Below are 241820 nucleotides of genomic sequence, written 5' to 3' on the forward strand. Positions count from 1 at the left end.
ACAAGAGCTACTGAACATCAATTCCACGAAGGAGACAAGGTGTGGTTGTGGAATCCGACTCGACGGAAAGGACTTTGTCCGAAATTACAGTCACCTTGGGATGGCCCGTACACAGTCCTAAATAGGCTGAATGACATCGTGGTTCGGATTCGTAAGTCTTCGAACTCTAAACCTAAAAAACCTTCGAACTCTAAAGTCGTTCATTACGACAGGTTAGCTCATTACTATGGCCATAGTACGTAATGTAAATAATTGTAAATAGTATAAGACCATGGTCCTTTTTGTTTTTAAATGTATATTTGATTTGATTTGTATTTAGTATTTGATTTGCATTTAGTATTTGATTTGTATTTGATAGCATTTGATTTGTTTTATTTATTGCATTTATTGTTCATGTTGTTCATTATTGTAATGTAATGCTTATTAATGCATGTATGCCACAGTTGTAAGTTTAGCTTCCTGTCCAGGGATTGTACTGCCCGGGACGTGCAGTCCTTGGGAAGGGGGCAGTGTTACGAATTTGGTATTTAAAAAGCTAATGTTAGTTCAATTATAAATTAAATGGTTTTATTTCTCGCGCAGTGCAGCGCGTGACGAATATTAAAAGAAAGCTAAGCAGGAAAATTGAAAATACAAGAGCGCGTGCATTAAATAAATAAATATCTCTTTTTGATTTCGAGAAAGTACTGGAAAATTCTAGCGCGTGATTTTAAAATCTTATAAAAGGAGGCAAACATCTCAGTTCGCAGTAGTTGCTAAGTTTGTTGTTGTTTAGAAAACTACTCTTGTTGATTGTAGCGAATTCGCGGATTAGCGTTCTTTAGCTGTTTTGAATTACGTTCTACTGGACATTTGAGTAGTTAAAAGATAACTACTGTGAGATATTGTAATACTGAATGATAATTTGAGAAAATGTAAGCATTTTTGTTGTGATAATAATAAATTTTTGTTCATTTTTCATCGGACTTGTGCATTCATTTCATAACGAACTCGTACGCACGCAACAATACATTACTGAGAGCCTGCAAACACAAATTGTAAAACGAGTTTTCGAAACAGTACAGTGGTTGGCTTGTTTACACTTAGATGTCCATTGCAATGAAATGTTTCCATGGCGTATTTGAAGGGCTCGATTTGCAATAGCAAGAACTTGGCATCCAAAACATATCCTCAGCAATCATTCCGCTAATGTCAATGGCAAGCAACTTAATAAGAGAATAAAACTGTATGCATAACATTTGGCCCATTTCACTTTGACTGCAAAGAAAGAAAATTTAAATGTTTACCTAACAAACCTAACGGTTTTGGTAATTGCATGACAACTAAATATTCACTAAAACTCGAAAACTGTTTTAATGTTTGGCTCTGAAACCGCCGTACCTTCCACAACGGCGTGGAAAAGACAGTGATCATTGTTAAAAAATACCGCTAGTACTTTTTGGCAGGTTCTTACATGATTTACGTGTAAATACGGCTGGCTTTTACATTTATTTTTTTCTTCTAAACATTGGTCATTGTCTGCCCATATTTTAAGATTACACGTTAATATATAAAAGTATCGTTCAAAATATTCATTGACGTATGCGCTCGATTTTTTAATATATGTTGCGGTCACTTTAAATTAATATCTGTATGAGTTAAAGAAATGTAGAAAGCAACGAGCGAATGAAGGACAAGAATCGAAAGATAACTTCTTTGTAACCATTTACAGAAAATGTAATAACTGGTTTAATTGGACTGGGTGATGAAAAATCTTCCATCATTTTCATATTTTGGTATATTGGCTTTAGAGCATGAAATAAAGCAAGCTCAAAATATGACCTAAACGTATTTACTCATGAAATCAACAGTAGCAGTTAGATACTCACTTCTCGGAAGTTATATCAGAGCGTGAAATAAATGAAGCTGGATGTATATAAATTGGCAAGATATAATATCGTTGAAACAAACGTAATTTTCCGGGAAACTTTTATTACAGATCTGGTGGCATGGGCAATCCAATGTAATTTTGAACCCAAATGGCTGTCTGAAAATGGAAATTGTCAGATTCTCGGAAAGAAGAAAAAACTGAAGTCAATCATTAAATCAAGAGCTAATTTTTTCTACATCAAAGAAAACTTTTGACCTAATCTGTAAACGATAGAACATAATCTGTTAGATATAGTCACTTTGTCGACATGGGATTCGGTAAAATAGATGAAAGTTGTAAAATATTTATTCATTTTAATTTACCAGGTATTTTATGGTTACGCATCTTTACTGTGAGTTCTCTCTTACCTCTTCCCTGTCAAAATGTAAACCTTAGTTCGTGCGTATTTAAATGAGGTAGAAAAAGGTAGTATTAAGGGAGGTTTTAGATTAGAACGTGTACGGCTTGCTGAAGGACACATTACCAGTTCGAATTCTACGATAGCAGTCTGTCGTTATTGTTGTATATTCTTGGCAATAGTACTTGTCCTCCTCGTATATGATTCAGTGAACTTCGCGTTAATAATTTCTCTGCAGCCTTTGGGCTAGCTTAATATTTAGCTAATTTTTTTTTAATAGAAATACCTTACTTTTAAATTTAAAAAAAAAAATAAAAAAACATGCGTTTAAAAATCGCCATGCAGTCTTAACTGGTGGCATATATTTTTTTTTTTTTTTTTTTTCATTTTTCTATTCAGTCGTTTTTCAGCTAATCACCTCAACGCTCAGTTTTCTTACTAAGATGGCTTTAAAAACTTATTTTGCCTTCTTAATATTAACACTCTGTGCGTTTACTTTATTTATTAAATATGATACTTTTTGCCCCTTAAACCACCTAAAATTGGATTCAACTACAAAATTACAATATATTTCACAGCAGCATAAATTTAGAATATCCGATAAACGGTCTCGCGTGCTGGAAATAAAAATGTTTTATTCGGTACAGTGTTGCCACTGCTCGCTGGGTTTGTTAATAAAAAATTTGTTTTACAAAATATGAAATAGGTAATAATTCCAAATTCGGCTTTCCATGGGGCCTTGCTGGGGTGAAGGGCAGCGCTACTCTAAATCTGATGGTTATCGGAACAGTTGTTTCTTCACAGTGCGGAAAACCTACATACATCCACGCAGATTCTTCTTATTGAATTCCTTTAAATAAAATACAGTGCGATAATATTTGGTGGGAATAATCTGAAAACTGATACAGCGCATTTAAATGTTTCGAATCAAACTGTCGTTTCGAGACTGATATCCCGTTCAAGATAAACGTCCATTTTGGGGTAATAAGTACAATATGCGAAACAACTGCAAAATTAACAAAAAAAAAGCTATTGTAGAGAATTCAATCGCAAAAAGAGATGACACCAAATTACGTGTAATTACGGAGGAGGTGATTAGGCTACAGGCGAGGTTGAGAATGTTTTGACTTTTATATTTGAAATGGTAAATTTCCTTTATTAACTGTTATTAGCTATTGTTGTATGTATAATATCCAATCTGTACAAGCAGAATTCGTAAACAGTGCAAGAATGCATTTAATCATTTAAACAGTCCCTTGTGTCAAACGACTCGCAAACATTTTACCAATAAGTTAAGTAATTTCGGAAATATACGAAAAGATTTTTGGTATGAAAGTGTTTCTTCAGGAAAGGGCTCTTTCAGTTTCACAAGAGTATTTCTTGACTTGCAAGTCTGATATCCAAATTAATATGGGTTTCGTAATACTTAATAAATATTTTTAGAGCCACAGCGCATTTAGAGAGGGGCCTTGCAAAGATCAACATTAGAATTATACGTATCGAGTGCTCTTGGAAAAATTAGTAGCCTTCAGAGATGCTATTTTATAAATGTTTGTAGAAAAGGAGAATTAATATTTGTTAAATTCATTTTATCGTTTAGGCTACTAAGTCGATATTTTAAATTTTTACGTTTATTAAGGTACTGTTAAATAGTTTAAATTTGTTTTCATTTTTCATAATAAGCCGAATCATGAAAGAAAGAGATTGCTTACCAGTCGAAAATGCATGTTTTTAATTATTTTTCCTTTAATGATCTTTTTTGAAACTTTTGTATGGGAACTTATATTATTTCATTAAAATTTTTTGAAATAGATTTGATAAAATCGAATGAAGTGTCAAGAATTTAAGAAAATGCTAAACATTTCTCTGACTCCGATAAAATTAACATTTAATTTTCATTTCTCATATCGAAATTCACAAATAGGAAACCAGGCATTGTTCTTTTTCATTTCATGGTGTTCTAATTTTTCCACTTCAACTGAACTTTATCAGAAACTAGATGATGATGCAATAAATCGATGTCATCGAAACGACACTACTATATTAGTAGTGTTCCTTTATAGGAAATTATCAATATTATAGGTTTTTATAAACAAGATTTTATGCCGCTGTTTACATCAACATCCACACGTTTGATATTTTAATATAAATATTTAATTTTCCTTTGCAGTTAATAACAAAACTTTTGCCTTAGTATATGGCTCTACAATTGCATTGCTTTTATTTCTGAGAATGCATATTTTTATAGTTATTATATCCATGCTCACCCCAAACCCAATACGGTAATTTAAGTAAAGTGTCCGTGAATATCTGTAGTCGAAGAATATAAAGCCGTAGATGGCAACACAGGGAATTTCTGAAGACAGCGTAGACGCATTGTATTTTAATATTAAATAAACAAATCTTGTACTCTATATATAGAAAGTATTGCCCGCTTATTGCATACCAGTTTTCTCGTCCGCCTATACGGTATAAAAGTTTGTCTCTTTCTTGCTCAGGATACATTTAGTTTCTAAGTTTAATTGTTTTACTTTTTTGAATGAAACTGCATTGCTTCTTAGATGTAAAGCGGTGGTTTTGTAATGTCTTGGTGTGGAGAAAATGTTTTTCCGTGATTACTAATTTTATGTAACATATATCCGAACTTTATGGAAAGGTGAGTGCCGACATTTCTCCTTTTAGTGTTACATGTGTGAACTTATAAGAAACTTCCGAAATTCTTATCTAAGGAAATTTTTCTCAAAAATATGGGTAAACCAGACCGGCTTCATGAAGTAAAAAATTCAGCAATTTGAACGTTTTATTGCGAAACGTTCTTTCCCGGAGGACATTGCACCAAGCTCCAGTTTTTTATTGTTCCATTTACGGGGATTAAGAAGGCTAATGAGCACGTAACCCAGTGAACCAGCTGTTGTGTCGATGGCGAAAAGGAAGAAGGCAGACAATAAATTGCTATAAAAGTTGCTTAATTTTGAACTTTTCCACTCCCACGATTTAGACTCCGTGCTTGTTCTTCCTTGCTTATTGACGCTGAAAAATTAAACTGTGTAGATTAGAGATGATGGGATGAACATAAGTCTGAATAAAATTACATGAAAGAGGGAAGCCGAATAAACAGTGAAAGATTCCTTGGGAGATGTGTTGCAAACGGCCTACTTCCGTTTACTAGCGTATTTTTGACATTTTCGCTGACATTGAATTTACAGATGAAACTCCTACTAAATTTCTTTAAGAATGCTTTACTATTCCCAAATTCAGGATCCCGGTGCAGTTATTTATTGCATAATTCAGCAAACCTGAATTTTTTATGCAAAATTCTAAGTGGCAGAGCGAGCAGGAATTGTGTAGAAAATTGATGTAGTTTTATTCCGGGATAAAATTTTCTTACAAAGTGAAATAGCTAGTACTATTACACTTTCCAGTTTCCTCCTCTCGTATTGCAGTTTTAAAGCATTATTTTTATTCCTTCCCATTTCAACTAAAACTGTCAGTGAAATTCAGTCACTAAACATTGTGGTCGAGCGGAAACAAATAAGAAAAGCTACCTTCAATATCGATGCAGTGGTGAATAGGAAAAATTTGACAGAAGCAAAGATTTAGAAATAAAATATTTAGGAATGAGATTACTATGAACGAGTGCTACTTCAACGAGTGTTTCGTAAAGTTAATTTAAAATAAAAACTCGGATGCAAATTTAAAGGTTCAAATCCCGCGAACGGGCTGGCTGCATGGGCGTTTTCGTGGTTTTCCCCATGTGTAACGTGCATACGAGCCAGTTCCCCTTAGAAAGTCCTCCACGAAGGCATCCCTCCCTTTAGGCAGATAGCTCTCGTGTGCTTTGCCATAATTACGGATGATCTGCTCGGAGGATTCGACAGAAGGAGAGAGGCTTGTGACTCGATTAGTTTTCATTATTATCATTTTTTTCTTTTCTGCGAACAAAACGGGGAAATCCCTTTTTATGTCTATGTATAAATTAGAGTAATGTAACATTTCCACTTGTGTGAAATATCGAAAAAGATGTCGACATTGAATGATCCGTGCTCCGATTATTTCAACTGTAACGTGCACTTTGTAACCTAGTGGGTTGCAATATATTGAATCTCGAGAACATAGAGTCCGCGATTTTATTTTTCGTTAAGTACGGATACCAAAATTTTGAAAGCAAAACGAAAGTCGCGTTTAGGGTACAGAAATAGCTCAGTCGTATTTAGGGTGCAGATTTAGAATAAAATCGCATTTAGGTTACAGATATTAGTCGCCCAGATATAGCTCAGAAGATTGAAAACGAAAGTTTTAAAGATGGTTTGATTTAATGATGGTTTGGTTCAGATTTATGTACGGGATCCATTTTCCATAGTAACGAAAAATGCTGCTGGTCGGATTAAATGAGATTTAGCTGAACTTTATGATTTACTTGAGAGCAAGCTCATGGCCCTCGAAAGCTCAAAGGTAGAACTAAGGAAGAGTTTGCTGAATTTTTGGAGCCACTTGTTGAGTCCTGCTTACCAGAAACTGTTCAATGGATGATGCTTCGTCCCAGCAAGATAGTGCGCGCTCTTTGGATAAACGTTTGTGCTTTCTTCGAAACCAAGTGCAAAGGGAGGAAAGGATTAAGCTCGCACGTAGCCGGGTCGGGAGCTTCCCTTTCTGCTCATTCACGTCCACATTCTGATGTTCCCTATTGCTCTACAGCTGCTGCCTTCGTAAATTTCCAAGGCCAATACAGGTAGGCGGAATTTAGGTTGTATTTTTTGTTAGAAATCCCACAATTCTGCCGAATGTTTTTCTGCTCGCAAAATGTGTTTAGAAGATAAACTAAAGCCTTTGGTGCAAACGCCTGTCTATTTTCGCCGCCTACGAGTTAGACATAGCTCACAGGCCTTCAGAAAAAAAGTAAAATGTTTAACATGTGTATAAATTTCACTATACCAATATGTGCTCTAATAGCGAAACTGTAAAGCGAAATGAAACTGAAAGTACTGTTTTTTCAAGTAATGCATTGTCTAATCAGCCAACTGTTAATAAAAATGTGTATTTGCAAACATTTGATTTAAAAATAGTTTTCGAAGGTACACAACTTACAGTTCGTACGATTTTCGACAGTAGTTCACATAATCTTATCTTTCAGAAAGGGTCATCACGTTTTTGCAACTGCGTCCCAAATAGAAACAAACCATTCTTGGGGAGAGAGAGACAAGTCCTAATTGCCATTTAGTGTTTGATGTTAATTTAAGAAATTTTGAGGGAACGTATGAACATAACTTTGAAGTACTTACTCATAACAAAATATGCGAATCTGTTCCAAAAATAGTTGATCACAATACCCTAAATTAAAAGGTAGAAATATCACCTTGTCTGATTTGCAAGCTAAGGAATATAACATTGAATTACTTTTAGGAGCAGATGCCATCGGGGACATTATTGCTGGCAGCTCTCTGAAACTGCACTCGGGTGTGTCTGTAGTGGCGACTGAATTCGGATACACTGTGATTGGTAAAGTAAACAGCTTATCTGAAAAATCTACTTCAGCTACTATTCTAGCATTACTGGAAAATAATTTGTTCAACAATATAGTGTCGTTGCATTCCTCTAATCTTGTGTAACCGAACTCTGGAATTTAGATGCCATTGACATAACAGACCCAACCGAAGATGTTAAACTAGAACTTGCTCACACCAACACAGTTAAGCAATTCAAAGAGATATTAAATTTTCTTTCCGATGGCCGATATGAATTGCCACCATCCTTTAAATTTGAAATTCTGTTACCTAACAATAAATCTATGACCTTTAAAAGTCACAAAAGAATGTGTCGACGAATTGATGAGAAAATCAGTTAGGTGAATATAAGGTAGTTTTTGAAGCAACGGGAAGATCTAAAAGTAATAGAAAAGAATTTAGTATGCTTGATTTTTTTCGCCATTTATTTTAACAGAAAGTTGCTTAGTAAGATTTTGTCCAGGTTTATTATTTGTCATGATTCTAGATTTGGAGGATGAAATTTCAAGTTTAATTTTCTTGCATTCTTGCTGGAATATGGCTATTATTTCTTGACAATTTCTTCGAAGGATTAAATGGGACTTTCCACTCATAACAAATGCGACATCATCGGCGAAAGCAGTAATTTTAGCAAAAGGAAGCCAAGCACTTTTTATAATTTTATTAAATGTAATATTCCATAATTCTGCGCTTATACATGCGCCTTGTGAACATCCACGAACTTGTTTTCTTCTGATTAAAGAATTATTATATAAAATGAGACTATGCCGATTATCAAGGAAATTATTGATAATTTAATAGATATTATAAGTACATTCAATATTTCTAAGTGCTTCTTTAATTGAGGGCCGCCATAATGAATCAAAGGCTGATTTGAGACCTAAGCTGATTATTGCGGAGTGTAGGTTATTGATTTTATTAACATGGATTTGGTTTAGGACTGCACTGGTTGCATGAATGGTAGATTTTTGCTGCCTAAATCCACACTGATTTTCATTAATGAATTTATGATGGTGAAAATGGTATTCAAGTCTTCCTATAATACAACTTTCAGATTTTCTCCAAGGGATGGTAGAAGGTTAATTGGCCGATAGGAATTAGGATTTTCATGAGCTTTGTTCTTTTTGAGGAAGAGTATGTTTTGTCTTGTTTTATAGCAGTCTTGAAAAATACCAAGTTGGAGACATTTATTGCAGATTAGAATTAGCTTAGGATTACTTTTATGTATAATTTGATAGCAGATTCTATCTGGTCCAGGAGCATTTTCGTTATTGAGTTTTTTAATAAATAGATTGAGTTCCATGGCTGTAAATGTGTTATCATTTTCTTGGAAGTAGATTACAACGAATTAATCTTTGTTCAGTTAAATCATCATATATGTTTTCTTTTGGTAGAATAACATCTAGAATGTTTTCTAAAGTGATCTTCGTAACATTTTTATCATTATTTCCCCTATTAGTGACTGTAAGTTGCGTTGGGTGGAAGATTTTGTTGGTTTCAATTTTGTACAATGAGCCATACGTATACTGGTTGTTTGAACAATAGTTGCACCATGCTTAAAGCTTTGCAGACATTATTTGCTTTTTATATGGGGCTTTTCGTTTTTTGTATTTTTGAAGTAGGTTGAGTCGTTCTTCATTAGTTTGCGATGATTTCAGTTTTCTTCGTAATGCTCGTGTTTTGTGTTTGACTTAGCGGAGTTCTTTCGTCACCAGTTGATTTTTATAATGGGTATTGATGATCTTTTGAAGAAGGTACGTTCGTAGGTATCTTGAAACTTTCTGATAAGTTCCTTGGTAATATTATTAAGTTCTGTTTTGGTTGTACACAGAATAATAGCATTTAGAAAGTCATTTGAAATTGGATTGAACTTTTGTTGAAATTTCTTTTTTTTTGTTATTATTGATTTTAAATCTGGTAAGTGCAGTAAAGGACGTATATTCAGTTATATCAAAAGAGATATATTTGTTATAAGATTCGGTATGTTCATCTAGTATTGATCTGTTGTTAATTTTATTATCAAGATGTGTTGTAGAAATAAGATCAGTCCAATAATTATTGTAGGTATTATCAAAGGTAGGTCGGTCAGTAAAATGATTATGTAGAATGAGATTGTTTGCATTTAAAAATTCTTCAAGTATTCTTCCTCTGTGATCGGTTTGTAAGTATCCCCATTAAGTACTTTGCGAGTTAAAGTCTCCACAAAAAACATGCGGACTATTATTATTGTTGTAAGATTTCATTTAGTATGGATAAGGTTTGATTTGGATTTTTGACGGAGATATATAGATACTAGTAATAAGAAGCTGAGATGCATTAGTATTGATTGAAATTGTGATTATATCTCGAGTATTAATAATTATTGTAGAATTCCATTTATTGTTTGGAATGAATATGGCTGTACGAGGAGATAAAACACCCGTTGAAGCATGACGTTGAATAATTGCCCAGTTATTTGGACTTCTTCCTAATTTGCCAGTGATGCAATAATGTTCTTGATTTATAATAAAATCTGCCAGATAATCTACTTGATACTGACATAGTTGGTCGGTGGCGGTCTTTGCTCTTTGAAGATTTATTTTGAGAAAGCGGATGCCATTGTTATTCTTTTTATTGATGGAAAGGGTCTATAGATAGTCTGCAGGATCTTGCATTATTGTTGATAATATGTATTGGATTTTACTCGTCTAACTTCTGTTTGATATGTGGACCAGGAAATAGCTAAAGCTGGATGTTTACAGTCAAATTTTGTTTCATACTTTTTATTGTTAATCCAACAGATTATGCAGTACGGAGTTTGGGAATAACAGCAAGAAACATATTTTCCGCCGTAGAATGAGCATTTTGGTTGGTTTGTCTTATGAGAGAAATCCTGACAGACTTGACATCTGCGTACACCGATAAACTCGGTTATTTTATTGGTGCGCCATCCAATATATATTTGTTTTTTACTCATAAAATTTTGGAAAGTTTGACCGTGACATTTTATGATCCATTTATCGATATTATTTTGATAATTCAGTTTAAATAAAGGCCTTAGGTGGGAAATATTTGATTATGTTTCTTGGGCTATAATTTGAATCAGTTCATCAGAGTTGAAATTTTTTGGAGTATTATGAATTGTGCATTTTGGTATTGTGGCTTCCGGAAGTTTTACGTTAACTATATCTTTTGCAACTGTTTTGGCAATGAGGTTATAGCTGATTTTTTCTATACCTTCTGGCTTATGACAGTGTATTGCAAAGCTTCCTTGAAGAAAGGTGTTTATTCTTTTGACGTTGATATTTAATGCTTGCAGTGGTATTATTTGCAGTGGTATATGATTTATTTGTTCTATTTTTCTTTTTCGGGTCTTGCTTCGTTTGGTCATTAAATCAATCCTTCTACAGTCGTTATCCAGTTCTGGCTCTTTTCGCAGTTCATCCGGTTTCCTTTTCGGGTTTGACAGTTCTTTTCCGGTTCCTGCTGGTTTTGCAGATTTGGATTATTTTCCGTTTTTTGCTTCTTTTCCAGGTATTGCGTCTTTTCTGACTCATCTATCTTTCCAGTTCTGGCATCTTTTCCGGCTCTTGCTTCTTTTCCATTTTTTGCATTTTTTCCAGTTTCTTCTTCTTTTTCAGTTCTTCTTTGTTTTTTAGTTTTTGCATTTTTTCCAGTTTCTTCTGCCTTTTCAGTTCTTCTTTGTTCACTTGTTTTTGTATCTCTTCCAGTTGTTTCTCTATTTTCAGTTCTTCTTTCTTTTCTAGTTTTTGTATCTCTTCCAGTTTTTTCTTGTTTTTCAGTTCTTCTTTCTTTTCTAGTTTTTGAATCCATTCCAGTGTTGCTTCTTTTTCAGTTCTTGCTTCTTTTCTAGTTTCTGTTGCTTCTCCAGTTTTTGTTTGTTTTTCAGTTCTTCCTTTTTTTTCCAGTTTTTGCTTCTTTTTCTGCTTTTTCAGTTCTTCTTTGTTTTTTAGTTTTTGCATTTTTTCCAGTTCCTTCTGCCTTTTCAGTTCTTCTTTGTTCACTTGTTTTTGCATCTCTTCTAGTAGTTTCTCCATTTTCAGTTCTTCTTTCTTTTCTAGTTTTTGTATCTCTTCCAGTTTTTTCTTGTTTTTCAGTTCTTCTTTCTTTTATAGTTTTTGAATCCATTCCAGTGTTTGCTTCTTTTTCAGTTCTTGCTTCTTTTCTAGTTTCTGTTGCTTCTCCAGTTTTTGTTTGTTTTTCAGTTCTTCCTTCTTTTCCAGTTTTTGCTTCTTTTTCTGCTCTTGTTTCATTTTCAGTTCTTGCTTCTTTTCCATTTTTTGCTTCGCTTCCTGCTCTTGCTTCGTTTTCAGTTCTTGCTTCTTTTCCAGTTCTTGTATCTTCTCCGGTTCTTGCTTCTTTTCTAGTTTTTGTATCTTTTCCAGCTTTTGCTTCTTTTTCATTTCTTGCTTCTTTTCTAGTTTTTGTGTCAATTCCAGTTTTTTCTTGTTTTTCAGTTCTTGCTTCTTTTCCAGTTTCTCCTTCTTTTCCGGTTCTTCCTTTTTATTCAGTTCCTGTTTCTTTTCCAGTTCTTGCTTCTTTTCCAGTTTCTCCTTCTTTTGCAGTTTCTCCTTCTTTTCCGGTTCTTGCTTTTTATTCACTTCTTGTTTCTTTTCCAGTTCTTGCATCTTTTCCGGTTCTCGCTTCTTTTCTAGTTCTCTCTCGGTTTCCAGTTTTTGCTCCTTTTCATGATCACAAGGAGGGTTTTCCAATCTACAAAATAATCAGTATATCTTTATTTCAGTAGTAAAAAAGTGAAAGTAATGCAACGACGATCACGTTTAACATGTACAACACTTTAATATTTAGATACTATATAACACTTTGGGCTCAGTTTCATAGGGAAAAATCTCCCCGTAGATTTATTGCCTGACAGAATATTTTTCTACAAAGGGCGAATTTGTTGTTTTCGTTATAAGGACCTAAAGCCAAGCAGAGAAGTTAAAGAATTTGGCGTGATTTGTATGCAATAAGCGACCACCATGAATCTCACGTAGAGTGTGATAATTTGCAAAGTTTCAGTGCCTTACTTTTCCTTACTTAATTTTTACATAAGTTGTAATAATAATAATAGTAATAATAAACAGGTGGCTTAAAAACAGAGGGAAACAATGGGGAAAATTGCAAAATAGGAGAAAAAAAGGAAACTGAAATCAAAAATGAAACAACTACAAAAAAAAAAAAAAAAAAAAAAGGATGGAAAAAGCATCTTAGAAGATATACACGTAACGTTCTTTCTGAATCAGAAAAACCTGTATTTAAACGAGTATAAGTTTGAGAGCTTTAGATTCATTTAGGTTTTGAATCAATTACTATTTCTTACGCTTGCTAGATATTTTAAATTTCTTCAATTTTTGTATAATTTACTTACGTATTTTGTATTTTAACCTTTTCTTATTATTATCCCAGTAGAGGTAACCTTACACATCATTACATTATCTCCGAGTTTCCTCATTTAAGTCATCTTTCTCTCAGAAGAATCCCTTTGCATCGCTGGCTGCACAGGTTTCAAACTTTCTCTTGTTATTCCAAATTCGGAAAATATTGCTGGTCTATTTCGTCGTCCAGCAGAGCAGCACTAGGAGTTTTGCCACCATTTGTTTTCAATTGAAAATTTTATTCTCATTCTTCAGTTACATTCTTTAAGTTTTAATTATTTATACAGGAAGAAAGAAAGAAATCAAACACAGTAAAACAAATTAGGAAAAGAAATATCTGTTTTCTCCTATATTTATTGTTCCCTGTAATTTCTTTTGCCTGTTCCATTAAATTTATTGAAGGAAAATTTGCTAAGTTTTTCAAAATGTATTTCCTAAATCCTTATGCGAATTAAGCCTTTCTGAGCGTTTCGGCTAATGGCCGAAATCACTTTAATGGCTTTCACAATGTAATGTTTGAATATTGACAGCTGCCTATACTGAAATATTTTCTCCATTGTCCTCGAAAAAAGAAGTATTAAAGTTCCAGGAGATTTTACAATGAAGGACACACATTTCTTATTTGAAGGGCAAGAGGAAAAAAAAAGATATTTTCGGATGGGAATATATAGCATTGTAAACACCGTGTTTGTAAATTTCATCATATAGTAGCAACACTTGAGGCATAAGTAATTATGCACATATATGAGAGAGACGACATCGAGGAAAAATGAAATGGCAAAACAGGGCCGAAACAACTTTCCTGGCCGGTACAAACAACACAAAACACAAGAAAGAACGGACACCAATTATGCTTAGCACAAGAGAAATTAAAAAATAGGAACAAAATTAGACACTTATGGACCTCAAAGAAGGTGTTCGAAATTACGACCTGCACCCTGATGCAGGTATCACATCTCTCGCACATCGACCATAAGATGTTCTGGAAAATACTGTGCATCCTCAGGACTTTCCCAGCAGCTGCCACGATATGTGCCACAAGTTCCTGTTGGACTTCTAACAGGGGTTTCGTGCACGAATGTGTTGACGTACCCCGAGCGGAAGTGATAATGCAAGTGAGGTCTCGTGATCTTGCTGAACAATGCACTGGACTACCCCTACCAAACCCATGTTTAGGATACTTTCCTAAGGAACTTTCGAATACTTTCTTTGATGACAATCCAATGTTTTTGTTCTTATTTCTTAGTTTTCGCTGCGCTAAGAATAATAAAGAAATATCTTTACACTGTTCGTACCCTATTTTTCTTGTGTTGTCTCTCGTCACTATAGCGCCAGGAAAGCGTTTCCGACCATGCATTGCAATAAACGATTATATATATATATAATTTATTTCCTAAACAATATTGATTAATTGATTATATTATCTCCTATGTTTAATTAAAGTAGAATTATTTTAAAAGAGTGAATCCATACTGGTAAGTTATATTTCGAAATATGTTTTGAAGTAATTTGAAAGCAAAATGTTAATAATGTTTTTGGTTAATAATGTTAATAATGTTTAGCAAAATGCAAAATGTTAATAATGGGGACTAGAGTTAAATCATCATGAAGAATAAAATTTCAATTGTAAAAGGAAAATTAAAACCATGTAATCATTGTCATTGATCGGAAATTAATTGACTTTTCAATGGGAACAAACCAACTCCCATTCAACGAACAATAATTGATAAAAATACGTAAATACGAAGGTGTTTCGTCTTTACTCGAGTTATAAGTTAAAGCCGAACCGGCAATTCTAGTCAGGCCAAATATCTCCGCGAATAGAAGGGATTATGATCCAATGCTTATACTCAAAGAACTTATTCTTATGAAGCAATTTAGTCAATTCAATTTGGAGTAAAAAGCAAAATCTGTAGAGAAATTCGATATAACCCGAGTAACCGTCCCCGACACCTTCATGTTTATGCATTTGAGTTCTATATTATTTTTAAAAATTAAACATTGGAAATTCAATTTGGAGTAAAAAGCAAAATCTGTAGAGAAAGCCGATATAACCCGAGTAACCGTCCCCGACTCCTTCATGTTTATGCTTTTGAGTTCTATATTATTTGTAAAAATTAAACATTGGAAATTGTTATTATGAAATCGAATTCAAAGTAAAGTTGAAATAAACATAGAAGATTACAAAATAAGATAAATAATGCAAAGTTTGTAAAAACAAATCAAAGACAATATAAAGTAATATAAAAAATGTAAAAATAATATATAATAAGAACAGTGAATGTACATGAAGATATAAAGGCCAGAAAAGGTATTAAGTAACTTACATTCTTTCTAGTGGGGGAGTTGGCAAAGTATTCTCTTCATGTCTGACTCATAAGTGTTGGGTGTCCGAAAATTCTTAGCGGCAGTGGGGGCTTTGAATAATATCAGTCGGTAAGACTTGGGTGAAGTAATTTATGGTAGTGGGTTGGACTCGGAATTCTTAGGGATGTATTATGTGGAGTTCTTATTTGAGGGAGAATGTCTGTTAAGATTTTTTTGAAAATACTAGTGAATGGAAATTAATTAATTTCTGGCTAATTGTCGTGTCGCAATGATTAAGAATTTAAGAAAGGAAAAAAGGAATTTTTCACTGTCCAAGAGTTATTAGACAGACTAAAGTCATGAAATAGGCCCATTTTTTTAGTAACAGTATAGTAACAGCATGAGTCTGAAGACAATTAGGTTTTTACAATATATACAATTGAGTAATTACACTATATACAAATCCTTCAACTGATAGTCATCCAACTTATACCGCCTTCTCAGGTTTAGGAACAAATTATCATATCCCTATCAGTTACATGATTTAGGGTGAGTATTTAACCCCTGCTCTTTTAAGGCAATGGTTGATAAATTGAATGGGTATTAGATTATTTTTGAGAATTTTAATAAGGAGCAAAATTTCGCGTTGTAAATCTATTGTATCTGTCCATATAATTTTAATTCGTTGTATTTGATTAATTATAGTATTGTTAATTACTTTTTTGGATATGTTGGAGTTCCAATTTATTAATTTGTTAGTACTGAAATTGAAGTTTCTTGTTTTGTCAAAAAGTAAAATTTTTTTGTAGTTAATGATTTGAAGATCTAGAAAGTCTATGCTATTTTGTGAATTATTAGTTTTATTAAGTGTAAGACAATTCGGATAAATCTCGGAGTGTTCAATTTTATCAAAATTATTAATTGTAATAAGGTCATCAATATATCTGTAGGTGTGTTTGTAGTAATTTAACTGTTGTGGTTGTAGATTTTTTTGGAAGTTAAAGTCTTTGACAAATAAAAAGATATTACAGATCGAGGTGCTGGAATGTAAGCCCATTGGCAATCCTCTGACTTGTTTAAAAATTTGATTTTGAAACTTGATGTAGTTATGAAAAAGTGTGCATTTTAGGTAGGTTTCCCATTTGTCAAGAGTCATGATATTGAGCATATCAGGGAAGAGTTTAGTTAGATCAAGTAGACTGGTATAGATTTCTTCTAGAGGAAGTGAGGTATATAAGTTTTCAAAGTCATAGCAATTAATGTTTTGGATGTTAATGGTTTGAATAGTATTAATGACAGGAGTGTTATTATGAATGATCCAGGATTGTTATGATTAGTGTTACAATCATTGAAAATAAATTTACAGATTTTATTAAGTTGAATTGAAAAATAATAGTCTACATTTTTCTTGTAATTTATTAGTTCCATTAGCAATAAATCTGAATTTTAATTGTGTTTTATGGAATTTGGGAATCGCATAAAGATTAGTAAATCTGTTGTAGTTTGCATTGAAAGTAATATTGAGTTTCTTATGAAAAGTTTTAAACCTGTTTATTATAGATGTTTCTGTAAGGTTGGCTAATTGATAAGTAGTCGCGTTGAGAAGTTCTTTATGAATAATTTCTGCGTAGAATTGTTTTCATATAATGCTAAAGTTATTAGTTGTTTAACTATTTTTGTAATAGTAAAGAGCTGTTTTAATTTTTTAATATCTGATGTAAGTTGCGACCAATTCAGTGTACTTTTATACTTGAGGTGACTCATTTCGGTGGATATGCGTTGAAGAATTTTGGCTTTCCATTTTTATAAGGTATCTATGGGTAAATTCAGTTGATAGCTTGCTTTAACTATAACTTTGTTGATGTTGTTTTCGAAAGTCTTGTAACAGAAATTTGTAGTCATGTTTCTGACTGGTCTAAATTTTGTACCATAACTCATTAGTGTTTTAAGTTGATGGTTCTGTATGATATTCAGGTTGCCAGTAATTATGCGCTGGTGATGAGAATCCACGTAATTGCTGTAAATTGGTGTCTTACAATGTCATTCTGCTGTTTCATCTATTTCATGGTGGTTAGTCAGCAAGTTGCTTAAGGTCCTTTGATATTTAAATGCAACCATAGTTAATGTATCAACTGCGGGGAAGTAATCTTTACAATCTCTGATGATTCTTGAGAAATGAATATTGTCAAACTGCGGATGTAGAAAATTGACTTTAAAATAAATTTTGCGTTGAGTGAGACTATTAGAGAGTCCGAAAAAACTAAAATCGAGAATCATGTCTTTAATGATTTGTGTGTCGTCGTAGCTTTATTGAATGAATTTTTTTAGTTTGATAAGGAATTTATTAGTACAGGAGTGTAACAGTTGAGAAGTTTCTTGGGAAAGTTGTCTGAGTCAAAGAAACATTTCAATTGTTTTTTCAATGCAAATGTATCCAAAGTGGATAAAAATCTCGCATTATTTTTTATTTTGCTTCCTCTTATTCCTCTCTGCGTTTTGTTGCTGTAGTGCTTAAATTGGCTGAAAATAGACTTCTTAGAAGTATCTCTATGACTATGTATATAAGTGTTAAGTCCATATGGATAAAGTGAACGTTGTTTTAGTATATAGAGAGATTCCTGAAAAATTCGTGTTTTGTGATTGGGTATTATATCTAATATCTGAAGTTGAATAGAGTTGAAGTCATGGTGTTTAAAGTGCTCTAATTCTGCTGTATTGAGTTGTGATGGTGTACTTATTTTAATGCTATTTTTTGTGCGTTGAATTTTTTGATTTGAGCTCTATGGTTATTGATTCGAAAGTTAAGATTGTTTTTAGTCTGTCCTATATATTTTATATGTCAAGTGCTGCATGTAATCATGTAAATACAGTTAAATGTTTTTCATAAAAATTGTATTTTGGGTTTATCTGTAGCAGGCATGGCGTTAAATTTTCAAGTTTTTCATCTTGTGGAATGACATTAAATGATTTCAATTTCAGATAAACTAGCAAGATATAAAAGTAAGGAGGCTGCTAACCTTCAATACAGTAAAGTTTTTGTATAAGAACTTTATAAATCTTAAAAATTAAAATATTAAGAAAGAAGAATGGTGGTAATATATAAAGTGGGTACATTAGGCAAGAGATAAATAGCGCTAATAGCTGCTATTTAGCATATCCAATGTTGTATGATCTTAAATTCATTAAGTGCGAAAAGAAGTTACAATTACTTGCGCAATTGCTGCAAAGTTAGTTAATAATAATTTATTTCCTAAACAATATTGATTAATTGATTATATTATCTCCTAAGTTTAATTAAAGTAGAATTATTTTAAAAGAGTGAATCCATACTGGTAAGTTATATTTCGAAAGATGTTTTGAAGTAATTTGAAAGCAAAATGTTAATAATGTTTTAACGGGGACTAGAGTTAAATCATCATGAAGAATATATATATAAAATCTTTATATATATATATATATATATATATATATATATATATATATATGTTACCGTGAAAGACCGAAATTGGAGAATGTCGACTTTCACCGGAGAATGTCAACATTCACCAAATACGTCGGTGAAAGATCGAATATTGCATTACATTCTTGTACATTCGGACCCTCACCGGTGTATGTCGACACTCACGGATGTGTTCTGGTGTAGGTTGAAAAGAGAGGAGTATATGTACACGCTGTCATTGCAAAAGGAAGTGTTCCACAAATAAATGCTGTCGTAAAAGCAAGGGCCTCTTGTGCAATTGAAAGTGTCATAAGAGTTTAAGTTTTTGCAATAAATAAGATTTGAATCACGTAATTTTGTAAGTTTTAAACTTCTATTATTTTCCTTTCTCATTTTGAATGTACAGTGTGTTTTAAGTTCTTATATTCTTAAGTTCTTAATTTAAGTGCGTTTTTTCGTGACCGAATTACGGAGAAAATATAATATTCTTATGTGTTCAACATTCACCATTAGTAGATGGTGAATGTTGACATTTACCGGTGTAAGTCAGAAATAAGAGTATTTGGAAAATATTTCGGACATACAACAAGCGACTGTGTGAATGTTGACATTCACCGGTGAAAGTCGACATTCTCCAGATTTCGGCGTTTCACCATAACATATATACGATAAACGTATATATATAGATATATATGTATATGTGTGTGTGTGTGAATTAATGTTAGGAATTCTGATCGCACATATTGATCTATAATACAGAGCAAATTTGGCAGATGAATAAGGTAAAATATTCAGATTTATTTCAATTCACATTTGCGGCCCCAATTCATTTGAAATTCTAAACCTACCTATTTCTAGAATATTTATATTTCTCATATTGTTGGAATAGGAAGAAAGTAGCACGACTTCGTGTCAGCGGTGACAGAGATAGAAAAAATGTGCATAGTTCGACAACATTGTGGCTTAGTAAGAGAAATATTTGATTCAGGAAATTTAAATTCCCACTTAGCTAGGTCATCATCTTTATGTAAATCATGTGATGGGTATATATATATCTACATAAATATATTTTAATTAATTAATTTTTATTTTTTAATTTTCTATTAATTCAAAATTATTTAATATTATATATTAAAAAAATAATTACAATGAAAAGTTGGAATCTGGAAATTTTTATTATGTTTGATGAGTACATTCTCAAAACTCGAGCTAAATAATATTCTAAATCTCTGTAAATCTAGAAATATATAGTCTAACAGAAACAGATGAAGAGAACAATTTATATTAGATTTGTTCCGAATAGAGTATAGGATGGATTTCAGTGTTTACGTAATTTGTTTTACATACATATATATTATTATTTATAAACATAAAGTCCTTTTTGTCTTTGTTACTCTAATTATATCAACTATTTGACATTCAACAACTAACTTCATAACAACTTCTCATTCACAAATTTTACAAACTGGCCGTTTAAACACGTGTATTTTGTATATTAGCTTTCTGTTTAGATATTTCATTAGTTAATGCAATAACGTTTCCTCATAATCAAAAGGTATGACAATAAATTTGAATTCTTCACAATAGGATTTTCCATCTTAAACATTTATAATATATTTTTGTAATGAAGGAATGAAAAAAACATTAAGCATTATAAATCTGAAAACGTATTATTTTCCAGACCAGCGTTTTTGTCAAAAAATTATTAAAGGTATAATTAAACTGGACCTGAAACATTATGTTTTGTTTTATTATTTTTTCCGAAAAGACTTACGTCTCCGACACGTATTGCAATCTTAAACATTGGGGATCCAATTCTTCTAGTAGTTGATCGCTGTAGTATATTCCTGCTTCTCCTTCTTCTTCTTCAAATATACGTCGATAATTATTTGCGCTGAAATATTTTTATTTTATTAAATATATATGTTCATATGTTTGAATTCATTAATTTAATAAATGATTACTTATACGTTTTTTGTCAAAAGTAGTAAGTTACAGTTTGCGAGCATTTTTACAGATTGTCAAAGATTTTTAAACGCTCAATGTTCCACGAAGAAAATATCTTTACTTATTCAAAATCTTTTAAAAACAATAAATATGGAAATGAATATTCCTCTTATTAGCCTAAATTCCATTATGAGAATATACAGGTATAATAGGAAATGAAGCTGCTGGCACCAACAGCTCAGGATGCCATATTAAAAGGTCTGATTGACATCTATCATCTCAAATCAAACCAATGCAATCAGGAAAAAATTTTCCAAACACGTTTTAATAAAATAACAAACAGGATGGGACGAGACAGATACAAGAAGATTGCTCGACGGTTACCTCCCGCAAGTATCCCTATAAAGAATAAATTTTTTTCTCCAGTTAGATTGGCAACAAGTCATGGAAAGTTCCCATTTTATTACCAGAGATTCTTAAGAAGCACGTAAAATGCGAGCGCGAAAAACCTGCAAATCTGGAAAACCTAAGCTTTATAAATGGCACTCTCCCTTACTTCCCTTCTTAGAAAAAATAACCAGGATTTGCATCAAAAATTCCAGAGAAACGTGTTTCTACAATATGAAGTGTGTGTCTGCACTTCAACAATTTATGAAATATATTATTGAAAGTGAAGGAACTGTGATTATAAGTATCTAATCATATTACAAAAGTGAATAAGCATACATTTAAGAACAAGAAAATTTTTTAAACGGTGGCTTCCGTTGACCATGCTGATGAAATTTCCAGTCGAGCGCAATTAATCAATGTTTGGGATCTCAACCTGATGGCTGCGTATGCTGAGTCGATGACTGATCATTCATTTGGACAATTTCCGCACAGGATTAAAAATTGCCTTCCTACAGACTTCTTCACTTAACGGGCCATGCGTTCAAAACACAGATTTACACGTTAACTGAAATGTATAAAAAAATTAGCGAAAACAAAAAAAGTATTTAAACGCACAATATCTCTTCGGATCTTCCTATGTTCCTGATTATTACATCTGCTGAAAACAATTTAATACGTTTAAATGCAACTACATTTCATTGAAGTGATCTATTAAATGTTTAACAGTTTTCTGCTGTTGACTTCAATAAATTTAATAATGTTTGGTATTTCATTTGTTTCCAGCAACACCTAGTCTCCTTTGCAAAGAAAATTAATATTAACTTTTGTAATTAAGAAATGATTTAGATGAAAAATTAAATTGGACTGGAGATAATGTCTCGGTTGTTTTCGTTAAAAGAAGTTGGTGCTTTCCTAATTCAAAAAAATATCTCCATATATATACATAACATACATGTAATTAATTTACACACTTAAAAAAAGTATTCTTCACATGGTATCTTCAAATGGGTAGATACGATAGCTGAAAAACAAGTGTCGGACTAAAGCGGAGCTGCAAAGAGCGATTTGTTGTACTGATACTTCCGTTTATATAATTCTTGTTATTCGATGCATGTAGTTTTGTTGAAATTCGTGTTACAAATTGCTTTATTCTCTGATGTAAAATGAATTATCCCAAATTTTATTCAGAAGATTTAAATAACGGTTTCGATCACAATACACAGCAGTTACTAGTAAAATATCTGGATCAGTAAAATATCTGGATCAGATGCAACTAGCAACCTGTGAGTAATATAGCATTATTCACAATTTATTTTCTTCACTCAAAACTTTAAAGTAGAAATTGAAATGTTTTAACTTTATCCTTATACCACATCCTTGCATCCGGTGATATTGATTTCGCAACGAATATTACTTAAAATCTGGTTATAATCTATGAATATTACTTAAAAATATTTAGTTTACATGTTTGGTTGTTTGAACAATCATTGAAAAGAAGACATGGAAATTCAGTAAATTCGTTATTCTGTTATTCATTTCGTTTATATACAATTGTTATATGCGTGAATGAAATGTTTCTTACTAGTGAACTGTCCACATTTAAGCACTATACAGAAATTTCGTTTTCAGTCTGTTAGCATAAACGACATCTTCCGTTTTTTTTCTGCAGCTGATACACATATAGATGTTTTAGAGTGATATTCAGCTGTCTTGAGTTTCGAATACTCATCGCCAATTCTCGGGCACTCCTTGCTCTTGGCAGATGTTTTCCTCCTTTTATGTGGTGGGTAGACAATGTCAGTTCAAGAGCTTCTCAATGAAGCTTATCCTTTTATTAAATTAATTCACCTTCCAGGCTGGATTGATCTTAATGAATACATTATATGCCGAAATAAATTGATGGATGTTGTTGGACTACTGTGTTGTTAGGATGTTGAAGAAGACTACTATCTACCATCTCTCCTACATAAATAGTGTGAGACCAGTTTTTCTAACATATCTACTCCTTTGGTGCTGTTATAATCTATGATTATTTGAAGCTTCTTTCTGTCTGTGTCAGTTTGTTTTCTGTCATGGTTAAGAATGCTGTTGAGGGCTATTCACTTGCCTGTCTTCGGGACGTAGGATGTAAAGATCGTATCCTTCGTGAATGTAAATGTCGATGTGTATGATGTGTATTTGGAACCTGTTTTTACAAGCAACTTCGGAGGAACTTTTGGCTTATTCTTTCTGATTGCTCCAATAATTATCAATCTTTTTTCAGAAGAAATTTTCCAAGGTCATCAGACGTGAAAATGCTATCACATCCTCAATTATTTTCAAGCTTTGAATGAGATTGAGACCGAATTTTCTTTCTGGTGCAGAGCTAGACTGCTCTCCGAGGTACGGCGGTATAAGTGGTAGCGTTGCTCCAAACTACGCAAAATTTTATGTCACCTGGTTTGTTGGGCATTTATTGGTGGAAAGGACACTTTCCTCGGAAAGGTATCAGTTATTCATCCATAACAAATTCTGCTACTCTTCTTTAAGATGATTTGAAAATTTATGAGTGAAAAAATGGTTGTTAAAAAAACGGTTATCTCTTACTTCAGGCTTTTTCAAATAAGACTTATTTGGATAGCGTTTCAGCCTCTCTCGATGGAGTAGGTAAGAAGAGAGTCTATTCCAGTCTGTATATTTTAGGTTAAAAGCTAAATTAAAAAATGCAATCGAAGATCAGAAAACTTTGAAATATTTATTAAAATGATATCGCAATGACGCTTCGTCCTTTGTGAAGCTAACAATGAGAATTTTTGAATACTGGGCTAACATTAAACTTGGTTTTAAAATATAATACTCCAAAAACCCGTGAAAATCTTAACTGATACTTTTATGAGAATACTTAATAAATTAGAACATTATTTTATTGACTGACTTTATTGAAAACGTCTGATTAATCGTAAATAAAAACACTGAGGCACGTACGCGAATACGAAATTTTTATGATCGAAAGAATTATTATTTGGAACTCAAATACTGAATATGTCCTACATTTCAACAAATAAGCATTCTTTTTCTACTTTAAAAATCTCTCTTTTCCGTTTTTCTTTCCTTTACACATAATTTATTCGTGATTATGCAAAATATCTGAACTTTCTTTTTAAATTTCTGCTTCTAAAAGAAGATATAAGAGAATTTTCTTTTTATTAAACATTCGATGGGCAAAAAGCAGAAAGAATTTAATTTGGAATCTGAAGAAATGAAATATCACATTATTATGATATTATGTAAGGAATGAAAATATTTCAAAAAATATATTTTTAATTCTATTTTTGATTTTTTCTCATATAGTAACAATCAAAATAACAGTATATACACATAAGGAATAAAATTTTATTCACTTTCATCAACTAATCAAATATGGGAAACTCTATGCAGCTAATATTATCACCTGGGCAGAAATCTTGATTAAGTATTTGCACTCAAGAAAATTCAAACATAAATGAAAAATATGTGTTGAACTATGTTTTTACTGAAATTAATCATGCAAGTCGTGTTCAAAGCCAAGTACTCAATATATTTCCGAAATTTATGATATTTCCGTTCTTTTTTTCCTTATAGTTTTAGTCTTTACTTTAAGACATCATTTCTTCGCTTTCCTTATTTGAGAAAATAACTTTAAACCTTAATGTACTTTAATTACAGCAACTAAATATTCGAACCTCAAACAACCCTACTGTTTGATTAAGATAGTGTCAGATTTTATTTTCAACTGGATTGCTTTAAGTGGCTTTGTGAGGACAGAGTTCATTAGTACAATATACAATCATCTTGCGCTACTTAACTTCTGCTCAGTTATTGTTGGATTTTTAAGTAAATTTTCAGATAATACTGACTTCGTTACAACCGACATTCATTAAACAAAACAAGCACCATTAGATACAATGCACTTCGTTCAACGAGATAAAAGTATATTCATGTCAATTGTTCAGAGCCCATATGTTCGGGAGGGAAAATTCTTGAAAACCCTCTTGATAGCTGCTTCATTGCTGAACCTTTCTCCTTCTAAAAATGAACCAAATTTTTAAAAAGCAGTATTCGTTTCAGAAGTGGCCAAGTAAGTATGGTACATGAGAAAGGGTCCCTTAATGTAAAAGTCGTAAATTTTTTGGAATTTTTTTTTTCAAATTTTTGTCGCACATTGACGTGGAACGATACAATCCTGTCGCTCTTGGTTACTCTGTAGAGACATTAGGCTATTTTTGAAGCAGGAGAGATGGAAAATGAGCAACGCCTCGGCCGGGAATAGAACCACGGACCTCTGGAATACGCTCCCATTGTGCTGACCACTATACTACGAAGGCATGCTAAAAAGGCGGAAGAAATACCTTACATACACCTCCATTTAAAGGGCGACTGGGGTTTTATTTTTAGGGGACCCAGTCGCCAAATCCTGTGTGTGGAGAATCATCACCCACCACCCTTTTAGTTCGGGCGCAACTGTAGAGACATTAGGTTATTTTTGAAGCAGGAGAGATAAAAAGTCAGCAACGCCTTCGACGGAAATCGAACCGCAGACCTCTGGAATACACGCCCAGCGTGCGTTCTCTCTCTCTCTCTGGAATACACGCCCAGAGTGCTGACCACTACACTACGAATTCATGCTAAGAAGGAGGTAGAAATAAATTATAACTCTAGAAAGCTGAACTCGTAAATGACGGTTGCATTTCATCTAGCTGGGTGTATACATCTCAGCATTTATGTTTCAATTATATTTAAAGAAATACCAGCTGTATATCATCAAACCGTCACCATTATCTGTTTGGATTGGGAGCTCAATTTATGTTTGCAATTTAAGACTTTATAAGCATTTAGTCTTCGGCAAGTAAGATTCATTTTTCATCATTTGTCCCTGTTCTGATGAAAAATGGAATGCTTCTGCTTCAAGATGAGAAACTGAGCAGACTTGCAGGCAAATCGCCATATCGTTTTCAGTGAATTTACGAGAAAATCACCTATCGAGCTTTTTGACTTCTTCAAGTTATGAGAAAACTTTCGAATTCTTGAAAAGTAGTATATGCTCAATAATGTCACTGCCACGATCATTTTGCAGTTGGTAAAGGTCAGACCTCATTAGCTTTCACAATTCGTTGCTGACAATGGCTATTGCTAATTGTCCATGTTGCCCAATTTTAAGGATTATATCGCCAAATTGGAATATTTCTAATCATTCCAAGGCTTGTTCATTTACTATATCTACCAGGAATGTCAGTCAACACCGAAATGCTGAATTGATATCTATAGCTGTCTCCTTGAGATGCGAGTTTCAGCTCGTAAAACCTAAACTTATTTTTACGTTTTGTCTATTTCATTATATTTCCTGAATACATGGGGGTATCTTTATACAATGATGCACAATATACTAGCATTATGAATACCATTTCATCTTTAAATCCATCATGTCTTATGCGACAGAGTAAAAGTTGGTTATATATATCAAGCTAATTTAAACAACACATTGAACTAATTCCGAAGTCAAACAACAAAAATCAGCGTTATATTTGAAATTTTCACAGGACTAGTTTCGATGGTTTGACCGAACCACCATCGTCAGCTGCAAAAGCGCAAATGAACGAGATAGGATATAATGATCAGATAACACCTTATCTGAGAACCTATACCTAAGAACTTACCAATCGGCAAGAAGTGGTATTATTCTTGTACATTTATTATAAACGTTATAATATTCGAGAATTGTCTCATTCCTTAATGGTGTAATTGAAAGCACGGCCGGCTAATAGCCGAGAGATCGAGATTTCGATTCCGTTGGACGGCTTTCTACTCCAATAAATATCTATTTTGCTAGATACCGTTGCTTTACGCACTGAATCTTCATCTGGTGACCTTTCCTCCGGAATAATTAGTTTTTTGATTACAGCATTAGTAATTTTTAGAGCGTGAACAAACGTTAGAACTGATCATTCTAACAGCATTTTCTAAGACGCTCACTTCCTAATCCGGCCGAGTAGATGAAATATACTCTAACTACCAAAAATTTCGCTATCAAAATAAAATAATTCCGTTATTCATTAAATCAAAATTTTTTTAATATACTGCTAGCTGTCTGCTCGAAATTTGGTTAGCAGATTTTATTGGATGAATATTTTTATAAAACTTCGGTATTTTAAAATTACAAAGGAAATTTATAATATGAGATTTGTGTAACTTTTCCTTTACACATTAGAACTCTCTTGAGAACTCTGGAGAACCCAACATTAGCTCTATTAGCAGTCTTTTAGTAAGTTTGTGAAGTGCAAAACTGTTGGTTCCTCGGTATCATGAAGTTGGTTAAAAGGTGTAGCTAGTCTAACTGAAGTTCTGTTAGGTAGAAATCAAATATCTTCCTGCCAATGGAAAAGGCAGTTTATGCATTTTCTGTCACTGTTTGGATCAGTTTGTTGGTGTGAGCGATAAGAGTGGTGTCCTCGGTGTGAGAGACCCAACAATCAGCTCGCTTGATTACTGCTGTCGTATGGTGTTATCTGTTAGCAAAGTTGTGAAGCTTGGTGTTATGGTTGCCATTTTGTTTCGAAGATGGTAAATGACCTTAGGAGTCGGTGTCTATAGAGTAAAAGTCAACTATCGTACGCTAAGAACACGTTTGTGCATTCTCTGCATATTCATTTGTTTCGGGGCCCACCAGCGGCCGAGCGGTAAAATCGCTGAACACTGGTAGTTCGGTCCGAGGTTCGAATCCCGCGAACGGGCTGGCTGCATGGGTGTTTTCGTGGTTTTCCCCATGTGTAACGTGTATACGAGCCAGTTTCCCTTAGAAAGCCTCCACGAAAGGCATCCCTCCTCTTAGGCAGATAGCCCTTGTGTGCTTTGCCATAATTAAATACACCACCACCATTTGTTTCGGCCCACCAGCGGCCGAGCGGTAAAATCGCTGAACACTGGTAGTTCGGTCCGAAGTTCGAATCCCGCGAAAGGGCTGGCTGCCTGGGCGTTTTCCTGGTTTTCCCCATGTGTAACGTGTATACGAGCCAGTTCCCTTAGAAAGTCCTCCACGAAGGCATCCCTCCTCTTAAGCAGATAGCCCTCGAGGCTTTGCCATAATCACACACACACACACATTTGTTTCGCTGTTCAATTCTAATTAGTAACGAAGGTGCCACCAGTATCGTAAACTCAACGCAGTCAAATATGCGACTCAACGCAGTAACGTAAACAACCAGTACCGTAAACAAATATGCGACTCATCAATATGCGAAATAACTCATAGCATCTACGATATCTTCACCAAATTTTCAGTATTTCAAGATTTAGAATACTTTAGAAAACTTAAAAAATTTTCCTATAAGTTCTTTATTATTATTCTTATTTATATCTTTATTTAGTAATTTTCTTTAACAGACTTCAAGAATTTTGAAATTCCTAAATACATTATTCAAACCGATATGTATCATCATCGACAGTCATATTCTTTAAGACGACAACCCTACAGAAGACACAAATCATCTGCCACTTTAAGTGATCGTCTTAGAAAAAGTTCATTTTAATTATAAAAGCGGAAGCTCATAAAAATTTTATGGACTGTTTCAAAATAGAGACAAAAATAAAACAAAGACAAAAATAATTTGATCCTTGATGAACTTGAGAGAAAATTATCGTTTTTATTTATGCATTTAATAAAAGTACGAAACTTTCCGGTTTTCTTATGAATACATACAACCTTTTAAAAATAACTGCCTATTAAACTGTAAAATACACTCTTCTTGTAACTCTAGCATCAGTAGTGGAGTTAATTTTTATTCCGAATATGAATAGTCTCTTTATTAGTGTGATACGAATGGCAATCATTTCAGCTTAACTTCGAAAATTAAGGACAGAATTTTTTATATTGTTAGGGGCAATTGTAATTTCCTCTACCATCTTAAAATTTCATCAAATATATTTGTGATGTAATGTGATGTAACATAATATACGAGTGTGCTGCAACCTTTCTGGCCGATAATTAATGCAGCACAACCAACACAGACAATACAGTTAAAAGATTTTAAAAAAATGAAAATACAGATCGAAACAAAAATACAGTTGAAAACATCAAACCAATATTTCCAGTATTGCCATTTATAAAGCTCATCAGATTCTTTGAAAATCTAAATTCTTGCATTGCCTTCAGCGCTACAAAAACGACAAAGACTATTATTTTGCAAATTAAGTATTTTCAGAAGCTCTCGTATCCAGTAATTGTTTGATTGTAATCAAAATCAAATATTATTCACAAACATTTTTAGAAACTTCACCAAATAATCTTTCCATAAATAACTTCACTAAAAGTTCACCAAATAATCTTTCCCTTTTGCCGTAAAGGAAATCCAGGAAAATCACGAAATCTTCCTTTTTCCTTTTCCTGTTCCATTTCTCTTTCCAGCAGTCATGAAAGAAATCCTTGATTTTACCCATAACAGTTCTTTTTTATGCTTGAATATCGACACATCCCCGGCATTGCCCATAGCAGCTTCTTTGGTCAGCATGTCGGTCCTTTCATTGTCATTAAAGATATTCGTGTTCGAAGAAACAAATATACTGCTGCAGCGATTTGAAGAAAACATAATTGTGACTTTGTATCGCTTGGTCATTTTCTTTTCGCGAGAGCTAATAAGATTAGCAAATGATATCGTTTACCTTCCTACGAGTCATATGTAATGATATAAGATGTCATGTATAGCACTTCAATTCATAAGTTCTGATTTCGAATTTCATTACAGAATGCAATTTAAATATAATTGTAAAGCTTACTCACAGCAAGAAAAGAATCGTTATCGAATATTAATGTGTAAACCATTCACTAATCGATTTCCCTGATAAAGTTCCTTTGTTCTTATCACCTTATCGCTTATGATTTGAAAAAATAAAGCTGTCATCCCACTTCTCAAACATACTTGCTAGCAGTGGTTGAAATACGCATTTTATTATTAGTCCGATACGAGGAAAGAATATTATCTTTTGAAGATAGTTGACATATTTTTAAAGGTAAGGAATAAAATAAGATTTTTTTTTATTAGGTATTCATTTACAGCTCCACAATCTTCAATAATAGTAACAACATTATTTTTATATAAAGAAAGTTTAAGAAGTTTAGTTATTTAACTTTTTCATTATTTTATTCTGGAGATTAATTTTTGTATGTACTTTTTATGAATTTGTAATTTTCTGTTTGAAATCTTTGTGCAAATTACATTTGCAATAGGAATAATAAATTACCAAAGACAGCTCCTGTTATTTTATTGAAAAAAGAAATATTATTTTGCATCTGCCTTAAGAAGAGTTATTTATATTACAAATACATTTCAGTTTTATATAAAAATGCTCTGGTATAGATATCGCAACTTAAACATCCATTTTTAGAAAATATTTTAATGTTTTTAGAATCAAATCATAGATTGTAATTCTTACTTCCTCTTATGAAGTAAAGGAAGTATTGGAATCGCAAAGAATTTCGGGTATCATATTTCAAAGAAAATATCCATTTTGACCGCACTTGAACCCATTTGAACATTTTTTGGGGGGATATCTGTACGTACGGACAAAGTAAAGGACTCCATTTCTCCAAAAGAGATTGTAAAGTGGATTTAAAAATTGTTAAATTGCTTACTTCAAGGTACCATTGTTAAATAAGAAACTCCTATATGTGAGAGGCTTCTACTTCCTCTTAGGGAGGAAACTAAACTCTTAAGAATTTGCTAATTACCCAAACTTTTAGTGATCGTATAGTGAAACGTTAAAGCATTTTGCGTTGTGAAAAAATGCATCCCAGGACCGCGCCGTGAGAGGATCGAAAACATAAGAAAAACATATACAAGATATATAGGAAAAACATATTAAATATATAAAGAAAACATACTGTTATAGGTTTCCAGATTAAATATCAGTTTATTCAATTACATCACAATGAAAAAAATCTTAACCTCATCTGAGAGTCTAAGGAGAAGTCATCAATTTGTCATTTACCCTTTTTTTTCATTTAAATTCATATAAAAAAAAACTTAAGGTTTGTCTGGTAATTTAAAAGGGGAAAGGAAACAATTCAAAGCCTGAGATTTAATTTAAGATTCGACGCTGTTTTTACTTTCCAAGAAAAAGTTATTAAAATCCCACTCAAAGTTCAGACACAAAAAAAAAAAAAAAAAAAAAAAAATAGCACTTAACTTGGTTGGACATCTTGAAGTGGAGGACTCGTATCTTAATAAGCGTTGACGTCGGCCGGGCTCATCTTTACACTGGTACGTTATTTTTACACTGTAGAACAGAAACAGGAGCACTGCTGCCCAGAACGACTATCCGCTTGGTCTTGAAAGTCTAAAGTCAACACGCAGGTAACGGGTTTTCATAGTGCCGAAACTAATTTTTCTTCTGTAAAACAGAAACAGGAGCACTGCTGCCCAGGACGGCTATCCGCTTGGTCCTGAAAGTCTAAAGTCAACACGCAGGTAACTCGTTCAAATTTCGCCTCTTTACCAGAACGCGGCAAGGGAGCGTGTTTGCAGCTTCCGGCCAGAAACGTTTTTTCTAGGCAATTACGGCTCGCCTGTTCTTACTCATCCCAAGAGCAAGCTTCATGAGTAACGTCCAAAGTAAGTTCCACACGCCAGTCAGTAAGTGAGTCTCTTAACCAAAACACGGCCGGGGAGCATATTTGCCGCTCCCCGCCGGGAACATCTCTCGTCGTGAATTACATCTTGCCTATCTCTTTCAAGCAAGTTTCCAAGAGTAACCTCCAAAAGTCCAGCAAACCCGTAAGTAAGAGAGTGAATCCAACTCGAATTTCCTTCGTCTCCTTCACAAACGCGGGCTCCCACTATGGCTTCACTTATCGCCCCCTTAATTTTGGCAAAATTTGCGTTTTCAATCCCTGAATGCGGAAATAAGGGTGAACGCGCATGCGCGCCCTTCTTCACTTAGCCAACAACCGGACCCTCAATCGCCAAAAACCTGAATGACTTACATTGAAAGACAAGTAGCAACCTTTGACCTTTTTTGTCACGTACTTCCTCTCTTAAGGTCAACTCCACAATGAAAAATCCTTCTAGAACATTCTAAAGGACAAAGCGCGCGAAATCATGACTTGGCAAAAATTGCCTCCCTTTCCCTGCTTCTTTCACAATGAATCAAAGCTTGTACAAAATTTGCAAATAAAAGAAAATAAATAATATTCTTTTAAACTAAATAATATTTCCAGAAGCATCTGTTTTTCCCCAAAATTAAAGCCTTAAAATAAATAATTCATAATCAAATAAAAATTAAGATTTCCATAAATCAGAAAATCATTCACATAGTTTTTATAACGCTATCAGACAAATTCTCTACACAACAAAATTGATTCAGAACGGATTTTTTCGTGACATCTATACGTACATAAGTACATGTTGAAAATTTTGTGTATACAGGACTATTATAACATGTACTTGTGAAGTTCCCTTTTTCGTTACAATCGGCCCCGCTAAACGTATATATATATTGTTTCATAAGAAAGTAATTAGCAAAGTTAAATAAAATTAAATAATTTTCGTGCGCCATTGCTGCAAGAATGAAATTTGAATTTAGCATTTACAATATCATTATCTAATTCATATTTCATGTATTTAGATGCTTTCACTTATGCTTTCTGAATTTAAATGGTATTGCAAATTAGTTCGAAGCAACAATTATCATTTTATTTGTTTACAAATGTATTTTCATAATTTAAAAAATTTTAATTAGCTTTATATGAATGGAATAATGATATTTGTTATATATATATATTCTCACACTGTTACCCGGTTCGGTGAGCTCAGTGTCATTTTCTTGTAACAGCAGTTAATGCATCACATATGCGAAATAATCTTTTTTAATTCTGATCTGCTTGTGCTCTTTCCCAAATGAAAATAGATTATCTAAATTAACAAATAGATAAAATATCATTTAGCGAAATTAAGTGAATGGATATTTATTATCCTCGGTTATGTCGAAAATATTTTAATAAGTTCGCTCACTAATTTCTTAGTGTCCGAACATATAGCAAATTATCGCCATATATTGCATGTACGTTCTGGTCAGCATTTTCAATACTTGGCTACAATTTAAGGAAATTTCAACATAAAAGTGAAAATACAAATATTAGTAATAAATTCTAATTTCCATCTGATCATAGAGATTAATAAATGCTCCATTAAATAGCGAAGACAATTTTTTTGAAATTTAAAGATGCATATATATGTAAGTATACATATAAATTTTACAAATTCTATACTTTAGTTCGAATTTTCTAAATATTTGTCTCAGTCAAATAGATTCATTAATTTAGTTTATTTCTTTGTTTATGGATTTATTTTTATCGGCAGAATATTTCTTAATGCATGAAAAGAGCTAACCCTTTCAGTGTTGAAATGTAAGGATATTTACAATTTATAGCTTGGAATATTTGTAAAATTACCATTATATTAATAGAAAGTGAGAACTTCTTGGTAAAATTAACTTCCAAAAGCAATACTTACGATAAAATACTTTTTTGTAATTCTGCAGGTCCAAATGTTTAGTAAAAAATTTAGCAATGTGGAGATGGTATGGCAGCCAAAAGGAAATTTTGGGAAAAATATTAAGAAATTTAAGAAAAGAATAGTGGACAAGTATAATGTCACTTTAAGTAAGTATAGGCTTTCGATGTATATCCAGTTTACATTAATTTCTCTCAATACGATACTTATGGAATTCATTTATTCTTAAATTTGTAAATAGATCAAAACTATGTCACGGAATTGGCTTTTGGATTAAATAAATTTACTTTTTTTTTTTTTACTGGTTTTTACATAAACTGATGTAGTGATGTAGTGTACCAGTGAAGTATTGCCTCCTTGAAATTTACGAGAAAAGACATATACATTATATTGTATAGAGAAAGAAACGTAAAGGGCTAGAGCAATTCATTGCCAGAAATTGGACGTGTCTAGAATCCCAATTTTATGTTGAAAACTGCTTTCTCACGAAAAGTATGGATTCTTTAACTAGATCTAGAAAATGCTTAAGCATTTCCAAGTCTTTAGAAAGACAACAGTGGATCGGCATTTCTGATATATTCAACCTTTCCTGCTACGGAATTCGGGTGAGCTGCAGATTGGTCGAAAAAACGCAGGCTTGATCTCTCTTTCTCTTGTTGATAGCACTGTTTCTTTCGGCAAAAATATTGTCTATATTTTTCCTAGAATGAAAACCTTCATTATCAGATTAGCACTACTTGACCGTATTACGAAACAGCCCGTATGGCATTTACGAAAATACATTATGTACATTATATATATTTAATTCATCTAGAGCAAGCTGAAAATTCACGTGGAAAGATCTGTACGTGCATATTTTTCATTTAATCTACTTTGTATAACAAATAAAAATAAATTAATTAAATATATAAATAAATACTAAAAATTATATAGGTAAAGAATAAATTAAGATGCTTCATGATTAATATTCTCTTATTTACTTATAGAATAAAAATAAAATGCTTTAAATTTTCAAAAATAAAATATGTTACCTAAAATAGTGCAATTAAATTTTCCAACTGGAAAATCAGTTTAACTTATGAATCGCAACTGGATCCGTTAACCTATTTTCACTTGAACATCTTGATAATTGGATTATTGTAGGCGATATTTAATCGATGTTTCTATCCTACAAAAACTACAGTTAATTCCCCAGAACCATGATATCCATTTACATTGAATCCCCCTTTTTTATGTAGATCTTTACAGCAAAAGAATGGTGGACAAATTAGCAATGCAAGACTGTGGACTTTTAATTCGCTCTTTCTCCGCCCTCACCTACCTGGAATTATTCGAAAAAAATCACAAATCATAGTGGAATGACTTTTGCCCACACCCATCACTGGTACTCATGAAGGTAGGAAGTAAGGACTTTCTTTACCTCCATTCTGGTACTTGATTAGCAAGCCTCCTGGTTGGACTCTTGACCTTAAGTGTGGCAGGAGCTCATAGACGGCGCTCTCGCGTATTGCCAGCTGTCATATTAAGTGCTTCTCTTTCAAGGAGGGCTTGAAAACCTTTTCCATGTGCACCAAGTGCTGAGAACATCAGGCTTCTGCCGAGCATATTTTGGTCTGTTTCGACCTCTCTAGGGAGGATAGTTATAACCATGGAGATAAGAAAGGAAGGGGTGGTCAGCTCTTCACTAAGACTGAAGCACTGCTCCGAAGTTTCGGTCTCCAGATGAGGTGTTTTTTGTTTACATTCAGAAGCTCCCTTGACAGCGCTTCGATAGCATTTCAACACACGACAGTTCCATACAAATTGAAAAACAGGACATTTACGCATAAAAGAAACATTCATTGTGTAATGGATAATAGCAATTTGCATAGTTAAGTGATATTTACACAAAAATCACATCTTGATTATTTTTCGATAACAAACAATACTGATTTTAATTATGAATTTGTTTTATAACGTTCTAAGCTGTTGAACTACAAAAATATAGATTTTAGCAAAAAATTTATGCTTAAAGAATAAAAAATACCTTACGTACCTTTAAAACTGCGAACGACTTTCGATACACTTGATAGAGTATTCGCTACTTTTATTTTATGTTCCAAACACCAAAATGTTTTTAAATACAATATTTTTTTGGTCATCCACATATTATTGTGACACTTGTTAAAAAGTTTTAGAGGAGAGGTCTTTATAGTTGCTCATTTTAAACTGATCATTTTATTTTTATATAAGTTAAAAATAATCACTTTGGGTTTACATGTTTTACTTATTTGGGTTAATTAAAAAATAAAATTACCACCAAATGCTGCAATCCTCGTCAAAATTAATAAATATACACACAGATATGCCAATAAGTTAATTTTCTTTGATTTGTAACCACACATTTGCGTAAAATTATGTACAGATTTGCACAAATATATGGAACAGAAGACGAATAAATTTGCGAATTCTGCGGAAATACCATGTGCGGTCAAGATGATGTGATCATGTTAATGTGCCACATCATCAAGTCAGCTTATTAAGAATTAGAAAATAGGGTAATCGACGGAGGTGAAAACATTTGTGTATCCTGCCAAAGAAGGTCCGATCATGAATGGTCCTCTTATTGATTGTTCGTACTGGAAAGCAATCTGTTAAAATGTATTGTAAAGCAAACTCTATGAAATGCGTACTTAAAGTAATTAAGAAGAGTTTTAGAATATGTATTGTTGAAATTAAAAGTAAAAAAAATCTCATAAGTTTAATTAAAAGAATTATTTCGCTTACATTTTATAATAACTCAGTTACAAGTTTCAAATAATATTAAAAATAAATTCAATTTTTATTCCCTTTTAGAAATATTCAGAGAAAATTAAGTACTATTTAACGTATTTCGCTATTAAATTAAGAAGTGCTCTAATTTGAAATGGACCGAATAGAGCATTAATTATAAATTGACTTAGATTTTCCGATTTAAAAGATCCCTCAGAAGCTAGAAAATCATGTCATATTTGAGAACGTATTTCAGGAAGAAGCTCTATAGATAGAAAAGAAATAACGCATAATTTTAATATTAATAATACAATAAACTTTGATCTTAATTTTTGTAATCTTTAACCGAATAAAATCGAATTACGTTAAACTTTTTTCGTAATGTAATTAAGGAAAACTTGTGAAAATATTTCATTCAAATTAAACCGTTCTGAGCAAACTGTTCTGTGAAAAGTATAGCATTTAATTCCTTTCAGAATGAAATGTTGTTTAAAAATGTATTGTTTTCATGCACTTAGGACTCTGAAATATTGTAGAAAAAGAAAATATATTCATTTATATGTATATTTACAACTTAATTACAAAATATTTACGTCCGATCGTGTCAAAACCCATTGAAATTAATAGTAAATGACCCAATGTGTTGGTACCATGAAGGGATCGCCAGTGCGTCAAAGCAGTGTATGGGAGAAACAAATTGGGGCCACTCCATCTTACTTCCTACCAGCATGGTTATAACAAACCCCTCTTCCTGCTCGACTTTCGTTAGTGTCAACGATCTTTTGTATCTTGTCTGAACTTCTTCAGAATCCGGAGGAAAAGCAACAAAAACATTTTAACATGATTCCTACGCTATTAATAGCCCTACCATCTGATAGTCTACCGAGGGCTTTATATGTTAATCCTGCTTTCTTTTGCTGTCCACAAGAATCTGAATTTAAGAATACAGATTTATCGCTCATGCTTCAACTCAATATACAGTAAATTAACAATCTGTTACTGCAATTACATTTCTGTACTTTAAAAATGAAATATATTCGGAATGAGTTCACAAATCAATTCAAACATTTTTAATTTACAAAAAAGCACAAATTTAACAAAAATATATTTCACGCACTTTCGCTCATTTTTGTCTGGCGAGATAATTACGTAGATAGAGTTGATAGAGTTACAATGGTACAGTACCTTAAGAGTTTGATCTAATAACGACCATGAGTGTTGGGATGTTCATGCAAACTCCCGTATTTAATTTTCGATTAATATGTAGTAAATTGTAACATGTTTTACGCAGTGCAACTAATATTTGACAAAATGACATTTGAAATGAAAGCTCTTTTCTTTTTAAGAGTGTTACTTTACTTTTTTTAAAAGTGTTTTAATTCTTTTTAAGAGCGTTACACTCTTTTTAAGAGTGCTGCTTTAACATATTTTGTTATGTAAATAAATAGAATTTTTTAATTGCTGTCAAAGAAGACATGATGTACCAATCATGTCAAAGAAGACATGATGTTATACATGATGTACCAATGAAAAATGGAAGTTATTCTAAATCTTAAATTTTCGGAAATAGTAAGAAGTCCTTTATTAATCAACAATATGAATCAATGAAACAATAAAATTGTAAATTTGAACAACATTTAAATGTTCACAAATTTCAATAAAATATTATTTTTTTCTTGACAGATGACTACTGGGATTTGCATAAATGGTCTATTGAAAATCTTGAAGAGTTCTGGGCGGAAATATGGCATTTTTCTAATATTATTTGCTCAAAATCCTTTGATAAGGTACATGCTTTTTCTTTTTGGAAAGATGTTAATATTTAACTAGTAATGTGAGTACTATTCTTCGCAGTATTATAATTTATTTCAACATTACCCATTTTCATATTTTAATGTTTGCTAACATCTAATACTATCATTTGTACATTTCACGCATTAGGTAATAAGAAAGCTGAGTTAGATATCATCCAAAGAGTTTTCTGAAAACTGTTTACGATTTTTGCGGTATCAAGCATTCAGACACGCTCTTTCATAAGATTTGCAATATCTTTTTAAGGTGAACTACTACATCATTATACACTTCCACACATTCAATCCTTGTGAGATTAATCATTTATTGTTTCCTCTATAAATATTTTTAAGCGGTATACTGACAGATATCCATTCACTGAGACATCTGAAATTTATAAATTTCAGACTGCTGTAAGAAAATATTTTTTGGCTTGTAATAATTGCAAAATAAATTGATAATTTGAAATCATAGATATTTATGCGTTGTATCGTCTCTAGAAATGTTGGTTCTATTCATTGACAAAATGATCGGGATGATGGGCGAAAATGCTTAATAGTGGGTGAACTAGCAGTTGTTTTTGATTTGTAGGATAATAGAAGATAATAAAACTTAGAGATGGAAGAGTTTGGGTCTTAAAACACTTTCAACATACGTCAGTTCCTACTTTAGAATGCCTTATGAGAAAATGCTTTCGCCGAAATTTTTTTACTCTCTGTGTCTATGTTTTAATTAAAGACAGGGGATACAAACAACAGCAATGGCTGAAATGATCTGCAGAAGTGAAATTTTGAGACTGTGAACAAGAAAGTGATCTTTGAACTATTAACTGCACTGAGGATTTTGCACTGAGTATTATAGGATAATGTTTTGAAGATACGTTATGATCATTTTTTTACATGATTTTAACATAAATTGTTTATTTTCATATTTTTTGTAATTTTTTTCTTAAATCAACCAGGTGCGTTTTCATTTATATCTTTACTGCGTTAAGTTATTCATTATTCTAATAAATTGAATATAATTACTTTAAATTTTTATCAGCATTATATTACAGCGAAATGATTTTCATTCTAATTTATTTTTTAATTTAACTATGCATGAATCAAATTTCCTTACTATAGTTAAATAACAAACTTAAAAATTAATAAAAAGGAAATTAAATAAAAAGGAAGATGAATTAATGCTCCTGGTATTGCAATAATCCCTTGTCTATCATACAACAGCCGGCATGTAATATTTATAAAGAATTTAGTATTAATACAAGTAATTATAATTGAAAGTTAAGGTAATTTTGCACGATTGAGTTTGGTATCTGTATTATAACTTCTATGTGTAACATTTATCTGTATATGGGTAATGTGCAGTATTAACCATAATCAAAATAATTCAATCTATTCATTTTAGAAAGTCTATCAGGAATACTCCCCTCCCCATCCATTAACGCACAAAGAGGTGTGAAGATTTCAAATGACATCCCTTCTACTTCCTAACAAAGAAGCTTCTGTTAACCTTTTAGGACAAGCTGTCTGCAGTAAAGTGATACAATGCATTTGGGGAAACTGCATTAGCTACTGAATACCTTAGAGGGAGGGAAGGAAACAACATCACAATCTCGGTTGTTTGAATGACAGGCTATTTCGGGCGTTCTGACTTTTAAAAGGAGTTAACAGTAGGCACATAAGTCAGAAGAATGATGTAAATAGCCTTTTTATTTCATCACAAAGAACTGACAGTCCGACCCCACTTGGGTTTCATAAGCCAACACTTCTGGCTTAACTTAAAATATGTAATGCTGAACTTAAAATAAAGTGTAATTATACTAACATAATGGCTCACAGATAAAGTAAACGCTCAGCAAGGCTCTGGGTCATAGAAGATAGCGGGATAAGTCAAATGACTCGAAGCACTCAACTCCTCAGAATCAAATCATTATTGTGTCACGGTAACAACGTGGCCTCAAGCAAGCTGAAAACTCTCTATGATGAACTTATGAAACCTTAGTTCTCCCTTAATCTGTATAAATTTGCGCTAACTAATTTATATTCTGGTATGGAATGCGTGGGTAAAAAAAGAGAGCGACAGAATAAGTTACTTTAACTCAAAATTAATTTTTAGTCAAAATAAATAAATAAAACCTCACAACTATAAGTACTCCGCAATGGCATTATTGGTGAAAAAAATAAAATATGTTGATTATACACATTAACAGTCTCAATATTTTCTAGCATATAAACTTTTCATAAAATGTCTGAGATTTGTAAGATACACTGCACAAATATGATACTTTATGTTGTTCAGTTCTTATTTAGCCTCAGTTATTTCTTATTATAGGTTATTGATTTGAGCATTCCGATGGAAAATTCACCTCGCTGGTTCGAAGGAGCGAAGCTTAATTATGCCGAGAACTTGATGAAATATCGTGATGATCATGTGGCGTTGATATCGACAGGTAAAATCCTTTTGAGCGTGCTTATTTTGGGAAGCTCACAATATTTTAATAGTATATTTCTAATTTTAAACGTATAAATATTTCGTTTAAACTTATCTTTCTAAGTGTATAACCTAACAAAACGAGAAAAGGGCGTTAAGAAAAGAAAGGAAGAAAAGATAGAAGAACGGTTCTAAAGTTCTTCTTCTACTGCGTTTATGTACCCAAATATACAATTTCGCAACAGGAATCAAAGTATCACTAAATACATCAAGTTATGAGATTTATGTTTAAGTCAAATTTCAAGTTATCAAGTTTAATTTACAAGTTGTTCTAAAGAAGTAACAGCCATAGATTGCCGCAGGTGCTCCTCAACTGTCTGCTGTCCAGTATGCGTCATGCTGCCTGAACCCGTATGGCTGTGAGACTGGACTATATTCCACATTAGACTCACCCTCAGTTCGATGTCAAAATTTGGATTGTGGACATGATGACTGCGAGCCTTTCTGATAATCATGTGCACATAAAATAACTTTTGAATAGTAGATCTCTCTCTCAGTTATAAATGTATATTCATGTGAAATTTCATCAAAATATGCTGCTTAGTTTTTCAGAAATTCGACATAACATGCAAATTCTGTTATTTTTACACACGAGTGTACAGGTTCAGTTGTGGTTGTGAGTCATTTGAAGAAATATATCAGGCAAACGATTTAGCTACGAGGTACGTATTAAACTGTATCTAAACACAGAAAGTTCCTTTTCTCCGATAATAAAAATTTTGTCTGTTTGCCGTAAATACTATTTTCATTTTTGCTGATTTCATACTTCCGAACCAAGAAAAAAGTATATTATAGGTGGTAAACAAGCGATATTCGGCTTATCCTCTTGATATTTATTTTAATTAGACGTAAAGGATGAGGCAAAAACACGCAAAAATAAGGTAATTTAAATATTTATCGCTTACAGTAAACAAAATCAAACCTGTTTTTTATTATCAATTTATTTATGTATCTCATTTTTGTTACTTCTTCTTATTTATTTATTCCTTTCCATGCTACAGGTGAAGAAAGCGAAGTTACCGAAACAACGTATGCTGAAATGTACGAAGAAGCTACGTTATATGCTGCAGCTCTTAGAAAATTTGGTCTGAAAAAAGGAGATATTGCTGCTTGTATGCATATTATATTTTCTATCAAAATAAGTAGCATTTAAAACTAATTTCCATAATTATTATACATTTTATACGTTAAAGTAAACCTTAACAATTAAATTGTTACAAACTATTGCTCGGAAATAAATAAAAGTTAATTAAAATTCTTGAAAGGATCTGTTATCATAACAAAGCTTGTTTATACCTTAAAATAAAACATATTTTGTTGTCATAGTAACATTTTGAATGTTCAGGAGGTTATTTTACAACATTCATTTCTGTACCAATAGATTTTTCTCCAGAGAAAACGTCAAGAGTAATTAATCCCTTTAGGGATTAAATTGGCACATAAGTTTCAAGCATTGATCATATGAAATTTTTAATCTTTCATAAAAATTTCAATTACATTCATTTTCAGTATAAATATTTAATGGAATTATAGCAGTTTAATGAAGTTATTTAAACTCAATATACGAAGCTACAGTTCCATAATCCATCATAATTTTTTAGCTCACATTCAAATAATAATGGATAAAAGTGTGTCCTAAATTGTTTACACTTAGAAAGGCAATGTTTAGTTTGCTGGTAGTGAATGGTTTACCCATGGCATTTAGTATAAAACGTATAAAATTTTAATTTTAGTTTTGTGCCTTCTTATTCCACTGCAGGGCGATTATTATGTTTCGCGTCATCAAATTCTGCAATAAAAACTGATGAAAATTGAAGCTACCGAAATTCAGTTCAGCATCACTACTGTTATTATGGTCTGTCAAACAAAATAGCATACTTCAAATGATATAATTCTTAAGATGCATAAAACCTTTTTTGCCCATGTAATTTCCTACATATTTTAAATATTAAAAAACTAAATAATATATCTAAAATTCAAACATGTTATTGAAGATTCTCTAGAAATTTTCCTCCTCTGCTTTACACTTTTTTACACCTGTGCTACAAAGAGTTCTTTCAGCTTTTGGTTAGTTTATTCCGCCAGGAATGCTTATTCCTCTCTCCTATTCGTATTTTTTATTTCTTGTTTCTAATTATAATTTTGAAGCAATAAGATAATTTTATATAATACAAGCGATTTATTATGACTTTATTTATGAACATTTTAATATGCTTTCTATATATACTGAATATTCAAAATGTGTAAACCCTATATAAACATAACTGTCTTTCCTCTATCTCAGTAGCATATGAGTAAGTACTTTTAGTTGTGATATAAAATGTTGTAAAATTTTTAAGTACGAGTTTTTGTTTTTTGAAATACTGAATCGAAATTTCCAAAGAAAACCAAAATAAATTTACTTCAAAAAAATTCTTTGCATAAAGATAAAGTTTTTCTTTCTGAACTTAGAATTAAATTAAGGGTTTTAATTTCAGGTTACATGTCTAATAGAAAAGAAGCTATTCTTCCTATGCTTGGTGTAACGAGCATCGGAGCTATTTTTACGGGAGCATTGCCACAATTAGGTGCTCAGGTAAAGTTTGATTTATGGTGATTACTCAGTTTACTTACAAAGCAAAAATGTGGCTAATTCATAGATTTTTTAATTCAAAAATTGCAAATTTATCTTTAATATATACTTTTAACGGGTCATGATTATCAACTACTACATCTTGCAACCCAGAATACGTCAGAGTAACTAGTGCTAAGTATATTCAACAACTATTAACCAGTACCCCTTTAATGCGCCCAACTTATAGTAAGGACAGAGCAAACGCATTAACTGAAGACGTACAAATGGCCATTTCCGCCGTGGCGAAAAGGGGTTAATCTCTTCTGATAAGTAAAATTTAATAACATTTGGCATTAAAATTTAAGTAAAATTTGGTTGGAAAAACTGGTGTGGTTCACTAAATTCGTTCTTGAATATCTTCAAGAATCTTACATACAAAGATATGGAATTTCTTATTCTTGAAGTTTTATTGTGTGAGATATTAGACTTTTATGGAATGTTTTCATCTATAGAAAATATTTTATAAAACTTTTGAAACTGTCTTGCAAAATTCTATCGCTACTTGCACTGCAAACAAACTACGGGAGAGGTGCAATACTAAATTTTTAAAAGACCAATAGATAAAATAGATAAATCTTGGACTAAGAAATAGTTTCTTATTGTTCATTAGGCAGGATAGGTTGCTGATGAAATGATTTCCCTTTCAGTTCTTCCAGATGAGGGAAGATTCTTATTTTAGTCGAACTTTCTTGAGAATGTATTGGTGACCTTCCAATGTTTGGAATATTCTATGAATATGTTAAAAAATGAGTAAATCTTCGTTTTCGAGAGATCTTAGTGAATACATTTAAGAAGCAGAGAAACATTTTTTCAATGGAAATTGACGAAGAATCGGGGAATGTTTTAGAATTTAACACTGAAAAGCGGAATGTGTTTAGGCTTTTGTTTCTTGTCATTAGAGTGAACAGATCTTTTTTACATTATCGGAATGGGATTCTTATTAAACAGTATGATACAAAATCAAATTTTAAAATCAAAAAGCGAACAGTACTCTCATGGAGAAATATCAAAAGTGCGAACCATATTTCTTGCTTCATGGCAACGTGAAAAGAACTGAATGTCATATGTTTGATACTTGAAAAATATTTAAAAAATGAATTTAAAAGCATGAATTCCTTAAAAGGCCTACCATAAGCACGACTGTTGTTGAAACGTTTTGAAAAAGGCCTTTTTCAAAGGGAGGAAGAACTTTCCGCCCACGATCCAAATATCCATCTCTTGATTTAAAACTACATTGTTTATTGCAATTTCAAAATCTTACAGTGGATAATGATTGATTTCCTTTCCTTTTTGCTACACCTTCTGTGCAAGTAGGAATGAAGAGGTTGAAGTGTCATTAAAGAAAAGTTATCTTAAGTTATGGTAAAACTGCGTTTTAAGCATAACAGAAATGCATTTTAAGAGTGACAAATTTGTACATCATAATATTACCCTTCTTGGTTCAATCCTAATGCTATGAAAACCTTGAAACTCCTTATAAAAATTCTTATCCCAGATTAGTTTTGGCAGACTTGTTTAGCACTGAAGAAGAAGATTATGAAAAGATAATTTCATTTTATCAAAGGAGCAAAAGAAAAGCAGCATTTCAACATTTTAAATCTGAGATGCAGAACTGTTGGATGTTTGTCAAGGAGATGGCGTTAAATCCAAACATGCTACTGATACATTTATTGTGATAAAATTTGATTGAAAAATGATGATACCGAAGACCCTTTCCCTTTAAAACTACTAAAGAAGTATAAGGAATCGAACTGCATAGGAAGAGGTCTCTTCAAAATTATGGGTACAAAAACAACATGCACATCATTATTAGGTTTCGTTCACAAAAACTGCAGAATCAAGAAGGCATTTCAACTTTCGAATAAAAATACGTCTGAAACATTCCTGAAACCTACATCAAACTAGCAGAAAATTACACACATCAAACTAGCAGAAGATTACACACTGCATTTATTTTACACAGACATTAAATAAATGTAAATTCACCATTATTTTCGCTATTTTAGCTGAATTATATCTTATGCAGAAATAGTCGTTCGTAACTATAAATTATGATAAAGTTAACGAAAAGCAAATTATTAAAATGGAAGCATGGTAATAGTTCTAACTAAACTCTAATATGATCTTAAATGAAATTATTATTTATACTTATGGATAGCTCTGCTAATATTAATCAGCTTTTTACGACTTTTCAGTCAATTTGTACGAAACTTTAGAGCATCATCTACTTTTCTTAACTTATGGAGACAGGTACAGTGAATCATAAGTTTGATTCTTTGAAGCTCTTTACAGCAGATTTTGTATGTGTTGTCGTGAGAGACCGAAATGTGGAGAATGTCGATATTCTCTGGTGATTGTCAACATTCACATGGTCGGCTTGGTGTATGCCCGAAATATTTGCTAAATTTGCTTATTTCTCACTTAACCGGCAAATGCCGACATTTCCTATGCACTGATGGTTGGTGTTGTTTAAAAGTGTTTTTATTACGTTGTTAAATAATACTTTATTATATAAACACAATATGATATGTACCAAAATAGGAGAACGCTGAATAACTCCCTTGCTGTCTACCTTCTTGACTTCTTCTTTCAACCTGTAATCAGGGTATATCAGTGCTTATGGACATACACCGCTAATGGTCCCAATGTATAAGAAAGAATATAACCAAATATTCTGTCTTTTACTGGCGCATTTGTATATTGACATTCACCGGAGAATGTCGCCGTCTTTCAGCTTCTGTCTTTCACTGTAATATGTATATTTTTAGACATCGTGTTACATTAGATATGTATTTACAAAGCATTTTCTAATTTTATAGGCTGTCGTCAATCGTTTCAAGTTAGTAAAACCTAGAATACTTTTTTCAATAGATAGATTTCAGCATAATAAAGAAGAGATTGATATGCTGACAAAACTAGTTCAGATAACTGAAGGTAAGAGTTAAGAAGTTTTAAAAATATATAGTCTGCCAATATTGAAACTCATTTGCACCTGTAAAGAATTTTAAAAAATGTTTTTAATAACGTAACTAATTTTTGTATTTACGTATATCTGAATTCTGGTTTAGACATTTACTATCATTACAAGCACAATTATTTGATTTTATAAATGAAACCAAAATATACAAATATTTTAAATGAGTTTGCTTTATCTGTAAATAAACATAAACTCTAATGCTTATCAAAACATTAAGATCTTAATGCTCATTACTACCCCTCTTCAATTCTGCTATAAATTTCTTAACAGTATTTTAAATATTGGAATTCAGAAAACAAGTGCATGCGAATACCAGTTAATTCAATGTTTTTCCATTTTTTTTCATTAACTAGAGATCAATATAAGAAATTCTTTTTAAATAAAAGTATATTACAATGGGATGTGTACACGTTAAAATTACGTAGAAATCTATATAAAATTAATTATTTTAAAAGTTTCAATCTTTTAAGATATTTTTAAATTTGAGCGAACGGAGCATTAATAGGCATAAATGTTTCAATGAATTTTGTGTATTTTTATATACAAATACTGTAACATGCAAGTTTAAGTTTATCGAAGTATAAAAAGTTACGATCAACCTAAATTTTGTAACTACAAGTTAGCATTGTTTGTTCTGACGGCTTTAAAGGAGATAGCAGATTTGCTTCTGAGATGATTATTTTTAATTTTTAGCTTTTGTTATTGACGTTTAAGATGTTATAATGTACCATTTAAATTTTTGAAATTTCTATAGAAACAAATTCGGAATGTGGAATTACGTCTGCTTCTAGATGCAGAGCTACAGTTTTACACGATCCTCCCATTCTCTGTATTAATTTCAATTTTCATTATTTGAATGATTTTTTTGTTTTTCTCAATTCATTCTTGTTCTCTTGGAGATGTTCAATTATGAAGGAAAAACTGTTTTTCTTTATGTTTCATATACATGTTTAGAAAAAAAAAAATTAAATAGAGAATTTTTTGTGATATATTCTTTTGCTTTTATTGCAGAACTACCTTGTTTAGAAAAAGTCGTCATAGTGCCATCAAAAGAAGAATCAAAATTGAAAGATATCAGTAGAATTAAGAACAGGTAGCTTTATAATTTCTAAGAATGCAAGCATCTGAAAATTACGAAATTCATTTTCAGGTATTTTTTAATTGTTGCAATTATTGCCAAAAATGTTTTTGCCGAATTTGGTGAATATGTAATTCTGAGAAAAACGAAAATCAAATTTGAGTAATGAGATGGGGGAGGAAAATTTTCCAAGGAAATGATAAGAATGATGATAACTCATTTACTTACTCTGCTTTTGTCAACTGAATTTGATAGTATTAGTTATAGCCTTGAAGACTACTATTACTACTATTACCTATAATTTATCTGATACAACTTGATTTTAAACAATGTTTATTGACCTAGATAAATATGAACAAATAAAATAATATTGTTATTATTACTGCAAGTCATTATTACCACAACTCGAATTAACACGGATTAACGATAATTTAATTTTAAAAAAATTTCTTCTCACTTTCGTTATAACATGTGCGTAACTTTCAAGAAGGCATGACAAAATTTTCACTTTGAATTCTTAAATGCGCTATTTGATTTAAAATAAAATTTAGGTTATATTTCTTAAATTTTATTTGAAATTTAACGAGAATATAATTTAAAGATTTTTTAAAAAATAATGTTTGAATTTCTAAAATATCTTGCATCTGAACATGACATTGCATTTAAAATGAATAAATTGGAGATGCCTTAGTTAAAGTAAAAATATTATCAATATTAATTTTAAGTTTGAAACTAAAAATGTAAACTTATCAAGGTTTAAACAACGTTGTTTAATCAAATAAAATAGAAAAAATAAATTCAATATATCTTGTCGAAAATTATCTTATTAATAAATCTTACCCCATTAAAACTCTGTACGGGAATGAGTACATTATTGTAAAGCATTAATCGAGATAAATTAATTAAGAATAAATGTTTTCAGAAGATTGAAAATAGATTTTCAACGTGTTTTTCAATACTTTTACTTCTTTATTTGCCATTGCATTATAATCTTCTTGTAAATCAGTGTCATCATTATTGCTAGATGATGGTTTTTTAATCTGCCATATTTTGTCGCTTCTGTTAAAGTCCTATCCTTTGTAAATTTCGAAGTTAGAAGACACAGGACATAAACTGAAATAGAATACTGGAGTTTTTAAGTTTCCACTTCCAAGAAATGAAATCCCGCTTTTGAAGTTTGCAATACACTTGCTACCTTCAAATGCATTGTTCTTATAGCACAGTTCCGTAACATAACCCGAAGCTATATACTATAATATTGATAATATTGATCCAGTGTTTGGAGATCTTTGATCTTAACATTTTTCTAACACATTCGTAAACAGTTTTCCATATCTCAGGATTCCGATATTAGAAAATTTTCTTTATTTTCTTTATGTTGTTATTACAGAGTCTTCGGATAATTTATTTATTTAGTATGTTTTATATATTATTTAATATGGTTGCAAACGTATTTTAAGTTATCTCAAATTTTGGCCTAGTTTAAGTTTTTTTTCCTGCTGTATTCTTGTATTCTTCAGGATTGTAATACAGAAAATTCAAGAACATGAGTAATATCTATTGAGGTCTCCGAACTGATTTTATGATAGACGAAAATAAGATTAAAAAAACAATGATCCAAGTAGCACTGGATCAGGAAATATACATATATTATTTGAGGGGAAGATGTCAGGAACAATTAACTTTCCAAAACTCAATATATACTGTAAACTTACTGCGTAGGTATAGATTTTCGCCTGATTATTTATCAGAATATTGGAGGTTGAAGATCGTAAGAAAGCCTCTACGTTTTGTTACAAACTTTGGACGACTCACATTAAAACACATAGAAACAAATAAAGACACTCACCTATCTGCGTACAACCACGTATTTCGGAAATAGAAGGTCTTAGGCCACGGAGGACTACTCAGTTTTTCTGAGGAAAAGGGGATCACGATTTTGCTCCTTATTAATTGCTCACGCCCCAGAATCGTAAATTCGAGACAGCAAAGGTTTCAAAGAAAGTGCTTCGAGATATCTATGGTAAAATGCAATTATTGATTCAGTGCTGTAGTTGTAAAGAAGGAATTTTGTTTCCAGATACTGAGTCCATATATAGTGGTACAACTGTATGAGGAAATCATTTGTAACAGAATCATTAAAATGTAAAACATAATTTGCGTGTATTAAGTAAATTCCACTAACATTTTTACATGTACCTAGACTGCTGAATATAAAGTGGAATTGACTGTAGGTTTCTATTTAACATTTATTTTGATTAATAAAAATTAGAAGAGGCTAAGTAGTCGATATTTTAATTCAAATATGTCATTTTCTAGTTGCTTCTTGGATGAGTTTCTGAATTCTGGGAAAGACGCTGATGGATCTGTTGTACCTATAACCTTTGAACAAGTACCTTTTTCGCACCCTGTGTTCATTAGTTACACATCGGGTACAACTGGATTACCTAAGGCTTTGATCAATGATGCTGGGGTAAGTTGATATGGAAAATTCATCACTGAAGAAAAAGAGTTACTTAATTAGGACATTTTCATCTACAATAGGATCTGTAACTGAAAATTTTGTATTTTTATATGGAAAGAAAATAAATGTAAAAAGATAAGTCTTTACAGTAACTGCAGTAGAATATTATATGTCACTAAGGCCAAAATTATACCTTCATTTTTAAGACACTCTAATTTTCCAAAAAATGCTTTTAATCATTCTGTAAAAAGGAATCAATTACTTATTTAAATTAAAATCTATGCAATTTATTTAATTAGAATTAAAATGAAATTCTAATGGCTAATCAGTCAAACTGAAGAATCAAAAATGATTTAGCAAACTCATTTTTTTCTAATAAAACTTTAATTATTAAATTCCAAGTTATAGCTGATGACTAGTAAAAGTAGCCATAAGTTTCAGCATTTTAAGAATTTAATAAACTTTTATTTAAAATCTCAATAAAACTATCTTGTAAGAGGCGACACACTATTGCCATGGCATCGTTTTGTGAAAATATTTCACTTTTTTTAAACATAAAATTTGAATCTATAGAACGCAAAAGTTTACATTTAATTCTCTCAATATCTTTTAATTTTGACGATTTTACCAATAGTAGCAAGATCTTTAATGTTCTGCGTTTCGTTTCCTTTAGTTGTTTTAACAAAAATAAGGGGTATTTAAAATTTACCCTCTAAAACCAGAGTACATGATCCTTGTTTGAATACTTACATCTGATATATTTTTTGCAGTAAATATTTTATTGAGTATTATTATGCCTTATAAGAGAAAAACTAATCCAGACGAAACTAGAAAAAATAGTTCAAAGTTTTGTTTCCCGAAATTCAAGAAAGTATTTACACTTGGCGCAAAAAGAATACCATGAAATGTGTTAATTCTTACTTATAATATCCAAAAATTACCTGTTTCAATCTTTCCATTGTTACTTTTTTATTCATATTTATCAAGTATGAACAGGATACCAGAAATCTAAAATGGACTGATAAATTATTTAATATCGATTGAGAAATTTTTATTTTACTCTAATTATTAGAATTCCGTTCTTAGATGGTTAATTTTATGAAATTATTGACAAAATATACTAGTGAAATTTTGAGAATTTTATCTTTCAGAATAGAATAATTAAATTTCTAGCCGTCATATTATATATGAAAAAAACCAATTTTTAATTAAATATAATTGATAAATATTTACAAGTTTGAAGAAGAATGCTGTTCCGGTCTGAATAGAACCTTTGGCAAATGTCTGAACTTCAGAATTTGATTTTCGATTTGCTTTGATGCAGCTCAAATGCTGCTGATGAGATGTTAAATAGATTCTAGATTACATTAATTTGTTTAGTATTTTAATATATTCCTCTTTTAATTAAATTCGGTATTTTGAATGCTTCCTTGCAATTATTTTCCGTTTAGGCTTCTTAACGTCGATCTAATTTTAAAAGATCAAACGTTATATAGTAACCTGTGCCCACCAGCGGCAGAGCAGTAAAGTTGAATCCCTCCCCTTAGACAGATAGCCCTCGAGTGCTTTGCCATAATTAAATAAACCACCTACATAGTAATCCTTCCTCAAACATTTGTTTGCTCAATATTTAATATCTTATATATTTGAGAATATATGAAAGTAAGAAATTCATTAGCCTGATGTACTTCATAACAGTTTTATACCTAGAAAAATGTTTTAAAAGAGTACAAGATAAATCAGGTGCTTATAATTCTTTCGAAAATATATTCCAGTCTTTCAGTCACTGAATAGAATAAGAAACACAGTATTGTTACGTGCTGTTCGAGGTAGGGCAGTGGAACTGGTGCAGCATATGTGGTTTACGTGTTTGCTACAGAAATAGACTATGATAAAATTAGACTTGAACCTTACAATTCGGTTTTTCAAGGCGAACTGGCTGTTGTACCAGTTGAGAAAGTTGAGAAGTACATGAAGTGAAAATGAATTGGGTCATATTGAACATATTGGTGTTATAGAAAATGAGAGGGCTGACATGCTGTTCAGAATGAATGGCTGCTATGTGTAATGCTGGGGATGCGCTCGATATTCAGGCATCAAAAATAATTGTTATTGGTAAAATGAAGGATTTCTATTAAAATTGCTGCAGAGAGAAGCCAAACATTTCGGAAAAAAGGATAAACGCTTAGTTGAATTTTTAAGTTTCTAAGAATATGAGAATGATATGTGATATAGATTACAATCAAATAATTACTGGTCACGGGCGCTTCCCGGTATATCTGAAAACATTTAATATGCAAATTAATAGTCTCTAATTTTTGAAATGCTAAAGGATATGCACAATTCGTCGAAACCTGCGAATGATTGCTGTATTTTAATTTTTATCTATGTTAGTTGCGCTGCGTTAACCATGAGACCGATTATTATCGGCAGGAAGGGTTGCATTAGATTACCTTACGTTTATGCATTACATTATCTTATGATTATTCCGTAGGATTGGTACTTTTTTTAAGATGAAACTATAGGTTAACCGCTAAGCATTCAATAAATAATTGGTCATGCTTTACCTTTGAAATAACTTACACGATCTCTTACTTACTCATAATATCAATGAAAAAAAATTTATAGTTTTGAAATTCATGTTAAAATTTTGCCTCTTTCAATGGTAATGCTAAATATAAACAATTTTAAATTTTCTAGCTTTTATTATCTGTCGCCAAAGATTCAGTTTCATACGGTGAAGGAGACAGAAACCGAATAATACTCTCAATGTCACCGGTAAGAAAACTTCAGTTTTTTATAATTTAAATGCAGTTTTTGATTAAACAAACTATGCATTAGGAAGTAATAAACGCCAATTTTTGTAGCTTTCTGTTGCTTTACTGAGATAAGAAAATTCACGTTTTAGGGCGGCAATATTTAGAAAACTATTAAGCAGGTTACTTTCGGATTGGAAATTGTAAGCAGCGAGTGAAAACCTAGGTTTAGAAGTGATGTAATTAATTGATAGGGAGGGAGAAAACAGGGTAACGAAAAGAAATTAAATGGAATTAAACGCAATTAGAATGCTAATATTACGAGAACTATAGGAGAGTGAGTTAGTAGATTTATAGCAGCGTAAAGGTAGGGGGAAAGCTAGCTGTTATTAAAGTTTGTTGCCTGTGGTGCTAAAAAGAAGAATTTTGTTTTAGAGTTTGAAAACTTAAAAATCTATTAAGACGTGCGTTGCACAGACATTGAGAAATCACTTCTAAACTTATCCTGCGACTTAGAAAATATCTTCAGTCAAGCACAGTTACTATCAAAGCACTGAATGCATCTTTTACATAGACACAACAAACATAAAGGATAATACTTAATAAACATGTACAGCTACACTTAAAATCAAATTAAATGACATAAACTGTGATAATCCACGTATATTTATTTAAATTTGTTGGGGAAAATACGTTGCACGTAGCTGAAATGCCTAAAGCAAGAGAAAAATAATAATCGAAAATTTATTTTGCACAGATCATACAAAATTTCGCCAAGTATTAATTAATATTCCTTTGTTCATTTTGGAGTTGCCGCAAATAAGATTATTTTCTTCTTTGTTGGAGACTAAACAAATTTCAGGAGAAACAATCGACAGAATCATATGAAATTTCGCCAACTATTTTATGCAGTCGTCAAATCAAGCTGTAAATAAAGTGAAATCTTCATTTTCCAGGTTGGTTGGGCTTCTTGGAACATCACCTCCACCTTGCATTTTCTCGGTTGCACTACCATCTTGTACGAAGGCTTTCCATATTTTATCAGCCCGACTTCTATTTGGGATATGGTTGACCAGTTTAAAATCACCAATCTTTCATTCGCAGCCAGTATTCTGGATGATTTGGAAAAGAAAGGATACCTGCCAAGTACAAACGTGGCTATACTTTTAATGATTTTACTTATATATGAACAAGTTTTTTTTGCTAATTTATGGAATTTTTAATGGTATTTAATTGATGTTGAATTAAATGTTCGTATTGATTTGCAGAAAATTTTATTAAAATTTCTTTCATCTGTTTGCAATATTTAAAGATTTAAACTTCAGCATTTTAAACTTTTACTAGTTTTGATTTAATTAAGTACACTTATGTTTTATGCACAATAACATAGATCGTGAATCCCATGTAGTTATAGAATTAATCAAGAGTTATTTTATAACTGACTAAATTTTCTGAAAAATTCTTGTTTCCATTACAGTTTCTAATACTAGAGAAAAAGCTTTAATGCAATAAAATTTATCCCGAGGACGGCGAAATTCTTGCAGATGAAGAGTCCATTCTTATGATAAATATTAAACTTACCTTTGACATTCTAGATAATACTTGTGGACGCATAAATGAAAGTTATACTAAAACTTCCACCTAACTAGCTTCACTTAACTGGATTCCGGTTTCACCGAAATAAAGAAGAAAACTAACAGTGAATTGATAAGCCCGATTGCAACTGATTTCTAAAATATTCTTCATCACTTTGTCTCTTTGCCTCGTTTCAAAAGTTCAGTACATGTCTTATAATGCGTACAACTGTCTACAATTTATGGAAAGATAATAAACTGAAAAATATCTATCCAAGAGTTGTCCTGTAAGTACTTATGTTTACTGGTGCGTTATGACAATTAAAATATCCTTTGTGCTAAAACATTTCCTGTTCTTACGTACGTATGCATGTATCCTGCATAATTCAAAAACGAGCAGCTTCAGAACTTTGCCATTTTGTATATAGAACTGCTATAATATGTAGTTATGCACCCCTCTTTTTAGTTGCAATCGGTCGCACAAAAATGATATAAATATAAATATATATAAGAGGTATTCTAATAAAAAGGTACGAAATGTCATATTAAACAAACCCTTTGAAATTTGAACATGCCGCTCTGGCATAACGTAGCGAGACATCCAAGGACGCGAATGTAGTGTCCGACGTGATTGTGCGCATGCGCAAGTGTCCAGACATGACAACAGAGTGAAGCAGGCAGTTGCGTGTTCTGTGCAATTGATGCGTCAGTGCATGTGATGACATTTGGCGTTCACATTGCAAAATTCGACGCTTGAGGGAGCAGCGGGCTGTTATCAGATTTCTGACTGTGGAAGGTCTTAAACCGGCCCATATTCATCTTCGGATGGTGCCCGTATACGGAGCAGACTGAGTGTTTGACAAATCAGTGAGAAAGTGAAATACCAGTTTTCGTGAAGACTTTGAGGCTTTGGGTGATGAACCGACACCAGGCCAGGAAAAAACGGTAATGACGGCGAAACTCATCGAGAAGGTGAACGACTTGGTGAGAAGCGCCAAGCGACATCTCAAATGAAAGCGCTTCAACTCGGATAACGAGCTGAAGGACACTGTGGAGGACTGGCTCCTATCACACCTACAAGGAATTCTAGGAAGAGGAAAATCCTTCGTCTCGTGAAACAATAGGATAGTTGTGCTCAGGCCTAGTATATCTATAGTATCGTGTCATTTTGTACCTTTACATTTGAACACGCCTAATATATAGATATCCACTCTGTTACTCGGGTCTCATTTTTTTAAAATTCTGTTCTATGCCGGTAAATTGTGCATTTTTTGATTTAAAAATGATTGAATTATGTTGTTCTTATGTTCGCGTTACAGTTTTTATACTTTAGATTAATCTGCATGCAATATTTTCAGAATTATCAACAATTTAGATATTGTCTAAGTGCAATTAAGCCTAACGGAGCAGCCATGTTTGTTCACATTCGAAACTTAGCAAAATAGCAAATTCAGTTTCTGCACCTTCAGAGTCTTTTTGCCAAGTAGGACTAAACTTTCAAATTTTTCAACTTCAACCAAGTAAATTTTCAGTTTTAAAATAAGTTGTAATAATTCAGTTGCAGATTCTGCAGCAAATAATAATTCAATTGTAAAGTAAGTTAAACACAAAACATAGATTGGTATTAAGCTCACAGAATACATATTTAGAACACCTTTTACATGAGACCTCCTTATTAAAGAGCCAAAAGTGACCTGTACTTTGCTCTTTCGAAATCATAAAATTTATATCAAAACGAAATAGCTGTATAAATTTGATTTTAAGCTAAATGCTTTCTCGCATTTTTCTTTAAGCATGATCTACGTTATTGTGTGATAAAACTATCTTGGATGTGTGCATAAAATTTTTGAAAAGTCAAACTAAAACTTGCCCGGGAATAATTACTTAGAATTGTGACAAAGAACGGTAATTTTACTTAAACGTAATATTTTTAATACATTGAAGCAATTTGCTAAAGTCTTACATTTTTCCGTTAAACCGCAACTCATTTAAATTTACAGATCGTTCAAATTCTTGTATTATAGAAAGAGTATTTACTTTTAGTAACAGAAGAATAATAATTATAATGTTAAAATTGCAAATATTTGAATGACTTTTTTCCAAAAAGAAATAAATATTCGAAGTTGATAATTTTATGTAAATTTAAAGCATTTCATTAAAAAAAAAGAAAAACAGAAAGTTAAAAAACATCTTTCAATTAATAGAATAAGAAAGACAACATTCCTTCTTTCAGTGCAGTCTGTAAACAAGCAGCAGTTATCAAATTGAATAAGAGACTGGAAAAAGGATAAAATTACAGTTAAGTTTGTTCCTGAGAAAAAAAAAAAAAATTTAAGAATAAAGAAAAACTGAAAGGTTTCAAATTTTAAATTTCTTCCAAAAGGGCGGTTTTTAACATTTTGTGTGTTACCTTAATTTATTAAATATCACGTTCTTCGCACTTAAACCAAAAAATTCAGTTCAATAGCAGTATCGCAAAATAATTTTAAATTGAACATATCTTTAGAATTTCCGATACACAGTCCGATATACAGTACAGGAGATAAATTTTTTTTCTGTACAACGCTGCCATCGCTCAAGGAAATCCTTGAGTTTGTTGATCAAAAATTCGCTAAAGTTTTACAAGATATAAAATTCCAAATTTCAAATTTGCGCTTCAAGATGTGCACATTCGCAGTAGGATTACATCATTCAAACTTGGATAGCTCTAGGTACTTGGATAGCTCTGGATAGCTCTATTGTTTTATCACAATACAAGAAATATATATACATTTAATGCAGATTCTTCATTATTTAATTTCTTCAAATTACAACGCGATAATATTTGGTGGCATCAGTTTGTAAAGTGAAAGAGACATTCAGAGTGATTCGACGCAAAATCGGAAAATGAAAACAATAGTAACTTAGGGACAAAGCCTCTTTGGATTAATAATTAAAAACAAGAATATTAAAAAGAATCTAAAAGCTTTCAAATTCTATATTACGCCCAAAGGGATCTTTGTTTCATTAACATACACTTACACGCTCTATGCTAATGCTCTTTTGGCCAAAAAATATTTTAAAACAGCCGATTTTTAGAAATACCAATAGACACTCTCGCGCGCTGGAGATAAGAATGACTTATTCCCTAGAATGTTGCCATTGCTCGCCTTGAAATCACTGAATTTGCTAGACAAAAGTTCGTTAGAGTTTTACAAATATGAAATGCACAATAAAACAAATTCAAAATTCGAGCTTCCAAGCGTCCACATTTGATTGGAGGATAACGTTATTCAAATTTTGATGGATCTAAGTAACGTTGGATTTTTGCAACGCAAAACACATGCCTACATTGATGCAAATTCTTCTTATTTAGTTTCTTTAAATATAATGCAGGGTGATAATATTGGATGGCAGCAATTTGAAAAGTGATTAAGATTTTTATAATAATTCAACGCAAAATCCCGTTTTTAGACTAATAGAACTTCTGAGCTAATGCTTCTTTCGGCTAAAAAGTAAAAAACGTTTTACTGTGAAATTCGTTAAATTTCGTGAAAAATGTTGTAATTCGTTATTTGCATAATTTGATGGAAATTCTTCTATATAATAATAAACAAGACTAAGTTTTGTTTTCAGTTTTTATTATTCTAGTTATTTTTTTCCTTTAATTTTGTTTGTTATTTGTTTGACAGCGGAGAAGCACAGTTTGGAATCCTTAAAAGCAATTGGAAGTGGTGGGAGTGTTGTAAAACCACAGACCTTTGACTTTATATACAAGAAAGTGAAAAGAGATGTCATATTTACTGTTGCTTATGGTAAGCTCAATGCTTTCCTACTAATTGTATTTAACATTGTAGAGACAAGTTCTTTTTTGGAAGCAGGACAGATGAAAAATTGTGTTGGTGTATTTAATTATGGCAAAGCACACGAGGGCTATCTGCCTAAGGGGAGGGATGCCTTCGTGGAGGACTTTCCAAGGGAAACTGGCTCGTATACACGTTACACATGGGAAAACCACGAAAACACCCATGCAGCCAGCCCGATCGCGGGATTCGAACCTCAGACCGAACTACCAGTGTTCAGCGACTTTACCGCTCGGCCGCTGGTGGGCCCCCAGATGAAAAATGAGCAACGCGGAGAGAAATACCTTATAACATAAAAGAAAATGTTCGGGTGAGAGGGAAAATAATGTTAAGTTAAATAGTGAAATAAAATAAAATAAAATATATATAAAGGCAAACAGAACCCAATAAGCATTTAAATTTCAGTAAGTTAATTCTGCAGATATTTTGTTACTAGGGAGTTTTTTTGTTAGTAATGAATAGTAAATGCTGGAACAATTTAAAGTCTGAAAAATTTTAAACAAAATTAACAGGGCAGTAAAAGAAGGAAAAAAACACATAAAATGCTGAAAGGTTTTAAAGACTAAACAGTGAATATATTTCTAATCTTAACCCATTAACAGCCAAAACTACAAGGAATGTTTCTTTTCTCATGAAAATAATAACAAATATTAAATTAAGCATTTATAACATAAATTTAGATTGAAAATAAAAAAAAAAAAAAAATACTCTTACCTGTGGAAAAAGCGAGTGTTGCGTTCGCGCAACGTCAGCGGAATAAGATTACGGATGTTTAGTGAGTAGAATTGTACTCGTGTGATGATTTTTTTTTTTTTTTTGAGTGGAGCACATAATTACTTTTTAGCTGTATAATGTTTTATAAATCTACAAATCACTTTACTTGTAATTAATTTAATATTAAAATATACATTGTATTTCTTTTACAAACACAGATTATTTCGATTGAAAGATTCAAGCATGAAAAGCTTGACTACAATCATGATGTAAAGCTACATTACATACTTTGCATCTATAAACAGTCTGGCTATGGTACTCTTTACAACAAAGTCTTTTGGGTACTTTTCCGTTTCGCCGGCGCAAATGTCGCCAAGATGACTGTATTGGCGACAACATACAGTATACACATAAAAAATGTTAGTTCTAAGATTTTTTTTTGGGGGGGAAGGCATAAACATTTTAATATCGTTTAAAATTTTGTAAAAAGCCAAAAAACAAAGACCATAAATTTGTAAAAAGACATTAAGAATTTACTATGCTTTCATGGTTCAACTTTCTGATTCGCCGGTTCATATTCCGTGACCCTACGTAATCTCATCTCGCGAAAACTACGCTACAAAAATCTAATTCTCTTAGTAATGATCTTCATTAATTTTAAGTTAAATCTTAATTTGGAATGCAAGAGTTATTTCAATTCGTGCGAATAGCTTACTCAAAAATTATGTAAAACCGTAGTGCTTTACTTCGCTAATGTATTCTCATTAGAATTGATGAATTTAACTCTTGGCTTTGCCTTTTCTATATTTTCGCCTTCGGGTGAGCGGTGTGATTGCATCCTAATTGACTTAATTACTACGAATGGCCTTAGAGCATAAAATTGAACTAGCTGATATAAATCCTGGCATTCATATAATTGAATGCCAGGATTGAAAGAAACAATCAATCTGATAAGAAATGGCTGCGATTTGTTTTAAAAATGATGCATAAAAGGTTACCAGCGAGGATATTCCGTTTGGCATCAGTTGTACCATTATTGCGACTTTATCGCCTGCGCCGGCAAAACGGAAAAGTACCGTCTTTTGTTATCAACGGACTTTACGATAAAATGTCTACCATCTCCATGCAATGGTTTTTGAATGCTGAATTTACTAGGTCTTCCTGTTGCTGATCTATTTCTGGCTAATTCTACACTCTCAATAGGAGTTTTCAAAAGGAATGATGCATTCTCGCGTCTGAAATCTAAAAGAGACTTTATATTTCTTGTAGTAAAAAGTGGTGATATTTAGTAAGTTTAGATACGGTCTCACCTCATATAGTAATTTATCAGTATTGTCAATTTGACTATTGTCAAATGCAAGTTCTGCTTCATATTCCTATATGATATCGATTCTCGTACAACAGGAACAGAAATGTCCTTATCAAAAGACCAATGCATTTTTTCTTGAGGTAAAGAATGATATCCTGTAAGCAATAAAATTCCAATAAATCTTCTCATATAGGCTTCAGATGCAATAAATTCTGGGCCTTTTTTTTTTTTTCCTCCTGAGCGTATCAACGAGAAGAGAGTAAATGTCTAAACCAAAAAGAAAATCGAAAATCTTTGCACTAGTTTTACCTTGTATTTTTCTTTTATAATTTCTCTTCTATCTCTTTTTTCATGTTCTTCCTGAGACATAACTAACAGTTCCTTTTCTGTCCACTTCAAGATTTCAGTCTTCTGCTTTTTAAACATTTTAGTATGACTATAACTGCTTTTAGAAGGCTGAAAATTACTTTTTACGTGAATTTCAACTTCCCCAGAAGTATCATTTGGTAAAATATCATTATCATTATTTAAAACATTGCCATTCCTTTCTTCTTCGTCACTAGTTTCTGCAATTTCTGGGGGAACAACAACAATATCAATTTCATTCTGGTCATTATTAACATTATCATCATCTGTTTCTTCATCAAAAATCTTTGAAGGGCTTCTTCTAATGTAAGATACCTCGTTCTAGGCATTTTTAAACAACCAGAACATGATCCAGAACATCGAAAGGAATGAGTGAAAAAGGATATTGACTACCCGTTTCCTGCTGACGCTGCGTCAGCGCAACACCTGTTTTTCCTTCCTTCCCAACACAAATATAAACATCTTACTGATGTAATGTTCTGATAAACGGTGACCTTGACTAAAAATAGATCACTCATAAAGACGGTGATTCTTACGTTAAATATTTTCAGCAAAAATACTCGGTCGAAAATTTTGCTTAAAATTTGCTTAAAGTATGAAATTAATTATTATAAACAAAATGATTGTTGAAGGCAAATATTTTTTACAGAAATAATCTTCATAATATTCCCTACACAAAATCATCTGCTGGTATAAAATGTCTTAGGTAGTTATATTTATATACGCATTTATTTTGACCGTTACGTCAACGCAACACCAGCGGCTAATGGGTTAAATTTTATTATTTATTTAAATATTGCTTTAGGAGGAAAAATCTTAAAGTTTATCAAATCAAGTTAATAAAATTTAGAGTAAATCTCTAATTAGAAGTTTAAAGTCTACTTACTACTACGTCATGATTTTTAAAGTTCTGCTTAGCACTTAAATGCACGTAGTTGCCATTTGGCAACATACTGATATTTAGTCATGTAAATCAAATAAAAACACAAATTGCAGCTTACTGCATAGTGTAACCACTTGGATACTTAATGTTTAAGTATGTATTTTTGAAGTTTCAGTGTGGTGGTACCACTAACGGTGTAGCGGTCATTATTGTGTGAGTTGATGTATAGGGTGTGGAGAGCATTTGTGTTTACGAATTTTTGATTTTGTGTTTGTTGTAATTTTGATGTAATCAAAGTTTTAAAATTGTTTGAAGAAGTTTATAAGGTATATATTGGAAATTCGGAGCTGAAGGCCACGTACGAAGGAACTGCAGAATATGCCAGGGTACGGAAAATAAGAAAATTTCCCAACAACGACGCAGGAAAATTAATGATCATATCGCGGAGTGGAGTTTAAAAGGACATTGAAAAACCCCGTTTTAAAGCACTTAAGAATTATGCAGTGAGTGGCAGCAGTAATAGACTTTCTATCAATGATCTATCTATCTTTCTATCAACTTTATATCTATCTTTCTATCGATGGAGTTCCTTGCAATATGATCATTGACACAGGAGCTAATATTACCATCAGTGGGAGAGATTTAGCTCAATAGTTTAACGATAAACTCATTTGGACGCCATTCTGTGTTATCGCCATAGATGGGAAGTTAAACGTTAACCTCACGTTTGAAAGTGCCGCCTACTATCACACGGCATATGTGGCAGATATTACGGATTCCTGCCTATTCGGATTGAATCTTTTAAGGAAATACGGTTTTTCCTTGAACTTCAGAAACAACAAACTGCTTTCAGCATCAGAGGATATAACCATCATCAGAAGGGATCCTCACCTGGAAACGCCGATTCCTTATCTAAAAGACCCTGCTCAGAAATATGCCGACATTGTACTAGGGTGGAAGAGAAACAGCAGACTACCGGCTGTTCTCCGTGCCAGATGCTCATCTGTCGTGACCCTCGTCTTCCATATGATGTCTTGTTTGGTCGCTCTCAGGATGCTTCTTCATCGCCTGAAGAATACGTCCAAGATCTCCAGGCAAGGTTTGAAGTGATGCAAAGGCGAGTCAGCTTGAAGACGGAAAAGGTGAAGACTCGGTACCACACGAGAGCTGTTGGACATCGATTCAACGAAGGAGACAAGGTGTGGTTGTAGAACCCGATTCGACGAAAAGGAATCAGTCCTAAATTACAGTCACCTTAAAAAAATTAAATGCGCGTGTTCCTGTATTTTTAATTTTTTCCGGCGTAGCTTTCTCTTCAAATAAGTCGCGTGCAGCATTGCACGGGAAAATGAAGCAATTTAATAAGAATTCTATTAAAAATAGCAAACTAAATAAATAAATACAAAAACCTAACAATATTATTACATAAAATTGTTATTACACATTTTCTCATCATATGTTTTTTGTAAAAGTTAATAATATTTTTACAAAAATATGAGTACAAACATAGTTTAGATTTTTTTAGTATTTTCCTACTTTATTTGATATCAATTCTAATGTATTTTTGACTTTAAAAATAAAAATAAAAATCAGGCATTTAAGGGTTAAGAAATGGCTTGTAGCTTGCAAGTCTTTGTTTCTATTTGAATATTTACCGGTTGATAGTTGTGGAAGATGGTGTTAGAGAGAGAGAAATAATGGATTGACAAAAACAGCATCACAATTTCATCAGGTCCATACAAACACAATGGTCTGTACGCCTGTAGAGACATTAGGATTTTGTTGGAGGCCGTAGAGATGAAAAATTAGCAACCGCCTTCCCCGGGAATCGAACCACGGACCTCTGGAATACCGGCCCAGCGCGCAGAACCACTACACCATGAATGTATGCTAGGAAAGTGGGAGAAATACCTCATAAGCCTACTCCCAAATATAAGCGGAATAGAAGAAGTGAATGGTTTACGAATAAGAAGTGGGTTTTAGAAGAATATTTGAGTTCAAGTGATATTAATGGGAAATGAGCTTCTTCTGATGCCATGATCGTTCCACAAAAGGTGAGGGCATGAGGAACTTAAAATCATGAACAAAAGTGGGCAACTATTGTGTTCATAATCTGGATCAATGAAGTTGAATTTCAGATGTTTTGTGGCCTTTCTAAAACGTAGAATACATGATGCTATAGACTTCTCTTGTGTTATTTTATCACCTATCAGGAAAAATGCTTTGGGACTCTACTGAAGGTTCCTCTGACTGGTACTGCCAAACACGTTTGGATGACATTAAGCTATTTGGCCATTCGCTGATGATGTATCGTTTGCTTTGGGGTGTATTTAAATAGCTCTTATTGTTTTCTTTATGTTATTGTGACTACTAAAATTAAGAAAAAACGTCATAAAACGGTTTGTAATTAACAGAATAAATTTCATTTTACGTGAACCTATTTCCCGTAACACAGTCAAACTATATTTGAAGAACATTAGATAAATTGCTTTTAAATTAACATAATATTTCAATATATTTATGTTTTTAAATGCATAACCTTCTGTTTCCACGTTTTTACTCTGGAGAATCGATGTTTTCATCATACGATAATCAAAGATAAAATACAATATGGATTTTGCTTACGCTAATTTCGTGCTAAATATTGAAAAATATTGATGTAATTGCGTAAATGAACAAAGCCGTTTTTGCAAACTTTACATTCTTTCTTTTTATTTTTGAGTTGTTCCTATATATAAACAAAAACTACATAACTAATGAAAGTATTAATGACTTGCTAATATTTCACTCTATCCTTTGACGACCGGTAACCTGCTCATGAAGTCGAATTTGGATTTTAAATGTTTAAATGATATTTATTAGACGGTGACCAACAAATACTTTCTTTCTAGGATCCACTGAACTAATGGGAGCTGCTTTAAGGCATGATTATTCTTTACCCATTTACAAAGGAGAAATTCCGGCTCCTTGTTTAGGAATAGCTGTGGAATGCTTAAACGAGGAAGGTATATTATTTTTGTACTTGCTACATTAAATACATATTAAAGGTATGTGAATTTATTTAAGATTATTATATATAGTAATATTCGATTTCAAACCTAATGTTTCAAGCTAAAGCTTGAAATATAGTACATATTTCTAAAGATGAAAAGAAACTTATGTATACTGTAAATTTCCCTCTCTACTTTCTAACTTTGCCTATGAATACATTTTTATAACATTATACTGAGCAAAATGTACTTCTTACTATAATTAATATACGCTTTGAAATTAGTAATCAGTAGCTAGATGACTAACTAAGGAAATCATAAAAAATAAGGATTCATATGCGCTAGATATTATATTCTGTAAATAGAAAAAGCGAAATGCTGATGAAATAGAATTAAAACTTTATGGAGGTATATAAGTAACGTATGAGGTGATTAATTAATAGGTAATCGGTATATGTTGAACAATATATTAAAATGTTCTTCCCTTTAAAAATTATGCTAATTTTTGCGGATGAAGATTAATAGAAGTTTGCACTATTTTCTGCAATGCAAAGTTTTAATTTATAAGGAGAAACATTTGTTTCTATGATTATTTTATTTAATTTTTAGGATGATATCGCTAGGCTGTTAATCACACGAAGAGCAATTAAAAATTCAATTTTATGTGTTTCGAAGACATAGCATTGTGCAAATAATTATGTCTAAAATTCAAGGCCTAGAAATGGATAAATGAAAAAAAAAATATTTCTTGTTATTTTTTACCTATTATTAGCATCACATTTACATTTAAACACTCTTTCACAAACCTAATAAAATGTTATGACAAGTTACTTGCTTTGAAGGTTAGCAAAATATTATTTCAGATAAAATGCAGGGTAGTTATAAAATAGCGTGAGATATTCGAAGCCCTCTAGCGAGTAAAGTATTGGACGAAACGCAACCAAATTTGATGGCTGTACATAGAAGAGCATGAGATTTCGATTTCTAAAATAAAGAAAATAATAATAATACCATAAGTCGTCACCCTAGGAAGTGTATTAGTGTGAATAATGAATGGTTAAATGCCAAACGACACAGCTCGCATCAGTTTTATTTACAACAAACAATTGTACCTTCCAGACGGTATAGTGGTTAGGGAATTCTGACTGCGATACCGTAGGGCCTGGGTTCGAATCCCGGAGAAGACAGGGTTGTAACTGTCCGTTACTTCATAGGCGACGTTGGTGGCCCACCTATTAGGTGCCTCCATAATAAAGAGGCCACCACGTATGGCCTTGTATAGATTAATGGATTATGTTACACTGTAACTGTTCACAATCTGTCATTGCAAAAAAAAAAATTACTTACTTATGAGGTCCAATATGACAAATTTTGTGATGGTCCAAGAACTGCACATTTTCCGAACTGCGGCTCAAATTAATTTCTAGCATTTGTAACGTTATATTCGATCTCTCAAAGTGTAATATCGGGGACATCTCCTTGCTACACAGCACCTCTAAGAAATTCCCACAACCAAAATTCACAAAATTTGAAAGCGGGCGACTCGGTGGCCATACTGTAGTAAATGCACGACTAATGACTGAACCCTATCGTAGGAAATGCACGACTAATTGCTGTGTAAGAATGTTGCCGAAATACACACTGCTCCTTAAGTCCAATATGGGGTGGTGCACCATCCTGCACGAATATTGTCGAATCGAGACATACTCTTTGCTGCAGTTATGGAACTATGATGTTTTGTAGCATATCGGCATACCTGTCAGCAGTAACGGTCCAGGCCGCTGGTACACATTCACGATTTTCCTCGTAAAAGTAAGGAGCTCAAATTATCTAAGAGAAATAGACAACGAGTCTGTCACTACATAACAGTATTGCCAGATTCAATGTTTGTGCCGAGTATAAGTGACGCTATAGTTTGTGTGAACTCATTATTAATAATTGTACTTTTAAGTTCTCTCCCAGAAATACGCATTAACACGGCTTTACTCGTGCTAATCGTACGTACGCAAGTGCTCGCGCCGGGCCCGAGAGGCCCGTTTATGGATTTATATTTTATGTAGGTCATTGAACACCCTATTAAGCATTTACTCACAACATAATTTAAGACAATATTTAGAGCTCTAATTTTATTCAATATATGTATAAAATTTTTTTAATAAACTTATCAAGTTTTATGTACAATTGGTGCATGTTAGAACAAAATGATCTCCACAGACATTTCTTTCATATTTTGTATAAATTATCTTAGATTTTCGGTCCTTTGAACTTGGGCAAATATAGCACCTATTTCTCTCAATTACTTTTTGTTTTTAGAGGTAGGTTCTTTGCTCTTGGAAGATAGTTTTTCTTGCAAATGTCGAGGGAGACATGGTACAGTGCACCTCTCCGCTGTGTAGCCTTTCTGCAAATCTGTTGCAAGATCTCTCAAAACCTGACTCCGCTTCCTGTGCTGTAAGGATGGATGTTTTGAGCATTGAAGTAATACTCAAGAATTGATTGCAGCAGTATTTCGCAGTGTAAAGAACAGAACCATCGGTCATCTTTTGCTGATTCCTGCAGCTGAATACGCTGTTGACATTTGGTCCACAACATCGTTATATACACTGTAGATAAAAGGTTAACAAATTTGTTTTTTTAGGAACATACGACACTAAAGTCATGTCTTTCTGGAATGCAAACAAGGATGAATGCACCTTACGATTTTTACTGTTCACAAGCTCTTTTGGCATTTCCCTCTTGTTCTTTCTTATGGTGCCCACTAGAGTAATGTTTTTCTGAAGGAGATATTTTGCAAGTTCATAACTAGTATACCAGTTGTCGACTGTTACATTTCTCCCAGAATTTAACATTTCTGTTAACCTTTTGACGACTTCAACTGATGAATTATTTACATGATACGGGCCTTGGGGCTGATTACCTGCATAAACTTCTAAATTACATGTAAAGAAAGCCCTTGCATCAACAAGAGCGAAAATCTTTATTCCATACCTAGCTGGCTTTTTTGGCATGTACTGTCGAAATAAAAAGCGTCCTCTAAATGGTTCGAGTATTCCCTCAATTGTAACATATGATCCAGCTGACAATTATGCACAAATGAGCCAAATACGTACATACCTTGCTGAGGCAAGTTTGTCCATTTCTTTTCTCATTTGCCTGTTTCGAACATTGTTAAATCGCATCTCATGAAAACAAAAAACTATGAGACATGGTCCTATGAAATATTTCTATTCCCATTCCATCAGTTCGCCATAAATCTCTCTCATGCATATGGGATGATTTTTGTATACCACATAAATATAGTAATCCTATAAAGGCTTTAATTTCGGAGAGTTTTGTTTATTTAGCATCGCGTTCTCTCTGACAGCTGTCATTGATGGTGTCAATATATATATTTGTACAGGTTACGATCATATTCAAGATATTTTCATTCAGTAATAAACTCCAAGACTCAAGAGGAGGAGTTACGTTTTTTGCTACTCCAACATTTCCAGGCAACTTTGAAATAATATTTCGCGATAAAGTTCCAACATTTTGACGAAATTTTGTTTTCTTCTAAATTGTCTTTCCATCTTTTCCAATAAAACAATCAACTGAATTAGAATCAGTGGCGTCCTCTTCATCAGACACGATTTCTTCTTCTGACGACGTATTATGCTCACTAAACCTTTCACCGCAATCAGACAATAAATCATCACCTTCGATAGATTCGTCATCAGTCGAGACTTCATTTAGCAAAGTACGTAATCGTTCCATTTCTTCATCATATGTTAATCTGCGAGCCATGTTGCGCTGTGAACTCAGTGCACTTCAGACATGAAATTAGAAACACGTTTACTCGCGCCTGGCCTAAGCGACCCGAAAAATGGCTTTTTGTCCGAACAGAATAAAACAAAATTCCGAAAACGCGTCCCTTGTGTTCAAGTTCACCTTACACTCAGCTAGACCAGGCATCATCCATTTCAGTATTAAAGGGTAGGATTTAAATAGCTTTAACAAACTGATCGGGCCTCGGAAGCCCGGCACGAGTAACGCCGGGTTAAAGGTTTTTATTTTTATAATTTGTAACAGAAAAGTATTCAATAACTATTTTATTTTATTATTAAATTAAGAAACTATTTACTTATTCAAGGTGATTTATCGACATTATGTAAAGGTAAACACCTGCTAATACTCTTAAATTTACCAAAAACCATTATTTTAAGAAAAAAGTAAATTTAAAAAATTGTTAAAATTAAATTTGAAACAAATAGTTACAAAACTGAAAATAAAGTGGTAATTAACTCTAATATACGTTACTGTGATAATAACATTATAAAAATATTATACAGCAATCAATAATTTAGCAATGAGACATTTCAAAATATTAATTAAGGCGCATTATTATTTTAAGAAAAAAGTAAATTTAAAAAATAGTTAAAATTAAATTTGAAACAAATAGTTATAGGTTATTGCAGTGTCGTTGCAAACGTGTGCCCATAAAACTATTTTTTAAAAAATGGGTCTAACGTAAGGGGATTAAAATTATTTCAGGTCTGTTTTTAAAAAAAATTAAATAAATGTGTGCAAAATGAAAGAATAATAAGGTTTATTTCACCGTTAAAAAATATTATATTACGTAAATATGAAATGTAAAATATTTTCTGGTCTAAAATATAACTGAATATTTTAGACGTTTATGTCAATTAATCAATTATTATAATTTGAAACTTTACTATAATATCTTTAAGTAGTCCTCACTAAGATTATGCAAATTAATGTTAGAGTATTCAGAGCTTTGAATATTTTAGATTGAGAGCTTTTGACAACTTTGCTCGACGTTTACATTCTGTTATAAGCTCTATCAAATTTTATTCCAGATTTAGCCATTTTGCTAGCCGAATTTTAACTAGGTCGTTAATTACTTGAGCCAGCTTAAGTAGATCACTTAGAAATCTCCGACGATGATACTTTAGTTTGAATTTCAATTTATGCTATTTTAAATACTCGCAAGTAGCGGAATTTCTTTCGATACCAGAAGTAGGATCTTCTGTTATATTTTAAGAGATAACAGAAAGGTTATTTTTACTTTCATAAGACTCTATCGTTTTGATTCAGACCAGAGCTGTAACTGGCTCTCTTATATGCTCTAAAGGACATTAAGCCCTGAATAACATTTAAGCTCTTATAGAAGAGGAACTATATAATATTTTCAAAGAAAAATATTTCTGATGTCATTTTGAAAAGTCTTGAAATCATTAATATATACTACCTCACTTTCAATTTTTAATAATAATTACATAACTTTTAAAATGACATACATATTTCTTATTCAAACATTGCTGCATTAAATCAAAAGCATTTCCATTTTTATAATTATTTTCATTTTCTTTCTTTAGGTCAACATGTAGTAGGTGAACCTGGCAAATTAGTACTAGCAAAACCAGTACCTTCCTTGGTACTGGGCTTATGGGGAGACAATGATGGAACTACATTTAAGAAATTATACTTTTCGGAATTCCCGGGTAAGACTCACAGACAATTTAGACCTTATGTAAAGTGTTCAAGGAAGGTGTCTGTAAGCTTTACTTTCTTAAAAATGTAAAGCTTACAGACAGTTATACGTCTAGACAAAATGTTTCTCAAACTAAAGCAACGAAATTTTAAAAGAGCTGTAATATTGACTGAACGTAGAAGAGCTTTTGAAAACTTTTATATGACTCCCATAGAGCAAACTGCACAATCAATAAACTTGTCATAATGCTTTAATAAGTTTAATGCAACATTTTTGCTACCTTTTAGTTAGGACAATTACATATATAAGAGAACCAATTTTGTGTATTAAATCTATTTTAACACATGTCAGGAGCAAATCTGAATATTTCGTGCCCGTATTTAAAAATATCATTCATTTAAATCCACTGAACTCTGATAATTTGATTAATGTTCGAATGTGGGTTGGCATCTTTTTGTTTTTCTCCATGCATAACATGAATGTGAGCTGGTTTATATAGAAAGAATTCCCTTCCTTAAAGTAGGTGCTCTCGTGCGCTCTGCCGTACTCGAACAAATAAGCAAAACTTTATTTAAAGAGAAGCATTTTAAATGTAAGTACATTTCAGACATCAATATTCTAAAATCATACAGACAGTGATCACATTTTGAGAACACATTGTGTAGCATTAACTTTAATAATTGTTCTCTTCACTATAATCATATTATAATGATTTAAGATTGTTGCTCGGGTTAGAATATAAAATACTGTAATTAAAATTTTGTGAGGATTTTCTGAATATCCATATAGGTTTTAGAAAACGGAAACACACTAAATTTTATCCCATGAACTGCTGGTAAATATAGACAGAGCTATTTACTGAATTCAATAGCGTCTCTGACAGATGGACTATTATGTAATGTCTGTTACGAAACAGATATTAAAAAAAATAAGTAATTTTTCTTCTTCATCTTAGTACCTTGCGTTTCCTACAATAAGCCAAAAAAATTTAACCAAAACCCAAAAATTCCTAAGCCAGCAACACTGTTTTATAGAAATGCGCTTTTAAATAATGCATCTAAAGAATTAATTCCATCCCTCAAGACAGAAAATGTGGACACAAAATGTGGTGCCAGGCTAAGTATATCATTTTGAAGTCTGAATGAAGAATAAAGACGAGAACCCGCACATAAGAATAATGATATATACAAGAATTATACGAGAAACCTCTTCCGCGTACTTGAGCGATAATCACTTTGGTAAAAATCCTTATCAAAGTACCTATATAATTGGTACCAATCAAAGTACCTACTGAAGGACGGTAATTTAGCAATATAGTAGAAATGTTACAACTTACTACACCCATTGGCTCTAGTGTAGAATTCGGTGTCCTTTCGATTAGCGACAATTTTTTTTTAAAATTTTGGCGATGATAGTTTTCATTTCTGGTTACCATGATAGTTTTAACTTTTTTTTAGCTTCCTGATTTTATTTAAATGAAAATAGATCGATGTGTACATGAACAAGTTTAAGGCAGTGCGCAATGCCTAGTTTGTGCAATTCTAGGATTTTTTTTAAGTGAAAACTGATCGATGTGTACATGGATACAGAGTTTGCGCAATTCTTTGACTTCTTATTTTGGTTTTGTGTAGCGGCCATCTTGAAATTGGGCCTTCCTGGCGCTGATCTTGGCGTCAAAAAAGAATCGCCAAGAAACAAGGGGCTCCCAATTGTAAACTTTTACCCACCCATCAAATATAAAATCGTTGTACATTAATTGTTACTAAACCTTTTATGTATAGCCTGACAAATTTTATTGTAAAGTGTGTCTCTAAGGCTTGTTTATTAATAAGTTATTTTATGTTAATCTTCTGTCCTGTTCTCCTCGTTTCACATTTTCCTGCCACAATGTAAATTTCTAGCTCGCGTAATATTCAAAGGAGGTAGAAAGGGCAGTATTTAAAGGCAAGTTTTAAATGGTAGAAACATAACGTGTTCTTCCTGCTGAAAGCCACGTTAATTCTCTTGAGAGTAGTGTTTGCAGCATTGCGTTATTCTCACCATTAGGTTTGTTCCGCCGACCTTAGCTCAAAGCCAACTTGCGCATTACTCTAACTTTTGTAGCCATTAGGATAACTTACCTTTCACTTAGTTAAGTCAAATTCTTTATCTTTAAGCCATAAATGCTGGCTTATGCAAGCACGAATGGTGCCTTCTGTTAACTTTTATTTGAGTCATTATAAAGGTCCTTTACACTCTTTTCCAATCTCTGTGGTACTTTACAAGGCATAATTTACTTGAAGTCTTAAGACGTTTCTTACATTTTATGCTATTGAAGAATACGAGACGTTATAGACTGATTTGAAAAGCAGCTATAAATTGTTATTGGAGGAAGCTTAGTATTAAGATGTGATAACGGATGAGCTATCAGGAAAAAATACAGTTAGGATTACCCAGTGAGCAGTATAAAATCCCTGCGTCTAGTGTCACAAATAATGTTGATATATTGATTGGCATTTAAAAGGAATTTTTACAAAATCTTCATTTCCTCGAATTCACCTAATGTCATTATATGTAGTAGGCTTACTCTTCTTTTAAAACCTTTTAAAACAAAGAAAGCAGAAATTACGATATTGAGCAAAAATTTAGAGTAAACATAACTTTATAAAAATTAGTATAACTGATGGTATTTTCAAAAAGGGGAACTGAAATTTCATTTTGATTTCATTCTGTTTTAAATACAAATTTATGTGCTTGCGCTTTTTAAAAATATCAAGAATGAAAACTTTTAAATCCTAATTTGTGTAACCAGTAAATCTATCTAAAGTGCAAATTGCTATACCCAGTGCTGACTTCGTTTTGAAGTGTTGAGTTATTTAATTCACAGTAGTTGTCTTTTGATTATTTATTGAAAACAATAAACAACACGACTGACACAAATTTGAAATATCATACGCGGCACAGTGCCGGATCTATACATCTTACCACATCGTCGTTCCGTTCTGTTCTAACTGTATTTTCCCACGCCGCGGGAAAAGCCAAGATCAGTTTATCCTTTTAGAGAATTTTAGTTGGAACATAACCAGAATTCTTTATACTTAGTAATTATGATGCATAAGGCAATATTTTTTCTGTGGAAACGGACGATTCTGACAGTGTATCAAATGTAACTTTCAATAACAAGGATTTCAATTTCAAATTTGAGAGAAAATGATTTCATTTAGGATGCTGAAATGAAGATATTAAAATAATGAGGCTTTTAATGATAATATTGAAATGATATGAACAAATTACAGTCATGCAAGAAACTTACTAATTTATTAGCCCAGGAGTGTTAATGACGGAATATGAAAGGGAAATTATTTGAAATGAGTGTAAAAATGAATGGCACTATAAACACAGCAAAACACAATATCGGAAACCTAAGCTAAAGAAGTTAAGAATCTTATATAGTACAATACAGTTATGGCTGTTTTCGCTTTAAGAATTTTAACTCAAAATTATAGAAAAATGTGCATTAAAAACACATAAGAGTTTAATTTCTAATAAAGTTGTAAGATTCCTGGGTGTTTTAACCAACAGCTAAAGTTAAGGAATCTTAAGAACTGATAAGCGAATAATCGTTTGTTCGTGAGACAGAAAACAAAACGTAAGAAGAGTGAAATTACCCTCTACTATTCCAAATTAAGTTCACATAAGATTCCTTCTTGAGTTTTACAATAAAGCCTCAACTCGAGCTTGAAGTCAAGAAATTAAGAACTAAAATTTAACTAATCTTAACTAAAAAGATATAGCCGAAGCTATCAAGATTCTAACAGAGTTGGCTCCTTAACGCTAATTAACGGCGAAGCTATCAAGGGCCTAAAGTACGACCGAGCGTAATAATAGCTTAAGAGAGAGAGTAGCCTGAAAAGGCGAACGCGTGCTAATCAGAATCACTGGCTCTCTAACGAAGTCAGTAGAACTTCACAGTTAAATATTTCTCTTCATTTGCATTCAAACGCGATTCTAAAAATACGCTCTGGCCGAACGCTGTAAACTTGAAATTAAGAAAAGATAAGACTCAAATTTTAACTCAAAATTTAACTGTTAGATAAATTAAGATAATCCTTACAAAGTGAACATAAATACTTGACCTATAAAACTAAAAATGTACTATAACAAAGGAAGAATATAATTTGAAAATACAGAGAATGTTTACACATTTTTAGAACGATTTTAATAAAAAGAACTGAAAAAAAAAAAAAAAATTTTTTTTTTAACAAAACTTTCTGGCAACAGCTTAGTACTTGAAATGGCAACTGTCGTCTGGTACTTTAAAACTTATTCTTCTTCTTTCAAAATGTCACATATAAACAAGCTGTGGATTGAAGGATATGTTTTCCCCCCTAGCCATGTCCTCGACGAGAGAAATGCTCCCATTTCACAATTCAAAAACGCTGATAAATGCTGGTATTAAAATTTCTAAGTGCCAAATAAGGAACATTATTTATTGGAAACGGAAATCAATACCCTGGAAATTTTCTGAAAAGTCCTTCTTTCACGGAAATCACGAATGCAGACGTTTAGTCCAGAAAAAAGGATATCAGATAGCATATTGGAAGAAATAGTCTTTAAATTTTAAACCTCAATTAAACGGCTCTGAAATCGTTTCAAAAATATGTAAATGTTCTATGTAATGATGAATGAAACTATGTCTGTTATTATTTTCGCAAGCTAGGAAAATAACTGCTTAAAATATCATATAAAGTTATGAATGTTAATAATTATTTTAATTACTCATTTAATGCTTTAAAAGCCAAAACGTTCCAGGATAAAACACTTAATTCGAAAATTTGGTTCACGTTCTCTAAATATATTACCCATATTCTTAGCATGAAAAGTCCCTTATATGAAAGAAATCTGTAAAAGAATCTCTTTTATAATTGAAATTTTGATTAATGCCAGACAGTTCCCCTATACATAATTATTACTTTGATATTATGTATCTCAAAATAAAGAATACATGCGATCTATTTCATTTTTATAGGAAAGTTCTCTTTGGGTGATTCGGCCATTATCAATCCTATAACAAAAGGTTACATTATATGCGGAAGAAGGTAAGCCGGTTCCCATTTCATTAATATATTGTTGCGTGCGTACGGGTTCGTAATAAATTGAATGCACGAGTCAGATGAAAATTTAATAAAATTTATTATTATCACAACAAATAAAACAAAATGCTGAAATTTCCTCAGATATTCGTACAATATTACAATATCTCATAGTAGTTATCTTTTAAACTACTCAAACGCTCAACAGAAAGTACTTCAAAACAGAGAACAGTAGAGAAAGCTTATCCAATCTCGCCGAGAATTCGCTACAGTAAACCACGATAGTTTTCTAAACAACTCATAAAACAACTACTGAATTGAGAAGTTTTCCTCCTTTTATAAGCTTTTTAAATGACGCATGAGACATCCTGGTATTTTCTCGATTTTCCCGAAAAGCAAAAGCGTGTAATTGCGAGATATCTATTTATCAAACGCGCGTGCTCCTGTATTTTTCATTTTTCCGGCGTAGGTTTCTCTTCAAATAAGTCGCGTGCAGCATGGCACGGGGAAATTAAACACTTTAAAACAGTTCTATTAAAAATATCAAACTAAATAAATCAGTACAAAACCGTAACACTATACATGCGTAAATGCCTTTTTCATAGACAGAATTTCCTGATATACAAAACAGTGAACTGAGAAAAATAAAATTATGAGTCTTACGGCTCAATTGAAAGCTCATCAAAATGTTTTTAAAAATCTCATGAAAAGCGATATTGGAATCACCTTTAGTGACAACTGAGTCTTTCAAAATAAGGTTCATGTTAGTAGTTCATGTAGTAAAAAAAGTGTAAATCATTTGGTCAGGAATTTATTATTTCTTAGATGAGGAATTTATAAAAGAAACTGTCCTGGAAATGTCAGAAAAAGTGTAAATTATTTCTTGGTGAGGAATTTATCATTTCCTGGGTGAGAAATTTATGATTTTCTGGGTGAGAAATTCATAAAACGAACTTTTTTGGAAATGTCAGATTCGTCTTTGAATGATTTTAGTAAAAATACTGAAATGATTCCTGCAATTTAAATTTGCAAAGTTGTCTCAAAATACTTAAAGCAATGTGGCGGAATGAGCAAACGAGTGAAAATACAAGAAAAAGTTATATGAGATTAATAAATGTTCTCCTTTTTCAATGTAGTTTGATGAATTGAGACAACGCAACTGCTTATTTTTATTGATGTTGTTGTCGGGAGCAGAGCAAATGCTAAAGAGAGAAAGAGAGAGAGATAAAAAGGAAAGCAAATCATAGGAAGGCATAGGGCAGGAATTCAAATACAGCCAAAGGCATGAAGCACTGCCCTAGCCATGTCCTCGACGATGTTCGTGAATGAATGTCTCTGGTCCAGTCATTGTCAATTTGGAAGAGGACCGTTGCGACGACAGGACAGAACAGAAGATGTCCGGGGCCCAGCTGTGTGTTCGTAGTGCATAGACTCTGTGTATTCCCTGGCGCCATCAAGCATTATCTTCATGTCCCTCAGCTGCCCTTTTCTTAGTCTTGCGATTGTAGTTGTGACTTCTTGAAACAGTTTAACTCAGGTATTGAAAATTTCGACCGAGGACGAGCAGAAAGGCCTTCGATTTGCGACAGCATTAGCATCAGAAAGTGTAGAGGACAGGATGGAGGATTCAACTGTTCTGGCTTGCTTATTTTATTCGTGGGATTATTTTAAAGATTATGCGTCTAAGTAAGAATTCTGATTATGATTTCTGTGAAAGAAACAGCAAGAAGTCTAGATATATTCAGTTCTTTTAAAACATTTTCCACTAATCTGTAACTGATAATTTTTTAACTAGTTTCAATAACAGCAGACTGAACAGGAGAAGTGATGGACCGCATCAATAAATTTAGCCAGCAGAAGCTTAAATGCAAAAGAAATAATAAAAATAGCGTCCACATTTGTTATTCCACTCAAGAAAGATTTCTCAAATGGCATCTCTCTCAGTTGCAACCTGATGAAAGATAGTCGGGACTATTAACACAAACCAAGTCAAACTACCTAAGGAGAAGCAAATTTCTACAACGATTTTGTGATTAATTAATTGAGATAAAATATTTTCTCTAAATTAAAATCAAGAACGTGAAAATCTATAATGAAACTTTATTCAGCGATTCAACATTTCTTATACTTTTAACATTGAAATTAATCGATTTAAATTTAGAATTGCTAGAAAAAAATCAAGACAATTATTGAAATGATCATTAGCATTAATGCGTACAAGAAAACGTGATAATGCTGGACGGCCACACAGATCTCTACGTCGTTTGACACAGGGTTCTCTGAAAGGTACAGAGACGAAGTCCTTGAGCCTTAAGTTCGCCTTGTGAGATGCTGTCATTCCTAGATTCATATTCATGGAGGGAAAACGCGCCTTGTCTCCATGGGAAACTGGTCGAGAACTTTTTTGAAAGTGAAAATATTCATTGCATGCAGTGGTCCTCTCACTCTCCTGATCTTAATCCTATTGAACATGTGGGGTTATATGCTCGGGAGATAAACTGCAGCCCTTCTGCTCTCATCAAACTCCGTTCCAGAGCGGAAAACAGCTCTAATTAATATTTGGAGCTGTTTGAAGCCACAATGTATGAATACTCTTATAGCACATAATGGGTAATTGTTGTGCAGCATGTGTGGCTAACAGAGGAGACCACACACCTTATTAAACTGAAACATAACCTTTTCATTTAAATATTTTCACTAACATACAAACTATTACTTTCAAACTGTTTCTTTAGATAATAAAACTATTTAATATTCTTCTTTATCGTTGTTTTCTTATGGTATGACCGTATTAGACTGGTATAACGTTTCTCGGCATTCTGACTTCCTTAAATATTTCTTAAATATTCACATAAACATCAATTATGCTTAACATTTGGACACCAGTGTATATATTCTGTATACAGATCTTAGGCACGTTGATCCCCCTAGTGTATTAGATACTAATTGTTGTGTTGATAAATGTCTGAATTCTTCTGTTAGAAAAAGTGTAAGCTTAATTACTCGTATATTTACTTAGGAAATTTAGAATTACTTTAACTCTTTGGGTTAATAATTCATTTGATTAATATTTTGTTATATGATTTTTCGGCCGGAAAACCAGTGCTTCAAGTCTATTTTGGTTAATTAAATTTAATCGGGAAAATTTGTAATCTGTATTAAGGAATCAGGAAAAGCAGGCGAGGCGAGATTCCGTTGCGACATTCCGTTTTCAAGTAGAATGTTCTAGAAGGTTTTTGCTTTGTCTTGGATTGCTGTAGGAAGAGGGTGTACGTGAGGAAGATCAAGGGTTAATAGGTATTTGCGAGAAAGGTCAACAGGTCTTGGCGAAAGAAGTGTGCACTTTGGTTACTCGTTCTGAGTGGCTGTGCTTGCGCAGATAGGCTGTTTTGTACAGTTTGATGGAAAAGTAGAAATTTAGTCTTGGGAAAAGGGAGTTGCTACATTCTGAATTTTTTGGTAGCTTGCTTTTGTGTGATCGTGCGTAGGGGTTTCGAGTGTAGCTCACTTTAGCCTTTGCTGTCTTCGATGTATTTGCTTGAGCCTCGACTGTTAAGGGGGAATAGCTGCAATTATGCTCCCGACCAAGCGTTTCACTGGAATTTCAGGGAACCGGACTTGTTTAGCGATCTTCGGAAATAATGATTCTTGAATTGTGATTAGAAAAGAATCTTGAAACCCTTTTTAAATTATTGTATTCGATGTAGTTTCTTGTTCCTTGACTGTTAATAGGGATTAGCTGAAATTATGCTCCGCGACCTAGCGTTTTCTTAGGAAATTCGTGAATTCGGATTTGTTTCAGCGATCCTTGAAAGTAATGGTTCTTGAATTGTGACAAGGAAGAATCTTAAAACAGTTTTTACGTTTAGTTACGAGTTCGAAGAAAACTCGAGTCAGAGGTTTTCGTCGTTGTTAGGAGTACTCTATTAATGAACTGCCTATATAGATTTTTTCTTTGTGAACAGCAAGGTGCGGACTCTTGGACTTAGGCACTTGGACTTATGTCTCCATGTTACTGAAAAATGTAACGTTTACATAAAAAACATGATAAATTCTTCCTTCTTAACGGAGACGCTTTTTACCCCGTCGAGCGTTGCTTATAATAACGGTTCATAACTTTCCTGAAGAATGACCTTTTCCGCCAAGTGCACGGAGAAGCCAGGCTTCGTGTCAGGTTTGCTAACAGGAAAATAATTAAGGAAAATAATTTGGCTTGATGTGGAAAATATCTTCCTTTTGTCTAAATTTTTAGTTGTGAAGTATGTTACCATTTCTCTAGCTCCGGCCTTGGACTGCACAATAAACATTTCCCTTTATTTTATTCATACTTAGGATTTAAAAGTGTTTTTCTTGGTTCTTCATAATTGTGCAGAAATCAGAGAAAGGTTTAGTTTAATAATCTAGGAAAATGGAAATAGAGATATAGTCAGCATAAATTGCTCTTCGCTTATTGCTTCCTGTTTATTTGTGTTTTTAATGTATATATTAACTAGGAGTTAAGACATGGCTGAAAAATTTCTAAATGCAATCAATTATATCTTACTCGGAATTTTAAATTGTATTCTAAAGGAAATCTTAATAAGTCTAACTGTTATCCATGAGGTAGTAACTAAAGAAATTTGTGGGGTTTGCCTGCCTTTGTTATAATAAAACTTGTGTTACATATGTGTAAATTTTTGTTCGTTGTCTTGGTTTATTACTGATGAACTTTATAAGCTGGAGGGCTAAATAGTAATTAATTGAAGAGGAAACGAAATATCAAAATAATTATTAAGCGTTATATATTGATATCCCTTATGTTTGAATTGGTAAGGAAAAATGTAATTTTTCTTATTTTCTAACATGAAATAAATTGATATTTAATAGAAAAAAATGATTTATGGGCTATTAGTTTTAATTCATCAGGATCATTTCACGAACGCGGTCCCGGAACGACGTTGTGAACTAATCACAACACAACATGTATTACTTGTAATTATGATTACAAAAATGTTAACTTTGATTGAACTTAAATTAGAAACTAGGAAATAAGTTTCTTTTTGTTTAGAAATTTCTTAACCGGTGAGTTTTATGTAAATAAGTCAGAACCGTGGTGGTAGGTACCATACTTCCGTACCATACACGGTATTGAACATAATAATTTGGTGCACTGCATTTTAAGTTTTCCACTTAAATATTTAACTAATATACTCAGCTGGTAATTGAAAGCTATCGGGGGATTCTTACGTTGTGCCAAATTTCACATTGAATTGAGATGAAATTCTCTACACGTTTCGATAGAAACTAAAACGCTTTTAGCCTTTTCAATAGAGATAGTGTTCTCGTATTAAAAATAGAAGAATACTGTGTTGCTAAATAATATAAATATGTGCCCGACACATTTGAAAAGCAGAGATGTTTCTAAAATTAAGATAAATCATGTGTCATTCTTTTTATTTAAAGATGATCTTCTGTCTGCAATAGATCATTCAGATTTGATACATATTTTTAAAATTAAGCAAATTGTTCAATGTAACATTTAATATTTTAGGTAAATTGTATTTTGAATTTTACAGTGATGCTACTTTAAAACAACGAGGATGTCGATTTGGAAGCTCTGAAATTTACAATATTGGTAAGTGTAAAAGCAGTTTTTATTTTCTCTACGCACTCGGATAAATTAGTTTTCATTTCAAGGAAAAATCATTTCTGGAAATAACAGGTATCACAGATTTGTATGAACAAATCTGAACGAAATGATTTTTATAAATGTGATCGAATGAACGAAACAAGATATTTTTTATAGATATGCTATTAAAAATCGTCAACTGAGAGTGCAAAATAAATCATAAAAAGCTTTCTATTTTTAATTTATTTTGTAATATTTAATGATAATATTTTTAAAAGTTTTTCAAATAATTTACGATGTTTCTGTATGATCAGACCCAGCCTTTTTTCTGTTTTGAATGATTAAAATTCTATTTGAATAGGAGTTTCCTTCTTCATATTAGAATGGATTGAATTAGATTTTTTAATTTACACAAAACTCACGAACACTTTCTGCTTAAATTTTATAATAGGTTTGAACGAGGGATCCTCCTTAGAGATATTACTGAGACATTAGAGATAGTATTTCCGATTTTGTTGTACCAAGTGGCACTGTCTACGACGTCTTTCCTTTGATGACGCGCGAACGTCCAAGACCTTGACGTCTAACTACCGGTTTCACCTCCATTTATCCACTTTGCATAAATACTAATAATAGCAGATAGTAAACAACCTACCAGTCATGCAGTTTCGGAGATACTCGTTCCGAGTCTTCGGGACATTACTATTTGCCCTCTATCAAATTCGTTAAGATCAGCAGCCTTTCTCATCACTCACAAAAGGTAAATGCAAGAATGAGGCCTTACCTTCTCCAGCAGCAGTTAAATACTATTTCCTATTTCACCTCCACGCCATCCAGACGATTTCATTGAAAAATGTGGTGATGATCATATTTTTTTGGCTCGTCAGTGTAGTTATAACAGTATTATATGTGTTTTTAGAAAGACTTTAATTTTGTGTTTTTAGTGTATTATATGTGTTTTTAGAAAGACGAATAATAATTCAGATGGAGAATCAAGGAAGTTTTCAATGCATATAATCACTTGTAAATCAGAACGGTTTCAAAATTAAGCGAATAATGGGATATTGCATCTGTAAAATAAATAATAATCAGTTTTTTTCAGTAGCAAACATCAACAAGGCGAATATATGAAAGATTATCGTAATTACTTTTCCAAGACAAAAGCATCATTATGTAAAATAGTATTTAGATTTTATTTGTTGCGATTATTTTCTTAAACCTATATTAATTACCTGCCAATGAAATTTAAGTTTTATACTCTTGCCTATAATTCTGGATTTAGGAATACTATATTTCTTTAAATCTGAGACGAAACATATATATATGTGTAAAACATAGACATTGCTAAAACCGATACACACTGCGAAATAAAAAAAAAAAAGGGCAGTTCTATCTCTCCCGTTCTACTGGGCCGATTGACGAAATTCAAATTGCGTTCTCCATGTGTCGAAAGTGCGACTTAGGATATATATTAGATTTATACATAGCCTTTATTGAAACATAGGTATTTTTACACAAAATTGCACTTTTCTGAAATAACATATAATTTTTTTCCGTATTTCGAATCTACTACTCAAATTATGCCTAAATATTAAATTTTGAAATTTTTGGTGAGAAATTTATGAAGAAATTCAAAAATTTATCTTGGCGAATATTTTCATTTACGCCAAGAATAATTCACTTGGCGAACTTCTTAATTTATGGCAACCTATTTTACTTTCCTTTTTCTTCATTGTCCAAGAGCGGAAAAAAGTCATCATTCATACTTTCAAATAATTTTAACAAAGTGCATTCACCACATTTTCGTTACTATCGCTTATAATAAACACGCCAAATTTCAAAAGCGCAAAAATATAAATTCACGTATATCTTCGGAAATTGTGAGTAAAAAGGCTCTAATTTTTTGTAGGTATGCATAGAAATACATTTACTTTAAGATGATGACAAAACTTTTATAGGTTATAATTCAAAATCTTTTTCGAAAAATTTATTATAATTATTTAAAAATATGTCATAAAAATAAGCGAATTTTATTTGGAATGAACCTACATTTCGAAATATGAAAGAATTAAACAAGTTTAATAAAAAAGAGGTATTAATAAATATATATCAAATTTAATTAATATTGAGGAGCTAAAATTTTGAAAGCTAATTTTCTAACACTACCTGTGCGATTTTTACAAAACTTTGCAGTTTGGCATAGTGTGAGTCGTAGAATCGAAACATGGAAAACAACTGGCATGTCATTTCAGGAAAAGTTCGATATTGTGTCAAAATACCTGTATTAGAACAATGCTATATATAAATTATTTCCAATCAACTGGGGCCAATTACGAGAGGTTTTACTATATCTGCTTTATTGTTTGCATGATTAAATGTAAATGTTTTGTTTAATTTTGCAGTGGATAAATTCCCTGAAATCGTCGACAGTATTTGCGTCTCTCAGTACAGCAAGAATTTGGCGGAAAGAGCTGTCCTATTTCTGAAAATAAAAGAGGGCTATCAGTTTAACAAAGATCTGGAAAGCAGGATTCGAGAAATGATTGGAAGTGAATTAACGCCTCGACATATTCCAGAAGTTATCCTGGAAGTTCCAGATATACCGGTAAATACCTATTAACTAGATAAATCATAAGCTAATTTTGCGAAATTATTAGTTTACGCAACTATTTGTGATAAATAATAATTTTTCTTTAATTGATCAAACAGGAAAATGCCCTCAAATTTCTAATTAGACTCAAGATTTAGAAAACTTATTGAATCTTCAAATTCAAATGTAATTTTACAAATTTAGCATAGCAGTTTGATAATTAGATTATCTTATTATTATCTTCAGATCGGTATTTTTGTAAAATGAGAAATTTTAACTATACCGATGCAGAAAAAGCGTAAAGCATACGATGCCCTAACCGGGATTCGAACTTCGGAATTTCCGCTTATTCTTCCGGAATTTCCGCTTAGCGAACACGTCCGGAACACGTGTTCGCTAGTTACACCACGAAGGCATATAGAAAGGAGTAAGAAAATACTTCATAAGGTAATGAAATGCATTTTAGGTTTATATATATATATACATGTATGTAAGATAAAAATATGTAAGTCAAAATTATAATTTAAACTAACGGTAACCCTATAATTCTCCCTCTCTGTTTTACAAATCGTAATAAATTTTCTGGATTGCGTCATTTCTAGATCATTTCATTCTGCATGGTCTGCGCAGCGCTGACTACGTAATAATTGGAAACTGAAACTTTTAACTCTAACCAAAACCTTTCTCTTCGTATGCTTTCATAATGGATAACTACGCAAACTTTTGCCTCTGCGCCACTTAGATGTTACCCGCCTTCTTAGCGAGCCTCGTGTTGTAGTGGTCTAAACCTGGGCCGGTATTCTAGAGGTCCGTGGTTCGATTCCCGGCAAAGGTGGTTGCTCATTTTTCATCTCTGCAGCTTTTCCAATTAACATAATGTCTCTACACATTCTGCTGTGCTCCTATCGCAAAAATATCAAAAATGTAAATTTTCTTGAATAGGCACGACTAGAGTGCCAAGTGAACTGTGGCCACAAATGTCAATTGCAAATAAAAATGGAATTAAAACTGTCTCGACTGCCAAGATTTTAGGCATTACGAAGTCAGCATAGTAGCATACTACGCAATTAGAATTCTCCTTCTTCAATATGGATCTACGATCTATAATATCTAGATATTAGGATCTATAATATTATTACGATCTATAATATCTAGATATTACGATCTATAATATTATTGCGATCTATAATATCTAGGTATTACGATCTATAATATTATTACTATCTATAATATCTAGGTATTACGATCTATAATATCTAGGTATCGATGCTGCTCCGTCTTTTCCTTGCTATTATTACATGTATATGTATAAATTGTAAGATGTTTTCTCCCTCCACTAAAAACGAATACCTTAAATTTAAGAAGTCTTACTTTACCGTCTACAAAAAAAGTAATTTGTACAGTAAAATAAACTTTTACAATTTGATGAAATAATCTCTCTAACAGAAACGCAACCAAAATAATATAAAAACTTAGAATTAAAATTTTATTTAAAAAACTGTCAAGATTTTTATCTACTTTCCACTTTGACATCCCTTCCCTTAGGCAGATAGCCCTAGTGTGCTTTACCATAATCTCAATAAAGCAACCAAACTACTCGTATTCACATTGCATATGTGGAAAACGACCAAAATGAACCAAGTGGTTAGCCCAGTCTAATAGCTAGAACCTAGGACGAACTACTAATATTCACCAGGCTTTAACCAATCGGCCACAGGAGGGAAGTACTTATATATATATTTAAAAAGAAAAGAAATGCGGAAGGTCACATAATGTAATTTTGTGTTTTTAATTTCCTCAAGCAAACAGTTCGAAAAACTTGCGAGAAGGTTTTAATGAATGTTGAGAATATAATCATTCTGAGTTATTTCTTAAATTATTTTCGTCATGGGCTGTATCTATCCGAAGCGAGGTTTTATTGAGTAGTTCGTTAAGATAGATATCTTCTATAAACTATTAAAATATTGTTACGAATTTGGTATTTAAAAAGCTAATGTTAGTTCAATTATAAATTAGATGGTTTTATTTCTCGCGTAGTGCAGCGCGTGACGAATATTAAAAGAAAGCTAAGCCGGAAAATTGAAAATACAAGAGCGCGTGCATTAAATAAATATCTCCTTTTGATTTCGAGAAAGTACTGGAAAATTCTAGCGCGTGATTTTAAAATCTTATAAAAGGAGGAAAACATCTCAGTTTGTTGTTGTTTAGAAAACTACTCTTGTCGATTATAGCGAATTCGCGGATTAGCATTCTTTAGCTGTTTTGAATTACGTTCTATTGGACATTTGAGTAGTTAAAAGATAACTACTGTGAGATATTGTAATACTGCGTGATAATTTGAGAAAATTTAAGCATTTTTGTTGTGATAATAATACATTTTTGTTCATTTTTCATCGGACTTGTGCAATCATTTCATAACGAACCCGTATGCACGCAACAATATTTATTTTATATACGACAGACACAAGATTTTTTTTTTATTCACATAGTAAAATAACTAATTTTATTACTCACATAGCATTTTAAACAACTCTGAACGAGCAGTGAAATCACTTTGTAATTGATTTACAACTACATTTAGAGAAGCACCGTCCTTCAATCTCTAAATTAATTGCAGTAAGCATAGGGCTTCTGCTTTACCTTTGTTTAACTTCTCCGAATAAATAGAAAATATGTTAAAGTGTTGACTTTGCATCGTACGAATACTTTTTGACATTTCATAGCACAAAGGTAATGTTTTACACGAGATCGATGCTTTATTCTTCCTTGAGAGATTTATTTCGTGAAATATTTAGCAAATTATTAAAGGGAATGTTTAGCTTAATAACATGCATTTTTCCAGGAATATCTTATGATTTCATTTAGTTGACGATTTCATAGGATTAAAAGACATTTTTAATTTTATTTGGTAGCTCTGCATCGTGCTAATGACATAATGGTGCTTCTAAACATTACGGCAGGAAAAACACACGGAATTACGTTGCGGAGAATACAACGTGAGAAGAAAACATCGTCCAACAAAATATTGCGGTAGATTGAAAAAAAGCAAGATGAAAACATACTAGTAGGAAATACAAAGACAGAAAATAAAATGTCGATAAAACTATGCAATTCGAATGCACTGTAGAGCAAAAACGCATGACAAAAAATGTTTTAAAACGTATTTAAGAGGTAAAGACCGTAGAAATGCACATTTATAGCTTCCATTTAAAACAAATTTATAATATAAAACATTTCTTGGGGTGTTGATCGATATTCGCTAACGTTCTGAATTGTTATTTCTGAATGCATTCGTTTCATATCAATAATTTAGTACTTTTCTTGTTTTTGTCTTTCATTTAACTGTTTATATTTAAAAATATATATTCTCGTTCTTAGTATAACATAAACGGAAAGAAAGTAGAAATTATTGTGAAGAAAATCATCAACAATATGCCCTATGATCCGGAGAGTGTGGTGAATAAGGAATGCTTGAAAATATTTCACGATATGCCAGAACTTCAAGGATTCGAAGACTAATGGCTGCCAATAAAGAAATATTAATAAATTTATTTTGAAACATAAGCCAGGACTATTTTTCTAATTCTTTTTCAAAATATATTTGTTTTCAGATTAACTGAAATGATCAGTATGCATGAATAGAATGTTATATATATATATGATAATTTTTGTGCGATTAGTAATGTATGCTGAGCAGTTAATTTAAGAAATTGTTTAGAAACATTTGAACGTGGGTGTAGTGCCTTATCCTCCAAAACTGTAAACCCGAAAATAGGAGGCGATAAAAGAGTAAGTTGGAGACGGGCTTCCGGTGGGAAAGGCTGAATGCTCAGTGTGGTCATTTTATAAATTTAAACAAGTCTATCAATTGATGTATTTCTGTTTGTACAAAGTGTATATAATCTAAGTTGCGTGGTGTAAATAAGTAAGAAGGTAAATCTGAATTAATTGCGGGGAAGACTCCAACACCGGCCATGGCTGGATTTTACAATAAGTGAAATATATTTATAATGATGATGAGTTTCTTTTAGCATCTGTAAATTTGCTGATTTTTCTGAATAAATAATGTTATAATAAGTCAAAGCTATATTATGATAATATTTAAGTTGCTATCCTATTATTTGGATCAGCAGTGTCATGCTTTTGTTTCTCTTTTCCAGTGTTCTAACATTCATTGCCTGAAAAACGAAACTTAATCTCCAATCACTAGTTATTCAGAAAGGTTTGTTCACGTGATACAATGTTTGTGCAAAGTTAAATGTTATCTACGTATCAGACGATTGATTTCCTGGTAATGATTTTTTATTGCTTTCATTCAGTAAATTTCTAAACGGGGAAACAAAGAAAGCAGGTTTATGTTTTCTGACAAAAAAAATTTATATAAAAATTTGGAAATTTCTACCATGTACAATCAAACGCTGTAAGACATAAGCAGTTAAGTAGGTTACTTGTATATCTTAAAGCACATAACAGCTATTATTATAGAAGTTAAACAATAAGAATCAGCGAATCAGCGAAATACTTGCAAATTTTGCAGGACTAGTTTCAATGGTTCAAATGCAGAACCAATGTTTGTAAATTTTCCAGGATTAGTTTCTGTGAGATTTACAAACATTACGCTGATTCGTGATCTTTAATTTCTCCAGTAATCGTTATTCGGTGTGTTATTTTAATTTAGAAAACATAACAGCTATCTTTCTAAGGAGAAGGATGTCTTCGTGGATGATTTTCTTAAGAAAAACTCGCTCTTATTCCCGTTACATGCAGGGTAAACCACAAAAATCAGTCATGCCAGCTAGTCATTCACCTGTTTTGAGCCTGAAATCAACTATCATTATTAATCATTTTAAACCCTCAGTCACTTGTGGAACTTAGCAAGAACAAAAATTTGTTTTCAATAAGTCTGAAAGTAAAACTAGAAAATTACCCCAAATTTAAAAAAAGATGATTTTTCATTTTAATTACAATGATTTACAGAGGTACTTACTATAAAATTCGGATCAGATTGCATATATGTTACGGCTAAAGCCCTAAGACGGACAGTTCCCGAATTGGCCGGCCAAATCGCGAAACAGCCAATATCGCCTCACAATGACCGGCCAAAGTCCGATCTTTTCTTGATTTCGGAGTTTGGCCAACCAGTTCGCGAAATGACATGGGGCGATCGGCCAAATTCAGAAGAAAAATGTCATGAACAAATTTTGGGTGTTTGTATACCGTAATGCTAATGATAATCACATTATAGCTGCCACCATGGAGGTAGGAAGTATTGCATAGTATAATGAAGAAAGGAAATTGGAAAGAAATGATTTACCTTTTTTTCTCATACATGGCGAAGAGAGATGATTAGAGACATTAATTTCAGGAATTTAATTTTACATTATTATTTTACATTATTTTTAGGAGCTTTTGTTTAATGTTCAAGAAAATATTTGATTACTGTGTATTATGGAGTACTTCCTTCTCCATTCCTTTCAAAAGAAAGTATTTTGTCAAAAGAAAAAACATAATAGAATGTTGCCGCAATAAAATGCAGCAAGGAAACAATAATAATAATTTTAAATAATTTTAATAATTATTTTAAATTAATAATAATTTTAAAATGTGCTGGAAAAAGAATTATATTTTGAAATGTTGGAAAGTATGATGAAGTTCTTGAAATTAATCAACCCTTTCTCCATGTGCGTGAAAGATTCTTAAAACCACCTACATGGAATATTTAACCGTCTTTTTCATAAAATTTTTTCCTCTTTGATAGCACTGAGATGTCTAATGAAATAGAAATTATTCTATTTTGAGTTTCCTTCGTCCATTATATTACAAAAGATTAAAGCAGACGCCTTTTTTTACTTCCTTGTACGAAGTAAAAGGAAGTATTGTAATCGCGAAAAGTTTCAGGCAGCATATTTCAACGAAAATATCCATTTCGACCGCTATCGAATGCAATTTAACGATGTTTTTGCCTGATATCTGTATGTAAGGACAAATTAAAATACTCTTTTCCTACACAAAATTTATAAAACTGCTTTCAAATTATTTCTGAAGAGAATTTTTCGAATTTTTCGTGGCGTCTGTACGAACGTATATACGTACGTACGTACGTTCGTTCGTTCGTACGTACGTATCTCGGTATCTCGCATAACTCAAAAACGAGTAGCCTCATAACGTTAAAATTTTGTATATAGGACTCCTATAACATGTCGATGTGCACCACGTATTTTGGTTGCAATCGGCCGCAGCAAACGTATATAAATATATTTATATATATATCCACTCTGTTACCCGGCTCAGTGATCCCAGTTTCTTTACACTTATATGATTGTAAATTGTACATTTTTTGCTTTAAAAATGATTGAATTATGTTGTTCTTATCTTCCAGTTAAGGTTTTTATGCATTTTGTAAATCTCTATGCAATATTTTTAGAATTATCAACAACTTAAAAATTGTTTAAGTGCCGCTAAGCCTAATAATTTTCTTGATGGCGGCCATTGCTTGTTTACATTTGAAACAGCAGGATAGTGGATTTGTTGCCAATCTAGAGAAACTTAGCAACAACAAAGATGACGCCTTAATTTATTATTGCGAATTAAATCATACTTAATCCTTTCTGGAATTTTTTCGAGGAAATACGTGTTTAAGATATACTTCGTAAATTTTAATACAGATATTTTGAGTTTTTATGTATTTTTGCCTTGTCGCGAAGTGAGAACTGAATTAATCGAATGAGAAATGCTCAATCGTCTGAGAAAAACTGTTTCTTTTTTATTTTGTTTAATTTCTTTTACACATCCTTCTAGCTTTATTGTAGTATTTGAATTGAACATGGGGCAACGATTAGATAATTCTTTAAATGATGTAAATTTTGTGCATTCTGAATTATAATATGAACGAAATATAATACTGTTAAGTGAACCTAGCGCCAGAATGTCGCCATCATAAACAAATAGAATGAATTTTAAAGAATCCATTTATTCTACTGTGGTTTATGCGCTGTCGCCGAAGTAGATTTAATTCAATCCAATACGTTTACATGAAATGCAAGAAAAAATGCGGATAATTTAATATTCCGTACGAGGAAGTCATGTGCTGTACACATCAGATTTTCATTAACATAGAATTACGTTCCTCTATAATGGTCTGATAGGTAAGCAAAAATTAAGACACTATTTGAGGTGTGGACGAAAGCTTATATCTTTGAAACTAGAAATGTTTCAATCGATCTAAATACATCATTAGATAGATGAAAGAGCAACAGCACATTAGCAAATGAAAAAAATAATAATAATTCAATTGGACAAAGGGTATGCGCATAGTTGACATGTCAAAAATGCCTAAATTTTGGTGTGAAGTCCGCGGGCATACGCGAGCGGTTGTGAGTGGCAAAGTCGTCTGATTTGCCAGTCATTTGTGTTCAGGTGATGTTTGCTATTTTTACTTCCTTGTATGAAGTAAGAACGGAGTATTGCAATCGCGAAGAGCTTAAGGCATCATATTTCAACGAAAATATCCATTCTCACCGCTATCGAGTGCAAGTTAACGATGTTTTTGCGTGACATCTGTACATAAGGACAGGATAAAGGACTCTTTCCCCCCCCAAAAAAAAACTGTTAAACTAATTTAAAATGAATTCTGAAAAGAATGTTTCGTGGCCTCTGCGAGTACGTACGTACGTATGTATCTCGCATAACTCAAAAACCAGTAGCCTCAGAACGTTGAAATTTCGTATATAGGAGTGCTATAACATGTATATGTATACCTCGTATTTTGGTTGCAATCGGCCGCACCAAACGAATATAAATATATTTATATACATATCCACTCTGTTACCCGGCTCAGTGATCTCAATTTCATAAGTCTTATATGTTTGTAAGTTGTGCATTTTTTCCTTTAAAAATGATTGAATTATGTTGCTATTATCTTTCGGTTAAAGTTTTTATGGCTTTAGGAAATCTGCAGGCAATGTTTGTAGAATTATAAACAATATAAAAGCTGTGTAAGTGCGGTTAAGCCTAATTTTTAAATAATATGGCTGACATATTTGTTTACATTTGAAACAGCAGAATAGTGGATCTGTTGCCAATCTAGAGAGACAAATCTTCGCAACAACAAAGATAACGCCTTCATTTATTATTGCGAATTAAATCATGCCTAATCCTTTCTGAAATTTTTCGCGAAAATAAGTGTTTAAGATTTATTTCAAAATTTTTAATATAGATATTTTGAGTTTTTATGTATTTTTGCCTTGTCGCGAAGTGAGAACTGAATTAATTGAATGAGAAATACTGAATCGTCTGTGAAAAGCTGTTTCTTTTTTGTTTTGCTTGCTTAATTTCTCTTATGCATCGTTCTAGATTTATTATAGTAATTGAATAGAACATGTGGCAACGATTAGATAATTCTTCAAATGATATAAATTTTGTACATTCTAAGTTATAATACAGACGAAATGTAGCGCTGTTAAGTGAATCTAAAGCCAGAGTGTCGTTACTGTAAACAAATATAGTGAATTTTAAAGAGAGCATTTATTCTATTGTGGTTTATGCGATATTGCCGAAGTACATTTAATTCAATCCAATAAGTTTAAATGATGCAAGAAAAAATGCGTATAATTTAATATTCCGTACAAGGAAGTCATGTGGTGTACACATCAGATTTTTTATTATTGTTATTTCGAGAAGCTAGTGGTGTTGCAATTTATAGAAATTTGACGAATGTAGTAAACTGTGTACCGAGAGAATTTACTGTTAAGGAGCGTAAGAGAATACAGCATTCATAAGCAGGCGGTATTTGGACGTTTGATGTAATTGTTAATGGAGAGTCAATATCAATTCTAACATCTGTATATATTCATCAAACTGTTAATTCAGAAGATCTGAGGATGTTCTTGTTTAGTGCATTGATGAAATATTCTGAGGCGATGAAAAGCTTACTGTAGACACAGATGTTCCATTTAGAATTATGATGTGAGATCTGAATCTAGACGATAAAGGAAATGGAAAGGCATTTGGTTTTAGGAAACATCATTTTAATCTCGGTATAATGCCAAGTAACTGTCCAAGTATAATTTGTAATTCATTTATAGATTTAACATTTGTTAGAAATACAATTGCATACATCTTAAATTATGTATTTTATTTCTTATATAAACGGCCAGTTTTACATAGGGGCATTTTTTGAATGAATAATTGTAATAAATAAGAAATAAAATAAAACAAAATATATATGAGTGTGTGTGTAAAAGCTTTTGTTCGTTTTATTTCTATAAAATCCTCACACTTCCGTTAGTAATTCTAAGCATTAAACTCCAGTGATCTTTAAACTAAAAGAGACAGATTGTCATTTTTTGTCTTTTTTTGTTGCATCAAAATACTATTTTAAACCTTCGGCGGTTGCAAGATTAAGCAGTTCTTTCATCCCAAACATGTGCGATATCTGCCTGTCGTAAATTTGTAATGTCAGGATGTTTGTTTGCGCCCACTGCAGTGCGTAACTTGAATGCGAGTCGACCTCGTCCATGACAATTAAAGTGTTAAAGAAATACTAATATTTTAAATGCTTAATCAATAGGTCTTTTACATGTTTAATATAAATATGTGAATTTATGTTAAAATATATTCCCAATGTTTTTGTTACATACTAACTTCTGAGAAATTATAATTTTTCCCTTATATTTTGGTGCTTAGAACATCCGATGCATCCTATGTGAAACGAAGAAAAGGTGAAGAATACAAAATTATGTAGTTCAAAATATGAAGAAGGCAGTATTATAATCCGGCAGTGCATGGCGGTATAGGCAAAATGTAGTATACCAATAGCAGTACAGGCAAAATGCACATTTATAAAGGTCGCCTGAATGGCCATGTAAAAGTCACATGAATGGTGACACGAAAGCATGTGGAAAGGAGGGAGAAAGTGCCTTATATACTCCTCTTTCCAAGGACTAGGAGGGCTGTGGATTTGGGGTCCCAGTCACTAAATCCTGGTGGTAACGAGTTATCGTCCACCAGCGTTTTAGTTCGGGTGCCACTTATAGAGTAATTAGGTTATATAATGATGCAGGAACATGAAAAATGTGCAATGCCCTCGTCGGGATTTGAACTCCAGACCTCCTTAAGACTCGTTGAGTGTGCTTCCAGTTACACCATGAATGAATGCAGAAAGGAGGCAGAAAGTACCTTATAAGATGTGTGAACCATATGTTGAGTGGTATCGCGTAGTATTGGCACTGTGTTTTTCAGTGGCATCGGGGCATCATATGCAGAGTTGGCATCATAAGTGATAATGATGATCTGAGATATGATGCCTTTTCTCTGTGGTCTTCTTGTGCTATTTACAGTAATTTACATTTCATTGCATTTTAATTAATTACAATAAATCATCATTTTTTTCTCAGTTAAACTTGTGGTATTATCGAAAAGATCTCCGCAGCACGTAACAGCGCAAACATATCCCGTTTCAGTGCATTTATCTTCGCAACGTAATTCAACTTTAAAAATAACTATGAACTTCTCAGTTTAGCATGTTTTCGTCACAAACTATGGCGCAACTGATCTTCATCTTTTGTAAGCATGCATTATGTAATAATGTAAATATTTCTCTCAATTTAATGTGGTTTGATTTTAGGCATAATGTTCAAAGAACAAAGTATGATTATTGACATATTTCGTCGCAGTCAACCGCATTTAAAATATAATCATGCTACTTAATTTTTTTATGATTAATTTTCTTCATTGCATTTTACTCAATAATTTGCTTTATTATGTATAAAATTATTCTCCGAGCCAAAAAAATAATAAACATTCTGTATTATATTTTTTCATTTATTCTTCCATTTTTTTTTAAACTTCATGTAATGGATGACTGTTTCGAGACAACATACCTTTACTCGTGAATAATGTGAAATGTGAATCATTTTAGGTGTCTTTTTGAATTAAAAAGCAACGAATATTAATTGGTAGGAAATCTAGAATCGCTATCACAAGAACTTCGAAGTTGTTTCAGTATTTCGCGTTTAATCCCTTGGTGAGATGATAATATGACGCGCACTTGTCTTGTGAGATGGATATGGAATTTGTCTTGCTCTGAGTTCCATAACCTAAGTGATGTCCCTGCTATTATAAGAGTGCTTCCATCTAAAAGAAAAACAAATTAGAATAAAAATTTAGGAATACGGGGTTTAAAATGCATGATTAAAAACAATTTCAAAGAGCACAGAGAAAATGTAACAACATAAATATTTTTCGCAGTATTATGCAAATTTCAATTTAATCTTAAAAATAAATTTTGTAATGTTTTAAAGTTTCATTTGTCAATCATTTGTTTAAAAGCGAAATTAAAATTAAAATCAAAATTTGCGATTTGTGATTTCCTTACATACATTTCTCTCCAAAATTATAGGATAATCTGAAAATGATAAACATGTTAAATGATAACAGTTTCAAACCATTATCGAATGGTGTAAATATTTACGTTTACTGCCTTGTAGATTTCAGCAGGTTTACTTCTGTGTGAAAAACTGGGATATTAGTAACTGCACAAGAGAAGGGTTAAAAGTCCCTTTATTAACTCTTTAAAATATACAATGCATCAACTCGACGCTAACAAACTACGCCTCTGCTTGGGCGGTAACTGAAAATAAAATAACGAAACTAAACGTTTGACGATATTAACGAGTGATGAAACTAAATTACAGTGCTCAGCGAGATCCCGTTACTTAAACCCCCTTCGAAACTAGCGGCAGCAAGTAAATGCAACTCAGCCACGTGAACCAGCGAGAAGTAAGCGTTAAACAGCAGAGGTGGCGGCTTTTGCTAACTCTCCTCTTTCCTATCGAAACTCGGTTTTTTTTAAACTCTTTCTTCAAAGTAGAAATTTGCATTCGTTCACGCGCGCTACAAAATTTAAGTACTCTGGCACTGACAATTAGGGGAATGAAGGCTTATAGGAAAGTTTGAAATTAGACTTTAACTTGTTAGTTAAAATAAATATAAATACACTGAACTAAACTAACTGAACTTAAAATTGGGTTTACAAGGCAGTAACTTCAGAAGTCCTCTACGAAAACATCTCTGCTAATATTTGTACCATACTCGAGTAGTTAAGTCCAATTCTTATACCACCACTGAGCATCACACGTTTCGGCAAAGAAAGCGATACTTTATTCTATTCTGTAAATTGTTATAGCATCAATCTCGCCAATGTCTTCAAATTCTGAATTCAGTCCATCGAGTAAGAATATGGTTGGAGTTACTGGAATCAGATCTTTCATGTCTTTTGATAAATATGCTAAAGGTTAGGAATTTGTGACTTTCCCACACTCGCATATTATTATCACTAGAACTTTTCAAGTTATGACAGCCTTTTCTACAGATCTTCTAAGGAGCTGTTTAATAATTCCAACAAGTTCTTCCCACCAGCCTCTGGAACAGGCTATTGCAGAAGGAAGAAGTTTCTAATACATTAAACATCCACTAATCGATTTATTTACATCCAATCTATTTCTTTTAGGTAATTTTACGCATCTCTAAAATTTGTACCATTGTCACAATACACCATTCGTCTTCGTCTCGATATGTGTGTATTTAATTATGGCACAGCACACTAGGGCTATCTGCCTAAGGGGAGGAATGCCTTCGTGGAGGACTTTCTAAGGGAAACTGGCTCGTATACACGTTACACATGGGGAAAACCACGAAAACGCCTATGCAGCCAGCCCGTTCGCGGGATTCGAACCTCGAACCGAACTACCAGTGTTCTGCGACTTTACCGCTCGGCCGCCGGTCTGCCTCGTCTCGATATGAAGCGGCTAAATGGAAATAGGAATGCTTCTGTCGACAGAGATGAAACTGCCTCCAAGTGTAGAACTTTGTATAGGGCATGTGTAAACAAAAAAATTCCATACTTTATCACTGCGCTTTAGAGAAAAGGTTCCTGCTAAATTTTTCCCACAATCTCAAACACAGATGCATTTTCATTTCTGTTTGCAGGCAGTGCGACTGCATCTGCCATTAATAACTGAGACTTAAAATTTTGACATTTGATACACTAATTAAAATCATCATTTGAAATTGTTTTCCCCCCTTTGAGGATCCAATACGTTTTCTGTAGGATACTAAATAACATTTAAGTTTCTTTGTGATAGTTCTCACGATGAATATACTCAATAGGTTGCCATTTAAATACAGAATTCTCAGGCAATAAGATTGGCGTTATAAACTTTTTTGGTTTATGAATGCGTTATGCGAGTTTTTACTCGAATAATTCCTTTTTCGTCTTTAAATGTACAAATGTGTGAAATTCCTCCTTCAGTAGGAAAACATTTCTTGTACACTTCTCGTATTATTTAGCCTAATCCCTTGCCTGTAACATTAAATCCCTCTTTTATCTGTTCTTAAAATTTGATTTGATATTGTCAAAGCGTCCCGATATCTAAGCCACTAAACTGAAGATCGAACGAAAATTGGAGAATTTTTCTGCACACCATGGCAACTGATCATTTGATAAATTTATTTGTTTGTATGGATCATTCACGTTTTGTCAAAAAACAGATTTTTCAATTCGAATTCAAAGATTTTCTTGATCTTGTCTGAGAAATAAGAACATTCTTAGACAATTAGCACCAAATAGTATTTTACCGATAAATAAAGTATAACTTGTATAGTATACATTACCGATAAGAAGCGAAATGTGCAATCATTAGGTTACGCTTCTACTTTGGGTCTTTTCTACTTATAATCAAAACACCATTACAATAATACTTCTTTTTCGAAAAGAAATAAACAGATTTGATCATTAAACTTACTTTAGTAATACAGCACATTATAACGAATTTATTTTGCAATACAGAATCGTAACCTTACTTGACAACTAAATTTTTAAGACTGTTGTAAAACAGAAGTATTAGCATGTCAGTCATACAAAAGTAATGTGAGTACCTAATTTAGATGTATAAAATACCATTAAATTATATTTCATTTTTAAGGACTGTAGATAGTACTAAAGAAATCAAATAATATTTAGAGAGAGAGCCGCCTTAATTGCTTTAGTGGTTAGTATATCGTTGGGCGTAATTTCGAATCCCGAAGAAGGATATTGGTTGTTTGCAAGAGTATAGTGGCTATGCAGCATGGAGCACTTAATACACTGGTGAGTTGGAAGTTTTATAAAGAAATTTATGGTATGGAAAGACGGCTGAAACCCATTCAGATCCATCCAATGGGCCGTCTTCATTCCAAATTAGGATAAAATTTCCTGTTCATGCTCCTTGAACAAGTGCAATTCGGTAGCCCCTCTGGTGCACCCTTCGTAGTGATCTCGGTGGCCGACCGAAAGGTATAGGCAGTTTTTAACAAATGTTGTTAAGTTGCAGGAGTCCGCCCGTTTGAAACAACAGCAGTAAAGAAATTTATGGTATGGAAAGACGGCTGAAACCCATTCAGATCCATCCAATGGGGCGTCTTCATTCCAAATTAGGATAAAATTTCCTGTTCATGCTCCTTGAACAAGTGCAATTCGGTAGCCCCTCTGGTGCACCCTTCGTAGTGATCTCGGTGGCTGACCGAAAGGTATAGGCAGTTCTTAACAAATGTTGTTAAGTTGCAGGAGTCCGCCCGTTTGAAACAACAGCAGTAAATGAAGAGAAATCATTTATGCAAAATAAATTTTGTGTTGATGTTGTAATTGGAATTAGGGGAAAAAAATCAACTTCAAATTGAGCCCTTTAACACTGTAATAATAGTAAAGTAACTGGAATAGTGAAAGATTACCAACCCAAAAAGATATCTACTTACTTCGATTTAACTGTCTACAGGGGCAATTGTCATCTCGTGTAATTTCGGCAAACATTTTAAATGGTTGCGGATGTTGCTCGTAACTCATATCTTGCAATATTTCTACTACATTTCCTTCTTTAGATGTAACAGTTACTTTTAAAACTGAAAAATAAATGTACTCATTGACATCCGGACTATATTTTCAGAATTTTTAATGATTATGTTATTTAAAGTATCCAGAAACAAGATAATATATTTGATACACTAAAGCTACACTGAATTTCACTTAACTGGAAAATAACTTACGAGAATAGTCTTTAAAGCAATAAGTTTTTTCTTTCAATATTGCCTGTTGGTTTTGGGTAATTTTTTTAATTTACGCATGCGATGCTAGAGTACAAATTAGTAAATTTATTAATTTTTACTCTACCTAATGCTAGAGTACAAATAGTAATTAGTAAACTTTATAATTAGTAAATTTAATACTATAGTTATTAGCAAATTTACAAATTTAATTAATTACAAAATTAGTAAATTTACTAATTTGTACTCTAGCTAATACTACGCTCAATGCTAAAGTGCAATTACTATTTCTACTCTAGCATTGAGCGTAGTAGGGATGCATAGAATTTGCAAGTAATTTCTTTATGTTTAACATAAATATGTTTGCGATTTTCTTTGTCGAACATATGACTATTCCTTACTTTAAAATAAAATGTAGTTAAATATAAATGCTAGGTTATTATATAAGAAAACTCTAGTCACAGCTTTGAGGTCATTTTACAGTTCTTAACACCTGGAAGACATAATTCGAATGTTGTAAAGGAGAAAATATACTCAAAATTTAATGTAAAATAACCAGTTCTGAAACATTTAAAGTTTGATTTTTAATGATTTCCTTTTAACCTGAAATTCACAAGAAGATTCTATGTCATGAAAAAATAATACTCTTCTATTATTTTTAAACAAATATGCAATACATTTCAGTGCTTTCCTGAGGAATTTTGTTCAGCTATAATGATTTGAAATAATTTAAAAACAGATTGCAACACGTCATAGTTACTTGTTTCTACGAAACCTACTTGCAGGAAACAAATAGAATAAATGCTGCGAAAATCTTAACATATAAAACAGTTAACTTTCAACTGTTTTATATGTTCACTTTTATATAAAATTTATACACTGAAAAAAGAAACTTACCAAAATCAGAAGTACAAAATACATCTTTGAAATTGTCAGGAAACGAGTACGTGCATATAGGACAATCCAGCCTACCTGTTTTACCTGAAAGGTTATAGCAAATTATTATTAGTAAAAAAAACCTATTCGGAAAAAACAAGTATTTCGTTAAAAAAGATCTACAGGACAAAAGACGTCGATCTGCTTTCGAGGGTTACGTTACCAATTCGATATGCTGTTTCATTAACTTCGATTAAGTAATATGTTGTTACTGATGACTTCCTATTTTTTATTTCAACACAATTTTATTTTACATACTATTTTTTAGTTCGTCAGTCAGAACTTTTGTATCCGTTTTGTGTCCGTGTATTCCTCCCTTTTAGTAAGACTAATTTTTTCAAGTTGTGCAAAACGTTAATTGGGATGAAAATACTACAATAGTACATTGCTCTTTATTTTTTCCGAATTCAGCACAGAGTTATTTTTATTCTTTCAGAACATTTTCTCACATAACCTTGCTTATCAATCAGAAACATAATTGCAGAATTTTAAATTCTGCTATATCGGAAGAATGAAGTTTTTTCGAATTCTCAAATTAACATGCACATATTTTTAAATAAAATATTCAGTCTTACATTATTAGCAGAGTACAGTTTTAAACAATGAGAAATTCGGTTTTTCAAATCAAACATAAATTTAAATGAATTGAATAAAATCTTGTACAGTCAGATAAAAAAATATGTCAAGTGTATACAGGATGCAAATCGTTTAAAGGAAGAATTCAAAGATGCCTTCTCAATTTCATCTAGTGCTTTTGGTCACAAAAAAGCGACACAACATTGACTGATACAGGAAATCATCCACCTATTACACAGTATCCTAGATATCTCCCTTAGCATAACAATCCCTATTTCTCTCCGATTTCTTTCTATTCTTATACCGACTCCATCTACCAGCAGGACTAGGACCAAAACTGCTATTAATCTTTCTGAAGCTTAAAGGAATGCCGTTCATGTCAGCACTGAAGAATCTCCATCGCAAATAATTTTTAGCCGTGAACTTCCTCTACGATATGATCTGGTCTGAGGCTGAGGGGATGTCTTTTTCGACTAATTAGTACCAAGAAAATCTGAAGGTGCGTTTAAAAGACGTTTGTCAGTACGTGAGAGGAAAGATCAGCACAGCGACCAAACAGATAAAAACGAAATACATGGTCGATGGCATCAAATTCAAAGAAGGAGATCAAGTCTGATTGTGGAAGACAAAGTAGTGTCGAGGAATTTTATCCAAGCTCCAGATATCTTGGCAAGGTCCTTTATGTGTAGTGAAGAAGCTTAATGACGTAGTGATGTGTAGAACTTATTTCTTCAAGCCTAAAGTAGTGGTGTAGAGATGGACGTGCATCTCATTTTGATATCGAAGGTTAGTTTTTTGTTGTTTTTAGGGACTTCACTGGCCAGCTCGTTCAGACCTTAACACGAAGTCATGTTGTAAATTTCTGTTAATAATTACGTCTTTTCAATTAAAATATTATTTCATATATTGTTGTGATGTTATGTATTGCATTATTTATTTGTTTCTTTAATTTTTGCATTTATAATAATAGTTTTAGATTTTATTTTGTGTGTAATAGAATTTGTGGAATTTTTGAACATAAGCGTTTGTTTCTTGTACGTAATTATAGACCCTTAAATACTGAATCCAACGGCGTGTAAATTGCTCTATCAGCTCAACTAGAATGTATTGAGTTTCTTAGAATGATATCGATAATTTGCAATATTTCTGGCACGCTAAGGAGGATTTGCTTATTATCCACGATCTACTTGAACTTTTTGCAATATTAATACTTTCTGTTCATTGTATTCCTTTGCATTAAGTTACCAATTTCTTTCTGCTTATCTATAGTGATAATTTAAGATGAAAGCCACGAACCCGCAGCTTGCAATAGTAATTATATTATGTGAATAAATTAAACTTACCAGAGAACGAGGTTTCGAAGCTAGACAAAGCATGACTTTCATGAGTGCTTTCACGTACATCCGATAAACAAGACGAAGGAATAGAGTAGTTCTTTGTTACTTCAAGTTCTGCAAGTAACAGTTAAGAAGGCTTTAAGCAAGAGTTCATAATCATTTATCAAAACAGTTAATTTCAACACTGTCAACATTATTCTTTGACTATCTCAAACGTCTGTGTTCCTTTAAGTTGTCTATGTTCCTTTAGTCTTATGTGATACAAAGACCTCATTTATTTATGTTTTCGAATCAGGCAGTGGCTCATTGAGTTGGTCAGTGTTAAGAAATGCCATGAATCGAGCAGAGTAAAATAGGATGCAATTACGAGTTATCGCGATTTTAAAAATGCATAAATATTGCATGTGTTCACAGACTCTTGCGACATTCGATATCCCGTTTCCCGAATGCAAACTCTAAGTTTCTTAAATCCAAATTTACTGCTATCTTAGTATTCCAGAAAAACCATTGTTTAGAAATCTGATGACGTATTAATCCAATACAATTTCAAATGAAATTTGGAGGCAGAGGGGAAAGAATTTATCTGACTGACAAGTATGCACGAACCTTCAAAACAAAATGTTACCACAAAATTGCTTTGTATATTTATTGCATTTTAACAAAACTGATATCGTAGAAACACATGCCCATTTTCATATCAATACGTGACATTATTGTCATCCTTTTTATGATGCATGTGTACACCTATACGCAGTTTACGGAGGCATATTTAAGACTTTTTAAAAAATATTCTTCAGTAGTTCATAGTTTAAAATTGGTAGAAAACCTCATCTCATTTAGTAGTTCATAAAGGAATAGGGCAAGGATTTATTTCTCTCAACCAGAAAGTCATTTATAATGGAGAAAATACTGTCCTAACTAAAGTCTTAATAAGAAAGCCATAAATATTCGCAACCAAATTACAATACCAATAGAATTGATTGAAGGTATGTGTGATCACTTTACTACATTTTTCAGAAAAAAATTATGATGTCACTTTTCAGAATGTCACCTGAAGGATGATCACCTGAATAAGTGATGATGTCACATTTCAGAATATCACCTTGAAAAAATTATCATGTCATATTTCTGAATCAAGCAAATGATTAAAATACAATGAAATGTTGCTTTTAAATTTAACGTTGAAATATTTTTAACTGAGATTCAAACTCTAAAATATTATGTTGATAATATCAGCAGCAGTTTTTAATAAAAATCCAAAAATATGGAGCGTACTTGTTTATTATTAATGCACAAACTATTACAAAAGGGAAAATATCTGATTTTAAATCTGATTGAAAATATGCAAAGAAGTTCTTATGCAAAACTTTATATTAAATATTTCAGAGGGAAAAATTCCAAAGTATTATTACAAAATCTTGGTCCGTTTGCAGCAGTATGTGCTTGAAAAATAGCAAATCGCATAGTAGATGCAATATTTACGAAAATTTGCGCAGTTCTGAAACGTGTAAAGTTGCCTTTATATTGTTTAGAAGAACCATCAATAACAGCCAACAGCACAAGAGTTAGAATACTAAAATAGGTGGTCCATAGTGAAATAAGGTGCGGCTAAAATTTCTGACATCAGAACATTTATCTTTTTCATTCTAATATGTGCAGATTTAATATTTGCTTAAATTTAAACTTTATTTTCAGCGAAAATGATAAAAACCAATTTTTTGTATTCAAAATTTACACTACATAACACATTAATTTTGCCATTTGTTAACCGCGATCATATTTTCGAAAGCTAGTTTGTAGTCGAAAGCTAGTTTGTACTGTAAAATTGTTTCAACAGTTGTTTCAGACGTTTCTCGAAAACATTCTTTCTTACAATTAAAATAAGCTAATTTTTTTTTTTTAATTTCGTAAACAGAATTTTTCAACTTTAAAATGATACCAAACTTTCAGGTAGAAATGATATTAATACTGCAGCTACTTTCAGTTGTTGCCTAATTCTTCCGCCTGATGTGAATTTCTCTAATTTCTCTAAATTAAATTCTTAAACCTTCATTTGTAATTACAGATAATTTAAAATGATTCCACTTTTAAATGCAAAATTTTCGTGCTACGTGCAACAGTTTTAATAAATTATCTCCCTAACCCATTTAAAACTATGAGCGTTTTGATGTACTTTTCCCCTTCAGTTTGAATGTTGTGTTGCTTGTTTTTGAGAAAACAACTGATAAATTTTTATATAAATTAACTAATCGGATTTACCTGGCTGATAGTAATCATATACCTTCACAGTTGCTGGTTGCACGTTTTTTACTTGGTATGCTTGCTTTATGCCAAAGCTGAAGCATTTACATATATCTGTAAGCTGCAAAAATTCAAATAAACACAATGAATAAATTATATAAATTTATTACAGTTTTGCTGAATTCTTAAAGTGAGCGTGCACATATATATTAGTACTCGAATGTATTAGTCTCACAGCATATTATTAAAATTCTAATTTGACTGAGTTTCAGACTGTTGAAATTTGAATAAGACAACTTATGTTTGCTCGTTCGAAAACTAAATAATTAAATGATAATTAACGAATCCTTTATCTAACTCATAACTTTATCTAACTCATATTGAAGCATATCAAAACAACTGGACATAGGTATATTGACGTATATTATAAAATAGAAGAAAACAGGTTCAAAGAACTAAGGAAGGTTTTTTTTTAAGAAAAGGCGAGTTAATTATCAAATCATCTTTGGTGCGCCTCAGAAAACGAGCTTTTATAACTCTGTTCCAGCCATTACAAGAAACCTTTCTTTATGATAATTGTATTTGAAAAAACAGATACTATGGACAGAATTGCTAAGTTTACATTAAAAAAGAAAAAGAAAGAAGAATTAGCAGGGAAAAAATAAGAAGATTATTGGGAATCTCCCAAAGGTAGCTACAACGCTCTCTGCTAGTTATTGTTTAATAAGAACGTTCTAGGCCGCTTTGGAACTACGCTTTCTAATGTCCTCATTACATTATGTTTCGGCTACGCGGGACGGGACGTCGAAAGGGACAATTCTCAGAAACACCACATTTCCAGGAAACACACGTAGCTAAGTTACCATTTCCACTTACTACAAAAACTTGAACGCCAAACAGTAATCGATTATCGCTCAGATTGGGACCACGTGATCCTTCAGAAGCAGAACTTTCGTCTGATTGGTTGATCTCTACCCGGGACAGAGTATCTGCCGAGACGCTTTCGGTAGTTCGAGAAAATCCCGCGTAGCCGCTACATCATTTACATAACTAGGCGGGACTTCATCCAGCGGGGCTCTTTTTTTTCTAGGAATCCTCCCGTTTAAACCTGTGCTATCAGAATCTCGTTTCTCAGAAAGGTCCCGTTTAGCAGGGGCTGTCGCTAGAAGTGATAACCCCTTAATAGTACAGGGTCTGTAAAAAGGAATTATGCAGAACTAAGCAGATCTGACTAAGCTTGTGTAAAATATGTTTCGTGTGAAATGGATTGCAAGTGCTCTTTTGGGATCAGTTAATCAAAGAAAATCCGAAATAAATTAGTATGTGTTAAAGCAGGCACCATTAACAACATGCTTAACGTTTTAGTGATATGTAATTTCGGAGCGTAGAATGTAAATTATATCTGCGTCTCTTGCAACTGCTTGTGCGATTCTCTCTTGAAGTGGATATGTGGATTTGATGAATAAGCGAAATCGAAACTGATCAGCCAGAGCATTTCATAAGTGAAATAAATGCTTATTTTGGTCTTAAAAGATACAGTATAATAATTTTTACAATTTCCATTTTTGTTTGCAACATGTTATTATTTTTTACATAAAAATATAACAAACTTTTAAGAAATAAAGCTTACGCAACGCTTATCAAGGAACACTCCAAGTAACGACATTTTTAGCTCGACTAGTTGTTGCCACACAGCGAAGCTTAATAATTATTCAAAACATTACAACATATTGCCACTTAGGAAGTCTTAATAATTATATAGAAACATTAAATTATGTTCCACTACAGATGAATTACCAGCTTGTTCATTGTCAGTATCATTTTGAATAAATTTCGAAAGAAGAAATCAACTGATACAATGTCCGAACATTCTACGGCGATATCTAAATTTTTGTCAAATCACCAACATGTAAGTCGATGATTTTTTTTTCTCCAATATGACTTTGAAAGTGGAAAGGTGCAACATCGGGCTGAAAGAAGACCTATAACTTAGTACTTTCCGCATCCATTTACTTGATTTAAGGGAATATGAGAGTCTGCAGTGTACCCAGATACTAACTCGAAGTGATATTAATTTCAAGAAAGGAAAAAAAAAGGCCAAAAATCGTTTTATTAGTTAGATTTTACCCCTCACTGATTTTAAAGCAATTGCGTATGAGTTTATGTGTCACATGTGAATTTTCAGGGCACAAAATATGCTCACATTAGCGATTAATAGAATCATTTAAATGTCATTTTAATGCACAACGATTCCCCTTTTTTATGCACATAATGCGCATGCAATAATCTTGTTGACTGACTGAATGAAGCGAAAGCACTTTCGAACCAGTTAATAAAATACCTACTCATAAAATCTCACCACTTATTCTCGTAGACACAGTGTAAATGATGCTAGCTATTTTGACATAGGAATGTTATATTTACTCTACGACACAATTTTTGTAGATTATTCATATAAACTGGTAGTTAATCTCGGAACATTTTGAAGGTATCATTTGTACCGAGTATCGTTACTACGTCACTGGAATACTGGTATACTTATTTGATATAACGTAATAAATAAAATATTTTACAAATATATATATATATATAATTAAATAATTAAAAAATAAATAAATGATAATATATATATATATATATATATATATATATATATATATATATATATAAATTAATAAAATATTACAAAAATAATAACATTTCTTGCTACTATAACTAACACTTAAATTTTTGAAATCCATTTCAGGTCTAATCCCTTGGGAGTATTGATATAATTTATTATTCCTGTAATTACTACTAACAGCGTTAACCATTGCATCACTGAATGCAGGTTCCTGTATTTTTATTATTAGAAATCATATTAGATCTTAATACTAATTTATAAAATATTTCTTAAAACAATTATCGTCTTCTGCATAGGACTCCCAAAATCGATAGAATATAAATTAAATCTATTCCAAGCATAACGTTTTTCTATTGGCTAAAAGAACAACCAACGTGTGCCTCTTCATTTACCCAGCATCTAAACCCGGCTCTGAAGTTGACGCAAGCAATTATATCTTCATTTTGACAGTTTTCGTGATATAAAATTCATCCAGGTATCGGCTTACCTAATTTACCTATTTAAATACTAAACTTATTGAAATAACCTTGCATCAAATAAAATAAAATAGTTCACTAAAGGCTCCTTTTCGCAAGGAAGTTATGCAGTGTTGTTATAAATAATTGATCAAAATTTCGTTCAGAAATTGCTTACATTTATGAAACATTCACAAAACTGATCACAAATATCATGTTACAAAGACAAATTTACATACTTCATTAAAGTAGAGATTGACGAGATTGCCTTCTACGTCATAACCTTTCAACTGTATCGATGGATCTGATTTTAGCTGCGAAATAAAAACAGTCTGTTCATCATATCTTGATGACTAGAATACGCACACGTATTCATAATAAGCAACACCAATGAAAAATAAAACTGTGATATTTCACTTTAACGCATTATAATTTGAATAAAAGAAAACATACAAGTTTAGAAATTCCGTTTGAGATAAGCAGGCTTTGCTTATGCTTCTTTAAATGTTATAAAAGTTAACTAATTACCTCATCAAGACTCGTTTCTCTTGGTAAGAACCCTGATACCATTTTTACTGCAACCACAACCATATTAGATGTTTCGTTATTGTTCATATACCTGTGGATGTAAATCATCTTATTAGGTATCATTTTAAAAGACTCACTTGCCTACTTAAAAGAAACTAGTCCGTATTTTTTATTCTAAAAATGACTAGATAATGCAATAGAAAGAAGATTAGAATCTTAAGATAGATCGAAATTTATGTGGTTAGCTAGTAGAAACAACATTCTTTTATCAAGTATTAGTAAAATTATACATTTATTACTAATTACACTTAATAAACTATTATTAATTTAATTATTAAATAAATAACATTATTATTCATGTCCAGGCAAAGATATTCTCTAACTGAGGCGGTTAACTAATTACGCGTGTTTAATTAGTAAAAGATATTCCTTTAATCAAAAAATAAAGACAATATTTTTATTGACAGCAGTTTTACATATTTATGAAATTCAGATTAAGAGTTTTAAAATAATAAAAAATTGAAATTAAATTTTATTAATTGAATAAGAAGATATTAGTATAAGGAGATATTAGTAAATATGTAGTTTTAATATTTTACTCATCTTATAATTAAAGTTTCTGAAACACAAAACTCTTCTAAGCTCCCTATTTACTTTAATATAAATATTTGGAGCAATTCAGTTAGAGCAAGCAAAGAATATTTCATTTGTTTATATAAATTTTAATGACAACCAATATCTTCAGATCTTCGACAAGATTAATTTTTCTTTTTATTTCATTTGACAAAGGAAAGAAAATATTTGGCTTACATAAAAATTTGCATTTACGATGCAAATTTTCATCTTGGAATACAATCTACAGTGGCTCACAAAAGTGTTCGTACGCTTACTAGTTTCACTGAACTATTGCTTTTTTCATTAATGAAACGTAATTTCAATTTTAATAATATCTACAAGTTTCTCTTAGTAAAACTACATTAAATATTTTATGAACATATTAAAACTGTTCTTTGGAAAATCAATAATAAAAAACTGACAGAAAAGTTACCTCATAAAAGTCTTCGTACGGTTTAAAGAAATCTGCATATATTAGTATATAGTGTAGTATTTATGTCAGTTAGTATTTTGTAGTATATCCTGCAGTATTTATGACAGCTTCCAAATTTCTGGCCATAGAGTAAGCAGGTTTTTTTTAATATCTGCATCAATGATTCCTTCATTACATCATTACAGCTTTTGGTTCGGTTTTTCTTTTAATGTTGTGTCTTTGTACTCTAACCTCTAATTCTCTCGAAATATGTTCTGTTGGGTTTAAATCTGGTTACTGAGGTGGTGCTTTCAGAACTTAAGGACAATTATATACACCCAGAAGGCGAACGTTGGGGGCCGTGCGCTAAGGATAGTTACTCTGATAAAAAATAATGTTGTTTCCAGTATCCAAATTTTGAGTGGATAATTTTAAATTACCTTTTAAAATATTTAAATAAAGATCACGGTTCAGTCCACTCTCAATAAATACTATGTTATTTAATCTTGATGTTGACATGCACCCTCACACAAGAACATCTCAACCGCCATGCTTTACTGTTCCAACCAAGATCTTGGGATTAAGATGCTCATTTTTTTCCTTCATACAATTATGTGCCCATCGGAATCCAAAATGTTAAATTTGCTTTCATCAAATTGCAAATAACAAATGATTCCTTTGCACTTCAGGCCTATTTATCATTGATTTTGAGAAGAAAGCCTAAGCTATCTATTTTTTTGCACTTAATTTTCTTCATGCACAAAAAATTTTCTTCATGCTTATATAAATTTGCTAATTTAGAGATATCCTGAACAGAATTTACATCCTTACCATAAAATATAATCAATTTGTGAATGCTGTTCGTTGCTTCTTTACGACTACAATACATTTTTAAACATTAAATAAAATATAGCAAAACAAGCAAACAAAAAACAAAGCCAACGAATTTTTTAAACGTCAACAAAACGCAGAAATAAAAAGAGTGGTAGACGATAGTTTTATTTATGAAATTTTAACTTAAATGGTGTATAAGAAGTTTTGTGGCGTTTTTTAACTATGCCTTCTTACATTTTTCAATTTTAGAAAAAGAAAATAAGTCAGTGTTAAAAATTAAAATGTTTGGTTTATTCAAAATCAAATGGAGATGATATGAAAATATATTGGGCTTTTATATTCGAATTCATTTCATGGTTTCAGCACTTTTCTGTAAATTCTTGAAGTGTGCGAACACTTTTGGGGAACACTGTAAATAAATTCAGAAATAACGTGAGGTAAGTTATAACCTCAAACAACTAAACTAAAAATCTAAAAAGAAAATTTAACCTGAAAGCTTTCAGATTTTATAATAGGCCCAAAAGAACGTTTTTCTAACGTTTTGTTAGTTACATTTATTTACTAAATATAATGTTCTTCACCCTTAAACTTCATAAAATTCAATTCAATTACAACATCCAGAAATATTTATAAACAGCAAAACAGCATATCTTTAGAATTTCCGATTCCCAGGCTCGCGCGCTGGAGATGATGAAAATGTTTTTTCCGTACAGTGTTGCCATTGCTCGCTTTGAAACTATTGAGTTTGTTAAAATTCGTTAATGTTTTACAAAATTTGAAATAAAAGATAAAACAAATTCGAAATTCAAAATTCGGGCTTCCAAGTGCCTATGTTCGTTTGGTGGATTAGGTTATTCAAAATTTTTTGTCTCTAGTTACCGTTGTGTTTTCACAATGCAAGAAATATTCATACATTCATGCAGATCCTTCATTATTTATTTTCTATAAATATAATACATGGCGATAACATTTGGTAGTAACAGATTGAAAACTGAACCAACTACACAAACTAAACTACACAAGATACCGTTTTGAGGCCCCAAAGAGGCGTCTAACGGCCCTTTGGGATAACAATTTGCTTCTTTCTCGAGTGACAACATGTAAATATATTCTCCGAACATTCCCAAAATTTCGGTAAATAGTAGCTACATACCATAAACGGTTTTGTTTGATTTATATGACTATAAATGAAAAACATATCCTGGGACATCATTGTAAAAGTGAAAGTAAAAAAAATTCGTAACTTTCTATTAAAGATTTTTTCTATTAAAGATTTCTATTAAAGATGAGATTTTGTCTGCATTCGATTTAAAAGTATGTGGATTCAAATGACATTTATTTGAGCTATTTGCAAGAATGTTGAGACAGATTAACAGTACATATTAAAATAAAATAAACTGTCCTTCAACCAATAAGAGTAAAGATTTTACCTTACGCAAATATGAATACGCGGTCTCGTACAGAAGCTGTTCTCTTCATGGAAAACGTTAATACTGATTTCAAAAGCTTCGTTTTCCGTAACGGCTTTGACATTATACCTCACAGAAAACTATAAAAATAAATGTAATAAACATATAATAATTTGAATGATTAAACAAATTAATGGTAAGAAATAAATAAAATCGCCTTAGAAATAGTCAATAATGAAAAATTTCACAATTTTAAAGTATGAGCAAAATGATATTAAAAATAATCTAACACTTAAATTATACAGTGGTACAGAGCAATTTAAGACTGAGATTTAGCTTAAACGAGCCTTGACTTTATCGAGATAATCGTGGTAAATTTTAGCGGAAATATTTACAGCCGAGGTAGAAGAGTTTGCAAACTTTCCTCCTCCGTTTATTAATTAGATCGAAAATGATCCAACACTATTGTAAAACTATTGCTTTCGCAAAAGAATTAAAGTCTGCAAGTTACACTTAACATGTGAAGGCTAGATTACTTAAGAAAATGTGTAGAGGAGTTATCACCGAGTTCTAGTACGAAAATGACAAGTTCAAAGAAGGGTTAAATTTGCCCTTTATTCCAACTCAAGTTGTTTAACAGATGACCTCTTCTCGGGTTTATAGTAAGCCACCCCTCTTAAGATAGAAAATAAGAAACTAATACAATACTAACTAAACTAAAACCAACCGAAGCTGCACAGAAATAGTAAAAAATTTGGGCCTTATTAAAGATCACCGTCGAATACTAGCGGCCACGTAACAATACAGCCGAAAAAACCTAAGAATAAACTTAAAGCAACGACGTGGCCAGAAGGCCGAACGCACTGTACTAGGTTCTTCTAAGCATGGAAGTAGGAAGTAAGTCCTTTCTTACCTCCATGCTTCTAAGCTTTTCTAGTGAATTGACAGAGACTTCAACGTAAATACTGGTTTCTACCTCATTTATACAAAAAATACGGTTCTGAAAACTTATTCTGGTAGGGAATCGTAAGTGGGAAATAAAAAAATAAAGGAAAATCTTATTCCAAAATAAAAAAAAAAAAAAACTATTAGAAAATTAAAATAAACCTATCAATAAAAATCAATGTCTAAATGAAAGTGCATACTTATTTAAGTCTTATTTATTTTCTGATTTGCTTTTCTCTAACATTAGGTATTTTCCAAAAATGATTAAACTTTGACCCTCCCCACACACAAAATTTAGTGTTAATGTAAATGAATTCGTCAGAGGAATTTAATGGAAGACTCTCTAGGAATATCTTGAACTGATATTAAAATAAATTAAAATTTAGACATTAGCTCGGATTTTGAAGAACGGTATCTTTGAGATCTATTGAGGCAAACGCATTAACCATCTAGGATTAGCGATAAGAGTCAGAAGTTCCTTTAACCTAATGTAAGCACGTCTCTTCACTCTACAGAAACTTCGAGAGGGAAATTATCTAAGATGTATTGAAATAAATTGTTACGTTGGAGAAAATTCTATACAATTTATGATTTGATAAAATGATATTTGATATTTTTTATCCTCTAATTTTCCCATTCTATATTAAAAACTGGAATGTTCAAAAACATTATCCTTACACCTACAGATTTCTTGATTTGGTTTGAACTGAAAATTATGGTACATTATATTTAATTTCTACATTCATTTCAAAATATTATTATCCAATAAAACTCTATAAATAAAGAACGATCTTACTTGCACTAGAGCACATCCTTTGCCAATAGCTTGTAACTGAACAACAGCTGGCAAGATAAGAATTTTGGAAGTGTGCACTACGAGCCTATTATATTCATCCAATTTGATCTCCGAGACCAGTTCATTGCTTTTCAAAACTATGTTCATATTCGCAGATATTTGAGATTCTAATGCTGAATACTTCGCCAATGCTTGCAAGGCAACAATTGTGTCCTGTTATTAAAAAAATAAATAAAAAGGATGCAAAATGCTTTAAAGAGACATGCATATATTTATTAATTTTGGTTTCTAAAGCATTTTGTAAAATATAGGCATGTATTCCATGGTTACGGCAGAGGCCTTAATAACATAAAAAAAAATCACGTTTCTTCATAAATGAAATTTGACTTTATCACGCTTTCTTTATAGTACAACAATCATCCAGTTTAACGCCGCTAGTTGTTTTTAATACTCACTTAATAGTGCTTGTATTGCTTTATTCTGAAAGCAACATCGCGGCCGAGCGGTAAAGTCGCTGAACACTGGTAGTTCGGTCCGAGGTTCGAATCCCGCGAACGGGCTGGCTGCATGGGCGTTTTCGTGGTTTTCCCCATGCGTAACGTGTATACGAGCCAGTTTCCCTTAGAAAGTCCTCCACGAAGGCATCCCTTCCCTTAGGCAGATAGCCCTCGAAGGCTTTGACATAATCACACACATACACACACACACTGAAAGAAACATCTTTTGGGAGAATTCTTTTATCTTCACAATGTTAAATTAATCCGTTTCTAAGCTAAATGTTTGAAATTTGATGTCAGATTGTCAAACTCTAAATACATAACTAGTACATCGTAAAACTTATATATAACAATACACATTTGAAAAGAAGAGTGTAGATTGGCTTCCGAAAGATTCTAAAGAGGTGACTACAGTATTCATTTCTTTAAGAGCATTATTATAGAATATTTAAAAATGACAGACTTATTAACAAGAAGAATATTTAATATAAATCAAAACTGAAAACAATGTTTCTTTTGTTTCACTTTTGATTAATATTAATATAATATTTATTTATACAACATTTTAATTGATAAAAATATTCTTCTTATTAGTAAGTTTGAAATTTTTATTGATTTAACTATTTCAATTATCACTTGATTATATATATTTTAGTTTTTCTGTAGTTATAGTATTTATTTATAACTTGTTAGTATATTTTTCGGAATTTAGTCATTTCCCGTTGTATATTTAACAAAGCCAACGGAGCTTTTTTTCTACTTCAGAAACTTAGTAACCATTTTTTGTTTGATTTTTGGTCTTTCTAAATCGCAAGACTGGAATTCTTAATTTTCTGAAGTGCAAATAATTGAAGAATTTTAGTTATTAAGGAAATTATTAAGGAAGACAGAAAGGTTTTATGGAAACAAGAAAATCCGCTCCTGATGGCGTTATAATCTGAATATAATTAATCAACTACATAATTTAATTGTTTTATTTTTAATTTGTTAATAAAAGCTTCTTTTTATTTAGAAATAAATTCTCTCATAACAAAAACTATTCTCTTAGCTTAACCTTTTTACAGTTTCAAACATTTAAAAATGTCAATAATTAGTACAAATTATTTGAGATTTTTTACAATACATAAGTCTTTTAGTAACAAAATTGCCTGGATAAATTATAATTTATCTCAACTAATAATCATGTACTTGAATCTCAGCATCTGCGCGGGATTTAAGTTTTGAAAGGAATTTTATTCAAAGTTTAATTTTAATTTATTTATTTAGATATATATGTATATTTAGGAAGGTCATAAAAAACTTGCCAATATATAAAACCCTAGCGGCCTCTTCGCTCAATCCATCGAAATGAAATTTCAGATGTTGATATTTGAAAGTATGCGCTTGAGATTGTGGTGACTTAAAGCAATACAGTTCTCATGGTTACGGTTATAGAAATGTGCACTACGAGCCTATTATATTCATCCAATTTGATCTCCGAGGCCAGTTCATTGCTTTTTAAAACTATGTTCATATTCGCAGACATTTGAGATTCTAATGCTGAATACTTCGCCAATGCTTGCAAGGCAACTATTGTGTCCTGTTATAGTTAATAAAAGTTGTTGCCTTTCGAAAATTGACTTCAAAATTTTCGAAAGGACTTCAAAATTTTCGAAAGGCAACAACTTTTATTTTTTCCTGCGCAAATTAATCAACGCATTGAAAAATCACTTAAAAGGGATGAGGATTTCTGCAGACGGACAGCGTGGTTACACCACCATTTGTCCTCATTGCCCAGATGACATCCCATTGTCTCGCCATCATATCTTCAGCTGCCCAGCAATCCAGGCCAGGCTGTTTAAACCAGCAACTTTGAAAACTCAGTGGACCTACTTTATACTGATAAAACTGCCGAGGTTGCAAAAGCTGTCTTTGACAGCTTCGAAGCTATATAATTGCACTTTGTCATAGACACGACATCATCATCATCAGATACGTGTTGTGACGAAAACTGTCAGCCTTTGCAAGGAAGAGCATTGTAACGGACCAGTGACAACAGGCATGTTATTAGACATGTAAATTGGACTGAAAATATCAATGCTGATGTCTGTATTCAAAAGAAAATGTAGATATTTAAAAGTATGGTTCTTGGCAGAAATGTAAGATGCCGAGCTTTAACAGTTCAGTTCTAAACTCGAAAAACATAACTTTTCTCTAGTAGAGGTAACTCTATTTTGTGATATGTCTACTAACTCACCTCGGCCTTTTATCCCAAACTACTTTTTTTTCCACGTTTTTTGAAAATATTCATAATATTTCTCATCCAGAATCATCAGCAACAATTCAGTCATTACAAAATGTTATGTTTGGCCCAATACGGAAAATAACCATAAAAACAGTAGTTCAGAAATGTCAAAATTGCCAACGTTCTAAAACTCAAAGGCTCACCAAATAGGCCATATGTACATTTTCTATACCAGATACTCGCTTTGCTCATATTCATATCGAAATTACCGGCCCTCTCAGTCTACTACATCTGAAGGGTAGACTTATTGTATGACAATAATTGGCCGTTTCGTCAGACGCTCGGAACTACTAATACTAACTTTAAAAATATGACTGTAGAATCTACCTTTTAAGACACTGATTCATAGTTAGATTTCTAGATCTGTCACAACAAACTAAAGACTGAATTTTGAATATCCCTTATCTCGCCAACTTACAAAAATATTCTAGTTTCGGAGCGCCTTGGCCCAACTTCCTATCATCAGCAATTAAACGGATTGTGGCGTTTTCTTAAATTTGCTTTAACAGCCCATGGTAATTCCATATGGACTGAAACTATCCCCATTATATTGCTACGCATTCGATTTACTATGAAATCTGACATAAATGCTTCATGTGCAGAATAAGTATCCAGGAAAACTCTTAGATTATCCTCTGATATTATTTATCAGTATAGTAATTTGTCATCATTATATCGTATACTTACGTATCTCTTCATTAAGATAGCTGTGTGCAACTATCCTGCATCATTAATGTAGTCTCCAAAACCTACTTCAACATTTCATCATAAAATTAAATCATTTTATGCAAATCTCGCATTGCAAACTTGCTTTCATTTGTTTTTGCGCACTAATAGCATCCATCTACATAGTCACCATCCTGCTCAACACAGAAAGGGAAAAGATTTTGTAATAAGAATAAATGATAAAAATGTGGCAGTATCTATTAATCGTCTAAAACCTGCATATATGTTGACTAAATTAACACTGTATATATGCTCATTGTAATTCTGAATCCTGCTCAGTTACCAAAAGTTACGTAAAGTGATCCAAAAGCACCGAATTTGAAATGTACGAAACACTTAGAGAACGTGTTCATTATCACCGTTATCCAACACATTGAATTATTTTTATTTTATAGTACTTCGAGTAGTCACAGTTCTTTCATTTTTGCATATTTATTGTGTTGTATTAATTCTTTTATGAATGATATGTGAATATGAATGATTTTACATGAAAATTGTATTTTTACATAGTTATTCAAACTTCTGAATTACTTCAAAACGTTTTGCATCATTTTGTCTTATTGTTTGTCATTTTGTTCACTGGGGAGATACTTCGTAGCGATCGCATCGATATCGCAACTCAGCTCCCCACTCAGGAAAACAGTCAGTCAGTTTTCTCCAGTACGGCATTGCAGTACACTGTTCTCCGATATTCCAATTTGCAAATAATATTTAGTTTAATTAAATGTTAAATACTATATTATGTCTCTATACTATCGTGGGATCTGAATCTCCATACGCCATAGGTATAAATATTATACAACAAGAAGAACTAATTGTAAAAGAAAAGGGAATGAACATTAAAAAATTCGCTCTAGAATTATCACTCAGTTGTGATAAATTAAAAGAAATTTTTTTTTAAAATGCATGCCTGACGTATATAAAAATGAAGAAATCGATTTGAGTTGTAGAAAGAAATGCTGCAACTAGTAACGAATTATAAGCCGAATAAAATAAAATTATCTGCTCTGAAGATGCAGCTGGTTTTGTGAGACGATTTTCCGGTCCATATGGTGCCGGGAGTTTTCTAGTGCTAAAAAGCGAGAAATTGATAAATAGATGTCTGAGTGGTTTCATATAGAAACCATAAAATTTTAGCTCTTCGGGTTACAGTAATAATAATGCATTACATGAAAAGGTACTGTTTGTATCGTTTATGTGTGGATTATAGACATCTGAAATAAAGAAAATAATTTGCTATCGCTTTCAGCTGCCATTAATTGATAACGTTATTGAAAGATTAGAACTTGCAATGGTAGATATTAATTTAGTCTTAAAAAATGGGTCCTTGTATCTGTACACGAATATAGTGCGAAATACACATCTTTCGTAACTTATATTGATAATATGAATTTTAAACATTCTTTTTTGATTTATTAACAGCCTATGTGTTTATGATGTATTTCATAATATTTTAAAGGACAACACTGTAGTCACTATATGGATGATATATCATTATTGCTTCCTATAAGGCAACACAAGGAATCCAAAAACAGAAACTAGTCTTACAGACTGCATCAAATACATATTAGAACTAAACATTAAGAAATATTTTTAAAAATGTGAAAACGTATTTCTCTATCATAAAATTAAAGATGGAAAATATATCATTCTTTTTCTAAACCCAAAGTAGCATTTAAGAGCCCAATTGCGTAAAAGAGGTTCAAAGTTATTTATTTAGGTCTAGATGTTTACTTAAAAAAGTTCACTCCTAATTAATTATTAATTGCAAAACCACTAAACGATTTACTGATGAAAAATTATAAATTTAAAATCTGTAACAGACCTATTTAAGTGTAATTGAACTATTTTATTCACGCCATGAACTCATGAACTGTAACCGAACTATTTTATTTAAACGCCATCTCGTGGCGATATGAAAAACGTCAGTCGACCTCCAGCCGCCATGATGATAGCTTACTATGTTATGTTATTCTCAATGTTTGATGTTCCATTTCGTTTATGTTTCATTTTTATATATATTTCTTTTGTTTGTAACCGTTCCTGTGTGCTCTGTTAATAAATCCTTTTAAAGCTAGCCGGCATTAGTGTCTATTGAGGAACGGTTACATCACATTGGCGCCCAACTAAATTTGAATCTAAAATGGCGCAACAAAATGTTTAGAATTTCTGTTTGGCTTTAACAAACTCTTACTTCCGAATTTAACTTTTAGTTGCTGGAGATCGGCTCAGTTTCTTTTCAGGTGTGGACTACTGGTCAAATATTCTGGAAACGAATTCTGTAATTAAAATTGTCATACCGTGCTGCTAGCACATCGAATCATCAACTGGACAATTTCAACGGAAAAGATAAGTTTCGTTTACATTATCGTTTAATCTGAGTTTAAAGTTCTTTTAAACTGATTATTTATTATAAGCTGCTTCTTAAAGCAAATGTAAATTCTTTACTGAAATCTCATTTATTGATACTACATAAGAGTATTAAACGAAAGCAAACGGCTTTCTGTTAACCAAACGTTATTTCTTGAATTGTAATTTGTTATTTTAAAATGTTAATGCGCATAGTAAATTAATTTGTGAATAATATTGTTTCACTGAATACATGCTTTGATGTTAAAGTTTGAATATATTCATGGACGTTGTTCGTTAGAATTTATTTGTTTCGCTTCTGACATACAGCAGCAGATGTTTTCCCCCCGCGGAAATGTTTAGACTAGCGATGATTTATGATGTGTTTACGTCAAATCTTTTATTATTTTTATTTCCTTTGAGTGCTGTTGTTCCTTATTAAATGTTTTATTCTACATAAAATAAAATATTGTACTTGTTGATTTATGTTTCGACGAACATTTTGAGAAAATGATTATGGTATAATACTTTAAGAAAATACGATTGTTTTCTGAATGCATGTCTTAAAAAATATTTCTTGAAGAGAAAGAAAATACTTAATGAATAAAATCGAATGACTATTTAATTAAAGTAAAAGAGTTACTAAATGTGTGTTGCTTAATTAACTTAACATTTTGTTAAGATTAAGATTTCGAAGAATTCAGCTTGAATATAAGCTTATGGTAAGACATTTATGTATGTTTTGTATGTTTTGCTAAGTAGTAAACAATTTTTGAGCAATTTATTATATGTTATTTTCTTGATACAAGTTGAATTTATGAGGGCATTTTATGATATTTTTACGACTCCGAAATAATAAACTTTGTGAGTATTATTGTTTACATTTATAAATACTGTTTAATAGTGGTATATAAATGTACGAGTAACATTGTTTACATTCATACATGCTGTTTAATAGAGGTATATACATTTTACTTAAAGGTATAATTATTAATTCTAAAATACTGTATTGTGAATAAAATCGAAATAACAACAAATTCAACTTCATCTTTTCCCTCCCCCCTGACCTCTCATATAGTTATGGCTTACCTTGCCAAAGCACGAAAAGAGGATTTAAAAACTCTCGCTGCAGAACTGGGTTTCACTGTAAACGACACTATGCGAGTAATAGATCTTAAAGATCTTATTGTCAATTCTGACACTTATGATGAGGCTTTTACCAGGAATCTTCTGGAAACTTTAATCGAAACTAGACAACAAAAACAACGTGAAAGCAACGATCTGGAGACACGTCAAAGAAAAGAACAAGAACTTTTATTAGAATTGGAACGTTTAAAATTAAACCTGTCAGCTGCTAGCTCAAACCCTAACTATGTCGCCTTTGCTTCAAATGCAGCTATTGGAACAAATATTCAACACCTAATCCCTAAATTTACAGGAACTTCTGACATTGCAACCTACCTGAAAATTTTTGAAAGACAATGTGAGAAAGTTAATATAAAACAAATAGATTACATCACTCATCTCCTACCTCTTCTGCCTATAGACATTTCGCAAATTATTTTAAGAGAACCAAAAGACAAATTAGAAGATTATTCTTACATCAAGAACATTCTGCTACAAAGATTCAAATTAAATGCTGAATCATTTCGAATTAAACTTACTACACACCAAAAACACCCTGGGTCCTTATGGAAAGATTTTGCTTACGAATTAAACAATTATCTCGAAGAGTGGCTTCATAGTCTCGATGTTACAGACTTTGAATCACTCAAAGACTTGGTCCTGACGGATCAGCTTAAAAGAAGAGTCAGTAGTGACGTTAAGGAGCATTTTATTGATACTTGGGGAAAAACAAAGAGTTCATCTGAATTAGTACAGAAATTGGATAATTATGAAGCTGCACGTGTTAAAAATACGAACTATAAAACTGAACTTCCTGGCAGGCGAAACTATTCTTACAAACCGACTAATCCATCCAAACACAAAGTAGAAAATCGAACAAGTGACATACAGGGAACTCATAAAACTTTTTTAAATCGTGGTCAGCAACAAACAGAAGGAACGCGACCTCCTTTAACATGCTATGGGTGCGGAAAAACTGGTTTTATCAAGTCTAAATGTTCAGACTGTAAACCCCCAAAGACTTCAAATTCAACAAATTTTGGCCCTATCCAAATCCGATCCTGTTTATCTTCCCCTCGGACTGCTGTATTTCGAATTAGTATTGGTGGTGTTTCCGGTACAGCTTTCGCCGACACTGGTGCTAGTCACTCAATTGCAAGTGAATCCCTCTATCATATTCTGCAAAAACAAGATGCAGTATTTGAAAAGACAACACTACAGGTGTCTTTCGCTGATGGTTTGGTATCTGAAAAAGAGGTACTTCGCACCGAACAAATCATTCTTCTCGAAGGCAGAGAGTTCAAAACTCCGCTCCTTGTGTTGCCTGATGCCAAAAATAACTCGACTCTGTTAGGAACTGACTTTCTTCAAAAAGCTAAAATTGTTTTAAATCTTGCTGAAAATAAGTGGAACTTTTCTGATGAACCTCGAAGAAAATATAGCTTCGTGAAACCTCATCAATCCCAAGTACTGGAAGAAACCCCAGTAATTGTAAACAACTGCCGACTACAAGAAAATGAAGGACAGCAATTAACTACAGCCCAACGGCTTGCAACTGATGCATTGCTTAACAAATATCTCACTGTCTTCAAAGTAGGGGGAGAAGCCACTCCATTCATTGAACACCATATTAACACAAGAAACAGCTCCCCTGTTTCAGTCCCTCCATACCGGATGAGCCCAAGTAAGAAAGAATTGTTGAAAAAGGAACTTGATTCCCTTCTAAAACAAGGTATCATAAAAGAATGTGAAAGCCCCTATGCCTCTCCTGTGGTTCTGATTCCCAAGGCAAATGGAAAAGTACGGTTATGCATTGATTATCGTAACCTAAATGCTCAAACCGTTCCAGACACTTATCCTTTGCCACGTATAGATGATTTGTTGAGTGAAGCAAAACCGACACCTTATATGTCAACTATTGATTTGAGATCCGGTTATCATCAGGTGAGTGTAGCTGAAGAAGATCAAAATAAGACTGCTTTTGTTTGCCCTTTTGGTACATATAAATTTACCCGAATGCCCCTCGGATTGAGAAACGCTCCTGCCACTTTTCTAGATTGATAGATAGGTTCCGTTCTGGACTTAATAATGTGTTTGCTTTGGCATATTTATATGATATCATCGTGCTGTCATCTAGCTTCGAAAAGCACCTTTCTGACTTAGAACAAGTTTTCCAACGTCTATCGTTATTCAACCTCGATGCTAATCGTGAGAAGTGCCACTTCTGTTGTGAAAAAGTGAAATATTTAGGGCATTACATTACTAAGCATGGTATAGCTGTTGATCCACACAAGACTGCTGCCATTGCAGACATGCCATCGCCGAAAACTGTTAAGCAAGTGCAATCGTTCGTACAAACGTGTTCCTGGTATCGTCGATATATTCCAAATTTTTCTCAAATAGCCAAACCGTTAACGGATTTAACAAAGAAGAAAGCGCTGTGGAAGTGGAAAGCACAACAAGAAAATGCTTTCCAAGAGCTGAAATCCAAATTAATTAGCCCGCCGATTCTTAAGCAAGCTGATGGAACGAAGCCTTTTATCATTCGCACAGATGCTAGCAATGTAGCCATTGGAGCAGTGTTGCTACAAGGGGAGAAAAATGAAGAACACCCTATAGAATATGCCAGCCGCTTGCTGACTGCATCAGAACGAAACTATTCCACCATAGAAAAAGAAGCCTTAGCAGTAGTATGGGCACTCAACAAATTTAGAGGATATGTTGAAAGCCAGTCTATCACAATCACCTCTGACCACCAACCATTGAAATGGCTGATGTCTTTAAAGTCACCAACTGGTAGGCTCGCAAGATGGGCCTTACAAATCCAATCCTACAATCTGGCTATCAATTACATTCCTGGACGATTGAACTTTATTGCTGATCTATTGTCTCGTCCTATTTGTGAACACTCAAGTACAGATTCTTGTCAAGTATGTGTTGTCTCTGTCGAAATCCCTACTATTAGCCCTGCAGAATTAAGACAATCACAGCTAGAAGATGATGATCTTCGGAAGATCATCGAAACTTTTGAGAGTTCAGAGAAAGAAGCAGACTGTGCAACTTGGACTGGAAGAGGCTACGTTATGAACAGAGGAGTTTTGTACCGATATTTCCCTGATTCAGAAGAGGAAGAAGCTCAACTAGTTATACCTCAAAAAAGAAAAGCAGAAATCTTGAAAGAATATCATGATTCGCCAACGGCCGATCACTATGGATCTGAAGGAACATTTTATCGAATAGCAAAAAGATACTACTGGGTTGGAATGAGAAAGGATATAGCAGAATATGTCAAAAGCTGTCTCGAATGCTGTCGTTATAAAGCCACTAATCAAAAGCCATCTGGTTTACTTCAAACTCCAGTCTATGTTCAACGTTTTGAGACCTTGTCAATTGATCTTTTCGGTCCTCTTCCTGAAACACCGTCTGGTGAAAAATGGATTTTTATTGTGCAGGACTGTGCTACGAAGTGGACAGAACTATTTGCCTTAAAGGAAGCCACGGCCAGAGAATGTGCCACTATTCTTTTGGAGGAAGTCGCCCTTCGATTTGGGTTACCCAGGAAAATAATAAGTGATAATGGTACCCAGTTTACTAGTGCTGTTATGCAACAACTATGCTATATCTTGAACATTGATCAAAGTCTTACTCCTGTCTATCACCCACAATCTAACCCAGTTGAAAGGAAGAATAGAGATCTGAAACCACGTTTAGCAATACTTGTTGGTAACGACCATCAGTCATGGAAGGATAAACTGCTATTAATAAGGTTTGCTTTGAATACAGCCAAATGTGATTCAACTGGACATTCTGCTTCTTTTCTTCAATTTGCACAAGAGTTACGAACCTTAGATGATGTAAAGCATGATATAAAAGCCGTAATTGAGAACGATAATTTTGTTCCCGAAATTACTCCATATTTGAAACGTTTTGCAAGAAATGTACAACAGGCACGAGAAAGAGTCGAATTGCATCAAGATAAACAGAAACGTTATGCTGACAGAAAACGAAGAGAAACACCGAAATTCGTTCCTGGAGATAAAGTTTGGGTCACCCTCCACCCAATCAGCAAAGGTCCACTGAAGAAAACTGCTAAATTCATGCCGAAGAGAGATGGTCCTTATGTGATAGTGACTACAAGATCTCCAACCACTTATGATATTGCCGATCCTCATGAACCAGACAAAATTCTCGGCAAGTATCATGTTTCAGCCTTGAATCCATATCAAGATCGAAATAAGTTTCAAAACTCAGCTCGTGTAACTCCAGTGGTTCCCTTAAAGAAAAGAGGACGCCCGAAACGTGTAATACCACCCGAATCTGCACCTGTTGCGAAAGGTGCAGGTGACGCTAAATTTCCTGCTTGTCAAACTGGAGCCCATTCATCTGATTCTCCGCCCGCTGCACAAAGTAGACAAAGGTCAGTTCCTGACTTCTTGCCGAGACGTCTACGAAGTCAGAGGGGGAGGATGTAACAGACCTATTTAAGTGTAATTGAACTATTTTATTCACGCCATGAACTCATGAACTGTAACCGAACTATTTTATTTAAACGCCATCTCGTGGCGATATGAAAAACGTCAGTCGACCTCCAGCCGGCATGATGATAGCTTACTATGTTATGTTATTCTCAATGTTTGATGTTCCATTTCGTTTATGTTTCATTTTTATATATATTTCTTTTGTTTGTAACCGTTCCTGTGTGCTCTGTTAATAAATCCTTTTAAAGCTAGCCGGCATTAGTGTCTATTGAGGAACGGCTACATCACAAATCGAATATAAAGAACAAAATGCTTTTTACGAATTGAAATACATGTTATCCTCTGAATCTGTTTTGTACGTTTATAACCAGAAAACAGAAACATAAATACATACTGACGGTTACGGGGCTGCCATCTTACAGAAAATTATCAATAAAAATTAGGTTCAATATATTATATGAGCAGGAAGACAATATTGAATATGAATATTTGAGGTTTGAATTAAAAACTAAAATAGTTGTAGAAGCTCTTAAAAACTTAGGGTATACGTATTAAGGATTCCTTTTAATATCGGGAGAAACTGAAATGTATTCAAACAAACTATGAGCAAGGAAGGCAATTGTACTCAAATATCTAGATAAGCGTTACAAGATTATGGCTACGCGATTTAACACAGATCTGGTATACTCATGGAACGTATTGACGCTTTGAGTTGAAGCCATGTATGTATAGCAATTCAAGAGAGCGTAGCATTTAAGATTATTCAAGCTCAAGAGACTAATGATAATATAAAAGCCATAACGTTTTGAAGTCTAAACCTATATGAGAATTATTGCTCGCGAAATGACGTAATTTACAAAATGGTGGATAAAATTGAAATACTAGTAGTACCTAAGATTATGCAAATTAAAATAATTAACGACGTCCATGAACGAGGTTTTTTTATTACTAAACGCACTGAAGAGCTTCTAAGCAACGCCTTTCTGTTCCTCAATTGAAAAATAAAATTGAAAAATGTGTCGTAAATTGTATTGCTTGTATATTGGCCAATTGCATTTCTTGAAAAAAGGAATGATGGTTGTACGGTTTACCTAAAGAAGGTATTCCTCTCAAAACTTATCAAGTAGATAATTTAATACAAACTGTAAAAACATTTTCACGGTTATTGACACATTTACACAATGTTTTATGTTATACCCAAATACAACCATTTCTAGTACAAAAGTAGTAGTTAAACTTGAAATTCAAAAATCATTGTTTGGTAACCTTAGTAATACAGTGGCTGACAGAGGAAATGCATTCACGTATAAGAGGATATACGTTTATCCTTAATCACAAAAGATTACCAGGAGCTAAAAATCAAATAGAACTCTTAAATCCCTTTATCACTGCTTATATTCCATTAGCGGGGAGGAAAATTGAACAGAAAAATCATGATATGCTCTTTAGAAAATAACTATTTATAATCGAATATATCAATCTGTGCTGTCCTCGTAAACAAACATTCGCTGTAAATATGAAACTATATCTTATATGTAAATTATATGTTCCTAACAGAACACATTTATCCAAGCATAAATTACCTAATTTGTTCAAAATAAGCAATGGATTCAGAAGCGATAATTTCATTGTGAATTCTTCGCTGTATTATTCCCTGAAAAACGTATTTAAGGAAATTTTTGTGTAATTAAAGGAATCAAAATAAAACAAAAACTATATAGATTACAAAGAAATTGCATGGCATTCCAATCTAAAACTATTTTATTTTTGATTAAGACCAAGCTACTCACTTGAGTTGAGACGAATCCTCCGTTGGAGTTTCTCTGTCTAACAATCCAATTTACAACCGGCCAAGATTTCTGAACACCATAATGATTATACATTTCCAGTTGAGTGAGAACATAATATCCTGCAATTTCGACGCTGAGTGATTTGGATTTGCTGCTCGTGTTCCAGTATTTGTAACCATCTAAGAGGAAAAGCATTTCAACTTAATACAATTTCGAATATTTTACACAAAACGAAGTTTTCAATTATGCTCGAAAATTTTACTTTAATTCGAAGCAGAGTAACATTACTGAAAGTTTATTAATAATTGCATTTGATTACTCAAATTTTAAATCGTCTTCACAAGACAGATATCTATCTGACATAGTGCTCGAAACTTTTCAACACATTAAGAAAATTATATGCATTAAAAACCAGCTTAACGGGAATGTAGCTAAATCGAAATAATATAGAGAAATTGCATTGAGTCAATGAGCCTAAGAACGGGCGTAAACGAAATTATCATCTAGATCTATAGATCTTTCATCATTTTGTCTATCATAAATCTGCTCAAATTTATTCAAAAAATTCCTCTGCGCTATTTGAATAAAATGGCATCAGAGCCTGAATTTATCAAACTGTATATCATTACCGATGGTCAGATTCATTCCATAAAAGAACATTGGTAAAATCTGGGGAGGAAGGTTCGCCTTCCTTCCCTGTGCTTCTTGCCACTAAGCCGGTGATAGGCGCAGAAATATTCTGATTTGATAAAACGTTTGAAATCCCAAGTGGTATCGTACCTACATCGACGTGCCTAGTACTTAAGTCTCGGTCACATTGTGACGACAGCAGGTGTCTGACTTTCCGATCCGATACTAGGTTGAAGGAGTACCGCCTCGCATGCGTTCGCTTGGCTCCTAGAGGAAGAGCTACTAGGAACTCGCGACTTCGGTCGGTTTCTCTAGTCTTTCAGTGAATTGAATTGAGCCCCGGACTTCCTCGAAAGAGCAATGAAAAAAAAAAAAAAAAAAAAAAAAAAAAAAAAAAAGAGAGAGACAGTTCGATATCTTCCGTTCTACTGGGCCGATTGACAAAGTTCAAATTGCGTTTTCATTGTCTCGGTTCTAACATAGGTATTTTGACAAAAAATCGCACTTTTTCTGAAATAACATACCATTTTTTCCCCATATTTCGATTCTACGATTCAAATTATGCCTACTTATTCCATTTTGTAAAATTTGGAATGAAATTTACGGAGAAATTCAAAAATTGGCACAATTTTTTCAGTTTTCGCCAAGAATAATTCACTTGGCAGACTACTTAATATGTGGCAACCAATTTTACTTACCCTTTCATTTTGTCAGAGCGGAAAAAAAGGTACCTCATTCCTACCTTTTTATATTGTGCATGAGCGGAAAAAAAGTCACATGATTCGTACTTTCAAATTATTTTAGCATTGTCTCTTAACCACATTTGACGTTTTATCGCTTTTAACAAATATGCCAAATTTCAAAACGCGCCAATATAATATATAAATTCATGATTAGAAGTGTATTGGTCACAAAGTATTCAAATTTTCACAGAATACGAAAGAAATATTTCTGCTTCTTTTAACACAAGATTGAAAATAAGTATTAGTTGGGCAATTTTATGCACTGTTTTTTAAATATTTTATGAAGCATAAGGGGATTCGTTTCACTAGTGTGCTAGTGAAATCTAGTACTATCTAAGTCCCAATTCCTTGAATCATTTTGACGCATGGCATGTGAGACAGTTCATTTTTCAACAATATTGTAAAAGATGGAGTCTTAAAATACCTTTTTCAACTTCAGAAAAGACCGAAGGACAAAAAAAAAAAAAAAAAAAAAAAAAAAAAAAAAAAAAAAAAAAAAAAGATAAAAAGATTTAGAAGTTAGTGATTTGATTCTCATCAAAGAAGAGTATCTTCTACCTGTTGAACGGAAGTTAGGGAGAATAATTGCTGTTCATCAAAGCACAAATCGTACATTCAGACTTGTTAATATTAAAATTGGTCATAGTGTCATAAAACACTCCTCTTCTCATACGTACTAAATACTATAACCTGCGTTGCATCTTATGCAGTTTTATTTTCTATCAATAGTATTTTCATTACAAAGTAAGGAGTTTAAAAAATTACCAATTGCTGTAATCCCCTGGGACTTCAACGGAAACCAGGATGTTCATGTGAGTATTACGTATCAAATATAAGATCACTTCTTTTTTTTTTACTTGGCTGATGGCTAAATTATCAGTCCGATGACATTGGAAATTTAGGTGATGGATCTATGATGCATCGTTGTAGACCGTGTGTAAGTTTTTCTGTTTCTACTTTTTGTATGTGGCAACAAGAATAGTGATCGCTATAATATTCTGTTTGTGACAGCCATGTAAGAATGGCTCGCTTATTTTATATTACTTAGCTGCGCATCTCTTATTTAGTATTTAGAATTAGTGTACTTAAATAAAGCTAAAATAAATACAGTCCCGGTATCATGTGAGTTATTTAGTGAACTAGCCGCAGTAAAATATTTAAAGTGACGTGTCACTATACTGTTGTAACCATCAAGAAAATAAAAGCAAAGTATTGGAAGGTTAGCAGATTTCGTATATATACTTTTAGCATCTTCTGACTGGGTTTAAAAACCCTTCAAGTAATGTACTCTTTTAGTGCTACCGATTGCAACAAAAATAGCATGTATGCCGCCCAGACGGTATAGTGGTTAGGGAAGCCTTCTGCAGTGCCTTGCCAGGATGAATTTCGTGGGCTTGTTCTGATGTCACTGTCAAACAAGTGAGATAAGTCGTAACACAGTATAGGATGCTTACAACCAGCTCCGAGAGTAAAATTTCAACATATTAAGAGGAATCGTTTCCGAGTCATGTGAACACGTATACATAGACGTCAGAATGGAACTAATCAAAATGAATTCGAGAATGGTTAAAAATTAGTGTTTCAATTGAAATCTGAAAATCGAAATTTTTTGCGATACTTCCTTTATTTCGTATAAAAGAGTATGAATCAGGAAGATGCCCAACTACCAGTCCCATATACACAATTTCGTCATTCTATGGTTAACTGTTTTTGAATTATATGACAATTTCAATAAACCCTTTCGAGCAAAGTGCTCTTTCAGTGCTTCCGATTGCAAAAACAAGTAAAGGTTCATAACTAGATGTTATAGCAGCCCCATTTACAAAATTTCAACTTTCTACAACTATTCGTCTTTGAGTTATGCAAGATACATAACATACGTACAAAAGTCACAAAAAATCCTTTTAGAACCCATTTTACAATTCGTTTTGGAATAAAGAATCCTTTATTCTGTCCTTACGTACAGAAGACGCACACAAAAAATATAAAAGGTATTCGGGAAAAAATAAAAGTTGATTCGGGAACGATCAAAATGCATTTCTCCGTTGAAATCTGAAAACCGAAATTTTTGGCAAATACAGTGCTTTCTTTACTTCGTACAAAGAAGTAAAAAGAAGCTCCTCTGATTTTAAATTAACAAATCAAATCTATTTTGATACATTTTCACAAAAATGCTTTTAACTTACTTTTAATAATGAAATGCTTACCTTTAATGATTGCTCTGTCATCCAGCCATTTTAGATAATTCTTGGCAACACGTATTTCTTTAGAGAGAGCAACTGCATAAGCATAAAGCGCTAAGACGTAACTGTTAGGAGGACTTGCTAATAAACCATTCCATGGCATTAAGCACATTAATCCGCTACGTATGGCTATATGATCTGGAGGCACCACTCCAGACTCTAACAGACTGATGAGAACAAACGCTGTTAGAGGACCAAGAGGTTGAATTGCTTCGCCGATGCCACCCTAAAGGAATTGAAACGTTTAGAATCACATAACTGTAAATAGTTTTACTAAGCTTCTTAATCTATTTAAACTATAAATAAGTAATCACTTTATTATATGAATAAAATTAATGTTGTAATATTAACATCTTATTTAAAAACATTTAGTGTTTATTAAATCCAATAAGAAAAAATCCCAAAATTAGTGGCAACTTTGTGAAATTTGGAAACAAAAGTCATATGACTATTAGAGAAAATGCTGCAGAAATACTTGTACTCAAATGTGCTTGAATTTATTTCTGATGACATGTAAAAGAGAAGAGTACCTTTCGTGTTATAAAGATAATCTAAATGCAATGAAGCCTCCGTTTCCGAACTTAATTCCTACCTGAATAGCGTTTGTCAACTGAAATGCTCGTAAGCTGTAAATATTTTCCCCCTAAGAGTTAACGTAAAAACTACAACATTGTGTATAAACCTTCATAACCCCAAATTTTTGGAAATCATTAAATATAATTTCAAAGAAGATATGTGCAGTATTAAATAGATACAAGGAACTGAAACTTAATTTAACTGCACTTGTACAAAGGAGAGTGTACGAAATATCAAGAGAAATGTGTTATTGCTTGCATATGAACTATCTTATCATACAGCATCAGACAACTCTCTTGATGGCATCTTCTTTCATCTTTTCTTTGTCAATTCGACTCTGCCTTAAAATCACCGTGCCTATGCTTCTCTCAAAGTTTATCCAGTGTGATTTTTTATCGCCTACGATTTAGAATATTTTTAAACATGGCATTATCATAAAATGCTTTGGTTATAACTAGCTACTGCTTTATCAGCAGAATATAAGCTACATGAAAACATGGTATCTTACCCTATTTTGCACAAATTAGACATATACAGTAATTCTTCTTTCCTAGTTTTCTTCTGAAGATATTTTCTCCACAATTGCCTTTTTTTCGCCGCTTCTGAAGTTGTAATTCTTTATTTTCGCGGTCATTTTTATGACCCTGTAGCAACTTTACGCCTTCTAGCCCACGGTTTTGTAGAGAGACAGAGTGTAATAGATAACCAAGAATATTTAAATGCTCGAAGTCTCTGCCTACAAGTCAATCTAGCCATAATGTCTTTTAAGCCGAAACCATTGTCATTGCCGGCAGGCTTTATTAATGAAAGTTAAGACATTTGATAATGACGAAATGAAGCGAATATTAAAAATGAATTTCCCAGAAAACATTTAGCTAATAATGAAAAGAAAAGTTCTTAGTGCAGTAAAGTTGAAAAATCGAAGTTTGCAGGAGGCAATTATTAGCATTTCAGGATGGTCGATGTAATGTGATGCTTCAGCAGTGGAAGTCGAAGTGTGTCTCAGGAGAAGCTGACCGTAGGGATGAAGTCAGTACACTGGAAGCTTTCCAGCTGGCCGAGCAGGAAGCTTTTGGTCCAGATGAAAGCTGGTTGGCTGGAATAAGTGTGAGTTTGGTCACATGCAAGTAGGCGGGAGGAGACTCTTTTAATTGCCATACGATTTAGAAGGAATGCCAAAATTCGGGGAAGGGATAGCGGGTACAAGCAAATAAAATTTAAAAATAAACAACTAATTTTAATTCAATACTTTCAACAAGAAGAAGAGAATAAATTTTAAGTGCATCAAGTACTATTTACCATTATGATTTTGCAATAAACTGCTTGCTTCTTCAAAAATAAGGAAACGGGTGTACATTTTATTTATTGGTGACTGAGCATCACGGAGATTTTTAACACTTAATTAACCTGTTTAATTAACCTGTTAATTAGCCTGCTTAACTCAGAAAATTATCTAAGTCCTAAAACATTTTCTAAATCTTTCATTACTTGGAAGAAGCCCATGAAAGTACTACTGTGCTGTTAGCTTTACTGTCACTTGAGGCTTGAGAGTAAGTTTTAGTATAAACATTTGTATGAATTTTGCCATTAGTAATAGTCATTCAGATACATTCACAGGTTCCTGTACAGCATCCAAATTCTCATTTAGCACAGGGAAATAGTTATTTCTACCATTCAGCTCAAGCTGCGAAAAATAATCAAGAACCAAACAAGCTCGTTTGGTTCTTGATTATTTTTCGCAGAAATGTTTCTCTGTGGCTTGATTTTTGAGCATTTTGGGCAACCACCTATATGATGCTACTTGGGTTTCAGAGCAATTTACACAGACATTTTAATTTTATGACTCGTAGTAGATTTATTTTTAGTTTATACAAAACCATACACTTTTTAAACTAAACTGAGTTCTTTGTGAGACTGCCAGACGATGTTTCGTCCTGTCTGTTATATTAACTGTAACTGAGGAGAATGTTTTATTATTCATGTATTACGTGTACCACCATTTTTGTACTATGCGGAAAGAAAACGATGCTCCGTGGAGGAGTTTTTAAGGGAAACTGTCTCGCATCCATGTTACACAAAGGAAAAACCACGAAAACGTCCATGCAACCAGCTCCTTCGCCGGAACTCGAACCTCGGACCGAATTACCAGTATTCAGCGGCTGTTACCTCTCGGCCGCTGGTGAACGAGAAGAATTTAAAAAGTTTTTATTGAAATTTCAGGCTTAAGAATTTGTACAATTCATGCTCACAATTCCATCTTCGTTACTTACGAGATTTTAATCTAACATAAAATGTATAACAAAATTTAAAGTAATTTACCGAAAAAATTCAAGTAACTGCGCTAGCAGAATCAGTTAGAAAAGGGTTAATTCTGCTGTAAAATAAATCTGAGCTCGACGAAGAAATATTACAAAGGTCAAAGTTAGCTGCCATGGCATTCTCTCTTATTTTCAACAACTCTATTCTTACACATAAATAGGTACATACATCTTGGTGGGAGCACTGATAGCACTGATAAAATAATAAGATAAACGAATAAGTTAACATAAACCTTACAGGTTAACTGGATGGATTAGCTTATTTAATTACAACGAAGTATATTAGTCCAACGTATCTAGTGTGATATATTTGTGAAGGTATACGAAAGAAAAACGTGCCTTTATTCGCAATATATATTGAGAATATTCTTATACAAACAGCCTGTATAATCAGCAATAATCAAACAACGAAGTATCAGCATTTCAAAGCTTTTCTGTTAAGCTACTAATAGACCTACATTACCTGTTGAAATAGTGCAAAATATTGATATTAGCATAATATTATTCTGCTTAGTTAGTTGTCTGAAACGTATCAATTACGATCTTCAAACTTAACGATCTAATTCGAATGGTTACTTATACGGTGCAATATTAAATTGGTCATGATTTTTAATAAAAATTTCAGTTTACCTTAAGTTCATGGTACTGTACTGCTTTCTCAATCAAATTACCTAATATTTTACTATGCTAAACGCAGTACTTTAATACGAAAATATGGAAGTTCAAAACTTTGAGCTGATACTGAATATTTTTTCATATAAAGTAATTCTCTGTCTGTCCTCCTCGCATCTATTAATTTCACGGAGACTATACTTAGAATGAGCAATATTTTAAAAACCTGCAATGACAATTTTAGAGTTAGCATGACTGTTCGCACAGCCTATTGTGCATATTTAAAAGATGACAACATCAAACCCGTTCATAATGACTATACAGTTTGTATTTCAAAATCTAGTGAGAGTTACAGAAATTAAACCAATTTTTACCATCATGGCCTTATGGATGAGACTTCCAGAAGCTTCGAAACATCCATTTTCGTATTGTTTGTTTAGTATCCACCGCTTACTCAGTAACATCTCACGTTCGTCTATATCCATAAATCGCTTTGCCTGACCAAAAGATTTAAGAACGAACGCGGTCAACCAGAGGCTCCCTTTTCCATCTGACATTCCAAATGCACTATAAGAACCTTCTGTAAGTCTATACTGTAATTCTCTTTGATAACCTGGAAAGAAAGAACCATTAAAGAGAAGATATTTTTTAAGTTTCAAATGAATAAAATTAATTAAGACACGACTATTGGACAGATAGAAGTATTTTGTTTCTTTTTAAGCCTATTAACTTTTATCTGCAATGTTCCGAACGGAATAAAGAAAACCAGGCGATTCTCGGATTTAGATATTAAACAGCAGGTAAAATTACAATGTTATTCCTCTTTCATTTCCTAACAAAATCTTTTTATAAGGTACTTTCTCCCGGTTTTCTGCATGTCTTCGTGGTGTAACGGTAGCAAGCTCGGCGCGTATTCAAGAGGTCCAAGTTCGAGTCCCGGCGAGGGCATTGCTAATTTTTCGTGTTTCCTACTTCAAAAAAATTCTATGACTTTACAGTGGCACCTGAACTAAGAAAGGTGGTGGATGATGATTCTTCACCACCAGGATTTGGTGATTGGTTCCCCTAATTCCAGTCGCCTTTTAACTCGTTAAAACCAAAGCCTTCGCTAACCTGTATGTTAAAATACCAAACCGTCCGAAATGGTTTTCGTGAGTCACAGCAGTTTCTTCCTTTCTTCATTAATTAACGCACAAAGAAGAGTGAAGTTTTCAAATGAAATCCTTTCTACTTCTAACAAATAAAGATACGAAACTACAAATAAATCCTTTTAGGACAAGCTGTCTGCGATAAACTGATACAATTGCATTTGGGGAACTGCACCTGCTACTGCATAACCTTAGAAAGGGAAGAAAACAACATCTGAAATTCGGTCGTTTGGGGCACTTTTGGTTGTTTGAATGAAGGGCCATCTGGGCCGACATGGTCTTTAAAGAGTTAAAAGGGGAGTATATAAGGTATATTCTCTCTCCTTTCTGCATGCATTCGTAGTGTAACGGTAGCATATACGTATTCAAGAAGTACGGAGAGGGCATTGCCCATTTTTCATGTTTCCTGCTTCAAATTAAGTCACGAAAATTTTTAACAATGACAATAGAATAATTTACATACCTTTTCTCATATTATTCAGGCATTCTTTTTTTATATCTTCCGTAAGTTTGCCAGTAGCCATCAAATAATCCAAAATAAAAATATTTGGTGCAAAAAGAACCATATTTTGTTCCCCGCAACCGACAGGCAGTTTCACTAAATGTTTCAATCCAGTCAAGGTTTCAGCCATCAGATCACCTAATGTATTTTAATTACAGAAATATTTTAATTATAAAAAAATTAACTCTGCCGCTAAAATTTTTCTTACATAATCTAAAATGCATAACGAAAGGTTATGCTAAACTAGTCAAGTCATGCCTATTGTAACGACTAGTCATAACTGGAGTAGTTCAGACTTTTATTAAAAAAATTTTTTTAAAGAAAAAACTTCTATACATTCGTGCATGCTCATTAGAGATACAGAATCATATTTTTGATATCACCATAAAAGTTTAGATTAACATCACTTGATAGTATGGAAATGCTTTGTAATATTACGTGGATATACTGAAATTTATATTATATGGATAGATATACTAGAATTGTTGTAAGGATCTTAAGATTTACTAACGTTTATTTTATTTTAAATCTTTACTATCACTTCTTATTTTCTACTTCCGGCCAGAATTATAAGCGTTAACGTATTTATGCAAAGTTTGTCTGGCGAACGCCAAGTACTTAAGTTGTGGCTTTTTGCCAAGCGAAAGAGAGGAAGCAGTTAGTCGAAGCAGGCCGCTTACCTTAGAAGTTTTACTCAGTTGCTGGTTGCCTTCCAGGCCAGAGGTTTAATCCTCTTGATAATTTTTAAACGTATTGTAGTGTTCACAGTTCTCTGTACTACATACGACTTCCTGTTAATATAAGGCCAATCTTCCACGTTAATTATTTTAAAGTCAAATTAGAGTTTAGTTTTATTTTTATATTTTTACGTTTAGACCACAAGTAGTGGGTCTTTGTATTCCGAAGTACGGAAGTTATTGTAAATAGAGAAAAATAAAGGGTTTTGTATACCCTTCTTGTGTATCCTGTCTACTTCCCACAATTATTGAACATAGCTTTAGTAAGCTCTCTGTTCCGAGTCAGGTCATTTAATGTTCCCAAAGCAAGTAAGGAGGAATACAGAACCTGATAGTGGCGCCCGACGAAGAAAAATAACCATGGCCGAGTTTCAAGAAGAACCTGTGCTGCCTGCAGAAACGGCTCAGAATCTAGAAATGCCAGCTGCCGCCCTGGAAGGATTTGGTTACATCGTCCAGACCATGCGCGCATCGATGAAACCAGAAGCAACATTTAATGGAAACTCACCGGTAACCAGTTTTTTGGAAAAATTGGATGACCACTTCATGCTCTACCCCGTGCACGAATTTCAAAATGTTACCTTAGCCACCAGCGCTTTGAGGGGCCAAGCGCTTAATTGGTTCAAATGTATAGGCAGAAGTCTCTTGGGTCAAGCAGGAAGTCCCACCTATACTTACGAAAATTTCAAGACTGCCCTAGTAAAAGCCTTCCCTGTTGTAAGGGATCGTGCGAAATTAGAAACGGAACTTTTCAGTATATATACGCAAAGAATCGAAAACCTCTCAAGCTTTATTTTAAGAAAAATTCACGTGTTCAAACTCTTGTATGGAAACCGTCCGGATCCTGAGATAATTCAAGTGATTTTGCCGAGGTTACTGCCCCAAGTACAAGACTTTATTGAATTAAGAAATCCGACTACACTGGAAAAGTTATTTAAGCTAGCAATCCAGTTTGAAAGTAGATAAACGGCGGACATTGAAAGAAGACGCCAATATCAACAGCGAAACCAATTTGGTGCGCCAAGACTACAGAAAACTCAAGCACACGGCTACGGAAGCAAAGCGAATCAGTGGGCAAGGAAACCCGAGCATTCAAAAACAGCCGGCGAACGTCGACAGTTCAATAGCAATCCAGGAAAAAAGTCTCAAGGCCAGTGGAAAAAGAAGGAAAGCACGGAAATGAAAAATAATTTAAACTAAAACGGATTTCTGCTGACGGGAGGGTGCGGAAATCCGAAGGCCACGAAAACCCCTCTTCCTTCAAGTTAAATACAGTAATGGTGAAAATTTTGACTCTTCCGAAGATTGAAGTGTTGGTGAATAATATCCCAGCCACCGCACTCCTGGATACAGACGCGCAGTGTTCCTGTGTGGCAGAAGATTTTTTTAGGAAGTATTTTCGTAAATATCGTATATATAATTCGGATAATACGACAGTGTTAGCGGCGCAAGGAGAAAAATGTAAGTGTATAGGTAAACTACCGCTGTATGTCCGTATCAAGGACGAACAAGTAAAGGTGATGTTTTTCATAGTAAAGAATCTGCAAGCACATATTATTTTAGGAATAGATTTTCTTTCAGAGGCACAAGCAACGCTGGATTTTAATGAAGCGTCCCTTAAGCTGACAATGAAACCAGTTCGTGGAGAAAAAGCCGAACCGCCGATGTTAAATCTTGACCACCTGCCTAATGAAGAACAGCGAAGTATCCGACAAGTGGTAAGTGAATTTGCTTCGTTATTTAGTGATATTCCAGGATTTACTCAGATTACTAACCATAGTATTGACACCGGAGATTCAATGCCAGTTCGTCAAAAACCATACCGTTATGATAAGAATAAGGAAAAAAATTATAGAATGGCATATCACCGATATGCTACGTAAAAAGATCATAACGCCCATCTCAAGTAGTTATGCTAGCCCGGTGGTTTTATGTAAGAAAAATAATGACTATCCTTTGACACATCCAAAAAGGTGGAGATTCGCAATTGACTACCGTAAATTAAACTCCATAACTAAATATCCGGTATATCCGTTACCTATTATTGAAGAAATTCTAAGGAACATAACTTCCACCAAATATATGACGACTTTAGACTTAACGACTGGTTATTTTCAAATAGGGGTTAGGCCTGAGGACGTGCCTAAGACTGCTTTTATAACCAAGTCTGGCACTTATGCATTTTTGCGTATGCCGTTTGGCCTTTCAGGGGCACCGGCAACATTTCAGCGATGTATGGACATTGTGTTAAGACCTGTTCTTGGAAAGTCCACATTTATCTATTTAGACGATATCATTATTACTAGTGATAATCTCGACCAACATGTACAGGATTAAGACAGGTGTTTTCTTTATTAAATGAGGCCGGTCTAAAAGTTAATGTCGAAAAGTGCAAATTTGCAGCACCTGAATTAAAATATTTAGGTTACAAAATATCTCAAAAAGGGATCGAGACAGATGAATCAAAAATAATCGCTGTACAAAAGTATCCGACTCCAAACACGGCGAAGAAGCTCTCTTCTTTTCTAGGACTTTGTTCATATTATAGGTCCTTTATAAAAGATTTTGCAGCTATTGCCGAGCCATTGTTAAAATTAAAAAGGAAAAAGGCAAGATTCTCGTGGACGGCCGAAGCGAATAGTGCTTTCGAAAAATTAAAACAAGCATTAACGCAAGCCCCTGTGTTGAAATTTCCTGAAAAGGATGAGAATTTAGAAATTTCAGCGGATGCTTTGGATTATGCGGTAGGAGCGGTACTTTCGCAAAATCAGCAGCCCGTGGCATTTTTTAGCCGAACTTTAAATAACTTTAAATCAAACACAAAGAAACTATTCCGCGACCGAGAGAGAGGCACTTGCAGTTCTGTTAGCAGTGCAAAAGTTCCGAGTCTATTTTGGAAAGGCGCCAATAACAGTGTACTCTGATCATGCGGCGGTAACTAGATTGTACTCAAGGAAAAACTTATCCCCAAGGTTAATAAGATGGGCACTCAAGCTACAAGAATATAATCTGGTAATCAAGCATACCCCTGGAAAGGAAAATATCGTAGCAGGTGCCCTATCCAGAATTAAAATAGATGAAGAAGGTAATACCGTAAAGGTGGCAATGCTCACAGCATGTACAATAAATTTCCGAGAAACTGTAATAACCGAACTGGGTAAGGATCCTGAGTTTGAAGCATTTATGAGTATTTGAAGGATCCTGAAAATTTTAGCCACCAAGATATTGTGGCGATAAGAAATAGGGCGGCCCATTACGAACTAATAGATGGTCTATTATTTTATAGAAAAACTACGAATTCCAACAACGAATTTCGACCTGTTATCCCAGCTAGTCTTAGATTAAATATCCTGCAGGAGCTCCATGACAGCCCTTTAGCTTCTCATGCTTGTATTCGAAAAACTATCCAACGCGTACGCGAGGCAGTCTATTTTCCTGAACTTCAAAAGTTAACAAGGGCGTATGTCCAGTCCTGCCCAACATGTCAAGCAGTTAATTATATTAATTTCCGCCCGGCGGGGTTTCTAAATAGTATTAAATCCGAATTTCCAATAGAAATAATTGGCATCGATTTATTGGGCCCTTTCCCAAAAAGTCAGTTAAATAAAAGTCGCTATCTCCTTGTTATGGTTGATCATTTTAGTAAGTGGACCGAAATTGTTCCCTTAAAACGAAATCCGGGAAATTAGTTACTGATTCTATTTTAAATAAATATATTTTAAAATACGGGGCGCGCCCCTAAAAGTTATATCGGATAATGGTCCTCAATTTGTAAGTAATGTATTTGAAGACATGTGCAAAAAACTGGGCATACGTCATTTAAAAATGGTCCCGTATCGGCCGCAATCAAATATAGCGGAACGGGTCAATAGAAATTTAGTGAAAATTATCCGGAGTTATGTTAAAAATTTTCATAAAAGCTGGGATAACTATGTCAATGAATTTGCTTTCGCCCTTAGGACCGCAGAACATGATACAACGGGCAAAACTCCTGCTGAGTTATTTTTAGGCAGAAAGATTATAACGCCGTTAGATAAATTATTTTATGTGCAACAAAGAGCCCCAGAATTTAAAATGGGTGATATAGGAAAACTAATTAAAGAAGCAAAAAAGAATACTGAAGTAGCACAGAGAAACAAAAGCTATATTATGACTTGAAACGACGGGGAGTAACTTATAAAGTAGGGGATGAAGTATTAAAAATTAAGCATTCACTTTCTTCAGCACCAGAAGATAAAACTGCCAAATTTTTTCCACGATTTGAAGGACCATATGTCATAGAAAAAATAACTCACGCTGTAGTAGTGTTAAAAGATAGAAATGGTGAAACCTGCTCCGCAAACATTGATCAAATCAAACCCTACTATGATCGTAATAAAATGCAAATATTTACAGATCTTTTGCAGTATCCGGCACGGCAGACACCGCAGGCACAAGCTCCAGAGGTGGAACAACGACAAGTACAAGGGCAAGCCATTAAGAAGCAGGAGCAAGTGAAAAGAAAGTTTCCCCGCGGGAAAATTGAAGGTAGCAAGAAAAAGAAGCCGTTCCACCGTCCAGAAAAGAGAGCTGACGAACACCCCCAGAATGAAGAAGGGAGAAGGACGACGTATGCAAAGAGAGCCAGGAGAAATGACGGCAACTATAACCCGGCTCTAAAACGGAAGATCTACTCATCCGACAGGACTCTCCGCAGCAAATGTCGCCGAACTGCGGAAGGGCCACCAGCGGCGGAGGAAAAGTTACAAGGAAAATTTGAACGGCAGGCAACGAGGTCCAAGCAGGAACACGAAAGAAGTTTCCCGGTTCCGCCAAGACAAGCTGCCATCAAACGGCCAAGACCACAGGCAGAGGCGAAAAAGAAGGTATTCAAGGGTGACCGAACTGGAAAAAAAAGAAAGCTTCTAGAGGAAGGCACTGAAGGGCGAGCCCGCACAAGAAGGAGGATAAATCAAACAACAATCTACGCTACTTTCCAGGACTGGGCTCAGAAAAGAATGTCCGAATATCACAAAGATAAGTAAAATTTGATGTTACTTTGCAAACTTAAGTTAATCTTTCATTCTTTCTGCAAGTGGCAGATTTCAAGAAGTTTTACCTCATGCGAGGTCTACCTTTATCGCGAAAAGGGCGAGAAATGAGTTGTTACCGATTTTGGTATTATGTTTTTCAATTACTCGCGTGTAAAACTAAAGTTGATGTATAATAGCGATGTGTAAAGACTTAAAGATTGTAAAAAAGTTATTGTATAAATTTTATTTAAAACTTTCTGGCAAGAAAGAAGTTTTAGTCTGAAAGACTTTTTGAAATGTAGTATTTCAATGTAGAAAGAATTGGCACTTGCTTTGAAAAGAATAGAAGTTAACAATGTACTACTAATGTATGTTGTCAAATGCGTAAAATTAACGGCATGTTAATATGTTTTTATATACAATGTGAACTGTTATTTCAAATGTTAAGAAATACCGTGATATGGTAAAAGTGAAAGTAATGTTAATTTTTTTTTTTTTTATTCGTGTGACTGTAAAAAAGAGTAAATCATGGTGAATATGTGTTAAAGGTTGAATGAATGTAGTTAGGCTCTCTGACGCTACACATCAGAGTTAGCCACTTTCAGAATAGTACCTCAGGGTTTAGAGTTGAAGTTAGGGTGTGTTATGAGGTCTTGGTATGTTGAATTTTTAACACGTTAGTGCTTTGATTGTAGGAGGAAGTGTTGAACACATAGATATAGACACATTCGTGTTTGGTGTTCTTTTACAACACATGTCAGAGAGCACGGGGAGAGATAATTAAAATAGTCATGAATGAAATAAGAATGTTAAGAGAAATATAATTATACATGTTACTTGCCATTTCATTGTGTAACATTTCATTAAACTAGTTTTCCTTCCAGATCTCTGGAAGGAACCAGATTTCAATAAAAGCTCCTGTTTAAATGCAGTACAGATGAAAAAATTTGCGTGTCCTGGGAGCTGCTATTGTAAAAACAAATTTCTTTCTTTTAAATTTCTAGTTTCTAGCGAAAAATGTTTGTAAAAGATTGGCCTCGCGTTAGATTCTAGAACTAAAAGTTTTCAACAAGGTCGTTTTAGACCTCAGTTTCAAATTAATTAACTCTGGCGGGAAGTATGTAAGGATCTTAAGTTTTACTAACGTTTATTTTATTTTAAATCTTTACTATCACTTCTTATTTTCTACTTCCGGCCAGAATTATAAGCGTTAACGTATTTATGCAAAGTTTGTCTGGCGAACGCCAAGTACTTAAGTTGTGGCTTTTTGCCAAGCGAAAGAGAGGAAGCAGTTAGTCGAAGCAGGCCGCTTACCTTAGAAGTTTTACTCAGTTGCTGGTTGCCTTCCAGGCCAGAGGTTTAATCCTCTTGATAATTTTTAAACGTATTGTAGTGTTCACAGTTCTCTGTACTACATACGACTTCCTGTTAATATAAGGCCAATCTTCCACGTTAATTATTTTAAAGTCAAATTAGAGTTTAGTTTTATTTTTATATTTTTACGTTTAGACCACAAGTAGTGGGTCTTTGTATTCCGAAGTACGGAAGTTATTGTAAATAGAGAAAAATAAAGGGTTTTGTATACCCTTCTTGTGTATCCTGTCTACTTCCCACAGTTATTGAACATAGCTTTAGTAAGCTCTCTGTTCCGAGTCAGGTCCTTGCATGTTCCCGAAGAAAGTAAGACGGAACATTGAACCTGATATTGTAATTAAATATTTTTATTTTTTTCAAGCTTATTTAGCATATTTACTGTTGTTATTTTCAATTAGCCATAATCATAAGCCAAGCGGAAAGTTTTACAACATAAGCAAATTTCTATCAGCAGTAAATTAAATTTCCAATATAAAATCTCAAATTCTACAACAAATCTGGCTAAGAAAATCTGGTTAGTTAGAAGCAAAAGAAAGTCTGAGTAACCTCACAATACATCAGCATCATTCATTGCACACGGAAAATTCTAAGCAATATTTTTCAGGTTTGGATTGCAAATGATAAATAATTCTTAATTAATTTTCTTTCGCACTTACCTCACAATTTTCAATTCATGTTTTCTAGCACTGAAACCATCTGAAATTATCTTAATGATGTGTTCCAAATAAATGTTATCTGAATAGTGCTAGTTCTTTTTTTAAATTTGTTTCCATTTGTTTAATTCTATTTTAAAATCTAACTACGATTTATTATTGTAATACGTTGGACTCAAACATAGGTAGGACAGTGCTAGTGCTAGAGAATAATACAAAGACGTTATTGTACTTCAAATGCATACGCATTCATCAACTATTTAAATAATTTAGGCTACACCCTTTCCTTGGGTGATAAACAACAATATAAAAAAATATGTCGGAAGTTCTAAGTCAGTTGAAAGAATATAATACTTCTTGAGTTTTCTTTAGACGGAGATTGCACAATTTATATTATTTAATATTCAGAATATGCGTTCATGCAAAGTTGAGATATTCCAACATGGTAGCACTTGAACTCCAAGCTGCCGCTCCATAACATCCCAAACGTGCTCTATCAGGTTAAGATCTGGCAAGTTTGGGCATTAACTGGAATTCATCCTTATGCTCCTCGGACCACTTCAACATAATTTGAGCCTTGTGACATGGGGCAGTGTCCTACTTGAAAATTCAATTTCCAATTGGGAAGACAGACGCCTTGTAAGGGTGCTACTTATCCACAGTTATGTTTAGATTATCCCCAGCATTTATGGTCTGTTCTACTACAGCTAAGGGCCCCAAAGCTGCCCATGAGAACAAACCCCAAAGCTGCCCATGAGAACAATACTGCCACCACCAGCCTGCTGTACCAGAAAGGAGCAACTGTTCACCTGGAAGACAGCGTACTCTGACACGACCATCGACGTGATGAATGAAAAATCCGTGGTCCACTTATCCGTGGTCCAGTCTTGATGTTCCTGGGTCCACTGCAGGCACATTGGTTGACAGTGATTCTTGGTCAACAGAGGCACACGAGTGGGATGCCTGTTATGCAGTCTCATATCTAATAGTGTCCACTGAACTGTGTGTTCCGAAATGCTTGTACTTAGACTATTTAGGAGTAATATCTATTATTTAATAACTATTATATGCAGTTCCTAATTCTTATAATTATTTATTCAGTTGTATACAAGTAAGTATTTAACAACAGTAATTTATTTGAATTAAAAGTAATGTCAATAAAATACATCATTTCAAGTATCCAGGTGTTACTCACTTGACACAGACACATACGCTCGGGCGGATCCATCAACAGCATTTTCCGGAAGAAGAAGAGCTGTTTCGGAAGAGTAGGATCCATACGTAACTGCAAATAAATGTAAATTTTTATGCAGAGATTTCATATTTTTCTACAATTATGAAGTTTTAATGTTATTTAATAAATAATCAACAAACATTTTGTTAAATATTACAAGTATCTAACAAATACATTTAATAATTCATACATAGTAAACTTTCACATCTGCGCTTAGCAAGATATTATGTACAATTTTCAATACGTAACACATAACTTAAAATAAATTAAGAGATGACAATCATAATAGTTTTGAAGATGAAATATTGTTACTCATATGTATTCTATCTTTGAAACTTTTATACCTTAAGATCTTAATAATTCCCTACATGTGAATAGAATTAATTATTTGAAATAATTAACACTATTCACATGTAGGGAATTATTAAGATATTAGTTTATCTTCTTAGTTTTATTGAAATCATTTAAAATTTGAATAGCAAGAACATTCTTTTCAGTGAATCTCGATAGAGAACATAAGTTCAGTTAATGGTTTAATTCGAAATGGCAAATGATATTTTAAACTATTCCTTTTATGTCCCTCATAAACAAACTATTTAGAGCATTTACCATATCCCATGATAAAATTCATCATGGTACATTTAAAGGATAAAAATATCAATTGCAAACATAGTTTTCATTACTTACCTATGTATTTATTAGAATATAAAAAAGGCTTTTGTGTTTAAAAGACATAAAATATATTTTACTATTTCAGTATCAATATAAATTGATTAACTTGAGATAACAAATCAAACTCAAATAATTAAAAAATAAATAAAGAAAATCTGAAGAGATTCAAATTTTAACGTCGCACCGTTTTTTATGCTCTCACAGAGAATTGCAGGTTACCAGTCTGCTCTTGTACTCACTATTGCTAACACAGTTTTTTTTCTAATTACTTTCGTTGCACTTACACCACATAAAATTCAGATGCAAAATCACAAAATATTTAAAAACAGCATAGTCTTGGAATTTCCGATACAGTGTTGGGACTTGCTACACACTTTTTCATATTCTCTATACTATTTCTTTGAAAACTACTATCTCGAGCAGCCTAAGAGTCCTAAGAGTGTTATCATAGAAAAGAAAAAAAGTATATAATGAGTTGAATGAGTCCCACCCAGTGTCATATCATAAAAATATTTAATATTTTTAATCAGGCATGTCATGATTCAAATGCACTTTTGTTTAAATCAGTTAGATTAAAACGTAGAAAAACTATTTTAAGAAATGCCTTTATTGTTTTTCAGTTACTTGGTATGCTACTCAGTAAGAGAGAGATTAAACTTGAAAGTTCAATATTTTACACTGAACTGCTGATGCGTGGAGATAATAAGTATTCTTTATAGGGCAGTGGCAACGCATTGCTTTCAAATAGCTGAATTTGTGAATTAAAATTGAAAGATAAATATCTTACATTTTGCCCAAATGCAAAAGTCTGGCATGCTGGAAAGAAAAATGTTTTATTTCGAACAACGTTGCCTGTTCTCCTTTTTCAAATCGCTGGATTTATTGAACAAAGGTTTTTTTAAAAAATTTGTACAAAATATGAAATAAATAAAAGCAAACTCGAAGTCCAAAATTTGGATTTCCATGTGACCATGTTCGAGTGGATGTATATTAAAATTGGGTGATTTTAAGAGCCGTAGTTTTTCCACAGTGCGAGAAATATATATGCAAATATGAAAGATTCTTCGTTATTTTATTTCTTTAAATATTCCGTGATATTTGGTGGTAACAATTATGAAAGTGAATCGAATACAGGCGATATGGACAAAAAGTGAGTTTCGTGACTAATTGCACATTTGATGCTAATAAGGATTTCCTCCGAAACCATCGCGGAGAAAACATTGTGTTGTGTATTAATTTACAGTGCATAGTTAATGTTTTAATTTACAAAGCATAGTGAATGTTTTAATTTACAGTGAATAGTGAATTTATATAATATTAATATTTGAGAATTAATTTTTAATATATTATTATTTAAACTAATTTTTTTAATTGCATGCGCTACTTTCCTAATAAGCTAGCGAAAAGAATTGTTTAGCTAAAAAGAGGATGCTGTTCGTTCCCACGAGGCAACTCATTTTGGGGTCATAGCTCGGAGTACACCTGCGCTTTACTTACACCCCCTTTACTTACAAACTGAACATGTGTTTTGCTCGTTCGAAGCGAGAAAATCTCAGCTTTCTTCTTAAATGAAAACTATCTGTTTTGTTTATCACTACTGGTGTCACATCTTTGACAAAATTACGGTTAAAACATTCCTTGGTGCTTTGCTCGAAAACGGGTATGTCACTTTTAAAAGAAAGGTTAGACTTTTCTTAAAAATTTTGAGATAAATTATCGTCATTCTTTTTTCGCTGGTTAGAAAGAGTTCAAGATAAGTTTTCGATTGGATTAATATTAATTTATAGTTAAATTGGGACAATAGTGAATATAAAGGCGGTTCGTAGGCCGAGGTTTAAAAGTTTTTATACAAGAAGCAGAAGCAGATATTTCCACAGTGGGGAAATTAATTTTATGTTGTATTTGGACTATATGATCGGTTTATTAATTTTATTTGAACTGGTGATTGAATCTTTCTTGTGTGGTTAATCCTTCCCCGGTGTTTTGAGGTATTTTTGAGGTACTCTGTGTTTATTTCATTGGGAGATAGTATTTTTATAATTTTTCAGTGAATTGCATTTTTACATTTTTTATTGAAAACGACTGGAGGACTTTCTCTATAAAACCGGCATCTGTACACATGGGAAAAACTGCGAAAACAGCTATTCAATCAGCTCATTCGCCTGAAATCGAAGAAATAGCTTCATGCGCACTCTCACCCACAAAATAAATACATAAAGCAACAGAAAATACTTTTTAAAAATTATTCTGAAGTGAAACTAGTTTTGTAGGTCAATTCAAGACTTCTACTCTGAAAAAAAAAGTGATTTTATTAATCCTGCTCTTTTGAATTAAGTTCCAAAGAAATGACAGAGTAATTAATAATAAACGTACCTCCAGAACATATAGGGTAATTGAATACGTCTTCCATTGGAAATCCATCTGCCTAAGGGAAAAGAGAAAAAAATATGTTTTGCGAAGGTTAGAGTAGACACTAAATGTTTCTAGGCGGATATATAATACAAAAAAAATTACTTTCGTAGAAAATAAATATCTGCAGAAAACATTTTATTTTTTCAAAAATACAGGAAATATCATCGGTTAGAAATTTAATCATACTTTTGCTACAATCATTTACCAACAGAAGTAATCCTACTTACATTTTCGACATTATATTACGAGAGTATTTAAGAAAAGAAATAAAACTTAATAATATGGATTCTTCAATGATACTTTAACTCTTTTACATCACAGTCACCCGAAACACCGGTGCATTCAGACATCGACAGGCTTCTGAACGCCTGCATCCATTTTCTGCCTGGTGCTTTCCCCCATCGCGTTAATGCATAGCTAGTTGGTTTAAGGAGCTCTTAAAGACGTGCAACTATAAGAAGCTCTCTTATTTGAATACACCTCCTTTCCCTTTCGTTTAGCATCAACGTTTATTTATTGATGCTCGTACTTGCAATACTGCTCTAAGGGGGAAAATGCACATAATGGTTGAAACCGCACATATATCCCTAAGAGAGAAGTAGTCCTTTCACGTAACCTGTAGCATTCTACTTGGCATGGGGGGAAGGAAATCCATTCCAACAAATATTCGTATACAGATTTTAGCCTCTACCAATGTGAAAGAGTTAAATGGAAATACATGCAGGGATATTTTTATATACTTCCAATGGTTACAACAAAAGTAAGAATGTATTTTCTTTTTCCACCATGTTATGTCTGTTACAGAGAATATTGCATACGTGTAACTTGGGATGATAAATTTTGAAATTTGAAAATATTTATAACTTTTTCTCTATTTTTCACATCTTATTACTTTATATTCGTCTGTGTTATTTAACTTACATTTTTCTAGCAATCAGTTTGTAGTAAAACTGTCTCGCAGATGCTGTTATTACACTAATGATGAAGCCTTTAATTTGCTATCCATGCTTCATGGAATATGCAGTTTCTCAGATAATGTAATTTATAGTTCATATACAAATACCGTGATTTATATCATAATAATTTATATCATCGATACTTTTGTAAACTTTGAAGCTCATTATTTCAATCAATAATAATTGCCTATAATTACCACATAATGTTTTTTTTTTATATTTTTAATGTTATGTGGAATAAAATTTCCATTCGTACAGTTAATATGCTAAAACATAAAAATACATCATGCATAACAGTTTATCGTGAAATTTATATTACCAGAAAATTTTATTACTGGAGACAAAACTTAAGATTGCACTAATCATTTACTAGTCTCTGTACTAGTCTACTGTAAATGTTAGCGACTCTAGTCATTTACTAGTTATCTTTACATTAACTGATGTAAATTCCTATTCCGTCTGCTTTGTCCCATCGCATTACTTATTCAGAACAAAGATTTATGGAAATTTTACGATATGCTGGTTAGATTGAAACTAGGAAGTGGTATTGTCTAGTGTGCATTATCGTCCTTTGAAAGAAGCCGTTCACAGAGTAGACCTTTAAGGACTGCCAGAAACCAGTCAAGTTCCGTAACGTGGTATAGATTTAGTTCCTTTCAGTCCAAATTATAAGATACTGCAAATGTTAATAGGCTTTCTGTGTTGTAACCACGGTGTAAGATTAGCTTACCAGAGAGGCTCTGTTTTTGAGGGTCGACAGAAAGTCGTGTAATTTAATTGTTTATATTTTCAGTGCTGTTACCTCAAATTGTGTCTGTTAAAGTTTTGCGTGAGATTTTACTTTTTCATTTGTGCGTTCATAAGTAAACAACAGCAGAAGCGATAGCTCGCAGAACATCAGACAGCTTCTGTAGGTCATTCGTTAGCTCTGAGAGCGAGCAATTCCCAATTGGTTTGTTGTTGCCTTGTCTACAATAAAGCCTAAATAGTACCATGGGCGAAGACGATAGCTCTGGCAATCTGCAAAATATTATGATCGTAGAGGTTCGATCTATTAAGCAATATCTCAGTTTTTAATAATTCAGCAAGTATGGCCGCGTAATCAAAAAAGTGAGTAGCTGTCACTTCTGTGTCCGAGTAGTTATCACAGTTTCTGTAGAATTTTCTATTCTCTCTGTCAAATTTAAATCCCGTGTGATGGCCTAAGCCTGAATAAGCTTAAATGTAAATTGATCTCCATTTAATGTTATGGAGCTGTTGCTTTATTAGAATTTAATGTTCCTTTAATCTGTATTTGGCCATGGTATTTCCGTCAGAGAGGATGAAATTTGCATTATTATTGTTGAGATTTCGAGCCTCTTTTTGCCAGTTTATCTGCGTTCTTGTTACCTGTGCTTTTGATATGCTCTGGCAACAATTGAAAAATGCATACCTTATCTAACATTTGAAGCTCGTTGAGGCGTAAGTGGATCCCGTTGGTTACCAGACAGCTTCCACCTAGGACTGCCTATAGAACTGCCTTTGAGTCACAGAAGACAGCTTCCACGTAGGACTGCCTATAGAACTGCCTTTGAGTCACAGAAAACAACTTGTCCTATTGCGTGCCCAGAAATGGGAAGGGATGTATATATGTCAAGTGTCTCCTCTTTTCCAAGAAACTCGCAAGTGAAGTTTGAGAGTATGGCTCCAGCTCCAATTTTGTGTTGATAAATAGTGTTGCCTGGGGTAGTCAAAAATATCCCAGAACCTCCATAGAGATTGTCTCATCAGAAGAACCACCTACGTAAGCGTGTACAAAGTCCTCTTTTGAATACTGTTCAACGGTCCTGATTCCTTTTGCTTTAATGATGTCAATCAGTTCACTTATTGCATGGCTCTAGTAGGTTCAGTACTATTTTATGGTTTATAAGAAACCAGGAAAGAAATGTTGGCTCTTGGAGGATAGAAAATGTGTTGTGATTGAGACCGAGAATTAGTCCCAGTTAGTTTAAGACGTTAAATTAGAATGTTTGTAAAAAAACAGAGATGTTACTTTTGAAAGCTCATATTAATTTGTTCCATTAAGAAGACATAAGATATTACCAACTGAAACAAACTTTCGAACGATATCATGTTTCACTACACAGCATGAGAAAGAATTTTTATGAATACCAGTTGTAAGCTAAAAGAGTTGCTTTTGTGTTACATGAAGCAGATGCTTAAGCATTTAAGCAGAGACTTTGCTTATTCTTTGCTCAATGATTAAGTAGCATATCACAGTGTAATAGGAATAAAAGAAGACTTAGAATGAATGCAACGTAATTTATAATAATAATTGTAATTTCTCAACTCAAGAAAATAAAATCTCTATACGTTTTGTAAATATTCACGACATAGATATATTTTTAATATGCCATATATAACATTTAAAGGCTTTCTCCTGGATGCGAGGAAAATATTATTGGTCTAATTTTGTAGAATTACTATATTAATTTTTTCTGTTTCTGAAAATATCTTATATAAGGTCTCATTTATTGAAAAGATGGAAGCTTATTTTAATTAAAAAATAACAGAAAATAGGATCAGCATGTTATCAAAATTTATGCTTATCATTCTTCCCTTCTTGGAAGCAAAATCTCCTTTTTTTTTTTTTTTTCTTTTTTAACATTTGCAGAAATCCTAAAAAAATTTTTTTAACAGGCTTAGCATTTCTAATTGAGTTAAATATGGGTAATGTCTAAAACTACAGGTATTTTAATGTTTGTCCTCAAAAGTTAATACTTAAATTAACAATATAAAACAGCGCTATATTTATTAACATTTCAGTTAAGTCTCGTGAAATCGTTATTGAAATATGTTTCTAATGAATATTTGTTTGACCTTAACATTTTCTGCCCTTTAAAATCACAGATCTATTCTAAGAGTGAAAATGATTAATTTATATATGCAAATTAAGTAACAGCGAATATTCAGTATATACATATCTTTCTACAATTTCTCACAGGCACAGTGTTGCAGTTTTAAATTAGTTCTTCTGCATTAAATAATTTTACGTTAATAATGTGTTACAGAATTTTCTGAATTCTTTTTAATAGTTATTGTGCTTGACATCAAATTAAATATGACAATAGAACCCAAAAATGTTTCTTGCTTTTAATGATTATTTTTTATATTTTTTGTATTTTGACCTGTAATGCTTCAGTAATGTGTTTAAGCATAAGTATATTCCGAAGCAGGTTTCCCGGTCTCATTGATAATATTCATATTCCAAGCAATAAAAGCTTTACTTATTTTTATATTATTTCCTACTGTATAGCTTAAGGTTGCTCATATGAAACAAAAATTTGCAAAAAAGACTATAACTTTTCCTGAAATTAAATTAACTCTTTGTGTTATTCCCATAAGATTTATTAGGCATTTAGGAACATAATACTAATTATATGCTGTGCTACATGAAACATAAACAAAATTAGGAGCAAAAACACTTTTTGTTGCAAATATTCCAATTTAGTAAACAATTTTCCAAAACTGAACTATAAAACAACATGATAATAATGTTCTAATACCTTACAGTAGGATTATAAATGCAAAGCATGCTACTCAAGTAACAAACACAAAAAAAAATGGAAAATCATAAAATAAAAGTAATAATGGGCAGTCAAAAACATGTTAAATCTATTCGATGCAGGCTGCGCAAATGAATTTATTCTTTTTTGCTCCAGCACCCACACATTCATAGTGGTACCATGTTTTGCACTGTATCATATCTTTAGATTCTGCCGTTTCGCATTCTTTGCAAAACCCTACATTAGTTTCTATTTTCTTCTGCTTTGTGGATTCTCTAGAGGTGGATGCTAAATCTTTTACTTGCACAATCTTTTTTTTTTCAGATTGTGTTTGTCTAAACGTGCTTCAATGGCTTCTTTGTATGGACTGCTAATAATTTCAACGGCCTTTTGAATTCCTTTCGCTTTCTTATTGGTTGAATGACATATCAGGGCTGGCAATGATAAAATTTCTTCCAAACAAAAATTTGCAAAAAAGACTATAACTTTTCCTGAAATTAAATTAACTCTTTGTGTTATTCCCATAAGATTTATTAGGCATTTAGGAACATAATACTAATTATATGCTGTGCTACATGAAACATAAACAAAATTAGGAGCAAAAACACTTTTTGTTGCAAATATTCCAATTTAGTAAACAATTTTCCAAAACTGAACTATAAAACAACATGATAATAATGTTCTAATACCTTACAGTAGGATTATAAATGCAAAGCATGCTACTCAAGTAACAAACACAAAAAAAAATGGAAAATCATAAAATAAAAGTAATAATGGGCAGTCAAAAACATGTTAAATCTATTCGATGCAGGCTGCGCAAATGAATTTATTCTTTTTTGCTCCAGCACCCACACATTCATAGTGGTACCATGTTTTGCACTGTATCATATCTTTAGATTCTGCCGTTTCGCATTCTTTGCAAAACCCTACATTAGTTTCTATTTTCTTCTGCTTTGTGGATTCTCTAGAGGTGGATGCTAAATCTTTTACTTGCACAATCTTTTTTTTTTCAGATTGTGTTTGTCTAAACGTGCTTCAATGGCTTCTTTGTATGGACTGCTAATAATTTCAACGGCCTTTTGAATTCCTTTCGCTTTCTTATTGGTTGAATGACATATCAGGGCTGGCAATGATAAAATTTCTTCCAAACAAAAATTTGCAAAAAAGACTATAACTTTTCCTGAAATTAAATTAACTCTTTGTGTTATTCCCATAAGATTTATTAGGCATTTAGGAACATAATACTAATTATATGCTGTGCTACATGAAACATAAACAAAATTAGGAGCAAAAACACTTTTTGTTGCAAATATTCCAATTTAGTAAACAATTTTCCAAAACTGAACTATAAAACAACATGATAATAATGTTCTAATACCTTACAGTAGGATTATAAATGCAAAGCATGCTACTCAAGTAACAAACACAAAAAAAAATGGAAAATCATAAAATAAAAGTAATAATGGGCAGTCAAAAACATGTTAAATCTATTCGATGCAGGCTGCGCAAATGAATTTATTCTTTTTTGCTCCAGCACCCACACATTCATAGTGGTACCATGTTTTGCACTGTATCATATCTTTAGATTCTGCCGTTTCGCATTCTTTGCAAAACCCTACATTAGTTTCTATTTTCTTCTGCTTTGTGGATTCTCTAGAGGTGGATGCTAAATCTTTTATTTGCACAATCTTTTTTTTTTCAGATTGTGTTTGTCTAAACGTGCTTCAATGGCTTCTTTGTATGGACTGCTAATAATTTCAACGGCCTTTTGAATTCCTTTCGCTTTCTTATTGGTTGAATGACATATCAGGGGTGGCAATGATAAAATTTCTTCCAAACTAATGGAGAAAAAAATTGATTGAGCTGGTTGAAGGCCTGTCCAGACCTATTTCTGCGTTCTTTATGGGTGTTGAGCAACCACTATGTTTTGACCAAGTTCGTGAGTAAAAATAATAAATGATCCAAATAAATGTTTCAAATAAAATAACCAATTAAATCACGGTTTCCCAAATTGAACCTGAGTTCAATTTAGGATACCCTCAAGAGTTCAATTTAGGTAAATCACTCTAGTTGGAAATCATAACCTAAAATCCGGAAAACATCAAAAAATAAAACATACTTAATGGTATCTTAAAATATAATAAACTTCTTATTTTATAAAGTACCTATTTCTAGTTTTACATTATCCTTCTGGTTTGAATTTGCTTAAGGAAAACCAAAATATATCACAATTCAAACTAGTGTAAAACTTTTGCAACGACAACACAAGTAACTAGAATGCTTTTTGAGCGGGCACTGGTTAAATAATGTTAGTTCGGCGTGCTCTTTCAAGAACACTTTAACAGATGGCACTTGCTATTTCGCAGGGTCATTAAAGAGATGCGGTTCAACTAATGAGACCATTCAATATGGGTATCCTTACCCTATATACTTGAAACTAATTAAATTAGTAATGCATATAGTAATGAAAACATAAATTGTATAAATTATGTATAGCACTTTCAATATTCATCAGTGATTTGTATTTGTTTCCCCAAGGAAAATATCTCTTTGATTAAACTACCAAACTTTATATATCGGTTACGAAAGAAAGGTAAAATATAATTGAAATTAAATTAAATAATTCATTTCCTATATACTAACAGAGAAATGCTTGAATACGAATTGTCATACCTCAACAAGAAGCTGTTTCGTGACGGCATCTTTGGCACTAAGCGTTGAAACCATTTTATTGAAGCAAAAGGTATTATCAGCTTCAAATGAAGATCCGTATACTGTTATATTCACTTGACCCAAACTTACAGGCTGCACCATGAAGCTACGAGATTCACTATCGCCACTACATGCACACAGACTGAAGGTTGGAGTTTCAGAAACTAGATAGTAATCCTTGCTTGACCCCAAGGATATCTTGATCTAAAAAAAACAGATTCAATCAATTCAATAACATCATTAACAATTTACCTGATGCACTACCTATAACAAATTTAAATTCTTTACATTTTGACTATTAAGGTGCATAATTTGCTTTCTATTGTAAATTTTCTTCGGGATCACTTTTGATTTATTTCAGTTAATGTATCAAAAATATTTTACTTTCAAAGCTACATACACAGTCTAAGCCAGGTTTCAATTATTCTCGTAAATGAAAGACATACTGCATTTATTATTTTTATATTTCTATTTATAACTGAATATAGAAGTATTTTTCATTTGGTAAATCACAATACCGGTTATGTTAACACAAAGTGTGCTTAAACAATCCTTTTCTAATATTATATTTTTAAATGTGAGAAACATCACAATAATATATTGAGCATTATGTGAAGGAAAAGTGTGCAAGCTTCAAATTTCGGTGTAAGAATGAATTCCCTATATTATGACAGTGAGCTTCAAGGCTTAAAAGCTGCTTGGTCCGTTTACAATCTATCAAGATCTTACTAACCCATAGAAACATGTAAATATCCGCATACAAAATTTAATCATACTCCACACTTGTATCCATTTACTCTAAATAATCCTTCATACATATTAAAATCATATATTAATCGTCATTTTAAAATTCTATGTCTCATTCTTTCATACCCTTTTTCGTGTTTTATTTGTAGGTCGTATCAGTGAGCTTTGTAGGTCGTATCAGTGAGGATCACTGATGTTATGTGCTGTACGATGCACTGTATGATGCCCTTGCATGGTTTGATGCCCTTGCACGGTATGATGTGCTTGCACTGTATGATATTCTAACTTATATATTTATATGCCTTTAATACATAAAAAACTATAAAAGCAAAACATATATTTTATTCTCTACTTAATGGGTACACTTTTCAAATGTAGTGTTCTTGTTTATGTACCACGAACGGCAACTGTACTTTCAACTACAGAATGTGTATAATAGAAATTGTACTATGCAGATACAACGTATGTTATGTACCAGTCTAAAGATATCATTATTATTCATATAAGTCGGATAAATCATAAGAACGCGGAAACAAAAGAATCAAATCAGATGAAAGAGGCAACTGTGGAGCTAAAAATGCACGAATGCTTCCGCATTTACGTGCACACATAGTGCTGTTGATAGTTTACTGCTCTAGAGCATGTATATTGGCGTTAACCTGCTGTGAACTGAATCTGTTCTCTTTTTTTGGGGGGGATCGATGTTGAAGCTTACTTTTAATGATCCAGTTACATCAGCGTTAAGAGATTTTCCCAAATTGCTTGAAGCTTGTGAAGCTTGATGGTAATTCATTTCAAGGAGTAAACGTATTTTACCTTGCAATGTGTTTTAAATTTTTGCTGTTAATTTTGTTGCTTTTGCTGTATATTATTATTGGTGTATATTATTGTCATATATCATTATTGCAGTTGCTTAGAAATGTAGAGCTTCTCGAGATCAAAGCATATTGAAGCAAGTTTAGCGCTGGAGGTATTCGCAATTAGAAAGTTATGTTTAATCATACTCTAATTATACTTTAATACATGTTATTAATGCACAGATTGAACAAGAAAAGTATTCCTTGGCTATCTTATGTCCGAATTCCATCTAATATGATGAATTTTGTTATCAGAGTTTCAGTTTCCTGACATATTATTTTCGCATAATGCTTAGTGTATACCAGAAGAATGTTTTAATATTTAGATTACTCATATTACTGTTAATATTTAAACTAAATTTACGGTGATGATTTTGAATCGAAACGTTTCTGCATAATGAAGTTGGTTTCTCTCATGTAGTACATTTATTTGCTGGAGAGATGTAAATCAAATAAATGTTTCTTTCTGGAGAATTAATTCTGTAGCTTCTGCCAGAATTACTTTGAAAGTTTCGGAGTATCAAAAAGATTTCTAAGGCAGATTTTAATATTTTTATTCCTGCAATAAATACCTCTGTAATTCTGAAGACGAAACATAACTCGCACAATCTTTTATTATTTGTGGAGAAACGAGATGAGTAATAACAGAAGAGCAATTCTTCGAAGCCTTAAAAAATACAGAATTATTATTTTACATGATAATAATCATTATGTGAATAATGTTAGGGATTTTCCTTTTCACTTCATTAATTCCGAGCATTTCTTTTATGAACTGCATATTTACATTTGTAGGGTTTTCCTTATTTTGCATAAAAAGTTTATTTTAAGTTGATAACTTTATCTGAACTTTTCAACTTCCCCTCACATTCTCTCTCCAGGATGTAAATTTAGAGTTAAGTGAAGAAAAAACTCAGAAAATTAGACTCAGAGATTCACCCGTTTAAGAGTTAGCTAGCCAGCCCACGTTGTTGTTTCGCTGTTACCCTAGTAAGCCTCTTGGACATATCGGAATTATCATCACGCCAGTTAGGTTTTTGTGAGTCCACCTGTTAGGCGTAACTTAAGTGCTCTGTAGCACTACTCATTTTAGTTTTGACCGGAATTTTTTTTAGTTTCACTGCAAGTTTGACAATGCTTTTGTAACATACAAAGACTGTGCCTTTCTGTTAACTATTTTGAGCTAATAAAGGGCTATTTTCACCCTATTTCTGTGTGGTAGTTATTCACGTCTGTGCGAGAATTCGACAGGTTCAGTGTAGCATCTGTAATTTAGTTTATGTGGAACAACAGAAAACGACCCTGCACATTAAAACATATCAAAGTAGGATTTAAAAAGCAAATGAAAAATATTTTCGCATTAATGAATTATATATAACATTAACTAACTGCTAACATTAATTCCTTGCAGTTACCATGATAGACAGACATTATGTCAAAACTTATTCTAATATAATTTTCCCCAAAATTGTGCTTATACCGGCAGACATTCTTTCAAGTAATTAAACACAGAGACTTTGATCGGCACACTTTCTCCTCGTATTACAGAATAAGGCAGCTGTAAAGAAAGGAAAAATGGTTGAAAAGCAGTAATACTGCTTTTTTCTGAAATTCCCAGTCCAGACTTCGAGTTGATGCATACTGCTTCTCCTACCCACTCCGTTAATGTGTGAGGTAACTGCCGCTTTAAGGTCTTCTGACCCGTCGACCTGCAAACAACATTATTATTACGCTTCATGTATAGTAAGAAATCAAATTAGGAAAAAATATATTATTATGGATTCAGGATTAAATCACACTTCTAATTAATGGACACTGAGTTGCTTAACTTATGCTATATATATATATATACGTACAATTTTACACTATATATATGTATATATATATATATATATATATAATTTTAATTAGAATTTACCTTGTTCTTTCCTTGCTTTGGGGGGCCAGAAGTTTCGGGTGAACTATTATAATTAAAATGCATTGAAATGGCTCATCAGTTAATTCTGGATAAAGAAAAGCAAGGATTTTTGTGTAAGAGAGATTTCAATTGATTCAAATGTTCCTCCTCCTGACGAAGTGGCATTGAAGTTGATTGAATTCCTCTTCTATTTTGTTCTTTTTTTAATTCGGGTATTGATTGTTTGAAGAGTTTTGGTTTTAACATTTTTTAAATTCTTCTGTGCATTCGTAGGTTTATTCGAAATTTACTACTTATGAATTTCGATTTTTCGTCTTTGTGAAAAATTGGTTCTAAGTTTCTTACTTTATGTCTTTACTGATAATTTTTAGCAGCTAAATGCGTGAAAATACTAGGCATAATTATATTATGTTTTTTTAAAAAAAATTTACTAATTATATATATATATATAATGATAGCACAATTTTGGAAGCACTGATGTAAGAACACTGAGATATAGATGCGCAAGAAATATTGATGGCATAGATACTTGCTGCTTAAGGGATTGATCCATATTGAAGAGGAACGAGTCGAGCCAGATTAAATTCTTTTTCCTTTTACTTAAATTCTGATTTGTGGTTACAATTCATTTGACACTCCAGTCAGACCTATTTCCAGAACAATTTTGATACTATTGCGATAGAAGTGAACATAGATGATTGCAGAATGGTGAAAGTGTAAGCAAAAAGGGAGAGAGTGTCGCAGTAGTAATAGAGAGCAAGAAGAGAGGGAGTCAAAAAGTTTTGGTTTACAATTATTTCGATTGAACAAGAGTTAAGCGTTACGTGAGATTGCATGCTTAATTTGAATAAGGTAGTTTAAACTTATAGCGCTTTTTCTAAGACAGAGAAAGGAAGTCCTCGAATTAAATAAAAAATAAAAGAGGTTATAGCCAATTAAAATGAGAAGTTTGTTTTCATATATTTTATCTTCCATACATATTTATATTATAAAAGCAATATTTTTGTTAAACATGTTTTTTGCAAAATTTAATCAATTTTTTAATTAATTTTTTTTTGGTTTGATTTTTAAGTTTACGTTTATGTTTGCTTGTAATTGAAGGTGAAGAACAATATATCGGGGTAGCTGTTTGAGAATATGAAACTATTAGAAATATTATTTAGAACTCGTGAACAATTAATTAACAGCTTTTAAGTCGCATAATGACAAGGAGAACGAAACGGGCGATCGGCCCTAATTAATCGTCCAGTTTTAGTGTTTTAAATACTAGTCCATCTAAAAGTTCCGTCTGAAACTTTCAACAAAGTACGATTTGTAGTTTTAATTCATATTTTTATTTGTTTTTCTAGTTCATATATGTTTATCAATTTGATTGCCCTTTTCTCTACTCGGCTTTAATATTACCACTTCCAATTAATGTATGCGCATTTTACTATACCCTACACAACCTTCCTCGGGTAGGATGACCATTTTAGAAATATTTTTTGAATATTGCTTTCATACTAATTGTTTTTTATTCTATCCTTCGTAACTTATGCATTTAATTAGAGATGCCTGAAGGTCTAAATGAAACAGTTAATGAATTTAATTTTGATGCATCTAGGAATTTAACTTACAGATAATACATATGAATGCAAATTAAATATTTGAGCATTAATTTTTCGATGCATATTTCCTACTAAGATAGAAAAGTGATTCGATATTTCAGTATCATTTTCGCTGTTAGCTTGATAGCTACCAAGCCTTGATTCCTGGTTTGAACGTTGCAGAAGGCATGGATGTTCAAAAACGTGAAATGTCGATTTGGAGTACATTCAAAACACTGTCGACCTGAAATTTGTCTCAAGATGTTCTCGGTGTTTCTTCATTCAAAACTATGACGGATGTGATCTATTTTAAGTCATAACACAATTTTACTCGTTGATTAATTAAGTGTATAAATAATTTAATATTCCGTTAACAATGAAATATGTAAATAAAATAATAAATTATAATATTCAGAGCATAATTCTTGCGAATTTCCTACATATATACGAAGGTATAATACTTCTCAAATGCATTTTAATATTTTTTCTGTTTTATAGCATAATAAGATACACATGAGGAAAGGCAATATTACGAAAGCTAACATGTTGCATTTAACATAACGTATATGAAAAAAAGAAATGTTAGTAAATTAAATCTTTCTTAAATAAAGGAATGGTCAGAACTGAAATATTCAACCACTTATATGGGAAACATGTAATGATATAAATACTTACAGGTAGGAAAAGCATCTTAAGGTGAGAAAGTATTCTAAACTAACAGAAAATAAAGTGATGAATATTTATCTAGAAAGGCACTGAACAGATACTAATAAAATGTCTTTAATCAGTTTAAGATAGGTATATTAGTTGCTCATTCTTAAATAAATAATAATTACATCAGTAAATAACATATGTAATCATCTTAAGAATATAAATATGATATTTAATGGGGAATACAAAAGTAGCATTTAATGAATTTAAAAACCCTTATTGCAATAGGTAATGTTTGACATTTCTATTTTTCGGAAAATATGTTTCTGGCGATATAAGCTCAAGGGATTCTTGTATTTAAACGATCTCCGCGCAATATTAACAGAAAGTGTAAAAAGTGTAGAAAAAGATATTGAGATACGGAAAGGATAAACTACTTATATATAAAATATTCGAAGTACTTGAAAAATACTTGAAGGAAGAACTTGAAATACTTGAAGAAACTCAAACTTAATTCAAATTCGTGTGTGCAAATCCATTAAACTTGTCTAATATTGATTCTACTTTCACAGCTGCTTCTATACATTCTTCGAAACTCAGGATCACATCAGACAAGTATTTGTCGCCATGCGTTCCAAAATCTTCCAAAGCATAACTTTATCATTGGATATTAGTAACAGTCATGTTTAATAGTTGCTGCTTTCATTGAATCTAGCACACATTGGTTTTAATAATGATTTCATGTAAGAAAACTACGTACCTTATCCATATAACCTTCCTTAAGAGGAATTCAGTTGGCGGCCCTTTGGACTTCTTAAAACATTACGACATGGGGGGTGAGGGATTTATAAGAATTTTCTACACGGCATTAATCATGTTATTTGCTTTACTGTATTGCTCTCTCATACCTCACAAAGCTGTATAACACATACGCTCTGCAGAAAAAAGAAGGAACAGTTCTATATCTCCGTTTAATAGGTACGTTAGACAAAATTTAATCTCGAAAGCATGAGTAAGATTGTATATTAGATTCAAATGTGACTTTTGTTTAAACATACGTATTTTGAAACAAGAGAGGGCATTCTCTTGGAATTGCATACAAACCTTTTTTTTTTTTTTTTTTTTTTTCATATTTCGATTTTATGACTCAATATTTGCCAAACAGCCAAGTTTTGTAAATATTGCAGGAATAGTTTTTAAAAATGGGCTCTCAAAATTTTAACTCCTCAGTGCAAATTGAATTTTGCATACATTTACTAATATCACTTTATAAGGTATTTCTTCCTCCTTCCTAGCTTGCCTTCGTGGTGTGGTGGTCTGCACGCTGGGCGCGTATTCCAGAGGGCCGTGATTCGATTCCCGGCGAAGGCGTTGCTCATTTTTCATCTCTCCAACTCAAAATAACCTAATGTCTCTACAACTTTTTAAATTAGACTTACTGGATTCCTTCTGTCAGTGTTCAAAATTAAAGTTCAATCCAAGTAAAATTCGCAGATATATTTTCATTTGTTTTTAAAATTTTTATTTTTTAGTAATTTTTATAACGTTTTCGAAAAATATTTGAATTATAACCTACCAAATTTTACCATCATCTTAAGGTAGATATATTTCTAGGCACACATGTAAAAAACTAAAGCTTTTTATTCAAAATTTCCAAAGATATACGTGAATTTATAAATTGGCACGCTTTGAAATTTGGCATATTTGTTATAAGCGATAATAACGCCAAATGTGATTTACACACTTTGTTAAAAAATATTTGAAAGAAAGAATGCTGCCGCTTTTTTCCCGCCCGTGCGCAATGAAAGGGAAAGGAAAATAGGTTACCATAAATTAAGAATTTATCTGTAAGTTTCTCATCAAATTTTACAAAATTTAATAGTTAGGCATAATCTGAGTCGTTGAATCGAAATATGGAACAAACTTGGTGTGGGATTTCTCGGAAATCTGATTTTGTGTTAAAATATCCATGTTAGGAAATGCTATAGATAAACTAACATATATCCCAAGTCGCTCTTTCGAGGCATAAAAACACAAATTATATTTCTTCAATCGGCTAAGCAGAACGGAAAATACAGAACCCCTTTTTCTGTGCAGAGTGTACGTATTGGTGTACGTGATCTTCACCTAACTGGATTCCAAAGCTCCGATTTTTTTATCACTGATTACAAGGCAAGAAATTTTAATCAGCTACCCGGTCAAAGCTTTCTGGAAAAGACTTTCATTTGCAAAATAATATTTAATTCCTAAAAATTCACTTAGTCTTTGCCAAGACTTCTCGTGCGAGAAATCAATTCTTTACATGCGTGAACATGCAATGACTCCAATCAATATCTCTTTTCAGTTTTGTTAACATGGTATGTGCTTTGTAGTATATCGTTTTTCATCGATTACATGTAGAACATTCGAAATAAATTACTCAGTAAATAATGGCATTTAGTTAATTAAATGAACAACAGCTTGACAGTACGGAACGATGTTGACAAAAGGGCTCTTTCGTGTATTTTGAATGCATTTCCTTTTGTCTACTTTTCCTTTATTCTAATAGTGCTTTCTTATGCATATGAATCGTGTGCATACTTTTTTGTTTAATTCGTGCACATTAAAAACACGTGTGTCTGTCATTCACTACAGAATATAAACTTAAATCTTGTATATTCAAGATATACCAGTTAGCTAGCTCATTTTTCGTTTACATATATTAGAGGAAATATGTGCGATTTTATTTACAAATTTGTTATCTGATTCTATTGCGTCAGTCTTTTCGATTCATGAGACTATAACGACAACTTGTAATCTTTCTTTTCCAATACTGTAAGTTTTCTTTTACTCAAAGATTCTCCTACAGTTTCAAAAAATATTTTGAAATTTAATAGCCTCTTGCGTAAATTCTTGTCTGTTAAGTTCAAATGCCAGGCAATACCTGAAATATCATTCAGATTATATTGTATATGTTAGTACTTCTGGATAAAGTCAGAATAAAAAGTCAAATCCAGTGTTGACACATTCTTTAAATTCTGACAAATTTCGCCAACAAAAACAAATGATGAAACTTCAGTACTTCCTGTCTGTTTATTAGTATTGTTCGAAATTTTAGCGCTTTTAGTTTATTAGTAAATTACGCCTTTCCTCCTTACAATCTGTGACATAATGATTTTATAAAAAGACAACTGATATTTATTTTCTATACAGGTGGGTACTCATTTCTGTTATAAATTAGGACTAAATTACTTTTAGGTTATTCTAAGAGTACACTCAAATTATTAGCAATGAAAAACTCGAAAAGGTGAATTTACGTCATTTGCGCTGTTCAAAATGTCATTTTTTTCTTTTTTTCCCGAAAATAGTGGTCAAACATTGTTGTCGCACATGAAGCTTTCTCGTCCATTTTGACGTAACCTGTTCTAAACCAAATCGTAACCTGTTCTTTCGATAGAATTCATGAGGAAAGGTAAATACTTATCATGATATCATAAAATATGCCATAAATTTTAACATTATTATTGTTATAAGGAAACAAAATAAAAATACTCAATTAAATGCATCTCCCACAACCACGTTTCTGGGAAAAGACTTCGTATTTCGTCTGTTGGTTCAAGAGCTAATTCAGGAGGTTTGGTCGTAACTACCTCAACAGAAACTTGCTTCCTTTTGCCCCATGGAAATCGACGGTTTTCTATTAAAATTAAGAAACGAAAAGAGAATTTCTTAAAATGAATTGTCTAAATTGATTTCATATACAAAACATATCTTGAATTGGAACTAATAAAGCCTTGCTTATTCTTGGATGTAGGCTTGGTGTTCCTATAATTACTGATGGAGCACAAATCCATCTAAAAATAATAAAAGAAATGTTGTACAGAGAGAGAGAGTGTTTACACATTTTTAAATCGATTTTAAGGCCTTTAATTAATGTTTAAAATGTAAAGGGCATTATTTTAAATGTTTAATCTGATAGTCCTTTCCTCGATTGAAAGTCGGTATCCTGATATCCTGATGCAGAGCTTTTTCGTAAAATTTCCAGCAGCACTGATTTCAATTCAATTTACACTACTTTCCAAAATCAATCAATCATACTGTGTTTGAGCTTAGAGATTTCTTCAAAAGACCAAAGACACAATAATCCGTAGGTGAAACATTAAGGGACTTCGCAGAAATACGTTAAAAAGTATGTATGCAATATCTATCAGGCTTCATTTGTTCAAAGCATACTCTAGTACTTTTTGAAGCATGACTTGTTGCTTAGTCTTGATGTACTTTCACTCTTTAAAAGTGATTAGAATAAGGAAATGGAATTATTTTTGTAAATATATTTAAACTCTGCCTAAAAAATGGGACAGTTGTATATCTCCCGTTCCACTGGGCCGATTTGACATAGAAATTTTGACACAAAATCCGATTTCCCATACAGGTATATTTTTCATATTTCGATCCGAAGACTAAAATTATGCCTAAATATTACATTTTGTAAAATTGCTGAGAAATTTAGAGAAACGTAAAAATTTATCTTGGCGCACGTTTTAAGATTGGGCCAAGAATAATTCACTTGGTGAAATTCTTGATTTTTGGTAATCTATTTTCCTTTTCCTTTCACTGCGCACGACGTAAAACAGTGTGCATCATTCATTCTTTCAAATTATTTTAACAAACTGCGTAAACCATGTTTGGCGTTACCTATCGCTTATAACAATCATACCAAATTTCAGAACTCACCAATATATAAATTCACGTATATTTTGGGAAATTTTGAAATGAAAACTCTAATCGTTTGCAGGTATGCCTAGAAATATATTATAAGGTATTTCTCCAGCCTTCTTGGCATGTCTTCGTGGTATGGTGGTCTGCACGCTGGGCGCGTATTCCAGAGATTCGCGGTTCAATTTCCGGCGAAGGCGTTGCTAATTTTGCATCTTGCCTGCTTCCAAAAATGCTTAATGTCTCTACAACTTTAAGATGATGGTATAAATTTGATACGTTATAATTCAAACCGTTTTTCAAAAATTTATAAAAATTACTAAAAAATCGAAATTTTAAAAAGAAATCAGAAAAATCTGCGAATTTTATTTGGATTGAACCTAAATTTCGAGCAGTGAAAGAAAGAATAGAGTAAGTTAAATAAAAAAGAGGTGTTAATAAATATGTACTAAATTCTGTTAACATTGAGGAGCTTAATTTTTGGAAACCTAGACGTGCAATTTTTACAAAAACCTGACACTTTAACATAATTTGAGTTATAGAATCGAAATATCGAAAAAACATCTGTATGTCATTTCAGGAAAAGTCGGATTTTGTGTGAAAATACCTGTGCTATAACAGTGCTATATATAAATCTAAAGTCTAATATAATACATCCTAAGTCGCTCTTTCGAGACATGGAAAACGCAATTTAAATTTCATCAATCGGCCCAGTAGAGTGGAGGATATAATAACTGTCCGATATTTTGTGCTTTTCGGTGTGTACCTCTCTCGAGTGTTTTTTGGAGTCTCCTTTAAATGTAAAAGTAATAAATGTTTGCTTCTTTTCCTTTCCGATGAATAATGTTGCTTATTTTATTCTTAGAAATTTTAATACAGTGCATTGCACAACGTTTTTGAATAATGAAATATTTCCCTTCGGAAAGTGCAAAAATATATTCTTCAATTCACAGCTTTTTCCCATGAGACTTTCTCGAAAGAAGAGTAAATTTAAATGCAGTGTACAATATTTCTCATTTTAAATAATAAGCGTTTGCTAGAATTGTTATTCTAAAACATTTACGTTTGATGAATGTTTTAAGGAAATCGTTCTGACAATGTATAAACACCCTCTATAATTCGTTCTATTGATTCAAAAGATGTAACTTACTTCGATCATTATTGTCTTCAATCATGAATGAATCGCAACCTCCGGTTTCAAAAATTAAGTCACTAATCACCACGGTCCCAGCTCTCTACAAAATGGAAAGACAAAGAAAGTCGATTATATTATAGGCACTCATATGTTTCATAATATTTTGAATTCACAACGCACTTGTTTTGTCTACCTCTACTAAATCCAAAATTGTGTACTGATAATTTAATTAGAGACTGTTAAATATTCTACAAACTTTTACGCTGCTAATCCGATAAACTGCCTGAATAATTCTGTTATTATTTAAAGTTACCGTGTTAAAAACAGTAGCATTTTTGAAACAACCTTTTGGATTTAAAAATTTAATTAAATGAAGTCTGATTTTTTTGTATTTTTTAGCAAAGAATTCTGGGTATCTTTTGTGAGAGAGAAATGATTTGAAAACAAAAAGATTTTGTTTATTCTCTGGCTTAACAGAGTATTGCTATTAACACTTATACCAACCTAAGTTACTTTCTTTGCTTGAAATTTACTTTGCTTTTCAATTTTTTTTCCTGTTCGTTTTTTATACTGATTGTTCCTGTTATACTGTTTGTTTCCTATTCGTTTTTTATATTGCTTTTATACAATCTCTTTAGCAATAAACTTAGATAATTTATATATTTATGTCTAAAATAAAACCAAAAAGCAACATTTTCTTGAATAAATGCAATACGTTTTAGGAAACGAAACCTTATTAAACTATAAATAAGTGACTAAATAAATATACATTAAAATAATGCATGATTCTGTATGAGATAGCGCACTATGAGAAAAGAAAGATGGGTTCGATTGTGAAGTTCAGGCAGAATAAATGTGCATGATGAAGCGAAAAGCGGCTGGCCATATGCTGTGAATAATGAACTGATTCATCCTGTTGATATGAAAATTCGGGCGAATAGATGTTTCAGGATCTCCAATCTTTCACTGGTGTTTGCTGAAGTTTTGCGTGAAACTGTTACTAAGCACGTGGGTTAGCGAAAAGGGTATTAATTATGAATGCTGAAAATGGGTTACAGGAGAAAATATCGCGGGCGGCAACGTCGCAGTTTTGAAACATCATAGTGCAAAAGATAGTGGTCGAAAATAACAACGCAGAGGCATATTCGCATAATGATTTGTGAGCAAAAGAAGGAATGAGGAATTATTTTATTTTTATATTTTTGAATGAATGCTTCCCCTATTTCTGATTAACTTTATTTTCTCTTCTTCAGCCATTCTTTTCATTCTGATCATGCTTTCGCCACATTCATCCGAAGGGTATTTTAATAGAGACTTGATTGAAGAGCTTTGTATTTTTCTCTCTTTTAGAATTTTTCTGAAATGATTTAGGCAAATGTCATTAAATAGCGTCGCTGAACGGCCAGTTGCTACCTTTTCAAGGTGTTTCTTTTCTACTAAGTCCGAAACGTTTTCCCGCATTTCCAATATATCCTTTATGTTACCAAAGTGATAGCCTCCTCCACTTCTGGCTCCTTTGACATCTCCTTTAGAAATTCCATTTGTTGCTGCGTGTGTAGTTCCATCAACTCCTCCACCCTCAGTTCTTCGGATTATGCTGATACAACCTCTTTGATATCTCTCTCATCCACTTCCAGGCCTATTAACATTACAAGATACAGAATCGCCTTCATCACTTCCTGTTCAGATCTAAATCTTTAGAAGTCCATTTAAGTCACAGCATCAGGCCACAGCTTTTTTCATGCAGACGTCAGGTCTTTTTTGTAACAGCTTGCCAGACAATATCAATAATTTTGGCGCACTATAATATGGTTACAGTCGTTCTTTCAAAACTTTTGAAGGGTAAGTGCCAAAGCAATGTTGAAACACGAGTTTGGTTTAAAGTTCCTTACATTGGATATAATATGTTGGTGTATAGGCTGTAGGATAGCTTTAGTGTTGGGTGGAAGGCAGAGAATCTTGGTAAAGTTGAACTTCTTGAGGATGTTGTTCTGAAAGTTAAGTGGGTGGCAAACAGCATTGTCGAGGACGAGAAGGGCATGCACAGATAAGTCATTGACCTCGAGGTATTTCTTAACGGCAAAACTAAGTTGATGCATTTTACAAAAACCTTTCTGGTGACCCATGCCCTTGGGTTTGCCCTCCACATAACCTGTAGCTTCTATTGCATCTTGAAAGTTTTGGGGTTTTCTGAATGGTATACTAACAGCGGCTTGACCTTGCAGTCGCGATTCGCAAAGCAACATATCTTTCATGGGCTTGTGACCTGACATCTTTTCTTCTGGCATTATGTAACTTTTGCGTGGCATCTTATTCCGAAAGAGTTCTATCTCTTCACAGTTGAACACTTGTTACGGGACGTATCCTTTGACTTCGAAGAATTCAGATATGGTTTCTACAAAGTGCTTAACTGTCTTACAGTCACAGCTTGTTGCCTCATGACGCCTGATAGCGGAATGAATGCCAGTCTTTTCGGATATTCCCGAGCCACTCCGACTGCTTTTGTGCTGAAGTACGTGGGCTACAGAAAATCTGTCTAAATGGCTCATGCCTTTTCGCAAATTATAGTCTCTGTCACAGTGTCTTCAACGAGCTGCTTCTTTGTCAACCACAGTAAGTAGGAAAAGATACCCCATCTTTTCATGGACAGATTTCCGAAGCTTTGAAGTAATTTCAATGCCCTTAGCTGGTGTTACAGCCTTTATCGAGTTCTGCTTCAGAATAGTACATATCGTAAAAATTGTACGATCGAATTGCATTGCCAAGTCGTTTACTCTTACGCCTTGCTCATGTTTGTATATCACCCCTCTTCTTTTCCTCACCACTATACATTTATCTTCTTGAAACCTTGTGGTTATATGACAAATAAATTACCTAAATAGCTGTCTGTGACAATGAAAAACACAGAATTATAACAACACATTAAAAATGCTTCTACAGCGAAGTGAATTGAAATGGCGAGTGAGTCTGAACGGTGGTGATGTTGTAGAGACATTAGGTTAATTGGAAGCAGGCAAGATGAAAAATGAGCAAACGCCTTCGCCGGGAATCGAACCACGGACCTCTGGAATACCGACTCAACGTGTAGAACCACTAGAACACGAAGGCACGCTAAGAAGGTGGGAGAAATACTTTATAATGTCACAGCCAGTTTGCGTGCAGGATTCGCAAATTTGATTGTGTTTCAGATTTGTGAGTCTTACTCAGTTCAGTTGTTGTGACGTATAATTACTAAATTAAACTGTATAAAATCAATCATAATCACGGTACTTCTTCATCACATAAATCTTTACTTCACAGTTCGAATTTTTTTCCTTTAACGGATTACCTCAATTAGAAACATGTCCGCTTTCGAAAATTTAAACAATTAATAGTTAATTGTTTCGTAATCTTAAATTAAATTTATTATGTAACTTCAACGATATAAATTTTCATGAAGATTCCAAAATATATAATTATTAGAATAATATGTAAATTGATCAAAATGATCATATAGATACATAATTAGAAATAAGCATATAGGTACACCATTAGGAACGATCATATAGATACACCATTAGGTAAAATTTACCCGGAATAAAAGTATAGCTTATATAATTATTTCAGAAACTAAAACGGCTGAACCAATTACAGTAACAGAATCACGGCCAGTTTCATAACTTAAAGATAAAAAGATAAAGGGCAGTTCAGCTCGTATTTTAATATTAGATTGGTTTGGTTTATTTAGGTACGGCAAAGCATTAAAGGGCTATCTGCCGAACAGGAGGGATGCCTTCGCGGAGGATTTTCTGCGGAAAATCGGTTCTTATGCACTTACGCATGGGGAAAACCACGAAAACTCCCATGCAGCTGTCCCATTCACCCTGAAAATTCGAAACCCGGAAAGAACTACCAGTGATCAGCGACTTTACCGGCCACGGGTGGGCTTTTCTTGTTAGCAATAATACTGAGATTCAGAGTTAATAAATAAGGTTTTTTTCAAATAATGGCAGAAGAAACTAATGATAAGGATTTAGAAGAAAGGTAAGTGTTTTTTACGTCTAAAAATAATAATTTTCATTTACTTCAAAAGCGCTGAGCGAATCGGCATAATGATCTTCTTCAATTCGTGAGGCCCAGTCATCAAAATCTATAAACAAATATATTTTAGACGTTTATCTATTAAAATGGCATAAATATGCATATTTACGTTAATGTAATTAGTGGTTTTCTGTCAAAATAAACAAATCGATAAAACTTTACAACAGTTGTTTCATTAATGCAAATAATGGCATATTTTCACTAATCTTTAGCATTTAATGTATTAATTTAAATAAGAATCATAAATTGGAAACGTCACATTTTTAAATATAGCTAACCCGTTTTTAATAAAAATAATTACACTTCATTATAAAAATCTGATAAAGTTTTACCTAACATTCTTCTACAAAGCCTTATTCTCAATTCACTTGGTTTCGAATCTAATGAGATATCTTCGTGTTGCAGCTGCTTAAATAGCTATGAAATATAAAAGAAAACTCTGTAATCCCGTTGTTTGACTTGAAATTAAAAGCGCCATTCATAATGTTAATCATTTAAAAACATGGCACAAATTTTAATTGCTAACTTTATCTTTGTTGAAATGTGAGTTTTCGTCTAGCAACTGGACACTCTTGTCCACCATTCTAATGCCACAGATAGAAGGACTAGCTGATAGATGAATTGTAGCTTCGGTGCTCGGGTATTGTTGTTTTTGAATGAAGTTAAGCCCGACCTGCAGAAAAAAAAAAAAAAAAAAAAGTAACATTTTAAAGAATAAATTGAATCAAATTTTTTAAAGTTGATATAGACAGTCAAAATACCTATGAATTTATTCTAAATTTATGCAAAAATAAAATGTAAAATTTTAAAATGATAAATTGAACTAAATTTCTAAAGCTCATAGACAGTTGAAATGCATATGAAACTGCTCTAAATTCCTCTTACCAAAACCAAAAGTTTTGAAAATTCTTGAAAAACACTTAAAGCCTTACTTTATTCATCAAGCACTTTTGTATGCGAAATATGTTTGAATCAGCAACTATTTCTCCATTTTCTCGCACGTAGAATACCAGTAGTCGAGCTATAGGAGACATCGCCACTGTTACGTTTAAACTTAAAACAAACTCTTCAACTTTCGGCAAGGCAGTCGAATTTTTATATTTAGACATATCATCCTTCGAATGAAATGTTTGAAGATGCGAACCGTGTTGCATAATCTGACCTCTCGACAGTACCTGAAATAGAAATAAAATTTATAAAACATAAATTAAAATGCTAAAATTTACTGTTTTTGTGTATGTGCTGTGTTCTTAAATCCAGTATTCATGTGTACATATTACACTGGTGTGCAAAACTTAAGCAACAATGTAAATTTTAAATCATATAGCCATGAAATTGTAGAAACGGGATTCTTGCGTTCAGTACAATGAACACACAATTCAGTAGAAAGGTCATGCGTATGCAAATGCCAAGAAAAAAAAGGTCACAGGCTACGTGAGGTCACAGGCTACGTGAAAAAAAGGTCAAAACGCGTACGATCGGCGAGGTCAACAAATTAAAATGCTAAAATTTACTGTTTCTGTGTATGTGCTGTGTTCTTAAATCCCGTATTCATGTGTACATATTACACTGGTGTGCAAAACTTAAGCAACAATGTAAATTTAAATCATATAGCCATGAAATTGTAGAAACGGGATTCTTGCGTTCAGTACAATGAACACACAATTCAGTAGAAAGGTCATGCGTATGCAAATGTCAAGAAAAAAAAAGGTCACAGGTTACGTGAGCGTACGCAAAACGCGTACGATCGGCGAGGTCAACTCGAAATTACCATAAAAGGAAGAATGGAGATGCAATTAAAGCTGCAAATACAGGGAGTTCTTTCGTGAAATATAGCTAGAAGAAATGGGAAAAACCACGAAATCTGGATGATTTCACATATGGAAGAATGATCGAAGATCTGGAGTAGTGGCGAAGTGTGACCAGTATAACTGAAGAGTTTGGAATCAACAAAGTGGAGTTTCGCGCGTTTAGAAAGTCTCCCATACCATAGGTACAGCTATTAGGAAGGTTGGTGGTGGCCGTCCCAGGAAAACAACTGCAGGAAATAACCGATATATAGTCCTGCAGACGAAAAGAGTCCGAAACCAGTCAGCAAGCGCCACAGCTCAACAACTGTGAACAGCAACGGGCGACAATTGTCGTGGTTTACTGTGTCCCAACACCTTCACAAAGGTAGCCTATGCGCCTGCCGTTCTGAACGCTGCATCCCTTTGAAAGTTGGCCATCGGCATCACCATTTACAGTGGTGCAAGGAACGCAAAAACTGAGCATCTTATCAATGGAGTCGTATCCTCCTTACGGATGAGAATCGTTTTAGTGCCGCAAGCGATTCTCAACACAAATTGATTTCGAGAGAGGTCGGGACACGGTTTAATCTCAGTAACATAACGGAAAGAGACCGTTACGGTGTCCTGAAGATCTCGTCTGGAGAGGCATTATGCTGAACGGGCGGACGGAGCTCCACGTTTTCGACAGAAGTTCTGTAACCGGAGATCGCTATCGTCAGGAGGTGATCCTTCCCCATGTGCGTCTGTTCCGAGGTGCCATTGGAGCAGACTAATGGATGACAAAGGACGGCCACACCGGACTCGTGCTGTTCAGAAGCTACTGAAAAGTGAAGATACCACTCGAATGGATTGCCAGTGTGATCTCTTGATTTAAATCCCATAGAACATGGGTGGGATGCTTTAGGGAGACGCTTGTGACACGATTACATCCTCCAGTGAACACCCAACAACTGAAACAGATGATGATTGAGGAATGGGCACTCTTACCTCAAGATCTGTTGGAAAATCTGGTGCTGAGTATGGAGAGACCGTTCAGTAAGGGAACCATTGCAGTAAGGGAACGGCATATCCCATACTAAGGAACACCTGCTTGTTGTTCTTCCTCTTGTACAGACAATCATGCGTAACGATACTATGAGTTCAATAAAGCCTGCTTTTGTTTGATTCCATACTGTATGCATTGTATTCATTTTTAGAGCAATTATGCTTTCATCATCGTTTAAATACAAAATGCTGTCTCTTAATTCTGAATTTCATGTCTCTCAGATGATTTCTCGTGGAGTTATGCCAAAAACAACACCTGTTGCTTAAGTTTTGCATACCAGTGTATTATGGTGCGTTTTAATTGCAACACCAGGCATATCGGTACCCTGGAAAATACCCACAAAAAGCGCTCCGAACTCTTCCCTTTTTCTCAATTTATTAGAGACTGAATGTTAGAATAACCATCCTCGTAGTCCTTCCATAATATAAATAATTTTAATATGTAGAAATAATTTATGCTATTTTGAAACCCTCTGAGCGGCATGACCTTTTTGTCACCTGGTACATGTTAACTTATAATTTAAGATATTTTGCTTTCTTACTTTTTTTAATAATGTGAATGTTATCTTGATGACTGTAAGTTTATGGAATTATAGACTAAAATAAATAATCATACAAATTTAGAGAACAAATGCTGCTTAAATACAGGTTTTCATGATAGATGCAAAACCCTGCGCCGCTCAGAGGGTTAAATTTACGATACTTACTTGCAACAAAGTAATCTTCAAAATACATATATGTATTCTAGCCACACGTTCATTTCCAGATAACACGCACGATAAAACAATCAGAAAATACATCAATGGATACGTAATCAAATCCGGAAACAATTGCAATTCATGGAGTATTAAAAGATAAAACTATACATCATTGTCCTCAATAGAAACACCATACATTGCGCCAGTTGGTGCAAGTCATTATTGCTGATAAATTTGCTTGAAGATTTTGAACCTTAAGGAAATTTTACTGTTTCATTATATGAAGAAAATAACAAATCAAATATCACACTTTCGCAATCACAGAACATTAACTCCAAAACTAGAATTGTGTAATAAACTATCTCTATTTATATGAACTCTAACAAAAAAGAAGCCATGTAGCCATGTTACAGCATAAGCTCCTGCATGATCTCTGATGTTTTCATCAAGCCTTTACATAAATCGTAGTTTGAGAAAATGGGGTTCGTTATTAGATTATATAAAAGCATACAGATGCTATCTGCCTAAGGGGAAGAATATTTTCGTGAAGGTCTTTCTAAGGCAGGGATGTCCAACTCATAGGTACACTTGGGCCAAACAAACAAGGTTTAAATTTAGGCGGGCCGAAAAAAAAAAAAAAAAAAAAAAAAAAATCAATATTCATAGAAACGTAGATTTATTTCGAATAATACAATAATAAACATATATATATATATATATATATTTATATAGAAAAGAACAAGAAAAAATTAATGTTTACGTCCTGATACTTGACATCTCTTCTCTGCTATTATCTTTCCTATTTCGGGAGAAATTTTGTTTGCAGTGATAACTTTCAACGCTGACCCAAGGTGAGCATCATTAATACAGTTTGTAATAGGAGACTTATTACCTTTCATGACTGAAAATAACTGCTCGCACCGATAAGTGCTACCAAACATGGAAATAATTTCATATGCGAATTTTCGAGTATTTTCAAACCTGGCTGGTAAATATTTCTAAAATTCAGGCACGCCCACTTCAATGAATTTTGCTTTCAAATTTGAGTTGCATTGAATCTCGATCACTTCCATTTGCATATGGCTGGGTACTGAATCAATACTTATTGAGAAAATCGAAGAAACAAAAAAAATTTGTCTTCGAGGGAACTAAAATCATTAAACCTCATTTCAAATTCAGTTGTTAAATTTGCAATTTTTTTCTGCGTATTTTTGATACGAACAAGTATCATCTAAACTTGATTTGTTCATGCTGCACGTCGGAAAGTGCGTCAAATCTTCATTTTTAAGTTGTTTTCCCAAAGACCTAGTTGAAATTTGAATGCTTTAATTATGTCAAACATGTTCGTAATGATATGATCTGTTCCTTGTAACGATAAATTTAAATCGGTTAAGTGTTTGGTTATATCAACCAAGAAAGATAAATCTTGTATCCATATTGGATCGTAAAACAAACTTATGTCTTGATTTTTCGTTTTTAAAAACTGACATATTTCTTCTTTCAAAACCAAGAATTGTTTGAGAATCTTGGATAACCAACGTACCTCGGTATAGTAGGACAAACCCAAATATTCACTATCTAACTCGCTTAAGAAAGCAGTGCATTGACGCTGATTTAAACCTCGAGATCTTATAAAATTTATAACTTTTTTTATATATGACAAAACATTCTCCATATTTATTACTTTCGTGCATAGAATTTCTTGATGTATAATACAATGCATATGATGAATGTTTGAACCGTGAATTTCACTAAGTTTTTTCCTTAGTAATGCTACGAAGCCCTTGTTTTTCCCGGTCATTGATGGAGCGCCATCTGTAGCTACAGAATTTAATTTTGCCAAAGGTAGATTGTATTTCTGCAGAAGTCCAAAAACACAAGTAAATATATCTTCTCCTGTGGTAGTACCAGGCATCGGTATTAGTTCCAGTAATTCCTCAAAAATGTTAAAATTCTTGTCACAAGAACGAAGAAACACTGCTAATTAAGCTTTGCCACTAATGTCCGTGCTCTCGTCACAGGCAATGGAGAAACCTTCGAAACTAGATGATTTTGCTTTGATCTGATCACTTAAATTCGCGGCTAAATCAGTAACTCTTTCCGCAACTGTATTTCGATACAATGAAATTGATTGAAAAGCCTTCACATTTCCAGGACAAACAATCTCCAGCTTTCATTAGGCATTCCTTGATGAAATCACCGCCAGTAAAAGGCTTCGAATGTTTAGCTATCAACTCGGACAAGACGTAGCTTGCATGTACCACCGCTTCACTTTCTTGCAATACTTTACTAAACATGGACTGCTGCATTTTCACTCCTAACTTGAGCTCTTTCAACTTTTCTTCTCTCATTAATCCTTCGTAATTGTTATATTTCAATTTGTATTGTTCGTAATGACGTTTAATATTATATAACTTTGATACATTAATAGTATTATTACATATCAAGCAGATAATTTTATCTTTTATTTCACAGCAAAAATATTCTAATTTTCATTTTACTTGGAATATTCTATGTTCGTCAGCGATTTTTCGTTTAATTTTACTACCACTTGGTTTTGATATAGACATACTGAATACAAAGGGCTGGAATAAACACGGTTAACGTTAAAAAGTTAGCAAAAATTTATTCTTTCCACAAGAGATAAATCAAAATGCTGAAATATTTCTTCAAAAATATTCTAACAATATCACAAAATGTCAAACGTTTAGCAAAAATCAATTCAAAACAGAGAAACTAATTCCATCTCACAGCAAAATCGCTACAAATCAATCACAGCATTAAGTAAACAAACAGTTCGCTAGAACTACAGCTACTACTGAGATGAGTTGTATGTTCTGGGCTTTTATAAGCTTTATAATTAATTTCTCGAATATACTGGAAACATATATAAATATCTGGATTTTTGTGGATGGCAACAGCAATTACGAGATATTTATTTATTAGATATTAAATGCACGCGCTGTTCTATTTTTAACCTTCCCACGCAGCTGTCTTTTCAAAAATCGTCTGCGTTGCTAAGGCAACATGAAGCAAATCTAATTACAATTCTAAATAAAAAAAACTAACTAAATAAATAACTATGAAATCCGTAACAATAGGAATTAAGTAATAATTAATAATAAAGCAAAGTGCATGCACATGCATGCACCAATATATCGTACAAAACTATGATTGGAAAACTGAGACCATGAGTTCGGCCACATTCGGCTATCGGGGGATGCGTACAAGTTCTGAGTGCACGTGTCCCCCAAAAGCCGAAGGTAGCTGAACGCAAGCTACTCACACGCATTTGTAATTTAAGTAGTGTGTGTGTCAGCTCGCTGTGAGTAATCTAACAACACTGAATAAATTATCGTTAATTACTTAGCAGTAAACATGTCATTTTTTCTTCGTCGATATGTTATTTTATTATTATATATTATTATTTGCCGATATATTGGCCGGGCCGCAAAAAATATTTGTTGTGGGCCGTATGCGGCCCGCAGGCCGCGAGTTTGACATCCTTGTTCTAAGGGAAAGGGCTCATATTTACGCTACACATTAGAAAAATCGTGAAAACCAATCTTTTAATTAGCCTACACGTTCGAAGCAGAACAAAATAAGCATTCAATAATCTTTAACCGTTCATCAACGTCTGAGGCCTGAGAAATTAAGAAGTTGAATTCAATTTACATGTTAAGTCATCCAGTGAGGGTGCCGGTAAGGGATGTAATAAGTGGCGAAAAAGATCGAATCTGAGGAACCCCCATCTTCACTTTTTTCTGTTCAGAGTACTAAAGACTACTTATGTCGAGAATAATCTAAAGAACTTGACATAAACAACATGCTACATCTCAACCCCAGGCGGGGAAATGTTTCTATTCTGGTTGAGACTGGACACGAGGTGGATTTTGATGAAGGACGTTCTTGTCGGAAACGGCAGATGATAAATATGTGATCTATGTATATACTAATTTTTGTAACCTGTTAGGGGACTAGTCGCCAATTCCTGGTGGGGGAGAATCATCATTCCTCACCTGTTTTAGTTCGGGCGCCACTGTAGAGACTTTAGGTTATTTCGAAGGAAAAGATATGAAAAATGAGCAATGCTCTGCCCGGGACTTGAACCTCAGACTTCTCGAACACACACTGAGTGTGCTGACCATTACACCACGAAAGCATTCTAAGAAGGCGGGAGGAACACCTTATTAATATTTTAATAGTCCATGTCGTAGAATATAGTGATGATCTCAGTACTTACGCACCATACATCTTTTATAATATGTAGAAATAGCACCTAAGTAAATGACCTTGTGGTTATTTAGTATCATTTCATACTGTTCACTTGTATTCCTCTTATGTCTTCAAAGTTACTATGCAATTTAAAAATAACAATGCTATGCAATTTAAAAATAACAATGCTATGCAATTTAAAAATTACTAACCTTGCATACCAGTTAGTAATTTTTCAGCCGCATGATATTTCATTGTTTAAAAGAAAATGCAGCTACCTAGGCTAGTGCATAGAATATAAACATACATCCCAGTATCAGTATTTTTCAAATATCTATTGAAGCATTGTTTCGTTACACTTTATTTATGTTTGCTTCCTCTGCATACGAAAATGCATTGTTGTATAAAAAGGCTGTTGGGCTACGAAGCTTAAACATTTTGCTCAAATTATAGAGATATTTTTATTCTGGTCGTTAACGCCGACCTTAATTTATTACTTAGTATCGCTAAGGAACGATTTTAGATTTGTCTCCCATCGTGAATTTGATTAATCAACCTTCTGCTATTGAAAAGGTACTGTTACATGAAAATAGTTCCAAACTCTAGCAGTGCTTTTGGAGGGCACTAATCGTATCAGTGCTGAATAATTAAAAAACTTATAAATTTAATAAAATGAAGGAAGTGCTACTAGTTAAACTAAAATGCGAGATAAATTTGACGCTATGAAATAAGGCCGAAGGTAATGCTGTAACATTCATGGATACATTCCTTGAATTACTAATAGCGTGTGCATTAGCTACTCAAAATGGCTTCTTTTAAAACAATATAAAGCATGAAAAAATTCTAAAATTAAATGAAAATTTTACATAATTTTGTAATTTCAAAGGAGACTGAAATTCCTTAAAATATCCTTGCTGATAGTTATCAAAAAAGCGGCAATGTGATGCTAGTTTTCCTCTATCATTACCAGTGGGGCATACACACATTTTAGATACTTTCAAAGGAAAGATAAACATTTGGTGGTTATTTGGACAATGCTAAATCATCTTTCTTATACCGACAAATCCAACGAGTTCAGAAGTTACCCTTCATGTAGCGATCTATCTCATTTTGGCCAAAATGCGGAAATCTTCGTCATCATACAAAATGAAATTTTCTGAATTATTTTTCATTTGAAGGAATAACGTAAAATGTAACATATGAAGGTACTATTTTTTCATTACACTGTTCTTGAAAAAAAAAAGCACCATACCCATTTGCTGTCAAAAGGTACTGAATATGTAACATTTCGGTGAATCCTGTTTCTAATTCAACGAGAGAAAAGTAATTTTTTATGCCCCATAGGGGAACATTGTCGAGATTTAGCACTGCACAGAAATGAAATATCGCGTCGTAACTGAACAAAAGAAGGAAAGCAAAATTGCTCTCTTGCAAAGTGTTTTGCTTGGAATCACAAAGTTTGCACAGCACGTTGACTGTAAATGTTGAAACGCCTGAAATCGGATGATTTCCATCACAAAATCTTACAAATAATCTAGCACGATGTTTGTTACTACTGTGGTTTAAGCGACAAACTATCTCTAAAATTTAATTACTAAAATCCTTATTGACTGCAGAATTCTTTGGTGATTTGAGGATCTGCATCACACTGCTTTCAAAATGTATTTTGCAGAGTAACAATTGATAAATCTATAAGATATTTCTTCCGCTTTCTTAGCATGTGGTATAATGGCCGGCACACTCGGCGCGTATTCTAGAGGTCCGAAGTTCGAGTCCCGGCGAGGGCATTTCTCATTTTTCATGTCTCCCACTTCGAAATAACCTAATGTCTCTACAGTGGCGCCCGAACTAAAAAAGATGATGAAGGATAATTCTTCAACACAAGGATTTGGTGACTGGGTCCCTTAATACCCAGGAGCCCTTTAAAAGGAGGAGTATATAGGGTATTTCCCTCACCTTCTTAGCATGCCTTCGTAGTGTAATGGTCGGAAAATTCGGCGCATATTCGAGAAGTCCGAAGTTCGAGTCCCTTCGAGGGCATTGCTCATTTTTCATGCCTCCTGCTTCGAAATAACCTAATGTATCTATAAATCTGTTTCATATTCTTAAACAGAAAGTACATTAAGCTGTAAATTCAGCATCTTGAAAATGGAACAAATATCTGCTACCCAATGTATCACACAATGTACAAAATGCATTAGGTTGTAAGCTTGTAAGCTCGCCATTTTGAAAATGGGACACGTATCTGCTACCCAGTGTGTCATATAAAAAATAAGAAAAAAAGAAAATAAAAGAAAAAAAAAACTTTTGCACACTCGAATTTACTTGAATGTCACGAATACACGTGCAATTCATAATTTGAAAAGAATATAATATATCATTTATAATAACTCTGTAGATCGTTTGTTACGTAAAGCTGAGAATAATAAAATCTGGCTAGAAAGAAAATTTACTTAAACATAAGCTTGACCTCCCGAGCAATATCTATCCAAAATGTATGTTATTCGTAGAGATAACACATATTTAAGTGCTCACCTGATAGTAGAACTGAACAGTATCTTCTTCTGTAGCTGTGTAATATATTGTGATATTCTGAATTTTACCACACTCTAGTTCTTCTACGATACGTTTGATTTGGATATAGCTGTGAGTAGGAGAATACCATGATTTAATAAAAAAATTTGTAGTACTTGCTCTTTGATCGGATGAATTGGATTCATTTAATGTATCCACAACTTTTGCCTAGAAGAGAAAGATCATCAGTAATGAGTCTGAAGTTTTCAAAAAATAAAACTTGAGTATCTTTCTCATAGATATTCAGCAGATTACGGAAGATTATTTAAACAAAGCTAAGAAATTAAATCATTAGGATATTTAATAGATAGCTTGGAAATTATTCCATATTCCTCAGAAATAATATCACTTCATGATCTGCCTTAAATAATTTTATTTATTCAATCTCCCAAACATTTATTTCACTTGAATTTCTCCTTATTTTCATACATGTAAATCGAATTAGGTGGCTTTGACAAAACATATGCGGGCTATTTACGCACTCCGGCGCAAGTTTGACCGAAGTTCTTCTGTATTTGTAATTTGATAAACTTAGAAATTTCTTCCCTGAAAATCAAACTCTTTTCCACAGACGTAATCACTGAATATATATTTATAAATATAGTAAAATAATCTGTTCTCAATCCATTTTACAATCGGTTAAAAAAAAAAAAAAAAAAAAAAAAAGAAAAAGAAATTCTGTTCGTATATACAAACGTCACGCAAAAACATCTTCAGATGGATTAGAGAGTGGTAAAAATCAATATTTTCGTTGAAATATGATATCCAAAATTTTTACAAATATCCAAAATTTACAATACTTTCGTTACTTCAGAGAATTAAGTAAAAAGCGAGCTAGTGTTATTTGCCTTCGGGACTCGTTCGAGGTCACATTTACATGTGGAGAAAGTAAGGAAATGCTTATTCAATCAGTCCGTTCGCCTGCTTTATATCTGTAAATGAAGTTGATAGAGCGCTGAACTTCCAGTATACAACAGTCTGTAGAGTATGGTACCTAACGAAAAACGGAACAGCGAATTTGCTGAAATTTCGGGGCCAGAATGAAAGGATAATCGGAAATATATATAGTTTTTAATGGCCTTTTAAGTAAAATGTTGAAATGTTGCAAACATGCGTTTTGCAGAAATGTTGCAAACATTGGTCCGTGTAAAGCAGATTGAACCGAAGAGCTGCATATTTTAGTTTGCATAATTTTTTTAATATTTTTAATCATTAAATTTATTAAATAATAGTTTGGAAGCACAGAAAATGGCTTGTTTTTGCCCTTATAGTCAAAATCTTTCTACACGTGTAAGTTTGAAAATAAAACAATCAAAATTCAAAATTGCACACATCATCAACACTATGCAAATGTCTGTGCGAGTAGAACATAAAATTAGACCAAACTAAATATACATTATCCTGTAGATTGTGCATTCGACAGATCTCGGCATTTTAATAGCTAATACTATCTCAAAATTAAATCTTTATAAGACACTTAAAATTTTAACTCTACCATGCATTTCAAACATTTTTAATTTTATTACACAACAAATGAGTCCCAGTCTTTGCTTGAAAAACCTGCAAATAAATTTGTTTTCAGTCTTAAATAATAGCTTTCAGACCACGAGTTGTGTATGGATTATTTTACGCTATAAATGCGAATACTATAAAAGCGTAGGAACCCGATAAAAGAAGCATTTTTAAAACCAATATTTGGTGTCATTTCTGCTGTTTTATCTTTACAAAGAAAAATTTGTTGTACTTTACGCTCTAAGGTATTTAAACAGGACTTTCATAGTAAATATGAAACATGAGTGAGGTATATTTTTTATTTCACTTTGAAATTAATTTCAGCACTCATTTTAGATTCGAATTTATTCTTGTATGTGTTACTGTGTGCAATTTATTGAAGTTTTTATTTTTAAGATTTATTGAATTGTATAATTTACAATATGAATATATATTTAAGAGGTATAAGCTTTACCTGGATATGATACTGAAATGTCACTATAGTTTATTAAATAAATAACAAAAACAAAACATAACACACAACAAATTTTGGGCATTCCTTGTTCCAAATTAATCGCACTACAAGTCACCCCACTCCTCAGAACCAGATGCGGAGGTTCAACCTCCACTCTGGTGCACCGCCAGATGCGCCAGTCTCCCAGACGGCACTGGTCATTAAATTTGCTACCTGCCAGTCACTCAGGCTGCCCTTTGCAGAGGACATTACCCAGCGTACCCGGGAGCGCTAGCACCCGGGCTACTAGAACCACGCTGCGCTAGGATGTGCCAGACCGCAAGGGTGGCCAATAAGTGACCTTTCCCAGGGTCTTCAGAACCACCAAGTTCATAAATTTTATACCCCCGTAGGCGAGACTGCCTAGGTACAGATCCTAGCCAGTAGCTTCGCAGAATTCTCTACGTCGACCTCCGGGGGGGGACATAACAAACAGCATGACGTACGAAAAAGTAAGCTAAAATTCTTTATAACGACATTAGAATAAAATCTGTACTGTCGTAGAATCGTTATTACATCGGCATAGGATCAGTACGGTGTCAACAGAAAGCATAAGATTCAAACACTTCGCAGTTAGAAACATAGTCGTCGAAAATTGTGATAAAAAGTAAAGCACATGACAAATCATTACATGACAATAACATCGCAGACATGCGTTTTCAAGCTTTAAAAGTTGTAAATATATTTTCACACAATGATCTGTGAGCTTCCTTTTTCTAATCTTTTTTAGACTATATTCTTCACGAAGAATTACCAGGAAAACTTCATAAAATAATTAATTTTTAATGACACTTATCAGTTTACTATGTAAGTTTAAAATTCTATTTAGTGTTAGAGGTTGCATTAATTTTCTACTCATTTTCTGTTTTTAAAATCTTAAGTTTCTATCTTACTTTTTCAGCAATAAATTATTAGTTAATTCAGCAATGAATAATGTAAAAGTAAAAATACTCCTCTCTCATTCTTGCACTACTAAATCATTATGCAAATATGCATTTACAACAACGTTTAACTCTTTGAGGGACAGAATAAGGCAATTAACTTTTTTCAGCAAAACTCTTGTTTTATTTACTATATCAGGCATTACAATGAAATTATTTCCGACAATTACACATATTTTGTCCAAGACGCGTGAAAAAAATGACCACTTCTGATGGTTAGTCTCAGTGACCACCGCCCACAAAACACATCCCTACAAATCAGTCTCTATGGTACTCATGGAAACAGTTTTCTTTTTCAAGCAGATTGCAACTTTGCATGTGCTGCATTCTCACACTAGTTCTTACAGGTTTTTTTTTTTTTTTTTTTTTTTTTTTATTATTTGGTGCTGCAGAGTGCATATCGTCGTAATGTTGTCTTCGATGGCCGATGCTTATTTTCTTGAAGATGAATTGCTGCATCAACTACTGGCTTATGTTTCTTGATTGCCATCTAATGAGCTACAAGAGAACTTCAGAAACGGTCAGTCTTGAAAACCGCTCACACGAGTGAGTAAGACGTTTAATAGCAAAGGGGGTTAACTGTAGGAAGCCATCGCTCTTCGCAGAGTTAAAGCCTGGAAGACGCGTGTCTGCGATATTATCGTTATGTATGCAATGATTTGTAAATGTTTTATTTTTTACCACAAAATTTTCGTCAACGATGTTTTTAAAGTGCTAAGTTTTTTAATAGCTGTGTTTTCAGGGAGAATATTTTCTACCACGATGTTTTAGACCTGCGATGTTTTCTCTTTGTTTTTCTTTCTCTCAGGACCTGTCGAACGACGGCATTTTCACCTTGCGTTGTTTTTATCTGCAGTGTTTTCGGATGTAACCAATTGCTATAGAATAGGAATAAAACCGCATGCATTGAACATTGCGTAATATAATCGAGTATTATAATCCGCGGTGGTTATAATCTAGACAGAAGTAATTCGGTTAAATTATTATTTTTTCGGAGTCTTGGATGACATCAATACGGCATAGAACCAAACCCCGCACAAAACTGAAGCCATCTCAGAGTTACAGACGATGTCTGAGCTGCCTTGTATAGTCGGTGTCAGCAAAGGGCAGTTGGCTCTCCAGTTTCAGTCTTGTGCTTATACCGCATTCCAATTATTGTTATGTTACTTATATCCCCCCTCCCAAATTTTTCTCATACAGGGGGAGTTAAGGTTTTGTGCAAAAGCCTGCAACATTATTAATAATCCACATTTATTTTTAATTATTTGATTATATTTGAGTTATAAATTCAGCTATTTTTAATTAAAGTAGGATTATGTAGATGTACGAATTAGTGTTAAATGAATAGCAGTGATTTGAATTTAAACCTTAGTGCTTACTGATACTTACTTAAGTGACTTAAGTAAGTATCAGTAAAAAGTAGTTAAAGCTATTTCGTTACTGTTATTTAATGCAGATTAAAATCATTTGCTCCCATAAATTTTTATACTAAAATTATTGAGTTTGCATTTACCTTTTTAATGAAATGTTCTAACCAACTCACCTTAATACTAAACACTTTCTTGTCGTGATTAATTGTATTGAGAGTAATACTGATTATTCCATCCCTGTCAGAGAGGACTGTCGAACATTCTGCTTCGTCTATACAAATCTCAACGTTTACCCAAGCAGCTACTGTATCATCGAACTTTAGAACTTGCAACTAAAATACACAAAAAATCTATGAAACTATTGCATTTTTATTCAAATTATAAATATGTACATAATGAAATAACTTAAGCACATCTAATAAAATGTCTGTGGATCGAAAGATATTACAAACTGGTGTGAAAGAGAACAAAATCATGCTATAAAGTAAAAGGATAGAATTGTTTCGAACACCAGCTGAAAAATATGCCAATTGTCTGTGGATATTGTGCGCATTGGAATTGGGTCTCACCTCAGAGAAGAAAGTAATGTTTACCTCTATGGCGACTTTTTTAAAGGATTCGCGATTTTTCTGCTTGAAAAAAGCATAATCATATCAATAGAGTTAATATTTCTAACATTTTCAGAATATCTAGTGTTCGGTTCACATGCTTCAGAAGTTTATACACATGCTTTACGTGCTTATAAATACAGAACAAAGAGGTACAAAAAGCTTGGACGTGTGGGACACTTTTACAGTCACAAACGGCCAATTAACAAACCCTAAGCTCAACTGAAATTAGGATGAAAATTGGAAAGTCCTATCAGAGAGCTTCTGGGAATGAACTAGCATTTCAAATGAATTATGAAAGGAGACGGCAATTGGCATCATCTATAGCGAATAACTAGCATTTCAAACCATGACCTTAATTTTGCCATGACCTTAATAAAGGCATGTATTTCGGCTGGATGATCACTGATTTCTGCTAATTGTCACGCAAATATTGTCAGTTATTTGTTTATCAAAGTTAATAAGCTATAGCGTGTGATAGAGAGGCATAGGAAAGCACATATCCGAGCACCTTATGTGGACTCTAGAAGACTTTCCGAGACATAGAGAATGCGGTACACTTACATGTCATCACCGTATTCTAGTAAACGAGGGAGGCATATTAACGTTAAAACTTATTTTTGCATGGTTTCAGAGTTATTTTGAAGCCATGCGAAGATTTCGCAGTCTTACCGATTAAATTCTTTGTATCTGAGACAATTGAGCAACTGTTAGAGAAACACCTTAAAAAACCAGATTTTGTTAATTAAAAAAAAACATTACATTTACAATACAGTTCTGTCGCACACATTCTTAGTTGGAAAAGCAACAATAACTCAGAGTTTAGTTTTCATTTGGAAGATCCTATCTTATAAAAGGTTCTTTATAAAAACTAACAGGTTAACGCCGAAGTTAATGCTGTAGCGATAATATAAGGCATGGCTAGTCCAAATCGTATGATAAATTTTTTGTATGCCGAAAAACGATTACTATTAAGTCGTTCGTTTTCGAGAAGACACCGTGCGTATTAATTTCCAATAAAAAAATTTTAAGAGATGTCTAGAATTATGTGAGGGTCAATAGCTGCTGTTCTGTAGGTAAGAAATGAAGCGGCAGTTAATAATTTTCTCAAACAGCTGGTAATATAAAGGAAACAGTTCCTTTGGGACGTGAAAGATTTCTGTGGGTCCTTTAAGGTTTTCTCTAAGAAAATACTAAAAGCTTTTCTTCCCCCTCTAGAACATGTCTACTTCTTCTGTACAGCATCACACGGTATAAGAATTCATCTAACATGCAGATGCGGTATTCTATAATTTCGTAACTGACACCATATGGATACCTTTCCTGATAAAAATATCTCATTTTAATATGAGAAATGCTTATAGTAAACTAACTTTAACAGCCAATTATTTTTAGTTATACAATTCTTTAGAATCGAATGGGCAGACAAAAATTCGTTTCAACTGTTAATTACAAGATGTACTTGATATGAAAATAATCCTGAAATGCTAATGAACGAAAATGATATTTTAGTACGTGTGAAAATCCACGCTTTTATAAGTATACTAATGTATTTAAGAAAGGTTTTGCAACTGATAATGCTTTCTAAAATATTTAAAAAAAAACTGAAAGGTGTCAGATTTTAAATTACGTCCAAAGAGGCGTTTTTTTAATTTTGTGTGTTACCTTTATTTATTAAATCTCATGTCTTCGCAGTTAGCTATAAAATTCATTTCAAGAGCAGTATCGCAAAATAATTTTAATTTGAGCACATCTTCTGAATATTCGATACACAGTCTCACCACGCCACGCGCTGGAGATATTTTTTTTTTTTCTTTTTTTTTACAACGTTGCCGTTGCTCGCTTTGAAATCGTTGAGTTCGCTAATCAAAAATTCGTTAAAGTTTTGCGAAATATGTAATCTATAATAAAACAAATTCCAAATTTCAAATTTGCGCTTCCAGTTCCCATATTCGCAGTAGGATTACATCATTCAAAAATGGATGGCTCTAGGTACTGTTGCTTTATCACAATGCGAGAAACATGCATACATTTATGCAGATTCTTTATTATATAATTTCTTTAAATATAATACAGGGCGATAATATTTGGTGTCGGCAACAATTTAAAAAGTGATACAGCTTTTTAAAGGTTTCAACGCAAAATGCCAAAACAAAAACTAAAATTAAACATAAAACTAGTTAAAGGAAACGGAATCGCTAATCTGTTCTTAATTCGTTGGCAAAATTCTTCCATATCACCGTGGCATTAAGCAAAAGTTGTTTCTCTTTCTTAGTACTTTGGCTTCTTGTTTTTTTTTTTTTTTTTTTTTTTTTTTTTTTTTGTGTGTGTGTGTGAAACAAACAGAATTCAATGTAAAATGATACCTAAATTTACTCTTTATGCCTCAATTCAGTTTTCTATTTATTATTTACTACAATATTTGGAAACTTCAATTTCAATCTCTTTTAAGCCTATTTAGTTTCATGCATCTTTTTCAACATGACTTCAGTTATACGTTATAGCTCTTATTATAACATATGATAACAAAAATGGGATCTTGACTTACTATAGTAGAATAAGGAATTCCTGGCTTGTAGTGATCCCCGTTTCCATCAGAATTTAGAAATGTGAGCCGAAACATTTTTTCTTTTGGCACGATAGGAATTGCGATTGTCTTGTTAACTACAGTGTCTAGTAAAAAGAATATTGAATATAACAAGAAGTTTTAAATATTAAAGTTAAGAATAAGAGATATTAACATTTATTTTATAAAAATAGTAAAACTGAGTGAGAAAAACTTAATAAATACAAATTTATCTAGAAAGCGGAATGGATGTATTAAATTTCATTACTTAAAATATCTAAAATCTGCCGAAAAGGTTTTAGAGGTTACTTTAAATTTCTAACAGTTATTTTAAGCTTAAACGTGCTTTACTGTCTATTCTTGTTTCTCCATCTACTATTTCCTACAGGAATAAGTTTTTAGTATATCTCATTTTATGTAAATAACTTAGAAGTATTTAAGGAAGCTTACTTAAAGAGAGAGTTTGGGTGTCCTAGTGGCGCGTTTTTACCGTCTGGCTACTTCATTCTTAAATTTACTACGCTCAGCAGTGTATTGTACGTGCCTGTTGATGATCGCAGCCTAGGTTAAATTAAGGACCATCTACGTTAGATATTTGTGTTTAGCTTCGGCTAAGTCTGTTAAGTATTAGATTAGTTTCTTCTTTTCTTATCTTGAGTTAAAAGCTCGAGCGCAGGGTTTCCTGTAAGCCCGAGAAGAGGCCATCTGTTGATTGAATAAAAGGGTATTTTAACCTTTCCCTAGACTTCGTTATTATACACGTGAACTCAGCAATAACTCACTCTGAAGTTCATTATGTTCCTTTACGTTCTACATAGTCAAAGTACCGAAGAACATTATAAGGTATTAGTCAAATCAATTCGTAAACTACGAAACCTGTAAGGTATGTGAACATTTTTATTAAGGAAGGCGTAACCATCGGATTACAATTAGTTTCATGTCCATAACACCCCAAAAAAAATAACGTGCATCCAAATATAGTATTTACTCGAGTTCGTTAAAAATTTCACACACATAGTGAAAGATATTAATGTCGCAAAATGTAAAGGTTTCATGCGCAAGCTCTTTGAGTTATGGCAGAGTACACAAAGGATATCTTCTAGACGGGATGTCTACGTGGATGATATTTTTTAAGCAAAGCTGGCTGCTGTTCACTTTACATGTACGGCAACTCATGGGATATCTATCCCGTTCCCTCCCCCCAAGATCTTAACCTAGGTTGCATTACCAATGCTTAATGATTTTGTTTCGCTGGAATACTTGTGGAATCTGGAATGTAAAGGAAGTTAAGCAAGAGTTCTTTAAATAGAATTTTTATATAAAATGTAAGGATTTTGGCGTCAAAATATCCTTCAGATGAAACTTGTTAATATGTAACGCGATAAATTATTTCGGAAATACATGCCAGCTGTGATTCGTGGCAACAACAGGACATTCTGTGATTCGTGGCAACAACTATCTAAGGCAGCTCAAGATTATATGTGACGCATATATTATTCACGGAATAAACATATTCTTTTCTCGCAACGACTCAGGAAGGATCAGGAAGATATATCAAACATCTTCATATCATATCACGTGTATGTTGAACTGAATTCAAGTCGCATGATTTCAATGGCTAATAACATTCCCAATCCAGAATACTGAATCTACAATACAAGTCCTGAAACCTAAAGCCTTTTTTCTCATAAATATGGAATATGGTGCATTTTTATGGAGGCATGAAATGGTATAAAATCTTGAGCAAGTCATACAGATCGCATAGTCGACAATGTGGAGATTGATGAGCGTGTTGAAGTACCTGCACGAAAATTTACAGTTAAATAACTATTCAGAAGTTTCTCGGGACAGTTTCTCAGAAACCCCTGACCAGATGTTTGTTTTCAGTGGGTGACAGATCGAGAGACCATGCGGGCTGGGGAAGCAGTCGAATACCCTGTGTATCGAACAAGGTCAGAACACGACGTGCAACATGAGGTCTTGCATTACTTTGCTAGAACATGGCGTTTGGAGGCCTCGAAGATAGGGCACAACCACTGGACGTAAGATGTCAGAAATGTATCCATCTCAGAACTTAAATTGCGTCGGAGCCCACCGGAGCCCGGCTCCGGTACTTCTTAGTTTTTGGAACATAATCTAATTCCAGCCGGAGAGAACCGGAGCCCTAAATAAGAAGTCTCCGGCACATTTTTATGTAAATGAATAATTATTTCAGTAGAAATTTGATCTCGAAAATTTTATTTTAAGCAATAAAATTATATAAAAAATTACTTCTTAAATTTTAATTTATCTCTTTACATGTTGTTTAATTTCAATTACTTTAATCTTTAATTATTTTAATAAATAATAATTAATTAATTAGGAATCAATATGACAACCATTAATAAATATTAATTATTAATTAATTTGATATTCAGTAACTATTCAATTTAAAAATTATTAATGATTTTTAGTAGTGATTTTATTTATTTATTTACTCTTGTTCCTCTTTCATGACGGTCTTCCATAGGGCTCCGGCACGTCTACTTTTAGAAATTAAGCCCTGATCCATCTGCGTGCAAGTCACTATCCATCCGAACTAGAGATGTGCGTGTCATGTACCCAATGGCTGCCCAAACCATCACACTAGGTGTAAGGTCCCTATGCCTATATCGAATGCAAGCAGGCGGCGTGCGGTCTCTTTGGACACTCCAGGCATATATACGTCCATCAGAATATAGCATGTAGAGCCGGGACTCGTTTGAAAAGGCGACATTGTGCCACTCTTGTACCCAGCTGTGTCGTCTTGTACCCAGTCTCCGTCTCTCTCTATCTGCATTTTCAAGGGAAGCCGAAGTAATGGTCACCCTGCTGATAATCCTAGGTGCTGCAAACGTCAACGCAGCTTACGAACTGATACTTTGGGTGTGCTGCAAATATGCCCATTTCCTGACTAATGGTCTGTGATGTGGTCGTACGGACTTGCAGGTTTGACCTCACAATATGTCTGTCCTCTCTGGTGTTAGTCATGGAAGGGAGTTGAGATCCTGCATGTCTTTCAGTATCACCCCCAGCAATCCATTGATTACATATTCGCATGACAATGGTTGGATGTCGATCAATGCTACCGGCGATATCACGGAACGATAATCTACACTTTCGATAGGCAACCATCCTGCATCTATCGAATTTCGAAACTTACTGGTAAGCATTTACTCTCCTTATTCGAGGCATGACACGATATTCTGAGCAAACTCCAGCCTTACAAAGCACATTCTGAATGAGAAATCTGCTACACAACTTTTCTTTCATGCAGTGGTTCAGATGTCATTTCTCCATCCTGAGTAGTCTAAATGGTCTTGCATAACACAACCTCTTTTTCTTTGCATGTCATTTAGACGTTCGTCAGATCATTCCTTCATGGTGTTACAATTTTAATGGCTAGCAGTATATAAATAAAGAAATTGAATAAGACGACAAGGTCATCCAGAATCAACTTAAAAACAAATTACATTCCCTTTAATATACAAGCTCTATTTAGCAATTATTAACATATGAGTCACATTTATTGGAGGACATTTAAGCAATTTTAATTTAAATTCGTTACTTTTACTTATAATCACGAAACAGTGTAATTAAAAATTTTTGTTGGCTTTTGAAAAATTACAGTCAGTATTCAGGATTTTATTCACATATTATGAAAGGCGTTTCATTCCTAACCTAAAAGAATGATAAATATTGTGTCGTAAGGTATTCATACTCTTTGGGAAAGGAAAAATGTTCCATTTTGTTTCAATCGACTCTAACCAAAACGCAATAATCTCGTTAATCATCTTTAATATGAATGGCTATGCAGATTTCTAGTGTACCTGAAGATTTGGAACTTTGACTACTCTTAGATGTAAAAAAAAAATCATATAATGCCGATGGTAAAGTGAAAAGACTTTATGATCCTTTATGGATCAGATTCCTACAACAATGCTGTTTTCGCTGGCTAAACATGTTTAAGCTCATTTTCAGACTGTGTTTAATAATGAAGTTGCGATATTCGATATTTCTTGTGAAGTATTTCTACTTTCCTATATGTGTCACCCATCTATCCGAAAACAAAATTAAGTAACGGTATTCCGCAAAATGGGAACCTGTGATTTTATATATTACTCTTTTAAATGCTATACTATTTTCCATAAAAAGTTCATAAAATTTAAAATTCATTTTTAAAGTTGATTAGTTTTTATATAATCATGTGTTACTGAATATTGAGAATCCTTAACTAACTATAACTCTAGAAACACGGTTCTTCTACTGTAAAACTATATTAAGACCATATTCAAAGCATTTAAAAGTGTATATATGAAAATTCCAGATTATAGTCAAATGCCTTGAAAAACATAACATTGAAATTTCAATACTTATAAAAGCATTTTAAAGAATAAAAAATATATAATCCACAAATGTAAAAAAGGAACTGCACTCTCGTATGCAGATTCCAATTTAACACCTGAAAAACATTTAAACTAAGCAGTTACGATAGATCAACTAGTCTGAAATTTAATTCCCAAGAAATTTAAAACACCGAATATGATAGCCTCTATTTAAAATGAACTTTTCAAAAGAGAAAACTCAAACTGTGTTGAAAAAACTATGCTATGAGCTTATTTAATCACAAGATAAGCCATATAAAGAACCGTGCATTACTTAATATAATTCAATTAATTATTCAAGGCAGAGCTGTGCATTTATATCATTTGATCGCTTGCGCATGTGGCTTGTAATTAACACTTATCATAAATGAAACGGTATGCTGTACTTTGCATTTTGTCAGGATGCGAACTAAAAACAATAAATATCTCTCAATTTTTTTCCATCGATTCATTTAGATAATTAGGTATAAGAATTAAATTTAATAAATCTAGTTACCTGTTCCATCTTGGAAGACGTTTGCTAGCACTTTTAGAGATTTAAATTGAAGACCATTTTTGAAAGATAAATATTCAGTGTTGATGATCATTGTGTGACAGCCAGAAATCTGTTAAAGGAGGGTAAAATTTATACTGTGAAACTAATTCCTAAAACTTGAAAGTACGTTCTTAAACAATGAGATACTTAAATACCATGCTAACAGAATAAAATTTATAACTATTTTTTGGCATTCGTTTAATAAACCTAATTTGTTCAACTTACATTAAAGTAATTATCATTTAAATTACTTTCAGTAAAGTAAAATATCTGATGTGTACACCACATGACTTCCTTGTACGGAATATTAAGTTATACGCATTTTTTCTTGCATTTCATTTAAACATATTGGATTGAATTAAATCTACTTCGCCGACAGCGCATAAACCACAATAGAATAAATGCATTCTTTAAAATTCACTCTAGTATTTGTTTACCATAGCGACACTCTGGCGCTAGATTCACTTAACAGTATTAATAATTACATAACAGTTAACTTATATAATAATTATATAACGGAAACAAAGTTACCTGTTATATAATCCAATAATTATATAACAGTTAACTTATATATTTCGTTCACATTATAACTCATAATGCACAAAATTTATATCATTTAAAGAATAGAATTATCTAATCGTTGCCACATGTTCTATTCAAATACTATAATAAAGCTAGAATGATGTATAAAAGAAATTAAGAAAACAAAACAAAAAAGAAACAAATTTTCACAGACGATTGAGTATTTCTCATTTAATTAATTCAGTTCTCACTTCGCGAGAAGGCAAAAATACATAAAAACTCAAAATATCTATATTAAAAATTACGAAGCAAATCTTAAACACTTATTTCCTCGAAAAAATTCCAGAAAGAATTAAGCATGATTTAATTGGCAATAATAAATGAATGCGTTATCTTTTTTGTTGCGAAGCTAAGTTTCTCTAGTCTCCTGTCCAAATCCACTAGTCTCCTGTTTCAAATGTTAACATCAATGGCCGCCATAAAAAAAAGGCTTAGCGGCACTTAGATAACTTTAAAATCGTTGATAATTCTAAAATTATTGCATACAGATTTACTAAAGGCATAAAAACCTTAACCGGAAGATAAATACAACATAATACAATCATTTTTAAAGCAAAAAATGTACAATTTACAAACATATAAGAGTAAAGAAACTGAGATCATTCAGCCGGGTAACAGAGTGGATATATATATAAATATATTTATATAGGTTTGGTGCGGCCGATTGCAACCAAAATATGAGGTGCACATCTACATGTTATAGCAGTCCTATATACAAAATTTCAACGTTCTAAGGCTACTCGTTTTTGAGTTATGCGAGATACGTACGTACGCATGTACGTACATACGTTCGTACAGACGCCACAAATTCCACAAGAAAAATTCTCTTCAGAATTAATTTTAAAGCGGTTTTATAATTTTTTTGAAGGAAAAGAGTATTTTATTCTGTGCTTAAGTACAGATATCACGCAAAAACATTAAATTGCATTCGATAGCGGTCAAAATGGATATTTTCGTTGAAATATGCTGCCTGAAACTTTTCGCGATTACAATACTTCCTTTTTACTTCGTACAAGGAAGTAAAAATATACTTCAGTTATTGAAGATAGTAGTTAATTTTACTATGTAGTTACAAATAATATATATATATATACATACATACATATATATATATATATATCCGTACGGAAAGGTTTATACCAGATAATATTTCACATGACAGATTTTATGTGCTGCTTCAAAATAAAATACTTATATTATTACCAAAAAAAAAAAAAAAAAAAAAAAAAAAAAAAAAAGAATTCTGTGAATTTCTCATTTACATTTCTACGAATTTTTCTGTTGCAGAAATGAAACATATTCTTTCTAACTATTTGAATGAAACATATTCTGTTAATTACTGTTGCGTTCTACGAGTGTGTGGGTTTGGAGTAATTGAAGAGAACACTTAATGAAAAATCAAAACAAAATTTATTCGCCAGTATTACACAGTACAGTTCCAAAGACACTTTAACAGTCGTAGAAAATTACAAAATTTCGATAAACACACTGAAACAATCAGCAATACAGACTTCCGGCTACAACAGTAAATACAACTTCAAGGGAAAGCACTAATTTACAGCTCCCGACTCAGTCGATCGCTCTCAAGCTAATCTCTGAATTCGAGACGCTAGTAATCTCTGAACTCAATACATTCTACCACTCTCCTACGACAGGCAGGGTATATATAGCTCTCCTCTACCTTCGAGAATATTCTCAAGAAAACCGCTAAGAATGCTTTCTAAAATATTCTCGCTCCGTCTATTACATATCGCCAAATGTTGGATTTCGTGCCAAATGTTGGATTTCGTGCCAAATCTGACATCCCTGCCTTTTCCTGAGACTTGCTGGCCTTTTCCTGAGACTTTGCGGGGAAGCTATCTCATCGCTCAGCCGCTGGGCATTTCGCAAGAATACTTTACTCATTGTAAAATTTGTTTTAAATTAGATTACATACAAATTTAGATTTTGGTTTATCGCAACATTCACAACTGCGTTATTGAAATTGTTTTCATAATTTCTGTATTTCAATTAAACAATTTATTAAAATATCATACGTACAATCAATATTTAAGCATGAAAAGCACATAGGTACATTTATTAAACACTCTGTAACGTTGCTTATTGCGTCCTTTTAAAACAGAAGATTTATTGCAATACCACACCAAATTTATTAAACGGAATTATTCTACAAAGGAATTGATTCCAATCTTCGTTTTCCTTTTTTGATGTTCTCACAATATTTAATATTGTGAACATTTGAGTTCATTGTGTGTAACATCTCACAAACTTATCATATATAAATGTTACGTAAATTCATAAAATATTATTGATTTTAAGGGAGAAATAAATGAATGATATTACGTATATTTCAAATGGAGGAAAACTTACTTTTTCATTGTAACTGTTCCAATAAATGAAAAAACTGCCTGCGCATTAAGAATTGAGCCGACTGAGGATTTAAATGTACAGTTGTCTTCTGAGTTGGAAGATATAATATTAGAAGGAAAGAAAAATCTTACAGTTTCAGCCTTATTAATGCTTTGATCCATGTACACTACTGTTGCAGATGTTGTAAATGTAAAATATGTATAGTGTTCGTTTAAACTTTGCAAATTTCATATACAGTTGCTTTATGTAAAGCTTAGATTAAAGACTTTTGTTTAGAACATACTGATTGGAATATCCTAATTATTAGAAGAAGATAATCTTCTAATTCTGAGGATGATTGCAAAAAAATACATTTTTTTCAATTCAGCATGTATTCATGATATGAAAATTTCTTACCTTCCACGCATATTTCACTTTTGGATAAGGTTTCTCATTCGTCTCGGCTATAACTCTAGCCCTCAAGAATCCATCCACTTTTTTACCGTATGTGTACCTGAAACAAAATTCTTCTTCACACAATTTACAATTAACGTAAAATTGTAAAGTTGCTTACACTTTCCTCTTACTGAGTAAAAATAACGCTCAGATAGAGAAGGAGGAATAATTTATATATGGAGCCTGTCTGCTGTCACGCCTCTCGTAATTAATTTACATCTCTTCTTTGCTCAACAATGGCAACACGCTTTCGAATTGTCGTCTACAGAATTCGATCAGTAAAATTTAGCTAACCTGTAAGTGTTCTAATACTTATTTTTTCTTAATTATGTTATCGGATTTTTATTAGATGTTTATATATGGATATTTAATTATAATATGTTTACAGTTTGGTTTGTACAAACTGAAAGTAGTTGAATTTATTAAAGTTATTTCAAAACGAAACTTCGCATTCGCCGTGTCTGGAAGCTTCACTAGAAGCAGAAAGCTAGATATTTGTCCCTATAAAGAGACTGGTTGAAAATGGGGCTTATTGTTGGCTGTTTATAAGTCATGCCTACTTTCTTAGTAGTATTTAGCTACCGTGGATATAAAAAAATTTTGACAGCCTTTCTCAAAACAGTCTGCATGTGATTGTGAAATTAAATGTCCTAAGAGACTGAACTTATGAAATTATTATTTGCAAACGGAACAAAAGAGAGCTATTATTATTTTAGTTATTTAGGAAATGGTAGTTTATTAAGGGAATTATTAAAGGATGATTATTATTTGTAAACAAGTATAAAGTAATATCTAGATTAATGTATCTTTAGTGCTGTAAAGAATTCCTAGTTATTTGGTTTCCTTTTCAGGAAATAGAAACTTTAATGATAAATTTATGTTAATTTCTTTGAATTAAATTAATTTATGGTGGGAGAATATTAGCTATTGATAAGCCATCCTATTTTCGTAGCAGTATTTAGCTATCGCAGATTGACAGTCGTTTAATTCTCTAGAGAATTATTTCCCTAGAGCAAGGCTTTTTCAGTCGTGGCCCCTTTTTATCAGTAAAACGTCTTTCGCGACCCCAGGCCCCCATAATATTTAAGAAAATTTTGTGGAACCCCATAAGCATTGCCCAAATCCGACACGCGCGTGAGAAAAACTGTCAATTGTTTCACTTGTACTGAAATATACTATTGCAGTTTCAGGTCATTAACTACAATTTATAATTTTAAGACATAGAACAATACGAAAATTTTAAATAAGTAATAGTCTAAAGAAATTTTGTTCTACTGTTGGCATTTATCAGTTTAAAGATAAGAAGGTTTTAAGTCGATCACGTTTTTGCAGTATTTTACGCTGCTATTGAGTGAAAAACTTCTATTTAGATCAGAAAATTCAGGCTGCTATTGAACATTTGTTGAATATCAATGAAAAACGGCTGGTGGTAACGGCTCTGTGAAAGATTGCTCTTGATATTCTGATGTCCAGGACTCGTATGAACCCATCCTGTTCAAAAAGATCTGCTAGTGTGCGTTTCATGGAAGTTCGTTTTATATTTAAAAAAAATATAATCTTTCTTTGCAGTTGGATTTCAGCTGATTCTGTTTTGCCCGAATTCGCCGATGGTTGAGTTATTCCACATTCCAGTGGTGCCAGAAAGTCAAGTTTCTTATTAACAAATGGCCAGCAGTATGAGGTTCATGCTCTTTGAATTAGTAGGAGAAAGTGGTGCCAATGATGCAAAATGAAGATAGATTGTATTTCGGTAATTAATGTGCAAAGTTCAAAGTCATTCTTTTGGTGAGTCAAAGTTGTTTTCATTAATTTTATATTAGCTTCTCGCAATGAACGTAGGAGGAAAATTTCAAATTATATTTTCATTGAAACTAAAACATTGAACTGGGTCCGTTTCGAAAATTTTATGTATAAAACAATTTTATTTTCCTAAACTTTGTTTCTAACGATCTGGAGGAGACCGGGGAAGCTAAATCATCCACAAACTCGTAAAAAGATCACATTTATCAAGAGATATGTTTTGAGAACTCTACTAACAGCGTTTGTTATTTACATTTTTCGCATTTCCGTCTGTGGAAAATTGCGAAATTTCTTTAGAAGAGACACATTTTTTTAAAACAAATTATTTAATAGGATTTGACTTAAAAATCTGTGAACAGAAATTTAAATGTGTTTAATATCTCTTAATTTAAATTAAACCGAAAGAAACAAAACCTTTAAAGTAAATCCTTTTACATCACTTATTTTAGAATTAGGAGATTTATTTTTTGAGAAAAATTTAAACAATTTTATATTGCCTTGATATTAAATACCTTATTTTATTACTTAGTATGGAAAACAAAACCAATTCCGAAAATAAGAAGACATGATTGAACTTATCTCTTTGATTTGCATTCTAGTTTTGATAGAAGATGAAAGGAATATGATAATTTGGCTAATATAATTCAGCAATAGTCAGCCGCACAATTCCTGAGGAATGTTGAATATAAATGCATTAAATATAAATAGCACTTTTAAGTATTCATAGATTCATGAAGAACTATATGAGAACTATTTAAACATTTACCGTGCGCAGATTTCGGCAGAATATGTCTCTGCAGTATCCAACACATACGGAGGAGAATTTATTTTCACTTCGAATTCTGGTAAAACTGAAAATTAAAACAGAACATATATACAAAATAATGGGTGTATATTTTTAGAACTCAGTAGATTAAAAAATAAGGTATTTCAATAGCTTGAAACGAAATTTCCTTTTCCTTCCAAAATAAAGGTAAGATGTTAGGTTTAGGGAAATTTCTTCAATAATTCAAGAATAATTTTGATATCATTATTATTCATGAATCATGTATAAATTCAAAACATATCTTCACTTAACAAATACCTTTATATTGTTGCGGACAAAGGGTTCTTTGATATCTCTTTAAATAATTGCTGGAGGTAATCATTAGGAAAGTGGCAGTTTACTTAAAAATTCACAACACAATAAATAACTGGAAATAGATGAAGCAGTATGTGAGTTCAGTTCAAATGAAGTCTTATCAATTCTCAAAATTACTTAGGGTAAACTCTAAATCGCAATGCAGCTAACTGCTAAATTTCACACATGATTATCAACTATGTGGGCACAAATCTCACTATACTAGTACAATTCACATAATTAAGAACTCTGTTGTATTTGTATATTGTAGCACGGGAACGGGTCTGGTGAAATATGGGCTTTCCAATTTGGTTTGGTTTGGTTTCCTTGATATGGAAAAGTATGTAAGGGGTACCTGCCTAAAGAAAGGCATGCCTTCGTTGAGGACTTCACTTAAGGAAACCCGTCTCGCATCCACACTACACATGAGGTAAAACACGAAAACGCCCATGTAGCCAGCCGATTCGCTTGGAATCGAACCCATGATGAACTACCAGTGTTCAGAAACTTTACCACTTGGTCGCTAATAAGCAGACAGGATTCTGAAATGTAAAAGGAAACTTCGAGTAGCGAGATCGATGAGGAATATAGCTGCCTATATCTCGAGTTCTACTTGATCAATTCCTAGAACTGTTTCATTTTTTTTTTTTTTTTTTTTTTTTTTTTTGTATTCAGAACTGAAAAAACTATACATTAGAAATAAGCACTTGCCTACGAAACACATACCAACAAATGTAAAATAAAGCCTAACATTATGACCCTAAATACAACAATTAAATAATTATATAGGCAACATACTACAAAATATTGCATCGTACTGTAAATACTGCTTGGACGTTATTTGGCTGTGCTCTCTTCCTAACGCAACAGTATAAAAAATGTAAATGCTCTAGAAATAGGCACGATTAGAGTGCCGAGAGAATTGTGGTCACAAATGTCAATTTAAAATAAAAAATGGAATTTAAACCGCCTCGACTGTCAAGTTCTCTCTTCAGTATGAATATACCTACTACGCTATAAACTTTTTCTACGTTTTTTTATCTTTTTATTACAGACACACACACGCAATCACACATATATATGCAAAGAGATAGAAAAACTAAATATAGAGTATATAATTTATAGAGTTATTAAGAGGAAGAAAATTCAAAATTGAGATTATTAGTTATTAAATTTGGACAATATGCTGCAAAGTTAATTAAATAATCAAAACATAATAATTAAATAAAAAAATGATGCTCAACAAGATAACTGGAAGATCAAATAAAACTGAAAAAAAAATAATAATATAAAAATACAACAAATAATTGAAAATTCTCTGGTCTTTTCCAAGGAGTAGACAAAACATTTTAAACAAAACAGCGTTTCTGAATTATATCTGGATATATGTAGATATGTATGACATATGCAACCAATGAAATAAATTGTAATGTATGTTTATACCGTATTTTTCCACTCTGAAATTTATCTGGTGATTTATATCGTTGATTGTAGATTTAATACTCCACTGACCGAATCCAGGTTCATCCGAGATAGGCAGCTCCAGTTGCATCATATCTGTAAAAACAACACACTGTAGATTAAAAACTTCTGTTCAAAATTTCTTATTTTTGAAAAAATTTGTCAAGCAAGGAATGTGGAATTATATACTTCATGCTATATGTTTTCTTGCAATGATGTAGTTGAAGATAATATTTCAATACTCTTATCTAAAATGCTATTAGTACGTATAGGGCTTAAGTCGGAAATAAATTTGTAGTAATAGATGAGTAACTTATGATACATTTTGCAACTAAATATAAGAGTTTAGAATTAAAATTTAAAAAGGAAATATTTGACCTGAACTTGCAGAGATTTACACACATAAAAAATAAATAGTGAATTTTTTCCTTTATACATTAGAGGTTTTATAGATATAAATATACTAATTGTTTTCTCATGCATTTTCTAGTCAGCATTTTAATCTAAGTAACTACGTCCAAACAAATTTTCTATATCTACAAAACGAATATTTTCGTTTTAAGTAATTAAAAATTACTGTTATTAGAAACTTTTAATTGAAAGGTAAGCACTACAAGAATTAGTTTGCAGTTAACTGTGTTCATCAACTTGTCAATTCGCATATTATTTATCGCATATACTCACGTACTTTATATGGAATCATTAGAAGAAAGGTGATTTTTATTGAGAAAATATATATACAAACTGAAATTTTAAAATAATTGTTGTTCTGCTGTTTAGTGTTTGGCAAAAACATAATACATTTTTGATGAAATATTTGCAAGAATTTTTATCTCATAAAACATAATATCAGTTTTATTAAAGCGTAATTTAAAAATAGTGTGTATTTTTCAAAAATGTGAGAAATAAAACATTTATTCCGAAGAACAAGATTAAATCATAAAGAATATTCAATAGTTAAAGAATATTCAATAGTTTCATTAGAGAATTTTGCCGTAGAACAGTTAAATAAGGTTTGGTTATTTCATTATCATGGCAACACTCCCTCTGCAAGCAAGTTTAAATATTAGAGACAAAAGATATTGACTCTAAATGATGTAATTTAAGAATAAATTGAAAGCAAGTTACTAAATTATTTCCCAGATCATTTGTATAATCCGAACGAAATTAAAATTCTTCATCACTAGACAGGAAATCATACACAGCTAACTAAAATTTAAAATGTAATTGATTTGTAATTATTAAAAACTTTCATACAATATGTAATGCAACGACTTTTAACGAATTAGCACAAAGAGCAACAAATAATGATACAAAGGCAACATGGAAACTGTTAGTATGACTGGATTTTGATAGTAAATTGTTCAATAAGTTAAGCCACATTGACGTCGCAATCTGTCGAGGTAAGTCTAATTCACCATTCGAAGAATTAAATTAATCACTTTGGGCCAAAAACGAAACTGTAATTTGTTAGCCCGCTACTTAAGAAGATTAGAACGCGGTTAATCAAACTAGTTTCAAGTCCTAGGTACACCATTCATTCAATGGTCCTGAATGATAACTTTTATTGTTTTTGTAAGATAAGAGGAGTTATAAGAAGCTAAGAGAAGATTTAATGACCCCTTAAACTGGGAGCTTATACCCAAGCCTCATGAACATAGAAAACAATAAGACTGCGAATCTAGCAAATGCAAAGAGTACTCTTTTAGTATGAGAACAGGTACTAATAGAAGCTAGTTAAATACCTCTGTAGCACCATAGGTGATAAATATGATCCTAGCTAACTGTTAAATTTCCTCTCCAATTTCGAAGGAGTAGACCAGTTCCCCGTAGGGAATAGCTCAAAAGCTTCTCACAGTTCTTACCGTATCCTCAGCATCCCGTGTATTTTGAATGTCTCCTTTCCGCATAGAAACCCATAAGATCTTCGAATATGTGACTGTTGCAAGAATTGAGATAATTTATTTATTTTAAAAGTAATTACTTCCAACTTTTTACAGCTGCCTACATAATATAGCTGCTTTCTGAAATAGTAATCAGAAAGTTTGTGTTGCCTCAAATATTTTTATAATTTATTTCGCTTTGTGACAAAATGTTTCGTCATGTTTCCACCTTGTGGGCACAGTTTAAAACATTCTGTTGCATAATTTAATTCCATATTTAATATATAGCTTTTATAACATTGGAAACTACTGTAAACCAAAAGGTCTAAGAATTAATGTTAAATTTTTATTTTATTTGGAGTTGAGTTTATAAAATGCATTTTATTAAAACAAATCTCTCATGTTTTCGTCCATAAAATTTTTTAATATTAAAATATTCATCAGATTTTCGGTTCAGTTAAAAAATAGGGCCATTATAAAGAATTCCATCCAATTTCAAGTATGTACAATTAGCCATTTTTAAGATATCATGCACGCAAGGAGGATTCGAAGAGTGTTAAGGGGTTTAAGGTGTATGAGCCCCCTTAAGTAAATCAAATACTAACTAAAACTATTAAACATTATCTTACGTGTTTCAAAAGTGAGATTGCTCCATTGAGATACTCTTATACCATTCGAATCTTCTATCCATACTTGTCCTTTCTGAAAAACATAATCTGAAAGTAAGCTCATAGTGTTTAACCTAACGGTTTGTTGTTCATTTTCCACGTAGTTATTAAAATTTATACCTTGTTAGAAAAAAATGGAATAAATATACTGCGGCAAAGACACTTATCACATGAGAGAATTTTGTCAACAAAAACAGTAACGGCAGTAATTGAAGTTTTATGTTTTGAATTCATAATGACATTTCATATAAAATATAAAACATTTCATATAATTTTTTTTCTATTATACGTATATCTCTTTCGTAAAGCAAATTAGCTGTCTGATACATATTATCTGATAATTTTCTTCCCTAAGTTAATTCTGAGTGAAAATTTAAGTGTTATTTATTAACTTTCAGGCTAAGAATGATAATGAGAATTTAATTACATCTTTTTAATTTTTCAGTCAATAAAATGAGAAACTTTTACGGTAATATTTTTCTGATACAAAAAGTACACAAGTGCTTAAAAAGCAAGTATCAAAAACTAAACAAAAGGTACGGATGTAAAACTAGCATTAATACATACAGTTTACATTAAGGTAGACGTTGCATCACCGAATATAGAGAGGCAAACAAAATTGGCATAAAACGCAATCCCGCAGTCACACCACAAAGCTTTAAAAAATGGCATGCCGAACTTATGCGTCATTTCGCAAGCAGCTGTAGTTCCGGGTAATCCGAGGCAGCCAAACCGGAAAGCATAAACTGAAGGCACCCTCTGGACGATGAAATGCGTTGGAGGGAGGGTCGTTCTAGATGTTGCAAGCTGGTCGAAGACAAACCACTGTTGGGGAAGAGCTGAATGTGCATCGCAATGTCATCAATAAGCTGTGGAATCGTTACCAAAGGAATCAAAACCCCTGCAGAAGACGTGGCTCTGGATGCCGGTGGCTTCCCACAACGGCTGGAGTTCGTTTCCTGTTGCTATGTGCAAGGTGCTGTAAAGCATTAACCTCACGAACGGAATAGCAGTTACGAATTTTGCGTTGCTGTGTTATTTTGTATCTGCAATTCAATGCAGACATAAAAAAAAGGAAAAGCAACCATGAAACCTTATTTTTGTAATTAATGTATTTTCTTCTTAATTTCATGACATAGAATGATGAACCGGTGTTCAGAATCAATATTTAATCTTTTGAAGATCAAAATGCCAGAGGCGGGCTTTCGGTAAGATCACCACAACCACCGGAACGCTCGAGACTGCGATGTTGTTTTCTTCCCTATCGCTAAGATAGTTAGTAGCAGATGCAGTTTCCCAAAATACATTGTATCAGTTTATTTCAGAGAGCTTATTCTAAAAAGCTAATGGAAGCTTCTTTATGGGGAAGTAAAAAGGATGTCATTTGAAATCTTCACACCTCTTTGTGTGTTAACAGACGGGAAGGTAAGGAAACGATTAATAGACGGGGATGGGGGTTTCGGTATTTTAAACATACTACAGGTTGGCGAAGGCTTCAGTTTTCTAAGGTTAAATCTTTTTTCTAGAATTTAACGCTTAAGTGGAGTATTATAAGAAGCAAAAGCTAGTTTTTTGGACTTTAAAGAGGTATTTGCTTTTCCTTATAATGCTTAATGAGAAGAAAGCTTTTAAGTCATAAATTGCTTTAAAATATTAATTTGTAACTTACTCAAATGTTACCCTTTTTTTTAAATTTTCATTTAAAATTCTGACTGACTGAATGTTACAAGATACTAAAGAGCACAAACATTAAATGGCTGATTAAAGAAGTCCTTGCCTCTGGAAATTGATATTTCTGCTCAATAATAGAAGTGATGAAAATTTATTCACAGAACATTAAAATTTCGTACTTACTGCATCTTTACCTAGAGGCATTAAGTCGTCATTCAGTGGTAGAACACGAAATCTCACTAAAGAAGAAAAATAAAAAAGAATTGGCAAAAGAATATGTAATATATTTAATTAAATGAGCAGAAAAATAATGTAAAGTAGTATATTACAATAAGTTTCGTTTTGCTGAAATGTTAAATATACTATCGAAATGTACCACATATTCATGAAAGCAATATCAGCTGAGTATAAAATCATATGTATTGTTTTTGCAACTAATAGAAATTAAATCTTTGCCTAAATAGTAATAAATTACAAATGGAACACTTGCTTTGCAACATTTTTAAGGCGATGAAAGCTTTGTTAAAAGGGAAATTAAATCTCAAACCATGCCATATTTAAGGGCTTTCAGTTTTTCTGAAAGCACGCTGAAAGGACAAACTTGACTGACCTGTTTAATAACAGTGCTAATACACCAATGCAGAGCGTAAATATTGTAAAGTATAATGTCACATAAAACCCAAACCAAACCAACAAGTGGCGAAAATCTAGGCTCGGCCTTGTGTTATTAAAACATGGTGATAGTCTTTTATTTAATAGCTGTACCTTTGTTTCAATGAAATAGTGAAAATGACATTACTAGAGCATCAAAGCGTAAAAGAAATATTTTCAAAAACCTCCACTTCTGGGTGGGTAGGGGTTACACTGGATATCCAACAGTTGTAAGCGGCGCAACCGGGATATTGGTTAGAGACTCTGACTGTTGCACCGAAAAGCCATTGAATCCCAGAGAGGACATGGATGTATGTAAATTTATAGTGTCTGTGCGGCATGGGTTCATTCGAAATACGCAGCAAGCCGAAAGTCCTCTCGTGAGATGTGTGGCAGAGAAACTGGTATGGGAAACCCTCGGACCTGTCTCTCTGTGGTGCTCTCTCTCACAACTAGGGGCGGAATAGAACTAAAGTCAGGCTGTAATTTGATAGATGCCTAAGGTAGTTGCCGTCTAAGGTAGTTGCCAACGCCAGGAGCATTTGATTCCTTGCCCCGATGAATATTGTGGACTTGTGTCGACCATTGTCAGACAAGTGGGATTGGTAACAATAACAACGAATATTTTAATGTAAAACTCACTTGTAGACACCCCCACCGAGCTCAGATGATTTGTCGTATGTGAAAAGTAAGGTGCAGCATTCATTCACCAAGAGTAAGTAAGATTGTGAAGAAAGAATATTTTTTAAAGTTTTTAGATGAGACAAAACAATGTTTAATTATCGCGAATCAGCATAATGCGCTGTTATAAGTATTGAAGTTTTGATGAATTGTAAAATCTTCATTCATCTCTCATTATTCCAATAAATGTTGACTAATTGCTCGATGTTTTGGAAATTCACTGCTTCACACAACCCAGTGCTACAGTGCAATTAAAATTTATGTTTATGCGATTCTGAGAATTTTCTGGTGCTCCATCTTTTTTTGTGCTATTGTTTGCTCTTTTTAACATTTTTTTAATATATAGTAGAATGCGCATAAGTTAAAATAATTTTGCCATCGCAGCGCATAAGCATTCAGTTTCCAATACTAGGCGTTGGTGTTTTCATGTATTTGATGGATATCTTTGTTTAATATTTTTGCGAACTGTGAGTAGGCTTACAAGTTACAGAGTCTGTTACAGAGTCGGAAAGTAGTAGGACTGAAATTTTTTTAAAAAACAATTATTTACAAAAATGCCCCTTCTGCATCAACACAGCGTTTCCAGCGACTCTGCCAATCACAGAATGCTCCCTCGAACACAAAAAATTTGAATGCTCTTCTGCTTCCTCGTTACGGCCTTTTGAATGGCCTGGACCGAGCCGAGGTGCCGTCCTTTCATGACAATTTTCAGTCGAGTGGAGAGGAAGAAGTCTGAAGCAGCAACATCTGGGTTGTAGGTTGGCTAAGGAAACTGTGTGATGCCATGTTTGGTCAAGAAGTCCATGACAGCAAAGGCGACGTGGTTTGGCGCATTATCGTGATGGAGTCTTCATGATTTGACGATTGCTTGATGGGCCCGGGCGATTCGTTTTTTGAGTCTGAGGTGGTCATAGGTCAAAAGATTTTGCACTTTCGCTAAGTTTACCTCACGTTTAGCCGTTGGATGGCGTTCTGACCATTGCACATCTTGAGACCACTGGCGCTGGCGCTGGTAGATAAGATACCCCACAACCCGACCAAAGCATTAACATCTCCATCCTTCACCACGTTTTGACGGGAAAAATCAGTTCTACAACTTCCCCAACAAACCCTATATATTATATTCAACCAGTGTATTAGCTAAAGTCTGATTTATAAATGTGGAAAATTAAGCATCACCTTTTAAAATGCCTGATTTAAAATATCCATGTTTAAGAAATGGGTAGAAAGAATGAAAATAAACAAACTAAAAGTTTATTTCAAGCTTCTGTAACTGTAAACTGAGAGCATATAAAATTGATATAATTAAGCACACTAGTTGTGTGAAGTATAACTAAAATTCTCAACAATTTCTGCCTTAGAATAATATAAATATGCTTTTAAGAAAGTCACAGCACGAGTCAGTATGAACTAAAATGTTCTTTATTTGTCATCAACCATTTCAACTAAATTTGTAAGAGAGGAATGCAATGAAATCCATCATTTCATATTTTATGGGGAGAAATTTAAAGCGTTTATAAACAAACCGTTTTATTAGAACTGCTCAAAAGTAACCGAAATTGATAAATTATCGTTTTATCTAATATTATAATTATGAGTTTGTAGGTGTTTCATGTTGTATGCATCTATGCATAAGCATTAGTTATTATAATGAAAGATAAACTATGAGTATAGTGTTTAAGATTCGTTGAACTGGTAGAGACTTAAAAAATAAAGTAACAACAGATTTCTAAATAACAACATGAACATATTTAACATTGAAAGATTCTAACTAAATAAATAGAATTTGATGAAGTGAAATAAGTTCAGCAATCAGAATGGAAAATTAATTGAAAATCTAAAATAATTAGAGTTAAGCAAGAAAAGATGAACTGAAAGAAAATAAAGAGCCATGTCAAAATTAATATAACACTATTAATAATCCAAACGTGCGAAACACATAATAGGGAATATGAATAATTAACTAAATAAAAATACCTAAAATTAACGGAACATTATTTTTTTAAAAAGAAATGGAACTTTAAACAGTAGAAATTTAGAAATGTGTTTTTTAAGATTTCAGTCAAAATTATGTATGTAATAATACCGCTAAATATCAAATTACAGCAAAAAAGAAATACATTTAAAATATGGCACATAAATACATACACATATACTAAGCAATTATATTATAAGAAAGATCGAAATTTGCTCATAGCACAATACAGGTTTTGCATAAAACAAGTTACCTAAAGCTCTGTATTTATACTTTCACCCAGTCACATACGTATACTCCGCACAGATGAGATCATATAATATAAGATACGCAAGTTTGCACTAGGGAAGCCTTGCTCAGTGAGATTGACCAATGTCCTGTCCTAGGGCTGATACTGAATCCAGGATCTTGCAGATTTCGATGATTGCTGCTTGATTAGTAACCTGGATGGGTTTGCATGCTGCCGTCTTATTTGAGTTGGTTGAAGAAGGTCATAGATACAAAGAGATCGTAAGAGAAAAACTGTACATGTTATGGTCAGAACTATCCTAATGGCCGCAAACACAGACATTAGTATTGGTGATACCATTCCTTTTTAAATAAGCTGGAAAAGAACCATGATCGGTGATTAAACGCTTGAGTTGTGGGATGGAGATGGAGCGATCGGAGGAGACTTTTGGAATGAAGGAATAAGCGCTACGTGTCGTGTTGCTTTTATTCAATTGTTGCTATCAGAAGAGTGGTGACTTACGGTGGAGATTACGATTAAGGTGGGAAAAAATCGCTAAGATGTGATATTGCCTTTCTTTAGTGTCGCGCGTAACCTCTTTGTCCAGGTGGCCAACCGCTTCATTTCCTTCGAGTCCGTTGTGCGCTTATGCCTACACCAAATAAACATTGTTCGTTTTTGAATAATTGCTCTTGAATGGCTGTTATTAGAGAAAGGATTTGCCTAAAATTTAATTTATGATAACCAAAACTGATGATGAGATTATTTTCTATCAGAGTAGATAATTCTATATGAATTATTTTCTTTTGTTATTTGTTCAATGGTTACTGCCTCCGCCTGGAATACGTTATTGAATTATTTCCTGTGTTCTTTCCAAGTATATATAATTTGATGTATTTATATTGGTTGTGGCACAGCCTACTCCTTCCTTGGTGTTTAAGTCGTCAATGTAGAATACCTGTGCATCGCTCCGAACAAGATAGGTTTTTGTACTATAGATGCGGATTTATATTCCTTGTAATCTGGGTGCAGTTGATTGAGAAGTTTCCGATGTTCATAGAATGCTGAGCTGTAACAGGTGTTATAACAAGTTACATCTTTGCATAACTTCAGAGTACGTGTGATTCCTGTTCCGCTCGTAGATATAATGGGTGCAAACTCGGGAGTACTACTGCGACACTGGTGGCTGTAGTATTATACCTCTTATAGAGATTTAATGCAAAGGGCCATTGAATCATGAGGAAAAGCTTCTGTTTGCCGCCTCGCATTGGAGAGCATCATTTGGTAGTCACATATGGGACCATTTTTTAATGATTGTACAGCACAGGATCTTGTTAATGTCCTGGTTTTGCCCCCAGCATTCCTAGTAGTGACGTAAGTTTTAGAGCGCAGAACCTTAAATGCAGCAGCCAGGTGACAGACATGTAGTAAGGCAGCCAGATGATATTCCAGTAGATGGAACGGTCAAATGAGAGACATGGCCTATGTATAAGCTTCAGTTACCTACGGTTTTGAACCATTTACATATTTCTTCCTACGCCAGCTTGATGCAGAGTTTGTGGAAAGGGCTGGTGCTTGGACATAGTGCTGCCCTTTTCTCAAATGAGAATTGAAGTTTTAAAGTACTGCGTAGGGCTGTGAACTGGTTGTAAATCTCCTGACATCGTTGCTCTTGCTCTTTTCTGTTGCGACCACAGCCCAGAAACGCAGGGGCATCTGCCTATGTTATTAAATGCGTGTAATCGGCCATTGGGCAGCTAGTATAGACTCAAATGAGATTCCAAAGCATGAAGTTTGCACAGTATCCTTAGCAACACTCACTTCCTTAGGCTTGGCGGTGAGGCTGGTATTATTTGCCACAACGAAGTATCTTTCCTTCAAGTAGCTGTTGAAGGTGTGGTAGATGTTAGCAGCGCAGCAAGTCTCTCTGAGGGACTACTTTAAGATTTGTCATCACAGTTTGTCGAATATGCTCTTTAAGTCAATGGAAAGGTATGTAGCCGCTTATTTCTGTTGTTGATATGTCTATGTAAATCTTCCGGTGAATGCAGTGTGGATAGATCAGAACAGTCAACGTCACTAACCTCTATACTGGCTGAGTAGCGCAAAGTTTTGACAAATAGTTTAATGATTTCATTTGTTTGAGCTAGTCAATTCGCATTTGAAAATGAATTAAAAAATTCTTTCTCTCTCTCTCTCTTCCTTGGCATTCTAATGACATATAAAAAATTAAATTTCCTTCCTACCATTGATAAAAAAGTTTTGTAGGTTTGCTTGATTCTTAATATTAAATCATAATGTTTCTCTGAAAGGGAGATCTTCTAAAAAGAAAAGCTTCTGTATCATTTACATAAGGTTTTTTTACAATTTTTCCGCCTTTAATATTAGGTGGACTGTACATGCGCTTTGTCTTAAATCCTCAGCAGAACTTTAAGAAATCACAGGTTCGTAATCTTGACAGAAACTTATTCATTCTTGTTCCTTGGAAATGTTACACTGGTTGAAAAACAGCAACTCACCAAGCATGGCCCAAACTCTACAAATCTACCTTGCTAAATTCTCTTTAATTCCATATTTTATGAGCAGACACCTCAGAAGAAACTACCACCTGAAGCTCCAAGCGCTCGCCTATGAATCTAACCCTTTTTCATCTGCCGTGCTCTTCAGCTCGGAGACATAAAATAAAATTTGCATAATTCTGAACAGCAGTCCTTTCTTACTTAGTAAGTCTATCGCGGAAATTTGTTCCCATTGATTGAGGCTTAACTCACATGGTTACTGATAAAATCATTTAAAATATTTTCCCAGTAGAAATAACAGCAAAAGGAAACCTGTAATGCTATTTTTCCTCTTATTCACCAAATGTATTCGCGGACATTCCCTTACTTAACTTATAAGTTACATTTTAACCCATTCAGTGACAAATAACACCAGACAAAATTTACATAGGTTGTTTCCGAATGAAACTGATTCCTACAACTTATAGGCGATGCTATAGGCCAAAGATAAGTTCTGACACGTTTGTGCAGCTATCCCTTGCAGTATTGTTTAGTCCAATTATTTTTTTTGGGGGGGAAGGGATAAAAGAGCGTATTTTTAGCACTATTTTTCATACCATGGAAGAGGCAAAGAGCAGTCGTTTTCTTTTTGTGGAAAGAGAGTGTGAAAATTTCTGAAATTCTTCAAAATCCGCGAGGAGTATTTCGTTCCCACATCTGTTCCCTCATTTGATAGAAAACTTTGCAAGGTGTTCGACTGAGAGTTTAATCATGCCATAAATAGGTAGATTGAAGAAATATTGAAAACGTTCCTTGAGGATAGATTAAAAATTAGCTTTCTTTGGTATATTTGCATTCAATTAAATAGGTATTATACTGAAAAGCTGCATTTAAATATTTATCAAATAAGCAAAATAAAAAACACTCTAGGGACATCCCTTGCAAATTAGGGCCCGTTCGTATCAGTTACTTCAAAACTAAATTAAATCATGTAATAAAATATGAATAATTACGTTAACCTGTTACAACAGCAAATAAAATAGCAAGCGAATGGATAATGAATAGCGAATACGCATGTGCATATTTGGAGTTCATGCATAAAAACCCATGCATATTATATTTTGATACAGTGGATGCAATCGGATTCGGCACACTATGTAGCACCGAATCTTTTTGTGTTACTTTATTAGTTATTTTGGTGATATAGATATGTTTTATTTTAAAATAATACAGAAGAGTTCTAGTATAATTTTAAAGATTTATTAATAAATAGTCTTTCCATTCTTAATTTTTTTGTTTATTTCTGTTTATTTGTCTTCATTTTTTCTATCTGCAGCCGGGTTACTCCGTGTCAAGGCCCTTTCTCATTTGTCTCAGTTGTCATGTGGTATATCCACCACTGCCTCTGTAAATATTTTTTTCAAATTTTCCTTTTCAGTCTTAAAATTTGAATTTTGATATTTAATTCTTAAATTTGTCACTACTAAAGCGCATCGATGTGTTTAAAATTATTCACAAATCTTCTTTAGCAAGTGTGTTAGATTTCTGCACAGATTTCTTGGTTTTCAAAATTTCACCTACTTTAAATATTGATATAAATTACAAGCCAGCTTTACTTAGCATTTTCAAAGTTCTAATAACAACAAAGCATTTTTCCTTTTGATTCATTTTTGTTCGATAACGGTGATAGTCCATTTTATATTTGTTCCATCTATACATCTACCTAATTATTTAGTTAATTGTTCCACCTCCACTAGAAAATCGAGTTGCTCCTGAAGAAATAATTTACGTCATTCACTCTCTAACTTGACTTTTTTTAAAATCTACTTCAATCTATCATTAAACTTTGAATAGTTGTATATGATATATCGTTAACAGAAAAGCATAATGCAAGGAAAGTTATCGCCCATTTAGATCTATAATATCAGTTACAACTTCCTTCAAGAGTATTTGCAACGAAAAAATATCTTACCTGTCTGTCCGGGTTTGTACTGCGGTTTATCTGTCTGAATCAATGTAAGGTATCCAGACTTTAAACGTATGAGAACATTTTCTTTAATATTAATTTCATAACCATCTCTGAATTTGCCAAAAATATGTAATTCTGCGCGTATGTTCCTCCTTAAAGGAGGCACATGCATCTCCAACCCCATATTCTGATCTGGAAAGATACATTTTATAAGAATTTCAGTTTATTTTGCAAGTTAATGATATTTTTTTAATTCAGAATTTAATTTTTAAGGTAAGATAAGGCACATAAAGTTTCAGTTCAATTATACAATATTTTAAATGTTTGATTAAGAGAAAAAACAACTACATTAGTTGTGTAGCATCCGAAACAAAACAACACTTTGCGGATTCGGATTAGAAAGTTTTAATCGTAATATACTTTGAAAAATAATAATCGTTTTAGAACACTTGACACTCAGATGTATTGCTATTCCAATTAATTACATAAGTTGAGAACTGATACCCAAATTACCACATATCTAGCTAATTTCATTAGTGCTCTATTTCTGTAGTCACTATTAAGAATTACAAATTATAAAAAATTATAAAAATATAAAAATGTTAATATAAAGTACATTTCTGTATAAAAGAAGTTTCATCAATGAATACTGAAGGTCTTGTACATTTTACGTACGCCTCAGTTATCGGGATCGGATTCAGAAATGTATGTATGTATGAATGTATGCGTTAATGTATGCATGTATACATGTATTTACATATGTATATGCGTGTATACACATACTCATATAAGTACATACATACATATCATCGTACATACATGCATATAATTTCTTAATCCAGTCCCGATAACAGAAAAGTAGCATTATTACATTAAGCCCTTCATATTGCTCAGCCTACGTCTCTCTTTCTTTCTATTTGCCCTTGCAAATTAGTAAGTTATCTTTATGGAGTTTACTCTCGTTTAATGTAGGCCGCTTTTAATCCAAAAATTTCATTGCTAATTCCATGTGCTCAAACACTGAGTAGCTTATCCACGTCATAAGTTCGATAACATGTATTTGTTCACCTACGGAAAGCTAACGTTAATTCTCGATAAAAAACATAAAATTGAAATGAAAGAAGACAAAAGGCATGCAAAAGAAAAGGCAAATCATTTTAATTTAAAATATTTTGTACAAAAGTCAAAACATTTTACCTTTTAAGTTATCATAAACCACTTGCATACACAAAATACAAAGAATTAAATGAAAGCGATTTACAGCTCTTTGAATGGTGCTGGAGGTTTAAATCTTTTTAGGGGATCAAATGGTAAAATGAAAACTTGAAATATTCATTCTATGCCCGGTTCCCCAGATATCAATTAGATAAATCAAATAATACATTTAGGACGCATAATTTAAAGAAGCAAATAACAAAAGCACTTACAATTTAGAAACGTAAATAATTAAAAAAAAAAACCTTATTCTCCACACAAAAGGCACTACCTAAATATAGAAAAGGACAGTTCATACTGGCGTTTTCATTTGCCTCCTTAGAACTCGCTCCACTACAACCTAAGTATGGGGTTGGCGAGCATTTATTGGCTCCTCCTTGAGCACTTTCCTCCACACTCCGCCTCTTCCTCATCATTTACTCTTCCTCCTCACTCCCTGATCCTTGTAATGTCTTGACCCTGATGACTGATGACGTACTGTACCTACCACGTAATATTATAGATACGCGCAATCCTATTAAATCTTTCCCATATTTATTTTACTTTAATGGTTAGAAAATGTTAAACAATGTCTATTTTGCATTTACAAGTATAGCATTTCACAAAATAAAATTTCAAATTTAGCTGTCAGAAAAGTCTAAATGTCCTGAGAGTATATTTAACAAAGCCATATCTTTTCAGATCACTATAAAATCTGATGTTAAGAATGAAATGATTCGAAACTTGTAACCAGGCAGAATTTTTGGTGATAGTTCTTGGTTGAAGACATCTTTGATGAAAAGCGAATTTTCCATGAGTTTTCTTTATATTGGGCGTAGATTTAGATTACGTTAAAATCTTGACAGCGGAACTTAACATAGAAATTTTAGCAGCAAATTCAAATAGCCACAGTTTCTTTGACATCTAAAATAGATGAACGTTAACCACGTGTTTGTAATTTAAAAACATCATTTCCATACATATCTTACGTAATATCGCTAAAAATATATAAAATTCTCATATTATTTGTCTATTCTACATTTTATTTAATATTTAGTTTTAGTTTACAATTAATCTTTAGATATCACAAATGACTATAGGACCAATTAAAGTGACCCTATTCAGACCACTCTAGAACCCGTTCTACTTATTGAATTTCGATAAAATGTGGTATGTATGTTATATGGACCATGCGGAAATGATTTCTGTAATAAAATATCATTCAAATTTTGACCACCAGGGGGAATTGGGGCGCCTAAAGAAGGACAAAAGAAATCTGACAGATTCATTAAAATTTATTTAATTAGCGAATGTGCTCCATTGACATTAATCACGTGTTGAAAGCGCTTTATAACGTGTTCAATGGTAGTGTGACGTAATTCTCGAGAGATTTCAGCAAGATGGCGTGTAATGCTGACTTTCAACTTTGTTAAAATTCTAATTCCTCTCCCATAAACATGGTCTTTTAGGAATCCTCACAATCACAGCGATCTAAGTCGGGTGAAAAAGGAGGCCAGGCTTACGGGAAAGCTCTGGATATTACACGATTCTCGCCAAAGTTATCGTGGAGCAGTTCCTTGCCTAGGTACCCAATGTGAGGAGTTGCTCCATCTTGCATGAACACAGCGGTCTGCAATTGCTGTCGAAGGAGTTCACTTTACCGTGCACTTGTGACAGGGCACGTTTTAGGACCTTGAAGAGTGAGAGTTTCAGACAAAAACGGTCCGAGGATAAAAGCAGTAGTAAATATACACCATACAGTCACATAATCAGAATGCAATGGTTGTTGGTGAAGGACATTAGGAGCTGAAGCACACCGTACGCGGCAATTTCTAACCGTAGAATTTTCCAAGGCCAAGCGCCATCATCCATTCTCACAAAAAAATTGGCAAGCAAATTCAGAGCGTGTTTAGTGGTCTTGAGGATGTAGCATTTGGCCAAGTGGATCTTATACGGATACCATTTTAAAATGGATCACAGAATTTTTCGTACTGCTGATCAACGAATTGCCAACTCATGTGACACCGATTGAGCACTTACTGAACATTAAGGTCCCAATCACATTATGTTTCGGCTACGAGGGACTTGACGTCGAAAGGAACAATTCTCAGACCCCGCACAATTCCAGGAAACACACGTAGATAGGTTACCATTCTCACTAACTACAAATACTTGAACGCCAAACAGTAATCGATTATCGCTCAAATCGGGATCACGTCATCGTTCAGAAGCAGAACTTTCGTCTGATTGGTTGTCTCTACTCGGGACCCGAGACATTTTCGGTGAGGTTTGAAAAACTCCTGCGTAGCCGCAACATTGCTTCCGTAGCTAGGCGGGGCTCTTTTTTCTAGGAATCTTCTGGTTTAAACCAGTGCTACCAGAATCTCGTTTCTCAGAAAAGTCCCGTTTGGCAGGGACTGTAGGTATGTGTGATGACCTCTTGATGGGAATTGGTGTCTCTGTCTCTTCCAACCATAGCAGTAGCGACTTCTTCGACAGTTTCATTCGCAACCTGTTTTCGCCCTCTTCCGGGCAGCACACCCAAGTCTCTAGTCTCTTCAAATTTCATAATCATGTTCAAACCGTTCTTCAACATGGGCCCTTTTCGCAATCCCTTTAAACGAAGATATTCACGCAATGCAGCTAAACTATTGCTGCCGTTCTGATAGAACAGTTTTACCAGTAAAGCTCGATCTTTCTTCTGTAAGGGAATGATTAACGATGACAAAGGCACTCAGAATCCTTTCGTGCCTCTGGCTGGAAGTCTCTTTATAGGTTTGACTAATTTGCATAAGGACATTCTGAAAATTGCCATCTGTTGGTCAAAATTTGAAGTATTATTTATTGCAGAAATCTTTTCTCCATAGTTCATGTAACGTTTATAGCAGGGGTTCTCAACCGGTGGTACGCAAGAGAAAAATAAGTGGTACGCAAAAGAAGCAAAGTATTTTTAACTGTTAAATTCAAAAATTAAAACCCCAACATAATGATTGAGGTTTTTCTTTAACACTCGTAAATTTATTTGATTTGAGCTTTGCTCAAGAGTGGTGGTGGTAGTAGTACTTTGTAGTGGTGGTACTAAAGGTTTTCAATTTTTGTTTAGATGGTACGCGTTAGTCAAAAGTTTGATACCCGCTGGTATATAGCAAGCTTCATCAATATCCTTCTAGGCAGAATCGGTTCTACAGGGGTCTGAATAGGGTCAGTTTAATTATTACTATAGGGACAAAGCAAAATGAAAAGAATGTCTCTGTTTCGTCTTACGTGTCTTTCAAATACCACTATTTCTAATTATCCAATTCAGTCTGATTTTATACTATACTTTCACAGTCATTCAGTGAATTTCAACCTCCTAATATTAGTATATTCATTGATCTAAAGGAAGTCCAAACTAATATTTAATATAAAAAAGCATATTTATGAAACGCCATCTTAATTGATACTTTATACTTACTAGGAATAATATTCACTTTCTTTTCAACTAAGACGCCATACTTTGCCATCAAACGAATTGTGATTTCTTCACCAGGCGGTACATCAAATACTGAAAGTGTGAAATATCCCATTCTTGCAGCATCGAAAACTTTTGGAGATGTTAAAATGAAGCCCCTAAGTAATACACAGTAATATGGTTCAAAATGAAAGCAAATAATTAACTGATTAACTTTTAGATATTCGTTAAACTGTTTTGCAAACTGACATGCACTAGCAATTTTCAATAAAAAATATTAAAACTTCGGTCCACAGATAACTTTCTGTTGGCTTGGGCATAGAAATATCAGGAACGAGTGAAAAATGTCGTTTAGATAAACTCACTGTAACTTTTAATTCACTGTGATTAACGTTTACTTAACTGATTAGCGCAATAAAAATGCATACTAGACGGCTTTATAAAAAAGGCTAAATAGGTGTGGTTAATTATGGCAAATTATTGAAGCGTCATGATCTTGCATTATTCATGGCACACTCGATTTCTTGATGGATAAGGTATTTTGTTTGTTTAACAGGATTATGACTTACTCTTTATGTCCGTATTATCCGTTTATTATCCGTTCTCATGTTTGTTCTTCAGAATTTTGTTTTTCATTCATGATTTCAATTATCGGAAATTGGTTGCTGCGAACAGATTTTTCTCCCAAAGAGATTGATGAAACCTTTTAAAAATTTTTACCTTCCTTTCAAAACGATTTTCTTTGCTACTTTGCTTTTATGTCTTCCTCGCTACTTCTGTAGAAACTTCTAGTTTTCTACTTTTACTACTTCTACTTTTCCTCGCTCGCTACTTCTTCATTTCGCACGAAAATAGTTTTCTCTCACATTTCGTCACATTTTTGAGCGGGAAAGTTTTGGTTTACAATTAATTTGATTGGACAAAAGGTCATTAAAACTTTACGTAAGATAGGAAAATCTGAAACCTGTGAGAAAAGATGAATTTAGAGGCAGATGATCAAATTTAGAATATTAATTTTGAGATCGCCAACTATTTGTTTGAAACAGCTATCATATTTTGTTATATCTTACATATATATATTATTAGAATACTTTTAAAATTAATGCAAAAATAACTGATGTTTTGAAAGTCATGCTTAAAAACATATTTTAAAAATTAATTAAACAAAAGCTAGTACCACAATAAATAATAAAAGTAACCAAAATAAAATTGCCATTTTTTTATTCCATCTTTCTGTCAATTATAAAATCGTTCAACTCTCCAGATGTTCAACTTTAAGATCATTTTCTCTCCATGAGGGATGAGTCCGACGGTCTCCAGGATGTTCTGCTCGCCAGATATTTTGAGAGTTCCAATGCCAACACAGACACTATACATTTAGAAATATCCATGTCTTCTCCGGAATTCAAACCCAGGAACTTCGGTACGGTAGTCATTATCCCGGTTGGGTCGCTATGTTTTTCAGCCGTAAGGTTTTCATAGCTTTTATTTACTTAATTTTTACAATACATTTTGAAGTATGACTTTCAAAACTTCAGTAATTTTTGTATTAATTTTTAGAAGTATACTAACTAGACTATATAGCCATTTCTCGTGCGGGACAAAAAGGAAGATAAAACTAGTTTCATAGGAAACGGAAAGTCCATAGAGGTAAGAAGGAAAGCATATACTAAATGAATTTGATATGGACACGACATGATTTCGTTTACGGTCTATTAAATTATACCCATTTTTTGCAGTATTTCATTTAAACTTATTTCCTCGAATTATTCTAGCTTAATTAAGCGATTTTTGAAGAAACAAAAATTGCAAATTTTGAAATTAAATATTTCGATCAACTTTTCTCTTACAGGAGTTAAAATTCGTACAATTTTATTTTTTCATGAGGAGTATAAAACTTTCCAAAATATAAATATATGCACCTTTAAAATCGCATTAAAAGTTAGATTTTTGACATTTCTCGAAAATTAATTCTTTTAAACATTTGACATTACTAAAACATGAATATTTTCGTTTTTTAAGGCGAGTAAGAAACTGGGTGTTTATCTGTTACCGCTAAAGTGCGAAATCCGCTATTCTGAAGATTAATTAGAGTGATCCATTAAAGCCCGAAAAATTGTTTCATTTCACAAATTAATCAGGTAATATACAAATTACATACTAGGCATTCGTTAAAGTGAAATCTTTGCTGGAATAACAGCAACGTTTCTGTACACTTAAAACAGCCGCCACTTACACCTTTAAACTTCTGACCGGTTTCAGAAAATTTTACTACAAATCTAAGTGTACCTGAGATAGGTGTGTTTGTCCCAAAACCCAACTGCTACATAATTCAAACTGTCACCAATCTTCAGACTGGATGAATATGTGAGCATAATTTTATCATACGTTTTGTAAATTCATTTCCTTAATTGTAAAAATATTTTAAAGCGTTTTTACCTCAGAAGGGCTATTAATTTTGTTTTGGCATTTTGCGTCGATTAACTTTCTGTGTTGATTCACTTTTCATACTGTTGCCACCAAATATTACAGCCCTGTATAATATTTAAAGAAATTAAATAATGAAGAATCTGCATAAATGTATGTATGTTTCTCGCAATGTGATAAAACAACGGTACCTAGAGCCATCAAATTTTGAATGGGCATCTGGAAGCCCTAATTTGGAATTTGTTTTACCATCTATTTCCAATTTTGTAAAGCATTAATGAGTTTTTGATTAAGAAACTCAACAATTTCAAAGCGAGAGATGGCAACACTGCACGAAAAAGAGCATTTTTATCTCCAGCGCGCGAGACTGTGCATCGGAAATTCTAAAAATATGCTTTTTCAGAACAAAACAGACATGAAACAGACAAAACATCAACAAAACGATCTTTTGGGCGTAATCACACAAAACGTTTGGGCGTAATATAACATCTGAAAGCTTTAAGATTTTTTTTATACTTTGTATTTCAGTTTTCTAATTTATTGATGATTGATTCTATGAAATAATTTGTTGCTTGTTTGATTGTATTGACGTGATTTTTTAGATCTTGGAGAATAATTCAGAAATATTATGTTAATTTAAGCATGCAGAATCTTTGCTACTGTTCCACCAAAGATCTTATGTTCAGTTTAACGAGCGGCTAGTAGGTAATGTGCCCATGAGCGAGTACCTAGTAGCTAATGCGCAAAATAAAAGAAGAGGGAAAGGAAACGGGAGAAACATACTTTTGGCAACTTTAACGATACGGAAGCCGTTAATGTGCGCATTGCCTAGGAAAATTGCGAGGAAATCTGAATTCCGCTCTTTATCGGAACAAATCAATTAACCTGCAGATTAGCTAGGTAAAATGAACAGCAATGACATCGCACTATAGCGATAACATATATAACTTTGGTACTTCCGATTGCAGTATTAAAGGGTACACAGATGGATGTTACTGTAGTCCCATATTCACAATTTCAGCATTATGGGGCTAATCGTTTTCGAGTTATGCGAGATACATACATATGTAAGTACGTACGCACAGAGGGATCCAAGGAAAGGACCATTCATTGCCAAGCTGCATCTTGTGCTGCCATTAATGATTAAACGATATTCTATGATCCAACCTCGGCGGCTGTGCCGGCGGGTCGCCAATCCACCAAACATTCCGCAAGGACTTCTCATGTTCATAGCCACAATACATCACAATGAGGACTGCGCGGGGAGCCGCCTCCCCCGGCACAACTTGTAAATCTACATGAGAACGCATGAACTACATGAACAAGCTTTTAACTCATTATCACAGCTGATAATAGAGCATTTTATTTCACTTCTAGAATTTCGACTTTGAATTTATTACGTAAGCGATGATTTAAAGTAATGACTAAAAATTTTCCATGTTAAAAGTTATGTGAAATTATAGTATTAACATTTTACAGATTTTTTGAGCGCGAAAGGTACTTCATTATAGATGCTTAGCAATGAAGAATATAATCTGTAAGCATGACACATGTTGTGTGGCGAATTTTAATTATATTAATATCTGCTTTAAGTATAAGTTTTTCAAGTATTTTTTTATTTGTACTCATGTATATTTTAATCTGGTAAAAAGAGTATTCTTAAATTGTTAAAGCCTTATTTAACTGGTTGTTCTTGAAACTGCAGAAAGTGTAACAAAGACAGGAAACGTTGCGAGGAGACACCTGGTTTATGGCCTTTTACTAACAGTGGAAGCAGTTAGGTTGTTGTGTTGTCGCTTTTCTTCGTTGGGGCTTTTACTAAATTGGGTCAAAGGTCAAAAATCGGCTTTCTCATGTTCGCTTGCTTTCGCTTTGTTATAATTGCAATGTTTTCTTTCAGTAAGCTTACGTAATTGGATTCTTATCGCTTAGTTTCTGCTTGTTAGCTGCGGGGCCCACCTTACTTCCCACTTCAGAGTACAGATGGTCAGGACTGCATTGTCTGTATTGCCTTGTTTTTGATTCGTTGCGGGGTGTATTTTTTTCAGTTAAAGATAAAGTAAAATTCTGGGATTGGTGAGATTTAATTTTGTGATTTTTTTTTGTAAGCCTATGAAATTTTCGGGGACGGAGAGACCGAGTTTACCTTAGAGCTTGCACAATGTACGAAGTTATTCGGACTCTGATTTTTGAGCTAAAAGAAAAAGGAAGAGTAAATGGGAGTGGGGGCTTGACCTCTTGCGGGTCTTGTTCTCGCGAGCGACATGAACCAGCGTGCTGCGGCTAAGGAATTCCGGCTTTGAGTATATGAGAATTTGGATTGAAAAAGGCGCTAGAGCTCATCACAAAAATTTATAGCATCGTCGTTTCTCCATTATAATTTTCCTAGAATTGTAAATAGATATTCTCGAGGTGATGCAGATACCAGATGGTTTTCTTATTTATCCTGCCCAGCACGATTTGGGTTTTGTGGATTTCTTCGAAGGTCAACGAAATAAGCTGGACGATCTGTTGAACTATTAAAACTCCGCATTAATCAGTCGATGATGGCATTCCCGAGCCATTGGAGTAGGATGTATGAACTTCAGACTGTGAATGATGATCTTTTTTATATCTTGTCTTTTCTATTTACAAATATACCCGAATTAAGTAATGTTAAATTATGTTAATATACAGGAACCAAGTAGTAATCATTTCTAATATATTGTAAACTGAGAGGTGATTATAGAAGTTTGAGTTAATTACCTGTTATTTAAGGTCTGTAAATGGAGGTTTATAGGTTTGTTTACCAGCTTAATTAATGAGCTATTGAATTTCAAAATGTAACTTACAAATTAATATGAGTATGTTAATTTTGTAATGAGATATGCATTAGTTTTCATTTTAGGTTTATTAATTATTGTAAGCTGTGATTTTGTGTGATATTATATGTTACTTTTCATAGTTAAATATGTGGTAGGATTACTGATCAGTTATCCAATATTTAGTAATATAGTAATATTCTAGAAATCAACAAATGTGTTTGTCTTATAATTTTATTGCATTTATTTATCTTGTGTGTATTTTTGCGGTGGTCTGTCAAGTTACTCCATTTGTTTGAGCCGGAAGCCTTTTTTAAGAAACATGGAGCTTTACTTAATTTGGAATTATTGTTATAGTTTTTCCTTTTTATACGGGTTCTCACAGCGCTTTATTGTATTACCACTATACGATTGTTCTTATGATCTTATGAGGAATTTGATTTTTATTTAGTTTGTCCGGCACCAAGGTAGTTAAGGAAAAATTAAAAGCCAGTATAAAAGATGAAAGTTTAAAACCCTCTAATTTTCTAATATTCAGCACACAGATTTAATTTTCCTGCCGTCTCGATGAAATGACTTTGATGTTGTTGATATGTAGATGCACCAAGAAGAAGTTTTAGTTAGAGCCGATTTAACATTTCTTTATTTTTTGAGAAATGCATTTTAATATGGAATACAGAGTGTAAAAGGTTCAAACTGCGTTGCAATTCTTAATCAAAGTTACCGAGAGCACAGAAGCAGAAATACGTCGAGAAAGCTTGGTTAAGGATGATTAAGTTTTGATTAAAATTTATCGATTCGTTAAATATTAAGTTTCGATTCCAAATTTTAAAACTATTATTGGCTGAAGCGTTATGTAAGTGCCAGCGTCATTAACGTTATGCGAGAACCATATGACACAAGACTGTGTTTGTAGCGACACAATTTAGATGTTATGATTATAATACATTTACTTAAGATTAAGGGATTATTACAAATTAATGTTAATATTTTATATTACTCTTACACATCTCTCCTATCAAAGTGAAAAGAGACTTCGAACTAGCGAAAGAAAACCTTCAGAAAAAAATTAAAGAGCAAAATATTGTTATAAGGAAACTATAAATAATGCATTCAGAATTCGAAATTCAGTAATATTCTTAGATATGGGTGTAACTCAAACAAGATTTCTAAATCAGATAATAAGAAGCTGAAGAAACTCAAAAAAGCGTATAATTTTGATTTCGTAACTATAGTTGAATTACTACGACTTATTCTGACATTCACGATTGCAGAGAAAATATGCTAAAGGGTTTGAAAAAAAGACTGCGTAAGGCAGTGTGCCTTGTTACAAATTTTGAGAAAGCTACTGATAATTGCTCAGCTTAATTCAATATTTTTAATTTCTCGAGAAATATTTTTCTTAGGATTTCTCCAGAAATATTTGAGTAGCAAAATATGCAAGTAGAAAGGAAAACAGAACTGGACAAAAAGCAACTCATTATATGCTTTATATAATTTGTAAGTAAAAAACGTTTTTTTACAGAATTAAAATTTCAAAGTAGCTGCATTTCATTAGACGAAAACACTTATAAGATATTAACTGAAATACAAACCTGATTCAGTAGAAATAGATTAGTATAGTTAAATTCATTCAAATAAATGAGCTAAATCTCAAAATAGAATATATTAGAGACAAAACAGAAAACCTCTTACTAAGTTTTCAGTTTAAAACAGATAACTGCATTCCGAAAACTTCAATCTAACACCTCAAAGAGTTTTTTAAACATTTAAAAAAAGTGTTCTAAAAATTAAAAATCTGATGTGAACAACCACATGACTTTTCCTTGTACTTTTTAATGTACTTTTTCCTTGTACGGAATATTAAATTATACGCACATTTTTCTGCATTTCTTTTAAACTCATTGCTTCGAATTTCATTAGAGATATATTTCTCATTCAGTTAATTCTGCTCTCAGTTCACGGCAAGGCAAAAATACATAAAAGTTCAAAATAACTCCATTAAAAATTGAAAAGTAGAAAAAATAAAACTCCATATACAGTTAGAACAATCAAAAAAATAATTTTTACAATTAAAAGTAGCGTTTCTACGCAAAAACAAGCAATTCGGCCAATGGGCAACAAGGCAAATTTAAAGGTGCACAAAAAGGAAAGTTTAATTTTGATCTCACTTGGCAAAAAGCACTGAAATTTCAGAAACTGAATTCACTATTCTGCTAAGTTTCAAATGTAAACAAATATGGCTGCTATGACAAACAAAATTAGGCTTAGCTGCACTTAAAGAACTTTTAAATTGCTGATAATCCTACAACTATTGCATGCAGATTAACCAAAGGCATAAAAACCTTAACCAAAGGCATTAAACCTTAACCGGAAGATAAGAACAACATAAGTCAACCATTTTTAAAGCAAAAAAATGCGCAATTTCCTAACATATAAGGATAAAAATAAATGAGCTCACTCAGACGAGTAACAGAGTCGGCATATATATATATATACTATATATACCTTTGGTGCGGCCAATTACAACTAAAACGGGGCGTGCACAACTACTACATATTATAGCAGTCTTATATTTCAGCGTTCTGAGGCTACTCCTTTTTGAGTTATGCGAGATACATACATACATACGTACACTACGTGCGTACAGACATCATGAAAAAAATCTCTTCTGAATTTGTTTTAAATCAGTTTTATAACTCGTTTGGGAAAAACGAGTCCTTTATTCTCTCCTTACGTGCAGATATCACATCAAAACGTCGTAAAATTGCATTCAATAGCTGTCAAAATGGATATTTTTGTTGAAATATGATACCCGGAATTTTTTGTGATTACAATATTTTTTTTACATCGTACAAGGAAGTAAAAAATCATAAACTTTAAAAGGAATTGCAACTTGATCTGAGCATCCAAATTTCCGTTAACATTTGAAACGATTTTAAGCCTTGTCGTTACAATATGCAGATTAGTTTAAGAATTAATCACTTAGAAATTACAGATTTAAATTATAAAAATTTTACGTTTGAAATGATCTTTTCGAAATGGCAAAGCAAAATGACAGAAAGCGAAATGTGCTATGATATTTCTCCATCGAAAATTAACCAACGTACAGAGGTCTGAATTTTTTTAAATAAAAAACGTTATTTCAATGCATAGCCGTTATTATTATCCATCTCTCTGGATGACAAAAGGTCCCCAAAAATATTCCCGATAAATTAGGGCTTAAATTTAGCTGGAGCCTGGCTATGGTACTTCTCAGTATAGGAGTGATATTATAATTCTAATCGAATCCCCAAATAAGATGAGCTCCATTTTATTTCATTATTTAATTATTTATCATTAATTTAATTAAATTGTTTTTTATCTATCTCTCTATGTATCATTTAATTTCAATTAATTATTACTTATATTTTCTGTGTTTATTTGTATTCATCTTACTCTAAAACTTTCCAATGGGCTCTGGTATATCTAATTTCAACTATTCAGCCGTAACTTAGCATTTTATATTTTTCCAATATGCACAGTCCAGAACTAAACGCATTAAAAACTGCGGAGAACTTTCCTTCGAGGTATTTTAATTGCAAAGTAAAAATGTAGAACATTTATGGCTATTTTACATTACAAAAGGCGATGACCAAAAATGCGTGTTTCGTGGATGCACTTAGCTGAACAATGTTTATTAATGTTTAACAATGTTAACATTTTAATCTAAGTTAAATTCATTTATACTCATTATAAATACTAAAAAGAGATATTTACTTTACCATATAGTTATTGTTAGCATTATGTGCTATTAAACACTGAAATGTAAGTGAAGTGTCTAGAGTGATCGGTACTTCATAAAAGTGTTGACATATAATACATAGTATATCATATTGTATGGGACGAAAAGAATAGTATAGTACAAGACCTGTAATTGATTTATTAAGCCTAAAACAAATTAATTCTAAAGCTAAAACTGTTAACGTTTTATCTGGCTTACGAAATCTCTTCTAGAAGCACTGTTAATCAAATTGGCACCGTTCATGCACGAAAAGTGTGCTATGTTTGGGAATACGCCAAAGCATCAACGTGTATCGTCCTTCAAAGACATTTTCGCACGACATTTGCTGAAGAACCATTGCATCGTCACGACATCGAATGGTAGATGAAGCAGTTTCAGGGCAGGGGTTGCTGTGTAAGGAATCTAGACCCAGGATGAACAGAAGCTAAAACCGATATGCTTGAAAAAATTCGTGAAACATTTTTACGAAGTCTCACAAAATCAACGCATCGTGTGAGTTCTGAATTCAGTGTGGCTCATGTAAAGGTGCGCTTTTTGAGTGTTACAAAAATGTCTACATTTCCAGCCATATACCTTCCAGATCGTGCAGGCCTTAAAACCTTCGACGAACTCCTGCATAAAGCTTTTTCTGAGAATTTCACGGTAAGCTGAAGGTAGATGGTTTCTCGAACAGACTTGTGTTTACGGATGAAGCCCCGTTTCTAGAAAAATTAATCGCCGCAATTTAACGATTAATAATTAATAATTTAATAATCTGGGCGTACGGAAATCTACATAGTGCAATGGAACATGAGCGTGATCCTCCAGAGGTGAACATTTACTGCATCATTTCTAACAGTTGTGTTTGGGGTCCTATCGTGTAAAAATCGATTGACGAGTGCATTTACCAAGATATACTATCAAAGTGTTCTCTTAGCTGGAGAAAGCGATTCCCAGCTTCATTTTGCAGTAAAACGGTCATTGGCATAAAATCACACGCTAATACCTAAGAGCTAATCTACCTCATATCTGGACTGGACGCACTCGGTCAAACGATATGCCACTGCTTTTTTGGCCATCGACATCCCCATATCTAACAGTTTGTGATTTTGTTTCCTGTAGAGTTTTGCTAAAGGCAAAGTGTTCGCGCCGCCATTTGCATAGGCAAATACAGCAACTGAAGCAGGGGATAACTGAAGTGCTCGAATCGTTAACGAAGGATACTTGGTCAAGAGTGTGTCAGGAACTGAAATACCGTATAGACCAGGGTTTCTTAATCTTTTTTCAGTCGTGACCCTCAGGACTCCATAACATTTACAAAAGTTTTGTGGTACCCCCCATATATATAATCCGACACACGCGTGAGTGAAACTGTCAATTTTTTCACTTGTACTGTAATATAGTACCGCAGTTTTAGGTCATTAACTTTAATTTCTAAGTTTAAGACATAGAATAATGTGAAATGTGAAAATTTTAAATGAGTAATAGACGAAATGACGGCCTCACGTGCAAAGCAGAAAATGAACGTTTATATTATAAAAAGAATGCGTCGAAAAGTTTTCGTTTTTTCTTTGTCTGTATTATCTTATATTTATGTATTTTCAGATGCATTGTGTAAAAATGTTTGGTAATTGTAAAATTATTATAATAAGTCAAAGAAATATCAAACTGCTAAAATTTTTGGCAACTCCCTGATGCAGGTCCTGCGACCCACAATTTAAGAAACCCTGGAATAGACAATTGCCGTGTCATCGGAGGGGTACGCAACATAGAACATCTATAGAAACTTTGATAACTATAATTTCACTGTGCATTTTATTTACCATAAAATAATAAAAAAGAACTCACAGGTATTCTTTCTGTTTGTCCCATTCAATACGAAACATCCTATTTTAAGCGAATTGATTTTAAACTGATATAAAGATTTTCGATTATTGGCAGAGTTTTTATAATCCTTTCGAGATCGAACTGACAACAGCTCACTATACATTCAACAATGAAAAGGACTACTAGAATAATCATTAATATACTGCCTCTATCGTCAAGCTTTGATTACGCTATTTCAAAGTCGATTCTGACAAATTTAATATTCTGTTTTAACACACCGGTAATTAAAAATGCCTTTCAGTCTTCTTTTTACTATTATCGTTGTTATCATCATTATTACTAGAACTTTGTTGAGTAGAATCTCTTTCAAATAACAGGAAACACCCAAACATTTGCTTATTATATTTAAGTTTTTAAAACAATGAACCATGTATTTGTCAGGGAAAAAATATCACCGGCGGTCATTTTTTTATCTTTCGCCATTGATCGAGCAGCTGATGGACTATATTAATGAAGAATGATTTATCGTGGAACAGGATGAAATTATTAACTCATTTCCATACGTCAAATGTTCGGAAGATTGAACCATACAAAGCAAATTGAATAAATGACACTCTGGAAAGACTATATCCGGATTATATGCACAAAAGCATCTAAGCCAAGAGTCGTGAATATTTTCTACCCCACTACTGCAGCTTACAGTCTAGCATTTTGTGGAACAATTTTACGGGAGATATTCGTGATCGATTTCTTGTTTTAATCATATAACTGTTGGTTTTAGAAACCAACATTAATAGCTGATTAAGCATATTCTTTGTTTACTGCTAAATGAATAATACCCAAACATTTTTCGAGTGGTTTTTGCGCTTCTGATTCAGTTGTGTTTTCATCACCGACATCTACTTAACCCTTTTTAGTACCATTAGGAATTTCTGGGAAGAGGTTGGTTTGGTTTGCTTTATTTAAATTACGGCAAGCACTCGAGGGCTATCTGCCTAAGCAAAAAGATGCCTTCTTTGAGGTCTTTCTGAGGGAAACTAGCTCGTATACACGTTATACATCGGGAAAAGCACAAAAACACCCATGCAGCAAGCCCATTCGCGGGATTCGAACCTCGTACCGAGCTAGCAGTGTTCAGCGACTTTACCACTCGGTTGCTGGTGGGGCCTTCCGAATCAAATACTGTTATTTTTGGTTGTCTATTAAAGCGATTAAAATATTTCACGACACCTGAATTCGGCTTCTCCAGTGTCAATTCATTTAGCACACGTTTTCATACTTTCTAAATTCTTCCCATAATTCTTCTCATTGCAAATAAACAACGGAAAGCAGATTGTCAAGACAGTCCAGCTTGTTTAATAAGGTCAGCTTAGACAAGACATAAAATTTAGTCCAGCAATGCTAGCAGTTCCTCTGTGCAATCTTCTGTGGGGCGCTATTAAGCTCGCATTCAGTAAAATAAAAATGACCAACTTTAAACCATCAAAACCAAACCTTCATATTAGCTTCATATTATTTTTTTAATCAACTAATATCAAAGTATGTTTATTATTTGTTGATTCACTTCAAAACAGAGAAGAGAAACATAAGCCAAAGTGAAACATAAAATTAGCAAAGCAACAAACTCGCTTTTAGCATAGATTTAGACAAGGACTCAATCGATTTTGTGGCAAATAGGTACAGACCGACATTCATGAAGAGAGATCTGTACCTATTTGCATTTATACCTATTTCCATTTTATATGTACTTGTTAAAAATAATATTGTAAAGCAGTTAAAAATGACATTTTTAACTGCTTCCAGTCAATGTGTAAATGAATTATAAATTTACTTTTATTATCTCGGTAAAAGTATTGTAAATATGAATTCAGATAATGTTTAAATGTGCACATAACTGTCATGATTTTATGTTTATAGGAAAATTCAGTTTCGAACTACCAAACTGAATAAATACTGTTGCTTCCTCCTGCAACAATTCTGTTAATTTAATTTTAAACCGAGCATTTTCTTGAAAAAACAAATTTCTGGTTTATCAATTCAAAACGAAGGTATATTAATATATTTTGTGCGGTTAAGGTTTTGCTCAATCCATTTTATCATTTATCTTTGAAACTTCGGCTTTACATTTCATACCCCGAACCTACCAAGTGTACCAAATTTCTGGTTGCAACACGATGTGGAATTTGTGCACTTAACAAGTTTACGAAATTCTTAACTGAAGAAAGGTGCATCTAATCTCGTTGCCAATATCCGAAAACATTATTTCAGGCATACCAAATTATGTAAAAGAAATAAGTAACTAAATTATAGTGACAACTAATTAGCATAAAAGGTTACACAAATGAGTCAATAATAAATAAATACTAATATGCAAATTAATTAAATAATCGCTAATACACTTTCAAAATTGATGACCTAAATCTATCAATGCTTTTATACATGATTATTCAGTTCGATTACAAGCTTTAATGATAACTACAATAATATTACGATTTGCACTATGTTAATAGTATGATTATAAAATGAATTTTATGATTATGATACGAATTATGTTAATTATCGTAGATATTTTATTTCTTTCTATTATTATCTGTTTTCTGAAGTAAGAAGCTAAAGAAAGGAAAAACAATCTTTCTGAAATTTGAGGTATTTAATGCCTTATGTTATCAGCAAAAATAAAATCAAATATTGTTTGAAAATTTAGGAACAAAATTTGTTTCTGCTTATTGGAAAGGAACGCAACATTTTGAAATTCCAACTTACCTCTTGGCGTTTCCAACATTAATAACATATAGGAAGCAAATTGCGAGAACACTCAAAACTCTCATCGCAGTGACAGTTAATTTAACATTTTTATAAAATAATTTAGTAGCGATAATAATAATGATAATTCAGTTACTTAAACTTTTTTAGGCTGCAATTATTAATTTTCTGAAAAGTCTGGGAAAAATTTATTTAGGGCTAGTTTTTCTTCATTTAACTAGTGGCAGATATTAAGAAGCGATTCCTAAACTAGTGGACCGCTCAGGTAAAAAAAAGCGTTTGTTAGATCGTATTTCCAACCCGGACACTAGCCCACTGCTCACTATGAGCAAGAGTAGAGAGGAATCATTAAAACTGGCCTATCAGATGTTAGCTCCGAAGAAAGGGGAGGTCTTGCTATTTGAAGTATGAGAAGTATTTTTAGTAGAGGAGATGAAGTTATTTGAGTTCTGTTTTCACATGAAGGTATAATTATCTTTTTTAGACATTTCAATAAATAAAGTAACTTAATTATTACAAAAATCAAAGTTCGAAATATAAAACAAAATAAGGAGTTTATTTTTTAAGTTTAAATTGTGCAAATGCTTTGTATAATAAATTTTACCTCAATAGAAATCGTACTTACAGAAGTGATTCAAAATTCACATATTCTATTTGTACAAACAAAATGGCAAATTTATTCAAATAACAACAAAATTAAAAAAATCTGTTTTTTTTTTCAGTATTTAAAATATATTTTTTAATGAACTAAAAAGAAATGCAAGAAACTAATGCATATAATTTAATATTCCGTACAAGGAAGTCGTGGTGTACATATCAGATTTTTTTTAAATGCTTTTCTATAAATTTTTGAGAATGCCCTGGTCAGACTATTAAAATTTGTTTATTACTAGCTTTAGCAAAAGCTAATAATTACTAGCTTTAACAAAAGCTAGTAAGTCATCAGTAATTTATGCATTAATTATGCTACAAATTTTGTTTAGTCCACGTGAGACTGCATATTTAGTTCTTTTAATTGAAATCTCTCCGTTTTCCATGATTTTATGTTTTTTACATAAAATTACTGATGACTTACTAGCTTTTGTTAAAGCTAGTAATAAACAAATTTTAATAGTCTGACCAGGCATTCCCAAAAATTTATAGAAAAGCATTTAAAAAAAATCTGATGTGTACACCACATGACTTCCTTGTACGGAATGTTAAATTACACGCATTAGTTTCTTGCATTTCTTTTCAACTTATTGGATTTAATTAAATCTACTTCGCCGACAGCGCATAAACCACATAGAATAAAGGCATTCTTTAAAATTCACTCTATTTGTTTAACATAGCGACACTCCGGCACTAGGTTAACTTAACAGTATTATATTTCATTCATATTATAACTCAGAATGCACAAAATGTATATCATTTAAAGAATTATCTAATCGTTGCCACATGCTCTTTTCAAATACTATAATAAAGCTAGAACGATGTAAAAAAGAAATTAAGCAAACAAAACAAAAAAGAAACAGTTTTCACAGACGATTGAGTATTTCTTATTCAATTAATTCAGTTTTCACTTTGCGACAAGACAAAAATACATAAAAGCTCAAAATATCTGTATTAAAAATTACTAATTATTAAAAATTAAATTACTTATTATTAAAAATTAAGTAAATCTTAAACACTTATTTCCTCGAAAAAATTCCAGAAAGGATTAAGCATGATTTAATTCGCAATAATAAATGAAGGCGTTATTTTTGTTGTTGTGAAGCTTAGTCTCTCTAGATTAGCAACAAATCTACAATTCTGCTGTTTCAAATGTAAACAAATATGTCCGCCATGTTATTTAAAAATTAGGCTTAATCGTACTTAAACAGCTCTTAAATTGTTGGTAATTATACAAATATTGCTTGGAGATTTATGTCTGTAGTGTTGCATAAACTAAATACACTTTTATTGTAATGAATTTTTAAAAGAATGATACAGCGGACAGTGGAAAACGGGTGATGGATTGAATGTACAAGTCTCTGATCGGTATGCATAGCAAACATAACACAGAAAACTGATCGGCATTCATAGAACCATAGCAAACCAAAGGGACTATACTATATCACCAATAATATTGGATTTTAAACCAAAAGTATCGCAAGAGACACTATTAATCCCTCTAAATATATATTCATAATTTTTTTATTACATAATATAATTTTTCCAGTAAAATTTATAATGAAGAATGATGCTTAAATGTTTAGTTTCTTTCATCGTTTCGAGTAAAATGTTGTTAGGGTATAATTGTGTGTTTGTAAGCTGGCATGCTTTCTTTTAAGTATCAAATTTTTAATTTATTAGGATTGAACTCCAACTTAAGCCAATCTGAATCTTATTAAAGTTATATTTAAGTGTTCTGAACTGTATTAAAATGTGCTTCCGGATGCTTCCCTTGAAAACAAACGGAGTTATCATCAGCAAAAGCGATTGTTTTACAGTCCAGATAATCTGAGAGTCTAGTGAGAAGATCATCTATAGTTAAATTCCACACTGAGAGTCCCGAAATAAAGCCTTAAGAGCAACCTTTTTCCAAAGTGCGGAAAGTAGAAGCATGATCAATGGAGAGCAATGCAGATTTGTCATGCAGAAAAATTTTAATAAAGGGGAAAATATTACATGAAACACCTCCTTCAAAAGGCAAGTATCCCAGGTCACTAAGCTCGATCAAAAACATTTTTAATATCAAAGAACCCTAGACTAGTGTGTAAATTCCTTTTCTTACCTTCATCCATTTTGTCTTTCAGGTACAGGATGAATCGTCCTATCTCTTATTAGAAGTAAAACCAAACTGCGCTTTGCTTAAGAGTTTTTATTGTGTAAGGAACAGTTAAGAAACAGTTTTTCTATGCATTTTCTTAAATTGGGAAGAAAACTAGTGCATTTGAAATCATCTAAATGCCTTGTGTAAAGACCACTTTTCTTAAACATTAAAACGACATTTGCTCTCTTCCAGCAATGGGGAAGTGAACTAAGCTTCAGACAAATTTTGAAGATTTTAGAAAGCAAATTTTAAAACATTCCATGAATTTGATGCGAAATTTCATTTGAAATGGAATCAAGACCAGAAGATTTATTGGATTTAAGGCTTTCAATAAAATTAATTATTTCTGAACTAGTGAAAGGAGGATCTTGATTAGAAACGTAGTTTGTAGAAGGCTCAGACCGAAGCATACGATGTATTATTCTTGAGTTATAGATTAACAAATGAATCCGAGCGTTCAGACAATTTTAAATTTATACTCCACGCATAAGTTGTACACAAGCAGGCCTTTAGTGGCAGGGTTCAGAGAACAATTACAACACGTTAGAAAAGCCCCGAGGGCAGAATCAATACTACCAGCAGCTTAAATAAAAATCAAGCCTTCTCTTTTTAGTCCATTCACAAAGGTTTCTGCCGTAAAAGGCATTGCCAGTCTCAAGCCTTTAAAATAGAAACATTCTTACAAGCATGCTTCAAATTATGTAAACATTCAGCTGAACCTATTTTTAAACCATGTAACTTCTAGACCCGAAACAAAAAGTAGTTATTATTTTGTTTCATTTAAAAATAAATTTATTAAAGAAAGGGGAAAAATGCTTCAAACCAATATCTTTATATAAATTCTTAGAACAGCTGCAGAACAGAGTAATTATATTCTACTTTGTTTGATATATATAAAAAGTAATTTAAATATTAAGTCTGTTTCTTCAAAATAGGCCCTTCAAGGCTGTTGCCGGCCCTCCCCATTAACCATTATAAAGTGCGTTGTCATCATCGAAAATGACGTATCACTTCCACGTCATCTGAAACTGTAGTTCAAATCAGCATTTATTCATACTATTTTCATGAAACGAAACACGCTTACCGTTAATGAATCTCAGGGAAAATTTCTAAACAACAACAAACTAAGCAACTGCTACAAACTGAGATGTTTTCCTCCTTTTATAAGATTTTAAAATCACGCGCTAGAATTTTCCAGTACTTTCTCGAAATCAAAAAGAGATATTTATTTATTTAATGCACGCGCTCTTGTATTTTCAATTTTCCGGCTTAGCTTTCTTTTAATATTCGTCACGCGCTGCACTGCGCGAGAAATAAAACCATTTAATTTCTAATTGAACTAACATTAGCTTTTTAAATACCAAATTCGTAACACTGCCCCCTTCCCAAGGACTGCACGTCCCGGGCAGTACAATCCCTGGACAGGAAGCAAAACTTACAACTGTGGCATAAATTCATTAATAAGCATTACATTACAATAATAAACAACATGATCAATAAATGCAATACATAAAACAAATCAAATGCTATCAAATACAAATCAAATACACATTTAAAAACAAAAATGGACCATGGTCTTATACTATTTACAATTATTTACATTATGTACTATGGCCATAGTAATGAGCTAACCTGTCGTAATGAACGACTTTAGGTTTAGAGTTCGAAGACTTACGAATCCGAACCACGACGTCATTCAGCCTGTTTAGGACTGTGTACGGCCCATCCCAAGGTGACTGTAATTTCGGACAAAGTCCTTTCCGTCGAGTCGGATTCCACAACCACACCTTGTCTCCTTCGTGGAATTGATGTTCAGTAGCTCTTGTGTCGTATCGGGTCTTCATCTTCTCCGTCGCCAAGTTGACTCGCTCTCGTGCAAAATTGTGCATCACTTCAAACCGGGCCCGGAGATCTTGAATATATTCCTCAGACGATGAAGGAGCATCCGGAGGGCGGCCAAACAATAGATCACAAGGCAGACGAAGGTCAAGACCGAAGAGCATCTGTGATGGAGAATAGCCGGTAGTCTCGTGGACAGCACTGCGGTAAGCCAGTAAAAAGAGTGGTAATTTCTTGTCCCAGTCCTGTTGGTTTCTGGAAACCACTAATGAGAGGTTATTAAGGATGGTTCGATTGAACCTCTCTACCATGTCGTCCGACTGGGGATGCAATGGCGTCGTTTGAGTTTTGTCAATGCCAAGTAGTTTGCATAGTTCTTTGATTACTGCCGAGGCAAAATTCCTTCCCTGATCGGAATGTAACTGAAGAGGCACTCCGAACCTGGAAATCCAGTGCTGTATCATTACCTCAGCTACTGTGACTGCCTCTTGATCAGGAATAGGATAAGCTTCAGGCCACTTGGTGAAGTAATCAATGACAACGAGTATGTATTTGTTGCCATCAGCAGTTCGTGGCAGAGGTCCCAGGATGTCAAAGGCGATACGTTCAAAAGGCGCACCTACGTTGTAACGTTGCAGTCTGCCTCGGCTGCGTTTCCTCGGTCCTTTCCGACCTGCACAGGCATCGCAAGATCGGCACCACTTTTGCACGTCATTCTTTGCATTATTCCAGTAAAAGCGCTCACGAACTCTCTGTAAGGTCTTCATAATTCCAAAGTGACCTCCTGTAGGGCTGTTATGTAGTTCTTTGAGGACATCAGGAATCCGGGATCTCGGAAGTATCAGTTGCCATCGGAACGTCTTCCCATCATCCGACTCGAATTTCCGGTATAAGACGCCGTTTCGAATGTGAAGTGAATCCCAGAGTGCCCAGTATTGTTTTGTTGTAGGACTACAGATAGAAATGTCCTGCCATGTAGGTTTTCTGTTTGATGACTCTATTAAATCAAGTATGGGTTTAATGTCGCGGTCTTCCAGCTGGTCTTTCCTGACTTCATCATGACTCCACGGGTCTCGAGCAGCCGATGTTGATGTTGTAATTTGTCTTGCGACCGGAGTCAGCAGTTCGTATTTCGCTTCCACCCTGGAACAATATCGGCAGTTTTCTTGGCAAGGTCTTCTAGACAGGGCGTCGGCGTTTCCGTGTGATGATCCCTTACGATGACGGATAGTGATGTCATATTCTTGGAGTCTCTGTATCCACCTGGCTATTTGACCCTCAGGATTTTTGAAATTTAAAAGCCACGCCAATGAGGCATGGTCCGTGCGGAGGAGGAATTTTCTCCCGTATAGATAATGATGGAAATGTTCTACCGCTTTGACTATGGCGAGCAACTCTTTCCTTGTGACACAGTAATTCCTCTCCGGTTTAGACAGGCACTTGCTCCAGTAAGCTACTACACGTTCTTGGCCGTCTATTTCTTGGGACAAAACAGCACCGACACTTTCATTGCTCGCGTCGGTGTCGAGAATAAATGGTCTGTCGAGCTGAGGATACGTCAGAATTGGAGCAGATGTTAAAGCTTCCTTTAAGTTGTTAAATGCATCCTCGCATTCCTTTGTCCACAAGAATCTTTGCTTGCTCTCTGTGAGCTTGTGAAGTGGTCTTGCGATGGAAGAAAAGTTCTTCACGAATCTCCTATAGTAGGTGCAAAGCCCTAGGAAGCTTCTCAGCTGATGGACATTTTCGGGACGCGTCCAGGATTTAACCGTTGATACCTTTTCAGGATCCGTGCGCACACCTTCTGCAGAGATGACATGTCCCAGGTAAGTCACTTCCTTTCGAAACAATTTGCATTTAGCGGGAGTCAGCTTCAGATTGGCCTCTTTCAGTTTCTGAAGCACCTTTCTAAGATTTTCTAGATGCTCTTCAAAACTCTTTCCGACGATGATGATATCGTCCAGGTATATCAGACAGGCTTCGTAAGAAAGGCCTTTCAAAACAGTCTCCATAAGACGTTCGAATGTTGCCGGCGCATTACACAGTCCAAACGGCATCACTTTGAACTGCCAAAGTCCTTGTCCCGTAGTAAATGCCGTCTTTTCTCAGTCATCAGGATGGATTTCTACCTGCCAATACCCACTCTTTAAATCAAGTGTTGAGAACCACTTGCTTCCAGAAAGAGTGTCTAGAATGTCATCAATTCTAGGAAGAGGGTAACTGTCTTTCTTCGTAACCTCATTCAACCGGCGATAGTCAACGCAAAATCTTGTTGAGCCGTCTTTCTTTCTGACGAGAACGATGGGAGATGCCCATGGACTCGCTGAAGGCTCGATGACATCGCCTTCTTCCATATCTTTTAACAGTGTTCGCACCTCTTCCTGTTTAGCAAACGGTAGACGTCTTGGATGTTGCTTGATCGGGGGATGATCGCCAGTATCTATTCTATGTTGTGTCAAACTAGTTCGACCCACGTCAGAAGACGAGCGGGAGAAAACAACTTGAAGATCTTTAATGACGCGATCGGCAGCATTTTTCTCTTTATCGTTTAATTGTGCATTCTGCAATAACTCCGATGTAATGCTCTCTGAGGACACGGATTCTGGGATGTTACTCTTTTTTTGAACGCTGGTTACTGGAGTACATGTTGCAACCACTTCACCTTTCTTAATAACTCTCGACTTTTCAGTTACATTGGCGACTCTCACCGGGATAACCGTTCTGGATAGGTCGACGAGTGTTGAGGCTACTAATACTCCTTTTGGGATATTACAGTTATTGGGATATTCTATGATGCCGTAGCGGAAATTTCTATTTTCGGCTATGGATCCAGGAAGTAAAATTTCTGTTCTTGCCGGTATTGTAATATAGTCTTGTGCTATGATTTTATGGACAGATTTAACTTCTTCATCATTAACGAGAAATAACGCTATGTCCTCAGATGTAGAATGCAATTCGTTATTTTTAAAATCCAAGGAAAAATTGTATTTCCTTAGAAAGTCCAATCCGAGTATGCAAGAATCAGTGATTTCTGCTACATATGCCGTGTGATGGTAAGCGGCACTTCCAAACGTGATGTTAACATTTACTTTTCCGTCGATGTCGATCTTCTCACCGGACACAGTCTGGAGGGTAACGCAGGACGGCGTCCAGATAAGTTTGTTTCCTAGTTGTTGAGCCAAATCTTTTCGGATGATGGTGACGTTGGCTCCTGTATCTATAGTCATATTGCACGGAACTCCATTAATATGTCCTATTATGAAAAGTCCATTACTGCCGCCTCTCACTGCAGAAATCTGAAGCGCTTTAAACGGGGGCTTTTCATTATCTGGGAACCTCCGCCCCGCGAGATGGCCACTAATTAGTTTCCCTGCTGCTTGTTAGAAGCGGTCTTAACATCAGTACCCTGGGGTGTTTTGCAGTTTCGTCGTATGTGTCCTTCAGCACCGCAGTTCCAGCACTTAACGGTCGGTTTCTTCTCACCAATATTCCGTCTCAAGGCCTTCAGTTGTCTAGTTAAATCGTCAAGTCGAGCGGTGACTTGATCCCCTGTCTTCTGGACTTGAGCAGCTCTGACTGGGTGGCGGTCTCGACGAATGGCTTGCTGGGCTGCCTCAAATTTCATGGCGTACACTAGAGCACTTTTTAAATCTTTTACATCCGCCATTCGTAGAGCTTTCTGTATTTCAGTATCTCGGATGCCGTCGATAAAGTATTGCAAGGACAGGATTTCCCTTGTTTCTGTCGGGCATTCCGAAAAGGCGAGATGGGACAGCCTTTCAACATCCGCGGCGAGCTCCTGAAGTGTTTCGGTAGGCTTCTGTTGACGAGATTTTAATTGGAGCCTGCTGTAGTCTTTTAAACACTTCTCCCCAAAGCGCAACTCCAAGGCGCCGGACAGAGCTTCGAAATCTAACCTTTTGTTTTCGGGAAAAGTCTGAAGGATATCCGCTGCGTCGGTTCTTAGAGAAGCGGCGAGATGACAGGCCTTAGCTTGGGAATCCCATCCATTCGCATCCGCCACGATAGAAAATTGTGTCTTATACACCTGCCAGGAGGTCTTCCCATCATATGTGGATAGCTTCAGAGGTGGACGAGCAGGCATTGGTAAGAATTTAAAATCATCACTCCTGCTCCCTGCCGACGCTACGAATTTCTTTAAAGTATCCATTTCTTTGGCAACTGCAGAAACTCTCTCATCAATTTGTTCTTTTACAGAAGAAACTCTTTCTTCTATTTCTTCTTTCACCGAAGAAACTCTTTCTTCAATATGTCCAACTTTATTTTCAACTGCGTCAATTCTGCCTTCCATAACTTCAAATTTATTTTCTATTATGCAAGTAATTTCTCTTTTCATTTCTTCTTGACCAGCTTGAACGGCTTTCATTTCGTCCTTAACGGATTCCTGGCCCAATTTCATTTCTTCCTTAAATGATGCTTGGCCAGCTTCCATCTTTTCTTGGAATGCAGCAAAAGCACTAATGAGCTGTCTCAATTGTTCTTCCATCGCTCTTGTTATTGGCATTCAAACCCCACTTCTGACACCAAAAATTGTTGCGTGCGTACGGGTTCGTTATGAAATGAATGCACAAGTCCGATGAAAAATGAACAAAAATTTATTATTATCACAACAAAAATGCTTAAATTTTCTCAAATTATCATGCAGTATTACAATATCTCACAGTAGTTTTCTTTTAACTACTCAAATGTCAATAGAACGTAATTCAAAACAGCTAAAGAACGCTAATCCGCGAATTCGCTACAATCAACAACAGTAGTTTTCTAAACAACAACAAACTAAGCAACTGCTACAAACTGAGATGTTTTCCTCCTTTTATAAGATTTTAAAATCACGCGCTAGAATTTTCCAGTACTTTCTCGAAATCAAAAAGAGATATTTATTTATTTAATGCACGCGCTCTTGTATTTTCAATTTTCCGGCTTAGCTTTCTTTTAATATTCGTCACGCGCTGCACTGCGCGAGAAATAAAACCATTTAATTTCTAATTGAACTAACATTAGCTTTTTAAATACCAAATTCGTAACAATACGTTTTGCCCCTGATGTACCAAACCATCAAAAATTGACAAAATTAATTATACGTAAATATCTAGGGAAAGAAATGTTTTTAAAAGCAAGCATATTCATGAAGCCCGATTAAGGAAAATAATAAAATTCTTATTAAAAAAGATAAAAATTTCCCACAGGATTTTAATCCAGCAATTGTCGAATATCCAGGAACTATTTGGTTGTCCGCAAACTTATCTTTTTTTCGTGAAAGAGATATAGTCAAGAATGGATAATTGTAGTGCAATTTTAAATAAAATCTTACAGTTGCCATATCAGCGTGCATTTTAAATAAAATTTATGATAGAAAGTTTAGAGAGGCATTTGTGTGGAGGGATGGAAAATAAAAATGATTAGTTGGATTCAACGTACATTTTCTCTTGCAGAATTAAAGAGCTGCAGATGAGCAGTTTTCGCGTTGCGTATGATGATCATGCACCAACCAAACTCGCATGCCGAAATTGGTTTGAAAAACTACGCTGTACCAGATATAGCTAGACCAACACATAGTGATCATAACAAATTGAAAACAGTGATTGAATATTACTATCATATAACCATTCGTGTGTCTGCCGAATGGAATTGTTGCGATTATTCGTGAATCTAAATTCATCAAAACAACTGCAGGGAACTATTTGAGGAAACGTGATGTTTAGATACCACGTGAAAAATGAATATAAATAAATAAATAAAAATTTATTGAATGCAGCATATCAGCATATGTCTTTTGTTTCTTGAATGCAACATGAATTATCCATTTTTAAAATGATTTACGTCTGTGTATTAAAAAGGGAGCGTCTCCAGAAACATTAGATGCAAAACATAATGACATTTACTTGGCCAGCTAAAACATCATCAAAAGAAAATACACACACACATACACTTGGCTAATGCTTTAGCACTTTAAAAGGTTTTCAGTGGCCAAGCGTTTTTCTCTTTAAAGGAGAGATATATAAGGTAAAAAATACACAGTATTTCAAATGTTAGCGAACACTTTATTGTAGCCGAACGTGTAGCATTAAAAAGTAACGAAGTATGTCATTTTAGAGAGTAAAGTTGTAAGTTTTTTCAACAACACTCATTTTACAAATACTGTATGTGGGAAGCAGGTGTGGTTCTATGAACGTCGACGCGATAACGCCGCCACACATGGCACAAAGTGTCTTCCGAGGCTGAAGCTGCTACTTGTTAATTTTTTCTTTTCAATTCCATAACATCACCTGGAAGATGAGGAACATAAACAAGGTCCTTTACATAACCTCATGAAAAGAAATCATAAGGGGATGATATCCGGGGACCTAGGAGACCATTTTATGACATTGGTCGGTAGCTCTACCACGACCAATACAACGATTTCAGGATAGGCTCTGATTATCCCTCCAATTGGAGGAAAATGTTTCTCATTCAGTTTGCAACAATGGTATTAATCAGGTCTGCAACATCTGAAGGAAGGCTTCTCCAGTAACAGTTTGCGCTTCAAAGACCCATAAAGTGTTTTGTGAGACATAGCACGTCGTTGCTGACGTTTCAACTCATGCGAAGCTCGGAAGACACTTTGCGCCCTGTGTGTCAAGAGATTATCGTGTCGACCGTTTGTAGGATCACACATGGTTCCCACATACAGTGTTTGTAAAATAATGTAATTCGTTACTTTGTAATCTCAGTGGTTTGGCTAAGTAAGTTTTTAAAGTGTTCACGGACTTTTGAAACACGCTGTATGTAAATCAAAATTAAACTAACAGTAAAACTCTTAGTTTTCCCTCTCTGTTCTAAAATAGTAATAACAATTTCTGCACCGCCTCATTTCTAGATCAATCCATATCATATGACTTGCATTACGTTGATGACGTAGCTAACTCGGAACTGAAAACATTCGCTTGGTAAGCTGGCAATTTGGATTAACTGCGCACTTTTGCTTCTAGCGCTGTTGCCGTTAAGACGCTTTTCTTCTTATCGTAATACTATCAAAAATAGGAATTTTCCTGAATAAGCATGATTAAAGTGCCAAGTGAATTGTGGCCGCAAATTGCAGCTAAAAGAAAGATGAACATTTAATCTCCCTTGGAATGTTAACGCTTCAGTTTCCCTTAGAAAGTTGTCCACGAAGGCATCCCTCCTCTTAGGCAGATAGCCCTCGTGTGCTTTGCCATAATCAAATAATTACAAATAATACAAAACCATTAATCTCTCTTGGCTGCGAAATTTGCTTATCAGTATGGATCAACAGTTTACGCTACCAGTATTGCCAAGTCTTTTTCATTACATA

The 241820-nt window shown here is 33.1% G+C and overlaps 2 protein-coding genes across 2 annotated transcripts; one reads left to right on the forward strand and one right to left on the reverse strand.

The window, feature by feature from the left end:
- The first annotated feature begins 30119 nt into the window (after positions 1 to 30119).
- Positions 30120 to 87187, forward strand: LOC118194420 (acetoacetyl-CoA synthetase-like). Its single transcript, XM_035365576.2, has 18 exons — positions 30120 to 30247; positions 33776 to 33896; positions 38182 to 38285; positions 40624 to 40741; positions 41784 to 41894; positions 43260 to 43357; positions 46216 to 46330; positions 47385 to 47466; positions 49771 to 49924; positions 52616 to 52693; positions 53628 to 53817; positions 57917 to 58039; positions 64251 to 64364; positions 69725 to 69850; positions 74849 to 74918; positions 80468 to 80526; positions 82923 to 83125; positions 86489 to 87187. Exons 2-18 carry the CDS (start codon positions 33782 to 33784, stop codon positions 86627 to 86629), a joined length of 2001 nt encoding a protein of 666 aa, XP_035221467.1. The 5' UTR covers positions 30120 to 30247; positions 33776 to 33781; the 3' UTR covers positions 86630 to 87187.
- A 5035-nt stretch (positions 87188 to 92222) lies between these two features.
- On the reverse strand, positions 92223 to 230140 carry LOC118181321 (alpha-2-macroglobulin-P-like). Its single transcript, XM_085825574.1, has 35 exons — positions 229855 to 230140; positions 216277 to 216431; positions 211632 to 211820; positions 203809 to 203864; positions 201916 to 201988; positions 199386 to 199499; positions 197589 to 197673; positions 194984 to 195080; positions 191597 to 191705; positions 186680 to 186804; positions 183697 to 183855; positions 179169 to 179375; positions 169819 to 170061; positions 169413 to 169559; positions 169219 to 169303; positions 168871 to 168935; positions 164822 to 164906; positions 162508 to 162652; positions 156302 to 156530; positions 153182 to 153424; positions 145969 to 146020; positions 142885 to 142974; positions 133875 to 134051; positions 132638 to 132876; positions 128722 to 128983; positions 125142 to 125320; positions 111893 to 112105; positions 110173 to 110291; positions 106882 to 106972; positions 106593 to 106667; positions 103294 to 103396; positions 101041 to 101148; positions 99083 to 99166; positions 97901 to 98044; positions 92223 to 94243 (listed from the first exon to the last, which is right to left on the reverse strand). Exons 1-35 carry the CDS (start codon positions 229917 to 229919, stop codon positions 94059 to 94061), a joined length of 4797 nt encoding a protein of 1598 aa, XP_085681700.1. The 5' UTR covers positions 229920 to 230140; the 3' UTR covers positions 92223 to 94058.
- Positions 230141 to 241820: the final 11680 nt, after the last annotated feature.

Source organism: Stegodyphus dumicola, chromosome 10 (genome assembly GCF_044657685.1).
Source record: "Stegodyphus dumicola isolate Sdum_Otavi_A_Nest chromosome 10, ASM4465768v1".
NCBI lineage: Eukaryota > Metazoa > Arthropoda > Arachnida > Araneae > Eresidae > Stegodyphus > Stegodyphus dumicola.

Coding starts and splice junctions, on each gene's coding strand:
- LOC118194420 (XM_035365576.2), top strand. CDS start 33,782: ATGTTTAGTAAAAAATTTAGCAATGTGGAGATGGTATGGCAGCCAAAA. Junction 40,742..41,783: donor TGTGGCGTTGATATCGACAG/GTAAAATCCTTT, acceptor TCCATGCTACAG/GTGAAGAAAGCGAAGTTACC. Junction 64,365..69,724: donor GGAATGCTTAAACGAGGAAG/GTATATTATTTT, acceptor TTCTTTCTTTAG/GTCAACATGTAGTAGGTGAA.
- LOC118181321 (XM_085825574.1), bottom strand. CDS start 229,919: ATGAGAGTTTTGAGTGTTCTCGCAATTTGCTTCCTATATGTTATTAAT. Junction 168,936..169,218: donor GCTTTGTAGAAGAATGTTAG/GTAAAACTTTAT, acceptor ATTTGTTTATAG/ATTTTGATGACTGGGCCTCA. Junction 110,292..111,892: donor AAGGATGTGCTCTAGTGCAA/GTAAGATCGTTC, acceptor TTATTTTTATAG/TTTTCTGTGAGGTATAATGT.